Genomic DNA, 258,021 nt, shown 5'->3' with positions numbered 1-258,021 from the left:
AAGGACGGACAAACAATCAAACTGTGCAAATACAAAAAAAATAAATAAGCAATAAATATCGAGAACCTGAGATGATTGTGGACTTCCGGAAGGGTAAGATGAAGGAGCACATCCCAATCCTCATAGAGGGATCAGAAGTAGAGAGAGTGAGCAGTTTCAAGTTCCTGGGTGTCAAGGTCAATAAGGGTCTAACCTGGTCCCAACATATCGATGTGGTTATAAAGAAGGCAAGACAGCGACTATACTTCATTAGGAGTTTGAAGAGACTTGGTATGTCAACAAAAACACTGAAAGACTTCTTTAGATGTACCGTGGGGAGCATTCTGACAAACTGCATCACTGTCTGGTGTGGGGGGTGGGGGGCTACTGCACAGGACCGAAAGAAGCTGTAGAGGGGTGTAAATGTAGACGACTCCACCTTGGGTACTAGCCTACAAAGTACCCAGGGCATCTTCAGGGAGCGGTGTCTCAGAAAGGCAGTGTCCATTATCAAGGACCTCCAGCACCCAGGGCATGCCCTTTTCTCACTGTTAATCATCAGGCAGAAGGTACAGAAGCCTGATGGCACATACATACGATTCAGGAACAGCTTCTTCCCCTCTGCCATCTGATTCCTAAATGGACATTGAACCCCTGGACACTACCTTACCTTTTTAATATGCGAGGGGTGATTGATAAGTTTGTGGCTTAAGTTAGAAGGAGTCAATTTTAGAAAACCTAGCACATTTATTTTTCCTACATTTACACACTTAGATAGCGGTCATGGAGCATACGGATCCCTTCTTTGTAGAAGTCAGTGTCTTGGACCTCCAGGAGTGGTCCACAGCAGGGGTGATTGATAAGTTTGTGGCCTAAGGTAGAAGGAGATGAGTTATTAACTTCAAACTTTCTGCATTTTCACTCAAAGAGTTGAACTGCACATGCATGTAATGAGAGCTGTATAACTCATCTCCTGAGATGAGTTCTGAAATGCCTGCTTCACTGCCACTGCTATTGTGTGATCCAGAATCTCCGGAGGGGAAGGCCCCGAGTCCTCGGCTTTGCTTGTTGCTCGGCGGCCGGAGTGGGGTCGAAGCTCTCGGAGAGGATGGTGCTCGGTGTCTGAGGGCTGGTCAGACGCTCAAAGTTTTCGAACGGACTCAGAGTTGGCTGCGGTTGGGTGCTTCCAATGCATCAGCAAGTTTGCGGCGCTTGGAGGTTCATGGCAGGGAGAGTTTCTCCCTTCTACCGTCTGCGTGAGATGATGAGTCTATCGGGACTTGAGACTTTTTAAACCATGCCCATGGTCTGCTCTTTATCAAATTACGGTATTGCTTTGCACTGTTGTAACTGTATGTTATAATTATGTGGTTTTGTCAGTTTTAGTCTTGGATTGTCCTGTGTTTCTGTGATACCATTCTGGAGGAACATTGTATCGTTTTTCTTAATGAATGCATTTCTAAATGACAATAAATGAGGACTGAATGTCCTCATAATCTGAATCTAAATCCTTAGGCCACGAACTTATCAATTACCCCTGCTGTGGACCACCTGGAGGTCCAAGGTACTCTCGTTACATGCACATGCAGTTCAACTCTTTGAGTGATAATGCAGAAAGTTTGAAATTAATAGCTCTTCTCCTTCTACCTTGGGCCACAAACTTACCAATCACCCCTGCTGTGGACCACTTCTACAAAGAAGGGAACCGTACGCTCCACGACCGCTGGACTAAGTGTGTACATGTAGGAGGGGACTACGTTGAAAAGTAAATGTGCTAGGTTTTCTAAAATTGACTCCCTCTACCTTAGGCCACAAACTTATCAATCATCCCTTGTATATTATTTCTGTTGTTGCACGATTTTTAATCTATTCAATATATGTATATTGTAATTTATTTATTTATTCCTCTTCTTCTTTATTATGTATTGCAATGAACTGCTGCTGCTAAGTTAACAAATTTCACGACACATGCTGATGATAATAAACCTGATTCTCATTCTGAGAGTCCTTGAAACTGAGTCCATAGGTTGTGGGAACGTTTCAGTGATGGGGCGATTGAAGCTGAGTGAAGTTAACCCCTTTGGTTAAACAGCCTGATGGTTGAGAGGTAATAACTTTTCCTGAACCTGGTGGTTCCTGTACCTCCTTCCCGATTTCAGCAAACACATTCTCTACATTATTTAATTGGCAATGAAAACAGTTACAGTTTAATTGATAAACATGCCCCAAATAAGCAGGGCATCAAAAATTTAGTTAAAACTCCAATTGTTTCCCTCCAAAGAAATCTTCAGTAAAAGGCAAAAGAAAAAGCCAAAATAAATAAAACATATACTGTTGTATACAAAAGAAGTTGTGCAAAACTTTAGCATTCATGGTCAGTACATTCACTAGTGTTAACTTACTCTTTAAAACCATAACGCCGTTGCCACTCGTGGCCCCCTTGGGGTGATACACTCTTTCAATGTTTGAGGGGCTTTACCACGAGACTCAGCCCTCCATGTGTGGTAGCAGATGGAGCCCAGACTGTAGGCCTTCCCCCCTTTGTCCACACCGAACTTCAGTACATCCCTCAGCACACACTCATGGAACATAGAACATAGAAATTACAGCACATTACAGGCCATTTGGCCCACAATGTTGTGCCGACCATGTAACCTACTCCAGAGACTACCTAGAATTTCACGACTGCATAGCCTTCTATTTTTCTTTATTCCACGTACCTAACCAAAATTCTCTTAAAAGACCCAGTTGTATCCACCTTTACCACCATTTCTGGCAATGCATTCCATGTACCCACCACTCTCAGTGTGAAAAACTTACCCCTGACATCCCCTCTGTACCTACATCCAAGCATCTTATAACTATGCCCCTTTGTGCTAGCCATTTCAGCCCTGGGAAAAAGCCTCTTGCTATCCACACGATCAATGCCTCTCTTCATCTTATAAACCTCTATCAGGTCACCTCTCATCCTCCGTCGCTCCAAGTGTCATGGTCCGGTCCGTAAAGTCCACATTCCGGTTCACGGAGCAGTCCATCGATCCTTATTTCAGGTTTTCTGGTTTTCCCTTGTTCTGCTGGGTGCCTAGATTAAAGCACATGATTCTCATTTTGGGCTGGCTACGTAAACAGCTCCTGGGTTCAGCTTCAGTTGCTGGACTGTTCCCTTCCCTTCCCCCTGAAGCCTTACCTACGTCCTCGCCTGTATCGCTGTCAGGTTCTACCGCCAGAGCAAGACCGGAGCCTTGCTGTGTCCAGATAAGGAACTGTCTATTGTTGTTTGGAACTGTCTCTGTGTCCACGCCTTCACTAGGTAGGTCCAGCTGTTTGCTGCTACCTTGTGTTGAGACCCGTCACTTTGTGTCCTCGCCTCTGCTGGGTAGGTCCGGCCATTTGCTACTACCTTGAGTGGAGATCTGTCTCTGTGTTCTGTGTATGAGTCCGGGCCTTACATCCTGCTTCCTAGGAGGGGTCCTGACTTTGTGTAGAGCCCTGTTCCCAAGGAGGGGTCCTGGCTCTGTGTTCCATGTTCCTGTTCTGTCAGGACCAAGTCCCTGTGTTCCTCTTCTGCCAAGACCAAGTCTCTGTGTTCCAGTTCTCCCAAGACCAAGTCAAGGCTTTGGGTTCTCGTCCTGTCCGTGTGCCTTGTCCTGTGTAGGAGTTCCACATCCAGTCCTGTAGCCATGTCTTGTCCTCGCCTTGATCTGGAGTCCAGGGGAACGTCGACTCAGACCATGAGACTCATGCCTTACAAGGCGCAGATTGGAAGTCTGTGTGGGGCGCCACTCCTCGCACAGACTAGAGCAATGCATGATTAAGTGCCTTGCTCAAGGGCACAAACATGCAGCCACAGCTGAGGCTCGAACTAGCAACCTTGAGGTAACTAGACGAACACCTTAACCACTTGGCCACGTGCCCAACTACTTGGCCAAGTAGTCCAAGCCCGAGTCAAGACCCAGGTTCCGGGTCCCTGTCCAGTCTCTGGCTCAGAGTCCTTGTCCAGGTTCCAAGTTCCTAGTTCCTTGTCCAGGTCACTTTCCTAGTCTAGTCCTAACCCAGGCCCTGTATCCTAGTTTCATCCAGGGCTTGTGTCTTGTCCAGCGTCGTTTCTTCCTCACTTCCCTTGAGGACTGGGAGAAATTCAGAGTCCAGCAGAGGAGGACAAAGGGCTTAATTAGGAAAGGTTAAAAAGATTATGAGAGAAAGCTGGCAGGGAACATAAAAACTGACTGTAAAAGCTTTTATAGATATGTGAAAAGAAAAAGATTGGTTAAGACAAATATAGGTCCCTTACAGTCAGAAACAGGTGAATTGATCATGGCGGTGGGGGGGGGGGAACAAGGACATAGCAGACCAATTGAATAACTACTTTGGTTCTGTCTTCACTAAGGAGGACATAAATAATCTTCCGGAAATAGTAGGGGACCGAGGGTCTGGTGAGATGGAGGAACCGAGGCAAATACATGTTAGTAGGGAAGTGGTGTTAGGTAAATTGAAGGGATTAAAGGCAGATAAATCCCCAGGACCAGATGGTCTGCATCCCAGAGTGCTTAAGGAAGTAGCCTAAGAAATAGTGGATGCATTAGTGATAATTTTTCAAAACTCTTTAGATTCTGGATTAGTTCCTGAGGATTGGAGGGTGGCTAATGTAACCACGCTTTTTTAAAAAGGAGGGAGAGAGAAACCAGGGAATTATAGACCGGTTAGCCTAACATTGGTGGTGGGGAAAATGTTAGAGTCAGTTATCAAAGATGTGATAACAGCACATTTGGAAAGCGGTGAAATCATCGGACAAAGTCAGCATGGATTTGTGAAAGGAAACTCATGTCTGACAAATCTTACAGAATTTTTTTGAGGATGTAACTAGTAGAGTGGATAGGGGAGAACCAGTGGATGTGGTATATTTGGATTTTCAAAAGGCTTTTGACAAGGTCCCACACAGGAGATTAGTGTGCAAACTTAAAGCACACGGTATTGGGGGTAAGGTATTGATGTGGATAGAGAATTGGTTGGCAGACAGGAAGAAAAGAGTGGGAATAAACGGGACCCTTATCACGATGAGGGCCAAGCTGGGTACACTTTTGCTGCAATACTCCAGGGATGTGCATCATTACCCGTTGGACTCACTCCATCTTCAAACTGGAAGACGTTCCAGATGATTACTGAGGTGAAGGAGTGGGGAACCAGCCACGCCTGCACCAAGTACAACAGTCTTGACAGCACGTCACACCTGATGAACAAGTTCTCCCTAGTTATTGTCATTTCCATAGTTTCAATTTTTGTTTGACCTTCCCAATATGTGTCCCCCCCAATTCATGTTACACCCCTTAGCCCCTCCAAACAAGATCCCCAGCACCTGCAGGTAGTCATACCTGATGGTGAAGGGGATACTGGATCAGTTAGTCCAGCTTCCGATGAGCATGGCCTCGCTCCTCTTGAGGTTAACTCTGGCCCCGGATGCCAACTCAAACTGACCACAGATGGCTGATCAGTCTTGAACTGACTATGGATTCAAGCAGAAGGTGGAGATATCATCCATGTACAGGGAGGTTATCACGTGTGTGCCTCCACTGCCTGGCAACATCACCACTCTAACGCCCTTATCCTTCCTGATGGATTCAGCAAAGGGCTCTGTGCAGTGCACAATCAAGACAGGAGGAGCAGCCAACCCTGCATGACTCCAGGTTCGATAGGGCAACTATCTGCATCACACCCATTGAACTGAACTGCGCTACTGAAACAGGAGCAGTCCAGTCCAATTTCTGATACCCTCCCCAAAACCCATTTTGGAGAGCACATATATCGTGTATATATAAAATATCCTGTCAAAGACCTTCTCCTGGTCGAAACTGACCAGGCAGCATCCACCTCTCTGTTCTACATGTAGGCAATGATATCCCTGAGCAGCACAAGGTTGTTAAAGATCTTCCCACCAGGTACCAGCACAAGTGTCACCCAGGTGGACCACTTGTCCCCAAGCAGATTTGCTGGTGATGCTCGACAATACTTTACAATCCATATTCAACAGAATCAGAATCAGGTTTATTATCGCCGGCATGTGACGTGAAATTTGTTAACTTAGCAGCAGCAGTTCAATGTGATTTATAATCTAGCAGAGAGAGAAAAATATAATAAATAAAATAAAACATAACAATAATAAGTAAACAAGTAAATCAATTACATAATTACGCAAAATGGGTCTCCAATTTCTGATGTCCTCCCTCTCCCCGCTCTGGTTGTGAATGAGGGTGAAAGAAATATAGAAAACCTACAGCACAATACAGGCCCTTTGGCCCACAAAGCTGTGCAGAACACATCCTTACCTTAGAAATTAACTAGGGTTACCCATAGCCCTCTATTTTTCTAAGCTCCATATACCTGTCCAGAAGCCTCTTAAAAGACCCTATCGTACCCACCTCCACCACTGTCGCCAGCAGCCCATTCCACACACACACCACTCTCTTGCGAAAAAAAAATTACCCCTGACATCTCCTCTGTACCTGTTCCAAGCACCTTAAAACTGTGCCGTCTCGTGCCAGCCATTTCAGCCCTGGGAAAAACCTCTGACTATCCACACAATCAATGCCTCTCATCATCTTGTACACCTCTATCAGGTCACCTCTCATCCTCCATTGCTCCAAGGAAACAACGCTGAGTTCATTTAACCTATTCTCATAAGGCATACTCTCCAATCCGGGCAACATCCTTGTAAATCTCCTCTGCACCCTTTCTATGGTCTCCACATCCTTCCTGTAGTGAGGCGACCAGAACTGAGCACAGTACTCCAGGTGGGGTTTGACAAGGGTCCTATATAGCTGCAACATTACCCCTCGGCTCCTAAACTCAATCCCACGGTTGATAAAGGCCAATGCACCATATGCCTTCTTAACCACAGAGTCAACCTGCGCAGCAGCTTTGACTGTCCTATGGACTCGGACCCCAAGATCCCTCTGATCCTCCACACTGCCAAGAGTCTTACCATTAATACTATATTCTGTCATCATATTTGACCTATCAAAATGAACCACCTCACACTTATCTGGGTTGAACTCCAACTGCCACTTCTCAGCCCAGTTTTGCATCCTATCAATGTCCCATTGTAATCTCTGACAGCCCTCCACACTATCCACAACACTTCCAACCTTCGTGTCATCAGCAAATTTACAAACCCATCCCTCCACTTCCTCATCCAGGTCATTTATAAAAATCATGAAGAGAAGGGATCCCAGCACAGATCCCTGAGGCACACCTCTGGTCACCGAACTCCAAGCAGAATATGACCCGTCTACAACCACGCTTTGCCTTCTATGGGCAAGCCAGTTCTTAATCCACAAAGCAATGTCCCCTTGGATCCCATGCCTCCTTACTTTCTCAATAAGCCTTGCATGGGGTACCTTAGCAATGCCTTGCTGAAATCCATATACACTACATCCTCTGCTCTACCTTCATCAATGTGCTTAGTCACATTCTCAAAAAATTCAGTCAGACTTGTAAGGCATGACCTGCCCCTGCCCTTGACAAAGCCATGCTGACTATTCCTAATCATATTATGCCTCTCCAAATGTTCATAAATCCTGCCTCTCAGGATCTTTTCCATCATCTTACCGAACACTGAAGTAAGACTCACTGTCCTATAATTTCCTGGGCTACCTTTACTCCCTTTCTTGAATAATGGAACAACGTCCGCAACCCTCCAATCCTCTGGAACCTCTCCCGTCCCCATTGATGATGCAAAGATCATTGCCAGAGGCTCAGCAATCTCCTCCCTCACCTTCCACAGTAGCCTGGGGTACATCTCATCTGGTCCCGGCGACTAATCCAACTTGATGCTTTCCAAAATCTCCAGCACATCCTCTTTCTTAATATCTACATGCTCAAGCTTTTCAGTCTGCTGCAAGTCATCACTACAATCTTCAAGATCCTTTTCCATAGTGAACACTGAAGCAAAGTGCTCATTACGTACCTCTGCTATTTCCTCTGGTTGCACACACACTTTTCCGCTGTCACACTTGATTGGTCCTATTCTCTCACGTCTTATCCTCTTGCTCTTCACATACTTGTAGAATGCCTTGGGGTTTTCCAAGGCCTTCTCATGGCCCTTCTGGCTCTCCTAATTTCTTTCTTAAGCTCATTCCTGCTAGCCTTCTAATCTTCTAGATCTCTATCATTACCTAGTTTTTTGAACCTTTGGTAAGCTCTTCTTTCCTTCTTGACTAGATTTACAACAGCCTTTGTACACCACGGTCCCTGTACCCTACCATCCTTTCCCTGTCTCATTGGAATGTATCTATGCAGAATCCACGCAAATATCCCTTGAACATTTGCCACAATTTTTTCCATACATTTCCCTGAGAACATCTGTTCCCATTTTATGCTTCCAAGTTCCTGCCTGATAGTCTCATATTTCTCCTTACTCCAATTAAACGCTTTCCTAACTTGTCTGTTCCTATTCCACTACAATGCTATGGTAAAGGAGATAGAATTGTGATCACTATCTCCAAAATGCTCTCACACTGAGAGATCTGACACCTGACCAGGTTCATTTCCCAATACCAGATCAAGTACAGCCTCTCCTCTTGTAGGCTTATCTACATATTGTGTCAAGAAACCTTCTTGAACACACCTAACAAACTCCACCCCATCTAAACCCCTCGCTCTAGGGACATGCCAATCAATATTTGGGAAATTAAAATCTCCCACCACAACAACCCTGTTATTATTGCTCCTTTCCAGAATCTGTCTCCCTATCTGCTCCTCGATGTCCCTGTTGCTATTGGGTGGTCTATAAAAAACACCCAGTAGTGTTATTGACCTCTTCCTGTTCCTAACTTCCAGAGACTCCGTAGACAATCCCTCCATGTCTTCCTCCTTTTCTACAGCCGTTACACTATCTCTGATCAGCAATGCCACGCCCCACCTCTTTTGCCTCCCTCCCTGGTGATGATGGAGTCTGACATGCAGTCAGCCAGAAGTATAGTGTTGTACATTTCCAACAGGTCCACGCCCCTTCAGTCCCACAAAACTTCACTTCTGTGAGCTTTATTCAACTCTAGAGAAAGCATGAAACCCGTCTGCTCCTCCAGGAACTGTGGCTGGTCCAGACTCCTACACTTGCTATTTATAAAACCTCTGTGACAGTGCTGGGAGGCTGTGCTGTCTGTGAACTTACTGTCATATAGACTGTTATGGAAGGATCTGCGGATCCTCGAAATCCTCGAGACAATCCTCGAAATTCTCGAGACAATCCTCGACTGTGAGGTTGTTACTGAGTCATCCTCCTCCTTAAGGCTGTGGATTACACATCTCCCACCATGAACCTTCTGGAAGAAGCAGTGAGAGAACATCTTACCCTTTTCCATGGAGTGGACCCTCAATCTGAATATGTTCTTGGAGGATTCTGAGCTAAAGGGTGCTGACAGCCAGTTCTTCACCTCTCTCATTTTCACCCCTGTCAACTACAGCAGGAGAAGTCTGTCTGGAGTTGGCTCAATTCCCTCTGACTCTATCTTGCTTTCTGTACACCCTTGAGGATGAAGAACTACTTGGTGTCCTCCTTGGTTGCTTCCCATCTATGAATTGAAGAGTCAAAGATGAGCTCTGTGGTTCTCCTCATCGCCGTTCCAAAGGGACATCCTTCTATTCTGAAGGCGTGCACTCTGGTCCTAAATGCCAATGAGTGTAGGCCCAGAGCTAGCGAACACTCCTCATTCATTAATCCTTTCCATCCCAGGATCTTTCTCATGGACCCTCTCCAATGGCAGCACATCTTTTCTTTGATAAGGGGCTCAAAATGCAGTTTGACCAATGCTTTATAAAGCCTCAACATTACAAATTTGCATTTATATTCTAGTCCTCTTGAAATGAATGCTAACATTGCATTTGCCTTCCTCACCCTGCAAGTTAACCTGTAGGGAATCCTGCAGGAGGATTCCCAAGTCCCTTTGCATCCCTGATTTCCAAATTTTCTCCCCTTTTAGGAAATAGTCTATGCCTTTATTCCTTCTACCACTGTATTCCATCTGCCACTTTGTTGCTTCTTCTCCTAATCTGTTTAAGTCCTTCTGTAGACTACCTGCTTCGTCAACACTGCCTACCCCTCCACCTATCTTCATATCATCCACAAACTTGGCCACAAAGTCATCAATTCTTTCACTCAAATCATTGACAAATATGAAAAGAAGGGGTCCCAACACTGACCCCAGCAGAACAACACTAGTCACTGGCAGCCAACCAGAAAGTGTCCTTTAACCCCACTCTTTGCCTCCTGTCAGTCAGCCAATCTTCTATCCACGCCTGTATCTTTCCGGTAATTTCATGGGCTCTTATCTTGTTAAGCAGATTTATGTTGGGCACCTTGTTAAAGGCCTTCTGAAAATCCAAATAAACAACATCTACTGACAACACACATCAAAGTTGCTGGTGAACGCAGCAGGGCAGGCAGCATCTCTAGGAAGAGGTACAGTTGACGTTTCGGGCCGAGACCCTTCATCAGGACTAACTGAAGGAAGAGCTCTTCCATCAGTTAGTCCTGATGAAGGGTCTTGGCCCAAAACGTCGACTGTACCTCTTCCTAGAGATGCCTCCTGGCCTGCTGCGTTCACCAGCAACTTTGATGTGTGTTGCTTGAATTTCCAGCATCTGCAGAATTCCTCGTGTTAACGTCTACTGACTCTCCTTTGTGTATACTACCTGTTGTTTCCTCAAAGAATTACAATAGATCTGTCAGGCAAGATTTGCCCTTGAGGAAACAATGCTGACTTCAGCTTATTTTATCATGTGCCATCAAACACAAAACAGCACAGACCCAGCCTGGTTAACCTCAAAAAACATCAATATAGTCAGGGTTGTGAGGAAGTAATCAAAAGCATGTAAGACTGATAAGAAAGAAGAATTATACAAAGTTGTAAGGCAACTACTCTGCTGTTTGTTAGAACGGATTTAAGTACTGTATATACATCAGACTGTTGAATTTAATAGTATTATGGGAGATCATTCATGGTTGGGGTGTCCAAAGTCATGCAATTGTAACCTAGGTCAGCCTCTATAACCTTTCTGAAGCAGGGGCACCAGACAATATACCAGATCTGTTCTCACCAAGGATCTATACAATTGGAACAAGATGCCTCCTATATTCGTCTCTTTGCAAACCTAATGCCTTCCTAATAAACTCTTCTAGGGTTTCCAGCTGGGTACAGGTATTGATTATAACTAACGCTTCAATGCCAAACTCTGCCATCTTCTTTAGGGATGATGAAAAAGATCCCTGATGAAGGTGGCAGAGTTTGTCGTTGAAACGTCAGTTATAATCGATAGCTGTACCTGGCTGGAAGTCTGAGAAGAGTTTACTTGTCAGGTCCATCGGGAAAGCATGAGACCCTTTTCATAGTGGCTTCATATCTGCATGTTAACCTGCACGTTAATGTTCATTCACTCATGTACAATATCTCTCTGAACAGCACAGTTCCATCTCTCACCATTTAGAGAATCTCCATCTTTCTTATGATTTTCTACCAAAGGAGAATTTTTTCACGTTGCCGCGTTCTTGTCCATTCAAAAGCCTCTCAGCTTTGTATCATCAGCAAACTTGGACTTGGATATATTACAGATTATGTGCCTGTGATGCTGTGATACTGCTGCAAGAACTTTTTCACTGCACCTGTGCAGACAAGTACAGGAACTTGAGCAGATGACAAAAAACTCAACGTTAAGACACAAGAGACTGCAGATGCTGAAACCTGGAGCAACAGATGATCTGCTGGAGAAACTCAGCAGGTCAGACAGTATCTGCGGAGGTGAATGGACAGCTGGCATTTCAGGTTGAGGCCCTTCATCTGGGCACATTGTGCTCAAACCCCTCATTCAGATCACTGATGCAGATTGTGAAGAGTTGTAGCCACGTAAGTCACAGTTTCCAATGATCTGCAGAACATAGAATAGTACAGCACAGTACAGGTTCTTCTGCCCACAATGCTGTGCCAACCTTTTAATCTAATCCAAGATCAATCTAACCCTTCCCTTACACAAGGCCCCCCATTTTTCTTTTATTTATATGCCTATTTAAGAGTTTCTTAAATGTCCACAATGTATTAGTCTCTACCACTATTCCCACTAGTGCATTCTCTCTGTAAAAACCTGCCTTTGGCTTCCACCTTCCCCCATATTTTCCTCCAATCATCTTAAAAGTACGTTCTCTCATATTGCCCATTGCCACTCAGGGAGAAGGGGCCTGCCGTCCATTCTACCTATGCCTCTTATCGTCTTATCTGTTTATAAATAATCTCTTTTATTTGTATCAGTTAACCCATCACAATCCATGTCAATATATTACCCCTAGTACCAAGCACTTCACATTTGTTTGATAATTTCGTATGGCATCTTATCAAAGGCCTCTTTAAAGTCCAAATGGGCCACATCGACTGGTCCTCGTTAAAACCTCAGCAAGACTCTTGACAGATTTGTCAAACATGATTTCCTCTCCACAGATCCATTTTGCCTCTGCCCTCATTATTATTGTCCCGTTGCCTCAATACAATTTCTTTTTTCCTGACTCCTGATGGCAGGTGTTCCTTATTTCTTCTGTCCGTTCTTTCTTAACCAGTGTCTCATTCTGTGAAAACTGTTCTGGAGTCAATGGAATTTTGGAACCCGCACTCACTATCTGCATTGGTATCTCTTCAATAATAGTTTCAGGCCCCTGGGATACACGTCATCATGGTCTGGGTATTTTTTTTTCAGTTTTCTGACTCATTCATTTCTCCATTGCTAGTTTTCCACCTGCCAGTTTCTTCATCCTCCTCCTTCACTCTAAACCTACACTTGTCCATCAGTCTCCAGAAGTTCTGGGTTGGTGAGAAAAAGATACAAAATCTCTCTTTAGTATTTCTGTCATTAACTGACTCTACAACATAATTTCTCTGCTTTCTGCCTGTAAGGGGCGCACATTCAAAGTGGCAAATCTTTTTTTTCTATATTTCTAGGAGTTTTAATGGTGATTTTGTCTTCCTCGTTATTCTTAAAATCTACATTCCCTTTTCATATGAATGCCTAGGTCCTCCTTTGTGGAATTCCAGAATTTTCTCACTCTCCAGGCTCACTGCCATTTCATTTTCATCTTGTAATTTCATACCAACCCGCTTCCCCGGTGGTTTTGTCTTAAAGGCATATAAATTATTTGTGAAATCCTTATTAATTTTCTGAAATTTACCCAGTGTCATCTCGTGCTTCATACCTTTATAGTTTGTTTAATTCATTTTTAAGGCCCGGATTTCAAACTGAATGAAATCATTTTCAACGCCTATATAAGCTTTCATTGTATTATGGCCACTGTTCCCTAATGACCTCTTAATCATCTATTAACCGGTTATCACTCTCCACTTCACTGCTCCACTGCAAAGCCTCTTCAAGGTATGCCCACTCTGAAGAAGTTTTCTTTCTCTCTTTGACAGGAGATCTGTGAGACCCTCTCTCAACGTTGCCCTTCTATGATCTCTGCTGCTCTGCATTCACACCCTCACCCAGAATCACTACTTTTGGCTAGCTCTTTTTCCACTGCTTCCCTCCACCTCTTTATACAGGCTAACTCCTTTTTATCTTTTAGTCCAGAGAAAGAGCTTTGACTCAAGACATTGTATCAAAAGGACTGGCAGGTAGGCAGAAGGGTGGCTTTGTCGGTAAAAAATGAAATCAAATCCTTAGTAAGAGGTGACATAGGATTGGAAGATGTAGAATCCTTATGGGTACTGTTAAGAAACTGCAGAAGTAAAACTACCCTGTGGAAGTTATATACAGGCCTCCGAATGGTATCCAGGATGTGGAATATACTGTAAATTACAATGGGAGATAGAAACAGCACGTAAAAAAGGCAATGTTACTATAGTGATGGGGATTCAATAAACAGGTAGATAAGAAAAATCAGGTTGGTGTTGGATCTCAAGAGAGGAAATTTGTAGAATCTTTTTTATTTAGAGCAGCTTATGGTTGAACCCACCACAGGAAAGGCAATTCTGGATTGCGCATTGTGTAATGAACCAGATTTGACTAGGGAGTATACTTAACACGGAGGTTTATATGTTAGGGCGTCAAAGGTAATGGAGAGAAGGCAAGAGAATGGGGTTGAGAGGGATAACAAATCAGCCACGATGAAATGGTGGAGCAGATTCAATGGGCCGAATGGCCTAATTCTGTTCCCATGTCTTATGTTCTTATGGGCATTGACGGTCAATTTCCCTCCAGAGACACTGCCTGCCCCCCAAGTTGTGTGTTGCACCAGGTCCATTCTAGCTTGTTCCCTTGTTAGGACCTCAACATACTCATCAGAAAAAAACATTTCTTCCAGATTCCTTAATTTCATGCTCCACACCACTACTTTGATTCAAGAGCCTGATGGTTGAAGGGTGGTAACTGCTGCTGAACCTGGTGGTGTGAGTCCTGAGGCTCCTGAACCTTATTCCTGATGGCAGCAGTGAGAAGAGAGCATGTACTGGGTGGTGGGGATTCCTGATGATGGATGCTGCGTTCCCACAACAGTGTTTCATACAGATGTGCTCAATGGTTGGGAGGACTTTATCTCTGATGGACTGGGCCGTATCCACGACTTTGTGTAGGAGTTTTTATACCAGATTCTGATGCAGCCAGTCAATATACTCTTCAGTACGAGTTTGTCAAAGTTTTAGACGCCATGCTGAATCTCCGCAAACTCTAAAGGAAGAAGAGGCACTGCTGTGCTTTCTTCATAACTGCACTTACATCTGGGTCCAGGGTAGGTCCTCTGAAATAATAACAGCTAGGAACTTAAGGCTGCTAACCCTCTCACCTCTGATGAGGACAGCTCAAGGATCTCTGGTTCCCTTCTCCTTAGGTCTACGATCAGTTCCTTGGTCTTGCTGACATTGAGTAAGAGTTGCTGTTATGACACCACTCAGCAAGGTTTTCAATCTCCCTCCTATATGCTGCATTTATCACCACCTTTGACTTGGCCTATGACAGTGCTATCATCAGCAAAGAGAGAAAGCGCCATATTTTGGTCAAGCATAGAACAGGCTCTCATTTCTCTCCGCTACAGCAATCTTGCTCTCAGGTCATCAGTTTTGTTCTCCACTGACTGCACATTTGCCAACAAGATGCTGAGTAGTGGAGGCCACATCTCTCTATGTTTCAGCCTGGCTTGTAGTGCCCTCCTCCTGCTTCGTTTCTGATTATGGTGATGAACCTTCATCCTTTTAAAGGTGCTGTACCTGTTTAGTCTGCCAAGACCTTCAGACGATCATGAGATCTGAAGGTCATTAAGTTGATTTAAATGTACATTGCTTTGAGGGAAGTTATGTGCTGCAGATTGCAGTGAGAGTAATTCAAAATAAGTGTATTTTTAAAAGAATATTTGGAACTATTGTCTGCAGCACACAGAACATCGCTGATGATCACCAGCTCCATCCTGATTGGTATATTAAAAGTCAGAAGGTTGCCAGGTAAGAGTGAGGCTCACTAGGAAACGAATAGGCAATCTCTCTGCAGGATCACGGAAAATGGGTGAGGCTTTAAACAAATACTTTCCCTTTGATATTCACTAATAGCTGGAGATTCTGTTGAAGGAGTGGTGATATTCTTGAGCAAATTACCTTTAAAAAGAGGACATTAGATGTTTTAGCCAACATAAAGGTGGATAAATGCCTGCAGCTTGATCAGGTGTGTCTCTAGATGTTATAGGAGGCAGGGATAAGACCATAAGACACAGGAGCAGAATTAGGCTATTCAGTCCATCAAGCCTGCTCCACCATTCTATCATGGCTGACCCATTATCCCTCTCAACCCCATTCTTTAGTCTTTCCCCCATAACTTTTTATGCACTGACTAACCAAGAACTGCACAGATTCACTACCCTCTGGCTAAAATGTTCCTTCTCATCTGTGTTCTAAATGGACACCCCTCTATTCCGTGGCCGCAAACTCTGGTCTGAGGCTACCTACCAAAGGAAACATTTTCTCCACACTCGCTCTTCCTAGGCCTTTCAATATTTGATAGGTTTCAATGAGATTCCACCCCTCCCCCCATTCTCCTAAACTCCAGCAAGTGCATGTCCAGAGCCATCAAACACCCCTCATATGTTAACCCTTTCACTCCTGAAATAATTCGCGTGAACCTCCTCTGGACTCTTTACAGTGCTAGCGCATCCCTTTTCAGATAAGAGACCTAAAACTGTTCACAATACTCCAAGTGTGGTCTGACTAATGTCTTATAAAGCATTGTTCAGACTGCTAAAGTCAGGTAATTACAGGCCAGTGAGTACAATGTTGGAAAAAAATTCTGAAGGACAGGATCAATTCACACTTAGAAAGGGAGGCATTGATCAGGAATGGCATTTTTTTTCTGGGAGATCCTTTCTGACTGATTTGATTTGTTCAACGTTGTAAGTAAACATATTGGTGAGGATAGTGCATCTAATGTTGTCTATGTAGATTGCAAGGGCCCACATGGAAGGCTGGAGCACAAGAGACTTGAGGGCATGTATTATCATGGGGGATAAAGGTAAGGTGGATGATCACAGGGTAGGGGAATTAAAAAATTTAAAGGGGATGTGAGGGTCAACATTTTTCAGACAAAGGGTGATGAATATATAGAATGAGCTGCTAGAAAAAGTGGTAGAGGTGGGTACAATTACAACGCTTAAGAGGCATTTAGGCGGTTACATAGATGGGAAAGGTTTATAAGGAGATGGTCCAAATGCAGGAAAATAGAATAGTTCAGGTTGGCATGGATGAGTTGGGCTGAAGGGCCAATTTGTGTGCTGAATTGCTCTATGATTGGAAACCTTTGCCCACTGGTGTAGCAAAGGGGCTGTTCTGGCCCCCCTGCTGTTTGTTATGTGCATTAACAACAATGTTATTGAAGAGATACTATTAGTAAGCTTGCAAATGATACCAACACTGGTGTTGCGGATCGCAAGAAAGATAATCAGGCTACAGAAGGATATCCATCAGCTGGTAAGCTTGGCAAAGCAACGTGAGATGGAATTTAATTCTCATTAAGTGTAAAGTAATACATTTTGGGAGTTCAAATAAGGGCAGCAGAAACACAGCAAATGATAGGGGAACATAAGTGTACGGGGTATATGGAATCAGTCTTTATGAGCTGGTACATGGATTAAGAGAAGATATAGAACAGCTTTATAGAAGATTGGTGAGGTCACATCTATAATATTGTATATGGATCTATACTCCTGTACACTGTAGGAAGTATGTCATTCTTCTGGTAGCATGCAGAGGGAATGCACCAGGTTGCTATTTGGGATGGAGCGTAAAAGTTGTAGGATGTGATTAGATAGGCAGAGTTTATTTTTCTAAGAGTAAAGAATGATGAGGGAGATTTGATGGAGGTGAACAAAATTATGAAGGGCATGGATAGGGTGGATAAAGGTAAACTTTCTCCCCAGACACCCATACTCAGAGGGCAGAGGTTTAAAGAAAGTAGGAGGTTTAGAGGGGATAGAAGGAACCAGTTTTTCATCTTGAGATTGTTAGAAGTCTGGAACACACTGCCTTAAGGGCGGAGAGTCTCACAATATTTAGATGTCTATATGATCACCGAGTACTGGATGGTTGGCATCGACAGGACAGGGCAAGAGGCTTGTTTCTGTGCTATACCACCCTACAGGTGGAGGAGGGTTTTTAGGAGAGTACATTTAGACTAAAGCCAAGAATGACCTTTTTTCCCCACCTTGTGTGTGTTTTGAAAAATGAAGCGTCTTATGTGGTCCACTGTTAACTAGTTGTAAGGGAATGGAGATGAGATTTACTAAAGGAGTGAGCAGGGTGAGAAAAGGAATATTTAGTCAAGACCAATGCATCAAAATCAGAGACAGGAATCATATGCAGTGTCACGATGCAGCAAGTAAACATGTAGGTACAGCAGACAGTCAGGAAGTCAAACCACATTCTGCTCTTTAAGGGTTTGGTCAACACGGAAGTTTGGTATATAAAAGTAAATTCATCAGTCAGAGATAGTACTTTGGTGAAACCATAATATATAGGAGCAGAATTAGACCACGTGGCCCATCAAGTCTGCTCTGCTATTTCATCATGGCTGATCCATTTTTCCTGTTAGCCCCAATCTCCTGCCTTCTCCCAGTATCCCTTCATGCCCTGATCAATCAAGAATCTATCAACCTCTGTCTTAAATATACATGAAGACTTGGCCTCCACAGCTGCCTGTGGCAACAGATTCCACAGATTCACTACTCTCTAGCTAAAGAAATTTCTCCTCATTTACATTCTAAAAGGACACCCCTCTATTCCAAGGTTTGTGTCCTCTGGGTCTTAAGACACTCACTCCTATCATAGGAAACATCCTCTCCAAATCCACCCTATCAAGGTCTTTCACCTTTCCATAGGTTTCAATTAGGTCATCCCTCATTCTTCTGAATTTCAGTGAATACAGGCCCAGAGCCATCAAACACTCTTCATATGACAAGTTGTTTAATTCTAGAATCATATTCGTGAACTCCTTTAAACTCACAAGAGAACTCAGTTTCAGCACATCCTTTCAAGGGTAATGGGGCCACAAAACTGTTCACAATACCCCAAGTGAGGCCTCACCAGTGCTTTATAGTTTCAACATTACATCCTTGCTTTTATATTTTAGTCTTTTTGAAATGAATGTTAACATTGCATGTGACTCTCTCATCACAGACTTAACCTGCAAATGAACCTTTAGGTAATCCTACACAAGGACTCCCAAATCCCTTTGTGCCTCAGATTTTTGTATTTTCTTTCCATTTAGAAAATGGTCAACTCTTTTATTTCTTCTACCAAAGATCATGACCTTAGACTTCCTGACACTGTATTTCACCTGCCATTTTAGTCTTGGTACCGTAAGTGGCTTGGGTCTCCAAATCTAAGTAGTCTGGAGTGCTGCAAAGGCTCATTCATTAGTCACCACATGGCATTGGATATTTGCAAACTAGCCAGTTCAAAATTCAAAAATACCCAAATGTCCAAAGTATCATTTCAAAGCTGGCCTTAGACTTAAGACTTTCCTTTTGCATGCTGCTCTAGTGTGGTGCAGATGAGACAGACAAGTTTGGTTCTGTGTGAATGAGATATAGCTGCCAGAAAGTGATGGGGCTTGGAAATTAATGTTTGGAGGTGGCCAGCAGAAATGTGATCAGTAGTCAGGTACATGAGAACCTGGGGTCAATGGGTGTTGGGAAGGGGAGTGAGGAGGTGGTGGGTGAAAGAGTTGGTGAGTCAGTTGTATGGGGGGGGCCAAATTCCTACTGAGTTATACAAACACAATCAGATACAAATACAGTACCTCATATGTGTTGCCTCTCTTATTGATTGCATTCACATGCTTGACATATTCATAGATTCAGAGATATGCAGCAGGGAAATATGGTCTTCAGTCCAATTCTTCCAAACCAGCTGAGGTACTCATCTAAGCTAGTCTCTGTTTGGCCCCCAAATCCTAAGAACTTTCTACAGGGGCACTATTGAGAGCATTCTGACTGGCTGCATCATTGCCTAGTATGGGAACTGTACTTCCCTTAATCGCAGGACTCTGCAGAGTGGCGCGGACAGCCCAGCGCATCTGTAGATGTGAACTTCCCACTATTCAGGACGTGTACAAAGACAGGTGTGTAAAAAGGGCCCGAAGGATCATTGGGGACCCAAGTCACCATACCACAAACTGTTCCAGCTGCTACCATCCGGGAAATGGTACCGCAGCATAAAAGCCAGGACCAACAGGCTCCAGGACAGCTTCTTCCACCAGGCCATCAGACTGCTTAATTCATGCTGACACAACTGTATTTCTATGTTATATTGACCATCCTGTTGTACATACTAATTATTATAATACCATAAATTGCACATTGCACATTTAGACAGAGATGCAACATAAAGATTTTTACTCCTCATGTATATGAAGGATGTAAGTAATAAAGCCAATTCAATTCATATCATTTCAAACCATTCCTATCCACCTCCTTTTGTAGATCATTCCATTATCCAACAACCTGTGTGAAAAACTTGCCCCTTAGATTCCCTTCAAATCTCTCCACTTGCATGTTATTGTTTATATTTATTTTTATTTTGAGATACAGTACAGTAATAGGCCCTTCTGGCCCAACGAGCCTGTGCCATCCAATAGCACCCATGTGACCAATTAACCTAGTAATCCATACATCTTTGGAATGTGGGAGGAAAACAGAACACTCAGAGGAAACCCACGTGGTCACAGGGAGAACAAACAAACCCCTTACAGACAATGGCAAGAACTGAACCCAGGCTGCTGGTGCTGCAAAGCATTATGCTAACTGCTGCAAACACGAGGAATTCTGCAGATGCTGCAAGTTCAAGCAACACACATCAAAGTTGCTGGTGAACACAGCAGGCCAAGCAGCATCTCTAGGAAGAGGTACAGTCGACATTTCCCAGTGGCCACACATTTTAATTCCACATCCCATTCCCATTCTGATATGTCTATCCACAGCCTCCTCTACTGTAAAGATGAAGCCACACTCAGGTTGGAGGAACACCACCCTTGTATTCCATCTGGGTAGCCTCCAACCTGATGGCATGAACTTTGACTTCTCTAACTTCCGCTAATGCCCCACCTCCCCCTCTTACCCCATCCGTTATTTATATATACACATTCTTTTTTTTCTCTCTCCTTTTTCTCCCTCTGACTGTACCCCTTGCCCATCCTCTGGGATTTTCCCCCCTCCCCCTTTTCCTTCTCCCTGGGCCTCCTGTCCCATGATCCTCTCATATCCCTTTTGCCAATCACTTGTCCAGCTCTTGGCTCCATCCCTCCCCCTCCTGTCTTCTCCTATAATTTTGGATCTCCCCCTCCCCCTTTCAAATTTCTTACTAACTCTTCCTTCAGTTAGTCCTGACGAAGGGTCTCAGCCCGAAATGTTGACTGTACCTCTTCCAAGAGATGCTGCCTGGCCTGCTGCGTTCACCAGCAACTTTGATGTGTGTTGTTAACTGCTGCACTACTGTGCCACTCCAAATCCCTATGCCCACTGGTTTTAGAATCTTCTATCCTGGGAAAAAGTCTACTACCTTGACCTCGATTATGCCTCTTAACTTTTATAAACCTCTACCTCAGCAAAAACAGACCCAGTTTATCCAATCTCCCCTTACAACCCAAGCCCTCTTGTCCTAGCAACATCTTTGTGAATCTTGCTTTCAGCTTGAATCGCATCCATCCTGTAGCATGGTGACCAGAAATGCACACAATACTCTTAAGTGTTGTCTAGCGTTAGGACCACTGCAACATGACGTCCACTCAGAGCTCTGCCTGATAGTCACATGCCGCGCTAAGCCTTAATGTCCATATAGATGCAAGTTCAGTCTATTAAAGCCTTAAACTGTCAGCTTTTTTGCCTCAAAGCTATAATAATGGAATGGCAACACAATGTATATTTGAAATATGCACTATCTGCACCAATTAGTCCCAATATTTTAACTTTAACTTTCAAATAGAAAACACAACTGAAATTTTGGAAATTCCAGAAAGACATAAAACGGTGTGTAATTTTATAATAGTCAAATGTTACCCATGTTTGGATACTAAAATGACAGTCTGATGTTAACATTTCAAGTCATTTCAAAAATCCAAGCCATGTAATAAACTTAAACAAAAAAATCTAAGTATCATTGTGAAAGTAGTACAGAATGCATATTCTATCCTACTGTTCTGAAGAAAAAGGGTAACGTTAAATTCTAGTGTAATTTATTTCAACAATTACCTGACCCAAGGTTATCATTAATGTTATGCAGATTACATAGTTAAACTGAAGTCATGGAAAAGTACACTCTGCATGTCAACAAAAATATCTGTGTCATATTACAAGTAATTCCTCCAAATATAATTGACCACATGATAAAATATTTTGTGCTTTCCAGAATTTTTGTTAAGAAAATGCACCTCATTTAATTTAACATTTTCTCATCTTTCTTTTAGTCAAGTTTTGATTCTGTGTTCCAGAATGTGACTTTGTCAGACAATATTAGACTTTTCTCAATCTATGCTTATGCTTAAGCTCAATGTTGACTAGTACACTGTACATAATTATAGTTAAGTCAAAATGAGGGATAAAGTCGTTTTTGTGCTCAGATGAAAGAATATTATTCTGTAAAATGGACTGGAAACCCCACTAAGATCTTAGAAGCCAAATGATTTTGGAACTCGATGATTGCAACATGATGATTACCTCTCTTTGGTATAATGACTACACAAGTTGGAGTAATATTCCATCTTTGTAACATTACAGTGAAAACACAAATCATTAACACAGCAGCATATTAACCTTACAATTACAGATAGTGACCATACATGAAAATACAATTTCAGAAGAGGAATAACTATTGACATTATTTGTGAAATGCATCAGAGAATTATAGGAACAAGAATTAAGCCCGATTGCTACTTAGATTAAGAGATTCCCTATAGGCAACTCTCAAATATACTGTATGATAAATAAATGTGGCATTTGCTGCAACCATGACATTCACTTTACAATTAGGAGTAAAAGGTCAGCACATTTTTTTGATTTCCTCTGATCATTAAGACAGGAGGTAGATTTCTGGAAAGGATCTCCAACCAAGCCATATATAGGTAGCTTGATACAGCTTCTTTTCTTGCAATTGGCAAACTCCTAGAGCGTGACAAAAATAAAATGTTAACACCTTTTGAAAAATAAGTCAGAATAATCCACTTGCAAATGAGCTGCATTACTGTTAGTAATATAGGATTGGGATGTATAATCACTTTTCCCATATATGGATTGAAGTAAAAAAAAATCTTAAGAATAGGTCAGTATTTTAGTCAATTCACCATTTTGTTCTCTAATCTTTTCTAAGTGATGTTTAATCATAGCCACTTTCTCCACTAAAAATACAGCAATATGTACCTTTGAATATGTCATGTCACTTTATCTAAATCACTGCTTCAGAATTATGAACATAGCTGTAGACTTTACATACACAACAATGATGTTGGCAGCTCGGGAGTTCTCCTGTAGAAGTTCATTCAGTCTGACTTGCCGGTATGTCTAATTTAAAACAAAAAGCCAGAGTGTACATTTCTGTTCATCAAATAACAAAACAATTCATACAGTATATGTATTATGAACACAATAGTTTACAGGATGTTTTTGTCTACCTTGTCTTTAAATCTCTCCAGCTCAGCATCAGTAATTTTCCATGGATACTCCTTCTGCAATATCTCAGCAGTTGCAGGATCCTTGGAGCTTTCATGAAGTTGATATGGTTCAATCAATTCTTCAAATGTTTTCCAGCTGTAATTAGTCATAATTAGCCAATCAAAGCACAATTATTCCATAATTAATAAATCTCACATCAAAGTTCAAAGTAAATTTATTATCAAAGTGCGTATGTCACCATATAGTACATTACGATTCATTTTCTTGAAGGCAAACACAGAAATATGAAAGAATTTATGACAAAGTATAAATAACAAAGACTGACAAACAACCAATATTGATGATTGATTAGAAACCAGTGCATGTAAATACTTAATATCACAGCCAATGTCTCATGATTTACTAAGATTTTGTACATTGATAAGAGATATGCTGGAGCTCCCTCTCCCTGCTCTTGCACTTTGTATCTGTACCCACATGGTCTCCCTCCACAAGACTTGTTATTCCATCGACCATGAGTAGCAGAGGCCTGGTTCCCCAAAAGACCAGTCTGTAACAGTAACATCACAGGTTTGGTCAAAATTCAGAGATCACTGCACAGACACTTCATCTGACGAGGAAACAGATTGGGTGAATATAATCTGCACCAACCCCTTCTTTTCTACCCTGTTAACAGTGATGCATTCAATGTTTAAATCACCACTGCTCTCACCTAAAACTTAGTCCAATTGTATGTGATGACAGGACATTACTCGCTTCTTCTGCAGATGCTATCTGACTTGCTGAACATATTATTCCATCAATGATTGTGATAACGCTGACAGAGAAAATCATGTGGCATGTTGGTTATTTCACTTTTCTAAATAATGCTCCACAGTAAATGCCTCAAGCAACTTGGCTTGGTGAGCAGCAAGCTTGATTCTCTGGGTCTGTGGCTTCCGTGGTACCTCGTACAGAGAACCATAAAAAACATTTCAGCACTTTTTTCAAAGGGGCCTAGCTAAATGCTGATCAACCTAATAAGTAAACCTTCAGAGCATAATTAGAGAAAGTATTAATTGACCAAATACTGTAAGTGAGCCTGCACTTGTGTTGTGCAAGTAGTATTCAGTGAACAATATCCATGAAGGGTAGCGTGGGTTGGCTCTGTGAAGGGAGACTTTGAAAAGGAGTTTAACAAAGTACACCCGGACAAAATTGACTAGTTGTCACTAAAAATCTTGAAGAATAGATACAAAAATGCTTAAGGAAAAGGATAAAGGAGTTGAAACTCAAACCAGAGGATTACGTGTGTTATTATCAGCAAAACTGTTGAAACTACTGCTCCCTTTTGCTAATGATTCAGCTTTCTGTAGAAAGATTGTAATTTTAAGTTCGCCATTTACACAAAATTCAGAAAAAAATTGGATATTCATCCTCTTCAGGTACATACAGTGGCATGCAAAAGTTTGGGCACCCCGGTCAAAATTTCTATTACTGTGAATAGCTAAGCGAGTAAAAGGTGACCTGATTTCCAAAAGGCATGAAGTTAAAGATGACATATTTCTTTAATATTTTAAGATTACTTTTTTATTTCCCTCTTTTACAGTTTCAAAATAACAAAAAAGGAAAAGGGCCTGAAGCAAAAGTTTGGGCAGCCTGCATGGCAGTACTTAGTAACACCCCCTTTGGCAAGTATCACAGCTTTTAAACGCTTTTTGTAGCCTGCTAAGAGTTTTTCAATTCTTGTGTGGGGATTTTTACCCATTCTTCCTTGCAAAAGGCTTATAGTTCTGAGAGATTATTGGGCCGCCGTGCATGCACTGCTTTTTTGAGGTCTATCCACAGATTCTCGATGATGTTTAGGTCAGGGGACTGTGAGGGCCATGGCAAAACCTTCAGCTTGTGCCTCTTGAAGTAGTCCATTGTGGATTTTAAGGTGTGTTTAGGTTCATTATCCTGTTGTAGAAGCCATCCTCTTTTCATCTTCAGCTTTTTTTTTTACAGACAGTGTGATGTTTGCTTCCAGAATTTGCTGGTATTTAATTGAATTCATTCTTCCCTCTACCAGTAAATGTTCCCCATGCCACTGGCTGCAAGACAAACCCAAAGTATGATCGATCCACCCCCGTGCTTAACAGTTGGAGAGGGGGTCTTTTCCTGAAATTCTGCACCCTTTTTTCTTCAAACATACCTTTGTTCATTGCGGCCAAAAAGTTCTATTCAAAAGGTTCAAAGGAACATCTAAACAAGCCTGATGCATTTTGGAAACAAGTCCTGTGGACTGATGAAGTTAAAATAGAACAAAAATGTAATTAGAACAAATAAACTCTATTTCAGTGCAAAGTAATCAGAGTGGTCACAGCACTGCTAAACTGTAGAAATGCAGTGGTGATCAGGGCTTTGCTAGTTGGTTCAAGAACCGTAGCTGTGAAAAGATGGCATGGCTCAGATGGTAAGGATTTTAAAATATTAAATAGAGTACTATTTTTTGAATGATTTTTCATCTCAAAAAGTTTTAGTAATAGTCTTAGAATTTTTGTGAATACTGTATCAGAGACATCCAGAAATGCTCAAACATGCTAAATTGAGTCAGCTATCAGACTTTTCGGTGTTTTCATGAGCTGGTACTGCACCACACATTGCCCTGTATTATGCAGAGCCTCAATATTTAGGATAGAGATGGGTTTGGGCAGAAAATCTGTCCAAAGATAATCTGTTTGCTGTTACCATGTATAGGTCAACAGGAATTTGGGGAGGCTTGCTGCTTGTAGAAAGTTCCCGCCCATTAAAGTAAGTCCAAGACATTGGCCAAAGAGGTAGAATTTAATAAGTGCCTTGGAAGAGTAAGAAAACAAAGATCTAGTGGGGTGGGGTTGGATAAATAGTTTACATCCTTGGCAGCTGAAGGCACTGACCAAGTGGAGTATTAAAAATTTGGGGATAATCAACAACAGATCATATTGCAAGTGTAGACAGCTGAGGGTTGCCAAGCTCATTATAGAGATAGAATATGGTTAAACCACTGAGAAAGTTAAGGTGCTGTTTAACTGAGAGGTACACAGTTAAACAGCGGGGAGGGGGGAAGGGATTGAAAGGTGATCAAGGCAGTGTAAATTAGGAGTTTTAGAGAACATCAGTTTATGGAGGTAAATAGGGAGTGGTCAGCCAAAGGTTTGCTGGAATGCCAAATCTGTCAGCAACTGTTCATACCTCTCCTTGCTTGGTTTCACATTAATGTCTCCAATGACCTTGATGTCAGCACACTGAATCCTGAATTTTCCCAGAAGTGCGGCCATTCTGTATAAAAGCCAGAAGAATGAAATGTGAAAAGAATGATTAAGAGGAAAGTACAGCAGGCTCTGTAAACATGCAGACACAACAAAGTACTGGGAATACTTAGTAAGGTAGGGAGCATATGCGGAGCTAAAGATACTGCCCAATCTGATGCGCATGGCTACTATGCTTAAGCAACGTCAGTTATCTTGCTGTTTGATTCAATCACTAAAATACTGGGGATTATCCTTTGTTTGAACTAATCCATTGCTAAACTTTTTATCACATCAACTCTTTCTAAAATATGGAGCTCAGATTTACTACTGTATATATTCATTTTCTTTATTCTACAGACTTGAAATTGTAGTGCATTGTAAGGTCAATGATTGCTGTGCCAATGATATTTGGTTTTAAATCTGCCACTGAGAACTTTAAAGCCAGGGGCCCCACTACAAAAAACAAAAAAAATCCAGCTTCTGAGACTGTAGATAAGACTGGGTTTGGTGCAGGGAAGGTTATGTACTGATTAGGTACATAATGGTTTTGTAAGATTCGAACCTAGGTGCTGCACAGTGTCATGTCATCAAACCTCTAAGGCTGCATTTTCCTATTCATTAACATTTCATAACAAAATATTTCTCTTTCAGTAATTTGTATCTTATGTCATGTAAAATATAACAAACACTATTTTTGTCAAATCTCATCTACCACTCTGCAACCAATTGTCATCTCACTAACATCTTTCAGGAGCGCGATATATCAGCTCGTTGAGTGGTGTCACAGCAACAACCTTACACTCATCATCACAAAGACTAAGGAACTGATGTAGATTTCAGAAATGGTAAGGTGATGGTACACAAACTAGTCCTCATAGAGGGATCAGAAGTGGAAAAGAGTGAGCAATTTCAAGTTCCTGGACGTCAATATCTCTGAGGATCTATCCTGGCCCCAACATATCGATGCAGCTCCAAAGTAGGCATGACAGCAGGTATATTTCATTAGGTGTTTGAGGAAATTTAGTTTGTCACACTTGCAAATTTCTACAGATGTACCATGGAGAGCATTCTAACTAGCTGTATCATCATCTGGTATGGGGTGGTGGGGGGGGGGGGGAAGGCTACTGCACAGGATCGATATAAGCTGCAGAGAGTTGTAAACATAAGTCAGCACCATCATGGGCACTAGGCTCCGTTGTATCCAGGCCATCTTCAAGGAACGGTGCCTCAAAAAGATGGCATCCATCATTAAGGACCTCATCATCTAGGTTATGCCTTGTTCTCATTGCAACTATCAGGGAGGAGGTACAGAGGCCTGAAGGCAGACACTCAACTATTCAGAAACAGCTTCTTCCCCTCTGCCATCTGATTTCTGAATGGATATTGAACCCATGAACACCACCTCAATGATATTTTATTTCTATTTCTGCACTACTTATTTAACTATTTAATATATATCATATATACATACACACACTGTACATACTTACTGTAATTAACTTTTTTCCTAGTATGTATTGCATTGTACTGCCACCGCAAAGACATCAAATTTCGTAACATATGCCAGTGATATTAAACCTGATTCTGATTCTAAAGACATATTAATGCAGCAGTGCGGAGCAAACTGACAATTATTTTCTTTGTGAGTTACCAATGCAAAGTTCTACAGCAATAATGCTCATGCATTTTGTGCATGAATTAGGCTTTGCATGCTTTCTGCTTTAAAAGGCCTTGCTGAATGCACACAAAAGAAACCAATAAATCCCAAATCTGGGCTTGAGGAAGAATTCTTAGAAAAAAATTTAAGCAAGTGGTTGTCCAAAACTGATTCTAGGGAATGGCTCTGCACTCTGAGCGGGCTCCTTTTCAATATTGACTGAACAAACTTCACAACTGTCCTGAAACCTGCACACCACCCACAGGCCACACACACATGGACCAGAATCAAGGATGTTCTGTGGGCATGTACTAGATGCCACAGTGTATGCTTAGGAATACCTTTGTGTTCAAAGTCCCAATGAATGAACAGCCATGAATGGAAATTGAGAAGTTTGTGGACATCACCAGTAAATACTTGATTCCTCTATTGCTGATTTTAACTTTATTCATATTGTGTGCTGTAATGCACCAAAATGTTGTAACAAGCAATACATTTTCTATGTCTATTTTAGCATTATCTGCAAAAACTGGTATTATTCGCTTTAATATGTATTCAAATTATATACACAGGTACTGGAACCCCATGGGCTACTGTTATATCTGCAAACTTCCCATTGTATTTGAAAAACTTCTTAACCTCCATCTTTCCTTCTAACAAATTTTTAAATCTTATTTGGTGCCTTCTCCTTCATTCTGTGCTCAATTTCCAACACAGCTGTGAAATAATTACTACACCCGTCTGATATTTCCTTCCAAACTTACACTTGATCCTCCAAGTAAATTCCCTGTGGTCAAATCTTCACTTATGTGATTATTTAAATTGGCCAAATATTACTATAAAACGAACCATGGGTTAGAAGATGGTGATTGGTGGAATTCATAAGAACAAATATTTTTACACAGCCGTTGATTAAAGTCTGGAATGGGTAGTAGTGGTGGCCTGTTCAACTGTAGCATTTAAAATTGAGCTGATTGCATCCAAAAGAAACGAATTTGCATGCAAAGAACAGGGGGTAGGAATAGCTGGATTACTTTTGCACAGAGTTAGAGATCATTCTTGAGCTGTGACATTATGAATAGCATAATGAAGGATTAACTAAAATGAGAAGCAGTCTTTATGTAATAAAAACTGTACAAAATTTAATTTCCAACTGATACTTTCTGGCAAATGAAACCAATCTGGGTGTGGGGTACTCTGATTCTGTCCTATTGAAACTACATGAGGAAAATGATAGACAATAGTTCCTGCCATTATCACATTGTTAAAGGTGTATTCCTGCCTCTTAATGCACAATTTAGGACAGGTCTATTTTGTCATTTAATTTTCTGGTTAGTTGTATATTCATGAAGCCATCCTTCACACCATTAACAAAAGATGTATATAGCAACACATGCACACAAAATGCTGGAGGAACTCAGCAGGCCAGACAGCACCTATTAAAAAGAATAAACAGTCGGCGTTTTGGGCGAGACATTTCTTCAGGACCTTTTTTCGTTGTCTGGAGTTTGTACTCAAGAGACTTTTGGAGCAGACATTGATATTGAATATACAAAGTAGTTCTGCTAGTTGGAATGTGTTGCCATTGTAAATATGTAATTCTGTAGATGTTAAAGTACGTGATTATAGTAATTGAACCCATAGTTAATTATTTATTGTTATTTTTGTGTTGAAGATATATAAATTCTCTTGGACTCTCTCTCTCGCTAAGGTTCGCTGTGTGAATAAAGAATTTTATATTTCCCAGTTAGTTTCCATGTGGCTCAGTTTTATTCAGCCACGACAAGTGCAGAGTGGCTACCAGTGTTGCAAGGTTTGCGATTCTGGCAAAATAACATAAAACAAAAGCGATGAACACAGCAAAGGTCAAACTAGTTACACAATGCTGATCCTTTAAAGCGTGCTGGAGTCAGTAACGGCACATTTTTAATAAAGTTACTAGTGGGGACTTCAAAGAAACAGAGGTAACAATATGAACTTCCAGAGATAAGAACACTATCCATAAACCTTAATATGAAATTTGCAATTTTTAGTATAGGCCTGCTTAGGCAATATATATACACATATATGGCAAATTAAACAGTAAAACTTTTACTGCAGTCACTTGTGGTGAAAACAGTTTTCTCACTTATTAATGAATTAATATGCCATGACCTCTCACCCACAAAAACATTGACTGGCACTCCACAAAGCCTTTTTTTGTTGCTCCATTTCATGGAGACAGATATTTTAAGCACATGGCTGTTGGTAGGCTGTTTAGCTTCAGCCTTCCCTCTGGAAATGCCTCCCAAAACAATTTTATCTTTCTGTCCTGTTCACTTCCTTTAAAAGGCTTTCTCAAATATCCATCCACAGTAATACTTCAATAATCTATAAATCCTGATGGCTCAGCATCTGGCTCTTCCACCAGATGACACTGGCTGAGTTCACTTTGAACTCACTGGACCTCAATTCTCACGTTTCATTTCAACTCACTGGCCCCCCACATTCCCTTAAAATTCACTGTGTTCACCGGAAAATTGGTCAAAGATTTATCAAAGTATATGTGTTACCATATACTGCCTTGAGTTTCATTTTTTCAAAATGAAACCCATTAGATTTTTACAAAAAACTATGCATTATTGAAGACTGACAAATGACTGTATGTAAAAGAAGACAAACTATGCGAATAAAAATAATACTGAGAACATGAGTTGTAGAGTTCTTTAAAGTGAGTCCGTAGATCATAGAATCAGTTTCAAGTAGTGGTGAATTAAGGCATCTACTCTGGTTCAGGAGCCTGGTGGTAGTACGGGTCATAACTGTTCCTGAACCTGATGGTGTGGGACCTAAGGCTTCTGTACCTCTCACCTGATAGCAGTAGCGAGACAAGGGCATGGCCTGGATGGTGGGGTGTTTGTTAATGGATGTTGCTTTCCTACAGCATTGCTCCACGTAAATGTAATCAAGGTGGGAAGGGTTTTGCCTGTGATGGACTGGGCTGTGCCTACCACTTCCTTTTGCTCTTTCCATTCCTGTGAATTGGTGTTTCCATACCAGGCCATGATGCAACCAGTTAGGATACTCTCCACTTGTCATCTATAGATGTTTGTCAAAGTTTTTGGTGACATGCTGAATTTAAGCAAACATCTAGAGAAGAGACATTGTCATTCCTTGTTAACTTTCAGCCGTCAGGCTCCTGAACCAGCATGGATAATTTCACTCACCTCAACACTGAACTGATTCCACAACCTATGGACTCACTTTCAAGGACTCTTAACTCTTGTTCTCAATATTATTTATCTATTTATTATTATTTTCCTTTGTATTTGCAGAGTTTGTCTACTTTTGCACATTCATCTTTTATTATATACTGTGTAATGTTTAAAAAAAGTGAAGTACAAGCATGTTAGGTATTAATAGGAAATAAGATCCAATAGTCTGCAAAATCTCCCTCTCACTTTTATACACTGGTTATCTTCCCTCTGTACTCTCGGCCCTGATGCAGAGTGTTGACCTGAATGTGGACTACCCTTTTGCCTCCACAGGATGCTCATCTTGCAGAGTTCTCCTGGGTTTGTTTTTGCTTGAGTTTGAAAATCTGCATGCAATAGTTTATAAAAACCAAGCTTGTTTAAGTATTCAATGATATTGACCAACAATCCCAAAAAAGATTTCTTCACTCCAGTGTATTTGTGTAGTGTATTAAAAAGTCTTCCAGGTTTACTCTAATTTATTAAAGTGTCCTTTAAGTTACCGAAAAGTTGGCTGTTGAAAATTGCAATAGGGGCTCATGATTATGTTGCAGATTTGTCTTCAACTTCTACATTTCAAATGCCTCAACATTACAGTGACTAAAGTAGTACCCAGGTGAAAAACTGATGTGATTTTGTTTTACTGCTGATGGTTTGTGGGCATTTTGAATTAAACAAGCACGTTTATTTTTAAACACAGTATTTGTTGATAAACGCCACACATCTTGACAATGTAGCCTTCAATATTAATATTGAAGGTCAGTACATACAGGCCTAACCTATTTATGAAAGTTGTGGCTAATTTGGCACTTGCCCTTTTACAGTCAATACAAAAATAACAGGGCCCTCTTTCACCAACAACATAGAAAGTATGTACTTCATTCAAGTAAGGTAGAACTGTCAAGTTCCAAAACCTCCAGATTTTGACTTACTGCCATTCGCCAGCTAACCCATATTAAGCAAAGGTATGGGAGGTACATGGCCTACCTCCACTTTCAGAAAAGCATATAAAAAAATCACTCTATGTCACTTCTGCCAAGTGCATTATGATCCTACATCTTCTCCTTTTCATATTGTGCAGGAATCATTCCCTCTATGACACCTTGGTCTGCTCATCCATTTCTCTCTTTTGCCTGACATTTGCCATTGCCCTCACATATAGTTGTTACACTTATCCTCACACCTCCTGTCTCACCAATATCCAGGAACCTAAACAGTACTTTCAGGTTAGGCAAAGGTTCACGTGCATCTCCCCCAGCCCTGTCTACTGCATTCAGTTCTCCTGATGTGGCCCTCTCTACATCGGCAAGACCAGATGCAGACTCAGTGACCATTTCGCACAACATCTATGCTCAGACCACAATGGCTATCCCAAGCTCCCAACTGCTGACTAGTTTCAGCTCTCCTCCCCCTTTCCACACTGACTTGTCCATCCTTGACATTCTCTACTGCCAGATGAAGCCTAACACAAATATTCCCCTTGAGTAGTCTACAATAGTAATTAACCTCCACCCCCAAATTTCTACCTTTTTTCCCCCTTTCCCCTCCTCCATGTACCAACTTCACACACAGATAACCCACCAAATCTCCCCTTTAGTTCCAATGGTCGAAGGCCTCTCTCCCTTCTCTGATAGTAGCCACTCCTACTCCTTTACAAATCAGAATCCAGCAGTGGTGTTTCTGCTTATCTCCATTCAGAAGCCGTCTCATATCTTTACACTACCTTCCCTACCTTGCTCCATCTGTTGTTTCCTTTTCTCTCTCTCTCTCTCACAGCTTCTATCTCAGATCTTCATCTGCCAGTTCCACTCCTACCTACACTACCCATCTTTCATCTTGCACCCCTCCTCAATCCACTATATGCCTCAAAGTCCTTCTCATGCTAGCCACCTCGCCTCTTCACTCAGTCCTGACGCAGGGTTTCAGCGCAAAATACTGACAGCTTAGTTCCTCCCACTGATGCTCCTAAACTCGCTGAGTTCTTCCAGCAGATTGTGTGTTATTTAAAAAAATGACCTCTCTGCTTGGCAATATCCAATTGTCCTTTTAATGACAACTGCATAGGGCTACATTTCAATTTTGCTAAAAATGGCTTTATGCAGGTTTTAGGTTTTCTGTCTTATCATCAACTTCAAGCATGTGAATAAAAGTGCAGAAAGAGTGTAAGCTGAACTTTAGGGGCATGTAGGATGACAAGTGCTTACTTGGTTAAGTTTTAGGAGTTGGGAAAGTTTAGAAGCTAACTTGAAATATCAGAGGATTAGACCATAAAAGATAGGATCAGAATTAGGCCATTTGGCCCATCAAGTCTGCTCTCTGCTATTTCATCATGGCTGATCCATTTTCCCTTTAAACCCCATTTTCCTACCTTCTCCCTATAACCTTTCACACCCTGACAAATCAAGAACCTATCAACCTCCACCCTAAATACACCCAATGACCTGACCTCCACAGCCGTCTCTGGCAATGAACTCCACAGATTCACCACCCTCTTGCTAAAGAAATGCCTCCACATCTCTGTTCTAAATGGATGTCCCTCTATTCTGAAAATGTGCCCTTTAGTCCTGGACTCCCCCACCATAGGAAACATCCTCTCTACATCCACTCTATCGAGGCCTTTCAACATTCGAAGATTTCAATGAGACCCCCCCTCACCATTCTTCTAAATTCCACTGAGAACAGGCCCAGAGCCATCAAACACTCCTCATACGATAATCCTTTCATTCCAGAATTATTCTTGTGAATCTCCTCTGAATCGTCTCCAATGTCTGCACATCTTTCTTAGATAAGGGGCCCAGAACCGTTCACAATACTCCATGTAAGACCTCACCAGTGCTTTATAAAGCCTCAGCCTTACATCCTTGCTTTTATATTCTAATCCTTTCAAACACTCATATTGCATTTGTCTTCCTCACCACCTACTCAATCTGCAAGTTATCCTTCAGGGAATTCTGCACAAGGATCCCCGAGTCCCTATGCACTTGGATTTTTGGATCTACTGCCGGTTTAGAAAGCAATCTGTGCTTTTGCTCCTTCAACCAAAGTGTATGACCACAAAATCCTGACACAGTGTTCCATCTGCTACTTATACTTCTTTTGCCCATTCTCCTAATCTGTTTAATTCCTTCTGCAGCCTCCCTGCTTCATCAATATTACGTGTCCCTTCACCTATCTTTGTATCATCTGCAAACTTGGCCACAATTACATTATCCAAATCGGTGTCAACACCAACCCTGTGGAACACAACTAGTCACCGGCAGCCAACCAGAAAAGGCTCCCTTTATTTCTACTCTTTGCCTCCTGCCAATCAGCCAATCCTCTATCCATGCTAGTACCTTTCCTGTAATACGATGGGCTCTTATCTTGTTAAGCAGCCTCATGTGCAGCACCTTGTCAAAGGCCTTCTGAAAATCCAAGTACAAAACAGCCACCAATTCTCCTTTGTCTATCCTGCTTGTTATTTTTTCAAAGAATTCCAACAGATTTGTCAGGCAAGATTTTCCCGTGAAGAAACCATGCTGACTTTGGCCTATTTTATCATGTGCCTCCAAGTACTCTGAAACCACATCCTTAACAATTGACTCCAACACCTTCCCAACCATTGAGGTCAAGCTAATGCCTCCACAATCACCCCAGCCACCTCTTTCAGAACCCTGGAGTGTAGTCCATCTGATCCAGGTAACTTATCCACCTTCAGACCTTTCAGCTTCCCAAACACCTTCTCTCTAGTAATACCAATTCACTCATTTCTGCCCGACACGCTCTAACTGCCAGCATACTTCTAGTGTCTTCCACAGTGAAGACAGATACAAAATACTTATTTAGTTTGCCCACCATTTCCTTGTCCCCCATTACTATATCTCCAGTGTCATTTTCCAGTGTTCCAATATCCACTTTTCACTCTTTATTATTATTTATATATTTGAAAATAACTTTTGGTATCCTCTATGATATTATTGGCTAGGTGACCTTCATATTTCATCTTTTCCTTTCTTATGGCTTATTTAGTTGCTTTCTGTTGGTTTATAAAAGCTTCCCAATCCTCGAACTTCCTACTAATTTTGCTCTATTACTCTAATATGCCCTCTCTCTTGCTTTTATGTTGTTTTTGACTTCCCTTGTCAACCACAATTGCATCATCCCGCCTTTAGAATATTTATTCTTTGGAATGTATCTAACCCGCACCTTCCGAGTTTCTCCCAGAAACTCCAGCCATTGCTGCTCTGCCATCATCCTTGCCAGTGTCCTCTTCCAATTAACTTTGGCTGGCTCCTCTCTCATGCCTCTATACTTCATTGTAATACTGATACATCTGACTTTAGCTTCTCCCTCTCAAATTGCAGGGTGAAGCCTATCATATTATGATCACTCCCTCCGAAAGGTTCTTTTACTTTAAGCTCCCTAATCAAAACCAGTACATTACACAACACCCAAACCAGAATACCCTTTCCTCTAAAGGGCTCAACCACAAGCTGGTCTAAAAAAGCCATCTTATGGGCATTCTACAAATTCCCTCTCTTGGGATACAACCCCAACCTGATTTTCCCAATCTGCATACTGAAATCCCCCATGACTATCATGACATTGCCCTTCTGATGTGTGTTTTCCATCTCCAGTAGGCCACAACAAGAAGCCTGGAAGGGTTATAGTACTAGAGGAAGTTCAGAAAAGAAGCAGCATTTAGTCTATGGAAGGTTGTGAAAACAAATGATGAGAAATTTTAACACTGGGGAAATGCTGGGTCAGGGACCAATCTATGTCAGGTACAATGGGGGTTTTAAATGTCTAGTATTTGGTATGTTATGATTTGGGTAACAAAATTTAGGGAAATATGTACATTAGCAAGGTGGAGTTTCATGATGTGATGGAGATAAGTGTAGGGTATCTTGGTGATACAGTGATAAGTGTATCAAACTTAAATATAAGTTCTCAAATGATCTTACTCAGGCTTAAAGTCATTTGCTAGGGTGAAAATGTACTTGATAAATAGGAGTAAACATACACAAAATGCCGGAGGAACTCAGCAGGCCTGGCAGCATCTATGGAAAAAAAAAAGTACAGTCTATGTTTCAGGCAAAGGCCCCTCTTCTCCGTCCCTGTATCTCTTCCACCAATCAACTTCCCAGCTCTTTACTTCTGGTTTCACCTATCACCTTGTGTTTTTCTCTCCCCTCCTCACCTTTTAAATCTAGTCCTCATTTTTTTTCTTCAGTCCTACAGAAAGGTCTCGGCTGAAACGTCGACTATACTTTTTTTCATAGATGCTACCTGGCCTTCTGAGTTCCACCAGCATTTTGTGTGTGTTGCTTGGATTTCCAGCATCTACAGATTTTCTCTTGTTTGTGACTTGATAAATAGGAACTGAATTTGTTGTGGGAACCAAACATAATGACTGCGGTCTTTCCTACAGTTGTACACTGTCAGATCAGCAATGTGCTAAATCAAGGAGGGTGGAGCATTGCAAGACCTCTTGAACAATTTTGGCCAGTGCCCATAAAACTACATTAAATGTTCATTATTTAGCAATCAAGTTTTGCTTGTGTATGTGCCATGATGAAATTCAGTCATCCATGTGGCCTTAGTCATGTATGCCTTCACATACACTGCCCGTACAGTTTGGGAGGCTGTGACTGGTCAAAGTATAGGTGTCACTGAGGTATTAGTTATCAGCAGGCATGTGCAACTGTGCACTGGGCACCAGCCCCTTCTCTCAGTTCCTCCATCTTCGCCACATCTGCTCTCAGAATGAGGCTTTTCATTCCAGAACTAATGAGATGTCAAAGAAAAAGGTGTACCTTCCTCCACCATCAATGCTGTCCTCGCTCGCATCTCTTCCATTTCATGCGCATCTGCCCTCACCTCACCTCCTGCCACCCCACCGGGGATAGGGATTAATTCCTCTTGTCCTCTCATAACAACCCAGTAGCCTCCACATCCAGCATATCATTCTCCGTAACTTCTGCCATCTCCAACAGGGTCCCACTACCAAGCACATCTTTCCCTCACCCCAGCTTTCTGCAGGGATCGCTCCCTACACAATCCCCTTGTCTATTTATCCCTCCCCACTGATCTCCCTCCTGGTACTCATCCTTGCGAACGGAGCAAGTGCCATTCCTGCCTCTACCCCTCCTCCTTCACTCCTATTCAGGATTCCTATCAGCTCTTCCAGGTGAGGCAATACTTCACCTGTGAGTCTGTTGGGGTCATCTACTGTATCCAGTGCTCCCAGTACGGTCACCTATGTATCGGTGAGATCTGAAGTAGATTGGCAGACCACTTCGCCAAGCACTTACGCTCAGGCTACCAGAAAAAGCAGGATTTCCCGGTGGCCACCCACATTAATTCTACTTCCCATTCTCATTCTGACTTGTTAATCCATGGCCTCCTCTACTGCCGCGATGAGGCCACGCTCAGGTTGGAGGAGTTGTACCTTATGTTCTGTCTGGGTAGCCTCCAACCTCATGGCATGAATATCAGTATCTTGAACTTCCGGTAATTGCTTCCCCACCATTTCCATTCCAGTTTCTCCCTCTCACCTCATCTCCTTACCTGCCCATCACTGCCCTCTGGTGCTCCTTCTCCTTCCCATTCTTCCCTGGTCTTCTACCCTCTCCGATCAGATTCCCCCTTCTCCAGCCTTTTATCTCTTTCACCTAACAGCTTCCCGGCTCTTTACTTCACCCCTCCCCTCTCTCCTGGTTTCACCCATCACCTACCATTTTGTACTCTTCTTCCCCTCCCTCCCCCCTCTTGGTCTAACTTCTCATCTTCTTTTCCAGTCTTGATGAAAGGTCTCAGCCCAAAACGTCCACTGTTACTCTTTTTTCATAGATGCCGCTGCTTGGCCTCCTGAGTTCCTCCAGCATTTTGTGTGTGTTGCTTGGGTGGAGCGGGGTGGTTTACAAGCTAAAAGCTTGGATGGCGAAGATTGCCACCAACAACAGTTGGGAATAAATTCTAAAGGGATGCTGAAAAAGTAAATAACTTAAGGAGACACACTGGGACCAGATTTCTGGTGGTAGCACATCATCTACTCAAACAATCCATTTTGTGGCACAGGCATCAGCTTCAGAGCAGTAGTGAAAGCTCATTTCAGCACATAACCAGCATCCTTATGAATGTAAAATACAGAAGATCTAAAATCAAAATTACAAAATTCATGATCTAAGTTCCAAATTTTCAGAGGAAATTTCTCATTGTGATGATTACTATTCATGATTTAAGTAGGTTGGAACTCATAATTTTAACTAAACTTACGCGCGTTTCTCTTCATTAATACTGTCCACCTTCCCTCCGATAAAGATACGCAATTTGCAACCAGACCATTTTTTCCGTGTCGTCAACAGATAAGGTATAAGAATAGTCAAGCCTATCAGAGCAAAGACAGTGGGATTAATAATTGAGATTGATTGTATAAATATTCATGTAATATGCTTACTTTCATAAAGATTAAAATCATTTTGTGTATTAGTATTACACCTAGGCTCTAATAGCTGACTTTAAAACTGTAAGCATTATCAGAAATACTTCCAATATTTTTGTGAAAATATTTTCACTATTTACATTCACTATTTATAAACTCCTGGATACTTCAACTTGGTAAAATTAAGGCAATGAACAGGTTTCATAAGATAGGCAAGTATCTTCAGCATTAGCATTCTTGATGAACAAAAAGGTGATGCATTTGAACCACATTCTATAAGAGTGCATAATCTACAACAGCACTTTAGTGCAGGACTGATATAGTGTTGAGCCTGTCTTTCACGGTATATGTTAAATCAATACCCTGTAGGCCCTTTTCCAGGCAGATTTAAATGATCTATGGTATTACAAGAAAGTTGAAATTTTCAAGGACTCCAGAACAATTCTTCCTCCCTTAACCAACATATAATATGGTTTTGTTACTCCTGACCATAGGAACTTGCTATGTACTGGCTGCCACATTTTCACAACATAAAAGTGACTATCGGGCCATAGAATTGTACGGTACAGAAACAGGCCAAACAGCCCAACTTGTCCATGTGACCACTGAGCACCCTCCCATTAATCCCAACTCACAGCTCTTCATTGGACTTCAATGCACAAGTGATTCAAGTGCTCATCTAGACACTTCTCACATGTTATTAGGAATTATTTCATTAAATATAAAATGCTTTTATGATCTTAATGTCACAAAAGACATTTTAAGAAAGCCTATCCTTTTACCAAAACATAACTTTATTCAAATGAAGACAATCACAAAATCTTACATATTAGAATCATACACAGAAATTAACTTCTTTTGGAAAATGAAATGCTTCATACCTCCATCATCAAACAACCACCAAACATCTACTGTGCCTTTCTCTTGATTCTTTTTGAATTGCGCACTAGCTTCCAATAAGCGTTGATTGAAATTTGCAGCATAACCAGTAGAGATTTTAAAGCCTGAATATGACAAAGAAATTATTGTTTTTGTGCAGCCTGTATTAGTTGCCAATGAACAGCATACAAGTTCACCACGTCCTATTTGTTTACTTTCAATAAATAAATCTAGTTTGTTAATTTGGAATTTGAACCCATGTCAAATATGGTTTTGTTGATAATATTGGTTTCAAAATGGTTCGGAGCAAAATAAACTTAATAGGGCTCTGATATTTGACAGTTATATGAATCGTACAGGCTGAATGTCTCTGTAGAGGCAGGAAAGTGCTGGACTCCAACTTTTGGCTTAAGAGATATAAAGTCCACTGTTTGAAAAAGTGACAACACTATTGCAGGAAATGACTCAAATCTAAAATTACATCACAATTGTGACAAACATCTTTTAATAAGTGGACAAAGGGTTCTTTGTGATGAATGAGGTTCCACAACCAGAAAGTATGTGACATCTTGCACAGTGTTCATTTTCATGACCTTAACTTGGATTAAATTACAACATGGAACCATCAATAAATACTTAGTTCAAGGACAGCCACAAATTTGCCATGAAATGATTTCACTTCCACTGCTATATCCCAGCTTTGCTCAAGGTGACCTTCTCCTGAAGAACTTAAATCTGATTGCATATAGTCCATCTTCCTTTAATCTTATACTAAATGAATATAAGGCAGGAAGGCCTAATCTTGCTTCATCTATCGAGAAAATAATCATTCCTTCTTTCCATCTGACAAACTTTTGACCAACCCCACAAGCTTTATGCTCTATTACTATTACTGGTGATACATTTCAGGTATTAATTAGCCATCAGAAAACAATGCAGAATGGAACACAATTTCTTAATCAATGTTTTAATCTGCACCATGGAAGAATGTTAAGAAATTCTCAATCGTGAAGTATGTGTAGATCCACTAAGCACAATCCACTTCAGGATATTTGATCCAAATTTACAAGTATAATGTCAGTAAGCAAGCAGAGATGTCAAATAAAATGCAAAGTTTGGTTGATGTAATATGTACAAAGTTGTATTATGCAAAAAAGCCCCTCAAACACTGACTGTAGAATGATGCGGAGATTCTAAGAGTCTTTGTTAAAAGTTTGTAGTCTATCTGCAGTCTGAGATCACCATCTTTCTTAAGGCAGATTCACTATTTAAACTTTTCATCCCTAGAGATCATTCCCACTCAATCCCTCTCCTTGCCAAGCTCACCCATCTGTCTGGAATCTTTACTCAAATTCAGCCCCCACCAACTATGATTTCCTCTAGTACAGACTGAGGTCAATGACACTCAATCTTACTGCAATTTTGCATCCAACAAGCTTCCTACTGGAGTGGAGTTAATCAGCAGAATAAATAAGAAACTGTTCAATCTCTCTTGCTTCCATTCCAGAACAAAGGTACCCCAACCTCAGTCATCAAGGTGTGGTCTGTAGTTGGTATTTATTCATTCAAAGTGTACAAGAGAATGAACCACATGCTTTAAATCTGCAAAAGCATTTTCCACCACTATATGGAAGACAAGCTTCCACATTTTAGGAATTACATTCCAGTGAAGGCAGACTTTGACATTCGAAATTCTTAAATTACCTTCATTAGGCCAGGACAACAATTGGCTGTCTAAAGAGAACAGTTTTGAAATCAAGTCCTCAAATCCAGCACAAAATGCATGTTATCCCTGCATGCTTCCAAGACATGGACCAACTACAGAAGGCAACTCAAATAGCTAAAGGGGGTCTTCTTTCATACAAGAACAATTATGTGATCTTTTATCAACACCGTCATGAAAATGTGCAACATCCTTATCCTTCTGAGAATCTCTGGTCCATGACAATCAAAATATTAAAGGAGCATTCAGGATAATATTCAGAATCTTGAGTTTCTTCTTCAGAACCACAGAGGAGTCCAGCACAAATGACAGAAGGAGCTCCCACTGACTTGTCCTGTCAGGGATTTCCTGTACCATTGTAGGTTAGGTATCCCACATTGGTCTCTTCAACCACCTCAAAATCTATAGAACTGGAATGCAATTAAGTCATCCTAAGCCACAAGAAAATGCCGACCATTCTAAATCTATGGTCATGTTTTAGTTCGAGAAAAAGGAAAAATCATTTTATACATTTCCTTTGGTTCCAAATGGCATATCATTCTGCTACTAGTATAAATCATAATGTGCTAATTTAATTCCTGACTTTGTATGATTTCCCTTTAAAAGCTAGATTTAAAAAAAACAGAAACGCAATTACAACTGCCTCAAAAAAAAAGCAATTTTAATGTTTCAGAGACATTGGCTTGGGATTTAAAATCAGTGAGATCGTCACTGTAATTTAAGTCTCAACTGAAGTTGTAAAATTAAGATCCAAGCAATTCTGTTGAACTGATTTGTTAAGCCTACCCAAGGAATAGGGGGGGAAAACTATTTTTATTCTAAATGCCATCTCTCATCTTGGTGTTGCAAGGATACCCTCAACAGCACGGTGCCTCAAAAGGTTTATCCCATATTCCCTCACCTGGAGTTGTTTGCTTATTTATTTGGCAGGGTTGCAGTTCCTCCATCTCATAGCCCAGATAGATTGTTAAGAGGGTTGTATCAAATCACAAACCATGTAATAAATAGTCATGTCACAGTGACCAAATATCACATATCCTGAAAATATTGCATTTGTTGACCAACTGTGGTTAATTTTCTTTCCAACAATCAGATGTTTTACTTTTGATTATCACTTGTCTGTTGCCAACTCCAAATAATTTCTATTGCAGTAATTCTTATCTTGGAAGTCAAACTATAGTTCTTTAACTCCATGGTGTAATACCTTGCTGGTTTAAAAGTTTTGATACATTCATAACCATACCATGGGTCTAAATTTGGATTGCACCCTTGTTTACTCTGAGCATTACCTTTGATGCCCTTAATTTATCAAAATAATTTTCAATCCTGAAAATTTCTAAAGCCTCTTGATAATAACTTCCCCCTCCTATTCAGTGATGGAAATTGCTTTCTGACTTCATTTCTTCCATTCTTTTCTTTGGATTTCTGTTCTAGCAAAAAATGTATGCTTTATCTGTCTTACAGATTCCCACTTACTATCTTACTTTTACTTCTCAAATTGCCATTCCATTTAAACATTAATTAAATAATATCAAACTTAAGAGGAACCATAACTTTCAACTAAAAATAGATTGTATGTATACCTTAGCTAAGCACTATTCTACTCTCCAATCCTATCTTATCTGTTGTCTGTGCTAGTTTTCAATCACCATGTGCAGCAAGTCAATGATCATATAAATTAAGAGCAGACTACCTGGCCCCTTGAAGCTGCTTTGCCATTTAATAAATTAGTGGTTGATTGGTTGATCTGAAAGTAACCAACTCTATTCCTGCCTACCCACAGTAATCTCTCACCTTCTTGGCTTTCTTTAAACAAAATACATTCAATAATTCTGTCCTTTGTGGAAGTTGGTTCCAAAATGTATGATCCATAAGAAAATCTATTTGACTTTACAAGGTTTCTGAAATTGGTTGAGAATCCTTCAGCATCTCACAACAAGCGGCTGATGAAATCCTCAGAATGACTAACACCCACACTCAACAATTTCTCCAGGAGCTTCACTTGTCACCTACTGGAATTATGCTAGAAAATTGGAATCACAGCCAATAATTTTATTATTCGGCTATTAGTGCATATCATCATTTTTTGTGCACATGAACAAGCCTTACTCTTCTGAGTATTCACTGCTAATGGAGTATTTGCATTATATTTCACAGCTCTGTTCAAGAATTTCAGTGAACGGATTCCTCGTTTTCCATCCTCTTGTTCCTCTCTCTTAGCAGATTCCAATGCTAGTTTTTCTTGCTCTTTTCTTTGTAATTCTTCTGTAAACAAAAGAAAAACTATTGGCACCAGTGCACACAAAGATTTTGGACAATCATATAAAAACAGAAGCAATGCACTTTTATACAGAACATTTAAACTGTTACATAAATATTTGTACATTGTAAGGAAAAAGTAATACATGCTTTTGACAAGGACCATGTTATTTAAATTTCTTCCCAAGTCAGGATGGTCTTCAGACAACAGAGTGAAATGACAAAGCCCATGCCAGATATTTTATTAATGATCTGGTAACTAAGTTCTGCCACTTTTGCTGTTTTTTGCCAGAAGATTCACAACAGCAGTTTTGGCAAATTCAATATTTTGTCCATCTCTCATTGCAGCCAACTGCCATATGGATATTTTTAATAATGATATGGAACTTTACCCTATAGAATCAGAAATTCAGCTCCATTTTCTTTAGTCATCACAATGAAGCACAAGTACACTGAAACATTCTACTATACTTCTACTGACCAGATTATGCATTGCACCTTTTTTTTATAATTTTGTAAATGTTCAGCTGAATATTTGCCAATGTACTAATTAGCAGTTTAACAAGGCTCTATTTTATGACTGCCAATGGAAGTTAGGTACAGTAAAAGAATGGCAACATTTGAGGCCATGTAATATACTGGAGCCAGTTGTGTCTGACTGTATTTGACAGAAAAATTACATTTTTACTGGCTAATAGGCTTACGTTAAAAAAAACCTGATGGACACAGAATCCTTACTGCAAGGAATAGCATATAGATTTTAAATCCTGTCACTTACTTCTCATGAACTACCTATCTTTGATACTTCCTCACAAAAAAACCCAAGATTTCATTCCACCACACATCAGTGATTTAAAGAAAGGGGCCTACTCACTTTAAGCATAGAGGAGGCTAGACACTGGCCTGAAACTGATTACTGAACTTTATTGATCACTTTATTTAACTTTATTGGGGCAAATTGTGTTATTTTTGTTTGCTTTCAGTTAAAGCATACCCATTTCAAAACAAAGGATGAAAATCTGGTTGTCTACTTCAGTTGCAGTGATCAGAGACAGAGTGATGACTGGGGAATCATGCTTTTGCTTTTGATAAATAATGGTCACCCTGAAAAGCATCTGTGAAAAAATCTCCTTAATCTCAGGGGTCAAGAGATTTCTGCATTAAACTTAACGATTATACCATTCTCCAACAGTATCAATGTTGATTTGAATAGTATAGGAGACCACCTTTCTATTATCATATTGTTTGGAAGAACAGATTCTGTGAGCCATCACATCAGTTCATTCTTGAAACAATATAATCAGTAAGAGACTGAAAAGATAGGAATATGAAAGTTAGTTTTATAAAAATGTTGTTGACTCAATAGTAAACACTACCTCAGTGTGCTCCATACATCATTGACTGATGAGCTGTGGCATAATGGAAAAAAACTGCTCTGCAACAAAAATGCATAAACTTCCAACAATTGAATTTAAGACAGTAAATGTTACTAACATTTACAGATAACTTGAATATCAATTTACTTCAAGGATTTCTAAAAAATGTTGTGGTTTGTCTAGGAATTATTTTACTTGGAAGAAATGAAAGCAGGACAGAATAAAAATATGTGAAGATCTTTACTTCCTTAGCCTCTGTCTCACAAATGGGTGGGTGTGGTGGGGAAGAAGTTTTGATTGGGAGAGGAGGAAAATTACATTCCTCCATTTGTATTTGCAGTTATCACTGCTTTTATCTTAGTCTAATCCCACTTTTCACAGGCAGTCTTAGAGCAAGTAGTTTGTCATGGAACAGGTGGTACACTTTAGTACAGAGTTGCACAAAAATGCTAGAACATATGCATGAAGCAGCCAGCAAAGGCATCAGTCGTGACCTTTAGAGTGTGACGAAAGAGGGTTACAAAGAGTACACATAGATTAAGATGTTAACTGTCCTGTGCTGGCACCAGTGGAATCAACAGTTGATCTGCCACCTCTCCCACAAGTCAGTGGGAGTTTTGGAGGGCTGGTCGCGGGACCAAGCCATAGACGCACAGGGTGGAAAGGTACGTTCGGCGGGAACCTGGTGTGTGTCCGCCCTTGCCTGGGTGCCAGGTTCACTGCAGAGGAACAATCGTATCTGAAACGGAGGGGTCACAGTCGGTGACCTCAGAAGACATTACAAAGGGCTCGCCCGAAAGCTGACTGTGAGGAATATCGAAGGTCTGTTTGGAATCCGATTTGAATATTCATTCGCTCTCTCTCTCTCTCTCCCACGGCAGTGATTACTGTGAACTAAACTGAACTCAATTGAACTGAACTTTGCGTCACTTTGAAACTGGTCATTTACCCCTAGACGACGATAGAGCTTGATTGATCCTATTATCCTAGATCTGTGTACATGTGTGTTTATTCATTGCTAACCTGTTGCATTTATATCCTTACTATTAGAGTACTGTGTTGCTTATTTCTTTAATAAAACTTTCTTTAGTTCCAGTAATCCAGACTCCAACTGAGTGATCCATTTCTGCTGGTTTGGCAACCCAGTTACGGGGTACATAACAAGAGCTACACAAGATTAGCACGGTCAAATGGGGAGACAATCTTGTCTGACTGCTCAGTGAAACATTGCAATAAAATCTACTATTCCCATCTGCCTCAAAGTTACCTTTGTATTCATTATATTTTATATAAATGCTTACATTTCTTGAATTATGATTAATTTAACTAATTTTTCTATTCATGCTTTCACTATTCAACCAGCCAATTTTTATGCTTACTTTATTATACTCTATTTTCATTGCTATGCACAGGCCCACATACTTGAGGTTAGCCTCGGGCTATCTGGAGCGTTTTTCCCATCATCTACATATGTATGCATTTACAACCAATCATGTCTGTAAAAATACAGTGATCAGTTTGTGTTAAATAGCTCCCTGCAGTGCATTATTTTACACAGCTTCAGCTCGTAATTTCAAAACCAATCACTGCTTATATTCAACACAAGAAATTCTGCAGATGCTGAAAATCCAGAGCAATACATACAAAAGTGCTTGTATTGATACATTCAATTGAAATAGTTGGTGACTGGTATCATTTTCTTTGAAGTATTTAAATATTTTAGTGCATTTAATACACATTAATTTCTATTAATGAGTAGAACATTGTAGGGCATAAATGCATTTGTACAAAGGATAGAACCCAAGTGGTATCTGCATTTTTTTTTATTATCTGTGCTAAGTTTATACCCCCAGCTCTTGAAGGTAACTGGGCTTAATATTTACAACACACATAAAAGTTGCTGGTGAACGCAGCAGGCCAACTGGAAATTCAAGCAACACACATATATTTACAAACCCCATTTCCAGAAAAGTTGGGATATTTTCCAAAATGCAATAAAAACAGAAATCTGTGATATGTTAATTCACGTGAACCTTTACTTAACCGACAAAAGTACAAAGAAAAGATTTTCGATAGTTTTACTGACCAACTTAATTGTATTTTGTAAACATACAGAAATTTAGAATTTGATGGCTGCAACACACTCAACAAAAGTTGGGACAGAGGCATGTTTGCCATTGTGTTACGTCACCTTTCCTTTTAATAACACTTTTTAATCGTTTTGGAACTGAGGATACTAATTGTAGTAGATTTGCAATTGGAAATTTTGTCCATTCTTGCTTGATATAAGACTTCAGCTGCTCAACAGTCCGTGGTCTCCGTTGTCTGATTCTCCTCTTCACGATGTGTCACACATTTTCAACAGGAGATGGATCTGGACTGGCAGCAGGCCAGTCAAGCACACGCACTCTGTGTCGACAAAGCCACGCTGTTGTAGCCCGTGCAGAATGTGGTCTGGCATTGTCCTGCTAAAATAAGCTTGGACGTCCTGGGAAGAGACGTTGCCTTGATGGCAATATGTGTCTCTCTAAAATCCTAATATACACCTCAGAGTCAATGGTACCTTCACATTCATGCAACTCACCCATGCCGTGGGCACTGATGCACCCCCATACCATCACAGATGCTGGCTTTTGCACCTTTCGCTGGTAACAATCTGGATGGTCATTTTCATCTTTGGCATGGAGAACTCGACGCCCCTTTTTTCCGAAAACTAGCTGAAACGTGGACTCATCTGACCACAGCACACGGTTCCACAGTCTCTCAGTCCATCTGAGATGAGCTCGGGCCCAGAGAACTCGCTGGCGTTTCTGCATAGAGTTGATGTATGGCTTCCTCCTTGCGTAATACAGTTTCAAGTTGCATTTCTGGATGCAGCGACGGACTGTGTTGAGTGACAATGGTTTTCCGAAGTACTCCCGAGCCCAGGTGGCTATAATTGTCACAGTAGCATGACTTTTCTGTGCACTTTTCAATCTTATTTTAACTCTGTCCCAACTTTTGTTGAGTGTGTTGCAGCCATCAAATTCTAAATTTGTGTATATTTACAAAATACAATTAAGTTGGTCAGTAAAACTATTGAAAATCTTTTCTTTGTACTTTTGTCAGTTAAATAAAGGTTCACGTGAATTAACATATCACAGATTTTGGAAAATATCCCAACTTTTCTGGAAATGGGGTTTGTACATTCATTATTATTTAATTGACCTGAATCTTTCACTAATAGCCTTTCAAATAAATCATTTTGAGCGTTCCTACTAAATCACACTTTTAACCATTTTACTCCAATGATCCAATGACTGGTTTTAAAATTTTCCAACTTTATAACTACAAATGGATCTTAAATAAAAGAGAATGTTAGCAACATTCAACAGGTCAGATAGCAACTATGAAAGAGAAACAGTTAAATGTTTCAACTCAAAAAAACCTTCCTCAGAACCAATTAGGTCCATGCTCTAACATATTTTTATATAAATGTCCTCAAAACAGTGCATTGTTCTTTATTACACTGAGATGAAAGATTGAAACTAAAAATCCACCAAGATTTTGGCTTTAAAAATTTCAGTATTATTTACTCTTCTCTTCTTGACCCAAATTCAAATGATGAATGGCTGCTCCAAAACATGCACTGGGTAAATGAATATGAAATCACTTTTATTTCCAAGTTATTAGCCAACTGTGACTGATTAACAGGATCACACATAAAAGGAACTCCACATTCTGCATGCCCGAAAGTCAAGCGACAATTCAAAGGTGAATGTCAAGAATGGTCATTTGATTTTGAACTGAGATTTGCACCTGGCAGTTGTTTTCGTCTACATTTTAGGAGTTAATTAACATTAAAGCATTACAAAGAGTGCTGCAGAGATCCACCAGGATATTACAAAGAGAAATTGGATGGGTTGGATTTGTTCTCACTGGAGTATAGGAGGTTGAGTAGTGACCCCAGAGATTTATAAGATTATGAAGAACATAGATAGGGTAGACAGAGTCATTTTTGTCCCTAGGGTACAGGGGGTTTAAAATAGAAGGTATAGTTTTAAAGTGAGATGAGACCTGAGGGGCAGATTTCTCACACAGTATGGTGGTTATACAGAACGAGTTATTAGAGGAGATAGAGACAGATACAATTATAACATTGAAAAGCCATTTGGACAGGTACTTGCATAGGAAAGCCTAATGCAAGCAAGTGGATTTAACAGAGACATCATAGTTTGCAGGGTTAGTTGGACCAAAGGACTATGACTCTATACCCTATCCCCTTTAAACCTTTTGCTCTTTACCTTAAGCCTATATCATCAAAATTCTAGATAACATCATTATGGGAAAGGAGTTCTGAGGTCTCCTCTCCCCACAAGGAAAACAAACACAGCCTATCTGATCTCTTCTCATAACTGAAATGCTCCATCCTAAGGCAACATCATTTCCACATTCCTACAGTGTGATGACATTCTCTGAACATCCTTCCATATATTTAATACAAATAATTCAATCTTGAGGTTTCCTGACGAAAGGCCGCAGCAGAAACATCAACCTTATTTTCCTCTCCGTAGATGCTGCCTGACCTGCTGTTCCTCCAGCATTTTGTTTGTGTTACCTTGATTTCTCACCACCGACTCAATTCTATAAAAATAATTTCAACCAACTGACAAACTCTTGTATATTGTACACAATACTTGAAACATTAACTCTCCTGAGAAAGAGATCATTTCAGTATTTGTTTCTACCAGGCAGCTTTTCACTCACATTTCAGATTTGCAGATGTACATTTGCTTTATTGAGATTATTGCTGCTACATAATCCTACCTTGAATTTGAAGTATTTGAGATATATCAAGTCCTTGGCTAATCCTCAGAATGATCAAACCATATTGAAAATCAAAGGCATCACTGCAACAAAAATAATACATTTCAAAATAGCAAATGCATTCTTACTTCTAGTTTCTTTGTCAAATCTAAGTAAGATTAAATACTAATAAGTACTTTGTGCTTGTAGTTTCCCATTAGGTGTCCCTGTTAATGATATAATGAAAAGGAGTTAGGATTTTCCATTTACCCATTCACTAAAATGGAAGAATTTTAAAAAAATTATGCAGACCTGACTAACCTCAGTGTCCATATTTTTAATGTACACTCATAGCACACAGAACTTCATGCTGTGAATATAAACTTGTTAAATCAAATATTGTGTTTAAGTTTCTCGTTTAAAATAACCAGAGTAGTCAGAATAAACACATTAAATATGATTCAGCAACATAAACAGATTGAACACATTTAGCCTCATAAATACTTCAACTATCTACCATAAAAAATTAAAGGAACTATTATAAAAAGCACTCAGTTATAACAGTATTCTGTACCCAAAGTTTAATAACCACAGTGTAGACAATTAAACTTACTTCAAAACTACCATGAAGAACATTGGAGAAAGTGGTAACTTTTTTTGTCGTATCTATTAGCAATTTACATTTGAAGACCATAAGATTCACTTTCATTCTAAAAGCACACATCAGAAGTTCCTTTTGGATGGTGAAATGTATTTAAAAAATGCAAAACCTAGACTTTAATCACTTGTGTTCAACCTCATCATGAAGTACCATTTATTTATAAAGCACAAGCTGATTTAATGCTGATCAAACTAGTTGAAATGATTCTATTCAAATCACAAACAAGAGAAAATCTGCAGATGCTGGAAATCCGAGTAACAAATACAAAATGCTGAAGGAATTCAGCAGGCCAGGCAGCATCTCTTCCATTTCACACACTCCTGCTCTTACCCCATCCTCCCGCCATGCTACCAGTGATAGGGTTCCTCTTGTTGACACCTACCACCCCACCAGCCTCTGCGTCCAGCACATAATTCTCCGAAACTTCCACCACCTCCAACTGGATCCCACCACCAAACACATCTTTCTCTCCCCCCACCTTCTGCTTTCCACAGGGATCGCTCCCTCTGTGACTCCCTTGTCCATTTGTCCCTCTCCACTGATCTCTGCCCTGGCATTTATCCTTGCAAGCATAACAAGTGCTACACCTGCCCCTACATCTCCTCCCTCACTATCATTTAGAGCCCCAAACAGCCTTTCCAGGTGAGGTGATACTTCACCTGTGGGTTTTGAGGGTCATATACTGTGTTCGGTGCTCCTGGTATGGCTTCCTGTATCTATATTGGCAAGACCCAACGTAGATTGGGAGACTGCTTTGCCGAGCCTCTATGCTCCATCCACTAGAACAAGCGGAATCTCCCAGTGGCCACCCATTTTAATTCTACTTCCCATTCCGATATATCCATCCATGGCCTCCTCCACTGTCAGGATAAGGCCACACTTAGGTTGGAGAAACAACACCTTATATTCCGTTTGAGTAGCCTCCAACCTGATGGCATGAATGTCAATTACTCAAACTTCCAGTAATGCCTTCCCCCCACACCCCAACTTCACCATTGTCCCTCCCTCATGTTATCTCCTTGCCAGCTCATCACCTCCTGGTGGTGCTCCTCCCCCCTTTTTTTCTTTCTTCCATGGCCTCTCTCTCTTTCACCAATCAACTTTCTAGCTCTTTGCTTCATCCCTCCCCCTCAAAGTTTCACCTATCGCCTGGCACTTCTCTCTCCCCTCCCCCCACCTTGCAAATCTACTCCTCAGCTTTTTTCCTCCAGTCCTGCAAAGGGTTTTGGCCCAAAATGTCAACTGTACTTTTTTCCATCGATGCTGCCTGGCCTACTGAGCTCCTCCAGCATTTTGTGTGAGTTGTTGAAATGATTCTATTAGCAGGAATCATTTTGTTTCATCTGTACATGTTGAATAAAACCATCTAATTTCTCCCAAAACATAGTTACCATTGTCTCATTGATGTCAGAATCAGTATCAGGGTTAATATCACTGGCATGTACCATGAAATTTGTTGTTTTGAAGCAGTAGTACATTGTAATACATAATCATAAAATTATAAATTACAATGTATATAGAAAAATAAGTAAGTAGTGTCCAAAAAGAGAGGGAAAAATAATGAGATATTGTTCATGGGTTCATTGTCCATTCAGAAACCTGACGACAGAGGGGAAGCTGTTCCTGAAATGTTGAGTGTGTGTCTTCAGGCTCCTGTTCCTCCTCCTTGATGATAGCAATGAGAAGAGGATATGACCTGGATGATGGGAGTCCTTAATGATGGATGCCACCATTTTGAGGCATCGGCTTTTGAAGGTATCCTTGATGCTGTGGACCATGATGTAGCTTCTTCTGATTTTGTACAGTGGGCCCTGCATACCATGCGGTGATGCAACCAGTTAAAATACTCTTCATGGTACATCTGTAGAAATTTGTAAGTGATATTCCAATTATCCTCAAACTCCTAATAAAATATAGGTGCTCAAGCCTTCTTTGTAATTGCATCAATATGTTGTGCCCAGGATTGAACGATAGAGATGTTGATATCCAGAACTTGAAAGTGCTTACTTATAATCTCTCTAGGAGGACTAGTGTGTGTTCCCTTGATTTCCCCTTTCTGAAGTCCACAATCAATTCCTTTGACTTACTGGCACTGAGTGCAAGGTAGGTTTCTGTGACACCACTCAACCAGCTGATCTATCTCGCTCCTGTACGTCTCCTCGTCTCCATCAGAAATTCTGCCAACAATAGTTGTGCAAGTTTATAGATAGTACTTGAGCTGTGCCTAGCTACACAGTCATGGCTGTCGAGAAAAAAGAGCAGTGGGCTAAGCACACATCTTTGAGGTGTACCAGTGTTGACTATCAGCAAGGAGGAGATGTTATTTTGCACAGACTGTGGTCTCCCAGTGAGAAAGTTAAGGATTCAGTTACAGAGACAGGTTAAAGGACCCAGGTTTTGGAGCTTGTTAATTAGAATTTAGGGTATGATTGTTTGAACACTGAGCTTTAGTCAGTAAACAACAGGTGATCCAATGCCAAGCGAAGAGCCAGAGAGATCGCATCTGCTGTAAATCTATTGTGGATATGCGTAAATTTTACAGGTCCAGGTCCTTGCTTAGGCAGGAGTTGATTCTGGCCAACCTCTCAAAGCATTTCACAGTACATGTGAGTGCCACTGGGCAATAATTGTTGAGGCAGCTCACCTTGCTCTTCTGGGACACTAGTATGATTATCGCCCTTTTAGGCAGGTTGAAGCTTCCAACTGGCAGTGAAATATTGAAGATGTCCTTGAACACTCCCACCAGTTGGTTGGGACAATTTTCAGTGACCTGCCGGCTACACCATCAAGGCCTGATGCCTTGTGAGGGCTCACTGTCTTGAAAGATGTTCTGATGTTGGCTTCCGAGACAAAGATCACAGGGTCACCAGATACTACAGGGATTAGCACAGATGTAGTTTTATTCTCCCTTTCAAAGCCTACATAAAAGCACTGAGCTCATCTGAGAATAAAGCATCACAGACATTCATATTAGGTTTTGCTTTGTAGGAACACTGCCAAAGCTGACATGCCACTGATTGCATCTCTAATCTCAATTGGAATTGTTTTCTCGCCCTTAAAATAGACTTCCATAGGTTGTACCTGGACTTGGACAGTTCTGGATCACCAGTCTTGAATGCCACAGAATACCATGTGTAGACTGTGAATCTCTTGGCTCACCTATGGCTTTTGGTTTGGTTTGGTTATGTCCAGTATATTCTCAAAGGCACGTACTCATCCACATAGGCTTTGATGAAGTCAGTGACAACTGTGGCATATTTATGCAGATTCAAATATAAATCCCTGAATATTGTCCAGTCTATCAACTCAAAGCAGTTCTGTAAGCACTCCTCCATTTCATTTGACCATATCTTCTTTGTCCTCACCACTGGTGCTGCAGTCTTTTCGAAGTGTGGGCATGGGATAGCACAGTAAGCTTTCTTGATGGTGGTATAATAGTGGTCAAGTGTGTTGGCTCCTCTGGTTCCACAGATAATATGTTGGTGGTAGTTGTTCAGAGATTTCTTGAAGCTGGCCTGGTTGAAGTTCCCCACAATGATAAGGAAGGCAGTTTCATGCCTACTGATTACATTGTTTAGCTCCTCCAGTGCCTGCCTGACGTTGGCCTGAGATGGAATGTACAGTGCTACCAGGATAACGGCAGAAAACATCCTCAGCAGATAAAGTGGATGACTTTGATAGCTAGACATTCTAGATCAGGTGAGCAGGACTGAGACAGAACTGCCAAATTTGTGCACCACGATGAGTTAGTCAAAAAGCATACTCCACCTCCTCTACCTTTAAAAGACTGATCTGTCCTGTCTTAGCAGAGAATGACGAAGCTATTGAGTTCTAATACTGCATCTGAAATGGCGAGGGATAGCCATGTTTCTGTGAAGTACAGTACACAGCAGTCCCTGTTGTCACTCTGGTACAGCAATCTTGCCTTGAGGTCTTCAATTTTATTTTCCAGTGACTGTACATTCACCAGCAGGATAGTCAGGAGTGGAATGCTAAGGTCTCTGCATTTCGATCGAACTTGTAGATTGGCACAGCATCTCCATTTCCGTTTTCTTAAAGGAGAACTGCACTAGTGACCTGAGTCTGCCGTCCAAGGCAGATAGTCAGGATAATGGGTTTGTAACAAATGTATCTGATACATAACATTGAAAAGTTATGATGTCTGTGAAAGAATAAACCCTCCCCCCACTTCCAGAACCAGTTCTACTTACTGGTACATGACATACTTAAGCAATTTGACACAAAGGTTCATGCACTGTATGTAATCTGTTAACACTGAATACAACACAGGTATTATAGTACTTTGATCTAATTCAAATCAGGTAAACTAGAAAAACAAACACATATGTAACAGACACAAAATGTTGGAAGAACTCAGCAAACAGGTAGCATCTATGCAGGGGAATAAATAGTCGATAGTTTGGGCAGAGGCGGTTCATCAGAAAACTACTGCCATCAGATGCTGCCTGACTTGCTGAGTTCCTCCAGCATTTTGTGTATGTTGCTCAAGATTTCCCACATCTTGGTGTTTATGTTGACCATAGCATTTATTTCAGTTTAGTTCCTCAAATCACTTCCTTCAGGCTGTTTCTGGAATGTCTGGATCAGTTCCACTCTGGTTCAACAGACCTATAGAAATGGTATATGAACAGTGCAGCATTGACTTAAGATTAGTATCAAGTTGGCAACTGTTATGGAAACCGCGTTAGCAAAACTCAATGAGGAAAGTCAAGTAGAGCAGGCAGTAGCTGAAATCAAAAATCTTAAAAGGAATAGCCACAAACAGTCCAGCTCACTGTACTCCAAGCAGTAAGAAAGAGAAGTAACTTACATTTTTTTCTGATATGCAATATCCTTTCAATATGTGATAATGAATAATTTGGGAGTTGGTGATATTCTTTCCCAGGCTCCCATTCTTTTATATGGCAAGTCAGCTCTTATGATAATGCAAGACAATGAGTAATGATTTACAAGAGGGACACCTACGACTCAGACCCAGCCATAAGAACAAAGTCAGACTCATATACACAATCAAAGCCATCAGCATGTTGTAAACATGCTGCAGAAAGGCATACAGCCAGCACTACCAAGGGATATAGATGGTGCCAGATCACCAACGTGGTGAACAACTTAAAGATAAAATGTGACTTGACTGCTGTTGTAAAAGTGGATATTCACATCCAAGAATCCGCGTGTTAGCCAACAAACTAAACATTGCAGATACCTTTGAATGTATTCAATCTAGTTAAGAAAGTACACCATAGACACTTTCTTAAAAACAGTAAATAAAGATCAACTACTCAATAATTAAACTAATTGAATTAGCATTTCAGGCTGATGACCTTTCTTCACATAACCCAATAAATGCTTTACAGGTGACTGATTTTGCTTTGATTTCTGAACTGTAGGAAATATTTTCTGAAAAAAGAAAACAATGAAAGGAAGGAACTTTAAAATGTGAATATTTTACAAATACCAAGGAAAAGACCTTCTTCCATTATGCCAGATAACCATATATAATTGTATATGCTGCATCCCTGTATTTCATAATGAATTACATTAAGGGGAACCTGTTTGTACTTCAGCAAGGGCTCTGGCTGTAGTAGACAACTTTAATCATTGAGTAGATAACAAATCTCTTCAGTGAAATGTCTCCCCTTTCCTAACTGTGCTGTCTGTTTAGTTACGTTTCAGGAGTTCCTGTATCTGTTAGGAAAACTTCCTGAGGGATCCCCAGGAAAGCCACAATTCCTTAAAAGTTATAGCCAATTACATTACCATTGTCCATGCTGAATCTCTCTGTGTCACATAGTGACCAGAAAGACCACTATGGAAGCTGCAGCAGGGCCCAGCTTAGCAGGTGAGAAGCCAGAGGCACACTGCTACCATCTGAGCCAGAGTCCAAATATAGCTTCATATTCAACTCTAGTCTTGAACGTTGCACATGTGTTGATAGACCAATCATGATATAACACTGATATACAGGTATGTGGTGATAGAAGTCCGTATTTCCTTGAAAATTGTGTCACAAGTAGGTAGGGTCACAAAGAGAGCTTAGCTACATTGGCCTTCATAAAGCAGAGTACCAAATATCGGAATTGGGATGTTATGTTGTGTGAATTTGGAGCATTATGTGAAGTTCTAGTCACCTATCTATAGGAAAGATATCAATAAGATTGAAAGAACACAAGAGAAAATTTATAAGGATGTTGCTGGGTCTTGAAACCTGATTTGTAAGGAAAGGTTGAATAGGTTAGGACATTATTCCCTGGAGCGTAGGAGAATGAGAGGAGATTTGATAGAAGTATACAACTCTATGAGGGGTACAGTAGGGTAAATGCAAGCAGACTATTTCCACTCAAGTTGTAGGTCATAGGTTAAAGATGAAATGTGAAATATTTAAGGGGAAGCTGAGCATCAACTGCTTCACTCAGAGGGTGATTCAACTGTGGAACAAGCTGCCAGCAGAAGTGGTGGATGCAGATTCAATTTTGTATTGAATAAGTGCATGGACAAGAGGGTATAGAGGACGATAGTCTTTGTGCGGGTTGATGGGAATAGGCAGAAAAATAGTTCAGAACTGACTTGATGCGCTGAAGGACTTGTTTCGGTGTTGTAGTGCTTTATGACTCTATGGACAGCTACTGTACTGGTGGCTATGTATGTAATCACAGTGCAAAACACAAGTATAGAACCAATGAGTACGAAAATAAATAGCTGCTGCATTACCATCCCAGCCCTGGCCAGATTTTACTTGCTTTCTGCCGGCACATATAAATGAACAGTGATAAAGCTGAAGCTGTTAGAGGAAAGGGAGAAAATAAATTCAGCCTCTCCACTTGGGAGAGTGGGAAACATTTCCCTCTAGAGGAAATTTTAAAGAACAACCTGTTTTGAACATAAGATATATTGTATATTGTTTTCTGAATAGTCTGGGTCACTGCTAATACTTTACCTCTGAGTGTTTTCTAAAAAATTGTCTTATTGCAGGAACAGGTAACTAGCACATCTTTCATATTTTATTCTTTTTCTTTTTTTCCCCGTAAGATTGTTTCAAAACAATATTTAAATTTTACTTTTGTTCCATTGAATCTGTGTTTATTATAAACTGACATCTGGGGAAGATCTGTCATAATATGTTAGAATTTTACACTGAATTAAACTAATGAACTTCAAATCAAAGCGAGGATCTGGCTTCTGAACTACGAAGATATACAGGGCAACTTGGGCACAGCTGATTGAAAAATTGTAAAGAATTACCATATAAGGAATTAACAAATTATTGGCATTTAAGAAATAACACAATTTGCAAAAAAAAAATCCTAAGGCACAAAAAAGCACAGCATTTGATTGGTCTGAGGCTGACAGAAGTAACTAAAGTTTGTACTGACTCAAAAGTTTGAATTAACTCAAATGATGCATATAATGTTAAAGGAAGCACGAGGACAGAAAGCATTTTAGGACTACAATATCGATAAAGGAGGAAGATAGAACGAGAGTAAATTGGTGAGAAGGACAAAAATGGATGATGGCTTCTGATATATAAAAAGGGAAAAAACTCAAAGGTCAACATTTGACTCTTACAAATAGGCAAATTTCTAACACAGAATAAAGAAAAGTGGCGAAATTAAATATTGTCTTGATAAAGATGGCTTATAGAGAAGTCATCTTTCAAAATTCTAGAGGCTTTGGAATGCTTCCTGCGGTTTGGAAAGTAGCAAGGATGAGCCCACTATTTAAGGGAGTGAAAACAACTACCGACATATTGACATAGTACTACATAAAATGTGAAATTTATATAAAAATATAATAACAGACCACCTAGAAAATATCAAGATTAAATTTAAGAAAGGGAAATCAAGTTTGATTAGTCTATGGAGTTCTTTGAGAGTGTGACTGGAGGAACACTAATGGGGAACTAGTATATGTGGTGTACTTAAATTTTCAGGTTTCATGTGCAACTGGGGGTAACATACTGGAAGGGACTGAAAATTAATTACTGGATAAAAAAAACAAGAGTGGGAATAAATGGATCTTTTTCATGTTGGCAGACTGACGTAGGATACAATAATGATCAGTGCACAGGCTCCAACTATTTGGTTGATGGGAACCAAACATTATATTTCCAAACGCAAACATGAGGAAATCTGCAGATGCTGGAAATTCAAGCAACACACACAAAATGCTGGTGGAGCGCAGCAGGCCAGGCAGCATCTATAGGAAGAGGTACAGGCGATGTTTCGGGCCGAAACCCTTCGTCAGGACTAACTGAAAGAAGCATTAGTTAGTCCTGACAGAGGGTCTCGACCCAAAATGTCGCCTGTACCTCTTCCTATAATGCTCTCTGGCCTGCTGCGTTCCACCAGCATTTTGTGTGTGTTGGTTATATTTCCAAGTTAGCTGATGAGACCCAACTAAATAGAATTGAGAGCGGGGGGTGGGGGAGGGTGTAAGAGGCCCTAGGGGGACATAGACAAGTCAATGAGCTACAACATAGCAGATAGAATATGTGGAAAAATATGAGATGTTCCACTTCTGTGCACAATACTGACAGTTTGAGGAATCTGCATATCCTTGTACACGTGCTGCTGCATCAAGCAATTAGGAAGACAAATGGTATGTCAGCCTTTACTAAAAGAGAATTTGAGCACACGAATAAAGATCTCTTACTAACATAGATATTGAGACTGCACCTGGAATACCTCAACATAGGAGGATAGACAGCAAGTTCATGAGAATGGCACCACCATCTGTATGTCCTCTCCATATCACACAACATCCTGACCAGTGAAGTTACAGCCATTCCTTCTTTGCTAGGTATAAATCTTAGAACTCCCTAGCCAACAACCTTGAAGAAAGTGGCTCAATCCACGTTAACGAATAATAAACTCTGGTCACACCAGGGGCACTGGATAGCAAAAATAAATTCTTGAAAAGGTCACTGATGAAAGAGGTGTAAATGATTGTGATTACCATTGTTTATTTAATTAATGGAAGTGGTAGGTTTGGCATTACCTCCCAGCACTAAGGGACAGATTATGGTTGTGATTTGTTGTGGACTGTTTGCTCCTTCTCTATTAAGTATAGTGGTATTGAGGAAATGCAATGAAAATTTAGTACACTATATTCCTGGGATGGTAGGTTTGCTTTGTAAGGATGATCAAATAGAACAAGCACCAAGACCGTGCTTGCCTGACTGATCCTTCCTGCACTGTTGGGAGTTTTACTCTCAATGTATGCTGCCAATAACAATCTGGAAAACGAATCCCTGGTCAGGTTTGTCCTAAGTAATTGTACAACAGAGGGTTCTACTGGTGTTTACAGGAACACAGTTGATTTTCCAGCAGCAAGGAACTTATTAGTCTTCTGGTGCAACAAGATATCTGTAAGTAAATGCTTCTAATTAGCACAGGGTAGGCTGCAGGAGTATGTGCTGAAAGACGCACTGAAGCCACTGCAAAGACTTTATGGGGAAGGACCACAATTTCCTGCCAGCTTGGAATACGGTGGGGGGGGGGGGAGGAGGTGGTGGAGTGGCTGGCCTCTGAATAACAGTCTCTCTAACACTCCTTACGTTTATTTATAAACAGGACTTACAAGTGGCTTTGATGATCCTATGATCTCCATCTTCAAAGCTCCAGGCTGCTTTTAGGAGGGTGAATCCATGGAAGGCTTCCGGACCAGGCAGGGTACCTGGCCACAAACTGAAGACCTGTGCTGACCAACTCGCTTGTGTGTTCACTGATCTTTAACCTCTCACTTCTGCAGTGTGTGGTACCCACCTGCTTCAAGCAGGCTTCAATTCTACCGGTGCCCAAGAAAAGCATGATGACCTGCCTCAATGACTATTGCCCATTTGCACTTACATCCACAGTGATGAAATGTTTTGAGAGGTTGCTGATGAAGCATATCAGCTCCTGCCTGAGAGGTGACTTGGAGCTGCTCCAATTTGCCTTACTCGAGCAACAGGTCCACAGCAGATACCATCTCACTGGCTCTTCACTCAACCCTGGAACATCTGGACAGCAAAGATGCATACATCAGGATGCTCTTCATCAACTACAGCTCATCATTCAATACCATCATCTCCTCAAAGATAATCAATCAGCTCCAAGACTGTGGCCTCAATACCTCCTTGTGCAATTGGATCCTGGATTCCCTTATAGACTCCAGTCAGTTCGGATTGACAATAACATCTCCTCCATGATTTCCATCAACACAAGTGCACCATAGGGCTGTGTGCTTAGCCCCCTGCTTTACTCACTTTACACCACACGACTGTGTGGCTAAGCACAGCTCCAATGCCATATTCAAGTTTACTAACGACACTACTTCTGAGGGCTAAATCAAAGGTGGTGATAAATCAGCATACAGGTGGGAGATTGAATATTTGGCTGAGTGGTGTCATTACAACAGCCTCTCATTCAATGCCAGCAAGACCAAGGAGCTGGTTATAGACGTCAGAAGAAGGAAACCACAGGTACATGAGCCAGTCCTTTTTGGAGGATCAGAGGTGGAAAGGGTTAGCAACTTTAAATTCCAGGTGTTACTATTTCGGAGGGCCTGTCATGGAGCCAGCACTTAAGTGCAATCGAAAAGGAAGTACAGAAGTGCCTCTGTTTCCTAAGGAATCTGCAGAGATTCAGCATGACATCTAAACTCTGACAAACTTCTATAGATGTGTAGAGGGTGGAAAGTATATTGACTGGCTGCATCACAGCCTGGTACGGAAACCCCAATGCCTTTGAACAGAAAATCCTACAAAAGGTATTGCCTTCGACCCAGTACATCACAGATGAAGCCCTTCCAACAACTGAGCATATCTACATGAAGTGCTGTCATAGGAAAGCAGCATCTATCATTAGAGATCCCCATCACGCAGGCCATGCTCTCTTCTCGCTGCTTCCATCAAGTAGAACGTACAAGGGCCTCACTACTTGCACCACCAGGTTAAAGAACAGTTACCACCCCTCAACCATCAGCCTCTTGAATAAAAGTGGATAACTATACTCACTTGCCCTTTTGTTGAAATGTTTCTACAACCAAAACTCTCACTTTAAGGAATCCTTATCTCATTATATCATGTTCTTGTTATTTATTGCTATTTATTTATATTTGCATTTGCACAGATTGTCATCTTCTGCACTCTGGTTGATCTTCCATTGATCATGTTATAGTTATTATTCTATAGGTTTGCTGAGTATGCCCACAAGAAAATGAATCTCAAGAGTCGTATATGGTGACATATATGTACTTTGATAATAAAATCCACTCTGAACTTTGCATTGTGAATAGAATGCATTAATTTGATGATGCAGTGAATGTAAAGACATTTACTGATTGGCCTGTACTGCCTATATACAATAGTTCAATAGTTCTATTTAATACCAGCGAATATATACAATATACAATCTGGAATCCTTGAACTTCACAGACAATGAAAGAATTAGGAAGCATACAGGAAAATGGCATTCAGATGAAGCCATGATCTTGGTGAATGTCAGAAGAGACTCAAAAGGCTAGATGGCTTACTCTTAAAGGTTAGCAGGATTCTCACCCAGATGATGTGGACCACCATTCAACGCCCAACCGTATCACCTACTAACCTACATCTTTTTAACAGGCTTTGAAACCCATCAGTTTTCTGGCTGTTGAATGCTAAACCCGTTGAGAAGTGTAAATATATGCTTCCTATTTAGATTAAGCCTCACCACCCTCTTCAAAGGCCCAATACCAGTTGGTAAGGTAGGGAGAAAAATGTACGGCTTTTTAAAAATAAATGCATTTATTCATATGATGACTACTTCATTAGCAAGGACAAGCTTTTGTAAATTAGTGAATTACTGTTATCTGTACCTGTAACTAGTCCTTATCATACTCAGAGTAAGTTCAGTAGTCTTATAACATCAGTGGTACATGTTTTCAGGCATTTGTATCTTCTGCCTGATAGGAAGGAGAAGAAGAGTGAATGTTCAGGATGGGTGGGGTATTTAATTATTGAAGCAGCAAAAAGTATAGACGGAGTTCCTGGAGGGGAGACAGATTTCTGCGATGTGCTGTGCTGTGTCCACAACTCTCTACAGTTTCTTGCAGTCACAGGTGGAGCAGTTGCTATACCAAGCCATAATGCATCCAGACACGACGCTTCCAATGACGCATCAATAAAACTTATGAAGGTCAAAGAGAATATGCTAAATTTGTTCAGCTCCTGAGGAAGTAGAGCTGCTGGAAAGCACTCTTGGCTGTGGCATCTTTGTGGTTGGTCCAAGATAGGCTATTATTGATGTTCACATTTGTTGTGCAGCCTTGGCGTTTTGGCTATGCTTTGTTCTGAAAACTACAATATGAAGGAACAAAGCACAGTTTGGGTTTCTTGGAGGATTTTCACAATCTTAGGAAAAAAAACAAAAATTGGAGAAGTTGATAATTCTACTCTCTGAGCCCATCACCGAATCATGCTTGATCATTTTCACTCTTCCTATAATCCTAGATAAATACCTTACGTTTATCATCTTTCTCCTTACAGCAGCGGTCCCCAACCACCAAGGCCGCGGACCAGTACCGAGCCGCAAAGCATGTGCTACCGGGCCGCAAGGAAACGATATGAGTCAGCTGCACCTTTCCTCATTCCCTGTCACGCACTGTTGAACTTGAACATAGGGTTTCCAACTGTCCCGTACTAGCCGGGTCATCCCGTATATTGGGCTAAATTCATTTGTCCCATACGGGATCGCCCTTGTCCTGTATTCCCCCGCTAAGGTACAGCGTTCTTATGAAACCTTTCGTGCCGAAGTGGCATGAAGCGAAGAAGCAATTACCATTAATTTATATGGGAAAAATTTTTTAGCGTTCCCAGACCCAAAAAATAATCTACCAAATCATACCAAATAACACATAAAACCTAAAATAACATTAACATATAGTAAACGCAGGAATGATATGATAAATACACAGCATATATAAAGTAGAAATAATGTATGTACAGTATACTCGGGAAGATTAAGCCAAAACTGATTTATGGGGAAAAAATCGGCACGTACGCGCATGCACATGTTACGCATGCGCACACAGGTGCCCACACAAGGCTTCATGGTCATGGTGGTCTTTCCAGGGGTAAAGTGTCCCGGGATTTGACTGCTACTTTTGTCCCTTATTTGGGAGTGAGAAAGTTGGCAACCTTAACTGTAAAAGACATGTTGAGGTGAGTTTAACCCTACTTGAACACTATCCCCTCCTGGTCGGCCGGTCCGCAAGAATATTGTCAATATTAAACGGGTCCGCGGTGCAAAAAAGGTTGGGGACCCCTGCCTTACAATATTCAGCCTCAAGTCTCTTACCCCGTAAACCAGGACCATGATCCCTGGCTCTGCACCCTCTTCCACGGAAAGCAACGTCCCTACATCCAACCTATCAAGTCTCATTAGGAGGTTTTGAATTGCCACAATATCCATTCTATTCAACTCTGGTGAATACAGGCCAAATCGACCCAATTTCTTAATACAGCACAGACCATTCCAGGAATCAGTCTAGCATACCCTTGTTATACTGGAAACTAAAATGATGTACAGTGAATAACTGATCTCACCAATTGTGGCAGGATATCCTTGTGCCTGTACTCAGAACACTTGCAAAGAAGGTTTACATATTATTTGCCTTCCTAAATGCCTGTTACACCTGCACAGGTGTATTCAGTAAATAGCATAGGGAAGAATACCCAGATCCTTTTGTAAATTGATATTTCTATCACCATGTAAATGATATGCTATCTTTGGTCTTCCTTCAAAGCAGATTTAAAGGTGAAACTACAAATAAATGCAACAAAGTAGGACATACTCAAAGAGTATGTCAGGCAGACAAAAACAAATGGACTGCAAAGGGAAGAGAAAAAGCTAAAAAAAAAATCAAGTTGCAGTTTCAGAAAGAGCACTAATCTGCGTGTTGTTGATGAAAAATCTGATGCCGATGAGAGTGAAGCAAGACTAAGTAGACTTGAGATTTACAATGTTAAAACAATGGAAGCAATATGGCTTATGCCAGAAGTGAATGTCAAGTTAACTCAAATTGAATTGGACACTGGTTAGGCTATTTCAGTCATGCCACAAAGAGTATGAACAGCATTTCAAAGATATTGAACTTAAGCCTGCAGATACCCAACTCAGAACTGTGGGAATGACCTTAATAACAGTGAAATACAACAACCAACAAGCCACACAACAAACAAAATGCTAGATGAACTCAGCAGGCCATGCAGCATCAATGGAAAAGAGTAAACAGTTGATGTTTTGGATCAAAACCCTTCATCAGGACTGGGAAAAAAGGTGAGAAGTCAGAGCCACATTGGGCTTTGATGTGTCAAACAAAAAAAGGAGGGCAGCATAGTGGGACTCTGATTGGCTGAGACAACTACAACTTGATTGGAAATTTCCAGTAAGATGGTGGCACACTCAGACGCAAGAGCCTCTTGGGGGCCAACCAAAAGTGTTTTTGTCTCTTTAAAAACACTTTTTATGATCCCAAGACAAAGCTGGATTCCCAGAACTTCAGGTACTGCAGGTCTACCCCATCAGTAAGCTGCTTGTTGGCGGAGGAGCTGGACTTGGTGCAGACCGTGATGCTGTCTGTTACAGGAAGGCATCAGAATTGGTGCATGAAGGCAAAATGCAGTGTAACCTCAGGTGATTGTCTTAGATGTTTTGTCTTGCAATTGCAAGGCCCTGTTGGACATTGATAATGAAAGATGCCGTGGCCTGTTTCCCTTGTTTGGTGGTGCGACAGATGGCAGGGGCCTCAGTTGTAGCGAAGAGTAGCGCTCAAGCTGCAGTGCAGGACAGGAGACACCAGAGGCGGTGGAATGTGGTGTCTGTGCTCGGTTGGGGTCTGGCTACTCCCATTGGTGCTGCTCTCCAGTGTTTGATCAGTGGAATGAGAGGCTGGATTGCATGTGTGTTTGTATGCAGACTGCTGGGAACTACACCATCAATTTGTGAGGCATATCACTCGGAGACTTGGGAGTAGAGAGTGCAGCGCACCGCGTGTACGCAGCCCTCCAGTGAAAAATTATATCATCTCCGTTAAATAGGGGCCGTGGACAATTCTGATTTGATGGAGACGGACGTGAAAGCACAGAGGAACATCTGGAAAAATTTCTGAAACGCTCATTCACTGCTGTCATTACTGCGCAGTCGGGAATCTTTTGGAGGGAAGGCCTCAAAATCCCGGCTTTGCCTGCTGTTGGCGACCGAGATGGAGGTCGAATCGTTTAAAATCAATCTAACCCTTTCCTTCCACATATCTCCCCATTTTTCCACATATCCCTCCATTTTTCCATCATCCATGTGCCTATCTAAACACATGCGGAGCAAGCAATTTTTGAATTTTTCGGTTTTTCTTCCATCGGCGTTCAGAGAGGCGGGACTGCGCAGGCGTGTGACGTCAGGCAGTGAAGCGCGGAAGATTTAAAAGGAACAGAGCCTTATACAGCGGGCAGCATAGTTTGCGGGCTGTGGAGTGAGCCGGGAGCAGAGTGAAGGCTTAAGGGCTTCAGCTCAACGGGCTTAGGCGGAAACGGGTGAGGCAACGAGGGTTTGGTATTCATTTTTTGTTGTTATTTGAGGAGAGGGGAAGTATGAGTGTATTATAGAGCAGCTTGTTGTTCTCGGAGCCAGATGTGGGAGGTCCTGGAGTCTCCAGGCCTCCCGCACGTCCACATCCGCGCCAGGTGCGCCAAGATGCAGCTCCTAGGAGACCGTGTTAAAGAACTGGAGCTGCAGCTCGATGACTTTCGTCTTGTCAGGGAGAGTGAGGAGTTGATAGAGAGGAATTACAGGCAGGTGGTCACACCGGTGCCACGGGAGGCAGACAAGTGGGTCACAGCTAGGAGGGGGAAGAGGAAGAGTCAGGTAATAGAGAGTACCACAGTGTCTGTGCCCCTTGACAATAGGTACTCCTGTTGGAGTACTGTTGGGGGCGGGGGAGAGAACAGCTTACCTGGGGGAAGTGACAGTGGTCGTGCCTCTGGCACAGAGTCCGGCCCTGTAGCTCAGAAGGGTAGGGAAGGGAAGATGAGGGCAGTAGTAATAGGGGACTTGATAGTAAGGTCAGATAGGCGATTCTGTGGACGCAGTCCGGAGACCCGGATGGTAGTTTGCCTCCCTGGTGCCAGGGTCCGGGATATTTCTGATCGCGTCCAAGAGATCCTGAAGTGGGAGGGTGAGGAGCCACAGGTTGTGGTACATATAGGTACCAATGACATAGGTAGGAAAAGGGGAGAGGTCCTGAAAGGAGAATATAGGGAGTTAGGAAGCGAGTTGAGGAAAAGGACTGCAAAGGTAGTAATCTCAAGATTACTGCCTGTGCTACGCGACAGTGAGAGTAGGAATGCAATGAGGTGGAGGATAAATGCGTGGCTGAGGGATTGGAGCAGGAGGCAGGGATTTAAGTTTTTGGGTCATTGGGACCTCTTTTGGCGCAGGTGTGACCTGTACAAAAAGGACGGGTTACACTTGAATCCTAGGGGGACCAATATCCTGGCGGGGAGATTTGCAAGGGCTACTGAGGTGACTTTAAACTAGAATGGTTGGGGGGTGGGAATCAAATTAAAGAGACCGGGAGAGAGGAGCGAATTAGTCCTGACGAAGGGTCTCGGTCTGAAACGTCGACTGCACCTCTTCCTAGAAATGCTGCCTGGCCTGCTGCGTTCACCAGCAACTTTTATGCGTGTTGCTTGAATTTCCAGCATCTGCAGAATTCCTGTTGTTTGGGAGAGAGGAGGTTAGTTCACAACAGGGGGATGGGAACAAGTGCAGAGAAACAGAGGGGTGTAAAATGAGGGTAGAAGCAAAAAGTAGTAAGGTGAAAAGTAAAAGCGGCAGGCCAGCAAATCCAGGGCAAAAATCAAAAAGGGCCACTTTTCAACATAATTGTATAAGCAAGCCTGAAGGCTTTGTCTGTCAATGCAAGGAACATTCGTAACAAGGTGGATGAATTAAAAGTGCAGATTGTTATTAATGAATATGATATAGTTGAGATCACGGAGACATGGCTCCAGGGTGACCAAGGATGGGAGCTCAACATTCAGGGATATTCAATATTCGGGAGGGAAGACATGAAAGAAAAGGAGGTGGGGTAGCATTGCTGGTTAGAGAGGAGATTAACGCAATAGAAAGGAAGGACATTAGCCGGGAGGATGTGGAATCAATATGGGTCGAGCTGCATAACACTAAGGGGCAGAAAACGCTGGTGGGAGTTATGTACAGGCCACCTGACAGTAGTAGTGAGGTTGGGGATGGCATTAAACAGGAAATTAGAAATGCGTGCAATAAAGGAACAGCAGTTATAATGGGTGACTTCAAGCTACATATAGATTGGGTGAACCAAACTGGTAAGGATGTGAGGAAGAGGATTTCTTGGAATGTATGCGGGACAGTTTTTCGAACCAACATGTCGAGGAACCAACTAGAGAGCAGGCCATTCTAGACTGGGTATTGAGCAATGAGGAAGGGTTAATTAGCAATCTCGTCGTGAGAGGCCCATTGGGTAAGAGTGACCATAATATGGTGGAATTCTTCATTAAGATGGAGAGTGACATAGTGAATTCAGAAACAACGGTTCTGAACTTAAAGAAGGGTAACTTTGAAGGTATGAGATGTGAATTAGCTAAGATAGACTGGCAAATGATACTTAAAGGGTTGACAGTGGATATGCAATGGCAAACATTTAAAGATCGCATGGATGAACTACAACAATTGTTCATCCCAGTTTGGCAAAAGAATAAACCAGGAAAGGTAGTGCACCCGTGACTGACAAGGGAAATTAGGGATAGTATCAATTCCAAAGAAAAAACATACAAATTAGCCAGAAAAAGCGGCTCACCTGAGGCCTGGGAGAAATTCAGAGTCCAGCAGAGGAGGACAAAGGGCTTAATTAGGAAAGGGAAAAATGATTATGAGAGAAAACTGGCAGGGAACATAAAAACTAACTGTAAAAGACTTTACAGATATGTGAAAAGAAAAAGATTCGTTAAGACAAATGTAGGTCCCTTACAGTCAGAAACAGGTGAATTGATCATGGGGAACAAGGACATGGCAGACCAACTGAATAACTACTTTGGTTCTGTCTTCACTAAGGAGGACATAAATAATCTTCTGGAAATAGTAGGGGACAGAGGGTCTAGTGAGATGGAGGAACTGAGGGAAATACATGTTAGTAGGGAAGTGGTGTTAGGTAAATTGAAGGAATTAAAGGCAGATAAATCCACAGGGCCAGATGGTCTGCATCTCAGAGTGCTTAAGGAAGTAGCCCAAGAAATAGTGGATGCATTAGTGATAATTTTTCAAAACTCTTTAGATTCTGGATTAGTTCCTGAGGATTGGAGGGTGGCTAATGTAACCCCGCTTTTTAAAAAAGGAGGGAGAGAGAACCCAGGGGATTATAGACTGGTTAGCCTGACATCGGTGGTGGGGAAAATGCTAGAGTCAGTTATCAAAGATGTGATAACAGCACATTTGGAAAGCAGTGAAATCATCGGACAAAGTCAGCATGGATTTGTGAAAGGAAAATCATGTCTGACGAATCTCATAGAATTTTTTGAGGATGTAACTAGTAGAGTGGATAGGGGAGAACCAGTGGATGTGGTATACTTGGATTTTCAAAAGGCTTTTGACAAGGCCCCACACAGGAAATTAGTGTGCAAACTTAAAGCACCCGGTATTGGGGGTAAGGTATTGATGTGGATAGAGAATTGGTTGGCAGACAGGAAGCAAAGAGTGGGAATAAACGGGACCTTTTCAGAATGGCAGGCAGTGACTAGTGGGGTACCGCAAGGCTCAGTGCTGGGACCCCAGTTATTTACAATATATATTAATGACTTAGATGAGGGAATTAAATGCAGCATCTCCAAGTTTGCGGATGACACGAAGCTGGGCGGCAGTGTTAGCTGTGAGGAGGATGCTAAGAGGACGCAGGGTGACTTGGATAGGTTAGGTGAGTGGGCAAATTCATGGCAGATGCAATTTAATGTGGATAAATGTGAAGTTATCCACCTTGGTGGCAATAACAGGAAAACAGATTATTATCTGAATGGTGGCCGATTAGGAAAAGGGGAGGTGCAACAAGACCTGGGTGTCATTATACACCAGTCATTGAAAGTGGACATGCAGGTACAGCAGGCAGTGAAAAAGGCGAATGGTATGCTGGCATTCATAGCAAGAGGATTCGAGTATAAGAGCAGGGAGGTACTACTGCAGTTGTACAAGGCCTTGGTGAGACCATACTTGGAGTATTATGTGCAGTTTTGGTCCCCTAATCTGAGGAAAGACATCCTTGCCATTGAGGGAGTACAAAGAAGGTTCACCAGATTGATTCCTGGGACGGCAGGACTTTCATATGATGAAAGACTGGATCGACTAGGCTTATACTCGCTGGAATTTAGAAAATTGAGGGGGGATCTTATTGAAACGTACAAAATCGTAATGGGATTGGACAGGCTAGATGCAGGAAGATTGTTCCCGATGTTGGGGAAATCCAGAACGAGGGGTCACAGTTTGAAGATAAAGGGGAAGCCTTTTAGGACTGAGATGAGGAAAAACTTCTTCACACAGAGAGTGGTGAATCTGTGGAATTCCCTGCCACAGGAAACAGTTTAGGCCAGTTCATTGGCTATATTTAAGAGGGAGTTAGATATGGCCCTTGTGGCTAAAGCGATCAGGGGGTATGGAGAGAAGGCAGGTACAGGGTTCTGAGTTGGATGATCAGCTACGATCATACAGAATGGCAGTGCAGGCTCGAGGGCCGAATGGCCTACTCCTGCATCTATTTTCTATGTTTCTATGTTCGAATAGAGATGGTGCTCAGTACTCGGTGTCGGAGAGCTGATCAGAGCTCGAAGTTTTCGGATGACTCAGAGTCGGACCGTGGTCGGGTATGGCAGGGAGAGTTTTTCTTCCTTCTCCCGTCTGTGTGAGATGTGGGACATTTGAGAGACTTTGAACTTTTACAGTGCTCATGGACTTCTTCATCAAGTTATGGTATTGTTGCACTGTTGTAACTATATGTTATAATTATGTGGTTTTGTTAGTCTTTTTTCAGTCTTGGTCTGTCCTGTGTTTTGTGATATCACATCGGAGGAAATATATCATTTCTTAATGCATGCATTACTAAATGACAATAAAAGAGGACTGCGTGTCTTCATAATCTGTATGTATTTTTTTCATGGCTGTATGTGTGCTCACTATCTTGAATGTGCTGTGTGCCTCATGTTGAGTTGTGCTGTGTATATTTTGCACCTCTGGCCCAAGGGAATGTTGTTTCGTCAGGCTGTATTCATGTATGGTTGAATGATAATTAAACCTGAATTTGAATTTGAAATCCATACACAATTTGCATGCTACATCCTTTCTAATAAAGTCAACAGAAAGCAAATTAAGGAAGGTACTGGATGATGTCACAGTAGTGTTCCAGAATGACAATGGAAAGCTCAAACATATCAAGGGTAAAATAATGTTAGATGAAAATGCCACACCCAAACTTTGCAAAGCCCATCCAATTCCTTATGCCATTTGTGATAAAGTAGCCAGTGAGCTACATTGCATGAAGTCTGAATGAGTTCTTTCCAAGGTTGAGTGGAGCCCATGGGCAACACCAATGGTCCCAGCAGCCATCTGCGGTGATTTTAAGGTCACCATCAACTCAGTACTGAAAGTAAATCAAATCCTCTATCCTGGGCAGAGGATATCCTTTGCAAACCTTTCTGCAGGGAAACAGTTCATCAAAGTGGACTTAGCTGAGGCCTACCTACAAATGGAGATGGAAGTCCAAAGTGTTTCTCACCATAAACACTCACAAAGAGCTGTATCATTATAACAGGTTTATTTCTGGAGTAGCATCAACACCTGCACTCTGGCAGAAAGCTCTGAACCAGATGCTGCAAGGCTGTCCAGACACTCAGTGTTAACCAGATTACATCATTGTTGCCAGTAAGGATGACAAGACAGTATTAAAAAGATAAGATCATGGGTTCAGAGCATGACATAACAAGTGTGAGTTCTTTAAACCAAGCATCACTTACTGTGATCACACCATAACACCCAAGGATTATACAAGTTTGCAGAGAAAATTCAAGCAGCGGTGCATGCCCCAAGGCTAAAGGATATGTTGCAGTTGCAGTTGCAGTCCTTTTTAGGACTTGTCAATTATTATAACAGGTTCCTGCCAAACCTGGCCACTGTGGTCCAACCTTTGAGCTCATTACTGCAGATCAGGAAGAAATGACAATTGACAGGGCAGTGCGAAGTGACTTTCAAAATAGGTAAAAGAAATGGTGATATCAGACACTGTACTGACATGTCATAATTCATATCTTCCATTGAAGCCTCGCCTTATGGTATCAGTGCAGTCATGTCACATGTTATGAGTAATGGAAGTGAACATCCCATAGCCTCTGCATCACGTTCCCTTATTGTTGCAGAGAAAAATTATACACAGATTGGCAGAGAAGCCTTGAGTTTGGCTTGGGGTGCAAAACATTTCAACCAGTACGTATGGGAGAGAGTTTACCCTCATTACTGATCACCAACCACAGATGGGTGTCCAACCTACAGCATCAGCATGAATGCAGAGATGAACTCTGTTTCTTGAAGGACACAATTACAAGATTGAATTCAAGAGGACGATTAATCATAGAAATGTTGATTCCTTTTACCCTGTGGTTTTAGCCTCAGAAGGGTAGGAAACTGAAGATGGCAGTAGTAATAGGGGACACTATGGTTAGGGGGACTCTGTAGTTATGGGGACACATAGGCGATTCTGTGAGTGCAAAAAAAGAAACACAAATGGTAGTCTGCCCTCCAGGTGCCAAGGTCTGCGATGTTTCTGAACACATCCACAACATCCTGAAAAGGGAGGTTGAGCAGCCAGAAGTCATGGTACATATTGGTACCAACAACATAGGCAAAAAAAGGGAGAGGAATTAGGAAGGAAGTTGAGAAGCAGAACCTCAAGGATAGTAATCTTGGGACTGCTGCCTGTGCCACGCGACAGTGAGGAGAGGAATAGAATGAGGATGCAGATAAATGTGTGGCTGAAAATTTGGAGCAGGGGGCAGGGATTCAGATTTCAGGATAATTGGGACCTCTTCTAGGGCAGGTGGGACCTGTACAAAAGGGACGAATTGCACTTGAATCTGAGGGGAACCAATATCCTTGGGGGCAGGTTTGCCATAACTGTTGAGGTGGTTTAAGCTAATATGACAGGGGGATGTGAACCAGTATGACAAGAGCTGGTATGATCTCCCAGTGGCCACACATTTTAATTCCACATCCCATTCCCATTCTGATATGTCTATCAACGGCCTCCTATACTGTAAAGATGAAGCCAAACTCAGGTTGGAGAAACAACACCTTATATTCCGTCTTGGTAGCCTCCAACCTGATGGCATGAACATTGACTTCTCTAACTTCCGCTAATGCCCCGCCTCCCCCTCGTACCCCATCCATTATTTATTTATATACACACATTCTTTCTCTCTCCTTTTTCTCCCTCTGTCCCTTTGACTATACTCCTTGCCCATCCTCTGGGTTTTCCCCCCTCCCCCTTTTCCTTCTCCCTGGGCCTCCTGTCCCATGATGCTCTCATATCCCTTTTGCCAATCACCTGTCCAGCTCTTGGCTCCATCGCTCCCCCTCCTGTCTTCTCCTATCATTTTGGGTCTTCCCCTCCCCCTCCCACTTTCAAATCTCTTACTAGCTCTTCCTTCAGTTAGTCCTGATGAAGGGTCTCGGCCCGAAACGTCAACTGTACCTCTTCCTAGAGATGCTGCCTGGCCTGCTGCGTTCACCAGCAACTTTGATGTGTGTTGCTTGAATCTCTAGCATCTGCAGAATTCCTCGTGTTTGAGGATGAGCCAGCAGGTTTACAAGTAGATGATGGGTGTAACATGAATGTCAGGAAGGACAAGCCAATGACAGGGTGCAAACGCAGACAGTCGAAAGAGTTACATTGTCCCACAGAGGCAAAACTCAAAAGGGAGAAAAACGCAGGACTGAAGGTGCTGTATTTAAATGCATGTGGTATTCGGAATAAGGTGGATGAACTTGTGGCACAATTTGAGATTGGTCGGTGTGACGTTGTGGGCATCACTGAGTTGTGGCTGAAAGAAGGCTGTAGTTGGGAGCTTAATAGCAAAGGATATACTTTGTATCAATAGGGCAGGCAGAAAGGGATAGGTGGTGGTGTGGCTCTGTTGGTAAGAGATGGAGTTACATCTTTAGAAAGAGGTGACATAGGTCAGAGAAAATCAAATCTTTGTGGGTGGAGTTAGGAAACTGCAAGGGTAAAAAACATTATTGGAATCACATATATGCCTTCAAATAGTATCCAAGATGTGAGGTTGAACTTGCAGAGAGAGTTAGAAAGGGCATGTAATAAGGCTAATATCACAATTGTAATTGTGGACTTCAACCTGATTTTTCCCAATCCCCTTGCATATTGGTGTCGGACGGCAAGAGAGAGAAATTGTTGAATGCCTACGAGATGGCTTTTTAGAGCAGCTTGTGCTTCAGCCTACTTGGGCAAAGGCTATCTTAGATTGGATGTTGTGTAATAATCCAGATTTTATTAGAGAGCTTAAGGTAAAGGAACCCTTAGAAGACAGTGATAATAATATGATCGAATTTATACTGCAATTTGAGAGGGAGAAGCACAAGTCAGATGTATTAGTATCACAATGGAATAAAGGGAATTACAGATGCATGAGAGAGGCACTAGTCCAGGTGGTTTGCAGGGGGCTGCTGGCAGGGATGACAGCAGAGTAGAGATGGTTGAAGTTTCTAGAAATAGGTCATAAGGCACAGTATAGATAGGTCCCACAGAAGAAGTTGTTCTCAAATGGCACTGGTAGACAACCATGCTAACAAGGGAAGTTAAGAACTGCATAAAAGCCAAGGGAAGGACATATAATGTAGCACAAGTGACTAGGAAGTTGGATGATTGGGAAGTTTTTAAAATTGAACAAAAGGCAATTTAAAAAGTTATAAGAAGAGAAAAGATGAAATATGAGGTCAAACTAGTCAATAATATAAAGCAGGATACCAAAAGTATTTTCAGTTATATAAAGAGTAAAAGGATGGTGAGAGTTGATATTGGACCACTGGAAAATGATACCAGTGAGGTAGTAATGGGGGGGGGACAAAGAAATGGCAGATAAACTTAATAGGTACTTTGCATCTGACAGAGGCCTGTGAGTGTCAGGGAGCAGGAATGAGTGCCATAGCTATTACAAAGGAAAAAGTGCTAGGCAAACTGAAAGGTCTTAAGGTGGATAAGTAGACAAGATGGATTACATCCTAGAGTTCTGAAAGTTGTTGCTGAAGAGATAGCAGATACACTGGCTATAATCTTTCAAGAATCACTTGATTCAAGCATGGTTCCAGAGGACTGGAAAATTACAAATGCCACTCTACTCATTAAGAAGGGAGGAAGACAAAAGAAAGGAAACTATAGGCCAGTTAGCCTAGCCTCAGTGGTTGGAAAAATGTTGGAATCAATTATTAAGGATGAGGTTTCGGGGTACTTGGAGACTAATAATAAAATAAGTTAAAGTCAGCATGCCTTTTGTAAAGAGAAATCTTGCCTTGCCTGAGAAATCTATAAAGAATTATTTGCGGAAGTAACAAGCAGGGACAGTGAAAGAGAGACAGTGGATGTCATTTACTTGTATTTTCAGAAGGCATTTGATAAAGTGCCACACATAAGGCTGCTCAATAAAATAAAATCCATGGCACTATAGGAAAGATACTGGCATGGATAGAGGAATGGCTGACAGGCAGGAAACCACAAGTGAGAATAAAGGGGGCCTTTTCTGGGTGGCTGCCAGTGACTAGCGGTATTCCTCAGGGGTCAGTATTGGGACTGCTACATTTCACTTTGTCAGTGATTTAGATAACGGGATTGATGGCTTTATGGCAAAGTTTGCAGATGATATGAAGGTAGGTGAAGAGGTAGGCAGTGCTGAGGAAGCAATGCAATTGCAGAAGGACTTGGACAAATTGGAAAAATGGGCAAAAAAGTGGTGGATAGAATATAGTGTTGGAAAATGTATGATAATGCATTTTGGTAAAAGGAACAAAAGTACAGACTATTATCTAAATGGGGAGAAAAGTCGAACATCAGAGTTACAAAGGGACTTCAGAGTCCTTGTACAAGACTCCCAGATTGAGTCTGTGGTAAAGAAGGCAAATACAATGTTGGCATTAATTTCAAGGGGAATAAATATAAAAACAAGGAGGTAATGCTGAGGCTTTATAAGACACTAGTCAGGCCACACATGGAGTATTGTCAACAGTTTTGGGCCCCATATCTTAGAAAGTATGTGTTGTCATTAGAGATAGTCCAGAGGAGGTTCATGAGGATGATTCCAGGATTGAAGGGGTTAACATATGAGGAGCTTTTGGCAGCTTTGGGCCTGTACTCACTGGAATTTAGAAGATTGCCAGGAGATCTCATTAAAACCTACCAAAAGTTGAAATGACTAGATAGGAATCATTCTCTCCATGTCCACCCTAAGGTGGAGGTGTACAGAACTGGAGGGCACAGCCTTAAAATTCAGGGTTGACCCTTTAGAATAGAGATAAGGAGGGATTTTTTTTAGCTAGCGAGTAGTGAATCTGTGGAATGCTCTGCCACAGACAGCTGTGGTAGCTAAGACTGTGGGTATACTTAAAGTAAAAATTGATCGTTTATGGCGAGAAGGCAAGTGTATGGGGTTGAGTGGGATTCAGGATCCGCCATGATGGAATGGCGGAGCAGACTCGATGGGCTGAATGGCCTAATTCTGCTTCTCTGTCCTATGGTCTATATAGTTGATGCATTTTCTATTGAGTTGGAGTTTATAGCTAAGCAGAGAAGAGTGTTTTGTATTAATATCCAAGTAAAATTGGAATAATATTGTAACTATATTGTCTGAGTAAGCATTCATTGTTTGTTTAAATAATTATGTGTTAAATGTAAAAATACCTGCATTGTATAATTCATGATGCCACTGTGTGATACATGTACACCTTGCTTAAAGTAAACACAAAGTTGGACTCATATTTTGGACACCCATGGCTTCCTTTAAATTAGATTAATGTTTTGGAGTTACAAACCATAACAAAGGGGATGAAGGACAAGATAGAAGGTGATAGATGAAGCCAGGTGGGTGGGGGAGGGGTTCAAGTAAGAAGTTGGGAGGTGTTATATGGAAAAGACAAAAGGCTGGAGAAGAAGGAATCTTATAGCAGAGGAGAGTGGACCATGGTAGAAAGGAAAGGAGGAGGGGCACCAGGGAGAGGTGATAAGCAAGTGAGGAGTGAGGAGAAGAGGCAAGAGACCAGACTGGGGAACAGAAGAGGGAAAGGAAAAAAAACTAACAGAAGGTTGGTAAGTTGATGGAGAAGATCCTGAGAGGCAGGATTTATGAACATTTGGAGAGGCATAATATGATTAGGAATAGTCAGCATGGCTTTGTAAAAGGCAGGTCATGCCTTACGAGCCTGATTGAATTTTTTGCGGATGTGACTAAGCACATTGATGAAGATAGAGCCGTAGATGTAGTGTATATGGATTTTAGCAAGGTATTTGATAAGGTACCCCATGCAAGGCTTATTGAGAAAGTAAGGAGGCATGGGATCCAAGGGGACATTGCTTTGTGGATCCAGAACTGACTTGCCCACAGAAGGCAAAGCGCGATTGTAGATGGGTCATATTCTGCATGGAGGCCGGTGACCAGTGGTGTGCCTCAGGGATCTGTTCTGGGACCCTACTCTTTGTGATTTTTATAAATGACCTGGATGAGGAAGTGGAGGGATGGGTTAGTAAATCTGCTGATGACACAAAGGTTGGAGGTGTTGTGGATAGTGTGGAGGGCTGTCAGAGATTACAACAGGACATTGATAGGATGCAAAACTGGGCTGAGAAGTGGCAGATGGAGTTCAACCCAGATAAGTGTGAGGTGGTTCATTTTGGTAGGTCAAATATGATGGCAGAATATAGTATTAATGGTAAGACTCTTGGCAGTGTGGAGGAACAGAGGGATCTTGGGGTCCAAGTCCATAGCAGGTTGACTCTGTGGTTAAGGCAGCATATGGTGCATTGGCTTCATCATTCGTGGGATTGAGTTTAAGAGCCGAGAGGTAATGTTGCAGTTATATAGGACTGTGGTCAGACCCCACTTGGAGTACTGTGCTCAATTCTGGTCGCCTCACTACAGGAAGGATGTGGAAACCATAGAAAGGGTGCAGAGGGAATTTACAAGGATGTTGCCTGGATTGGGGAATATGACTCTTGAGAATAGATTGAGTGAACTCAGCCTTTTCTCCTTGGAGCAACGGAGGATGAGAGGCGACTTGATAGAGGTGTACAAGGTGATGAGAGGTATTGATCGTGTGGATGGTCAAAGGCTTTTCCCCAGGGCTGAAATAGCTAGCATGAGAGGGCATAGTTTTAAGGTGCTTGGAAGTAGGTACAGAGGAGATGTCAGGAGTGTTTTTTTTAAATGCAGAGAGTGGTGAGTGCATGGAATGGGTTGCCAGCGGCAGTGGTGGAGGCGGAAACTATAGGGTCTTTTAAGAGACTCCTGGATGGGTACATGGAGCTTAGAAAAATAGAGGGCTATGGGTAAAGCCTAGGTAGTTCTAAGGTAGGGACAGGTTCGGCACAGCTTTGTGGGCCGAAGGGCCTGTATTGTGTTGTGTTTTCTATGTTTCTAAGGAGAAATTGATGTTCATGCCAACAGTTTGAAATCTACCCACATGGAATATGAGGTGTTGAATCTCCACCCTGAGAGTGGCCATTGATCAACACTGAAACAGGAACGGGGATAGGAATTTAAATGATTGCTGTTATAAGTAAACCTTATACCAGTTTCATGCCTAGCCTGAAAATCTGGTAGAGATGCATGTAAGAATCATCAGTGAACTCATCGCTTTTCTCCGATAGTCTGAATGTCTTTTATGCTCAGTTTGATGCAAAAAATGATGCGCTGGCATGGAAGACCCCTCCTCCTCCTTCCCACCAAGAGCAGGTGCTCTGTCTAGCCGCAGCACATGTGCAGACGACCCTAAACAGGGTCAACCCGTGTAAACTGCAGGGCCTGATAATGTACCTGGTCGAGGGCTGAGGTACTGGCAGCCCAGCTAACCAAGGTTCTAACAAACATATTCAACATCTCTCTGGAAGAGTCCACTGTCTCCTTAGGCTTCAAGGCAGTCACCTTCACCCCAGTGCCCAAGAGGGCGACAGTAATCTGCCTCGACGACTACATTCTTGACAAAAAGGCCACAGTCAGTCCATGTTGGAAGAAACATCTCTAGTTCCATGACGTTGAGCACCAGTGCTCCCCAGAGCTGTGTGCTCAGCCTGCTGCTGTTCCTGACTGTACTGCTAGATCCAGTTCCAACCAGTTCATCAAGTTCCTGACGACAACTGTGGTTGGTCTCATCAACAACGGCGATGAGATGGCGTACAGAGAAGAGGCAGAGTGGCTGGTAGAATGGTGAGAGCACAACTACACGAGTCTCAATGTGGACAAGACCAAAGGGATGATTCTGAACTTTAGGAAGGTCCAGGCTGACCACTCCTCACTGCACATACACTGTTCCTCCACGGAGAGAGTTGGGAGCAGAAAGTTTCCAAGAGTGCAGGTAATGGATAATCAGATCCGATCCCTCACAAATCATCTTTTTGGTCAAGAAAGCATAACAGCATCTCTAACGTTGAGAAGATTGTGGTGGGTTAGACTTCCTTCCCCCACTCCCCCCCCCACCCCATTCTACCATTGAGTGTCTGATACAGGAATTGCAAGGCATCTGACCATAAGTCCTTACAAAGGATTGCAAGGACCGCTGGGAGTCTCTCTTCCACCCATTAGAGATATTTATCAGTAGTGCTGCATTCACAGGACCCTTAACATTGTCAATTATCCTTCCTATCCATCCAACAATCTCTTTGCGCCCCCCCCTCCCCGCCGGACCATCAGCAGGAGGTACCGTAGCATTCGTACAAGCACTGTTGGAATGGGAAACAACTTCTTCCCACAGACAGGCCTTAAGACTACTGAACTCCCTGCCACCACCCAGGTCATATCACACATGAAGTGCCAGTAGCATAATACTATTTACTTTATAACTTGTGTTGTAAATGCACCTTATTTGTTACTTTATTTGTGATAATATTACTTTATGTGTTATGAGTGTAAATTACATGTAGTGTGTTGTGTACCTGGTCTGGAAGAATGTTGTTTCATTTTGCAGTATACATGTGTTTGGTTGAATGACAATAAACGGAACTTGAAGACGAATAGAGTACATAAAAGAGCAATAAGTAACAGATGTAATGCATCTTCACATCTGACTGGCAGAAAACAATGAGAAAATATTTTCTTGATGAAGAAAGTGATAACAAGTTCTATTTTCATTAATATACAACAAAAACAACAATGGAAATAGAAGAAAACTGAATTTGACAAATCTCTGAAGACATTTTGCTGTAAGATATTTTTCTTGGTTCACAATATACCAAAGCATTACTGACATTGTTTAATAAAGTCACTAGCTCCAGATGCTACATTATATTAATTTTAATCAATAGATCAAAAACTACTTACTGCAAAATGCCAACGTAATTGTCAACATCCCGAAAATTAATAGTATGCCAGTCTTTCTTGTATCCAATCACAAGTGTATTCGGCTTCATTCGACCCAGTCCAGAAGCCTAGGGTAATACAAGTTAAGCTATATCCTATTAAACAGTCTTAGTAGTGTAATTTTTCAGATTTCACCCAGACAAACCATATTTCTCTCAGTTTCTTGGAACATTTTTGAATTACATCATACAAGAAAATTACTATCACATTATAACTTAGATAAAATAAAGCCTTGGGAGACCTAGTGCAGGATTCCCTAAAAGTTAACTTGCAGGTTGAGTCTATAGTAACAAAATCATATGCCATGTTGTTACAAACGCAAACACGAGAAAATCTGCAGATGCTAGAAATTCAAGCAACACACACAAAATGCTGGTGGAATGCAGCAAGCAACACTTCACCTGTGAGTCTGCTGGTGTGATATACTGTGTCCAGTGCTCCCGGTGTGGCTTTCTATATATTGGTGAGACCCAACGCAGACTGAGAGACTGCTTCACTGAACACCTACACTCTGTCCGCCAGAGAAAGCAGGATCTCCCAGTGGCCACACATTTTAATTCCACGTCCCATTCCCATTCTGACATGTCTATCCGGGGCCTCCTCTACTGTCAAGATGAAGCCACACTCAGGTTGGAGGAACAACACCTTATATTCCGTCTGGGTAGCCTCCAACCTGATGGCATGGACATTGATTTCTCTAACTTCCGTTAATGTCCCTCCTCCCCTTCTTACCCCATCCCTAACAATTTTTTTTTCTCTCTTTCCCTCTCTGAATAATTCCTTGCCTGTTCTCCATCTTCCTCTGGTGCTTCCCTCCCCCTTCCTTTCTTGCTAGGCCTTCCATCCTATGATACCCAGGCTTCTCCAGCCTTGTATCCCTTTTGCCAATCAACTTCTCAGCTCTTAGCTTTATCCCTCCCTCTTCTGTCTTCTCCTATCATTTTGGATCTCACATGCCCCTCCCACTTTCAAATCTCTTATCTCTTTTTTCCATTAGTCCTGACGAAGGGTCTCAACCCAAAACGTTGACTGTACTTCTTCCTATAGATGCTGCCTGGCCTGCTGCTTTCCACCAGCATTTTGTGCGTGTTGCCACGTTGTTACTCATTTTGCGAGGACTAGAATATAGAAGCAGGGATGTAATGCTGAGGCTTTATAAGGCATTGGTCAGATCATATTTGAATACTGTGAGCAGTTTTGGGCCCATATCTAAGGATGTGCTGTCATTGGAGAGGATCTAGAGGTTTACAGATGGATCACAGGGTTAACAAAAGGTTAACATACAAGTTGCATTTGATGGCTCTGGGCCTGTACTAACTGGAATTTTGAAGAATGTGGCATCATCTGATTGAAACTTATCAAATATCAAAAGGCCTCGATAGAGTGAATATGGAGGGGATGCTTCCAATAGTCAAAGAGTCTAGGACCAGAGTACAGTACACAGCCTCAAAAGGACATCCCTTTAGAACAGAATTTCTTTAGCTAGAGAGTGATGATCTGTGAAATTCATTGCCACAGATGGGTGTGGAGGCCAAGTCATTTGGATATATTTAAAATAGATGTTGACGGGTTCTTGATTAGTAAGGACATCAAAGGTTACAGGGAGAAGTCAGGAGAATGAGGTTGATAGGGATAATAAATCAGCCGTGATTGAATAGTGGAACAGACTCGATGGGCCTGATGGCCTAATTCTGCTATGTTTTATGGTCTAAAGACAGGAGGCTACTGTAAGCCTGACCATCTGTATAGACATGTTCAGCAGAAGTGCCCATGTATAAAATTTCATATGAAATTTTCTGATTTTGCATTCGACAGCTAGAATAAAAGTAATCTTCCTTCATTCTAAATGTTAGCTTGGAAAAATATTGTTCATTTATACAGTAGAACATTTACCAACAGTATAAATTCCACAGATGTTACATTTTAAAATATCTTTCATCATTAATTGAATATGTATCCACTCAAATAAAAAATTCAAAAGCAAATCTGCGGTTTTAAGACTTGATCAGTATATTTAGTACCTCTGCACTATGGTAGTGGATTTGCTAATATAGATATAAAACAATCACCTGAAGTAAGCACTTTACTCCATCTCGCAGATTATCTCCAGCCACTGCTGCATAGAAGGCTTTCTTCTTGTTCTTTGATAACCATTGCTGGTATTTATCCATATTCATATTAATTTCACTGACTGACTGCTTCCGTGGACCCTAAGCACAGGATAACATGGATATGTTCAATGGTATTATTTTGAACACATTTCTTAAACATCTGTAACTTGATTTCATAAAATATACTGAAGCTTTCCCACCAATACTTACCATGTACAAACTTATTTCAGGGAAGCATTTAACTTACCATTTTCCTTCATCTTCTTTTTCTACTACCCACATAACTGCAAAGCTCTATCCAGAGTTCTAATGAAATGCCATTTACCTGGAATGTCATCTCATTTTCTTTCCATCACACACAAAATGCTGGGAGAACTCAGCAGCTCAAGCAGCCTCAATGGAGGGAAATGCACATTCCTGATGAAGGGTCTCAGCCCAACATGTCAACTCTTCATAGGCACCTACTAATCTGCTGAGTTCCACAGGAACTTTGTGTGTTACTTAAGATTTTCAGCATCTGTAATATCCACTGATGCCACTCTATTTATGAGTGATCACAACATTTTCTGTTTTTGCTCCATCTAGTGGATAAACATGAGCAAAAGAATCCCTAAGCAACAGAGTTCAAAAAATATTAATGCAATTAGTTCACCCTATGACTTTCAGAAAATTCGGTTTCCACTGTTGATATCATTCAGGAATGGAATTTTAACCATTTTTTCACCATGCTAATCAAGGAATGTATACAAAAGCTGTGACTGCCCAATGACAAGACTAGGGAATAAACTGATGTTTCAAGTCACACCTGTCATACTGCCATCTGTAAACATTAACACATCTTTATCCTGTACAAATGTTTCAACATTTGACAATCCTGTTGGTAGTTAAAAAGGTAAACCTGACATTACAATTAACTAATGTTTATAATTTTTGCAAAACACATCCATTCTGAACAAAATTTAATCTCGTCCAAAACAGTTAACTAAATAAAACTTGAAAATTGGAAAGGATAATCACAACACAAAGAGAAAGGGCAAATAGTCCACATTTTGTCCATTTTCAGCCAAAGTCCTCCTTTCAGAGTCTGCTGTATATGAAGCAATCTAGGCTAAGACCTAATTTATTTAACACTGTACTGAAACTCAAAATAAGACAAAACAAGCCAAATGAAAATTAAACTACAAAGGAAATCTGAATTGAATACAAAATGCTGTAAACACAGCATCAATGGAAACTTAACATTTCATGTCTGACAGCCTTTGAATGAATGTCAGGCAAAGGGAAGCAATGTGTAAACTAGGACATATGGAAGTGCAACTTGCATTTTTAATAAGCAAGGTGTCTATGTGATCAATTATTCTCCCACCTCATTCAATCACAAATGCTAAATCTTTTAGCTGCTTGTTCTATTTTAATAAATTTGTAAATAATTTCACCTTTACCATGACCAACATATCTAAAACCAAACCTCACATCCTCTTGTCCAAACTAAACATCCATCTGAGTTGTTAAATGACAGGACTGCAAAAACATTACTTTGAGAGAGTGAAGGAAAGATTTATGAGGAAGTTGCCAGGGATAGAAAATTTTGGCTATGGGGAAAGAATGGATAAGTTGGATTGGATTTCTTTAGATCAGAGACAGGTAAGGGGAGATTTGAGCTGTATTTAATTAAATAAGCTAGATATAGTAAAGCAGAGGGACTGAAATGAAAGCAAGAATCATTGCACTTGGTAGAGAAATCAGAGAGGAGACATAGCAAACTAAGGTAGTCATCCTGTGGCTCTGGAACCCTATGCCCAAGAGAGCAGCAGAAACATTTAAAAAAGTACTTGGATGTCCACTTGACAAACCATAATCTGAAAATGGAACTAGGTGCTGGAAGGTGCGATTAGATGGTTCATTTTTCTACTGATGCAGACATAATGGGTTGGATGCCCTCTAGTGTTCTAAGATTTCAATGTTTCTATGATTTTCTATGACCTATTAGCATTCAAAGAAAAATAGTCTATCAACGTAAGAGAATGAGACAGGTTCTATAAGTGTCAACACAGATTACAAAAGGTAGACAGACAGCTGTTCAATGCAGCATCCAAAGTAGCCAATGTGCAAAGCTTTAAATCTAAAAACTTGCTACCTATGAATCAATTCTACCTGGTTATTTCTGCCTCTTGAAATTTAGCAATAGCTAGCAGTTTTTTTTTAAAGAAAAGGAATCTTTATCATTCAACAGCAATAATAGACATTATTTTGCGATTTTTGAACATGAAGTAAGATACTGGAAACTGAAAGGTGGCATGGGTTACACACACAAATCTCATCTCTGGATAATGACCTGGATTGCCCCTGTTTGAGGGTCTACAAACTTGACACAAACTCCATTGAAACCAGCCATCATCCCATTCTATATTCCTTTTTTGCTGCCATAACAAGTCAACACACACTGCATTCATCAGCACCTGGCCCAAAGCATTAGTGCTCATCTTGGATGAGTGTTAATTTTAGAAGTTACAATCAAAGTGCCAAACCCAAGAGTTTTGTGTCATTACATGTACGCTAAAGTTTTTATTGCACATCATTTGAACAAGACTATAAGGGGAAATCAGATATTTCTTCTAAACTGCTGTCATATGAACACTTACCACATTTCTACATTTTAAAAACGAAATGAATGGCAAGAGAAATCAGTAAAGGTAATTACCATGTATACTTGACTACAGATGCACAAACTGAAATTTTTTGTGAAAGAAAGTGTTAAGTCCAACAAAGCTGGTCTGGACATGGGCGATCCTGTCAATACAATGCACTGTGGCCTATGCAGGGGGAGCAAGGGAGGAAAGAGGAAAATAAAGAGTAAAAATTTAGTAAATTCATCCACCAGATTTTAAAAATGATTCTTTAAAATAAAATCCATTTACAGAACAAATAGATGCTATAATGGGAGGCTGATAAGTCCTATAATTCTATATTAAGATATTTGGCAGCTAAAACGAGGCGGGCTAACTTCTGCATCCATAATCATCCTGTAATTACCTGCAGTAATGAACTGGAGTTTCTACAGAGAGCAAAGCTTCTAATAGAAATGGCAGTCAGTCAAGCTCACATTTCAGGTGCACTGCTCCTGCTCATCTTTAGAATGGCAGTTTAAAACAAATTGCCTCCATTAACACTAGATAAAGTGTCACAATAATTTTCTCGGTCTCAACTTTGCAGTATTGTATTTCTTCAGCAGGTCTGACTGTTACTGCATTGACTGACAGTTCTGACTGGTAATTCAGCCTTGCCTACCATGAGTATTTTTTGATTAGAAAGAAATGGACAGCCTGTCAATTCATTTTTTCATTTAAATTAACTCCTATATATTTTCATTGGCAGTGTAATTGTTTACCATCTCAGATCAAATTCAACAATCACAATGCAAATAGAGTTAATTTACTATATTGGCAATGTGATGCATTACAAAGTAGACTAAATCTTAGCTTTCAAGTTGTAGATGCTCATTAGCCTCTCTTCAAAGAAATGGCTAACATTATTGATATTAATCACTAATTTGAGCAGTGATTCTTGTTGTTTTTGCAGGTGAAACTTTTTTCTTACATGGTAAATTGCAATGCGCAGTTGGGAGACTGAGAAAATTTAACTACCATAACCTGGTTATTAACTTTTCTTACACAGTAAGGAGAAATTAGTTAATGCAGTGGGTTTAACTTCTGGATCCCACTGCATAGCATTGAATAAGAATAGGACTGGAGTCTCTGGGACATTGCTTTCTTCTTCTGTCCATCAGAAAACCTGTTTACATAGAGAGGTCAGTATTAACTGGAAGAAGGTAAAAGGTAGCCTCGAAAAATAAGACTACGTGAATGTTTGGACTTTTCTAAATCCTCTTGCTTCACTTATCCCCAGCCTTTGCCACATTTACCAACCTTGCACCTACACATTAATAGTGACACACACTCACCTAGATAAACATGCAAATTATTTCTGTTTTGCAACTGATTGCCTTGTTTTGACAATTATGCAAAATTTACCTCCTTCATGACACATAAAATAATCAGGGGCCCTTCTGGAACATTTAATCCAGAACTAGGAAACTGTGCTGAAAACACCACAGCAACAATAGTAGAAGTATTACTCAAATATGCTTTTGGAATTAATTCAAAGATTGAGGGAAATTTCACCTGTGGATCTTTAGTCAAACCAATACTATACAGTGGTGTTTACAAAGGACAGTTTGTTAAAGAGATTTTGCAACTTGATAATCTATCTTAGATGGCCTAAAAAAAAAGGAATAGTATTATATGGTCTTCCTGAAAGAGTTAGCACTTTGCTAGCTCTATGTATTGCCCTACCTGCTACTAAATCTTTTAGCTTGCTTTGTTTTGTCTATTACTGGAGTATTTATCAGCATTCAAAGTAGGCTTGATGGAAATGATTCTTTTTTTGAATGTGATTATTAATGTGATGGACTATAATTAACAGCATCTCTCAAGTCTTAAAGCTAGTACTATCTTGACCATCACGTGTGCAAGGCTGCAGAGTTCAGCTGAGAGCAGACTGCCTGCACACTGAAGTTGCCAGTATTGCTGTTAACACAAACGAAAACTGGGGAAAGGCAAAACCATAACAGGAATGCTATCAACAGGAATTCTGCAGATGCTGGAAATTCAAGCAACATACATCAAAGTTGCTGGTGAACGCAGCAGGCCAAGCAGCATCCGTAGGAAGAGGTGCAGTCGACGTTTCAGGCCGAGACCCTTCGTCAGGAATGCTATTTACTTTTAATAAATATACTCTAAGTTAGAAACATTAAAAACTACAGAGAAACTTGGAATTTAGGATATTACACAAGTTCAGAATCAGGTTTAATATCATTGGCATATGTTGTGAAATTTGTTGTTTGCAGCAGCAGTACATTTGCAATACATAATAACTACAAATTATATATGTACTATCTCTATGCCTCTACCTCCCTATAGCTACATCTATATTAACCATATAGATATTTATATTAACAAGCTAGATAAGATATAGATCTATTAAATAAGCAGTGCATAAAGAGAAGAATAAGAGTAAAGAAAAAAATACTGAGGTAGTATTCATGGATTCATTGCCCATTCAGAAATCTGATGTTGGAGGGGAAGAAGGTATTCCAGAAACATTGAGTGAATGACTTTACACTTCTGTTCCTCCTCCTTAATGATATCAATGAGAAGGCGGCATGGCCTGGGTGACAGGGGTCCTTAATGATGAATGCCACCTTTTTGAGGCATTGCCTTTTGAAGGTGTCCTGAATGCTAAGGAGACTAGTATCTATGATAGAGCCGTTTGTGTTTACAACTTTCTGCAGCTTTTTCCAATCCTGTGCAATAGTCCCTCCAAACCAGACAGTAATGCAGCCAGTTAGAACACAAGATAGCAAGCTGCTCTATGCAGTGCTCTTCTGCATAATGTACAGAACCTCATATGCTACCATGTTCCTCATAGTCAAGAAAAGAGCTATTTTAATGGAAAAGGAGTAACTGGATTTACAACTAGATATGCTTATCAAGATGGACAAGAGACAATACCATTTACATTCTCACCCCCAACAGGTTTAAAAGCTTACATTTCCATCATACTGGTAATTATCTAGCATCTCTTTACAGTTAGAAACAACAACTAAAGCTTTCATTTTAGAGTTGATCAAGTTTAGATAGACTCAATGCCCAATTACTGCAATTTGTCTCAAATCAATTGTATTACAACAGCTTCATTCTGAGATTACAAAGCTTTTCATTTAGTTGGACAGTACGAACATGAAAGATATCATCAGCAAACAACTTTAGATTCATAGTAAGTCATCATAGTGGTAAGACATAAATCATTTTAAATGAATAACTCAGAAATGTTAATATGTCTGTATCATGTGTCATTAACACTGGCTGAATGAGTATTTTTATGACTTTGATACTTCATTAAGTTCTCAGGTTTTTAACCTTCATTTTTTGCCAATCACATATACATTAAAAAAAACTTACTTGACAATTAAATGTTACCTGCAAATCATTTACCAATGGTTGCAATCCATCATGTCACAGAAAATTGGCTGAAGTGATTTTTCAGACCTCGAAATTTTGCGCCAACAGTTGAAGTCTAATAATCTGCTGACCATTCAGAAGTCCTAATATACTGGCTTCTGGCTCACCAGATAACATGTGCAATTTTCACTCAATAGGAACCCATTACATTCCCTATGCACTCACTGAGTCCCAGGTACCCATGCTCCAAGACCACTCCCCAACAACTCACCAGGGCTTGAGTTCTAACATCACAGAACCACTCAATGGAGCCTCCAATTCAGTAGACAATAGACAATAGGTGCAGGAGTAGGCCATTCAGCCCTTTGAGCCAGCACCACCATTCACTGTGATCATGGCTGATCATCCACAATCAATATCCTTTTCCTGCCTTCTCCCCATATCCCTTCACTCCACTATCTTTAAGAGCTCTATCTAACTCTTTTCTGAAAGAATCCAGAGAATTGGCCTTCACTGCCTTCTGAGGCAGAGCATTCCACAGAACCACAACCCCCGTGTGAAAAAGTTTTTCCTCAACTCCGTTCTAAATTGTCTACCCCTTATTCTTAAACTGTGGCCTCTGGTTCTGGACTCCCCCAACATCGGGAACATGTTTCCTGCCTCTAGCGTGTCCAATCCCTTAATAATCTTATATGTTTCAATCAGATCCCCTCTTGTCCTTCTAAATTCCAGTGTATACAACCCTAGTCACTCCAATCTTTCAACATATGACAGTCCCGCCATCTCGAGAATTAACCTTCCGAACCTACGCTGCACTCCCTCAATAGCTAGAATGTCCTTCCTCAAATTAGGAGACCAAAACTGCACACAATACTCCAGGTGTGGTCTCACCAGGGCCCTGTACAACTGCAGAAGGACCTCTTTGCTCCTATATTCAATTCCCCTTGTTATGAAGGCCAGCATGCCATTAGCTTTCTTCACTGCCTGCTGTACCTGCATGCTTAATTTTAGTGACTGATGAACAAGGACACCTAGATCTCATTGTACTTTCCCTTTTCCTAACTTGACACCATTCAGGTAGTAATCTGCCTTCCTGTTCTTGCCACCAAAGTGGATAACCTCACATTTATCCACATTAAACTGCATCTGTCACGCATCTGCCCACTCACCCAACCTGTCCAAGTCACCTTGCATTCTCATAACCATCTCCTCACATTTCACACTGCCACCCAGCTTTGTGCCATCTGCAAATTTGCTAATGTTACTTTTAATCCCTTCATCTAAATCATTAATGTATATTGTAAATAGCTGCAATCCCAGCACCTAGCCTTGCGGTACCCCACTAGTCACTGCCTGCCATTCTGAAAAGGACCCGCTAATCCCTACTCTTCGCTTCTTGTCTACCAACCAATTTTCTATCCATGTCAGTATCCTACCCCCAATACCATTTGCTCTAATTTTGCACCACTAACCTCCTATGTGGGACCTTATCAAAAGGCTTTCTGAAAGTCCAGGTACACTACATCCACTGGCTTTCCCATGCCCATTTTCATAGTCACATTCTAAAAAATTCCAGAAGATCAGTCAAGCATGATTTCCTCTTCGTAAATCCATGCTGACTCGGACTTATCCTGCCACTGCTATCCAAATACTGTATGCCGCTATTACATCTTTTATAATTGATTCCAGCATCTTCCCCACCACTGATGTCAGACTAACTGGTCTATAATTGCCTGTTTTCTCTCTCCCTCCTTTCTTAAAAAGTGGGATAACATTAGCTACCCTCCAATCCGCAGGAACTGATCCTGAATCTATAGAACATTGGAAAATGATTACCAATGCGTTCACGATTTCTACAGCCACCTCCTTAAATACCCTGGGATGCACACCATCAGGCCCTGGGGATTTTTCAACCTTCAGTCCCATCAGTTTACCCAACACCATTTTGAGCCTGATGCAAATTTCCTTCAGTTCCTCTGTTACCCTAGGTCCTCTGGCCACTATTACATCTGGGAGATTGTTTGTGTCTTCCCTAGTGAAGACAGATCCAAAGTACCTGTTCAGCTCGTCTGCCATTTCCTTGTCCCCATAATAATTTCACCTGTTTCTGTCTTCAAGGCCCCAACTTTGGTCTTAACTAATTTTTTCCTCTTCATATACCTAAAGAAGCTTTTACTATCCTCCTTTATATTTTTGGCTAGCTTACCTTTGTACCTCATCTTTCCCCCCCCCGTATTGCCTTTTTAGTTATTTTCTGTTGCTCCTTAAAAGTCTCCCAATCCTCTGGCTTCCCACTCATCCTTGCTATGTTATACTTCCTCTCTTTTATTTTTATATTGTCCTTGACTTCCCTTGTCATACACGGTCGCCCCTTACTCCCCTTAGAACCTTTCTTCCTCTTTGGAATGAACTGATCCTGCACCTTCTGTATTATTCCCAGAAATACCTGCCATTGTTGTTCCACTGTCATCCCTGCTAGGGTATCTTTCCAGTCAACTTCTGCCAGCTCCTCCCTCATTTGTCCATAGTCCCTTTTGTTCAACTGTAATACTGACACTTCCGATCTTCCCTTCTCCCTCTCAAATTGTAGATTAAAACTTACCATATGATGGTCACTACCTCCTAATGGCTCCTGCTTTTCTGCTCTTGCTTTCCATTCACCAGGGTCCTTAAAGTTGCTTTCCCTTCCACACAGCAAGGCCACAATTCCTGAACTCTATTCCATTTACTGGTGCTTCATTTCCTGCACTCCACTGAAACTTACCTAGTTTTGCTTCCCATACTCTGTTGAAGCTTACCGAGTTATTGTGGGGGAAAAAAATTGAATAAGGTGTGCCATAGATTCAATGAGATATCTGCCGTATAATACAGAAAATCTGCTGGCCAGGCACCAAAGTCTTGAGCGTGTTGAATGAATAATTTAATGTAGAGTTAAGTAACAGCTTAATCAAATTATCCCTCACCGATTTCTTAATCTGCTTTCAAAATTAATCAAGACTGTCATACCGAGGTTGTGGTTAAAATCCAACAGCAGGAGTTTACCAAATATTTTGATCTTTAGAAACCAGGATGGTAATAATTGCCAAATTTTAACCTCAAAATTTTCCCAATCTCCTTCCATAATCCTCAACTATCTTCCAAGCAGCTTGACATGACATTGTCTAGATTTAAAAAGGAACTAAGATTAGTTGGTACAGAATTCAAGGATCTGACATCTAGAATTCAACCTTCATTATTATGCTCCTATCATACCTGAAGTTCTTAATATGATCATTCACCCCAGTCAGTGAAAGTGCATCTTGTAGTGCAGTGACATAAGACATGGCTTGTGCTGAAGAGCCCCAATTCACCTCTGTAAAAATAACATTTTTAACCTCAGTATAATAAACAGAAGCAAAATCATCTTTTGAAACCACCAGTCATCACTGATTAAACATTATCATCATGAATGTTCAAAGAAAAAGCTTCACCTGTTGTACTAGACGAGGTTGGCAAGCTGCTTGCACTAAATTTGCCTTTGCTCATTTTCATTATTTCACAGGCTTAAACCCCATACCAAACAAGGACAGAATACTGTGTGTGAAATGTGTTCAGTTAAGCTTCCTAAGTCTTAGAGGGCCCTATTCTGGAGGGTGCAATACTGGACCTTCTCTTAGAAAAAGAGGAAGGTAAAGTAAATGAAGTGACTGTCAGGGAACAATTTAGCTCTAGCAACCATAATTATATTAGTTTTAAGATAATGATTGGAAAAGATAGGTCAGGTCCATGGGTTAGGGTCTTAACTGGAGAAAGGCTAACTTTGGGGAATTTGGCAGGATCAAGAAGAGGTTGATTGGGTGAGCCTGTTTGAAGAGAAAATAAAGAATAGTAAGTGAGAAGCTTTTAAGAGTGTGATATCAAGACATCAGGAAGGAGCAGCATGTTCTGGTTAGGATGAAGGGTAAACTGGCAAGCTAGTGAAGCTCTGCTGGTGAGAGATATTGTTCCGGTCAAGTAAAAGGAAGCATGCATTGTGTTTAGGAGATTGGGGAGACAAATGAATCCCTTGATGACTATACGACTAAAAATACTTTTAAGAGGAAAGTCAGGAGGGCAAAGAGATGGTATGATATGAAGCTGGGCAAATAAGATTTAGGAGAATCCCAAGAGGTTCCATAGCTATATTAAGAGTAAAAGGGTGACTAGGGAGAGAGTAGGTCCCTTCAGAGATCAGCAGGGCTGCCCGTGTCTTGGGTCACAGAAGATGGAAGCGATTTTTAATCAAATATTTATCCATTGTGTTTTACTGTGGAGAAAAATTGAGGTAGCTCAGGAGAAAAGGGAAATAAAAGAAAATGATTTGGAAGACAATTATATTATCAGGGAGAAGGCATTTGCAGTTCGACAGCATTTTAAGATGGATAAAAACCAGGTCCTGATCACATGCACCTTTGAAATTTTCAGGAGGCTAGAGGAGAAATCATGAAGCGCCCTTTTGGAGATAGCAGCTTCATCGTTAGTCACTAGTGAAGTTCATAAAGACTGGACAGTATTCTCGGGCATTTGTGAAGACAAGAATCTGATTCAGAGTCAGCCATAGCTTTGTGCTCAATGAACTTTTGAGATTTTTGAGGAGGTAACCAAATAAAAAAAAACAGGATGAGAGTTGGGCAATGGATGTTGTCTATTTGTACTTTAGCAAGGTCTTCGACCGGGTCCTGCACTGTAGACTGCTCTGGAAGTTTAGACTCCATAGAATCAAGTAAGTGCTAGCTAAATGGATTTAAAATTGGCTTCGAAGTAGGAAGCAGAGAGTGGTGGCTGAAGGCTGTTTATCCGAATGGAGGCCAGTGATTAGTAGTGTGCTGAAGGGATAAGTGTTGGAACCCTTGTTATTTGTTATTTAGATAAATGATTTGGATGTGAATCCACAAGGCTTGATCGTTAAGTTTTCGGATGACACAAAATTAAACCTTGCTGATAGCGAAGATTACAAAGGGATCTTGGTTAGTTAGGGAAGTGGGCTGAGTGGCAAATTGATGAAGCACTTTGAAAAAACGGAATCAGTGTAGGACTTGTGCTATGAATGGTAAGGATCTAGGAATACAAGTGCAGGTTCATTAAAAGTGGTGTGACAGGTAGACAGGGTGGTGAAAAAGGCATTTAACTGCTGACTTTCTGTCAGGGCACTGAGTAAAGGAGTTGAAACATTATGTTGCTGCTGTACGAGTCATTGGTGAGACTGCATTTGGAATACATTTACCCAGTCATAGAAAAGATGTGGTTAAACTGGAGAGTGTACAGAGAAGACTTACAAGGGCGCTGTCAAGACTAGAGGGTCTGAGTTACAGGGAGAGCCTGGTCAGACCAAGTCTTTATTCCTTTGAGTGTAGGAGAATGACGAGTGACTGATAGGGTGGATGGTAGCATTATTTTCTCCAGTACTAGGCGGCATACATTTAGGATGAGGGGAAATATTTAAAAGGGGCATAAAGTGAAAAATATTCCATGCAGAGAATGATGAATATATGGAATGAGCCGCACTGGGGGAAATTGGGACTAGATGGGTGAGTACTGTGGTCAGTACCGACTCTGAGCCGAAGGGCCTGTACTTGTGCAATATTGCTCTATAGCACTAAGAGTATTGAATTTCTATGGGCACATGAATTAACAACTTCCAGCATAGCTTATTCCAACATGTTATCCCAATAAAATATGAATTCTGAGAATGATTGGCTTTCTTATTTAGAAATACTGGGACTAAGAAATTTTGACATATTTGGTGCACCCTGTAATAGAACTGCATTGTTAAACCAGGCTCATTATGTTAACAGCAAGTCTGCAACCTCCAAGCATACGATTTTCTTCCAGTTCCTTTAACTCTAACACAGCAGTATGGGTAGGTGCCCACCACGTGCAGGTAGCCAGTGGTTTACAACATTTCTTTAAACCATAAGAGCTACGGTAGTCACATTCCAAGAGGTAATTTCAATGATATTAAACAAAAAAAAATTGAACTTTATTGCATACCAGACTCTGTGCTCAGAGAACCAGAGCAGAGCAGAAAGGATGTGGCCCATAGACAACAGTAATTTGTGGAAAAGTATTCGTGCTTGTGTTAAATCTTCTCAACAGGAAGACAGAGGGCCATGTGCTATCTATATAATGCTACTGTCAGCACATACTAATAGTTCCAGCTATTGAGTTCAAATTTGCTGGGAAATCAGTATTGGAACCAGAAAATTTATTTTTAATACATTTGTAAATGTACACTTAAGTCAGTATATTCTGCACATTCAGAAGCAAGGAAAAATTCTCACCTGGTTTATTGTAAATAACATAAATATTAAGGAATAGCACGATTGCAACTGTGATTACAGCTGCCCACCAGTTGATGACGAACATGACCGCACAGCACAAAACAGTTCCAAGTAACGAGAGCCACATGTTGTAAAATCTAAAGGCAGGACGCCACCCTGTTAAAACAATCAATTATGAATTTACACTTTCATTTATGCTGCGAAACATAATCTCAACAAATAGCTATGTAAACGTGTTCAAGATGCCAACTTATACTGAATGGCCAAACTTACATTTCATTTCAGAATAGAGTACTTGAATGCTAAAATGATGCTGGAATTTCAAAACCAAGAAAGATTAGATGTCCTGTAATTTATACTCAGTTGCAATCTATATACAAATTACTGACCTGGAGTTTTTGAATATGAAGCGTGAAAACATGAGAAATTGATAAGTGCATACGAGGCCAAGAAAAAGTTTGAGATAACAGGTGCAATAGTATTCAGCTCAGCTAGAAAAAAAGAAAGTAACATTTTAGATTTCATCAAAGTACATCTTAAAATTTTAAAAAAACCACAAGAAATTCTGTAAATGCTGGAAAACTGAAGCAACACACACAAAATGCTGGAGGAACCCAGCAGGTCAGGCAGTATCCATGGAAATGAACAAATGGTTGATGTTTTGGACCGAAACCCTTCTTAGGGCTAGAAAGGAAGGGGAAGACACCAGAATAAAAAAAGTGGGGAGAGGGGAAGAAGGGTAGCTAGAAGGTGATAGGTAAAATTCAAGTACCTTTCCAATAATCAGCAATCACTTCATTTCAAAATTCCCTATGATTTCAAGCTTTTACTGGCAAGAAGTTGCTTCTATAAGAAACTGTAATTTTGGGGTGCTTCGATATGCAAAAGTAAGATACACACTGAAGAAAAACAATCAGCTTCTCCACTTTGTGGCTGAGTTCTTATTAGAGTCAGTCACATAGCATATAAATAGACCCTATTGCCCAACTTGCCCACACCGACTAAATTGCCTACCTGAGCTAGTCCCATTTGCCTATGCATTCAGTCCATAGTCCTTTAAGCCTTTTCTATCCACACGTTTGTCCAAATGATTTGTTCTAAAAATGTTGTAACTTCACCCACTTCCTCTAGCAGCTTGTTCCACATACCCCCCCCCCACCTTCTGTGTGGAAAAAATTGCCCCTTAGGTATCACCTTAAACCTATACTCTCTAGTTTTAGACTCTTCTTTCCTGGGAAAAAGACTGACTATTCACATTATCTACGCCTCTCAAGATTTTATATACCTCTTTCTGGTAACCCTCAGCCTCTTACACTCCAAGAAAAAAATGCTCTAGCCTGTCCAGTTTCTGCTTAGAACTCAAGACCTCCAGTTTTGGTAACAACATTGTTAATCTTTTCTGCACCCTTTCTACCTTAATGACAGCCTTCCTATAGTTAGATGATCAGAACAGCCAACAGTACTCCAAGTGCAGACTCACCAACATCTTGTACAGTTGTGACATGACGTCCAACATTTGTACTCAATACCCTGACCAAAAGGCAACCACACCAAACACCTTCTTCACACCCTGTCTTCTTGTGCCACTACTAAGGAACTATGTACTGTATCCCTGGGTCTCTGTTCTATAGTAGTCTCCAAGGCCCTGCCATTTAATGTACAAATCTTGTCTTGGTTTAACTTGTCAAATTGCAACACTTAGTGCTTGCCCGAGTTAAATGCCATCTGCTAATCCTTGACCCATTTCCCAGCTAATTTAGATCCAGTTGCAATTTAAAGATAACCTTCTTTAATGCCAACAAACTCTGCCATCTACTTTCTCACTCAAGTCATTATTGCAGATGACAAAAGCCCTGTGGCACATTGCTGGTCAAAGGCCTACAATCTAAAATGTCATGTGTGGATTCTATCATGGGGTCAGATGAGGATTTTGAAGTAAGGTATCCAAGAATGAGGGTGTCCAACAATTTACAAACGATTAGTGCAAGCTTGTACTTGAGATTTTCAGAGTTCAAAATCTAAGTGAGGACTCCCTTATAGAAAGGTAGCCAGTATAAACATTGCTCCAGCAGGAAGTGTTGATTACAGAATGCCTTCCTCTGAAACCGGCATTAAGATTTTTGGCAGTATCACTTAATGGAAGCCTTTTCCTGTTTTTCTCCCACTCACTTCATTTGAAGAAACCAGTTTGATTTTTGCAAGAGTTTTTCTAGCATTTCTGGCCACTTAAGTTCTGGGGGTAATTTGCTGAATCACTTGAGGGTGTGGTGACTTGCATCCCAGTTTAAGTTAGTCTACTTGAAGTTCATTTTGTGGAGAGTTGTACAGCACTGTGGCTATGATAAGAGGAGAAATACACTATATGCAATATAAGTGTTCGGATTTTGCTTTCAGCACAAGTTAAAGTCTAGTTCTGTCCGGAGTAAACTATCCTGGTCATTATTAAGGCAAACATAGTACAAAATCTTGCCTGGATGAAATTTTAGATACCATGCTCTCTAACATATGGTCACATTGAAAGCCACAAAAAACAACACTTAGGGACTCAAAGTTTATGCCACAAAAAAATCTGTACAGATTAAAAATTGATATTAACTCAGCTGCAAATTTGCATTAATTTAATTAATATAATACAATTTGTGCATTGCTTGGAAAACTATCTTGCATTCAGATGATTCTGAGGTTGTATAGACACTTATAATTCCACAAGGGGTAAAAATAACTCAGAATGTCCTTTTACCAAATAAAATTACATAAAATTACATATGTAATACAGGTTGACCTTCACTAATCTGGCACCATTGGGACCTGAGGAGTGCTGGATTAGTGAAAATGCCGAATTACAGAAGGATCACATTGAGCATAATCAGTGCCGGATTATCGAAGGAACCGGATTACAGGTAGTCGGATTAGTGAAGATCGACCTGTATTTTGCATTAATGTCACCAATGCAGCAATGGAAATGCGACTTAGATTTTATTAAGATGTTCAAGTTAAAGGCTTGATTTATAGATACTGAGAACTTCTACTTCTTCTGTTTTTAGCTCAGGAAGTTGCAAGTTTCTGTAAAAATACCAAGCTACTTTTTAAGAGCAATTTAAAGGATTTAAGATGAACCCCACTTACCAATCAGAATGAATGCAACAGCAATAAAGAATGTTAAAATATAGCTTCTAATAGGTTCACCATTCTTCCCATATCCCTTTCCAAAGAAATAAAGCCCCTTATAAATATTATCCTTGCAGAGTGCCTGTAGAGAAAATAAAGTCAATTATTTGCAACCTAACAAACCCATTTCTACAGAGGAATTTTAGATCAGCAGCCATTTTAGCTACAAGTATAAGCCATACTGTCCCAAGAGATAACCAGCTCAACCTACCAGTTTTTTCACCATGCCACTCAATCTCCAGAAACACAAGTTCTCCAGTTATATCAATAGGCATTCTTAATAATTTATTCCACAAGTTCATTACATTTTTTTGATGAAAAGATGTTAAGAAAACTTCTCCCTTGCTATTTAATTCAGTGAAATGAAAAGTTAGCCATCAATTCCTATCTGGTGCTTCAAAAATTCAACTAGGATATTACAAAAACCTTGTTTTCTTAAAAAAAATGAAGACAAGTGTATCAATGGTTTTCAAAACAAGGAAAAGCCTCATTTGGTATTTTGTACTACTTATTTTCCGGGTACAGGAACAAACAGAATATAGTCAAAGAGTACATAGTGAAGTAAAATTATATGTGAGTAAAGTCAGTCAGTCATGCTAATCACAGTAAATCTGAATTCTCAGTCGAGGAGAAAAGAAACCAATAAAAAATTATTCTACCTTTTGAAATGTTGTATGAAGTAATCTGATCGAAGCTTTTCACCATCCACCCCATTACCTATATCTTGTTTCTTCATTTCCTCTTGCAAATGAGTTATCCTAGTTCTCAACTTTCAATCTCTTCATCTTCACAGCTTATTATTCTGTTTTTCATAATTATTATTCCATAATTACTCAATATTATTCATTGAAGTATTTGCTACAGGGACAGTGGATGCACTGGCTGAGAGCTTCCAAAATTCTCAAGAATGATTCCCACATATTGGAAATGAAAAAAAATCTATTATTTAATAGGGGAGGAAGAAAGAAAACAAGTTGCAGAGAAGGTGCTAGAATTTATTAACTGGTAAAAGAACAATTGTTAAAAATATAAAAATAAACATGGTGAAATCAATATGGATTTATGAAAAGGAAATTATTTTTTAGGTTTCTCAGTTTAAGGTTGTAAACTGGCAGAAATAAATAAGAATTAACCAGATGACTTGGTGTATCTGGAGTTTAAGGTTTTCATGGCATCTTAATAAAATAAATCATTAAAACAAATTTAAAGTGTGTGGAATTGGAGGCAATATACTGGTGTTGACTCAGGATTAGTAAACAGAAAACAGTAAGAATAGTCGGGTCATTTTCAGGTTAAGAGACTATGGCTGGTAGGATGATATCAGGATTAATGTGTGACTTCCAGTTTCCAACCCATTTCAATGATTTGTATAACACTGAGTGTCATTTTCCAAATTTGCTACCAATACAAAGCTGGCTCTGAAGCTTTTCACAGCCTAATTTCCAAGCGTATAATCAGTTTAAGCCAATGTGCAAAGACAAAGAGGATGGAATATATTGTAGAAACATGTGAAATCAAGATGAAAAAGATACTCCTTTTCATCTCATTTTAAAAAAGTATCTATTTAAAATAAGATGAAACGAGCATCTCATTTTAAAAAGATACTCCTTTTATTGTAATAAAAAGGAGTATCTTTTTGAAAAGAGAGATTGAAAGGTATTGATGGTCAAAAGGACCAGTGAGTGTTCTTGTACATGAATCATTGAATGTTAGCATCCAGATTCAGAAGGAAATTAGGAAGGAGAAGAGTAAACTAGCCTTTACTGCAAGTGGTTTTGATCGCAAGAGTAGAGATGTCTCATTCCAATTATGTAGGGCAGTTATGAATGCATTTGGAATACACTGACACCAAGGAGTGATATACCAAATGATAGAGTAAGTGCAGAGAAAGCTTGGTGCCAGATTAAGATTAAGCAGACCATGCATTTACTCAAATTCAGTTGAATGAGTAATGATCTTAGAAGCATAGAAAATTCTTATAGGCTTAAAGCGGATATAAAGTTGAGGCTTCCTTGTCAGGGATTTCTAGAACCATGAGGGTTATAGTTTCAAATTAAGCAGACAGCTAAAATGAGACAAAATTTCTTCACCCACAGCACTGAACCTTTGGAATTCTTTAATCAATAGGCCTATCAAGATTAAGTTACTGAGTATATCCAAACTACTTTTTGGAATTAAAGAAATCAAGGGATATAGGATTTAGTGCAGGAAAGGGGTGCTGATGACCTTACTAAATATCAGAGCAGGCATGACATTCCTTTTGTTATACCCATCCTTTTCCCACCTCTACAACTGAAAATTTCCCAGTTCAAAAGGGACTCAGACTCGAAAACCTGAAGTATTAACTGCTTCTCTTTCCGCAAATGCTGCCATCCGATCTGCTGATGTTTCAACATTTTCTGTTTTTTTTTCTCCTCTAAATATCATATAAATTCCCTTTACACTATAGCCCACTTTTCTGTATAACTTAAAAATGTTAACTGTTTTTTGGTACTGATGAAAATCACTGATGTGAAATGTTTACCATTTTCCTTAGACCTATTGAGTACTTCTAACAATATTTTTATTCTGTAAGTTAATTAACTACAATTACTGAATCATTTGAGTAGTGTGAAGTCTCTGAGATAACCAATGCTCTCATCAGCATAGATCCATATGACCCGTTTCATATTGATAATTCGTTACGCCAAGCAAGTGACGCTGACAGTGTTGAATTTGTGTTCCATGGCTGCCTTTATTCCCTCTAGTGGAAACTTCTTGGCTATTAGATTCAGCTTCCCAAAACTCATCTTCAGGTTAGGCAACTTCCACCCCACCATTAAGTAGCATTTCCAAGTAATGACATACACCCTGAAAACATGCCCAAGGAGGATATTACTGTCTTCTTGTTCTTCTGCTCAGCTCTAACCATTATTCCATCTACACTTCTACAAGTGTGCTGCAGACAAATGGCTAAGCTCCTCTGATGACAAAGGCTGACAGATGAAAATGCTCCCAACCTTCCCTGAACAGCATTCCTAATTGACTAAGATGGCACTGGTGAGTGACTTTCTTGAACCAGGACATCACAACATCTCCGCATATAAGTGTCTCGGGCCCTACGACCTTCAGGTGGGGGTGGGGGGGTTAAATCAAGCATTTAACACCCACCCCCACCTTTCATAATGAAACAATAAGTCACGTTTCTGACCATGAGTTGCGATTGAAGCTGTCTCTGCCCAGGTGCTACAAATACTGAAAACTGGGAAGCAATATTAGCAATAGCACAAGGATGAATTCTCGTAGGGATATCAATAACATTTAATTACATCATCCAAAATCCACCACTATCAAATTCCTGGGGTCAAAGATAAACCCAATCTTGAAGGCGGTAAAAAGCTGGTAAATGATTCATCTTCTGATTCCCAAAGCCATTTTTCTAGCACAAGTTAGGAATGTATCAATCCACCTGTCTGGACAAATGCTCCTCCAACAACAAAGCAGCCTAGATTCCACCTCCAACACTTACACCCTCCACCAGCACACCATGGCTGCAGGGAGTTCATCTGTCAAAGCACATTGATTAATCATTTTGCAAGAGGACATCTTCCAAGGCAGTAAATTCTTCCATCAGTAGCCCATATGAATATAGTAATTTTGTTATACATCATATTGATTTCAAACTTTAAAATTCAGAATAAATTAATTACAAAAGTACATCTATGTCACCATATACAACATTGAGGATTTGTTTTCTTGCAGGCATACTCAGTAGGTACAAGAAACATATTAGAACAGGTTAGACAAACAAAACAAAACAAACTGAAAATATAAATGAAAAAGAAAATAGATACACTGGACAGCAAATTTTTTCAAAAGTGTTGCTTCCTCAGAAATATTTTGTAGTTATAATAGACCACTTAAAGCTAAACACAAATATAATTTCAGACTACTTGTATCACAAAGGAATTTGGAGAAACAAGAAATTAACATTTATTGAATATAATGCATTTAATTGCATACCAGTGCTGACACCTTACAATAGTTCAACTAAACTAAAAAATATTTTGTTGATGACTTTCATTTGTACTCAGTGTCTGAGGATTCTCACTTAAGTGTCACAATAATCAGCTAGCATTAATAGATTCCAGTTGCCTTGATACCGTTTCTCCATAACTACAATGTCCTAGTGAAACCTTTCACCATGCTTGTCACTGACAGCACCAGGACTTACAGAGAAGTCTGAATGGGAATGCAGGAAATAAGTCTTTAGTGACATGTTGCACTTCATGGTTGAAACATGTTGTCAACCAGCTGCACATAGTTTGGTGCTCTGCAGTTGCCAAAATTTTCAACAACATCCTTGAACGCCCTCCAGTCAATTTTCTCCTGTTCCACTACAAGTTCTTAGAATTGCCTGTCATTGATGAACTGTTTGTTTTGTGTACCAACAATAATGCCTTCCTTAATCTTAGCATCAATTATTCTTGGAAATATCTGTCTCAAATATTGAAATCCTTCACCTTCCTTGTTCATCGCTTTCACAAAATTTTTCATAAGCCCCAGTTTTATAAGAAGAGGAGGCAAAAATATCTTTGTTGGGTCTACAAGTGGCTTATCTGGCACATTTTTCTGCCCTAGAGTCAACTGCTTACCGAGTGGCCAATCCTTTTTAATGTAATGAGATTCTTTAGCGATGGCTGTCCTATTTGCAAATGGAACAACAGCACTCGGTGTATCTGAGCAGCATTCCTCATAGCAGCACCACCACTTTCAGATCACCACACCACAGATGTTCCAGTTGTAGTTGCTGTACAAGACTGCCAAATTTCAGTAGTTCTCTTTCATGTGTACTGCACAGCCAATTAATATTGATAAGTGGATATTGCCATTGTGCATCAGCACAGCTTTTGGGCTGAACACTGAGGAATCAATAAAAAGACACCATTCTTGTAGATCATGCTGGCAACCCAAAGCATGTCCAGGCATGCCTGGACAAGATAGAAAACTTTACAGCTTACATTGTGGGCAATATTTTAATTGGCTTGTATTATAAATTGAAAGTTTGAAAATAGGCCATTCCAAAAAAAAGGCATATAATAGGGAAATAGCATGGTGACATTCATGATCAGCAGCCCAAAATCCGTAAGATACACCCAAAAGCATTCAGGAAGGAAAACATTTGTGGTCCAGTGATAGAGAACATGAAATGAAGAGTCTTTGAAAGTAGGTATTTAGATTGTGGCAACAGTTCAGTTTTAGGGCAAGTGAAGTAGAGTGAAGCTATCCCCTATAGTTCAAGGGCCCGAAAGGTTGAGGAGTAATAACTATTCCTGAACCTGGTGGTGTGGGTCCTGAGGCTTCTGTACCTTCTTCCTGATGACAGCAGCAAGAAGAGAACATGGCCTGGGTGGTGGGGTCCCTGATGATGGATGCTGCTTTCCTGTGACAGCACTCCATGCAGGTGTACTCAATGGTGGTGAGGGCTTTACCCATGATGGACTGGGCCATAACCAATACATTTTGTAGAATTTTCCATTCAAGGGCATTGATGTTTCCATACCAGACCATGTTGCAACCAGTCAATGCCACACATCTACAGAAGTTTGTCAAAGTTTTAGGTGTCATGCCAAATCTTCGCAAACTTTTAAGTATTTCAAAAATTAAGTTCCATAAAGTTATCATAACCGGGCAGTTGAGGGTCATCAGCTGTGGTTAGCTGTACACACTCATGGGACAAGATTTGGGAGTAAATCCAAGGAAAAAATCCAGAGCTGGAGTCCCCAAAGCAGTCCTATGTTAAGTTCAACTCCTGTGATGCCACTGGTGCCAAACTGTATCTGTCTCTGCCATTCCTTTGTATCTATCAGCTGTGTGGAAAGGAGGAGCCTGCTGTATGGGCAACAGCTTACTCTCCATATTGTACTGGCCTGGCTTGTTTATCACATAGGCAGCTACAGTGCAGTATCCATGGTTAATTCCGACCAACAGAGGGCCTCATTATTTCAAAAATTTGAGATGAAACATTGATTTCGAAAACTTAAAATTTTAGCAGTAATAAAACAGAGTTTAAAATGAAATTATCTTCCAACAAGCAAAAGGAATTGAATGATTTCAGTTCTTGTTCACCTGCATTTCACCAAGGCTGCAGCTTCAGAATTCTATAAACTGTTTACACCACTTCAAAACTTCTGAGCAACTGTTAGACTTCTCTGGGCAGCTAATGAAGCAATATACTTTATTCCCTATTAAAATTATATGATATTAATGATCTACTTTCTGCAAAGATTCACTTCACTGGACTCACACTAACATCACACCTCTTCACATTCCTTTAGATGTCAAAACTAGCAACTAAAATCAGGAAGAAAAAATATTACTCATGAATATTTATAGCAGTGGCATAATCAGGATTAGTGAGCCATTTCTGCAAGAGTCACTGAAGCAAAAACTGCCAAAGGCTTTTGAAAGTAGTTAGAGATGCTTTGCAAGCATAGTAATAAAAAGGTAACCATTACCCTTGATGTTGCTGATCCTATTCTTGTAACCCATTAATGACACCAAATACCAAAAATGGGAAAAATATTGTAATGATTGAGGTGGTAATAGTACAAATATGTAATTACTCCTCTCAAGCAATTCTTTATTTAAAGTTCAAAGTACATTTATTATTAAAGTATATACACTTTATACAAACAAGAGAAAATCTACAAATGTTGGAAGTCCAAGCAACACACACAAAATGCTGGAAAAACTCAGCAGGCCAGGCAGCATCTAGGAAAAGAGTACAGTAGACGTTTCGGGCCGAAACCCTTCTGCAGGATGAGAAGAAAAAATGCTGAGGAGTAGATTTAAAAGGTGGGGGAAGGGGAGAGAGAAACACAAGGTGATAGGTGAAACAGTCCTTCCAGGTGAGGTGACACTTCGCCTGCGAGTCTGTATGGGTCATATACTGTGTTTGGTCCTCCCGGTGTGGCCTCCTGTAGATTGGTGAGACCCGACGTAGATTGGAAGACCACTTCACTGAGTACCTACACTCCACCCACCAGAAAAAGCAGAATCTCACAGTGGCCACCCATTTTAATTCTACTTCCCATTCCCATATGTCCATTCATGGCCCTCTCCACTGTCATCATGAGGCCACACTTAGTTTGGAGGAACAACACCTTATATTCCATTTGGGTAGCCTCCAACCTGATGGCATGAACATTGATTTCTCAAACTTCCGATAATGTCCCCCACACCCCTCCTTCACCATTTCCCATCCCCTTTTCCCTCCCTCACTTTATCTCCTTGCCTGCCCATCTTGCCTCCCTTTTCTTTCTTCCATGGCCTTCTGTCTCTTTCACCAATCAACTTCCCAGCTCTTAACCTCATCCCTCCCCCTCTGGGTTTCACCTATCGCCTTGTGTTTCTCTCCTCTTCCCCCCACTTTAAAAAATCTACTCATCAGCATTTTCCTCCAGTCCTGTTGAAGGGTTTCAGCCTGAAACGTCCACTGTACTCTTTTTCTGGATGCAGTCTGGCCTGCTGAGTTCCTCCAGCACTTTGTGTGTGCTACACTTTATACAACCTTGAGATTCATCTCTTTACAGGCAGCCATGGAACAAAGAACCCCAACTGAACCCATTAAAGATGAAAGAAGACTGTCAAACACCCAATGAGCAGAGACAGAATAAAAACAAATTGTGCAAAAAGCATTCAGAAATGAAGTTCACAACACCAGGCATCACTGCAGCCAATTCAGAAGGCGTCAGTCCAGCAAAGAGGTCAGCAAACCCCGTGGCACAGCGAGCCGAACTGGCCTAGCTCTCATCTCTGACCCTGACACCCTGACCATTTCAATCTGGCCCAGCACTTAAATTGGCTTGTTCCTCGTCCACTGGCTTGGGCTCTGCTGCCTTGAGAAGGTTAATACCCTACATTCCCAATTCAGCTCGGTTCTCAAACTGATCAAACCTTGGATTGTTCCTCTTGTCGGCTCTGCCATATCGAACCACCTGACCTTTGCACTTCAGCTTGGCTCTTAAACTGATCAAGCCTTGGATGTTTCCATGCCTCGCCGCGACTCTGCTGCATCGAATTGCCTCCAGCCACTCCAGCAACTCCAGCCTGGACATGCTCCAACTGTCCTGCCCCAGCAAGACTCCCAGTCACACCACAAAAATGCCATATCATAGAAGCGATTCAGCCCAACTCCAACAGGGAAGCCACAGGCACGGTTTGCAGCGATCCATTACCAGAAAAAGTATGAATAACAGTAGTTCCCTTCCTCCATCATCAACTCTGCTCTCAAACGCATCTCCCCCATTTCACGCACATATGCTCTCACTCCATCCTCCCGCCACCCCACTAGGAATAGGGTTCCCCTGGTCCTCACCCACCACCCCACCAGCCTCCGGGTCCAACATATTATTCTCCGTAACTTCCGCCACCTCCAGTGGGATCCCAGCACTAAGCACATCTTTCCCTCCCCCCCCTTCTGCCTTCCACAGGGATCGCTCCCTACGCGACTCCCTTGTCCATTCATCCCCCCCATCCCTCCCCACTGATCTCCCTCCTGGCACTTGTCCGTGTAAGCAGAACAAGTGCTACACATGCCCTTACACTTCCTCCCTTACCACCGTTCAGGGCCCCAGACAGTCCTTCCAGGTGAGGCGACACTTCACCTGTGAGTCAGCTGGGGTGATATACTACGTCCGGTGCTCCCAATGTGGCCTTCTATATATTGGCGAGACCCGACGCAGACTGGGAGATCGCTTTGCTGAACACCTACGCTCTGTCCGCCAGAGAAAGCAGGATCTCCCAGTGGCCAACATTTTAATTCCACATCCCATTCCCATTCTGATATGTCTATCAACGGCCTCCTCTACTGTAAAGATGAAGCCACACTCAGGTTGGAGGAACAACACCTTATATTCCATCTGGGTAGCCTCCAACCTGATGGCATGAACACTGACTTCTCTAACTTCTGCTAATGCCCCACCTCCTCCTCGTACCCCATCCATTATTTATCTATATACACACATTCTTTCTCTGTCTCCTTTTTCTCCCTCTGTCCCTCTGACTATACCCCTTGCCCATCTTCTGGGTTTTCTTCCCCCCGCCTTCCCTCTTTTCCTTCTCCCTGGGCCTCCTGTCCCATGATCCTCTCATATCCCTTTTGACAATCACCTGTCCAGCTCTTGGCTCCATCCTTCCCCCACGTCTTCTCCTATCAGTTTGGATCTCCCCCTCCCCCTCCCTCTTTCAAATCTCTTACTAGCTCTTCCTTCAGTTAGTCCTGACGAAGGGTCTCGGCCTGAAACGTCAACTGTACCTCTTCCTAGAGATGCTGCCTGACCTGCTGCGTTCACCAGCAACCTTGATGTGTGTTGCTTGAAAGTATTTAGTTGCTTTCTTTGTTTCACTGACCACCAACAAGCTGTTGCTCAAACCAGTACGTAGTGCCATCTTAAACTGGTGTACAATGTACTTACATTTAAAACTTCATGGATGGATATGTAACTCTGCACCAACTCTACATGATGCATGACAAAGCTGCTTTGTGATTTAAAACCCTGTTTTCAGAGGGATATACGGAGGGATCTCACCTCCTGTTAAACTTGGCGATAATAGATAGACTTAAGTCAGCTCCTTTTGACAAGGCAGTGGGTTTTGTCATTCATGCTGGTGTTCTATTCAAATATCATATAGTAACTCAGAAATTTTGTAAGAGAATATATCAGTAGTACAGTGATGGCCCAAGCACAGAGGAGTTAACAGTTCACTGAGTTTTAATAAGAACTTGTCAGAACAAAGAAAAATTAACGCTAAGCCAACAGGACCTCTAAAAACTCTCAAACTAACCAAAAACTAGTGCCGTCACTGCTGCAGTGACTTAAATTAATACCACTCCTTTAACAGCATCTATCTAAATCACTGAACATCTTTCCCAGTACGTGGACTAAGGTAAGCAAGGAGCGTTATCATCACTGTGCTTCGATCAAGACTTGATAAGACTAAAACAACTGGAGAGAGTTAAATACAAGTTCAAAGGAATCCTAATTGGCTGGGATGTGTGCTTCTCACATGCATAACTGTCATCTTCTTTCAGCTGCCCACCAGTGAGAGCGTTCAGACTCAACAACAGTGACTTCCATAGTTGTGACTAGGCCCCCCTCTCTATGGTGCAGCTACCGATCAGCCAGGGGCCTGTGCCTGCTGGAAGTCCTGAATGAAAGACTTCTCCGGGCCACACCTCTCCCAATCAACAAGGTACTGGACAATGCACCACACCCAGTGAGATGCCAGGATGCACGTGGACAGAATAGAACAGGGACCCATCCATCAAGCAGGGAGAGTTGACTGGAGGAGGAGGGGGAGGAAGTCACTTCATGGATGATGGTGGGCACAACCTATAGGAGGTTCTTCTCCATTACCAATAGTCCCATGGTGTAGGGCCAATTTGCGGCTCTCTACTCTCAAAGGAAGATCTCTAGATGCCAGTCAGACTTTGTCCCCTGGCTTGAGAGGCTTCACCTGTCAGTGAAGCTGATCAGCCTGCCAAACATGTTGCTTCTGGCTGCTCAGCAGGGAAGCCCTGGCCAAGTCTCCACATGCAGCAGGGACTCCAACGTCAATTTCTTGGTCTGTGAACAATGGTACCTGGATTCCCTTTTGACATTCAAAGGGGGACATGCTATTGCAGGGCGACTGAAGGTTATTGTGGGTAATCTCTGGCCAAACTAGCTGTGATCTCCAGATTGTGGGGTTGGAAGAGACATGGCAGTGCAGGGTTGTCTCCAACTCCTGATTCACTCACTCAGTTTGGCCATTAGATTGGGGGTGGAAACCTGATGAAAGACTGGCTGTGGTTCCCAAAAGGGAATAGAAAGTCTTCCAAAAATGGTATGTGATCTGTGGTCTTTGATCAGACACTATGTCCTGAAGAAAGCTGAGCACATACTGAACCATGAGGGTGGCAGTCTCACGAGCTGACAGGAGCTTGGGGAGTGTGATGAAGTGGGCTGCTTTAGAGAACTGATCCACCACAATTACCAGAATGGTAGTGTTCCCATATGATGGAGGCAAACCAGCAATGAAATCCACTGAAAGGTGGGACCAGGGGCGGTGAGGCACAGGCAGACCACCAGGGGACTGACGTAACATCTTGTTCTGGGCACAAATGGGACAGAAAGAGATTAAGTTGTGGACACCTTGGGACAGACGACCACCAAAATCATCTCTATAAATTCCATGGTCTGTTGAATTATCAGGTGGCCAACCAGACGGGAAGGGTGACCCCACTCCAACATTCTGGGACACACATTAGGAGGGACAAGCAGCCAGCTGTGGGCGGGGGGGGGGTCCCCCACCATGGCTGAGGTCCAACTATTGGTCAGCCTTCGCCTCTGTTTCTACTCCCAAGTCACTGGAGCAGCTCTGCATGTGTGGGGAAGGATGGGCTCTGCATTGGCTTTATTCTCAGATGTCAAACTGGTGGGAGAGGGCATCGGCCATGATATTCTTGCTGCCAGGATTGTAGATGAGGGTGAAATTAAACTGAGTGAAAAAGAGAGCTCAATAGCTTGACGGGAGTTGAGTCACTTGGTGTCATGAATGTAGGAGAGGTTTTTGTAATCTGTGCATACCAGAAAGGGGTGCTCTGCTCCCTCCAGCCAGTTTAGCCATGCCTCCAGAGTCTCCTCGATAGAAGTTCTCAGTTCCCAGCATCATAGATACAATCTGCAGGAGTCAAGCGATGGAAAAGAAAAGCACAGGGGTGTATTTGATTATTTGCTGAAGAGCGCAAGGATAGTACAGCTCTAATGCCAATATCAGATGTATCAACTTCGACGGTGAATGGATGGGATACACCTGGATGTTGCTTCACCACTTCCCCAGTGCTTTAGTTTTGATAATGCTTGAACTGCTTCACTTGCCCACTGGAATCCTGCAGAGGTCTTCTTGGTGAGTGCAGTTATGGGAGCTGCAATGAAACTGAAATTTCTGATGAAGCAGAGATGAAAGTTTGCAAACTCCATGAAGTGCTTCATCCATTTGACTGTAGATGGTTTGGGCCACTGGTCCTGCCTGAACTTGACATGAGTCCATTTGAACAGTGAAAGGGATGAGGATGTAGCCCAAAAACAACACCTGCTCAATAGACAACAGACAATAGGTGCAGGAGTAGGCCATTCAGCCCTTCGAGCCAGTGCTGCCATTCACGGTGATCATGGCTGATCATCCACAATCAGTATCCAGTTCCTGCCTTATCCCCATAACCTTTGATTCCGCTATCTTTGAGAGCTCTATCCATCTCTTTCTTGAAAGCATCCAGAGACTTGGCCTCTACAGCCTTCTGGGGCAGAGCATTCCAAATATCCACCACTCTCTGGGTGAAAGAGTTTTTCCTCAGCTCCATTCTAAATGGCCTAACCCTTATTCTTAAACTGTGGCCTCTGGTTCTGGATTCACCCATCAGCAGGAACATGCTTCCTGCCTCCAGCGTGTCCAATCCCTTAATAATCTTATATGTTTCAATCAGATCCCTTCTCATCCTTCTAAATTCCAGTGTATATAAGCCCAGTTGCTCCAATCTTTCATCATATGACAGTCCCGCCATCCGGGAATTAACTGCACTCCCTCAATAGCAGAATGTCCTTCCTCAAATTTGGAGACCAAAACTGCACACAATACTCCAGGTGTGGTCTCACTAGGGCCCTGTACAGCTGCAGAAGGACCTCTTTGCTCCTATACTCAATTCCCCTTGTTATGAAGGCCAGCATGCCATTAGCTTTCTTCATTGCCTGCTATACCTGCATGCTTGCTTTCAGTGACTAATGTACAAGAACACCTAGATCTCGTTGTACTTCCCCTTTTCCTAACTTGACACCATTCAGATAATAATCTGCCTTCCTGTTCTTACCACCAAAGTGGATAACCTCACATTTATCCACATTAAACTGCATCTGCCATGCATCTGCCCACTCACCCAGCCTGTCCAAGTCACGCTGCATTCTCATAACATCCTCCTCACATTTCACACTGCCACCCAGCTTTGTGTCATCTGCAAATTTGCTAATGTTACTTTTAATCCCTTCATCTAAATCATTAATGTATATTGTAAACAGCTGCGGTCCCAGCACTGGTCACCGCCTGCCATTCTGAAAGGGACCCATTAATCGCTACACTTTGTTTCCTGTCAGCCAGCCAATTTTCAATCCATGTCAGTACTCTGCCCCCAGTACCATGTGCCCTAATTTTGCCCACTAATCTCCTATGTGGGACTTTATCAAAGGCTTTCTGGAAGTCCAGGTACACTACATCCACTGGCTCTCCCTTGTCCATTTTCATAGCTACATCCTCAAAAAATTCCAGAAGATTAGTCGAGCACGATTTCCCCTTCGTAAATCCATGCCGACTCGGACCAATCCTGTTACTGCTATCCAGATGTGTCATAATTTCATCTTTTATAATTGACTCCAGCATCTTTCCCACCACCGACGTCAGGCTAACCAGTCTATAATTCCCTGTTTTCTCTCTCCCTCCTTTCTTGAAAAGTGGGACAACACTAGCCACCCTCCAATCCACAGGAACTGATCCTGAATTTACAGAACATTAGAAAATAATTACCAATGCGTCCACGATTTCTAAAGTTACCTCCTTAAGTACCCTGGGATGCAGACCATCAGGTCCCAGGGACTTATCAGCCTTCAGACCCGATAGTCTATCCAACACCATTTCCTGCCTAATATAAATTTCCTTCAGTTCATCTATTACCCTAGGTCCTTTGGCCACTATTATATCTGGGAGATTGTTTGTGTCTTCCCTAGTGAAGACAGATCCAAAGTACCTGTTCAACTTGTCTGCCATTTCCTTGTTCTCCATAATAAATTCACCCGTTTCTGTCTTCAAGGGCCCAATTTTGGTCTTAACTAATTTTTTCCTTTTCATATACCTAAAGAAGCTTTTACTATCCTCGTTATATTCTTTGTGGAACTTGCACTCTCTGGCCTAGCATAAAGGTTGTTCTCAAGGAGCCATTTGAGAACCTTCCGGACATGCTGGAGGTACTCCTGCTGAGAGCAGGAATAGATAAGAACATTGTCCAAATACACAATTTTAAAAAACTGGTTCAGTATGTCCCAGAGCATATCATTGACTAGGGCCTGAAAAACAGCAGAAGCATTGGCCAGAACAAATAGCATAATGAGTTACTCAGTGGTCAGTGGGGGTGTTAAATGCAGTCTTCCACTCAATCCTTTCTTGGATACAAACCTGGTTGTAAGCATTGCACAGATCTACCTTAAAGAATAAGCTTCTCCCTGGAGATGTTCAAATGCAGAGGCAAGTAAGGGAAGAGGCTAGTGGTTCTTCACCATGATGTCGTTGAGGGGCATCAAAGCAGGGATGGAGCTAACCATCCTTCTTGCACACAAAATTGAAGCCTGCCCCTGCTGGTGGGGTAGATAGAGAGGGAAATCCCAAGGCCAATGCCTCCTTGATGCATTCTTCCATGGCCACCATCAGGACTTAAAGGAAACAGCCGGCCCCGGGGAGGACTAGAACCAGGTAAGAGGTCAATCACGGTTATATGCTGGTGTAGAGGTAGTGAGTGAAGTGGCCTTCTTCTTACTGAAGATCTCAAGAAAGTCAGCATATTCAGCTGGAATACCAAACAGGTCCACACTAGCAGTTGGCTCAGGAGAGGATAAGCTGAAAGGGGCTTGCGCTGGACCAAGACAGGTAGACAGATATGCCAGTTGTCTATCTTGGAGCTCCTTTAGATTCTAATTGATTAGTGGTTGTATTGAGAGAGCCAGGGAGTGCTAAGTGCTAGCAGCAGTTCAGGTGAATCAATAAGATAGAAGGAAAGCTGATCCCTATGGCTGACTCTAGCACAAGTTGGATGATACTGTGGAAAAAGTGTTGGTGCATGGCCAAGTGGTTAAGGCATTCGTCTAGTGATTTGAAGGTCGCTAGTTCGAGCCTTGGCTGAGGCAGCGTGTGTGTCCTTGAGCAAGGCACTTAACCACACATTGCTCTGCGATGACACCGGTGCCAAGCTGTATGGATCCTAATGCCCTTCCCTTGGACAACATCAGTGGCATGGAGAGGGGAGACTGGCAGCATGGGCAACTGCTGGTCTTCCATACAACTTGCCCAGGCCTGCGCCCTGGAAACCTTCCAAGGTGCAAATCCATTGTCTCATGAGACTAACGGATGCCTACACATATATCTCTGTGGAAAGGCAGATCTTCCCAGTGCCTAGAGACCAACCATCCAGAGCCTTAATATCAATATTTTGCTCCAACAATTGAGTGGAAGCTCTCTACCTTTGAGCCTGAGAGATATCCATGAGGCTCTTGGATTCCCCAGGGTCAATATTATGTCAGGAATTTGCGGGTCTGGAAGCTGGAAGCATTAGTCGATTAGGGAAAAATGCTTGCAGGAGATTCAACCCTTCAGAGTTCCCCTTCTTATTGATGGGGCTCCTCTTTTACTGAGTGCTTGGGAACATGATGCCTAGAAGTGCCTTGGATTGCCAGAGTAGAGGCAGAATTCTGTTCTTCTGCACCGACCTCATTCCTCCTGAGATAGGTGCAGGCATCCCACCTGCATGGGCATCAACATTTGAACCGACCTGGCTGGGTTTCGAAAATCAGCTCACACTAGATAAAGATTCTGCAGCCATCTGGGTCACCTAAGTACCTGCCTGGTGGAGGAATTCTCGTTTCAAGTCCGGAAGCAACTAAAGGAATTGAGGCGTTAGTGGCAGAGGTTGATGAGACTGCAATTGAAGTGGATGAGTTGGTGCCAGTGCTGGAAGTGGAACTGTGCTGGCAGAGAACTGCTGAATGGTGGCAGTGAGAACAGTAATGGATGCCACCTGATTTTGGCTGTCTGTTGTGAGATGCTGAACTGTCATTGCAAGTGCTGACTCCTGTTCTTCTTGCTTAGACTGTGCTTTCAGCTCTGAGAGTAGCTGTCGCTCTGCAGGAGCCATTTCTGCCAACCCAGCTTCCACTGACTAACTTCTCCTCCATTTGACCGACAGAATTCAAGGCTGATTTCAGCTGTTTTCTCTCTGCTGGGTCCATTTTGATGGTCAAGTCTTGCTGACAGGAGTTGAATGATGGGGCCCAGAACAGAGGGAGAAACATGGACACAGAATTAACAGTACATTGAGTTTTAAAAAGAACTGTTCAGAATGAAGAAAAATTAATGCTAGGCCAACAGGGCCACTAACTAAAAACTCTCAAACTAACTAAAAGCTATCGCTGTCACTGTGGCTTGAAAGCAGTAACCTAGAACTAAACTAATACTGCTCCTTTAACATAGTCTATCTAAATCACCAAACATCTTTCCCAGAACGTGGACTAAGCCAAAAGGGAGCGTTGTTGTCACTGTGCTTCAATCACGACTTGACAAGACTGAAATAGGGAGAGAGTTAAATACAAGTACAAAGAAAGTTTAATTGGCTGGAATGTGTGAATTCTCATGTGGGTGATTGCCATCTTCTTTAAGCTGCCCATCTGCAAGAGTGTTCAGGCTCCGCAGCAGTGTCTGCAGATGTTTCAGAATAGTGCCAGAGCAAAGGTAATGAGGTATATCATACTCGATAGCACCATAATTGCTCTGAGAACAAAGAATAAGGCCAAATGAACCACTTGGCATCAACTTGCATACCACCTACCTTCTTAAGCCCATCATTCCTTCTGGGGTATAGGCCACCTATAGTACCTCAGAGTTCTCTATCCTAGGCCAGTCTTTCAAGTAGCCTCCAGGTGTAGCCCATCTTCTTGGTGTATTCTTGTTCTTGCAGGAATGAGGCCCTTGCACTGTTTTATGGGATGAGATTGCTAGCCCCATGCCCAACCCTCTCTTTCAGCAGCCGGGCTTGGGATGGTCCATGGAAGAGTTGCATACCACTTGTGGAGACTGAATGGGCTAGTGCAACTTTACAATGTTGCTAAAAACTTCTCAAACACCTACAGACTAGAGTCTGAATTGAGAGAGTTTATCCACAGATTAATCAAGCAGTAGTCTGATATTACTGAGTTCAGGATCAGATCTTCCAGTCAATGAGCTGGACTCCTCTACTGCTCTCCCAGATGTATCCTGTCCCACAAACAAGGTACAGCAAGCAGAGGCGGTGACATAATAGTATTCTGATAGAAGGGAATAGCCCTTAATTTCCATGTCTCATGGCATCAAGTGAAATCTGGCAAGGAGTTTACTCTCTGTCCCAGTCTATCTTCAGCTGATTTAACAGTACTTCCTGATATTGAACAATGCAGCTAAGGCAACAAACGTAATCTAGATAAGGAACTTCAATGCCCATGACAAAGAATGGTTTAATTAAACAACCACAACCAAGTCCTGAAGGGCACAACTGCCAGACTGGCACTGTGGCAGGCAATGAATGAATCAACACAAACCAAGCTTATTTGGCCTCTTCTCCATATATCAATGACAGCACTAATAGAAGTCACCACTGTATAAATCTTCAAGGAAAAATTCCTTCTTTATGCAGCGGATACCTTTCTTTGCGTTGCATGGCACTAAATAAGATAGACTGAACAGATCAGCATCCATTGAGGCACTGGACCATGAGAAGCAGCCAACACGTCCACCATACTGAGATCTCTTAGCCTTTCACATAACCAAGCTAAGGGATAGAGAGCGAAGAGCATGGCAGAAGCAGCACCAGAATACCTAAATGAGATAGTAATTGAGTGCAGTTGAAACACATACATGCTAAGCAGTAAAATCACATGTATTTGTCCTCTGAGTTTAGAGATTACAACTGAGCGATCCAACTAAAGTTTTGCTGCAAAGTGGTGGATAATTATATGGCTATTTAGAGGAAGCACCAAAACAAACTTGTCCTCAACATTGAAAGTGTGCAGCTTGTGAATTCAGAGCTATGTTCACAGTCCAAGTGAGTAATCCATCATCTTCCTCTGAGATCCTTAAGAAAGTCAGCCTTTGGCCAATTAAATCAATACAAATGATATCATGAAACAGCTGAGAGTACCGCATACAACAAATGCTTTAGGATATGATGACATCCAGCTATAAAACTTAAGAGATGTACTCCAGAATGAAGCGCACTTCTTGCCAAGCTAATTCATCCAGTTACAACATTGCCATATTCCAAACATCGGGAAAAATTGTGAAGCTATGTCCTGTTTAGAAAAAGCAGCTCAAAAATAATTATCACCAAATCAGTCTACGCTTAAATCATCTCGAGCGATACTCCATCTACTGCTCTAAACATCCATTGCCTCTACTACCAGCATACAAAGTGGGTGTAGCATATACAAAATACATGTAATTACCTAAGAAATGTGGTGGAACCTCAAACTCTACTATCTAGAAAGACAAGAGTTTCAGATGCATTGCAACATCATTAACTGCATTGCAACATCATTAACTGCATTTTCCTTTGCAATTCATGCTTAACTCCCCCTACTCCCCCCCCCAAACTTGGAATTATATTGTGCTCTTTCAATACCCAAGGTCTAAGCTAACATTCCTTGATCATTTAGTCTGAATCCTGGAGTACATGCAGAGGAACAATAGTTCAAGACAGCAAGCAGCTCATTACTATTTTCTCCAGTGCAATAAACACTGTTCTTGCCAGTGATGCTCAAATCTCAAACAATAAACCAATAGAAATTTGAATGTGTACATTATTTTAATTTGGTTGCACCAAAAGTTGATGACTATTAGACTAAATTTTTAATAACACAATCAATTTTGCCAAACATTAAAATCAAAAAATGCAAACTAAAAAAAACACAAATTCAAGTCTTGAATATATCAAGAATCACTCATCCTAACACAGAATGCTAGTAGCTAAGATCACCACATACCTTCCTCCAGTCCAAGTCATTCCTCTCCCATCTGTTCTTCGAGCTAATTGTCAAACATGATTTGATTTGCCCCGAATACAGTTTTATTTTCATGCTACTGAAGGGTGTTAATTTTCATCTGCTTCACTTCCAAAAAAATGTTTCCCCCAATGCTGCATCTGAGTGACAATTCACTGCATATTGCAAATACGTGCCACCATGTGGACAAGGGTGCAACATTGATAACCTTTGATTCACCCGATAGCAGCAATGTCACTTGAGGAGGAGTGGAAGACTGACTTCACCAACAGACCTCCACATTAACTACAGTGTTCTTGACAACCTCTTCCTGTTAAAATGCTTTCTCGCTTATCTTAACTATTTACATTTACATTCTTCATACTCAGCCAGATTCCACTCACTTTGTAACAGGAAAACATAAAACTGCAGATGCTGGAATCTGAAACAAAAACAAATGCTGGAAGAATTCAGCCAGGTAAGTAGTGTCCATGGAAAGAGAAACCAGTCAAATTTTAGATCAGTGACCCTTCTTCAGAACTTGTTTGACTGACTGAGCTCTTCCAGCATTGGTTTTGTTCCACCTTATATTATCAAACTAACACTTCATATATTCCTTTCATGGCTTCCTCTCTAACATACAGGAAAAGAGCATATGAGGTGATAGCTTGATAATACAATGTGAAACAAAAACAAAAGGCTCTTTTCTTTCCATTCCCTGTTATGGGAATATACCTAGAAAATTTTTGCTACCACCACTTTTGCTGCTTTCCAGGGGCTTTTTAATTTTTTAAACCAGTTTGATTCAGAAATTTGTCAAATGCCTTGTTAAAACCCCTGTAAAATGATAACTCATGTTCTACCCTCATACACCCTCCTCAAAAAATTAAACAAAGATTACTTTGTGAACTGACAATACAAATATTTTGTAATAAACCACAAGTTATAAGGTTAGGCAGCCATTTATTGATGTGGACTTGCAAACTGGATGCAAGGAGACTGTCAGCTATGCTTGTGAACGCAGCAGGCCAGGCAGCATCTCTAGGAAGAGGTACAGTCGACGTTTCAGGCCGAGACCCTTCGTCAGGACTGCCATTGATCTCACCAGCTCCAACACCTCAGGGCATATTCAAAACCCGGACTTGTACCTCTTCCTAGAGATGCTGCCTGACCTGCTGCGTTCACCAGCAACTTTGATGTGTGTTGCTTGAATTTCCAGCAACTGCAGAATTCCTGTTGTCAGCTATGCTCTCCTGATTGGTAAACTATGTTAGTAAAAAGGACTGTAGTGTGGAAAGAGCAATTTAGTTTCTCTTGAGGAAATACTTTGCAGAATCCTTATTAAAATCATCTCCTATTAGGAAACCCTCAAATCAATTCTGTGGGAAATGAAGCTGTATTGCCAAGTACAGGTATATCTCTGGTAGCCTCCTTCCTTGTGCTGCACTTCAGACTCTGCCTAAAGACCTTCAAGATCCATATTTCCTTTGTCCTCCTCTAGTAGCAGTTATACTATGCAGCATGCATTAGAGGGTGAACACAGAACAGTACACATGCCTTTACATGGTCTATATTCTGTCTGTTCATGTGCCTGTCTAAGTGCCTCTTAAAACACTGCTTCCAGCACCTCCTCTGGAAATCTGTTCTATGTCACAACCACTTCATGTGCAAAAAATTGACTCAAATCTCCTTTAAATTTGTCTCCTCTTGCCTCAAATGCTACACTCTAGCATTTAGTGATTCCATCCTGGTAAACAGACTATCCACCCTCTCTTTGCCTCTCAATTTTATATACTTCTATCAGGCCAATCCTCATCCTCTGATGCCCCAAAGGAAACGATCCAAGTTTGACCAACCTCTCCTTACAAGAAATGCTCTAATCCAGACAACATCCCGGTGAACCTCTTCTGCATTCTCTCCAAGGCCTCCCCCTTCCTTCCTGTAAAGAGGCACCCAGAAATGTATAATACTACAAATACTGTATAACCTAACCAATATTTATATAACTGCAACTCGACTTCTCGACTTTTATACTCAATTTACTTACTGGTGAAGGCAAGTATGCCTTCTTACCACTCTATTCAGTTGTGTTGATGTTTTCAGTAAGCTATGGACTTGCATCCTAAGATCCCTTTGTATATCAATGTTCCTCAGAGTCCTATCATATGCACATGTGTTTTTTGCCCAGATGTCTCCTTTTGCTCTTGGGTAGCTAGCGGTAGCTAAGAAACACACTAGGAAAAGTGTGTAGGGAACTATTAAATTAGTTTTTGAGAAACTAAATGTTGCAAAAGTCATTGTTAGTTCTACCACTCTGAAGATATAAAAATAGTCTTCAAATGGTTGACAAGATGCTGATTAAATCAAATGAGGAAACCAAGAATCTTTGTACACTACTCATCAGAAAATCACTTTGATAAAAAGGCTATGATTGCCTTCGCATTAGACAATGCTAACACCTGCACAATTGTTTTGAGATGCAAAAATCAAAGCCTTCATAGAAGGAGGAAAATCTCAATTCCAGCATGCAACTGCTTCATTTTTAAACAAGCAGTAAACTTCTTACATTTTACAAATGTGAAACAAGCACCTCAATTTGTTTTGTTTGCTGGTATACTTAATGAATAACTTAACATGTTTCTATTATAATTGAAAATGTTATTTGCTCTAACAAATGCATGCTATATAAAAATTTTATGTCAATTTAATACAAATTTACATGTTCAGACAAGTGTTAATAAATGGGATTAAATGGTTTATATTATAACATTTACAACTGAAAACTAAATTTTCTTACCTGAAAAATCTTGGGCGCACTAACTAAAGAGGCCAGGGCAGAAGAAAGAGTAGCTGAAAAGATTCCAGCTGTGATGAGGGGTCCGAAACCAGACACCATGCTCATAACCTACAAAACATGTTAACAGCTGTTATAAGCCAGTTCCTGGTACAGGTATTTTGATTGTCCCAAGCCAGCCCCTTTATGCACATTACAGCACTTGTACCTGGAATGTCACTCTGGGCATTAAACTCTGGATAATTCTTTCCAATGGTGCTTTATTTTGGTGCCCCTTTCTGGGACTCTTTGGGCTTGAAATTTCACAGCAAACTGAGAGGCACAGAAACTGGCCCTGTACAGGAAGTCTGCTCTTCATTTTCTTGGTGACATTGATGCATGTTTGTATACATGTGAAAGAGAATGCATGCTTTCGGGATGTCAATCATTTTCACATTCTGCATAAAAATGTGTTTTTTCAAGTCCCATACTTCTATTGAAATTAATTTCTCAGAGTACTATCCAATTAAGAATTGCTCATCAGGGCCGGCTGGTGGTGCAATGACATCGGCGCCGGACGCAGGAGCGGAGGTTCCCGGGTTCGAAACCAGTTGGGTCCGCTCCCGAGTACACTTTCCATCCGTGCCGGGTTGAGTGTCGAGATCGCACCTCGACCTTGTAAAATAAAGGGAAAAATTCTGCAAAAATGTCCGTGTGAGGAGTGGCGTGTCACACAGCCTCTCTCTCTCTCGCTCTGCGCCTTGTAAAAAAAGCCATGAAAAAGACATCATCACGTACGCACGCACGCACACACACAGACTCGCACGCACACAGGCACACACCAAAAAAAATTGCTCATCAGGATCAAGATTGCTCACTATATATTTCACATACTCAGTGCACAGATATAGACTTACGGAACCTGCCAATGGTATCCTGTACTTTAATCAATTTTACACCTCAAATCCATTCCACAAGAATCAAAAATGTGTTACACAATCAAATTTTCATGATATTGTTTTTGAAACCATTTTTACTTATGTCTTTAAATTCCTTTAATAGAAATGTGGAAGAGAGGTTAAAGTTATTGCAGTAGCTTGCTAAACACCAATTTCAAGTTAGTTAATCTCTTTCATTAGAAGCTACTCGTCTTAGATGAGTGAAGTCTTCAGTTGTCGGAAATTGAACAGCAGCACATTTTGTCCTGATGTGTGAATATAACAAAACTCTACTCACCTTTTTTAAAATTAAGCCATCTACTTGATATCTAAAAACATTTAAAATTTCAGTTAAATAAGAGTGAAATCAGGGGGCTGGTGGGGTCTGGACTATATACACACATACTCTGTGTCAGTTTTTTTGGATATATTCCATGTGGGTTTGTTGACTTGTACATGCAAGGACTGGATATCAAGCCATGGTGTTTTTTTGGGGGGGAGGTGGGGGCACATCCGGACTCTTTTTTTCCCATGATTGTGTTCTTGATGTGACTGTTGGTAATGTGTTTTAGCACCTTGACCCCAGTAGTAACACTGTCTTATTTGGCTGTATTCATCTATTGTTGTATGATAATTAAACTTGAATTGAATTTGCATGGATTGAATTTCATATATGTCAGAAGGCTGGTGGGAGGCTCGAAGTTTTCGGACGGACTCAAGAGTCGGCTGTGGTCAGGTACTTCCAGGGTGCTGCATCGGCAAGTTTGCGGCGCTGGAGGTTCATGGCAGTAAGAGTTTTCTTCCTTCTACCGTCTGCATGAGATGATGGGACTTTCGAGACTTTGAGACTTTTTTTTACCGTGCCCATGGTCTGTTCTTCATCAAATTATGGTATTGCTTTGCACTGTTGTAACTATATGTTATAATTATGTGGCTTTTGTCATTTTTTTAGTCTTGGTCTGTCTTGCGTTTCTGTGAAATCATACTGGAGGAATATTGTATCATTTCTTAACGCATGCATTACACAATAAACAAGGACTGCATGTCCTCATAATCTAATATATATGAAAAAGGTGGTGATCATTATTATACTCCAAATCTCATACATACATTGTAGATGACTTGGATCTAAGGAGAGGGGAGACTACCTTTTTAAATCGCTGGTGAGATCGCCCTGCTACAGAGAGGGAGAATGTGGCCCAGGTTTTCTGCATTTTGGATGTGGACTTGGACTGGACTTCCCCTCACCTCCCGCCCCCTCAACCAGTCTTTTAGATTTTCTGTATTGTGCTTTTCAGCCGATCTTTTTCTTTTTTTTATGTGCGGGTGGGGGGGACGATTTGGGGATTGGGTCTGTTCCATTTTTGTTCGTTTTTTTGCACAGAGAGTGAGGCTTGAGGGTTAATGATCATGCTGCCTTTTTTTCCCTTCTTGGTTTCATAACCATCTGGAGAAGAAGAATTTCAGAGTTGTATACTTTGATAATAAATTAACCTTTGAACTGTTTACATTTACTACAAGTAACACAATCCTGAGTTGAAAATACCTTGCCTTCAAAGACATCAAAATACTTGACCTCCCTACTCAATAGCACCATAAACCTGCAATATCTCAAAATGATCCATTACCACTTTCAAATGAGAGTTAAGGATGGAGAATGAATGCTAAGTTGCCCAGTAATGTTCCCATTCTGTAAGTAAAAAATAAACTACCTGGAAGTTATTCATTAAACCAAAATTGCATGACTGTGTGTTACAGATGGAGAAATCATATCCCAGTCTACAGGCTGCTGAACCATTGCAGTTTGTGATGGAACTTAAGGTATCATTCACACTTCCAGTGGCATCACGCACAACTGTGGCACCTAAAAATGGGTATAAATACAAGAAATAAGGTGTGATTGTATAAAATATGCAAATAAAAGTTTCAAATAGCTACACAAGCCTAGATTTTTTTTATAGCTCAACAGACACATTAAAGGTGGCGTTTATGGCAGGTTAATGAATGTTTATTTTGCAAAGTTACCATTGATCCCTACCATGCACAAGACCCAAGTTATCACTTGCAGTACAATTGGCCTTGATATTTAGCATACTCATGTCTTTCTCCCACACCTCATCCTTCAAAGATGGTAATCAGCTGTTGGTTGTGAGGGGAGTGGCAGGTAACATTCAAAGAGTTGTTTGGAAAGGCAAGTTCATGTTTCACGAAAAGTGCACCTTCCAGTGTTAAGATTCAGTGGGAAAGAACCTACTTAAAAGGTCAATTTAAATTTATTCGAAAGCACACCTCTATCTGTTATTTATATCTATAGCATCAGCTTGGACCGTGTTCCTAATGTGGCTTGAATCCACAAACTGACTTCTGCCAACACTGAACCAAGGCTGAGAACAGATGAAAGGCAGGCAATATCAATCTAGACTATGATTTTTAGGTAGGAATTACTTTTTTAAGTCTTCATGTAGAATCACAGAAAATGCCAATATTCATAGTCCACAGTACTGCAGTTTGAGTTAGCAGCAGGTGACAATGAAGGGGAAGATCCCCTCCTGGCTATTACATTTCCAGAAAAGTCATGTATTTAATTTTCTGAAGACCTCAATGCTTGTATCCATAATATTTGCTGGAGGCCATGCTCAATGACTTTCCAACTATAGTTGTTAGTTGGGATGGAAACAGTAAAGTTTTTCATCTAATTTGATAATGCATTTGCTTCTGCCTAGCATAACATGCAACCCCTTCCATGCCTGCAAATTAGGGACCAAAAGTACCTAGCAGTAGCTGCAAAGAAAAAACAATCCATCTCATAATTAAGTTATGACATAAGCATTGTATAATTTTTTTTAAATTTAAAAAACCCTTGTAAAAACATTGTGGGCCAAAGGGCCTGTACTGTGCTGTACTTTTCTAATTCAGTGTTATAAATTCCAATGTACAAAATCTGGGCATGATCTTTTCTCCCATACTTCTCGGCCTACAATTTTCCACTCCTGATGTGAATATTCCATAATGACTACAAATGCAGAGTACAAAACGTAGTCATAATGCATTCAGTATGCTTCTCAGTTTCTATATTCTTGTGGTCAAGTTTTAAACAATTAATATTCAAAAGAAATTGATCTTACCTACACAGATGGCAACAGCAATATAAGTTGTAGAAGTTATGAAGATAGCTAACATTGTTCCTTTAGGGATGGCTACTTGAGGATCCTAAAGTACAATATTTTGAGTCACAAAGTGTTGCTTAATCATTTTAAATTATCTTTAATTTTCAAAATTAGGAACACACCTTTAGATCACCTGAGATGTTGGCACCAGCAAGAATACCAGTAGCAGCTGGGAAAAAGATGGCAAAGACAGAGAAGAAATCTTCTCCATCCCTAAAAGATGGTCCAAAATTCTCTGCAAATATGTTAGCTGTACAGGTGTAAGAAAAGTTAAGAAACCTAAGTCCAGTGTTCAACTTTTTAAATTCACCAAAATGTGTTCTTTATAATACAATAAAGGCTTGCCTTGGTAGTTAAAGAAACCTTTGCCTTTTTTCCCAGTATTACTTGGAATAACAGTTCCAATAAAGAAATTACAAATTCCAATTAGAAGAATTATCAGAAGAATAACTTGAGCCTGTTAAAACAAATGTAGTTGATTAGTTCTGTATTAATGCCAAACTTATTAAACAGCAAACTGAACTGACTAAGGTATCACTTTACCTAAATATTACAACACCTTATATAAAAAAAAATCTGAAATATCCGAAAACACCTTACCTTGGTCTCCCATTCCATGCCAGCTACAGTTATTCCAAGTAGTATTACTACTGTAATGCAACCTATTATTCGGATATCACTGATTGGATCTACCATGAGTGCATTATTTTCCTGCAAAAAAAATTCATTACTGGCAAATGATACTTAGAAGAACATTCCAATATATAAGCAAATATGGCACTTCCAATAAGAAATCAGCATTTAGTGTCAAATACAAAATATACATTACCTTCAGAATATCTACCAGAGTTTCGGCAAATCCAACGACGTACATGGCCACAGCTACAGCATTAGCAAAGGAGAAGATTAAGCCTATTGAGCCACCAAATTCTGGTCCCAAACTTCTGGAAATGAGATAGTATGCACCACCTGTTTCAATCGGAATATAATTAATTTAAACAAGAACTAAAACGCCAATAACAGACTGCGTCTAAACTATAATTATCTTCCAGTTACATGAGTACATGTCTTCAGTATTAGCCTCAAAAGGCTTACAGCAGATTCACCAGAATCTTCACCACAAGCAGGTTTTGGGATATCGAGAATACCAGAACACACAAAGAAATCATGCATCCCATGGAGACCCTGCACGCTCCACATGAGCACCAGAATTGAATCTGAGTCACTGAACCTGTACGGCAACCAACTGTTGCATCACTCGAGTTGTATAATTTTTCCAAAACAAAAGATTAGAGAAGTTTGATTGGGATTATCAGGATCTTTAAAGGAATAAGTTGGGTGTGGAGGCTCTTAACCTACCCAATGTTGGGCATTGAAACAGCAACATACTTATAAACAGAGTTAGGCCATTCAAAAAAGTTAGACTATATTTTCAAAACAGAGAGTGGCAGAAGTCTGAAACTGCTAATGCTTTCACCAATTCCCCCAGAAGAAAAGCCAAGATAGCTCAATTAATAATTCAGTAATGGAGATTAATAGGTTTTTGCTAGCCGGGGGATGTAGAGCTATGACCAACTTTCTCAGTGAAATTCAATCTGTACTGCACATGGGCATTATCTTAAAGTTTACATCACATAGCACAGCGGCTAAGATACATTCACTGCAACAGACATAAAACCACAAAGCATACATCTGGCGGCTGCTTATCAATTACAGTTCAGTGTTCAGTACCATCATTCCCCATCCCTCCCTTCGCCATAATAATCAGCAAACTTCAAAACTTGAGCTTCTGTACCTCCCTCGACTTCCTTATTGGGAGACCACAATCAGTCAGGATAAGAAATAATACCTCTTTCTTGCCTGCAATCACAGGCACACCTCAAAAACGCAGGTTTAGCCATTGTTGTACACTCTATACTCATGACAGTATGGTGAAGCACTGCTCAAACGCTATTGAGAAATCTGCCAATGACACCACTATGGGTGTTTTTGTGCCAGCCAGACCAACTAAAGCAAGGGTCTGCAGGACCAAAATAACTTTGCAAAAGATACAAAAAACAAATGATTGATAGCCAAGAAGAAATCTGCAGAGTACAAGAAAATCAATGGAGAGGTCAAAAACAGAAAATAAATGTGGAAAAACGTTTCAGGTTAAAGAACTTTCATCAGATCAAGACGGACCAGATAGTGCCGGCGATCGTCAATGACTTTGTGGACTGCAGAAAATTGGACCAAAATTCCTCTAAATGTACTTCTTTTGAATTACATTCACTGCAATCTGCAGCATGCAACTTTCCTCCCAACAAGAGACTTCTAAATTTCCTCAATCTTCAGATCTCACGATCAACTGAAGAACCCAGACCTGTCAGACGTGCTGCCTTTAAGGCTCATCACCATGGCCAAGAGCATGGCAAAGTGAGGTGGTATGTGTTTTATGGTTAATCCTCATTGGTGCTCCGACATGGCGGTTCTGTTGAACTCCTTATGCCCCAACTTGGAACACTCAATGGTCAAATGCTGTCCATCTTATTTACCCCAGTCCTGACTGCACTGTATAAACCATCAGCGGCCAACTATAGGCATGCAGTTATGATGCTGCATGATGCTGCCTCCAAACTAGAAACAGCCCATCTCAACACATTTCAAATGGTAGTCAGAGACTTCAATCATGCTTGAAGAAAACCCTGCCCAATTATCACTAGCATACAACTTGTAGTACCAGAGGACTCAACATACTAGACCCTTGCTATACTAAGATAAGGAATGCCTATCGTTCCTTGACCAGAATGCATTTTGGTAAATCAGATCACCTGGCTATTCTCCTCCTACCTGCATACAGGCAGAGCCTAAAAAGCAAGGCTTCAGAGATCATGACGACTAAGAAGTGGTCATGAGAAGCAGAGGAGCGATTACAAGGTTGCTTTGAGTCAGTGGACTGGGTCGTATTCAAGTACACATCTAGATCTGGATAAATACACCATGATTATAACAGACTTTACTAAAACAGCTGTAGATGAGTGTGTTCCCACTAAATCATTCAGAGCCCTGATCAGAAGCCCTGGATAAACCATGAGATCCAAAATCTGCTGTGGGCCAGATCAGAAGCATTCAAGTCTGGTGACCAAGAAAGCTACAAGAGGTGTGGGTATGATATCTGGAAAGCCATCTAACAGCCAAAGCAGAGATTCCGGACCAAACTTGAATCAACGAGGGACAGCTGTGGCAGGGCTTGACTGCTATCACCTCTTATAAAGTTAAATCAAGCAATATGTGGGACAGCAGAGCTTTGCTTCCAGATGAATTCAATGCCTTCTATGCTCGCTTGGACTGTCAGAACATGGAAAACCCATCACGAACTCCCACATCCCCCAGTGATCCTATGATCTGTCTCTGAAGCTGACATGCGAGCTCCCTTCAGGAGGGTGAATCCATGCATCTGGTCTGGATGGGGTACCTGACCACGTACTAAAGACCTGTGCTGACCAACCCACTGGTGTGTTCATTGAGATCTTTAACCTCTTGCTTTAGCAGTGTGCGGTCCCCACCTGCTTGAAGCATACCGGTGCCCTAGAAGTGCATGATGATCTACCTCAATGACCATCACCCAGCAGCACTTACATCCACAGTGCAGAAGTGTTTTGAGAGGTTGGTGATGAAACATATCAGCTCCTGCCTGAGAGACGACTTGGATCCACTCCAATTTGCAGATACCGTCTCATTGGCTCGTCACTCAGTTCTGGAACATCTGGACAGCAAAGATGCATACATCAGGATGCTCTTTATCAACTCAGCATTCAATACCATCATCTCCTCAAAACTAATCAATAATCTCCAAGATCTTGGCTTCAATACCTCCTTATGCAATTGGATACTGGGTTTCCTTACTTGTAGACCCCAGTCAGTTTGGATTGGCAATAACATCTCCATCAACACAAGTGCACCAAAAGGGTGTGTGCTTAGTCCCCTGCTCTAATTGCTTTATATCCACAACTGCGTAGCTAAGTACAGTTCCAATGCCAACTCAAGTTTGCTGGTGACACCACTGTTGTGGACCAAATTAAAAGTGGTGATGAATTAGCATACAGGAGGGAGATTGAGTTGTTATGACATTACTCAGCCAAATTTTCAATGTCAGCAAGACCAAGGAACTGATTATAGACTTTTGAAGAAGGAAGCGAGAGGTCCACAAGTCAGTTCTCAGTGGATCAGAGGCGGAGAAGGTTAGCAATTTTAAGTTCCTAGGTGTTACTATTTCAAAGGACCTGTCCTGGACCCAGGACCTACGTGCAACTGCAAAGAAAGTACGGCAGCTCCTCTATTTCCTTAGGAGTCTGCAGAGATTTGGCATGACATCTAAAACTTTGACAAACTTCTATAAATATGTAGCAGAGAGTATAGTGACTGGCTGCATCATGGCCTGGTACGGAAGCACCAATGCCTTTGAATGGAAAATCCTACAAAAGGTAGTGGATTTGGCCCAGTACATCATGGATCAATCCTGCACAACCATTACATGAATCACAGGAAAGTATCATTCATCAGGGATCCCTGCCACCCAGGTCATGCTCTCTTCTCATTGCTGCCATCAGGTAGAAGGTACAAGAGCCTCAGGACTCACACCATAAAGTTCAAGAACAGTTACTACCCCTCAGCTATCAGAATCTTGAATAAAAAAGGATGGCTACACTCAGTTGCCTCATCATTGAAATTTTCCTTCACCAATGATCTCACTTTAAGGACTCATGTTCTCATTATTTATTGTGATTCATTTATAGTTGTATTTGCACAGTTTGTTGTCTTCTGCACTCTGGTTGATCTTTCATTGATCCTGTTATAGTCAGTATTTGATAGGTTTGCTGAGTATGCCCACAAGAAAATGAATCTCAGAGTTGCATATGGTGACATATACAGTTGCATGCAAAAGTTTGGGCACACCTGGTCAAAATCTCTGTTACTGTGAATAGCTAAGCGAGTAAAAGATGAACTGATTTCCAAAAGGGATAAAGTTAAAAATGACACATTTCTTCAATATTTTAAGAAGAAAACTTTTTTATTTCCATCTTTTACAGTTTCAAAATAACAAAAAAGGAAAAGGGCCCGTAGCAAAAGTTTGGGCACCCTGAATGGCAGTACTTTGTAACACTCCCTTTGGCAAGTATCACAGCTTGTAAACGCTTTTTGTAGCCTGCTAAGAGTCTTTCAATTCTTGTTTGGGGAATTTTCACCCATTCTTCCTTGCAAAAGTCTTCTAGTTCTGTGAGATTCTTGGGACGTCTTGCATGCACTGCTCTTTTGAGGTCTACCCACAGATTCTCGATGATGTTTAGGTCAGGAGACTGTGAGGGCCATGGCAAAACCTTCATCTTGTGCCTCTTAAGGTAGTCCATTGTGGATTTTGAGGTGTTTTTAGGTTCATTATCCCATTGTAGAAGCCATCCTCTTTTCATCTTCGGCTTTTTTACAGATGGTGTGATGTTTGCTTCTAGAATTTGCTGGTATTTAATTAAATTCAGTCTTCCCTCTACCAGTAAATGTTCCTCGTGCCTTTGGCTGCAACACAAGCATGATTGATCCACCCCCGTGCTTAACAGTTGGAGAGGGGTTCTTTTCATGAAATTCCGCACCCTTTTTTCTCCAAACATACCTTTGCTCATTGTGGCCAAAAAGTTCTATTTTAACCTCATCAGTCCACAGGACTTGTTTCCAAAATGCATCAGGCTTGTTTAGATGTTCCTTTGACCGGGGGTGCCCAAACTTTTGCATAGCACTGTATATGGATTATGGAAGAGGAGGTCCTAGCTGTCTCAATGCAAATGAGAGTAGATAAATCCCCTGGGCCTGACAACGTGTTCCCTCAGATATTGTAGGAGGCTAGTGCAGAAACTGTAGGGGCCCTGGCAGAGGTATTTAAAACTTCCTTAGCCATGGGAGAAGTGCTGGAAGACTGGAAAAAAGCTAATAATGTTCCATTGTTGAAGAAAGGTTCTAAGAATAAGCTGGGAAATTAAAGGCCTGTGAGCCTGATGTCGGTGGTGGGTACATCATTGGAAGGTATTCTAAGAAACTGGATTTACAGTAAAGTATTTAGATAGGTGTGCCTGATTAGGGACAGTCAATATGGCTTTGTGTGGGAGGCTGTGTCGAATCAATCTTAAAGAGTTTTCGAGAAGGTTACCAGGAAAGTTGATAATCTTAGTGGATGTTGGATTTCACCAAGGCCTTTGACAACGTCCCACGTGGGAGGCTAGTTAGGAAGGTTCAGTTGCTTGTCTTTCAGGATGAGGTTGTAAAATGAATTTGATATTGATTTCACGGGTGAAGCTAGAAAGTAGTAATAGATGGCTGCTTCTCTGACTTGAGGCTTATGACTTGTGGTGTACATCAGGTGTGCTGGGTCTTTTGTTACTTGTCATCTATATCAACAATCTGGATGATAATATGGTAAACCGGGTCAGTAAATTTGCAGATGACACCAAGATTGGGGGTGTAGTGGACAGCGAGGAAGGCTACAGTTTGCAGCAAGATCTGGACCAGCTGGAAAAGTGGACAGAATAATGGCAGATGGAACTTAATGCAGACAAGTGTGAGATGTTGCACTTTGGGACTTGCACAGTGAACTGTGGTAGAACAGGGCGATCTAGAAATACAGATCCATAATTCCTTGAAAGTGGCGTCACAGGAATATAGGGTCACAAAGAGAGCTTCTGGCACATTGGCTATCATAAATCAAAGTACTGAGTATAGGAATTGGAATGTTATGTTGAAGTTGTATGAGACATTGGTGGGCCCTAATTTGGAGTATTGTGTGCAGTTCTGGTCACCAACCTACAGGAAAGATGTCAAAAACATTGAATGAGAACAGAAAACTTACAAGGATGTTACTGGGACTTGAGGACCTGGGTTATAGGTAAAGGTTGAATAGGTTATGACTTTATTCCCTGGAGCAAAGGAGAATGAGGGGAAATTTGACGCAAGTATACAAAATGATGAGTGTTATAGAAAGGGTAAATGTAAGCAGGCTTTTTCCACTGGGGTTGGGTTAATCTAGAACTAGAAGTCATAGGCTAAGGGTGAAAGATGAAATATTTAAAGGGAATCTGAGGGGGAGATTCTTCGCTCAGGACGGCAGTGTGGAATGAACTGCCAGCAGAAGTGGTGGATATGGGTTCAATTTCAACATTTAAGAGAAATTTGGATGTACATAGATGGGAGGGGCAAGGAGGACTATGGTCCAGATGTGGGCCAATGGGAATAATAGTTCAACACAGACTAGACGGGCCAAAGAGCTTGTTTCTATGCTATAATGCTCTATAACTGAATAATACTAATTGACTTGAGAGAGATGCACTAAAAGACAGATGTACAGAGACAAGGTGAGAAATCAAAGCAATTAAATCTCTCACGAATTGCCCTAAAATTAGTCTATCATTAGTACCCATCAGCATCAAGGCTTAATTTTGTCATTAGGAAAAGCTGAAAATAAACTCCTGCAGTGACATATAGAGTAGATTACAGAGAAGATGCCAATTTAATGAAAGATTGATAGTGTCAACAGTTAAGGTTACTGGTGGTAATTATATGTCAAACTGATGGCCCATACTTATAGCTGATTCTCCAGCAGTCTTTCACAAGGTTAAAGATCAGAAGCAAAGAGAATGGAAGTCTATCATGGTGAACCTTTATAAACACAATTTTTGTGAGCTAGTCAGGTCATCAGTTAGGAAAAATAAAAGCATTAGAGAAAGGGCTCAGAAGAGATGCAATAAAATGGTTTCAGGATAAAAGTTTCGCTATGAGATTAACCCTGGAGATGCTGGGGTTGTTCCTCTTGGAACAAAGGATAGCAAAGAGATCTCATGGAGATGTATAAAAAGGTGGTTTAGACAGGGCACACAGTTAAGCTGTTCTAAATAGTAAACATTTTAAGTAGCAGGAATAACAGCCATATTACTATTATAAATTTCCAGGAAGCTATTTAGCTTACACACACCAAGTGCTGGAAGAAATCAGAAAGTCAGCTGCATCTGTGAGGGGAATAAACAACCTTGGCCCAAAACATTTGTTTATTCCCCCCTGTAGATGCTGCCCGATTTGCTGAGTTCCTCCAACACTGTTTTACTCAAGATTTCCAGCATCTTGTGTTTATAAATTACAGGGGACAGTATTGCTTTCCCAAACAGCAGGCTAAAAGTACCAGCTCAGATCAATTTTAGCCAGACATATTGAACTTATCACCCAGACTTGCAAAACTGATTATTATTTCTGTTTACAGCACATTCACTTGAGATTAACACTTGCTGCATCTTGCAGTACCCTAGGGCAGAATACCATCGCTAATAGCTACTCCCATCTGCAAACTCTGTTGCATACCTAATACCCTAATATAAACATTTATAATTAAGTACACGAATATTTAAGAAGATAGAATTAAAGCTACTTAATGAGGTCTGCGGGTACTAAATATCTCAAATTAACTAAATACTTAAGCAATGACAAAATAATCATTGTTTCACCTGACAAACCTAGTAATCCCATGGACTGAGTTGAAACTACAGCCAATCTCGATGTTCCTTTATCCATGCAATCAGTCCATGCTTGCCCATTCCTGGGATAATCATCGCACAAGAAAGGAACCTTACACACTTACAGCACATGACCACAGGATTCTGGATGTATCTGTTTGCACTTGGATTCATATTGTGTTTTGAAGCCATAGCTCCATAAACATTCTGATGTCTTCAACTGACCTCCATTGATTAAGAACAAAAAAAAACAGATGAAAAGCAAGGGAACAATAATGTTAATGGATCAAATATTAGGTTATAAGCAAAACAAGAAAATAAGATCAACTCACAAATGCTTTTTAGTATCTGTGCTTAACCACAGATTTGGAGACATTTCCAATGAAGTGCGCTGACGGAGTATTGTTCTTGGCTCCAAGGTACAGATGCCCTCTCCAGATCCTCTGAGATCATATATTTAATAGGTCAGTTCCAGACTATCCAATACCAACTGAGTGTCATCTAGTTTACTCGGCTATGCCCATCCTCCTCTCTCTATTCCTTGGCACTTTTCCATGCAATCATAGGAGATACAACACTAGTCCCTCACCACCATCCAGGGACCCAAAAAATCCTTCCACAAAGATTCACATGCACTTCCTCCAATCTCATTTACTATATTCAGGGCTCTTGATGTAGTCTCCTCTATATTAATGAGACCAAGGTAGGCGAGGCGATTGTTTAACAGAACACCCTACACTTAGTCCAGAATAGCCTTCCAACCTCCCAGCTGCATGCCATTTCAACTCCTCCCACTCCTTACCAACTTGTCAGTCCTTACCCTTCACTGCCAGGGAGAATCCAAATGAAAACTAGAAGAACAGCACCTCATATTCCACCTAGGTATTTTACTTCAGGTAACCCCCACCATGCTCCTTTTTATTCTCCTTCTGTTTTTACCTTTGATTTCCTCGCCTGCAGACACCAGTCAGTAGTTATGTAATGATATAGGATTGGCTGATGCAACTGTAACAAATGCCAAAAACATCCATGATTACAGATTTGGACAAGAGATTAAGAGGGAGGATCCAAGGGGGGCTTTGTCCCCCATCCCAAGTGGCAAGCACCTGCAAAGCACTGCCGGGAAGCAGAGTGTTAACAGCATTTAACAGAAATGCTGATGAGCACTCGAATCACCTAGGCATTGAGGCCAAGTGTGGGAAGGGTGACCTCTGATCATTGTGCACATGGTGGGCTGCATGGCACCTTATAAATGTTGTACTATTTTATTTATTTAATACACACACTGATGTGGGGTGTGCAGAGGAAAATAACAGGAAAATTTGAGAGGGGGACAATGACATCAGGAAAGAGATGTTTAGCAGACAGCCATAGGTTATGAGACAAGAATGAAACAAGAAGCTCAAAAAGGCAGTGAAAGTCTTTCAATTTCAGTTAAATGATGAAATTGCTAGTGTTAGGCTCCTAGTGCTATTTTTATTCTTGTGGCCAAGCAGCTCCTCAGAGCAGCGAGTATGGAATCATAGAAAGGTTGGCCAAGCCGAACTTGGACTACAGAAGGTCCAAATCCACCAAACCAGCTGGACCTGACATTCAGTCTGAGCACATATTAGCAATACTATGGCAAGAATAAGTGTTCTGACAGGTCCAATGATCAGTAACACAAGTACTTAAACAAGTGCTGGTCCAGGAAAAGAGAAACAGTAGAGATAGACTGAATGAATCCTTGGTTTCCTCCCTCTACCACATTTGAGGGGTTGCATTCAAAGCATTCCCCACACTCGTTAGCAGTGGCTCTCTCATCTCACTGGTCAAGGAGGAAGAAGTCTCCGGGAAGTTACAACAGGGATATAACTAATCCCTCCATTAACAAACCTATTGGGCAGAATGGTAGTGTAGTGGTTATGGTGACGCTATTACGGCCCGGAGCATTCCAGAGTTTAAAGTCCAATGTTGGTGGTGTTCTGTAAGGAGTATCTGTCCATCGTCCTTGGGGAATGTATATGCTTTCTCTATGTCCTCTGGTTTTCTCCCACAGTCCAAAGATGTACCAGGTCATTGCAAATTGTCCCATGATTAGGTTAATCAGGTTTGTCAGGGGTTACTGGGACAGCATGGCTTCAAGAGCCAGAAGGGCCTATTCAGCACTGCACTGCTAAATAAACAAACAAGCCAGAGCAGCAGTAACCCTGCCCTGACAATCAGCAGTGAAGAACTTTGACAGCAGCCAGTAATGCCAGTGAGGGCCAGAACCAACAAAGGCCTACTTCGTGGGCCTCATTCAAGGGAGTAAAGATTGTACTGGCGCCACCCAAACATCTTCATGAAGAGTGGAGAACTTTGGACTCCAGGAACCTAGTGAAGACACCTGTGACTGGCCCAAGAATGAAAGATAGTATTTGGGACTCAGCCTGATAGTTAAAGTCTAAGTCATTGTTTCCCAACCTTTTTTAGCCCAATGCCCCCCAAAGCACCTTCATACTTGCCTACGCCCCTCTTAAGCACAATATACTTTCTGCACCCCTACAGTGTAAAAACATGTCTACCATATGCTAACATGCGAAAAATGATTCTGCTTTAAATTTTTATGTCTTTAAACCTAGCTTACACAGTACCTGTGCACTGCACAGCATCTTCAGTACCAATGTGATCCTTGAGCTTGATGGTTCTTAGCAAGTGTTGAAATATCTAGTTCAAGTTGTGACAGCAAAAGCCTCAAGTCTCCATGCGTAACAATGTCCAAGCAGTTGCTGTTTTTTGGTAGTATATCGTTCATTGCACTGAAGCCTCCTTAAAAAGGTTGGAGGATGGAAATGCAATGAAGAGCAGTTTGGCTCTTCTCCAAAGACCAGGGAACTTCGTATGACAGTGTAGCCACATACCACAAAAAACTAACGTTTTTGAAAAGCATTTTTGCTTCTTCATCATTCTGAATTTTGATAATTTCTTGCAAGCTTTCTTCCTGTACTTCCATCTTGCAAAGAAATGGGTTAATTACTTAGTCTGGAATTTCCAGACTGTTCAAATCTTGGAATTGATTCTGAAAATCCTTCAGTGATTGCAAGTGTAAGCAGTACTCTATGGCACTTTCACAGATGGTGATTTGCAACTTTCCATGCAGGACCTGAGAACATTCTTCTCCCAATGTTTTGCTTACATATTTCCAATTTTCCAATAAAAGTGGACACTGCACTTTTTACCTGGATTAAATTGAAATTCTCACCCCACAGTTTCATAATTAGAATATTCATTTTGTCATACAGATTAGCTAGGTATGCCACATCTCCCCATCAATGTTCAATCTTGTTTCCCCAAGCTCGTCGACTTTGAGCAAAAATTCAACCACAGTGTCATAAAGATCAAAGCAACATTTTAAGCATCAGTCTTTTGACAGCCAAAGCACTTCAGTGTGAAGAAGGAAGTGTTCAAATTCATCATTATCTTGGCATAACTGGCAAAATATTCTGCTATCTAATAGATGAGCTTTCATTTTGTTGATAGCAGATATTACAAGAGTCATGCTTGAGAAAAGCCATTGACTGACTTTTTTTGGCTGCAAGGTACTGATGATGAATTACACAATGGATTGCAAACAGCCTTGGAATTTTGTTTTTCATAAATGCCACTAAACCAGCATGGTGACCTGTCATATATGGTGCTCCACCTGTTGCACAAGTAATCATGTTCCTAAAAGAAATAATTTTATCCTCAATGTACATTTTGAGCTAGTCATAGATTGATTCTCTGTTGATATGCTTTTAACATTTAACAAAACAGAATCTCCTCATAAACTTCTCCATTTTTGATAAACCATACATATGCCATTAGCAATGTCTCGTTGTCTCGCACCGCTGACTCATCCAGTTGTATCCCAAATTCAGCTTTTTGTAGCTCCGTATTGTTGATACTCAATGTCTTCACTCATTTCGTCAATATGACAAGCTACAGAGTTATTACGCAAAGGAATTGATTTTAAAATACTGGTATCCATTTTGAGAACAGTGGTGAGTATTTCTGATACAGCAGGCGTTATTAATCTTTCACAATTATATGAGATTTTCCACACTTTGCTATCATCTGGAAATGTTATAAGAAGCATGAGATCACTATCAAGGTCATTTTTAGCTTTCTTGGCAAATGACAAGTGTGCAACACTTTTCAAATAACACATTAAAGTTGCTGGTGAACGCAGCAGGCCAGGCAGCATCTCTAGCAAGAGGTACAGTCAACGTTTTGGGCCGAGACCCTTCATCAGGACTAACTGAAAGAAGAGCTAGTAAGAGATTTGAAAGTGGGTTGGGGAGGGGGAGATCCAAAATAATAGGAGAAGACAGGAGGGGGAGGGATGGAGCCAAGAGCTGGACAGGTGATTGACAAAAGGGATATGAGAGGATCATGGGACAGGAGGCCCAGGGAAAAAGAAAAGGGGGAGGGGGGAAAAAAACCAGAGGATGCGCAAGGGGTATAGTGAGGGGGACAGAGGGAGAAAAAGGAGAGAGAGAGAAAAAGAATGTGTGTATATAAATAAATAAATAACGGATGGGGTACAAGGGGGAGGTGGGGCAGTAGCGGAAGTTTGAGAAGTCAATGATCATGCCATCAGGTTGGAGGCTACCCAGACCGAATATAAGGTGTTGTTCCTCCAACCTGAGTGTGGCTTCATCTTTACAGTAGATGAGGCCGTGGATAGACATATCAGAATGGGAATGGGACGTGGAACTAAAATGTGTGACCACCGGAAGATTCTGCTTTCTCTGGCGGACAGAGCGTAGGTGTTCAGCGAAACGATCTCCCAGTCTGTGTCGGGTCTCACCAATATATAGAAGGCCACATCGGGAGCACCGGACACAGTATATCACCCCAGCCAACTCACAGGTGAAGTGTCACCTCACCTGGAAGGACTGTCTGGGGCCCTGAATGGTAGCGAGGGAGGAAGTGTAAGGGCATGTGTAGCACTTGTTCCGCTTACAAGGATAAGTGCCAGAAGGGAGATTGGTGGGGAGGGATGTGGGGGGACAAATGGACAAGGAAGTCGCATAGGGAGCGATCCCTGCGGAAAGCAGAGAGAGGAGGAAGGGAAAGCTGTGCTTAGTGGTGGGATCCCGTTGGAGGTGGCAGAAGTTATGGAGAATTATATGTTGGACCCGGAGGCTGGTGGGGTGGTAGGTGAGGACATGGGGAACCATATTCCTAATGGGCTGACGGGAGGATGGAGTTAGAGCAGATGTGTGTGAAATGGGGGAGATGCGTTTGAGAGCAGAGTTGATGGTGGAGGAAGGGAAGCCCCTTTCTTTCAAAAAGGAGGACATCTCCCTCGTCCTGGAATGAAAAGTTTCATCCTGAGAGCAGATGCGGCGGAGACAGAGGAATTGCGTAAGTGGATGGCATTTTTGCAAGAGACAGGGTGAGAAGAGGAATAGTCCAGATAGCTGTGAGAGTCAGTAGGCTTATAGTAGACATCAGTAGATAAGCTGTCTCCAGAGACAGAGACAGAAAGATCTAGAAAGGGGAGGGAGGTGTCGGAAATGGACCAGGTAAACTTGAGGGCAGTGTGAAAGTTGGAGACAAAGCTAATGAAGTCAACAAGCTCAGCATGCGTGCAGGAAGCAGCGCCAATGCAATCGTCGATGTAGCGAAGGAAAAGTGGGGGACAGATACCAGAATAGGCACAGAACATAGATTGTTCCACAACACCAACAAAAAGGCAGGCATAGCTAGGACCCATACGGGTGCCCATGGCTACACCTTTAGTTTGGAGGAAGTGGGAGGAGCCAAAGGAGAAATTATTAAGAGTAAGGACTAATTCTGCTAGACGGAGCAGAGTGGTGGTAGAGGGAACTGGTTAGGTCTGGAATCCAAAAAAAAGCGGAGAGCTTTGAGACCTTCCTGATGGGGGATGGAAGTATATAGGGACCGGACATCCATGGTGAAAATAAAGCGGTGGGGGCCAGGGAACTTAAAAACATCGAAAAGTTTCAGAGCTTGAGAAGTGTCACGAACATAGGTAGGAAGGGATTGAACAAGGGGGGGGATAAAACAGCGTCGAGGTATGCAGAAATGAGTTCGGTGGGGCAGGAGCAAGCTGAGACAATAGGTCTACCAGGACAGGCAGGTTTGTGGATCTTGGGTAAGAGGTAGAAACGGGAAGTGCGGGGTGTAGGAACTATAAGATTGGTAGCAGTGGATGGGAGATCCCCTGAGCAGATAAAGTCGGTGATGGTGTGAAATTCCAGCATCTGCAGATTTCCTGGTGTTTGGGTTTTTAAAAACACTTTTCAAATGCTTCTTTCATTGTCTGGAACTGAGTAACCTTTTCAGGGTGTCTTGTACAGAAGCGTTCCTGAAATCATGATGGTTTAATGGCTTCATTAGACAGTACAGTATTACAAATAAGACACATGGGGCATCGCTGATCTAACAGGAATGAAATAAAATCATACTCCAGATATGTAACATTCTATTGACCTACTTTGTTTCTTTGCAAGATTAAAATTCAAGGCTTCACCGCTTTCAGACTTAGTTCATGCCATACATACTTATCCTTCATTATCAGGGCTAAATTAAAATAAAAAATTATCACAAACTGGGAATGCCAATCGGATGTTGACGACGGCAGTGAATGGACGCAGATGAAACGATGGCAGAGGCATGCAAAGGAACGGCCAGGTGAAGAGGAAAACAACAACAGCGAAAATTACATTGACAAGGATCCAGGTTAGAATCTGAATATTAGTCGGGATAGAGCTGGTGCTCGACAAGCTACCTTTATATTTGAAACACTCTGGGGAAGGTTTCACTGCTGATGTAATGGTCTTTCTGTAGAAGCAATGTTATGGTTAGAGATAACGGGTGCTTTGGAATGTGGGCCGTCCAATGAGGGGAGCGTGTATTTGTGCTGTGTGACTGACACCGAGGCAATCTGGGTCTTTTGTTCGGCGGAAGACGGAGAGAGAAGATTCCACAAAGGAGAGGTCATAGACACCAGAAAGGAATGGACTTGGAGTGGGGCCAGGAGTCGATGAAGCCTAGGGAAAATCGATGGAGGACCAGCGGAAGGGAAATAGTGAGCTCCAACTTGTGCACATTAGACTGTTCCATTAAAATGGGCCCTTTGTTTTGTTTTACTTTACTAACCCTTTAGTAAAATTAAGTATTATAAAGCTAAATTGTTTAACTGCATATGGTGTGCTGTCTGTTATTTCGTGGTACTGATCTGTAACAGGGTAACACATCACGCAGCATCCACCAAAACAGGAGGTTTGGCACCTCAATCTCATAAGTTTGGAGGGTCCAGAGATTGTCTTCCCTAGACTTACGTAGCCGACAGAACCTGCGGGTTACATACTATTCCAATTAGCGCAATTGGTCAATCACACAGGGTCTCATAAGTATAGTACTATTGTTAGGGTGTAGCTTCCCTCCCCCCAATATTAAATGATTAACTGTGTGTGACTAAAGCTGTCTGTACCAAGATCCAACTTGTGCCCTTTTGTTTGCCTTGCAAATATAAAGCGCCCAGGTAAAACCCAACTAAAGGGATATTGTTGAAGTGTCCAAAAACAGCAAGAACAAAAACCTGATCAGAAAGACTCCTTTAAAGTCAAATTATTGCAGAGATGGTGGCTCTATTATAATCTTGTTCCAGATGTCAGTAACAGAAATGCCTCAAAAGTATGTAGGTTAGTGGACATCAGGGAATGACCCAAGCAGGTGACCCAATGTGGAAGTCATATCTACAAACATAATTGCAACAAAAACTGAACAAATATACTTAGAGGCAATATACAGTTATTATATCCCAGTATCATTAGAATCATTAGAACCAGGGACATAACTATTAAATTTCCAAATTTCTAGACACAAACCAAAATAGACTAGTTAATATCAAAGAGATAAATGTATTTGATGAAATAGACAAAAACAGAAGTGTAGCTTGGAACTAAATATTTAGGATTTCTGCATAAAATTATAGGCAAAACTAAAATTGAAAACTAAGGTGAAAACACAGCTCAGACAAAAAAACAACAGACATGCAGAAGACACACAAAATGCTGCATGAACACAAGTCAAGCAGCATCTATAGATGGGAATTAATGGTCTATGTTTTGGGCTGAGACCCTTCATCAGGACAAAACATAGCACTCTTTGAAAAATGATGAACTCCAGAAGGTCATGATGTAAAATAAGTAAATGGAGCTAAGAAACAACAAGTGGCTGAAAATAAATAATATAATTATTTTGAAGGCTAATTATTTCCAGTAGGGCAGATACTAGCACATTAGACTCTCACTTCAAGGATACGTAATTATAGAAGATAATCTTCACATAGTATTCAATGATATTACCACCAGCAAGTTCATCGCTATTGACAACCTAGAACTCAGCACTGACCAGAAACATAACTCAATTAGTTATAAAGATACTATGACTGCAGGAGCAAGTCAGATTTGTAAGGGCATCCTTCAGAAGGGTGAACCCACTGAAATTATCTGGCCCAGAGAGTGTACCTAGCCAAGTACTAAAGACTTGTCTAATCAACTGGCTGGAGATGTTTACTGACATCATTAACCTCTCACTTCAGCAGTCAGAGGTAACCAATGGTTCAAGTAGGATTTAATTATACTTGTGCCCAAGAACATGGTAATCTGCCCCAATGACTATCATCCAGTGGTACTTACATCCATTGTAATGCAATGCTTTGACAGTTTAGTCATGAAGCTCCTGCCTGAGGAGCAACTTGAATCCACTCCAATTTGCCTACCATAAGAACAGATCAACAGCAAATGCCATTTCATTGGCTCTTCACTCGCTCCAAAACATCTGGACAATGAAGATACATGCATCAGCATGTTTTTCATGACTACAGCTCAGCATTTAACACTATCATGAAGCTCCTGCCTCAGGAGCAACTTGAATCCACTCCAATTTGCCTACCATAAGAACAGATCAACAGCAAATCCACTCCTTAAAGTTAAGCTCCAAGACATAGGCCTCAATACCTCCTTGTGAACTGGATTCTTTATTTCCTCACTTCCGACCCCAGTCAGTTTGAATTGGCAGCATCTCCTCCACAACCACTATCAGCACAGGTGCACTACAAGCCCCTCTGTTTAGCTCTGTGCTCTATTCGCTTTATACTAATGAATGTGAGGCTAAATACAACTCCAATGTCATGTTTAAGTTTTCTGATGACACCACTGTTGTGGGCCAAATTAAAGGAGGTGAGGAATCAACATACAGGAGGGAGACTGAAAATCTGGCTGAATGGTGCTACAACAATCTCTCATTCAATGTGAACAAAACCAAAAAAATGATTATTGAGTACAGGAGGATAAAACCTGGTGGGGGGGGGTCAATGAGCCCTTGAGGAATCGGAGTCCATGAGTAATCAAAGGTGGAGAACATCAATAACCTTAGACCTTGGACCAGCATGTAAATACCATTACAAAGAAGGCACAGCAAACTTGGAAGTTTGCGCAGATTCAGAATGTAATCTGAAACTTTGACAAACTTCAATAGCTGCACAGTGGAGAATATACAGACTGGCTGCATCACGGCCTGTTATGGAAACACCAATGCCCAAGAACAGAAAAGCCAACAAAAAGTGGTGGATACAACTCAGTCCATTACAGGAAAAGCCTTCCCCACCTTTGAGCACATCTACAAAGAGCACTGCCATGAGAAAGCAGAATCCAATGACCCTCACCATCCATGCCATGCTCTTTTTTCACTGCTGTCATCAGGAAGGTGGTATAGGAGCCTTAGGTTCCACACACCAGGTTCATGAACAGTTACTACCCTTCAACCTTCAGGCTCCTGAACCAACATAAATAACTTCACTCATCTCACTGAACTGATTCCACAAACTATGGACTCACTTTCAAAACGTCTACAACCCATATTCTTGGTATTATGTATTCACTTATATTTTTGCATTTTCCACATTGGTTGTTTGTTAGTCTTAGTGTGTAATATTCATTAATTCTATTGTATTTCTTTGTTCTACTGTAAATGCTTCCAAGAAAATGAACCTCAGGATAGTATATGGTGACATATGCACTTTTTATACTTTGAGATACTGAAAAATCCTGTGACCGCTGATTCACCTCATGACACTCAAAGCCTTTTCACCATCATAAAGGCACAAGTTTAAAAAGACAATTGATTATTACACATTTACTGCCACACCTGCAACATGACAACTCAACTATCAGCCCACAATGGCTGCAGCATCCACTCCAACAGCATCTCTCAAACCCACATCCTCTACCAATTGCCAGTGCTTCAGTGTGTGGGAACAACACCACCTATAGGTCATCCTCAAAATCACAGCAGCCTGTCACCTTCAAGACTCATTTCCCAGTATAAGGTTAAGCCCATTCTCTCATTTGGACTATTCACACTGTTTCAAGAAACCCTCCTGGGTGCAATGAAGTTTAATCAGATTAGTTTTGTAATAAGTGGTATGGCCCGTGCAGTTAGGCTGAATAATAAGTTTTGCATCTGTCAAGGAAATTCTAAAGGGCATATCCATTCAGCAATTACCTTATTTCCCCATGTCTAGGAGTCCTGAACAAGGAATTGGAGTATTGGAGTGTCAGTTTAAGAAATTGATAAACTTTAAGATGAAAAATATCTTCAACCTGTACTGCAAATCTTTGAAATTTCTTCTGATTGCTGCAAGTGCCCTGGTGTAAAATGCATTTAAGCTAAACAATTTTTGGACAATAAAGGGAATATAATCTGTACAATACAATATGCATGTTTTTTGAATAATGTTAAGTAAAATTATTGCTCAAATATTCCAAGTGGTGATCTCACATTTCACAGACAGGATGTGGCACTGCCCACATTGAGGTATTATAAATTGAAAATGGGGAAAATGCAAGGAGCATAGCAGAGAAATAACCTTACTGAATACTACGGACAGAAGGATATACCTTAGCTCTGTTCTTATACCTTTTGATCTTAAGAAATGTATGTGTTCACATTTTAAGGGTGATTTTACAATGCAACCACTTGCAAAATCAGGACCGCTTTACCATTATAATTTGCATTGCATTCGGCCATTGACTGCATTACATCACAGGGAGGGTCATGACTACTGTGGTCACAATGCAGTAAGCAGAAAGTAATAGACCGGTATCCTCCTAGGTCCTTGTCAAAAACCCTGCCAGACACTGGCTCCATCAATTTCCCCAGGAATTCTCAAAGACCAATCCAAACTATACACAGCCACAGCGCCATTGATGACTGAATATTTTGAACTACCCCCAAGATGACAGATTTCCAAATTTGGTGCCTAGGGATTTTTCACCACATTAAATACAACTTTTACTGTAGGAAGGACATCAAATATAGGGTGTTAACCTTTCAAGAAACCAGGTACCTTGGTGTTTTTGCTGATTTCTGTTAAAATTACCTGCAACTTCCCCAAATGTCCCTCAAATTCAGATTAAGAATAAGGTCATAGTGGCTTTGCTTTACTTTACACAAAAAAATCTCTGAACATGTTTCTGGTTAGAATTCGATAATCTATTTAAATACTAGAAATTTCTATATTAATTGAATGGAATCACATATTAACATTTCTAAAATGGATAAATCTTAAGACTGTTTTTGTGATATAGTCCAATACATTAATTCTACTATTATATTTAGCTGGTAAAGGTTTGTTAATGCAATGAGAAAAATAATAACCTGCTTTGACTACATTTTATGAAAAAAATACCGATTCAAAAACAGACCTAATCATTTAAAACACAAGTAAATCTTGATTTTCATTGATTGAAATGCAATAGTAATGTTCATAGCCATTAGTCTATCGGAAGCATTATTTCCAGATTCAAAAGAAGGGTAGTAATCTCTGGGTTGCTGCCTGTGCCACATGCCACTGACGGTAGGGGTAGGATGATTTGGCAGGTGAATGCATCACTAAGGAACTGGTTCAGGGGGCAGGGGTTCAGATTTCTGGATCATTGGGATCTCTTCTGGGGAAGGTACGACCTATACAAAAAGGAAGGGTTACACCTGAACCACAGGGGTTCCTATATCTTAGTGGGCATGTTGGTGAGAGTTGTTTGGGAGAGTTTAAACTAATTCGGCAGGGGGATAGGAACTGGAGTGATAGGGCCGAGTATGAGTTGGTTTATTTACAAACAGAGGCAATGTGTACTGAGGAGAGACTGTTGATAGGGCAAAATTGCAGTCAACAGAATGAGTTGCAATGTAAATGATGGAGAAAATCTAAAAGGGCGAATACAGGACTGAAGGTGTTATATTTGAAAGCGCGTAGTATGCGGAATAAAGTAGATGAACTTGTAGTTACAGATTGACAGATATGATATTGTAGGTATTACTAAATCAAAGCTGAAAGAAGATTATAGCTGGGAGCTTAATGTCTAAGGATACACATTGTATCAAAAGGACAGACAAGAAGGCAGATGGGGCGGATTTGCTCTGTTGGCAAAAAATGAAATGAAATCATTAGAAAGAGGTGATATAGGGTCAAAAGGTCTTGAATCATTGTGAGTTAAGCTACGGAACTGCAAAGGTAAGACGACTCTGATGGGAGTTGTATACAACCACCCCCCCCCCCCCAAATATAGTAAGCGTGTGGTCTACAAATTAAAAAGGGAGATAGAAAATGCATGCCAAAAGGGCAATGTTACAAGAGTGGAAGATTGTATGCTGGAAGTTCCAGGTGTCAGGGGTCATGAAGTGTGTGAAATTAACAATGCTAGAGAGAAGATTCTTGGGAAACTGAAAGGTCTGAACCAGACCTGGACCAGATGGTGTACACCCCTGGATTCTGCAGAGATTGTGGAGGCACTGGTAATGATCTTTCAAGAATCAATTGATTCTGGCATGGTTCCGGAAGACTGGCAGATTACAAATGTCACTCCACTCTTCAAGAAATGAGAGAGGCAGAAGAAAATAAACTATAGGCGAATTAGTCTTACTTCAGATGTTGGAAGGATGTTGGAGTCAACTATTAAGGATGAGGTCTCGGGGAACTTGGAGGCAGACAATAAAATAGGCCATAGTCAGCATGGTTTTCTCAAGGGAAAATTTTGGCTGACAAATCTGCTGGAATTCTTTGAAGAAATATCAAGCAGGATAGACAAAGGAAAATTGGTGCATGTTATGTACTTGGATTTTTAAAAGACCTTTGACAAGGTGACATACATGAGACTTCTTAACAAGCTACAACCCACGGCATTACAGGAAAGATTCTAGCATGGATAAAGCAATGGATGATTGGCAGGAGGCAAAGAGTGGGAATAAAGGGGGCCTTTTCTGGATAACAGCCAGTGACTAGAGGTGTTCTACAGGGGTCTGTGCTGGGAATGATTCTTTTTGCATTATATTTCAATAATCTAGATGATGGAATTGATGGCTTTCTTGCAAGGTTTGCAGATGATATGAAAATAGGTGGAGAGGCGGGTAATTTTGAGGAAGTACAGAGGCCCCAGGACATAGACAGATTAGGGGAATGGGGAATGGGCAAAGAAGTGGCAGAAGGAATACAGTGTAGGGAAGTGTATGGTCCTGCACTTTGGTGGAGGTGAAAGGGTTTACTGTTTTCTAAGTGGAGAGAAATTACAAAAAAACTGAGGCAAAAGGAGTTCTTGTGCAAAATTCTCTGAAGGTTAATTTGCAGGTTGAGCCGTGTTGAGGAAGGTAAATGCACTGTTAGCATTTATTTCAAGAGGACTAAATATAAAAGCAAGGATGTAACGTTGAGACTTTATAAAGTACTTGCCTCACTTGGAGTATTGTGAGCAGTTGTGGGCCTCTTATCTTAGAAAAGATGTGCTTAGATAAGGTTCCAGGATTAAGTGGCTTGTCATATGAAGAGCATTTGATGGCTCTGGGCCTGTATTCACTAGAATTCAAAGAATGAGGGGTAACCTAATTGAAACCTATTGAATGGTGAAACGCCTTGATAGAGTGAATGTGGAGAGGATATCTACTATGGTGGGAGAGTCTAAGACTAGAGGATACAGCCTCAGAATAGGGGGGAGATGGAGACGAGGAGGAATTTCTTTAGCCAGACGGTGGTGAATCTGTGGAATTCTTTGCCACAGGCAGCTGTAGAGGCCAAATCTTTATGTATAGTTAAGGTAGACATTGATACATTCTTGCTTGGTCAGGGCATGAAGGGATACAGGAAGAAGGCAGGGGATGGGGACTGAGAGGAAAATTGCATCTGCCATGATGAAATGGCAGAGTAGACTAGATAGGCCAAATGGCTTAATTCTGCTCCTACATCTAATAGTCTTAAATATGATCAACCAATTATTTTCCTCTTATATCCACATTGTCACGATTTTTCCAAAGCAGTGCAAGAAAATTTTATAATTACCTCCTCGAACAATTCCATTGGTGCAAATGGCTGACATTGAAATACCCGTTAGGACAGTTACTACTGTACTTAAGCAAATGACGATCACGCCAAGACCTGAAAAGAATCCCAGATACATGTTAAGCATCTCTCACACTTAGTGATCTATGCAGCAATTTAATCCTTCTGAAGTCTGTTAAAGGAATCCAAGCTATATTCTTCCTTGGATACTTGAAATGTACCAATAAATAAAGGAAATACATGTACTAATCTTCAGCAACTATCTGAAATGCACTAAGAACTGAAAGGAATCCTTGAAGAGTGTACCTGTAATGTTTATATAAGAAAAATGTGCACTGGTTGCACCCCAGGAGTGAACATCGATCCTTATCCTGTGTCTGTCTTTGTAATAATTGTGAGGAAAGATTAAAGTATATAGGGATACAGGTGAGTTTTGACTAACTTTTGAAATTCAGTGGCTTTACTATGGTGAAATGCACTTTTAAGAAAATAGGAGTACACTTGCTTTTCCTAAACAATCACAAGATTTTAGTTAGCATGTTTTAAAGTTGTTACAAATTTTGTTAGTTGATCCAATACTCTGGAAAATCTACTCATCTAGCACTGAAGTCCTTAAGGTGACAGATTATCGGAGATTTACTGTACTTGGCAAGTATGAAACAAGTCTGCTTCTTTCACATTCAGAGTAGTCGGTAATAAACAGAAACCACAAAACCAAATGCAGAGTTATTCTATTTGAAAGGTCAGCATTCTTGTGCTGTAATTATTTTTAAAAAATCTGCCTGTTAAAGAGAATTTATAAAAAGACTATAACTAAATAAGGCACTAAATACTAGGTTAGACCTAGAGGTTTTATGTTGTAGGCATCATTGATTCGTGGTTGAAGGATGGTTGTAGTGGGAGCTGAATGTCCAAGGTTACACGTTATATCGGAGGGGTAGGAAGGTAGGCAGAGGGCGTGGTGTGGTAAAGAACGGCATCAAATCAGTAGAAAGATGTGACATAGGATCGGAAGATGTTGAATCCTTATGGGCTGAGTTAAGAAACTACAAGGGTGACGGCAGTTATATACAGGCTTCCCAACAGTGGCTGGGAGGTGGACCACAGGTTACAAGAGGAAATAGAAAAGGCATGTCAAAAGGGCAATGTTACAGTGGTTATGTAAGATTTCAACATGTAGGTCAATTGGAAAATCAGGTTGGTAATGGATATCAAGAGAGTGAATTTGTTAAATGCCTAAGAGATGGCTTTTTAGAGCAGTTTGTCATTGAGCCTGCTAGGGGATTGGCTATACTGGATTTGGTGTTTTGTAATGAACTGGAGGCGATTAGCGAGCTTAAGGTAAAAGAATCCTTAGGAGCCAGTGATCAAAATATGACTGAGTTCAACTTGAAATTTGTTAGGGAGAAAGTAAAGTCTGATGTAGCAGTATTTCAGTGGAATAAGGGAAATCCTATAGAATGTGATATTGATGTTAAGGATACTATCAGAACAAGCTATTCAAGTGAAAAGAGATTTGTTTGTTTCTTTTATCGACTACACAAAAGCATTTGATAAAGTGAAGCACAATAAGTTATTTGAAATATTACAGGAAACTCTAGATCTAGATTCGAAAGACCTCCGCCTAATCAGAAATCTGTACTGGGAACAAACTGCCACTGTAAGAATAGATGGAGAAGTGAGTCAGTTTACGAAAATCAAGAGAGGCGTTACACAAGGGTGTGTTTTCTCCCCTAATTTGTTTAAAGTGAAACAATATTACAAAAAATAAGAGACCTCTTGGGAATCAAAGTTGGCAGTGAAAACATCAATAATTTTATTAAATATATTTTTATTAGAGGAATGACACAATACAGAATACATAATGGATTACATTTTCCTCTATTCTGCTTTTATATCTTACCCCTAAGCAAACCTCCCCTCACTCGCCCACCCCGCACATACCATGGCAGCTAATGTATTTACAATACAACAATTCACAAATACAAGTACGGACATTTCACAGCCATACCCCCACACTACTTCGAGACAAAGGCCCACACACATCCACAACATGTCAGATGATCCAAAATACACTCATATTACAATTCATCAACCACCCTGTGAGGTGAACCATATGCGTGTTAAAAGGGAGGTAACTTCCCAAGTACAATCAAATGCCCTCAACTAGTAGATAATTCCTTAAGACTCTCAAAATATGACAAGAAAGGTCCCCATTTTGAATAGAACTTTTTCACAGACCACCTCAAAGTGAATTTAATCTTTTCTAATTTCAGAAAAAACATTACGTCCTCTAACCAAGCAGCAGCAGACGGGGGAGTGGCAGATTTCCAGACCAGCAAGATTCTCCCACGGGCCAATAGTGATGCAAATGCAATGATATCCGCCTGGCTCGCATTTAAACCCAAAACATCATCTGCCACACCAAATACAGCTATAAGCGGGCAAGGGGGTCTCAGTGTCACCCCCAAAACCTCACTGATAATTTTAAAAACCAATGCCCAATAGCCATCAAGCTGAGGGCAAGACCAAAATGCATGTATTAAACCAGCCGGGGAGAAGGAACACCTGTCACAGCCAGCGTCTGTCCCGGGATATATGTCAGCAAGCCTGGCTTTACTTAAATGTACCGTGTAAAACTTTAAATTGTATGAGCCCCAGTCTAGCACATGTTGACGAGGAATGAACCCTATTCAATGCTTTTGCCCAATATTCCTCAGCCAGATCCATACCAAGGTCATCCTCCCACCTAGTCTTAGTTTTGTTTAGATCTTGAACTCCCAAAGACATCAGCTGAGAGTACAGTACAGAGATCAGCCCTTTATTATTAAAGCTAAGGGTGAGTTTTTCCCACAACATAGCAGGTGGTAGATCAGGAAAAGAGGGAATTTTTTCCTTGACAAAGTAGCGAATCTGCAGGTATTTAAAAAGATGATTATGCGGAAGGCCATATTTACTGCACAGGTCATCAAAACTATCAAATATGTTATCAGTGTACAAATCCTTAATGCGCATAAGACCGTTCAAACCCCATTTGTCTAAAAACCAAATCGAGTGTGGAGAGAAGAAATAGATGGTTTCTATGAATGGGACCCAAAACTGAAGCTGATGTGAACTTATAGTGGCAGCGAAATTGATTAAAAATTTTGAGGGTGGAGAGCACGACTGGGTTAGATGTGAATTGAGAGGATTTCAATGGTAGGGAAGAATACACTAAAGCTGGGAGATACGAGGAGTGGCAAAATCATGTCTCAAGCAGGCACCAGTTTATATCTGACCGGTGGAGCCAAAATAATACCTTTTGAATGTGCGATGCCCAGTAATAACGAATAAAGCTAGGAAGGCCCATTCCACCTACATCACGACCTCTTTGGAGAGTGTGCTTATTAACCCTTGGGACCTTATTTTCCCAAATAAAGGAGGTTATAGCTTGGTGGACTGATTTGAAAAATAACTTAGATAAGAAAACTGGCAAGCACTGTAACAAATAAAGAAATCTTGAAAGTATAGTCATTTTCACTGATTGAATTCTCCCAGCTATAGTAAGGGGTAAACTGTGCCATCTCTCAAAATCAGCCTTCATTTGGCTAACCTGAGGCCTGTAGTTAGCTTCAAACAGAGATGTAAAAGAGTGAGTAATGTGTATTCCTAGGTATACAAAACCACCTTGAGATAAAGGAAAAGGCAAAGATTCCTGTCGGATCTGTAGGGCCAAGTTATTAATGGGAAAGCATTCGCTTTTTTGAAAGTTCTGTTTAAAGCCAGAGAAGGCTCCAAATTGACCTAATAATGACATAATAGCAGGACTACTACCTACAGGGTCACTAACATAAAGAGGTCATCAGCATATAGGGATACATGGTGTTCCATGTCCCCTCTCCTAACACTTTGAAATAATGTAGTTGACTTAAGTGCAATAGAAAGAGGCTCAATTGGAATTGCAAAAAGAAGAGGGGACAATGGGCAGTCTTGGCGAGTGCCACGTGTTAATGGGAAATAGTCAGATTGAAAATAATTCATCTGTATACAGACCTAGACTTATCAAGCAGGGGTCAATAGCACAGTTCAAATCTCCTGAAAAGATTAGCTGGTGTGTATTCAGGTTAGGTATTAATGACAAAACCTTATTTGCAAAGTGGACGTCGAACCAATTAGGGCCATAAACATTTACCAAAATGACAGGTATCTGAAAGAGAGATCCAGAGACTATAATAAAGCGACCATTAGGGTCACTGATTACATCAGATGGTGTGAACTGCATTCTTTTGGTGATTAATATTGCCACCCCCCTGGACCTACCATTAAATCGGGGATGAAAAACCTGACTAATCTATGCTTTACCAAGTCTGTTATGGTCTTCCACTCTTAAATGTGTCTCTTGTGGAAATAGTATATCTGCTTTTAATTGTTTCAGGTGAGAGAAAACTTTAGCTCTTTTAACAAGACCATTGAGCCCCTTTACATTCCAAGAAATAAACCTCACAGGGTGGCCTCCATCAGCAGTACTCATGTTAACCATATCAAAAGGCACACAGGGCCCACAATCCAAAACAGGGAGAGGGCATAAGTTGCACACAATAAAGCACAATGAAAAGAAAGTCTGGCCAATCCATAACAAACAAAGCAATAAACTGACATGGTAATCCCCCAAAACACTCTCCCGCCTCTTTACACAAAGAACAAAAAAACCAATTAACCCCCGAAACCTAGATCTACCTCCCCAACTGAGGATGATCACAGGCATTACCAAGCAAAAAACTTCCAAAGCGTTCCCCATACAACCAAATTTTCAATCTAATCTAGGGTGGCTCCCCTCCTTAAAATTTATATAATCACTTATTCTACCTTTAGTATATATAGGCTAAAGATAACACAGGTCAAGCAAAGCATTAAAAACAAAAAAAACTAGGAAACTAAACGCCCGAGATACAAATCCCAAATATCTACATTTTGCTGGTTGAAAGTTTTTGTTAATCAGATTCCGCAGCATAGCAGTTCGACCCGATCGCGTTCCATAAATTAAGCTGGAAAAAATGAACAAAGAAGTGGATTGCGAAAATTAACAGTTTGCCCCGGCAGGAGACCCCTTCAATGCTGCATGAATAACCTAAAAAAAAGTCATTGCTCTTCTCGTTCTTCTTCTCCTCAGCGTGAATGGTAAAACTCTTTGGCCGCCTCTGGTGTAATGAAATAATGCTTTTCACCTTCATGCATGACCTGGAGCTGGGCAGGATACAAGAGGCCAAACCTGACCCCTTTCCCGTAAAGCAGGGATTTCACCTCCTTGAAAGCTGCTCGTTTTTTACCCAGCTCTGCACTAAAATCTTCATTAAAAAAACAGGCGGTGTCCGCGGAAATACAGCTCCTGCTTCCGTCTGTTGATGATGCGTTGCTTATCTCGAAAGGAGTGAAAGCAAACCAGGAACGTCCTTGGTCTCGTTTGCTTGGCTCCAGAGCCACCAGGTGGCTTAGGCCTGACTCGGTGAGCATGCAAAAGCACGAGAGGACTTGGGGAAAACTTTGTCCCCAGCACTTCGTCAAAAAACTCAGTCATAAATTTAACCGGGTCCGAACCTTCCAAATTTTCAGGAATGCCGACCACTCTCAAATTGGATCTCGGCGACCAATTTTCGAGGTCATCTAGCTTTCCCTTCAGAAATGCATTTTCGCTCTGCAACACTGCAATGGCGGCTTCGGCACTCACCAGTCGGTCACTGTAATCATTCAGGCCATATTCAACCCCACGAATACGTTCGTCGTGTGACTCGTAATAAGACATAATGGTAGCATTCATTGGTGACAAAGCATCTTCAAGTTCTCTTTTTAGGGCAGAATGCACCACTTGCATTATGTCAGTAAGAAGTACTAAACAAAGCCTCTCCAAGTCATCAGGTAGTGCAGGTCCAGGTCCAGCAGCGTGCAACGGCGCCATTACTGTAACATCAACTTTCTTGCTCGAGGCTTCGCTATCTTTTTCCCCAGTTTTACTTCGAAGGTACATTTTATTTGCCATTTCAGTGTCCAACAACGTCCCAGGTTGTTCACAATGTTAAATATTCAGTTATCTCGAGCATACGGCAAAGATAAACAGGTAGATTTTCAATAAAAATCGGGAGCCACACTCACAGGCATGCACCCACTCACTCCATGCTCAACCCGGAAGTCAATAATTTTAGATATACGGATGGCACTGTGTTAATTGCAAGTACGGAGGAAGAATTACAAAACTTAATTGATATAGTTGTTGAAGAAAGTGCAAAATTGGGTCTATCTATCAATTGCAAAAAGACAATGTATAGTGATAGCCAAAAAGGAGAATCCTATCTGCAGGCTGAAAATAAACCAGGAAGACATAAAACAAGTACAGAACTTTTGCTATTTAGGAAGCTGGGTGACATCAGATGGCAGGTGCAACATGGACATCAAAAGAAGAATAGGGATGGCAAAAGACACCTTTACGAGAATGAAGAATATACTGACCAATACTAAACTAGGCACGACAACCCGCCTCAGAGTACTGAAATGTTACATTTATCCAGTTATGTTATATAGCTCAGAATGTTGGACCATACCTAGTAACATGAGGAAATGAATTGAAGCAGCAGAGATGTGATTTTTGAGGAGGATGCAAAGAATATCATGGACGAAACGAATATCTAACGATGTCATGAACAGAGCAAGCACAAAAAGAGAAATAATTTATGAGATCATGAAAAGGCAACGTAACTTCATTGGACATGTGATTGGGAAAGAGGAGTAAGAATGCACGATAATTGAAGAGAAGAAAGCAAGAGGAAGGCAAATACAAATGATGTTGGAGACAGCAGCCAGAGAACTGGAAATGAATACCAATGAATTGATCCACTTGACTCGAAACAGGAGTGTTTGGGCCATGGCAGTCAAAGTTCAAACTGGGCACGGCACCTGATGATGATGATGAAGGGAAATTACAGTGGTATGAGAGAGGAGTTGGCCAAAGTAAATTGGATGGAGCTGCTGGCAGGGAAGTTAGCAGAGCAGCAATGGCGTGCATTTCTGGGGAAAATGAGAAAGGTGCAGGACATATGCATTCCAAAAATGAAGAAATACTCAAATGGTAAAATAGTAAAACCATGGCTAACAAGGGAAGTCAAAGCCATTGTAAAACCAAAAAGGGCATATAACAAAGCAAAAAATAGTGGGCAGATAGAGGATTAGGAAGTTTTTAAAAACCTACAGAGAGCAACTAAAAAATCATTAGAAGGGAAAAGATAAAATATGAAAGCAAGCTAGCAAATAATATCAAAGTGGATAGTAAAAGATTTTTCAAGTATGTTAAAAATAAAAGAGAGATGAGAGTGGATATAGGCCCACTAGAAAATGAGGCAGGATAAATAATAATGGGGGACAAGGAGATGGCTGCTGAATTAAATGAGTACTTTGCGTCAGTCTTCACTGTGGAAGACACTAGCATTGTGCCATATGTTGTAGTGTGTGAAGGAAGAGAAGTGGGTGCAGTTACTATTACAAGGGAGAAGGTGCGCAAAAAGCTGAAAGACCTAAAGGTACATAAGTCACCCAGACCAGATGAATGACACCCTAGGGTTCTGAAAGAGATAGCTTTAGATATTGTGGTGGCATTAGCAATGATCTTTCAAAAATCATTGGACTCTGGCATGGTGCCAGAGGACTGAAAAATTGCAAACATCAATCCACTCTTTAAGAAAGGAGAAAGGCAGCAGAAAGGAAATTATCGGCCAGTTAGCCTGACCTCAGTGGTTGGGAAGATGTTCGAGTCAACTGTTAAGGATGAGGTGATGGAGTACTTGGTGACACAAGACAAGATAGTACAAAGTCAGCATAGTTTCCTTCAGGGAAAATCCTGCCTGACGAACCTGTTGGAATTCTTTGAGGAGATTACAAATAGGATAGATAAAGAGGATGTAGTGGAGGTTGTATATTTGGACTTTCAGAAGGCCTTTGACAAGGTGCCACACATGAGGCTGTTTTCCAAGTTAAGAGCCCGTGGTATTACAGGAAAGTTAGCAACATGGTTAGAGCATTAGCTGATTGGTAGGAGGCAGCGAGTGGGAATAAATGGATCCGGTTGGCTGCCAGTGACTACTGGTGTCCCGCAAGGGTTGGTGTTGGGACCACTTCTTTTTATGCTGTATATAAATGATTTAGATGATGGAACAGATGGCTTTGTTGCCAAGTTTTCAGATGATACGAAGATTGGTGGAGGGGCAGATAGTGTTAAGGAAACAGGTAGGATGTAGAAGGACTTAAGACAGATTAGGAGAATGGGCAAGAAAGTGGAAAATAAAATACAATGTTGGAAAATGCACAGTCATGCACCTTGGTAGTAGAAATAAATGTATGGACTATTTTCTAAATGGGCAGAAAATCCAAAAATCTGAGATACAAAGGGACTTGGGGGGTCCTTGTGCAAAACACCCTAAAGTTTATTGCAGCTTGAGTCAGTGGTGAGGAAGGCAAATGCCATGTTAGCATTTATTTCAAGAGGTCTAGAATACAAGAGCAAGGATGTGATGCTGAGGCTTTGTAAGGCACTGGTGAGGCCTCACCTTGAGTACTGTGAATAGTTTTGGGCCCCTCATCTTAGAAAAGATGGGCTGACATTGGAGAGGGTCCAGAGGAGGTTCACAAGGATAATCCCAGGAATGAAAGGGTAATCACATGAGGAATGTTTGATGGCTCTGGGTCTGTACTCACTGGAATTCAGAAGGATGGGTGGGGGGGGGGGAATCTCATTGAAACCTTTAGGACGTTGAAAGGCCTAGACAGGGTAGATTGGAAAGAATGTTTCCCATGGTGGAAGAGACTAGGACAAAAGGGCACAGCCTCAGGATGGAGGGGCGCCCTTTCAAAGCACAGAGATGCAGAGAAATTTTTATAGCCAAAAGGTGGTGAATTTGTGGAAGTTGTTGCCACATGCAGCCATGGAGACCAGATCGTTGGTTGTATTTAAGGCAGAGATTGATAGGTTCTTGATTGGACATGGCATCAAAGGTTACGAGGAGAAGGCCGGGAACTGGGGTCAAGGAGGAGAAAAAAGTATCAGCAATGATTGAACGGTGGAGCAGACTCGATGGGCCAGATGGCCTAATTCTGCTTCTATGTCTTAAGGTCTAAGTAGGAAAACTGTCAGTCATTCTTGCTTAAATGTCATGCCTCTCACAACGGCTCATCATCAAAATGCTTATATCAGGTTTTGAAAGGGAAGAGATGTCAGGTGCAACTTTTTAAGTGAATGTTCTCTGAAGTAAAACCATTTCACACAGTCAATCTCATTTGCAAATTAATTTGTGATAGTTAGAAATCTGCTCATGCCATTATTTATCTTATTAAGCATCTCAGCAGATGACGAAAGGGCATTTTAAAAAAGGAAAGGAAAACAAGCAAATGAATTACTTTGCTCGAACCTTAGCATTTATTTCATTTTTTCCTATTTTTCCTTTATACAAGAGAAAATACAAAACACGGTTTTATATATTTGAAATTGTAATTTGTTCTTCAATATGCAAGGCAAAAGATTTGACAAACTTCTATAGATATGTGGCAGACAGTATATTGACTGACTGCCTCACAGCCTAGTATTGAAATACCAATCCCCTTGAACAGAAAATCCTACAAGTAGTGGATACAGCCCAGTCCATCATGGCTAAGACCTCCCACCACTGGGCGCTACACAACACTGTCACAGGAAAGCAGCATCCATCATCAGGGACCTCCACCACACACATCATGCTCTCTTCTTGCTGCTACCATCAGGAAGATGGTACAGGAGCCTCAGAACTCTCATCAGCAGCTTCAGGAACAGTTATTACCCCTCAACCAAAGAGTATAACTTCACTTGCCGTATCACTGAAATTTCCCACAACTTATGGCTCACTTTCAGGGACTCTTCATCTCATGTTTGAAATTTATTCCTTATTTATTATTATTATTATTACTACTACTTCTTTCTTTTTGTATTTACAGCTTGCACAGTGGTTGAACGCCCAGTTGGTGCGATCTTTCATTTATTCTATTATGGATTTATTGAGTACGCCCACAAGAAAATGAAACTCAGGGTTGTATATGGCAACGTATGTACTTTGATAATAAATTCACTTTGTACTTTGAATTTTAAAAAGTACAATGGAATAGTTTATCACAATATTATTTAATTTTAAAACTAAAATAGCTTTATACTAAACTTATTTCAACAGGAGATATTTTGTCTCTATTTACTAAAGTATTAAGAGGATGGTAGGGTAAAGGAGCCATGGTTGAACATCTAATCAAGAAGAAAGAAGCATACTTAAGTTTTAGGAAACAAGGATTTGATAGGGCTCTCGCAAGTTATAAGGTAACCAGGGAGGACCTTAAGGGACATAGAGAAAGAAAGGGGTACAAGGCTTTGGTGAGTAGGGTTCTACACATATGGGAAGACTAGAATGAAGGTAGGACCGATCAGGGATAAAAGAGGAACATGCCTGGAGTTGGAAGAGGTAAGGGAGGTCCTTCTATGAATATTTCACTTCAGTATTTAACAGTGAGAGGGACCTGACAACTGTAAGTTGGTTGTAGAATAGACTGATGTGCTAGAAAGAGGATGTGCTGGAACTTTGAAAAAACACTAGACAACAGGGTGACCCGTTGGGGCACCCTTTGAGAGAAGGGTAGTGCAGTCTAATGTGACCAGAATGAACATTAAATTTTCCTGAATGCTATTGACATCGCTTTGCTTTGGATATTGAAGAAGAAAACCTCAGTTTATTAAAGAAGAACGACATGAAGCAAGGCAAATATAGCTCCTCTTCGTTTAACGAAGGACACTTTTGATGGCATCATTTCTGGTTGATCTGATACCCTTGTGCCTCTCGTTGTCATTCTGGAGACGTGCAGCCCTTTCACCTGCCATCTCTTCATCTCTTCTGCTGTTTATTCATTGTCTCTGATCCTGGAGATGTGCATTTCTCAGCTCCTTTGTCTCTTCGTCTCTCCTTCTACGCCAGTTGTTATCATTTTGGAGATGTGCATGCCTCTCCTCCTCTGTCTCTTCTTCTCTCATCCTTTTTGTCCTGACTCTTTGATCCTGGAGTCGTGTGGCCCTGGCCTCATCCAATTCTTGTTCTCTCCCTCTCCTTGCCGCTTCCCGACAACGTTTGGCATCATCTCTTGACCATAATGTCCCTCTTCTCTTTCCACACGGCATAATTAGGCTGACCATATTTTTTTAACCCTAATGCTGGATAGAAGATACAAAGCAGTAACCCCAAAGCCTCGAGGATGCTGATTATTCTTGATGATGTGGTTGGTGCTCTCCTAAATGGATATGATATAGTCACCGCTGTCCTTTGACTGCAGCAAAGGGTTTGATGGGTGTCTCGAATTACCATAAGATTTAATTATCTCTTATTGATGGGTCTCAGTTTGATCTGTCCCAATCCTGCATATGCTGATGGGGATTAGCAGAATGTGACCGCTCGAAATAGAGATGCCCTGCCTTTTTGCTCCGGTTGGTGTCACTGCTGTGAGCATTGAGAGTCGCTTCTGAGGCTGGCTGTGCGCATGCATCGTGGTGTCGCGTCGCGTCGCGTCGCGGTTTCCATCATGGCTGACATCGGCTCTCAGGTGAAAGCGGGGACTGTTGACTTTGGCGAGTGGGCGAGTGAGCAATTTTATACGAATATATAACCCTGAACTTTGCCTGCATTCTGTAAGTTAGCGCATTTTAAGTCAAGCAACACACATCAAAGCTGCTGATGAATGCAGCAGGCCAGGCAGCGACTCTAGGAAGAGGGACAGTCGAAATTTCGGGCCGAGACCCTTCATCAGGACTAACTGAAGGAAGGGCTAGTAAGAGATTTGAAAGTGGGAGGGGGAGGGGGAGATCCACAATGATAGGAGAAGACAGGAGGGGAAGTGATGGAGCCAACAGCTGGACAGGTGATTGGCAAAAGGGATATGAGAGGATCATGGGACAGGAGGCCCAGGGAGAAGGAAAAGGAGGAGGGGGGGAAAACCAGGAGGATGGGCAATGGGTATAGACAGAGGGAGAAAAAGAGAGAAAGAATGTGTGTATATAAATAACAGATGGGGTAACTTCTCTAACCTCTGCTAATGCCCCACCTCCCCCTTGTACCCCATCCATTATTTATTTATATACACACATTCTTTCTCACTTTCTTTTTTCTCCTCTGACTATACCCCTTGCCCATCCTCCTGGTTCCCCCCCACCCCGGGCCTCCTGTCCCACGATCCTCTCATATCCCCTTTGCCAATCACCTGTCCAGCTCTTGGCTCCATCCCTCCCCCTCCTGTCTTCTCCTATCATTTTGGATCTCCCCCTCCCCCTCTCAAATCCCTTACTAACTCTTCCTTCAGTTAGTCCTGACGAAGGGTCTCGGCCTGAAATGTCAACTGTACCTCTTCCTAGAGATGCTGCCTGGTCTGCTGTGTTCACCAGCAACTCTGATGTGTGTTGCTTGAATTTTCAGCATCTGCAGAATTCCTCGTGTTTGCATTTTAAGTCAATTTAGCCAAAAATAGTGCCGCTGTAATGTACCGTTTGTGCTAATTGGAGGTCACAAACAAACAGAGCATCAGTGTTTTAGTAGTATATAGATTATCATAGCCAAGTCCTATGGGCTGGATGGGATATACCCCAGCTTGCTATGGGAAGAGAGAGAAGAGATTGCTGCACCTTTGGCAATGATCTTTGCATTCTCACTGGCCACAGAAGTAGTACCAGAAAATTGGAGAGTGATAAATATTATTCCTTTGTTCAAGAAAGGAAGTAGGGATAACTCTTGGAATTATAACCAGTGAGTTTTACCTCAGTGGTGGGCAAATTATTGAAGAAGTTTCTTAGAGACAAGATTTATGAATATTTGGAGAAGCATTGTCAAGTTGTATTTCTTTTTGTTCTTTGAACATGTGCACTTCCCCACTTGAAAAGGATTGAATGCGTCTACCCGAAGGTTTTTAAGTGGATTCCACTCAATGACCAAACAACTTTTCCTTTTTCTTCCTTTTACTTTTCGCAAGTGCGGCAGTTTGATAGTTCCATCAACCATTTGCCATTAGGCATTAGTCACTAGTCTTTAGACACTAGTCATTAGTCATAAGTTATCAGTTATTAGACATTTAGGTGAAAAACTGGCTACCTCTGCGGACTTTGTAGATGGATTCTGACCTGCACCTCTCCGCTCCCTAATAGGACCGTTATGTTTTCAAACCGGGCAACCCTTCCCGAAGGTTCCCGAGCTCTTCTTAAACTTCATGCCATTTCCCAGAAGCGCCTGCGCGCGATGATCCCCGTGACATGAAGCTAGTGCTCATAATTACCCAAAATGCAGTGACAGCAGTGCTCTTTTCCATGAAAAAGTCTCTGAAGTTATTTAAAGTTCAGCATCTTATCGCAGATTTCAACGCTGCTCCCGGACTGCTGCTGTGATGCTGCCGGGTCCTCCCGATGTTCCGGGCAGAAGCAGCACTCAGGCAGCAGGTTCCATCTGGTCTATCAATGGATTCTTACTATTACTTTTAAATTTTATTTTTTTTTTGCCTCTAGATCCCAATACTTTCTAGAAACTCTAGTTTGACTTGACAAGCATAGCTCTGATTAAGGATAGTCAGCATAGCTTTGTGAGGGGCAGGTCATGCTTTACGAGCCTGATTAAATTCCAAGGATACAACAAAGCATATTGATGAAGGTAGAGCAGTTGGATGTGGTATTTAAGAAGGTTCCACACTGTAGGCTCATTCAGAAAGTCAGGTTGCATGGGATCTAGTGAAACTTGGCTATGTGGATACAGAATTGGCTTCCCCAGAAAAGCAGGGTGTGGTTGTAGATGGGGTGTATTCAACCTGAAGGTGGTGACCAGTGACCATGGGCATCTATTCTGAGACCTCTGCTCTATGATTTTTATAAATTACTTGGATGAAGTGGAAGGATGGTTTAGTAAAGTTAGTAGTTTGTAGATGACAGGAAGGTTGATGGAATGGTTGTGTAGCAGGTGGTTGTAGTTTATAACGGGACATAAGCAATATGCAGAGCTGGACACATAAAAGGCAGATGGAGTTCTATCTGGAAAAGTGTGAAATAGTACACTTCAGAAGATCAACCGAAGGCGAACTACAAGATTAATGGCAGGATTCTTAGCAATGCGGAGAAACAGAGGAATCTTGGGGTCCAAATCCATGGATACCTCAAAGTCACTGTAGAAGAGGAGCATTCTGCTCCCTCCAGATGAACCGGACCTGGTGGCATCGAGATTCATCGTCACCGAGGAGGATGTTAGAAGGGCCTTCCTGAAGATAAATCCAAAGAAGGCGACAGGCCCAGATGGCATCCCAGAACGGGTTCTCCGGGCCTGTGCAAGCGAGTTAGCTGGAGTGTTTGCTGACATCTTCAACTGCTCCTTGCTTCAGTCTAAGATCCCCTCGTGTTTTAAGAAGGCAACGATAATCCCAGTGCTGAAGAAGAGCAAGGTGGCATGCCTGAATGACTATCGACCCGTGGCTCTGTCATCAATTGCTATGAAGTGCTTCGAGAGATTGGTTTTGGCACACATCAACCACAGCCTACCGGTCAACCTTCACGCTTTGCAATTCGCTTACCGGAGCAACAGGTCAATGCCAGATGCCATCTCTCTGGCCCTACACTCCTCCTTAGAACACTTGGAGGATAAAGACACATACGCAAGGCTCCTTTTCATTGACTACAGCTCTGCCTTTAATACCATCATTCCAAATAAACAGATTCCTAAGCTCCAGAACCTGGGCCTTAGCACTCAGATCTGCAGCTGGATTTTCAACTTCCTCACAGACAGGACCCAGGCTGTAAAAATAGGGGACAAGCTCTCCTCTACAATCACTCTGAGCACCGGAGCCCCACAAGGCTGTGTACTCAGCCCCCTGCTGTACTCACTGTACACCCATGATTGTAAAGCCAAGTTTCCATTAAACTCAATATATAAGTTTGCTGATGACACAACAATTGTAGGCTGTATCTCGGGTAATGATGAGTTTGAGTACAGAGAGGAAATTAAGAACCTGGTGGCATGGTGCGAAGACAATAACCTATTCCTCAATGTCAGCAAGACGAAAGAATTGGTTGTTGACTTCAGAAGGAGTAGCGGACCGCACGACCCAATTTACATTGGTGGTGCGCAAGTGGAACAGGTCGAAAGCTTTAAGTTCTTCGGGGTCAATATCACAAATGACCTGACTTGGCTCAACCAAGCAGAGTTCACAGCCAAGAAGGCCCACTAGCGCCTTTACTTCCTGAGAAAACTAAAGAAATTTGGCCTATCCCCTAAAACCCTCACTAATTTTTATAGATGCACCATAGAAAGCATTCTTCTAGGGTGCGTCACAACCTGGTATGGAAGTTGTCCTGTCCAAGACCGAAAGAAGCTGCAGAAGATCGTGAACACGGCGCAGCACATCACACAAACCAATCTTCCGTCCGTGGACTCACTTTACACCGCATGCTGTCGGAGCAGTGCTGCCAGGATAATCAAGGACACGACCCACCCAGCCAACAGACTTTTCGTCTCTCTTCCCTCCGGGAGAAGGTTCAGGAGCTTGAAGACTCGTACGGCCATTTTTGGGAACAGCTTCTTTCCAACTGTGATAAGACTGCTGAACGGATCCTGACCCAGATCTGGGCCGTACTCTCCAAATATCCCGATCTGCCTCTCGGTTTTTTTTGCGCTACCTTACTTCCCATTTTTCTATTTTCTATTTATGATTTATAATTTAAATTTTTAATATTTACTAATTTTAACTTTTTAATATCTTTAATTTTTAATATTTGTAATCCAGGGAATGTGAAGCGCAGAATCAAATATCGCTGTGATGATTGTATGTTCTAGTACCAATTGTTTGGTGACAATGAAGTATAAAGTGTAAAGTAAGTTGATAAGGTGGTTAAGAAGGTGTATGATGTGTTAGCCTTTGTTAGTCAGGGGACTGAGTTCAAGCGCCAAAAGGTAATGTTGCAACTCTATAAAACTCTTGTTTAAAGGACACAGAGTATTGTGTTCAGTTCTGGTCATCTCATTATAGGAAGGGTGTGGAAGCTTTGGAGAGGGTGCAGAGGAGATTTACCAGGATGCTGCCTGGATTAGAGAGCTGTCTTATGAGGATAGCTTGAGTGAGCTAGGGCTTTTCTCTCTAGAGCAAAGGATAATGAGAGGTGACTTGATAAAGGTGTACAAAATGATAAGAGGCATAGATTGAGTAGATAGTCTGAGACTTTTTACTCCAGGGATGAAATCACTAATACAAGGGACATAATTTTGAGGTGACTAACGGAAAGTACATAAGACCATAAGACCACAAGACAAAGGAGCAGAAGGAGGCCATTCGGCCCATCGAGTCTGCTCCACCATATTATCATGAGCTGATCCATTTTATCCTATTTAGTCCCACTGCCCCGCCTTCTCACCATAACCTTTGATGCCCTGGCTACTCAGATACCTATCAATCTCTGCCTTAAATACACCCAATGACTTGGCCTCCACTGCTGCCCGTGGCAACAAATTCCATAGATTCACCACCCTCTGACTAAAAAAATTTCTTCGCATTTCTGTTCTGAAAGGGCGCCCTTCAATCCTGAAGTCATGCCCTCTCGTACTAGACTCCCCCATCATGGGAAACAACTTTGCCACATCCACTCTGTCCATGCCTTTTAACATTCGAAATGTTTCTATGAGGTCTCCCCTCATTCTTCTAAACTCCAAGGAATACAGTCCAAGAGCGGACAAATGTTCCTCATATGTTAACCCTCTCATTCCCGGAAGTATTCTAGTGAATCTTCTCTGTACCCTCTCCAACGTCAGCACATCCTTTCTTAAATGAGGAGACCAAAACTGCCCACAGTACTCCAAGTGAGGTCTCACCAGCACCTTATAGAGCCTCAACATCACATCCCTGCTCCTATACTCTATTCCTCTAGAAATGAATGCCAACATTGCATTCGCCTTCTTCACTACTGACTCAACCTGGAGGTTAACTTTAAGGGAATCCTGTACAAGGACTCCCAAGTCCCGTTGCATCTCAGAACTTTGAATTCTTTCCCCATTTAAATAATAGTCTGCCCATTTATTTTTTCTGCCAAAGTGCATAACCATACATTTTCTAACATTGTACTTCATTTGCCACTTCTCTGCCCATTCTTCCAATCTATCCAAGTCTCTCTGCAGACTCTCCGTTTCCTCAGCACTACCGGCCCCTCCACCTATCTTTGTATCGTCAGCAAACTTAGCCACAAAGCCATCTATTCCATAATCCAAATCGTTGATGTACAATGTAAAAAGAAGTGGCCCCAACACTGATCCCTGTGGAAAACCACTGGTAACCAGCAGCCAACCAGAATAGGATCCCTTTATTCCCACTCTGTTTCCTGCCAATCAGCCAACGCTCTATCCACGTATGTAACTTTCCTGTAATTCCACTGGCTCTTATCTTGTTAAGTAGCCTCATGTGTGACACCTTGTTAAAGGCCTTCTGAAAATCCAAATATACAACATCCACTACATCTCCCTTGTCTAGCCTACTGCTAATTTCCTCAAAAAATTGTAATAGGTTTGTCAGGCAGGATTTTCCTTTAAGGAACCCATGCTGAGTTCTGCCCATCTTGTCATATGCCTCCAGGTACTCTGTAACCTCATCCTTGACAATTGACTCCAACAACTTCCCAACCACCGATGTCAAGCTAACAGGTCTATAATTTCCTTTTTGCTTCCTTGCCCCCTTCTTAAATAGCGGAGTGACATTTGCAATCTTCCAGTCTTCCGGATCATGCCAGAATCTATCGACTTTTGAAAGATCATCGCTAATGCCTCCGCAATCTCTACAGCTACTTCCTTCAGAACACGAGGGTGCATTCCATCTGGTCCAGGAGATTTATCGACCCTTAGCCTATTCAGCTTCCTGAGTACTTTCTCTGTCATAATTGTGACTGCGCACACTTCTCTTCCCTGCCACCTTTGAGTTTCCAGTATCCTGCTGTCTTCCTCAGTGAAGACTGATGCAAAATACTTGTTCAGTTCCTCTGCCATCTCCTCATCTCCCATTACAATTTCTCCAGTATCATTTTCTATCGGTCCTATATCTACTCTCACCTGTCTTTTACTCTTTATATACTTGAAAAAGCTTTCAGTATCCTCTTTGATATTATTTGCTAGTTTCCTTTCATAGTTAATCTTTTCTCTCTTAATGACCTTCTTGGTTTCCTTTTGTAAGGTTTTAAAAACTTCCCAATCCTCTGTCTTCCCACTAATTTGTGCTTCCTTGTATGCCCTCTCCTTTGCTTTAACTTTGGCTTTGACTTCTCCTGTCAACCACGGTTGCATCCTTTTTCCACTCAAAAATTTCTTTTTTTGGAATATACCTGTCTTGCACATTCCTCATTTCTTGCATAAACTCCAGCCACTGCTGCTCTGCCGTCTTTCCCGCCAGTGTCTCTTTCCAGTCAACTTTGGCCAGTTCCTCTCTCATGCCACTGTAATTTCCTTTACTCCACTGAAACACCGACACATCAGATTTCGGCTTCTCTTTTTCTAATTTCACAGTGAACTCAATCATGTTATGATCACTGTCTCCTAAGGGTTCCTTCACCTCAATCTCTCCAATCACCTCCGGTTCATTACACAATACCCAATCCAGTACAGCCGATCCCCTAGTGGGCTCAACAACCTGTTCTAAAAAGCCATCTCACAGACATTCCACAAATTCTCTCTTGAGATCCAGTGCCGACCTGATTTTTCCAATCTACTCGCATGTTAAAATCCCCCACAATTATCATAACACTGCCCTTCTGACAAGCCTTTTCTATTTCCAGTTGTAATTTGTAGTCCACATCCCTGCAGCTGTTTGGAGGCCTACAAATAACTGCCATCAGGGTCCTTTTACCCCTGCTATTCCTTAGCTCAACCCATAAAGATTCTGCACCTTCCAATCCTATATCACCTCTTTCTAATGATTTAATATCATTTCTTACCAATAAAGCCACACCTCCCCCTCTGCCTACCTTCCTATCCTTCCGATACACCGTGTATCCTTGGACGTTCAGCTCCCAGAGACATGCATCCTTTAGTCAGGTCTCAGTGATGGCCACAATATCATACCTGCCAATCTGTAGCTGTACAACAAGATCATCCACCTTATTCCTTATGCTGCGTGCATTTAAGTATAACACCTTAAGACCAGTATTTGATACTTTTTGCTTTGGTTTCACTGCAACTTTATTGCACTGCAACTCATCCCAATGGCTACACATTTGCCCCATCACCTGCCTGTCTTTCCTGACATCTTTACTGCTCACTACCTTAGATTTATTTCTGTTTTCCCCTTCCTCCGCTCTATCATTCCGGTTCCCATCCCCCTGCCAAATTAGTTTAAACCCTCCCTAACAGCTCTATTAAACTTTTCCGCCAGGATATTGGTCCCCTTCGGGTTCAGGTGTAACCTGTCCTTTTTGAACAGGTCATACTTTCCCCAGAAGAGATCCCAATTATCCAAGAATCTGAAGCCCTGCCCCCTACACTAGTCTCTCAGCCACACATTCATCTGCCTGATCCGACTACTCTTGCCCTCGCTAGCACATGGCACAGGTAGCAATCCCGAGATTACTACCCTGGAGGTCCTGCTTCTCAGCTTCCTTCCTAACTCCTGGAAATCTCTCTTCAGGACCTCCTCCTTTGTCCTATCTATGTCATTGGTACCAACATGTACCAAGACAACTGGCTGCTCACCCTCCCCCTTTAGAATATTCAGGACCCGATCCGAGACATCCCGTACCCTGGCACCTGGGAGGCAACACACCATGCGGGTATCTCTGTCAGGCTCACAGAATCTCCCGTCTGTTCCCCTGACTATGGAATCCCCCACGACTACCGCATTTCTCTTCTCCCTCCTTCTCTCCTGCACAACAGTGCCAGGCTCAGTGCCAGAGACCCAGTCACCGTGAGCAGCCCATCAGGTCATCCCCCTCAACAGCATCCAGAACAAGATATTTATTGCTGAGGGGGGACAGCCACAGGGGTGCTCTCCACTATCCGGGCATTTCCCTTCCCTCCGTTGACAGTGACCCAGTGTTCTGACTCCTGTAGCCTAGGGATGACTACTGACTCCTGTAGCTCCTGTCTATCACCTCTTCACTTTCCCTGATAAGCACTAGGTCATCAAGCTGCAGCTGCAGATCCCTAACACGGTCTCTGAGGAGCTGCAACTCGGTGCACCTGGCGCAGATGTGGCCATCAGGGAGGCTGGAAGTCTCCCAGGATTCCCACATCTGACACCTTGAACAAAGCACTAACCCTGCAGGCATGCTATCTAATTCTACACGAATGAAACAGGAAAAATAAGTCTACTCACCCACTTACCTCGCCAAACAGACAAACTTTTTAAACCGTTAGCTGTGACAGCCCTGCTGTTCCTGTCTGTCCGGGCCGATTCGCGAAGGGGGGGGGGGAGAGAAAAAAGAGTTGGCGCTTCGCTCCTGCCTCTTCCCGTTTATCGCCGAAGCCCGTTGAAGCCAAAGCCCTACACTCTGCTACCGCTCACTCCACTGCCCGCTGTATAGGGTGGTCGCCTTTTTAAACTCTCCGCGCGGTCCTGCTGACGTCACGCGCCTGCACAGTCTCGCCCTTCTTGCACTCGAACAAGTTTTAAAAAAAAAAACTGCCTTCCTTCACAATTCAGCTCCCACGACGCTCTGTAGTCCCGATCCAAAGGAGTGCCGTTGGTAGCAACCTGCCTTTTTAAACTCTCCGCATACAGAAGGTATGACTGAGGCAAGTTTTTTTTTTGTTTTTTTTTATATAAAAACATGAAGAGTGCTCAGTGCATAGAATGCCCTGCCAGAGGTGGTGGTAGACACACACACACACACACACACACTAGGGGCATTGAGGAAACTCCTAAATATGCACATGGATGATAGAAGTACTGTATACAGGGCTATGTAAGAGAGAAAGGCTAGATTGATCTTAGAGTAGGTTAAAAGGTCAGCACAACATCATGGGTTGAAGGGTCTGTACTGTGGTATAATGTTCTATGTTCTAAATCTAACAGGGTAACTGATATCCCAATCACTGCAAAGGTGATTTAACTTTAAAGAGGGTATTAATGGACATGGTTGGATACCTCACTTCATCAAGAAAATTATGCTTTACCGAAGTCACTATTGTTGCAAACCCAATGGTTTGCAAACCTTGTAATAAAATGGTACCTTTACTCAACAAAGGTGGTAGGGATAAGCCAGATAACTACAGACTGGTGACTCCAATGTCAATGGTAGGGAAAAAGTTCTCAGAGAAAGGATTAATCGGCACTTACAACAGAATTAGTCAGCATAGGGGTGATGTCTGATCGATCTGAGGGATGACCAAGTGTTTTGATTTGAACAGTATGGCTGATGTAGTCCACAATGAGTTCAGCAAAGCCTTTGTGGGAGATTAATCCATAAAGTAGGAGCCCATGGAATCCAAAGTAATTTAACAAATTAGATAGGAAAGTGACTTGTTGATAGGACACTGCAGATGAAGGTTACTTATGTGGCCAGTGATGTAATGCAGAAATCAGTGCTGGAACTCCTACTGTTCATTGCATACATTAACAAGTTATGTGAATGTAGAAGGTACATCTGGGAAGTTCAGACATGAAATACTGATTGGTTGCCAAGATGGCCACAGCCATGGCAGATAGAATTTATTCTTGAAAAATGTGATGTGATAGATGTTGCATGGAGTAATAAAACTAGAAAATGCACAACAAATGTCAGATCCTAGGAAGATAAAACAGACCTACCTGTACATCCAAGAATCCCTGGCAACATGGGTACATATGATTGTGAAAACAAACAGGCCATTCAGCCCATCAGGCCAATCATCACTCACTTATATGGATCCCATTTTATTCTCCCTTTACGTTCCCCAGACCCTACCTTTATATACATGTGTGTAATTTACAGTTACCAATTAACATAGTATCATAGTTGTGTGAAGAATCCAGGCAAATATACTGGGAGAAATTGCAAGCTCCATACAGAGCATATACAATACTGTATATCTGAATGAGATATACAAAGTTATGAGGGGAATAAATAAGGTAGATAATGAGAAAGTGTTTGTGCTTACCTGAGGGGTCTTTGACCAGAAATCAACTATAAAGTAAAAATGTAGAAGATTTAAAGAATTTTTTTCACCTAAAGAGCATTTGTAATCTAGATCCCTTTGCCTGAGGATTGGTATAGACAGAGTTTCAACGTTTAGTATTTAGATGAGGTCTTGTAACTAGGCATAGAAGACTATGGGCAAAGTGCTGCAAAATGGGATAAATACAGATGGATACTTCATGGCTGGTAAACTCATTGGGATGAAGAGCCCATTTCTATGCTATTGCTCTAAGCTGCGATACATCAACTGCAAAAAAATTACAGTCACTCTAAAGCAGGGGTTCCCAACCTTTACGTCATGGACCCCTGCTATTAACTGAGGGGTCCATGGACCCCAGGTTGGGAACCCCTGCATTAAAGACAACTTCTGGTGTAAAGAGAATTCACATACATTTTGTTTTCCAATTGCATGATATATAAAGTAGTGGCAAATATCACTGATCCTGAAACTTAATGGCACCAATTTATAACAAAAATGCAAACATACCTATTCCAGCCTGACCAACTATCCATGACAATCGAATAAAAAGCATCACTCCCCATATATTTAACATGCATCGTACCTACAATACAAGACATTAATTAACTACAATTCTTAAGTGATAGTCATAGATATGAATCTGAAGAGAAAATTGAAACAGCTGCAATTTTGGTTAATGGAACTTCTTACATGTCATTAATTTTTTGAAAAAATTCAAATCACATCCATTAGGAGTTTGGTTATTTGCACCCATCATATTTAAAAATACAAAACAAGCCTATATTTTCCCCAGTAGTATTTTTTATCCTGTTTCTTAACCTCCTGTTAAGACAGATGAAAAAAAGTTACATCAGCAAGTTGATACTAATATTTTGCAAAAAAACAAATCACATCCAACCTTCATGAGGCATCTCCATACCTCATCATGGCAATGGAGATTCATCCATTTCCTGGACTACTGCTCTCATGCTCCCAACCTTCTACCAAACAGCACAGAGGCAGAATTCTCTTGCTCGTCATCCTTCACCCTACCAGCCTTCTCACATTGAAATGTGATGTCACTACCAGTCACATTTTCCCCTCCCACTCATTTCTGATTTCTGCAAACACTCTATTTCTCCCAAGTACGCTCACTCCTACTCTCCCACCCCTCTCCTTTTCATGGCATTTTCACCTGCAATCATACGAGGTACAATATTCATTTCTACACTTCCTCCCTCACCCCTTCCAGAGACCCAAAATAGTACAAGCCAAACAAAGTTTCAGATGCATATTCTCCAATCTCATTTATTGCATTCGCTATGGCCTGTTCTACATCAGCAAGACTAAGCATTAACTAGGTGAACATTCTTTTTTAACTCCTCTGCACTTACTGCAACGACCATCCTGACTTCCCACTTGCGTACAATTTCCATGCCCTTCCTAAACCCATATCGGCCCTCAGCCTTCTCCACTGCCATGCTGAGGCTAAACAAGCCAGAACAATAGCACCTCATTTTCTACCTGGATAATCTATAACCTAAAGGTACGAATACTGCATTTTTCAACCTCACATGACCCACACTCCCAATGCTTTTTCTTTTTGCTTCTCCCCCAACAGTCTCATTCCCCTTCTTGCTGGTTTAATCTGAACACTCTACAGCTTCTGTTTTCCTATCCCACTCCCCAAAATGTTTCTTCCCATCATCCCTCCCTCCTTCCGTACCTGCCAGATTCCAGCACTTGCAGCATCTTGTGTTTCCACTTATCACCTTCCAGCCTCTGTCTCACACTGCACCCTCCCCTCAACTGGCTCCATCTTTCCTGATTCTTTCCTTGTCTGTCTCTACCTATCTCTCACCAACCACTGACTCCACTCCTCCACATCCTAGCTCTGTCTATCATTTCCTTCTCAACTCTATATACTAACCACCTACCCTCTACACTACAGCCCTGATGCAGGTCTCAACCTGAAATGATGAATTATAATTTGCCTTCACAAATGTTGTTTGACCCATTGAGTTCCTCCAGCAGTTGTTCTTTGCTCCAAATGCAGTGGAAAAGTTATTCAAGAAAGTGATACTGGATGTAATAATCCAATTATCATTTTTTCTACCTGAAAAGCAACTCCTGTCAGCCATTATAGCTTTCAGTATATTGCATTTTATGTTTATGATCTTGGCTCATTCAGTTTTATATGAATACATTGGAAAGAATGCGTCCTGGAGCCTACACATCTTCCCAAGAAGACATCACTCATTTCCATTTAAAAAATTTTTACACTTCACAGCCAAATTATAAATTCTACATAATCATCCACATTTTTTAAAAATGCAAACTCAGTTAAACCTTTCATTGTTATACGTCAATAAAAATATGCATGTTGTAACTTTAGCTGGAGTTCCTTACCAGCACACCTTTGATCCATCCAAACCTCACTAATTCATTTTCTGGAGGCTTTCTTCCTGCTTCATCACTTACTCCACCATCACCATTGGCAATACCTTCCACTGTACCAGGAACTGACACAATATCCTACAAACAGTTTAGAAAAAGTAACAATGATAATAATTAATAAAGAGCATTTATGCAGAGCTTGAGATCATGGGAACAGTTCCTTGTAAAGAGTAGTACCAGATTATTAAAGCAAGTGGAGCTTGTCAGGGCTTTCTGCAGAGCTTGAGATCATTTGGGTTATTAGGCACTTGGCAAGGACCAATAAAAATAAGTTATGTTTAAGCAGAGCAGCCATTATTGGAGTGGGACAGACTTAGAATGGGAACTGAGGCATTGGCTCAAGAGGCTTCAGTGAAACGAGGCTGAGGCTAGGTTAAAGTTTCTGTCAAGTTTCATTTTTTCTTTATTGGTACCCAACTAGAGTAACGAGAATGCATCCTAAGTCATTGGTGTGCTCTTCATGCAAGATATAGGAGATCTGAGATACCACCTGTCTCTCTGATTGCTACATCTTGTAGCCCCCCCCCCCCCGGACAGCCTCAGGGTCGCTTAGCTCGCTGTCATCTAAGGAAACAGCCCTCAGCCCCGCCAAACTTGGTAATAAAGTTTGTGTGGATGCTGTGTGATGTACCCCACCCCGCCAAATAACAGACAATACACCAGATATGATTAAATGAATTACAGTTTACAGATATTACTGGAACTATATAATTAATAGAGATAAAATATAAAAGGAAGATAAAAGGTGCCACACTTATCAAAGTTTAATCTCTTCGTGCACAAACAGCTGGAGCTTGGGACCTTCCTTCTGCACCCTGCGATCCCCTCAGACCACCTCAACCTGCTGCCTGGGACCAACAACGGTGGTCGACCAGACGCTCCACATGAGTCCATCTCCTTCTCCTCTCCTTGCTGAACATCCTGGACCTCGGACTCCTGCTCGGGGTCCGACCCCATTAGCCAACTCACAGCACCTTGTCCATCCTCCCTCTCTCTGGCGCCTTCTGCCCCAAAACCCGCGCATCACAATAACTTACAGACACATTAGAAAGAATAACATCTATCCCAATTGGTTTGTTCTCCCTCTTATCACTAATCTAACCCAAACAAACAGCTAGCACAAGAACTTTCTCAGCATTTAACATAACAAAGAAGCCATCTCAAGTATAACATAACAAAGAAGCCATTTTAATTAGACTACACAGTAACATCTGCAAAAAGTGCATGTGGGTGCAGCTCCTTATAGACTTTTAGGAAACTGAAACTGGATGACCTATGACTTATTCAGAGAACGAGGTGGTGATAGAAAGGAGCTACAGGAGGTAATCACAGCTAAGTTGCAGGAGACAGGTAGTGTCAGGAAAGGGAAGGAAGAGGTAGATAGTGCAGAGTATGCCTGTGGACATTCCCCTCAACAAGCATACTGCTAGAATGGGAGGGGTGACCTCATTGAAACCTATCAAATAGTGAAAGGCCTTGATAGAGTGGATGTGGAGAGTATGTTTCTTAAGGTGGGAGAGTCTAAGACCGGAAGGCACAGCCTCAGAATAGAGGGACGTCCTTTTAGAATGGAGATGATGAGGAATTTCTTTAGCCAGAGTGGTGAATCTGTGGAATTCTTTGCCACAGGCAGCTGAAGAGGCCAAGATTTTATGTCTATTTAAGGCAGAGGTTGATAGATCCTTGATTGGTTAGGGCACGAAGGGATACGGGAAGAAGGCAGGAGATGGGGGTTGAGAGGAAAAATATATTGGCCATGATGAAATGGCAGAGCAGACTCAATGGGCCAAATGGCTTAATTCTACTCCTATATCTTATGGTCTTATGGATACTGTTGAGGGCAGCAGGAGGAACAATCTACTGAGGAAAAAGTCACAACAACTAGGTTTTAGGCATGGAGACCAGCTCTGTGGCTCAAAGGGGAAAGGGGGAGTAGAGGAGAGCTATGGTAATAGGGGGTTTAATAGTTAGGGGGACAGTAGATTTTGTGGACATGAAAGATACTCCAGATGGTATGTTGTCTCCTAGGTGTCAGGGTCAGGGAGGCGGCTGCTTCAGTCCACAACATTCTTAAGGGGGGAGGGTGAGCAGCCAGAAATTATGGTACATATTGATACCAACAAAATAGGCAGGAATACAGATGAGGTTCTGAAGAGCAAATAAAGGGAGCTGAATACAAAGCTGAAGAGCAAGTCCTCAAGGTTAGTAATCTCTGAAATGTTGCCTGTGCCATCTGCCAATGAGGGCAAGATAGAATGATTGGGCAGATGAATGTGTGGCTGAGGAATTGGTGTGGGCAGCAGGATTTCAGATTTGTGGATCATTAGGATCTCATTAGGGAAGATATGGCCCTCACAAAAGGAACAAGTTACACCTGACTCGAAGGGGACCAATATTCTTGCAGGCAGGTTTGTTTTGGGTGGGTTTAAATTAGTGTGGCACAGGTACACGATGGTGTCTGAAAAGAGGATGCTAAGTTACATGCCATCTTGGTCAATGTCTCCCATCCACTACATAATGTACTGGGTGGGCACAGAAGTACATTCAGCCAGAGACTCATTCCACTGAGATGCAGCACAGAGCATCATAGGAAATCACTCCTGCCTGTGGCCATCAAACTTTACAACTCCTTTGGAGGGTCAGACACCCTGAGCCAATAGGCTGGTCCTGGACTTATTTCATAATTTACTGGCATAATTTACACATTACTATTTAACTATTTACGGTTCTATTACTATTATTTATGGTGCAACTGTAACAAAAACCAATTTCCCCCGGGATCAATAAAGTATGACTATGACTATGTATGGGAACCAGAGTGATAGGTCAGAGGATGAAGCAGTCGATATAAAGGTAGCTGCAGCATGTAGAGACACTGATGTGGTGAATAGTGCATAATTACAGTGTAGATGGGTTGAAATGTGTCAATTTTTATGCAGGTAGTATCAGAAACAAGGGTAATGAACTTAGAGCATAGATCAATACGTGGAAATATGTTCTGGCCATGACAGACTTGGCTATCACGAGGATAGGAATGGCTGCTAGATTTACTGGGATTTAGACGTTTCAAAAGGGACTGGGAGGGAGGTAAAAGAGATGGAGGAGTGGCATACTAACTGGGGATAGTATAACAGCTGCAGACAGGGAAGACATCTTGGCGGTATAATCTACTGAGTCAGTGTGGGTGGAAGGGAGCATTCATTCTATTATGCCCACACCATAGCAACAAAGACAGAGGAGCAAATCAGAGGGCAGATTTTGAAAAGGTCCAAAAATAGGGTTGATATCATGGGCAACTTCAATTTCTCTAATATTGACTGGTACTTCCTTAGTGCAAAACACTTAGATGGAAAGGAATTAGTTAGGTGTATTCAGGAAGGATTCCTGGGGTATACTGCAGCTGGTACGGGGCAATGAACCGGGTCAAGTGACAGATCTCTCAGTGGATGAGCATTTTAGAGATGGTGACCACAACACCCCGACCTTTAACATGGCCTTGGGCAGGGTTAGGAGCAGGCAGTATGGGAAAGTACTTAACTGGTTTAGGGTGAAATTGATGCATTTTGCAGGAACTTTGAAGCATAAATTGGGAACAGATAAATGCACAAAGGAAATGTGGAGGTTGTTTAGGGAGCACTTGCATAGTGTTCTGGATAGGCACATCCCATTGAGACAGGAAATGATGGTAGAGTGAAGGAACCATGGTTGACAACAGATGTGGAACATCTAGTTAAGAGGAAGAAAGAAGCATACTTAAGTTTTAGGAATCAAGGATCAGACAGGGCTCTGGAGAGTTAAGAGTTAGCCAGGAAGAAGATTAAGGACAGGAGAGCTCGGAGACACAAAAAGGCCTTGACAAGTAGGATTAAGAAAACCCCACAGCATTCTACACTTGTGAAGAATAGAAGGATGACTATAGTGAGGTAGGACTGGGCAGAGATAGAAGAGGAAACACATGTCTAGTCAGAGGCAGTGAGGGAAGTTCTTAATGAATTTTTTGCTTCAGTATTCACCTTTGAGAGGGACCTTAACAAATGTGAGAACAGAAAAAAAAAGGCTGATATGTTGGAACATGTCGATGTGAATAAAAGAGGATATGCTGGAACTTTTGACAAACATTAGGTTAGATAAGTCACCATGCCCGATGGGATATACCCCAGGATTGTACCGGAAGCAATGGAAGAGATTGCTGCATCTTTGGCAATGATCCTTGTGTTGTCACTAGCCACAAAATTGGAGGGTGACAAATGTTATTCCTTTGTTCAAGAAAGGCAAGAGGAATAATCTTGGGAATTATAGACCAGTGAATCTCACATCAGTGGTGGGCAAACTATTGGAGAGAATTCTTAAAGACAGGACTTAGGAGCATTTGAAGAAGCATAGCCTGATTAGGGATAGTCAGCATGGCTTTGAGGGGCAGATTCTGTCTCATGAATCTGACTGAATTTTTTGACGAAGCGGCTAAACAAGGTAGAACAGTAGATGTGGTGTATATGGAGTTTAGTGAGGCATTTGACAGTTCCACATTTTACTTAGAGACCTTTAAAGAGGGTGCAAAGGAGATTTACCAGGACACTACTTGGATCAGAGAGCAAGGAGAAAAGGGTTAGATTGATCTTAGAGTACATTAAAAGGTTAGCACATCATTGTGGGTCGAAGGGCTTGTACTGTGCTATACTATTCTATGTTCATTTACTCAAGGTGCAGGTCCAAAGTTGTCAAAAAGCTTCCTTTTAATAAACTTGGAATTATAATACAATGCCATAATCAAATTAATTCAGATGATGCAATAGGCAAATTCCTCAAATTGTGATATACCATTCACTCTAAATAGAAAGGAAGGTTAGAGAAAAAAAAAATCAGGCAGGAATCCAGCTCCTTTTATTAGCACATAATACAAAAAAAGGTGATCTTTGAATCTCATAAAGTTATGATTATACAGTAACACTTATTTCACCTCAAATCTTAAATTTGCAATTGACACAACGAATCTGCTGCTGCTAACATATGCTTTTGTCACCTCTAGCCTCATCAACTTCAACACAATCCTGAGCAGCCTTTTCTTCAAAGCATGGCTATTTGCATCCTATATGTTTGCTGACCTACAGTGACAACTAGTTAAGAAACAACTAATTTCTGGCATTATGGCACCAGTGACCAACAGCAACATCGTGCAGACCAGCTTACAGAACTACTGGATACTCTTCTAAATATACTTCTGAACTGTGATCAATTGCAGCCTATAATTTCCCTTTCAAGAATGTATTTTTGTACCAACTGAATGATTTGGCACTTCTGCAATCTCCTGGGGTATTCAGTGTGGATGAGATTGTGTCAATTCCTAATGGCAGAACACAAACCCGTGGCTGGCGCCATTACTCCACGCCAATTAAAGTGTCGAGCAAGATTAAAATTGTCAAGGATGAGAGCAGAAAACGAACAGATGTTCAGCGCTGCCTGCCTGCATTTGACTGGTATCTCTCGCTGCTGCCAGTGGGCAGAAGGTGCAGGAGTCTTGGATCTCATACCAATGGGTTCAGGAGCAGCTGCCACCCCACAACCATCGGGCTTCAGGATGGGCTCGCCTCAGCACTGAACACGCTCTGTAGTTGTGAACTTCTATTCGGGTACTCCGCAGTTAATTTTCCTTCTTTTTTTTAAACTATATGCACGATTTAATCGGGGCACTTCATTGCTCAAGTGACTCTGTGGCTGTGGCCTGCAGCCATCAGCAGAGCACTGAGTACTCACTTTTGGGGACTCTGCAGTTAATGTTGTTTGGTTACTTTTTATTGTTGGCACAACTTGTTCTTTTTGACATTGGGTATTTGATGGTGTGGGGTTTTCCTTCGAATGGGCTCTATGGAGCTTTTTGTTTTGTGACTGCCTGCAAGAAGATGAATCTCAAGGTTCTATACTGTATACAAACTTTGATAATAAACATTTAAGAATGACATAGGACTTGAGGAACTTATAGGGAGGTTAGACAGGCTAGGACTTTATTCCTTGGTACTTTGGAGGGTGAGGTAATCTTCTAGAGGTGTACAAGATCATGACGGCATGAAAAAGGTGAATACACGCAGTCTTTTCTCTGGTCGTAGGGGAAATCAAGAACTAGAGGGGACAAGTTTAAAGTATGAGCAGAAAGACTTAATAGCAACTTTCAGGCAACTTTTTTTTTAATTCATAAAATGTGATATCTATGTGGAATTAACTGCCAGTGAGTTGTTAAGGCAGGTACAATAACAAGCTTTAAAATACAACTGGACAGGTACATGGATTGAAAAGATTTAGAAGGTTTGGTCCAAATGCTGGCAAATGGGACTAGCTTGGATGCGACATCTCAATCAGAGTTATACAGCATGGAAGCTAGTCTATCTATATAACTAGAGAGGAAACTGGAGAAAAATGGCACAACTTAGTGGGATTGGCCACCTTCCTTTTGTACCAGTAAACTATGTTCTTAAAATTGCATACTACACAAGTCATAGGATCAGGAATCGCCTTTTATTCCTGCTCCACTGTGAAAGGATCATAGTCGATCTTTTATCTTAGATTATGAGGACGCTCAGTCCTCATTTATTGTCATTTAGAAATGCATGCATTAAAAAAATGATACAATGTTCCTCCAGAAAGATATCACAGAAACACAGGGCAAACCAAGACTAAAACTGACAAAACCACTTAATTACAACAGTGCAAAGCAATACCGTAATTTGATAAAGAGCAGACCATGGGCATGGTATAAAAAGTCTCAAGTCCCGATAGCCCCATCATCTCATGCAGACGGTAGAAGGGAGAAACTCTCCCTGCCATGAACCTCCAAGCACCGCAAACTTGCTGATGCACTGGAAGCACCCAACCGCAGCCGACTCTGAGTCTGTCCAAAAACTTTGAGCCTCCGACCAGCCCTCTGACATCGAGCACCATCTCTGCCGAGCGCTTCGACCCCGCTCCGGCTGAACAAGCAAAGCCGAGGACTCGGGACCTTCCCCTCCGGAGATTCTGGATCACACAGTAGCAGCGGCAGTGAAGCAGGCATTTCAGAAGTTTCACAGATGTTCATCCGTGCTCTCATGTCTGTCTCCATCAAATCGGGACTGTGCACGGCATCCTACTTGACAGATAGCAGATATCATTCACTGGAGTGGCCACTGCAAGCTGCGTGACGCCGCCATCTTCTCCTCCCGCCCGTTCTACTTTTCTCTAACAACATTAGATCCCTTTATTTCCTTTTTACCTGGAAATTCACAATCTGTCTTAGACTACTATGATGGCTAGTGAATTATAAAGATTCACAACCATTCTGGAGCAGAAAATTTTCCTCACCTCAGTCATGAATGATTGATCCCTTGTTTAAAATAAATTATTTAGTTGTGACCTATGGTTGAAGTTGCATCATAAAGAGGAAGCATCATACCTGCATCAAACCCCATTGGAACATCATATGTTTCAATGAAATCGGTTTGCATTCCAATCTTAAGTATAGTCCAGCTTGCTTATCCTCTCCTCAGATAATACACCCACTATCCCATGAATCAATCTGGTGAACCTTCTCTACGTTCCCACACTGCAAGAACATTCAACCTTAGGCTGAGAGAGATCAGACTTGTAAAGAATATTTCCCATGAGTTCTCATCCCTTTGCAATAAAATCCAAAACAGCATCTGCCATCCTAATTGTTTACTATACCCTTCATGTTAACTTTTAGTTATTTCTGCACAGGTCCTCAAAACACCAATACTATTAAAAAAAAATACAGCTTTGTTTACCAAAGCAAGGGTCTCACATCAGAATCAGATTTAATATCATCAGCATATGTTGTGAAACTTGCTATTTCTCCACATTACAGTTCTATCTGCCATGCTTTTGCCCACTCACTTAAGCCATCTCACAGACATCTCTCCCTGCATCCATTGCACAGACTACACTGAGCATCTTCACCAAAAATTAACATGCTGCAGTTGATTCCCTCATCCAAATCACTGACTAAGGTTGTGAACAGGTGAACCTCCACCACGGATACCTGCAGAATCCCCCTAGTCACAGCCCTAATTTTAAGATGGTTTGATCATTCCTGTCAGCCTATCAATCCACACCAGTATATTACCTAAACACCAACACTCCCATTTTGCTTATTTATGCACCTATGTTAACAGACTATGGAAGCCTGAAGACATCATCTCCAAGGTTTCGTCACCCTTATCTATGCTGTTAATTTCAACAGATCTGTCAAAAACTTCCCCTTTCATAAATCTATACTATCACTTCTCAATTCAAATATTGTACAAGTGGCCTGTTACTAACTCCTTAATAGGAGTCAGTATTGTAGGGCAACACTTGTAAAGTGTGGGAGCTGTTCTAGAAATGTTTCGAAGATGAAATTTAGTTCACCTACAGCTATATCTTTGGAAGCCTTTAGATTCAGGGCATTCAACTGTATTCAGTTCCATTAACTTATTCCATATAACTTGGTTAAATTAATGTTAATACTTCATTCCTCATACATCTCTACTATTTCCTGGCTTTCTGCATCTTCTTTGTAAATACAAGGAATACATGTTCATAGTCTTCTGCTGCTGTAGCCCATCCACTTCAAGGTTCAATGTGTTGTGTGTTCAGAGATGCTGTTCTACACACTACTGCTGTAATGTGCGGTTATGAGCTACTGTCGCGTTCCTGTCAGCTTAAACCAATCTGGCCATTCCTCTGATCCCTCTCAATAACAAAGTTTTTTTTCGCCCATAAAACTGCTGCTCACTGTATTTTTATTTTGGTTTGCACACCATTCTCTGTAAACTCTAGAGAACATTGGGCTTAAAAATCCCAAGAGATCAGTAATTTTTCAGTATCTGGCGCCAACAATCATTCCACATCAAGATCACATTTCTTCCCCATTCTGATGTTTGGTCTGAACAATTGAACCTCCTGACCATGCCTGTGTGCTTTTATACACTGAGTTGCTGCCACATGATTGGCTGATTAGATACTTTCATCAGTGAGGTGTACAGGTGTACCTAATAAAGTGGCCCTTGAGCGCAGATCAATCTCTGTCATTTCCTTATTCCTCAATAATGATTTCTCCTATTTCTGTGTGAGAAACTCATTAACTGACACCAACAAGTGCAGTTTTCCTTTATTGCTAAACTACCTTCTTGGTCTACTTTTCCTTTTCTTGTCTGGCTCCACTTTTGCTGAGTGCTGAAATTTCTCCTCTTCTCGTCTCACGGCTTTTCTCAGTAATATTACAAGATTTTCTCTTCGATCTAATGTACTTTAAACTTCACAGCTTGACTACATATCCTGTTGGTGTCTTGTAGAAAAAAAGACTTGTAAACAATTAATTAATTAATTCTTTAAATGCTAGCAATTGCTGATGTACACTTGCGTTTCAATGCAGTTTCCTAATCTATCACAGACAACTCAGCTCTCCTACTTTCAGATTTTAGACCCTGGTTTCAGAATGTACTAAATTACTTCCAGTATTTATACAAATTATTTCAACTTACGATCACAGGCATTAATTATATGCTATTTGTGTTGATGCAGCCCTTAGTACTGATAGGTTCCTCTAAATACTTATTGAATAGTTAGAACTAATAAAATCCAACCAAATTCTTCAAAAAGGGAGGGTGAATTTTGCAGAAAATTATGCAGAAATCACCTCAGTTTTGGACAGCAATGCACAAAATGATGTTGAGAAATAAACCTGTATAACTACTGGGAAACAGTGAAAATTTGAATAAATACTGCAGGAGTCAGAATTCAAAGTGACAGTGGCAAAGAAGTCAGATAAATATGGATTTGTATTTGTGCAGGAAGTCCTTACAAAGTAGCTTACTATGATTCTTCATTTAAATTTGAACAGATTTGGGGACCTTTTATTCGATATTTTCATTTAATGTAATATTTACCCTTCTTGTTTTTTTTTACTGTTTTAATGGAGGTCGGGATTGAGGACGTGATTTTAAGTTTAACTCTGTTTGGTTTCAAGTTAGCCCATTGCTTTGCTTTGCTTTTAGTTAGTTGCACGGTGGGTTTTTTTTGGGGTTTTTTTTTTTCTTTTTTTCCATTGATATATATAAAATCTAGTATACTATTATGTTATCTTGGTTTCTTATGCTTAAATTACATTGTTTGTAGTATTTTCTTTTTGGTATTGTTATCTTTTGGAATTTTATTATACTTTAACATTGTATTAATGTTTATATGGCTTACCTTTTTTGTATACTTACTCAATAAAAAGATTTAAAAAGAAAGAAAAGAAAGTAGCTTACTGTGACTGTCAATGTCTATCCTGCAAAACACTGCCTCACTGACAGTCTCAAATCTCCTGTTTTTCTAGTAATGCAGTTATCCTGCTTGTGTACTCATTGATAAAAGTAACTGATCAGTTCAAAAATGGGTATGGACTATCAAAAAACATAAATACAGTATACAAGTCCTTTATTTACTACTGTCCAGTTGGAAGCTAGTTACCCAATATTAAGTAACGATCGGTAAAAAGGCTGCATCTTAAAATAAGGTCTATATTAACTGCATGATGTAAATAAGCAGCCGCAAGGTTATCAGGGTTGATAAAAATAAACGTGGTCTTTGTACAAAGAGGCAACAAGATAACAAATCAATTACTTAACTAACCAATAAAGCACCACTGGATTGATCTAATATCAGTTTCTTAAAAGACAATGTTAGATTTTAAGCTGTTGATAAATGTCGTATCCAAATAAAGAACCACTAATTCTAGTCACCTCCAGTGCCCACTGCCACAGGCAACTACAGGACCACCCAGGCACACTGGAAGGCTATATGGTGAATTTACCAGCAGCCACTAAAGATTACCTCCTCGGGCAAATGTGGGCAAGCATGAACTGCTCACCTATCATTGATGGGAAATAAACCAAATCATCCAACAGACCAGATACATGTACCATAGCTGCAGTTTCCTCCACATTGTTGTAGCTTCTTCTACATCATACAGCAATTAAATGTCTATTCCTACATATTTTGTTGTATCCACCTTCTGTCCTCTACATGGGTTCAACATGTCCAAAGTGGCAGATTACTCTGATATCACTCTTTAATAATGCTATTATGATATGCTGCAGGAAGGACAACATATCTTAGAGTTCATGTACCACCTCAAGGTACTATGGTCCAAGACTAGTCAGATTTAGACGCATATTCATTTATCACATGTACATTAAAATATACAGTGAAATGCGGCATTTGTGTTAATAACCAACACAACCTAAAGATTGTGAGGAGCAGCCCGCAAGTGTCATTATACAATCCAATGCCAACAATGCTCGACAGAAGGACACAGAGGACAGAACACAACAAGGGGTCAGGGAAACCATTGAGAAACAAATACATGTCAAGTGCACTGCTGCTTAATCCGTTTCCATAGTATACAGCAATTCTATTAAAAGAAACAAAATCAAAGACCTGAAACAATGGAGTCCCAAACAGCTTTACTCAATAATATCTTAAAGTTGGGTAGGAACCAATCCCCAATTCTTATCTTTCCATTGTTAAGCACAGAATTGTCAAAACATTTCTTCTACTTCCAGATTGTTGCTGCCAAACAATTCATTTATACAAAGAAGAACTTTTATATTATTTTTAGCTCTAAATTTGTCTATTCCAACTCAGTCCTGTCAGCTATCCTACATCCACTCTTAGTAAACTGGAGGTCGTCTGAAATTCACCTGCTGCTACCTTAACATGCATCATCCTACCCACTCTAAGCTTTATTTATTTAGAGATACAGCATGGAACAGACCCTTCCGAGCCTTCGAGCCATGCCACACAGCAATCCCCCGACTTAATCCTAGCCTAAACAGGGGACAGTTTACAGTGACCAATTAACTCACCAAACAGGACTGTGAAGGGAAACTGAAGCACCCAGAGGAAACCCCTGTCGTCACAGGGAGAAAATACAAACGCCTCACAAGCAGCAGCAGGAAGTGAAACCGGGTCACTGGTACTGTAAAACAGTGTGCTAACCACTATGCTTCCTTGCTGACCTCCAATAAGTCCTTGACAGTGTTTTAAAATTCTCATTCTGGTTTTCAAATCCCTCCATAGCCTTTTAAACTCTCCACCTCAAATCTTTGAAACACAAGATTCTGAGATGACTTGACAAGGTACATGTTGAGAAGATATTTCTCATTAATAATCTTAAATATGGGCACAGCAATTCAAAAGGGATAGGTCACAGAACAGAGATCTTAGTTCAAAGGATCTTGGGAATTTCCTGCCATCTGGAACAGTCAAGGTCAAGTCTTTAATGCATTCCAGTCCAAAATAAGACCCCTGTTTTTACCTATTGCAGTGTCGAAGTGGAGGCATGGCCAAGGTCTCACTAAACAGCAGAGTAGACCTGAGTGATCACATGGCCCAATTACAAACAAGAGAAAATCTGCAGATGCTGGAAATCCAAGCAACACACACAAAATGCTGGAGGAACCCAGCAGGCCTGGCAGCATCCATGGAAAAGAGTACAGTCAACGTTTGGGGTGGGGACCCTTCATTAGGTTTTGCTCCATAGCATAATTTCCTTTTTTTACATCAGGGGCCTCAGTTTGACATCTCACGAAATACTGGAGGAGCTCAGCAAGACTCCCAATGAAAGGTCTCGGCCCGAAACGTTGACCCTATTCTTTTTCATAGATGCTTGCTAAGTTCCTCTAGCATTTCGTGTTACTCAACCAAAGGAAGACAACTTGTGGCGATTTTTAAAAAAAATTTCCTATATACTGTCAGAAATGTCAGTCTGGATTTTGTGCACCAAGCTCTGGAACGAAATCACCTCACTGGTGAGACTCGCTCCCAATGGACTGGTTAAACCCTAAATCTCAGAGACTCACTAGATCAGAATCAGGTTTATTATCACTGTCTTATACGACGTGAAATGTCTTGTTTTGCAGCAGCAGTACACTACGAAGACATAAATATTATAAATTACAAGATAAATAAAGTAAACTAAAAGGTAGCGTATGTGGATTGTTGAGAAATCTGATGAAACAGGGCAGAGTGCAAACAGGAGAAGTAGTACCAGCACAGCCTCACCGTCTTCAGGTCTTCATGAAGATCGGCCAGGGTCGGCCTGTTGACTTTGACGCCGCTGAAGCTGCCGGTATTGCGGTAGAAGTCGATGCGGGGCACCCTGTCCACTGTATTGTGCCCGAATGTCTTCAGGTGCGAATTGGTGATCGTGTCGTACGTCTGTAAGAGGGTATCGGGGCGGAGCGGGTCGCAGGTCGGGAAGCCGCTTCCCGGGCCCCGATATTCGTACGGGTGCAGGCGGCTCAGCCCTTCCTCGCTCTCGAAGGAAGGCGCCGCATACTCGGGCGGCTCGTCATCCTGCGAGAGACCGGACGCGGGCCGCTCATCCACCAGCTTCACATGGAAACGACTGCACGCAGTCCCGTCCGGGTCCTCGACGCCCGAGAAATTCGGGTTGTAGTCTCGCTGCATCGCCTCGCCTCGCCCCGAGCTGACCGCGGGACGGCAGAACGAAAGTCCCGGACCGCCAAGCGCCTCCCTCCCGCTCTCCTCGTCGTCAGTAATCCCCCAGGCTCTGCCGTCCCCCCGACCACCAATTCCCTCTCCCTCAACTTCACCGCGCAGGCAGCGTTCCCGCTTCTTTTATAGCGCCAGCTCCGCGCTTGCGCATGCGCGTGGCGGGGCACGCTCCCGGGCGCTGTGGGCACGCGTATGCAATGTGCACGCGAAACAAAATTGAATCGATGCATGTACTGCATTTATAACACAAATGCTTAATTGTAGCAGTAAAATTAGCCATTAGTAACATTAATTTTTAATTACCATGATTTTTTTAAAAGGAAAACAAACACATCCGTGGCGACTCCCTGGACAAACCTTTGTTCCTCAATCCCGCATTTTCTTTATCCTTTCAAGTATATTTATAAAGAAAATTAATATTAATAAAAGCCGTTATTTTTTTCTCACCACCCTTTAATGAAGGGTGCGAAGCGTTATTATTCAATTACCCCCAAAGAACCCACAAATGTGCACAAAGCAAACAAAACGCAAAGGTGTTAATATTTTACCGGATTTATATCGGTGAACGTGAAGCGAGAATGTACCGTCTGGACAGCGGGGCGTTTCCAGAGCTCCTGTTTTCAATTCTATTTCCAGCATTAGCAATAATTTGTTATTTTAGAATAAAAATTGACATTGTTCAAAATCGCGAAAAGGTATCAAACAAAAAGGCTACCATGTCCTATCCTTCTGCACATGCCACGTATTACGTGGTTTATTTTACTTTCGTGTAAATTTGATTAATAAGTAACTGCTTGGATAATTTAATGTACTTTATTGGCATTGCAATTTCCATTATTTCGTCAACTAATAAAATATCATTTTTGGTCATTTCTATATAATTTGATGAAAATCGCTTAAAAGAACACAGCATTTCTATTTAAGGTAATGGTAATACGAGCGATCCGAGTGAGCGGTCTTATTTAGGGAGTTCGGACACGCATTGGTTCGATTGGACTACCCGTTTCTACAAACTCTTAGGAACAGTTGAAATGAGAAAACCTGAAATGAGCAAGCTAGGAAAAGAACGTTTACATTTCTTATCATTCCTGGGATGAAGACTGACTTTTTTGCACTGAATATCGATAAGATCTTTAACTGTTTCTTACAAGTAAGTAATTCGGCAAGTAATGGGTATGAAATAAACAGCTAAATCAGAGCAACTGAAGTGTGCAGCAAATGAACATCTTACAAACAGCAAACGTCAGAATTAAAAACAAAACAAAAAGAGCTGGAAACACTTAGCAAATCAGGCAGCACCTGTATACTGTACAGAAAAACAGAGTTAACATTTCTGGTCGAAGTTAACTCCGATTCTCTCTTCATAGGCGCCGCCAGACCTACTGCACATTTCCAGTATTAGTTGTTTTTTGTTTTACATTTACAGGATTTTTTAATAAGATACAGTTTGAAACCGCGTACAATTAATTCAGGACGTAAAAATTTTAAATCAAGTGTAATTCCAACAGCACAGCCAACAATTAAAAAGTTAAAGGACTGCAAGTTACTAAATTCGAATTCGATGACTACACGGTACCAAATACATCAAAACTGCAGAAATCACTGGGAGCGGCGAGTGATCAGTGGAAACTAATTTCTATATATCAATGCCCCTTCCTGAATACCTGACAGTGGAAATTATACTAACTAGTTCTTATACACAGCGAGATGAAAACTGATCCGATACAATGCGTTGTTTATCGCCCATAAGGTTTTTATTTCTTCTGGAATAAATTGAACTTGGAGGACGGTCATCTCCCGCAGAAACTGAATATTTTAAGATTATAAACTAGGCAGTCAGAAACACAACTACTTTAAGGGGAGGAAGGAAAGAATGAAGCTGAGACGGAGAAACAGTATTTCCTAAGCAACACACATAAAACGCTGGAGGAACTCAGCAGGTCAGGGAGATCTATGGAAATAAATAAATAAATAAATAAATAGATCGATAGATAGATAGTCGATGTTTCGGGCCGACACCCTTCTTCAGGACTCAAGCAGGAACAATATTTCCCATTTGTTTCGAACATTTTATTGTATTGGTTACATTTATCCAGTTCATAGCCGTAACATTCGGCTTCACTTTTATTTGGAGAACGAATTGTTTTCTACCTGAGGGAAACATTAAAATTTACAAAGGATAAAACTGCTGAAGAATTAATTGCATTAATTGCTGTAAGACATTAATATCCCCGACATTAACTACCCTCCTGGTACACCACACTTTCTGCTGAACCTATTCATTCTATTTGAAAAGTCTTAATAGGTACCGAGGGTCGGGAATGTTAAGAACATTTCACATCACTTTTCTGTTTGTTTTTATCCCCCAAATTATTTGCCGATATAAAGGCAAAAGGTGTTTTCTTTTCATTTTAAATAAAAGGTCAACAATTCAAGGTACAACTGCTGTTATTTTAGTTCCCTGTAAAGATTGCAATAACCGTTTCTTTACCTATCAGGAAGTAAATTTGAGGGGATGAACACGAATCTTTTCCATTGTGGTTGAATTCCTGGAATTCTTTTAGAACTTTTTTTGACGTGGGACAGAGTAAAACACGGGTTCAGTCACGGGCTCAGATTTCCTTGGGCCATTTCACTCTGACAATTAGTACCATATTAACCATGTGATAAATTAGGTTTCACTAATATATTCTTCCCAACCCTTTCTTCTGTAGGTTGTAAATATTCCATACTAATAATGGTTGAAGTTAAAATTTGGTTTGGAAAGCCACATTTTGAAGTGAAGCAAAACGAAACCAATGCACTACTGTAGGTGTGACTTCTGCAGGAGAATTCCTGATATAGGATCATAGACTGCAGAGAAATGTCCAGCGATATTGGACTTTGATGAACGATCTCATAGATACATTGAGTTTTACAGAAAAGAAAAAGGCCTTTGGCCCAATTTGTCCCTATCTATGAAGTTTCTTATGACAGTTAGTCCCATTTGCTTTTATTTGACCCATATCCATCCAAATCTTTCCTATACATGTTCCTGTTAAAATACCTTAAAAATTGTAATTGTACCTATTTCTACCACTTCCTCTGGCAGCCCATTCCATATACCCACTACCCACTCTGAAAAAAAAATGCCTCTATCAGTGCCTTCAGTTGAACTCTGTCTTTTTGTGTGTTTTCCCCCTAGCCATCGTTCTGTGTTTTTGTATTGCCATGTGCTCCTGTCCCCGCTCCGCTCTACTCCAGCCCCTGTATTACTGAGTACTCTGTCTCTTACCTGTTTCCCATTATTACCTGTATTGCTGCCACCTGTGTCTCATTGTGCTCCACCTATCATCTGCCTCTCTGTTTATTGCTTAGTCTATTTCAGTCCTGTGTTTTCATCTGTTTGTTGCCAGATTGTGCCAATGAGTTTTCCTGAGCCTTTCCAGCATTCGTATCTGAACTCTGTCTGAATATTGACTCTGCCTGTTTCCTGATTCTGATTTTTGAATTTCTCTGGCATTTTTGATCTCTGCCTGAACTTTGATGCTGACTTTGTTGCCCCTCTAGATTTGCTACTCAGTAAATATCACAGTGTGTACAGTACTTGGTCTGCGATTGGGTCCCTGCTTCAGCGTCCTGGCAGCCCCTCAGGTCTTTAATTCTTTCCTCTCTCATAAAATGTGTGGCTTCTAGTTTTACACTCTCCTACCACAGGAAGCTGCGAGTATCTATGTCCTTCATACTTATAGAAACTTACACAAGGTCAACTTTCAGCCTTCTTCACTCCAGGGAAAATAATTCCAACCTATCCAATCTCTCCATATAACTTAAGCCCTCCAATCCAGGTAACATACTTATGAACCTTTTTCTGTGACCTCTCTAGCTTAAAGCTCTTTGACCTGAAATATTAACAGCTTTCTTTTTCCACAGGTGCTGTTTAACTGGCTAGATTCATCCAGTATTTCTGTTGTTTGATAGCAGCGTTTGCAATTATTTTTCCCCATTTTAGATCTGTCCCTTGTCATCACTAAAAATAGGTAAGATGGGTAAGGCAGAGGTAGGAAACTTGTTTCCACTAGAGAGAGTGCAGTAGGGATTTGTGTTTGGGATTGATTTAGTGACTGTGGAATGGCAGTAAATACTGACAGACAGGCACATTAAAAAACACAGAATGATTTTAATCAGGAAGTTTAACTTCCATATAGTTTGATATCAGTATTCAAACTCAGGTGAGCATAATCAGAAAATTTCCCAGTTCTGTTCAGGACCACATGAACCAAGAACATGGTAACTCAAGGGCCAGTCAGGCCCTCAGATCTGCTCATTGTTCACTAAGGTCCTGCTTGGTCTGATCCATTTGAAAGGGGACGAGCTACTTAGGCATGATGGTTGGAGATGCACTTGAGCAACTATTTGATTTTTCTTTCCCCAGGCAGATGATTCTGTATGTTTGCCAAGTGTTAATTTTAAGTGTGAAACCCAATGAACATAAATGAAAAATCATCAAACACAATATCATGAGTTGATATTCCTTGCTGGAGAAATGTTTTCCACTCTCCAGACCTCTGAAAATGCACCAATATATTTTTTACAAAAATACTGGAATATTGAGCTGGAATAGCCATGTACTCAACGTGGCTACCAGGGTAGGTCAGAGGCTAGGAATCCTGTGGTGAATAACTCCCCTCCTAACTCCCCAAAGCCTGTAAATCATCTACAAGTTCAAGTCAAGGGTGTGATGGAACAATCTCCACTTGCCCAGATGACTACAGTTTCAACACCACTCAAGAATATCAACACCATAGGGGACACAGACATTCATTCATACCAACACCAACTCACAGTAGCAGCAATGTGTACCACCTAGGGAGTGAATTGCAGCAACTCACTAACACTCCTCAGACTGCACCTTCTATATGCACAACCTCCAGTAACTACAAGGACACACAAGCATGGGGAGCACTAGCAGCCGGAAGTTGCCACCCAGTAACAGATCATCCTGACTTGGAAATATATCGCTGTTCCTTCACTATCACTGGAAAAAATGTTGGAAGTCCCTCCACACCCCAAGGACTGCAGTTGTTCAATAGGGCAGCTCACCACCATGGTCATAGTCATAGTCATAGTCATACTTTATTGATCCCGGGGGAAATTGGTTTTCGTTACAGTTGCACCATAAATAACAAATAGTAATACAACCATAAATAGTTAAATAGTAATATGTAAGTATGTAAATTGTGCCAGGAAATAAGTCCAGGACCAGCCTATTGGCTCAGGGTGTCTGACCCTCCAAGGGAGGAGTTGTAAAGTTTGATGGCCACAGGCAGGAATGACTTCCTATGACGCTCTGTGTTCCATCTCGGTGGAATGAGTCTCTGGCTGAATGTACTCCTGTGCCCACCCAGTACATTATGTAGTGGATGGGAGACATTGTCCAAGATGGCATGCAACTTGGACAGCATCCTCTTTTCAGACACCAACATCAGAGAGTCCAGTTCCATCCCCACAACATCACTGGCCTTACAAATGAGTTTGTTGATTCTGTTGGTGTCTGCTACCCTCAGCCTGCTGCCCCAGCACACAATAGCAAACATGATAGCACTGGCCACCACAGACTCGTAGAACATCCTCAGCATCGTCCAGCAGATGTTAAAGGATCACCTCCTGGGGGTAGCTAGAATGGACAATTAAGTATTCGGTCAGCCTGTGAAGTGCACATACCTTGAAAAGGTTGTAAAAAATATTCCAGAGCTGAAGGTCCTTAACTGGAATGTTTTGATAAATAATTAAATATCACGCTGACCACAGATCTCATTAGAATTGCTCTGATATATCTACAACTAAATATTAATCTCTAGGATACTGCTATGAGACATCCAGAAGAAGATACTCTTAGACATGTTATATGAGGTGGGATTTTCTCATTTTATGTGAACTTTTAGAACAAAAGCAAAGAAAGTTGTGAAAGAATGTTCGAATGTCAAGAATTGTACAGCTAAGTTGGTGAGGGATCTCTTAGTTTCCCAATTGACATGAAAAGATGGCATGCCATCAATATAGTGTATTGGACCATCGATGGACAATAGAGACAGGGCAGTATCATGCAATTAACACTTCAAGATCCAACCAGTCTTGACGATCCTAGAACCAATGGAAGATCACAAAGAATTGTGTAAGACTTTGAGAATAAATCTCTTAACTGGTTATGCACATGAGCAAAGTCACAGTGAGTTTTAGATTGTGATATATCTCGGGGTATCTCAGCAGACAGCAGATCACAGTCATATTACAAGTCATGCATCAGTGCAGTTCTCGTTGTGAATTGTCACTCTCCTGAAATCACACATACAGGGATATTTATGCTGACATTTATTAGAAGGTGACTACCTCAGTGTTAAATAGGAATCAATTTTAGTCACTTTTACATCTGGGTCTTCACACCAGGGTAGAGTTAAACTGCAGCTGGGGATACTCAACTGTTTGATCTGATGTGTTTAAAGAAGGGTTCCGGCTCTTAAGTGACTTTGTCAGTTTTGTGCATGGGTAACTAAGATCCAAAGGATCTGGTCTGTACCACCCACTGGGGAGGCAAAATACTCAAGATGTGAAGTAGGTATTTAAATGTTGAGTTATACTGAGAAATTCACTTAACTAATTTTGATGTTATTTCTTAAAGGTGCAAAAGTTTGCTACATCATTCCAGAATGTCAAGAAAGTTATGAAAAAATGAAGTTATTCAAGAAGCAAACTATTGTACTTGAGTAAATCAAAGCAGGGCAGGATATACAGGGTAAATCACAGGCTCTGGAGAGTGTTGTAGAACAGGGAGACCTGGGGGTACAGGCACAGAGTTCTCTGGAAGGGATGCCACAAAGTGACACTCCTGCCTTCATCAGCCAGGGGACAGAGTACAAGAGTTGGGACATCATGTTTTTTAAAGGTAGAGACTAACTTTATTTGTTAAATGTACATCAAAACATATAGTGAAATGCTTCATTTACGTCAAATTAAACCAGCAAGGATTGTGCTGGGCAGCCTGCATTTCCAGCACCAATAAGGCCTGCCCTCAACTCACTAATCCTAACAGTGTGTCTTTGGAATGTGGGAAGAAACCAGAGCACCCGGAGGAAGGTGATGCGGTCACATGGAGAACACAACAAACTCCTTACAGGCTGTAGCCGGAGTCAAACGCTGATCTTACATCCGACGCTAACCACTACTCCTCTGTGCAATTGTACAAGGTGTTGGTGAGACCACAAAGGCTGCGTGCAGTTCTCGTCTCCCAGCTATAGGAAGGACGTCAAGAAGCTGGAAATCGTGCAGAAAAGACTCACAAGATTGTTACCAGTACTGGATAGCTTGAGTTACAAGGAGAGATTCGATAGATTGGGCTGCCTGAAGTGTAGGAGACTGAGGGGCAACCATATACAGGTATGTAAAATCATGAGGGGCTTAGATTAGGTGAATAGCATAGTCTTTTCTCCAGAGTAGGGGAGTCTAAAACCAGAGGCAATAGATTTGCGGTTAGAAGGGAAAGATTTAAAAGGAGCCTGAAGGACAACATTTTCATACAAAGCGTAATGGAATTCAGTCTCTACAGCACAGACCCTCAGCAGCTCCCATGGGTAATAACAATCTCAGGGTTTTCATTCAGGTCTCAGCAGTTCTTGTGGGACATCCAAATCCAGATCCACTGATGTTACCTGGAATTTCCATGATTGCCTGAGGAAATATCTAAATTAATATCCTGATTTAAAAACAGAAACTATCCAAGACCAGAAATTCAATCTGGGAAAGGCATTTCAATTCATTGGCATTAAGGTTTTGTGCATCAGTTTTGATTAGATTTTGATTCTATGATAGGTGATAAAGCCTGCAGCCATTCAATAGAAATAATTATGAGAGAGGTGCAAAATAATTTGAACTACAAAGTCAGTATGACACAATTTTACCTGTGTATACATTGAAAATCTATTCCTAAGTATCCACCAAAATATTAATCCATCTTTTAATCTTCTTAGAATTTAATGTACCTGTTGTACATTTGCAGCATACTTATTTAGATTTCAGTTCTTTGACATCTCATTTTGCAAAGTGCCATTAATCCAATGCACTGTTTGGTTCCTGTTCATTAAGTGCTCAATGTGCATTTTATTAGTCACAGGGGGAATATTGCATCTCATTTTCAAGATTATTTGTTCTTAAAACATTATTTCAACACTCTCACTCAGGGTTAGAAAAAAAAATACAAGCACAAAAATACAAGTTGGCAAACAAAAAGTTTCCACGGTAAAGTAGCTTAGCTACACCAGCCACATACTTAATGTATCTCCGTGAAAAAATGTGTAATTGAAAACTACTGACAAGCAAAGTGTATTCACTAAAACAGTGGGTAAACTAGACCGTTTTTGAGGAACCAATTTGTGAGGTGCAATCACAGCTTGGATTGACATATTACCAGCATCATGTTGCCACATGGATGGAGCTTCCTCTATTTGTTGTTCATTCATGATGGGATAAGGAACAACCTCAAAGCTTTGATCTGATCTATTGGTTGTAGATGGCTCGCCTCTGTCCAGACGCACAGTCCTGTATTGCATTGTCACTAGTCAGGCTCCACGCTTTTGCCTCGAGCTTTCACACTGCTTACTGAACCAGACCAATAGCGATGATAGAGTGGGAGATATTCCACTGGGTTACAAAGTTTGGTGGTATATATCTCTGCTCCTCCTCATGGTCCACAGAGCCTCAGGAGTTCCCAGTTCTGAGTTGTCAGATCTGGTTTGTATTTATTCCATTTAGCCCATCTATGGTGCCACACACATGTATGAAGGAGGGATTTTGTCTCCATAAAGACACTCTAGCCATGGATAATGCATCCAGAGTAGATAGATTCATGAGGACGAGGGTAAGTAGGTTTATCCCTGGTGTTTGTTCACTCACGACCTGCCACAGACCCAGTCTGCTATCAACGTCCTTCAAGACTCAAAGTCATCGCTTCTCTTCCTGAATGTCTTTTACACTCAGTTTGATGCACGGTGAGGAAGGGTCCCCCACCCTTCCCCTGAGGAGTAGGCATCCAGTTTAGCCACAGTTGATGTGAGGAAGACACTAGCCAGCGTCAACCTACATAAAGCTCCGGGGCCTGATAACATACCTGATCGGGTCCTGACGGACTATGTGACTCAGGTAACAGAAGTCCTAATAGACATCTTCAACATCTCTCTGCAACAGTTCACTGTCCTCCTCAAGGTGAACACCATCATCCCGGTGCCCAAGAGGGTGACAGGAACCTGCTTCAACAACTATCATCCAGTGGCTGAGAACAATAATGAAGTGCTTTGAGCGGTTGGTTATGGATCCCATCTTCCTGCTACTTTGGACCCTTTCGAGTTTGCTTATCGCTCAAGTTGGTGCACTAATTATGCTGTAGCCTCTGCATTCTGTTCCGTTCTGTCCCACATGGAACATGCTACCTCATATGCAAGGATACTGTTTATTGACTTCAGCTTGGCTGGAGGGTAAATTGTCTTCATTGGGTCTCACAACTTTTCTCTGTGACTGGATCCTGGACTTCTTGACAGAAAAGCTATAGTCCGTCTATGCTGAATCACACTGAGCACTGGTGACCCCTAGGGTTGCATGCTCAGCTGCTGCTCTTCATGCTGCTAGATCCAGTTCCAAGCAAATCAACAAGTTCGGTGATGACACAACAGTAGCAGACCTCATCAACAACAACAATAACAACAGAAACAATGAGACAGCATACAGAATGGAGCTGGAGTGGCTGGGAGAATGGTGCGAGCACAACAACTTAAGTCTGAACGTGGACAAGACCATAAACATGATTGTGGACTTTAGGAAGGTGTAGGCTGACCACTCCTCACTGCGCATACAAACATCATCCAGGGAGAGAGATAATGGACAATCTCACCTGGTCCCTCAGCAGCACCTCTTTGGTCAAGAAAGCACAGCAGCATTTCAACTTCCTGAGGAGGTTGAGGGAAGTGAAGCTCTTCTCCTCACCCCCCCATTCTAACCATTTTTCACAGGAAAACCATTGAGAGTGTCCTGACCAGCTACAACTCCATTAGTACAAGAATTTTAAGGCATCTGACTACAAGTCCCTATAAGGGATTGTGAGGACTACTGAGAGGATCATCAGGGTCTCTCTTCCATCCATCAAAGGTATTTATCAGGAGCGCTACATACACGGGGCCCTTAGCGTCATCAATGATCCTTTCCATCCATCCAACAATCTCCAGAAACCCCTACCCTTGGGCAGGAGATACCACAGCATTAGGACAAGAACTGATAGAATGGGAAGAAGCTTCTTCCCCCATGCTGTAAGACTACTGAAACTCCCTGCCACTGCACAAGTCTCATCATCCATGAACCCCCAGCTGCGTTGTACCATTTACTTTTTAACTTGTGTCTTAAATGCACCTTATTATTTGTTAATTTACTAGTGGTAACATTGCTTTTTGTGTTATGTCTATGAGTTGTACATACTATGTTGTGCACCTTGGTCTGGAGGAACAATGTTTCATTTGGTAGTATGCATGTATACAGTTGAATGACAATAAACTTGAACTTGAAAGTAGAGGGTATTGGCTCGTGCACAAGTACATGTTTGCACAGGTATAATGAAAAACCTATTTGCGTCAGCATCACAGGCACATAGTATCAGATGAGTAAAATTCACAAAGAAGTACAAATTAGAGATAAATTATACACTTTTTATAAGAAAGAATACATTCAGAACAATTAATAAAAAAAACCATTGTAGTGCAAAGTAATCAGAATGGTCGCAGTGTTGCTCTATTAGGCTAGTGTGCAGGCTGGTTCAAGAGCTGACTGGTTGAAGGGAAGTTACTGGGTTGGGAATGACTTTACCCTGTCCAGGTTTAGTGACTTTACCTTGCACAGATTTGATGCCATCAGTCTAGCTGGTTTATCCTCTTTCTGATTAAGTGCACCAGTTATAACAGGTAACTGACTTGCTGGGCAATTTCAGAATGAATTTAGCAAGCGACTTCATCGCGAAAGCCAGGTCCTAGTGAAATGATGGGTGTTGTTCCAAGCTTAGAGTGAGATTCGTCACACTTAGTACAGAACCTAGGCACTAGAGGACTAGCTGTTCGTCTGTCACACCTGGGTGTAAATAAATAATTGTCTGGAGGGGAAGCAGGCAAGTGGCGGGGGCTGCAAAGGACATTGCTGGGATGGGAGATTGAATAAATGGCAAAGATTGGCATGTGCTCACCCTGGCTCACTATACTCCAGGCACACAGCCATAGTAAAAATGCACTCAATTTCAAAGAAGCAGGAAGACCATAAGGTATAGGAGCAGAATTAAGCCATTTGGCTCATCGAGTCTGCTCCACCAGGAAAGCAAAATTTAAAGCAGAAAATGCAAGAAACACTTACTAGGTCACGAAAGATCTGTGAAAAGAGATACTGAGATGATATTTCAGGCTGAAGACTCCTCCTCAGAACTCTAGCATACTGTTTGAACTCCTATCATACTTCCTGTGATGTGGGGCGGGGGGAAGTGTTCCAACATTTTTGAATTTTATTTCAGATTTACAGCATAGAGTTGTAGAGTCAAAAGCCAAAGAGAGGGCATATAATAGAGCAAAATTTGTGAGAAGTTAGAGGATTGGGAAGCTTGTAAAAACCAATATAAGACAACTAAAAAGGTCATAAAGAAAGAAAAGATGGAATATGAAGGTAAGCTAGCCAATAATATTAGAGAGGATACCAAAAGTTTCTTCAGATACATAAAGTGTAAAAGAGAGGTGAGAGTAGATAGCAGACTGCTGGAAAATAATGCTGGAGAGGTAGTAATGAGGTACAAGGAAATTGCGGACGAACTGAATAAGTATTTTGCATCAGTCTTCACTGTAGCAGTATGCTGGAAATTCAGGAATGTCACGGGGCAGAGGTGAGTGAATGCGTCATTACTAGGGAGAAAGTGCCTGGGAAACTGAAAGGTCTGAAGGTAGATAAGTCACCAGGACCAGATGGTCTACACCCCAGAGTTCTGAAAGAGGTGTTGAAGAGATTGTGGAGGCATTCGTAATGATCTTTCAAGAATTGATGGATTCTGGCATGGTTCCAGATGACTGGAAAATTGCAAATGTCACTTCACTCTTCAAGAAGGGAGACAGGCAGAAGAAAGGAAATTATAGGACAGTTAGCCTGACTTCAATGGTTGGGAAGATGTTGGTATCGATTGTTAAGGATGTGGTTTCAGGGTACTTGGAGGCATATGATAAAATAGGCCAAAGTCAGTGTGGTTTCCATAAGGGAAAATGTTATCTGATAGAATGATACATCCTACGATGCATTCTGACACATCATCAGTGATGTAACCAGGGGTAGCAGGGTGTTTCGGGTCTTTCAACATCAGACACCCTCACCTGGGTGACCCTGCTAGGGTTGATCAGACCCCGACGTGTCTGAGTAGCATTCTGCCACAGATCACTCCTCCTGATCCACAGCTATCCCAAAGCTCACTCTGCTGCCTCTATGGTGCTCCTGATGGCTTTCCTCTTCTGGGGTCCTGAGATGCCCATCCGGCTGAGGGTTCAGCAGAGGGATGACCAGCAAACCTTCTGCAGCCCACCCCCCGTGGGCCTACGGTGTGTCCACCGCCCCTTTCGGCAGCACAGCACTCCTCCACCAAGTCTTGGTACTTTGTCTTCTTCCTTTCATGGTCCTCCTCCATCCGGTCTTCCCAGGGAACAGTCAGCTCCAGCATGACCACCTGCCTAGATGACTCTGACAGCAGCACGATGTCTGGCTTAAGCACGGGTCGAGGAGATGTGCTTGTTGGCATGTACCGTAGCTCCTCCACAGCAGCATACACCTCCTGCTGGACCAACTGGTACCTCGCTCTTCTTTGCACCTTATCGTAGCGGACTGTTGGGAAACAACCCAAGCTCGACCGTCCCAATGCCACTGAGTCCACCAGCACCCTATGGCACAGTCGTGCTTCCGCTTGTTCAACTGCATCCTGTGCCCACCACCTCTCGCCCGTCCTCACCGCAATGCCAGTGTGTGAACCATCGGGTCACTGGACTCTCTGTATTGCTGCACTTCTCTTGCCGGGGTGACCATGAGCTCTTGCTCACACGGTTGATGGGGAGTTTCAGTCTGTTTTCCTTCCCGTACAAGGCAATGCTGCTTAGGGTCTTAGGCAGACCCGGTCACCTCCGTAAGTGCGGGCTGATTTTTATCTCAGAGGTCTCAACTGTTGACAGTGGGACATCATAGACTAGCAGAGCTCGCAGAATCCAAGGGAGCCTTGAATTTGCCCGGCTGCCCTGACTTGTCCACAGCAGTCAACCATTGTTACAGCTCTTCCCTGGCTGCTTTGATGGATGTTGTGTCAGTCGGTAGAAGCGCACAACAGTAATGCAAATGCTTGCTCTCCGTAGAATTATTAAGGAAGTCAAGAAGAACAACCTACCAGCCGTGCTCACTTACATCGATTTTCACAAAGTTTTTGACTCCATTCACCGAGGTAAAATGCTGAAGATCCTGAAAGCTTACAGAGTGCCAGACCATCTATTGAGAGCAACAGAGTCCAGCTATACCAAAACCATGGCGGAAGTTGTATCACCAGACGGAGAAACAGCAGTGTTCGAGCTCCTAGCTGCTGTGCTGCAAGGAGACACTTTGGCAACCTACATCTTTATAATTGTCCTTGATTACGCTCTGCGTCAAGCTACCAAAGATCATGACAAGCTTGGTTTTACCATAAAACCAGGACGAACAAAAAGGGTCAGACCAGTTACGTTCACAGATCTCGATTTTGCAGATGACATAGTCCTGCTCTCTGACCAGATAGAGGAAGCACAGCAGCTACTGACAAGTGGAAATAGAGTGCAATAAAATTGGACTTCACCTAAACGCTAAAAAGACAGAGTACATGGTGTTTAACTGCGACAAAGATATTCTCAAGACTGTAAAGAATGATATCATTAAGAAAGTCTTTGACTACAAGTACCTCGGGTCAAGAATTATGAGTTCGGAGGAGGACATAAAGATACGGAAGGGGCTGGCGTGAAGGGATATGAACGACATGAAGGAAATCTGGAAAGTCGAACCTGACCAGAGGGCTTAAAAAAGAGGATTTTCATAGCAGTCATAGAGTCCATTCTCACATACAGATGCGAGACGTGGACACTCACCAAGACTATGCGAAAGTCTCTAGATGGTTGCTATACACGAATGCTCTGGATAGCTTTTGACGTGAGTTGGCAACAGCACATGACGAACGTTGAGCTCTATAACGACGTACCGATGCTCACCACTAAAATCGAGGCGACTGCAACTAGCAGGGCACTGTCTATGCCACCCCGAGCTACCTGCCAGCCTAGTCATCATATGGGAGCCCAAGCACGGGAGGATGAACCCTGGGCCCCCTCCCAAGACTATGGTCAACATGCTCCTAGAAGACAGCGGCGTGGCTAATGTAGATGAACTGAACACACTGATGAGGGAGAGGGAGAAGTGGAGAGTCCGTCATCGTGCCCGATGCTGGCCCCTTAGGCCTGAGTCGACATAGTACTAGTAGTAGTGTGTCATTCGGTGAGCTGTTAAACACCTTGCCAAATTTGCTGGGACTCTAAAGAAGTAACAAGCAGGATAGGCAAAGGAGAATTGGTGGATGTTGTGTTCTTGGATTTTCAGAAGGCCTTTGACAAGGTGCCACAATATGAGGCCGCTTAACAAGCTAGGAGCCCATGGTCTTACAGGAAAGATTTTAGCATGGATAAAGCAATGGCTGATTGGCAGGAGGCAAAGAGTGGGATTAAAGGGAGCCTTTTCTAGTTGGCTGCCAGTGACTAGTGGTGTTCCACAGGGGGCAGTGTTGGGACCTATTCTTTTTATGTTATATGTCAATGATTTAGATGATGGAATTGATGACTTTATAGCCACGTTTCCAGACCATACGAAGATAATTAGAGGAGCAGGTAGTTTTGTGGAAGCAGAGAGGCCACAGAAGGACTTGGACAGATTTGGAGAATGGGGAAAGAAGTGTCAGATGGATTACAGTGTTGGGAAGTGTATGGTCATGCACTTTGGTAGAAGTAATAGAAGTGTGAAATATTTTCTAATTGGTGAGAAAATTCACAAATCCGAGGTGCAAAGGGGCTTGGAAGTCCTCATGCAGGATTCCCTAAAGGTTAACTTGCATGTTGAATTGGTTATGGGAAGGCAAATGCGATGTTAGCATTCATTTCGAGAGGACTAGAATATAAAAGCAAGGATGTGATGTTAAGGCTTTATAAGGCACTGGTGAGGCCTCACTTGCAGTATTCTGAGTAGTTTTGCCCCCCTTATCTAAGAAAGGATGTGCTGACATTGGAGAGGCTTCAAAGGAGGTTCAAGAAAATGATTCTGAGAATGAAAGGATTATCATGTGAGGAGCATTTGATGGATCTTGGCCTGTACTCACTGGAATTCAGAAGAATGAAGCGGGGGATCTCATTGAACCCTATTGAATGTTGAAAGGACTTGACAGAGTGGATATGGAGAGAATGTTTCCTATGATGGAAGTGACTAAGACCAGAGGACACATCCTCAGAATAGAGGGATGTCCATTTAGAATAGAGATGAGGAAGAATTTCTTTAGTCAGAGAGTGGTGAATCCGTGGAATTCTTTGCGGAAGCTAAGTCTTTATGTATATTTAAGGCAGAGGATGATAGATTGTTGATTAATCAGGGCATAGAGGGATACAGGGAGAAGACAGGAGACTGGGGCTGAGAGGGAAAATGGATCAACCATGATGAAATGGCAGAGCAGACTCAATGGGCCAAATGGCCTAATTCTGCTCCTATATCTAATGATCTTATGGTCTTATAGTCAGAGTTATATAGCATAGAAATGGGCCTTTCTGTCCAAGTGGTCCATGAAGGCCAAGATGCCCCATCCAAGCAGGTCCCATTTGCCAGTGATTGGCCCATAACCTTGTAAACCCTTCCAATCCACGTATCTGTCCAACTGCATTTTGAATATTATTGTACTTGTGTCAGCCACTTCCTCTGACAGCTCATCCACATTCTTACCAACGTTGTGTAAAAGAGTTGACCAGCAAGTTCCTCTTAAATCTTTTCCTTTCACCTTAAACCAATGCCTGTGAGTTTTTGATACCCCAACTCTGGGAAAAATTACTGAAATCATTCACGCTTTTTTTGCCTCTCAAGCTGTTATACACCTTGAAGATCAACTCTCCATCTCCTACGCTCTAAGGAATGAAGTCCAGCCTCTGCAACCTCTCCCCATAACTCAGTCCCTCAAGTCCTGGCAGCATACAGTACTTGTAAATCTCTTCCGCACTCCTCCCAGTTTAATAACATCTTTCCTATAGCAAGGAAGCCAAAACTGAACACAATACTCAAAGTGCAGCTTCATCAGTGTCTCTTACAACTGCACCATAACTTATATAATCAATGTCCTGACTTATTAAAGTCATTATGCCTAAAGCCTTCATCACCACCCTGTGTACTGTGATTCCAATTTCAGGGAACCATGTACTTGCACTCCAAGATCCCTCTGTTCTACAAGACTCCCCAGGGCCCTAACATTCACTGTGAAAGTCCTACCTGGATTTGACTTTCTAAAATGTATCACCTCACATTTATCCAAAGTGAGCTCCATTTGCTATTCCTTGGCCCACTTATTCATCTGATCAAGATCCCCTTGTAATTTTTGATCATCTTCTTCATCTTAGTGCCATCTGCAAACTTACTAACCATGCCTGTACACTCTTATCCAAATTGTTGATATAGATGTCAAACAACAATGGGCCCAGACTGCCCCTGAAGCATAGCATAATTCGAGGGCTTCCACTGTGAGAAACAACTCTCTGCCATCAACCTTTGCGTTCTAGAATCAAACCAATTGTGTGTCCAATTACGAGAAAATCTGAAGATGCTGGAAACCCAAAGCAACACGCACAAAATGCTGGAGGAACTCAGCAGGCCAGGCAGCATCTATAGAAAAGGGTGAACAGTCAACATTTCGGGCCAAGACCTTTCATCAGGACGAATGTCTTAAAAGATATGAATGTAGATATAGTGAGACCCTTCATCCAGCTCTCTTTGATTTCCATCTGATCTAACCTTACAGAGCAACAAGCCAGGTGGAGCTTAGGCAAAGGGTTTATTGAAGTCCATAAGAACCTTGTCTACTATTCTGCCTTCATCAAATCTCTTGGTTATTTCATCAATAAACTCAATCAAGTCTGCAAGACATGATCTCCCATGCACAAAACCAAGCTGAACATCCCTAATCAACCCTTTTCATTCCAGATTATGTATATACTATCTTTCAGAATCCTCTCCAGCAACTTACCCTCCACAGATGTTAGGCTTACCTCACCCCAGGTTTTTCTTTGCTGTGATTAAATAAAGGCACACCATTCACTCTCCTCTGGTCTACGGTACCTCACCTATGCCTAACGATGATGCTAATATCTCAGCCATGGCTCCCAGTTTCTTCTCTAGCCTCCCAAAGTGTTCTTGAACAAACCTGGTTTGGCCCTGGAGATTTACCTACTCCTCATACCTTTTACGACATTCAGCACCAGCTCTACTGTGATGCGGACCATGTCCGAGACCTCCTCATTTACTTTTACTAGATGCAAAATTTTTATGTCTTCCACTCTGATAAAAACATTAACGACCTTGCCCATCTCTTGCAGCTCCACACAAAGGTGTCCCTTTTGGTCTTTGAAGGGTCCTATTCCTATGATACACTTAAAAAAAATCTCCACATTTTTCTCAGTCTTCTCTGCCAGTGTTAACTCATTGCCCTCTTCTTGCCCTCCTGATTCCCTCCCTGAGCACACTTCTGCATCGCTTATACAACTCCAGGGATTCAGTTGGTCCCAGCTGCCTGTACCTGACCCATACCTTTTTCTTTTTTCTGGCCAGGGCCTCAATAACCCCTTACATCCAGGTTTCCCTATTCCTACCAGCCTTGCCCTTCACTCTAGCAGGTACAAGCAGACCTTGAGCTCTCACTATTTCATCTTTAAGAGTCTCCTACTTTCATAAGGCCCCTTTGCTGCACAACAACCTACTCTAATCAATCCTGTCTTGTACTGTCAAAATTCACTTTGCCCTCATTTAGAACTTGAACCTTTGGACTAGTCCTGCCCCTTTTCATAACTATTTTAAACCTAATATAACTATAGTCACTGGTCCTAAGGTGCTCCCACATTGCCGCCTCCATCACTTGCCCCACCCTGTTACCCAAGAGAAGGTTAAGCTTGGCCCTCACCCTCGTAGAGCCCTCTGTTTATTGCCCAAGGAAAGCTTCCTGAACATACTTAATAATTCCACCACATCTAAGCCCCTAAAAGCATGGCACTCCCAGTCTGTGCTAGGAAAGTTAAAATCCCCCAATATGACATCCCTGTTATTCTTACAAGTCTGCACAATATCAATGCATGTTTGTGCTTCTAATTGCCATTGACTATTTGGGGCCAATTGTGCAACTCCAACAATGTGATTGTCCTCTTCTCATGTTTCAGCTCCACCCATAAAGCGCCATTGGATAATCCTTCAGTAATTTTATCTCTGACTACTGCTGTGACAAAAATGCAACCCCTCCTCTCTTTCCTCCACTGCTAACCCACCTAAAGCACCTGGAACATTAAGTTGCCGGTCCTGTCCGTCCCTTAGCCATGTTTCTGTGATGTCTAATATCCCACCCCTTTTTCCTCCGACATCATTATGTCAACGTGCACAATGACTTCTGGTTGCTTACCCTACCCCTTGATAATGTTCTGTAGCTGCCCTTGGACCCTGGCCCCAGGGAAGCAACATACCAGTCCAGAGTTCCTTTTGTGGCCACAGAATCTTCTGTCTACCCCTACACCCCTCATCGCTGAAGTTCTTCCTGGCTTTACTCTTCCCTGCTGAGTCTCGAAGCCAGTTCCGATGCCACAGGCCTGGCTACTACTTACTTCCCCTGAAAGGTCATCCCCCCAGCAATATCCAAAACTGTATACTTGTTCTGTATACTTGTTCTCAAGGGGAATGGCCGCGAGGGGACCTTGCACTATCTGCTTACACCTGGGCTTCCCAACCTAGGGTCCATAGACCCCTCAGTTAATGGTAGGGGTCCATAGCATAAAAAAGGCTGTGAACCCCTGACCTACGCCCTTTTTCCTTCATTCAGCTACAGTCTCTGCCTTAGGTGTGACCACCTCACTACCCCTCATATCTATGAAACTCTCAGCATCTCAGATGACCCTGAGTGTGTCCCGTGGTCAGTCAGGAGCTGCAGCTGGGCGTACTTCCCACAAGTGAAGCCCTCGGGGATACTGGCCGTCTCCCAGGTCCCCCCCCATCCTGCACGAGGAGCACGCCACTGCCTTAAAAGCAGCACAGTAGCTTAGTGGTTAACGTAATCCTTTACAGCGCCGGTGATACAGGTTCAATTCCTGCCACTGACTTTAAGGAGTTTCTTCATTCTCCCTGTGGCTGTGTGGGTTTCCTCCAGGTATTCCTATTTCCACCCAAATTCCAAAGATGTCCGGGTTAGGGTTAGTAAGTTATGGGTGTGGGATGTTGACATTTTTGTGGGCTGCCCCCAGCACGTCCTCAGACTATGGTGTTGATGGCTGATGCAAGTGATGCATTTCACTGTATGGTTCAATGTTTCAATGCACATGTGACAAAATAAAGCTAATCAAGTTTAATCTGATCTAATCTAATCTAACCCAACTGCCATCTGAATGCTGTAAGACTAGGAAGGAAGTTCCAGGAACTTTACTTGTGCCTTTAGCCATTGAAGTCTTGTGAGCAAAATCAGAAGAAGAAAAGGACCTGGGAATAGAGATCCATAATTCCTCAGAAGTTGCATCACAGGTCACTAGGTCCATAAAGAAAGTTTTTGGCACATTGACCTTCATAAATCAGAGCAGTGAGTATAGGGGTTGGAATGTTATGTTGAAGTGTACAGGGTGTGAGTGAGACGGAAGGTGTTGTGAGCAGATTTGATCACCTACCCATAGGAAAGATATCAACAAGCAAAAGAGTGCAGAGACGATTTCCAAGGATGTTGCCGTGACTTGAGGACCTGAGTTATAGGGGAACATTGAATTGGTTTGAAATTTATTCCCTGGAGCACAGGAGAATGAGGGGAGATCTTATAGAGGCATACAAGATTGTGAGGGTATTGATGGGGCAAATGGATGCAGGCTTTGTCTCTTAAGGTTAATTGAGACTTGAATTAGAGGTCATAGGTTTAGGGTGAAAGGTGAAATATTGAAGGGGAATATGAGGGGAAACTTCTTCAGTCAGAGAGTGGTGCTAGTGTGGAATGAGTTGCTAGCAGAAGTGGTAGGTGTGGGTTCAGTTGTAATGCTTAGGAGAAGTTTGCATAGGTTTGTGGATGAGAGAGATATGGAAGGCTGTGGCCTGGATGTGGGGAGACGGAACTAGGCAGAAGGTCCGAATGGACTAGGTGAGCTGAAGAGCCTGCTTTTGCGCCGCAGTACTCTTACTCTATGAGTCCTAACCTACCACTCAAATACTGGCCCGCTCTCACAATGGCCATTCCACAAGAGACTTTGCATCTGCAGAGTTCTGTTTTCATTTACTCTCAAAGGGCAGCTTCCTCCTCCTGTTTACATTGTTCCCATTATATTTTAATTTCCCAATCCAAACACTCGGAGTAAGAGTTGCAGGCAAATATTGACAAACTGGGCAATCTTTGAAAATTAAATTGGACAAAGAACCCAAAAATGTAACTTTGGATCGTTGCTGCCTTCCTGGAGCCAGTGTCAAATCATTCTCCACATTACACCTGATTATTACCTAATGAATAATTGAAAAGCAGTTTTCTATCTACACACTGAAAAAAGATAAGTTGTCCAGCTTTTTTTAAATAGAAGGAATCTAGCACAGAGTATTCAGTGGAATGTAAAACCTCCAGTTACACAAGAAAGTTGATAAGAAGATCCTTGTACGTGGATAGCAATTATTAACTTGGCAGAATCAAGCTGGCTTAGTCCAGTTACTTTTCCACTTACAGGCGAAAGGTTCATGCCGAAATGATAGGCTGCAACTGAATAGATATGCTATGTAGTAGCCAAGGGGTTAGTGTGCCCAGAAGTTCCAATTAAGCAAGAGAACACTTGGGAATCTGAGAAACATGCACAAAATGCTGGAGGAACTCAGCAAGTCAGGCAGCATCTATGGTGGGAAATAAACAGCCGACATTTTGAGCCAAGATCCTCCATTAGGACGCTGTTCCTCTATAGATGCTGTCTGATCTCCTAAGTTCCTCCAGCATTTTGTATGTGTTGCTCAGGATTTCCAGCATCTGTGGAATCTCTTGTGTTTACGACTGGGAAATCTGACTAGTGTGTTTCATCACTTTCGATGCCAGGATCACAGGCAAGCAGTCAGTTCAGTTGGGGGTTGAAACCTTGGAATTCTCAGGCTCAAATTGAGGGCTCAGTCATAGTTTTCATTAAAAGCAGAGCTTTGTAGAATTCTAGACATGAAGAAAATGAAGGGTATAAGGACTCAACAGGAAAATGGCTTTGGGGCAGAACAATAGCCATGATACTGATGACTGGTGGAACTGGTTCAAAAGGCCTGCATGGCCAACTCCCCTTTAGGTTCTGAATCTTCTGTAACTGTAACTAGGAACCAGTCATACTGGGGCAGGGGGTAATTAAAAATCAGTCACTGAATGGATGTAGGGTTATGGAGAGTCAGGGTTCCTTTTCTGAAGCCAACATTATACTAGTTTTCAAAATGACAATTCAGAAGTCCACAGCAGCTTCTTATTCCAGATTTATTTAGTTTTTCCTATATAGCAATAGAGAATTTGTTCATATTCTCTGGATTATGAATCCAGTAACAAATATTGTTACAGCATCACAACTAACAGTAATGAAAATGGCTATGCACGCTTGTCTCTGCCACTATCCTGTGCCTTTGTCTCCACTGCCGTCTTGTGCCACATGGCATCCAGCCATTTTGTGTGTGTTGCTCAAGATTTCCAGCATCTGTAGAATCTCTTGTGTTAATAAAAATGGCTGATGGTAATTATCAGGACAGCTTAGGTTTGGTGGTTTATACTATAATATTGAAGTTCAAACCTGCTCCTCTCATCCTGCATGCCGATGACAAACCATTGCTGTACATTTCTGTTTGCATATTTTGCATATCAGCTTACACATTTGTCCTAAAGGTGTAACTCAGTCCATTTCAGTACTAGTTTCTTGGAAGGAACAAAATATTTCCTGGCAAATTATCTGCTCCTTTCCTCATCTTGGAGGAGACACTCAATTGCCTTATGCCAAGCACTGTAGACAGAATCTATCTGCCAGCAGGACAGAATGATACCGTCATCTCTGGCATAAGCTTGTACACAACTGACTGGGCTAAAAATGAAAATTCCATTATTACAAATTAATGTTTGTGATATTCAGCTGTTTAAACTCATAAAACCTGGAGTCAGAGACATTTTTATAATTAGAATTCCCAACTTGTTTGATGCTACAAGAATCATTTTCTCTTAAAAGCAGAGATGAGCAATAACTGGGTTTTCAATTAAATAACACAAAGCAGACAGACTTGTATACAAAGAACACACTGCATTAGTATTTGCAACGTGGTCCTCAAAATACAAGTCAAACATAGCTTCTCCTAACAGAATAACCTTGAACTGTTGCGTGTTCTTCACGGGTCCAGTGTTTAGTATGAAGGTGAAAACTAATGTTAAGTGAGAGACTAATTTTATAACTAATTTAACATTAATGGCAATCATTTACCTGCAAATAAATTCCTTATGTTGTGTAAAAGTATACTTGAGTTAAGAAAACACCCTAGTAGATCTTAAGACGGTGCTGACCGAGATTTTTGCAGGGGCATTAAGTACTGAGGAAAGATTTGGCAATAGAGCTAATTATCTAAGCAAGTCTGGTGTGGTAAAGCATTATCTTGTACTTAGAAACCCCATATCAGAGAATGTCCTCTTCCCACCGCCTTGCACCTCACCACTACCCACCTCCCTCAAAATGAACTCTTGTATTACACTGTGAAATTAGTTCAGCAATTGATTCATTGACAACATGGCCTTTTAACGTGGTTATGTGATACTTGCTGTGGATTATTCCTTGATTAGACAAACATTTCAGTAGAATTTAGCTTGTCTTTTGGGTTTACTCAACTGATGGGTTAGCAGTGGAGCAGAGTCGTAGGGGGCAGCCGGCCGCTGTGGGCACGTGGGAGCCCAGTTCTGCATCTTGCTTGAACAGGTGGTTTCTCAGGAGCAAGGAACAAGTTGGGATAATGCAGCCCAAGTGTGCAGCAGGTCGCTGCTGTGAACTGGGCATAAACAAAAGATTGGATCAGCAGCATATGGTTGGGAACTGGTCCTTGGACCAGCCTCAAGGAACAGCTTAGTACTAATTGTATTGTGCTGCCTGAATAGTGACTATATGAGACAGATGGTCAAGTGTTGCAATTAAAGAGCTTCAGTTTGACCAATACAGGCACTTGTTTGATTTATAAAAGGTTTACATTCTGGAAAATATTTTAAGCAAAATTTCATAAATGAAGAACGTTGAATATTTTTGCAGTGTATTCCTGTGGGTCATTCAAATTAACAAAAAAAAAATAAGTTGAGCATATGTGTATACATCCAGTGGCCACTTTATTAAGTACACCTGCCCATCTGCTTGTTAATGCAAATATCTAATCAACCAGTCATGTAGCAACAACTTAGTGCATGAAAGCATGCAGGCATGGTCAAGAGATTCAGTTGTTGTTCAGGCCAAATATCAGAATGGGAAAGAAATGGGACCTAAGTGATTTTGATCATGAAATGATTGTTGATTCCAGATGGGGTGGTTTGAGTATCTCAGAAACTGCTGATCTGCTGAGATTTTCACACACAACAGTCTCTAGAGTTTACAGAGAATGGTGCGAAAAACAAAAAACATCCAGAGAGTGACAGTACTGTGGACAAAAATGCCTCATTAATGAGAGAGACCAGAGGAGAATGGCCAGACTGGTTCAAACTGACAGGAAGGTGACAGTAACACAAATAACCATGCATTACAACAGTGGCGTGCAGGAGAGCATCTCTGAACACAGAACACATCGAACTTTGAAGTGAATGGGCTGCAGCAGCAGAAGACACACCAGGTCCTACTCCTGTACCCAATAAAGTGGCCACTGAGTGCTTATACTCTAAAGGGGTTAAAGCAAAGATTTGTAACTTGAGAATTTGTACGGTTGCAGGAGTATTTGGCATTAAATTTGAGCTTCTGTTGATATACTGACTTTTGTAGATGAAGGAGGAGGCAGCCTTGGTTTTTGGTTTGTGTTGCATTAGCCACAATCGTCTGTCTCCAGGCTGAGGCAGGAGATTAAGTGACACTGATATAAAGATGCCCAGTTGTAGATGTCACTTACAAAAATGAAACTGGTCTCCTGCTCCTGCTCCTCTCTCTGTAATTATTGTAACCACAATTGCCTCGGATGAAAATTGGTCTGAGGTTTTTCTTAGGACCACAAAGTTTTATAGCATTTGGTACAACATATGGAGATCACAAAGTAAGTAAAGTAGAAGATCTGCACCAAGGAGTCAGCAATATAGCCTAGTAGTTTAACGTTTATTAAGTAAATAATTTTAAAAACTGCTCTGCCCAAGACCACAAAGGAATTGCAGAGCTGTGCATGAGCTGTAGCCCAGTCCATCACACAAAGCAGCCTCCCCTCCGCTTCCAGCTCCCTCGGGGTGCCACGGTAGCACAGCAGTTCATGCGACGCGATTGCAGCTTGGGGCGTTCCGGAGTTTGGAGCTCAGTTCCAGCACTGTCTGAGAGGAGTTTGAACATCCTCCCTGTGAGAACAAGGTTTTCCTCCGGGTACTCCAGGTTCCTCCCACAGTCCTCCTGGTAGGTTAATTGGTCATTGTAAATTGTCCTGTGATTAGGATAGGGTTAAATAGGTGTGTTGCTGAGCAGTGTGGTGCGTTGGGTATTTGGTTACATTTATCAAACTTTCAGTGTCCAACATCTCACTTCTTCTTTGATTTGGTCTTTCTTACTTTGCATTGAAGATTCACAACAAGATCTTCTACCAAAGACAAATCCGATGTCCATTTCTGTTTTAACATAAATGTTGGTTTCACCACCCCGGCCCACATCCCCCTCTGGACATCCTCCCCACCATGCTCAATGACTCGCACGCCGGTCAATATTTACCTCACTGTTAACTCAGAACTGCTCTTCCAAGTTGTAAACCATCATGACATGACATTATCCCATTTGCATTCATCACCAAATTTCTTCTTACCAATTTAACCTCAGATTTTCCACAATACCACATGGAAAGCTGATATATGGAAATATCGCCATTCCTTCATCCCCGGGCCTAAGTAATACAATGCACTGTGGAAGATCAAGAAGACATCTTTATTATGATACGTAGAGATACAAATTTCTGGTTTACAATAAAAGCACGCCATAGATGGTTTGTTAGTTTCACACAGAAATTGATATAATGTCAAAAAAAGAGACTGCAGATGCTGGAATCTGTAGCAACAAACAAGATGCTGGAGGAACTCAATGGGTTAGGCAGCATCTGTGGAGGGGAATGGAAAGTAAATGCTTCATGTTAAGCTCTTCCATTGGACTCCAGAATTTAAACAAATAAATTAAACGATACCCTAACCCTTAAAAGATATATAAGAGTAACATTAAATAACCAGAATTTATGGATTCAGCTCTCATTATTCCTCAATCATTCATTTTTGGTCATATTTCACCCCACCATCCTCTTTTTTTTCCTCCATTATTTATTCCAGGGAACTTTAGATCATGTGTGTATAATGGGTCTATAAACGTGCAAGTGTAATTTCAAAGTTCAAAAGTTCAAAGCAGGTTTATTATTAATGTACATTTACATCACCATATACAACCCTGAGATTCACTTTCTTGTGGCCATACTCAATATATCCATAATAGAATAATAAGTATAACAGAAACAGTGAAAGACCGCATTGACTGGGTGTTCAACCAGTGTGCAAAAGACAACAAACTGTTCAAATACAAAAAAGAAATAAATAACAATAATGAATAAACAATAAATATTGAGAACATGAGATGAAGAGTCCTTGGGTTGTGGGAACATTTCAGTAACGGGACGAGTGAGGTTGAGCGAAGTGATCTCTTTTGGTTCAGGACACTGATGGTTGAGGGGTAATAACTGTTCCTGAACCCAGTGGTGTGAGTCCTGAGGCTCCTGTACCTCTTCCCGAGAAGAGAGCATGTCCTGGATGGTGGGGTTCCCTGATGATGGATGCTGCTTTCCTGTGACAATTCTTCATGTAGATGTGCTCAGTGGTTGGGAGGGCTTTATCTGTGATGGACTGGGCCTTATCTACTACATCTTGTGATTTTCCATTCAAGGGCATTGGTGTTTCCAATCACAAACAAATCCAAGCATTGCATACTAAATGCTGAGGTCCTCCAGCATTTTGTGTGTGCTCATTGATGCTTTCGTACCAGACTGCAATGCAACCAGTCAATATACTCTCCACCACACATCTACAGAAGTTTGTCAAACTTTTAGATGTCTTGCTGAATCTTCACAAACTCCAAAGGAAGTAGAGGCACTGTCATGCTTTCCTAGTAATTACACTTACGTGTTGGGCCCAGAACAGGTCCTCCGAAATGATAACACAGAGCATTTAAAAGTTGCTGACCCTCACCACCACAGCCACTACAATCTGTCGTGATACTTAGACCTAGGAATTTAAAACTCTCCACTATCTCCACCTCAGCACCATTGATACAGACAGGGGTGTGTACTGCCCCCATCTCCTGAAGTCAATGGCTGCCTCTTCTGTCTTGTTGACAGGAGAATGCACCAACATACCCTAAGAGAACGATCTCCGGGTTATGACGTCAGGGTACACACCCTCCCTTGAAACCACAGGAAATCACTGCACTGTTCTGACCAGACAGCTAACAATTGAATTCCAAGAGTCAGCATAAACCCAGAGTGGTTATCACTGAAAATTACTTAGCAGTCACACGCGGGAGTGGACACAGGAAGTGTCGATTCTCACTTATTCTGACAGTAGGATGCCTTTCAGTCCCCACCCTGTGGAACAAACGGTGACCCTGCCAGGAATCCTCAGCCTCTCCCAAATAGCTCTAATCATGTAGTCGGCACTGGCCACGAGTGCTTTCTGAGTGGGAGGGAGGGTGGCTAATATCTGGTTCCCAGATCTGAGTCCTGAACGGATAGAAACATCACCTTGCAATGGTGGGATTACCGGGGTTTAGGTGGGCGACCACCGGCGACAATTCAAATGTGACATTCCACCCGGAAAGTTGAAACAGGACAGTCTCCTTGCATTAGAGACCTACACAAATCCTCCAGACACCCAAGGTTACTTAAACTTCCTGGGGTATGTGTAGCTAGAATTCTGGAACCTGGAACCTTGAAGTGGCGACAGACCATCATCGACAATAGCTACAAGTATTCGTTAATGTTCATACAGTTGTAGCCCCCCTAGCCAACCTCAGGGTCGCTCAGCTCGCTGTCGTCTAGGGAAACAGCCCTCAGCCCCGCCAAACTGGATAATTAGTTTATGTGGATGCTGTGTGAGATACTCCACCCCGTCCAAATAACAGACAATACACCAGATACGATTAAATGATATACAGTTTATAGATATTACTGGAACTATATAATTAATAGAGAATAAAATATAAATGGAAAATAAAAGGCACCACACTTATCAAAGTTCAATCTCTTCGTGCACAAACAGTTGGCGCTCAGGACCCTTCTTCTTCACCCTGCGACCCCTCGGACCACCTTGACCGGCCGCCTGGGATCAACAACGGTGGTCGACCAGACGCTTCACATGAGTCCATCTCCATCTCCTCGCCGAACGCCCTCCTCAGGGTCCGACCCCGTTAGCGGACATCACAGCATCTGGTCCATCCTCTGTCTCTCTCTCCCGCCTTCTCCCCCAAAACCCCGCGCATAGAATATCTTACAGATACACCAAAATCATAACAACTATCCCAATTGGTTCATAACATCTTCTTATCAGTAACGTGATTCAACAAACTGCTAGCGGGAGGACTTTCTCAGCATTTGACATAACAAAGAAGCCATTTTAATTAGCCTACGCAGTGACATAAGAGACGAAACCTCCTTACACAGTTAACGGGTGTGAGACAATCTGTTTGCTTTGATTGAATAAAGGGGGTAGGAAGTGAGAGGCTAGAGTGCTTTTCTTTCCATCCACACGTTTATATCATTACACCGGGTGATAGACTGAAGAGAAGAGACGTCAAAGAAACAGTTCAGGATTTCACATCTTCATTTTTTTTTTGGCGTGTGCGTGAGTCTGTGTGTCTGCGTGTGAGTGCGTGCACGTCTGTGCATGTGTGTCTTTTTCATGGCTTTTACAAGGTGCGGAGCGAGAGCGAGTGAGAGAGAGAGACTGTGTGACACGTCACTCCTCACACGGACATTTTCGCAGTATTTTCCCTTTATTTTACGAGGTCGAGGTGCGATCTCGACACTCAACCCGGTACGGATGGAAAGTGTACTTGGGGGCAGACCCGACTAGGTTCGAACCCGGGAACCTCCGCTCCCGGGTCCGGCACCGATGTCGTTGCGGCCCAGGATTTCACATCTCCCAACTCTGACAGAGGTTTTTCTACCTGACACGTTAATCCTGCGTCTCTGTCTCCAGATCCGCTGCCTGACCAGCGGAGAGTTCGATTCACCACGCCACAGAGAGATCTTTGGGGAGGGTGTGCGCGGGTTTAACTCGCTGGAAGGACAAGTGGAGACTGTAATTTAAAGCCACACATGACTGAGTGCTTTATAAATGGGAGAACATTGAGTAAGGAAGTCAACGGCCCCTCCCAAACTTTGCAGTGGCTGGAGGACTATGTCCAGCTCTGAGGACTGGCCACAATGGGGGACCTTAGTTTAGTGGTAAGATTGGAGAAATCAGCCTGGTCCCAGAGACAGAAAAGGCTGAGGGGAGACCTGATGTAAAACTCTGTTTTACACCTGTTGACTGTGTGGACAGTCTTAAGGGAATGAGCGAGCAAAGCGCTTGACCATCAGGATCTCTGAACAACTGGATGCTGGATTATTGGACTTTACCCTTTTGCTGAAAGAAGGCAAGACATTGTACCACCACACCTTCAGACTGTCCCAGAGTCCACCAGTGCAAACTAAGTGGTTTTGATGTGTTGCCACAATAATAATGAATTCCCACAATTCCCACAATTTAGGCAGTACAAAGGGGAAAAGTAAAAGTGGCAGGCCGACAAATCCAGGGCAAGCATTAAAAAGGGCTAAGAGAGTTGTAAAAGAGCGCCTGAAGGCTTTATGTGTCAATGCAAGGAGCATTCGTAATAAGGTGGATGAATTGAAAGTGCAGATTGTTATTAATGATTATGATATAGTTGGGATCACAGAGACATGGCTCCAGGGTGACCAGGGATGGGAGCTCAACGTTCAGGGATATTCAATATTCAGGAGGGATAGACACGAAGGAAGGGGAGGTGGGGTGGCGTTGCTGGTTAAAAAAGAGATTAACGCAATAGAAAGGAAGGACATAAGCCGGGAAGATGTGGAATCGATATGGGTAGAGCTGCGTAACACTAAGGGGCAGAAGACGCTGGTGGGAGTTGTGTACAGGCCACCTAACAGTAGTAGTGAGGTCGGAGATGGTATTAAACAGGAAATTAGAAATGTGTGCAATAAAGGAACAGCAGTTATAATGGGTGACTTCAATCTACATGTAGACTGGGTGAACCAAATTGGTAAAGGTGCTGAGGAAGAGGATTTCTTGGAATGTATGCGGGATGGTTTTTTGAACCAACATGTCGAGGAACCGACTAGAGAGCAGGCTATTCTGGACTGGGTTTTGAGCAATGAGGAAGGGTTAATTAGCGATCTTGTCGTGAGAGGCCCCTTGGGTAAGAGTGACCATAATATGGTGGAATTCTTCATTAACATGGAGAGTGACGTAGTTAATTCAGAAACAAAGGTTCTGAACTTAAAGAGGGGTAACTTTGAAGGTATGAGACATGAATTAGCTAAGATAGACTGGCAAATGACACTTCAAGGATTGACGGTGGATATGCAATGGCAGGCATTTAAAGGTTGCATGGATGAACTACAACAATTGTTCATCCCAGTTTGGCAAAAGAATAAATCAAGGAAGGTAGTGCACCCGTGGCTGACAAGAGAAATTAGGGATAGTATCAATTCCAAAGAAGTAGCATACAAATTAGCCAGAGAAAGTGGCTCACCTGAGGACTGGGAGAAATTCAGAGTTCAGCAGAGGAGGACAAAGGGCTTAATTAGGAAGGGGAAAAAAGATTATGAGAGAAAACTGGCAGAGAACATAAAAACGGACTGTAAAAGCTTTTATAGATATGTAAAAAGGAAAAGACTGATAAAGACAAATGTAGGTCCCCTGCAAACAGAAATAGGTGAATTGATTATGGGGAGCAAGGACATGGCAGACCAATTGAATAATTACTTTGGTTCTGTCTTCACTAAGGAGGACATAAATAATCTTCCAGAAATAGTAAGGGACAGAGGGTCCAGTGAGATGGAGGAACTGAGCGAAATACATGTTAGTAGGGAAGTGGTGTTAGGTAAATTGAAGGGATTGAAGGCAGATAAATCCCCAGGGCCAGATGGTCTGCATCCCAGAGTGCTTAAGGAAGTGGCCCAAGAAATAGTGGATGCATTAGTGATAATTTTTCAAAACTCGTTAGATTCTGGACTAGTTCCTGAGGATTGGAGGGTGGCTAATGTAACCCCACTTTTTAAAAAAGGAGGGAGAGAGAAACCGGGGAATTATAGGCCGGTTAGCCTAACGTCGGTGGTGGGGAAACTGCTGGAGTCAGTTATCAAGGATGTGATAACAGCACATTTGGAAAGCGGTGAAATGATCGGACAAAGTCAGCATGGATTTGTGAAAGGAAAATCATGTCTGACGAATCTCATAGAATTTTTTGAGGATGTAACTAGTAGAGTGGATAGGGGAGAACCGGTGGATGTGGTATATTTGGATTTTCAAAAGGCTTTTGACAAGGTCCCACATAGGAGATTAGTGTGCAAACTTAAAGCACACGGTATTGGGGGTAAGGTATTGGTGTGGGTGGAGAATTGGTTAGCAGACAGGAAGCAAAGAGTGGGAATAAACGGGACCTTTTCAGAATGGCAGGCGGTGACTAGTGGGGTACCGCAAGGCTCAGTGCTGGGACCCCAGTTGTTTACAATATATATTAATGACTTGGATGAGGGAATTAAATGCAGCATCTCCAAGTTTGCGGATGACACGAAGCTGGGTGGCAGTGTTAGCAGTGAGGAGGATGTTAAGAGGATGCAGGGTGACTTGGATAGGTTGGGTGAGTGGGCAAACTCATGGCAGATGCAATTTAATGTGGATAAATGTGAAGTTATCCACTTTGGTGGCAAAAATAGGAAAACAGATTATTATCTGAATGGTGGCCGATTAGGAAAAGGGGAGGTGCAACGAGACCTGGGTGTCATTATACACCAGTCATTGAAAGTGGGCATGCAGGTACAGCAGGCGGTGAAAAAGGCGAACGGTATGCTGGCATTTATAGCGAGAGGAATAGAGTACAGGAGCAGGGAGGTACTACTGCAGTTGTACAAGGCCTTGGTGAGACCACACCTGGAGTATTGTGTGCAGTTTTGGTCCCCTAATCTGAGGAAAGACATCTTTGCCATAGAGGGAGTACAAAGAAGGTTCACCAGATTGATTCCTGGGATGGCAGGTCTTTCATATGAAGAAAGACTGGATGAACTGGGCTTGTACTCGTTGGAATTTAGAAGATTGAGGGGGGATCTGATTGAAACGTATAAGATCCTAAAGGGATTGGACAGGCTAGATGCAGGAAGATTGTTCCCGATGTTGGGGAGGTCTAGAACGAGGGGTCACAGTTTGAGGATAGAGGGGAAGCCTTTTAGGACCGAGGTTAGGAAAAACTTCTTCACACAGAGAGTGGTGAATCTGTGGAATTCTCTGCCACAGCAAACTGTTGAGGCCAGTTCATTAGCTATGTTTAAAAGGAAGTTAGATATGGCCCTTGTGGCTACAGGGGTCAGGGGGTATGGAGGGAAGGCTGGGTTCTGAGTTGGATGATCAGCCATGATCATAATAAATGGCGGTGCAGGCTCGAAGGACCGAATGGCCTACTCCTGCACCTATTTTCTATGTTTCTATGTTTCTATGTTTCTAACTAAGTTTTTAGTCAGGAGACGTAAATTTAAGATAATCGTAAAAGACCAAGAATATGCCAAGTTCTTGGATGTAATAATTTGTTACCAACCCCAGAGTCAAAGTAGTATCATCTAGAAGAAGGGGCATAAATATTAGAAGGAAAAGATGATAGTGAATGGGGAAAGAGCAGGACTGATCATATTATTCTTATGTATGCTGTGAGATGCAGGCATTGATGGAAAGACCGACATTCCATTCCATCCCCAATTGCCCTTCAAAAGTGCAGTCTTTCTGATGGATGTCCACTTAGAGCTGGGTGGTTAGGGAGCTCCAGGATTTAAACCTGGCAACAATGAAGGAATGGTAATGTTCTTCCCATCCTAGAATGTGTGCGATTTGTGGCAGGAATTTGCTGTGGCGCCCACTGTACTCATTCTACATGTTGTTAGATGCCTCCCATCCGCAAGATTCTACTGAGTTATCTAGGAACATTTTGTATATGGTGCACACTGCAGCCACGGTGCACTGGTTGTGGAGGGAATGGACGTTCAGGGTGGAGGATGGGGATGCCAGCTGGCTTCTAAATTCTAGAGAGTTTTTGTCTTGGTCTGTCCTCGTCACCTTGGACTGAATAGCATCCTAATGTACAGAATGGTTCTGTGATTCCAATTCTGTGAAGGAATTACTAACAAGATCCCACAGGACTGGAAGCCAATGAATGGGAAGTCTTTGGTGTTTGAGGATCTAAATCACCACAATTCAAACAACCAGTATTTCCTCCAGCCAGTATCTACAGTCCTGCCGTACTTCTGATATCCTGATTTCTTATTTAGATTTTCTCCTCCCTGATATCTTTGGGGAAATATTTGGAATTCTTGTTGAAACCTTACTGATTCAAACTGTGGAAAGGATTGGTGTACACAAGGAGATATTTGTAGAGGTCCTAAGGGGAGTTATTTTCAAACTGTGAAACAGATCGGTGTATACTAGGGGACATCTGTAGAGGTCTGTATGGTTTCAGATTGAAACAGTGGAGTGGATCAGTGTACAGCTGGGAATTGTAATAGAGGTCCTGTGGGAACTCACTTGTGGGCAGCCCGAGCTGGAATAATGCACGCGCACTTGCACCGTGTCTTCTCTTCAGCAGCAGCTGTGCTGGGAGCTTACTGTGCAGCAGTTTTGGATTAATGAGGAAGGTCATTCCAGGATACCATCACCTTGGTAGGCAAGCTCCTCAGAATCCCTGGGGACTGCACCATTACCACTTCAGGTTCAGCAACTCAGGAGAATGTTCTCAGAACTCGATGTTTCACCACGCCTGCTATCGGTTACGTGGAGCATCTCTTAATCAACTTTGCAACTTTGCCTCACTTATCTATCTTCCCAGCCAGAGCAGGATAGGGTTCACTTGGTCCTCATCTTCCACCCCACCAATGGATCATCCTTCAGAACTTCACCTTCGGGAAAAATCCACTGCTGGAGTCACCTTTCCCACCTGTCAGCATTCCAAAGGCTCTGTTGGCACTTTCCCAGGCATCCGCAGGAAAGGCAACACCTGAGCCTCCACCTCTCCTACCCCCCCCCCCATCCTGGACCCAAGGAGTCTGCCGGGTGAAGCTGTGATCCACTTGCACTTCTTCAACAGTGAGGTTACTGCAATCCGGTCTCCTCGCCACCTGAGGAACCGGGTGCAGTTTGGGTGACCATTTCACAGATCATCTCTATTCAGTCTGCAGGAGTAACACTGACCTGTCACTTTAATTCTCTCCCTATTCGCTCTGCTCTTCCTGCACTATTACAATGAGTGCTAATACAGGCCTGAGGAACAGCACCTCATCTTCTTCCTGGGCACATTACTGCTTTCTGGACTCAATAATGATGGTGGTGTAGTTGCCATGCCACACCACCTCACTCTCCTCATTTTTATTGTATCGGGTCTTCCATCTCACCTTGAAGAACTATAATGTCTTCACTGACTCCTGAGAACCTCTGGCTGTGGCCCGTCAGTGGAGGAAGAACACTGGGGACGGATACTGAGACTTTGAGTCCAGGCACCAGGACCACACAGAGGACCATTTCAATAGCTGCCGCGACCCACCCTGCCATGCACCTCCGGCCTCATCAGCGGCCTCCAAACTTGCAAAACGAGACAGATAACAACTCATCCTCTATCTGAGGGAATGATTCAGGAGGTGCACACAGGGATATGAAAACTGAAACAATATCCAGTTTTTCTCCTGCCAGCTTTATTGTCAATCTGCTGAGTGTTTCAAAGTTGGTCCTTAGTTCATCTTCCGCTTCGCTGTACAATCGCCCCATCTACAATAACAACTCGGTCAAAAGAGGTTTCAGAGGCACTTCGCTCACCAGTTGAAGCCCATTGTCTGATACCAAGGGAAGTCTATGGAATACTTCCCCACACTGACCCCTCTGCTGCTTAAGCTTTCCCCTCTTATACCTCACCCATCTTTTCTGGAGAGATCACCTGGTGTCTGTGTGTCCAAGAGTATCTTTCCAATGAGATATTAAACTGAAAATCAAAGAAACTGCCTGAAATAACAACAAAAACTGCTTGGAAGACTCATCAGGTCAGTCTGCATCTGTGGAGAGAGAAAACAGTCAGAATGATAAGTTGGGGCTCTGCACTCTCAATGTGTATATCTCGCAATGTTGTCTGAGACAGAGGGAATTCTTGGCTGCATGCTGGAAATTCAGGAGAGTCAGGGAGCAGAAGTGAATGTAATTGCTATTACTAAGGAAATGGTGCTTGGGAACTGGGTAGATAACTCACTGGATCAGATGGACTACGCCACAGGGTTCTGAAACTGAAGGAACCGTGGAGGAATTGGTAGTGATCTTTCAAGAATAGCTAGATTCTGGAATGGTTCCAAAGGTCTGGAAAAATGCAAATGTCACTCCTCTTTTTAAGAAGGGGGGAAGACAAAAGACAGGAAATCATAGGCCAGTTACCCTAACTTCAGTGCAACACTTTCAGGACGCTAGATGAACTCAGCAGGTTGGGCAGCATCAGTTAGAAATGATGAGTCGACGTTTCAGGCCGGAACCCTTCGTTAGGACTGGAGAATGAAAGATGGGGAAGGATTTGAAGAATGCTTGTAGCTTCAGTTGAAAGATCAGTAAATTGAAAGACAAAGGGGTGGGGGAGGGGAAGCATTGACATCATAGCCCTGAAAACAATGGGTTGACATCATAGCCCTGAAAACTATGACGTCAATGCTTCCCCTCCCCTTCACGTCCTTTGACAATATTCCATCCCCATATATTTATCCAATTCCCCTGGAAGCCAACAGAGGAATTTGTCCCTACTGAAGTGAACAACCTGCCACCATCCACTTTAGTCCACTAACCATTTTATATGTCCTTAGTGTCCAACTTATCCGGTACCTCCTGTACCTAATAAAGTGGCCACTGAGTGTCTGTTTGTGGTCTTCACCTGCTGTAGCCCTTCCACTTCAACACTCAACATGCTGTGCATTCGAAAATGCTACACCATTGTTATAACGCGTGGTCATTTGAAATACTGTTGCCTTCCTGTCAGCTTGAACCAATCTGGCCATTCCCATCCAAACTTTCTCGTTAACAAGGCATTTTTGCCCACAGAACTGGATTTTTTTGTTTGTTTTTGCACCATTCTCTGTTAAATCTAGATGCTAGAGGCTGTTTGTATGTGAAAATCCCAGGAGATCAGCAGTTTCTGAGGTGCTCGGGCATCAGCAATCATTTCACGGTCAAAGTCACTTAAATCACATTTCTTCCCCATTCTGATGTTTTGTTTGAATAACAACTGAATCTCTTGACCATGTCTGCATGCTTTTATGCATTACATTAAGAAATATTAACAAGCACGTGTACAGGTGTACCTAATAAAGTGACCACTGCTAATTATTCTCCTTTCAGCTTTGTACAGTCTTTCCAATTTATCCTTTTTAACTCTATTCCCTAATCCCAGGAACAATCCTTGTAAATATTCTGTAATGCCTTCACATCCTTCCTATAATAAGTTATGAGAATTGAACACAGTAGTCTGGTATGTACATACCACAATACTCATTAAAAAACTTGGCTAAACTCAATCATCTTCCTACATTTCTGTTGGAGCTACAGTATATTTCCGTATGCATGTACACTGTCAAATACTTATTTGAGTGTAATTTTTTATGTTTTACTTGTAACTTGTGGAAGACACAATATAAATGCAAAAACATATTGCTTTGTTTTCCTGAGATAGCCTTTCGTGGAATCTAATCTTAAATCATATTGATGACTATTCATCTTCATCCCCTTTTGCATGTTAAATGCTCCTGTCCAAAAGCATTGAAGTAGCAGGAAACTGCACCAATGTTAATAAACATTTTGGGATGGGGATGGTCGAGCAATGGTTCAAAGTCACACTGAAGGTCGAGAGGAAGGGAACCATTGTCCCCCTTATCCTCTGCTTTTGCATTCGGGAGGAAAGCATGGTTATACAATGGATTCAGAACTATAATAAACTTGGAGTACACGTGGCAGCTAGTGCCAGACAATATCTGTAAAAACTGCAAATGGCCATCAGACCAAGGATTAGAGTCATAGAGCCATCCGGCATGGAACCAGTCCTTTCAGACCAAAATAACCACCTACACTAGCCATTTGCCCATGTTTGCCCCATATCCCTCGAGACATTTCCTATCCATCTCTTTGCAAGAGCAGTGGAGCAGATAGCCAAAGTGGAATAGAAATCAGGAATGTGGGATGGTGAACAAGAACTTGGTCATCAGGTGTGGGCTGCTCCCATTGTTGCTGCATTTTACACTGGTGCAGTCGATACCCTATTCACCCATCATCTGCTTCATCTGTGATGCAGGATCTGTGAGGAGGAGGAGGAGAAGATTACGGCGTGACGTAGCACGTGTGTCCACTCCAGAATGATACCTGTATTTGTTAAGTAGGGGACCGTGCACAATCCTGATTTGATGGAGACAGACGTGAGAGCACGGAGGAACATCTGGAGAAACTTCTGAAATGCCCGCTTCGCAGCCGCTGCTACTGTGTGGTCCGGAATCTCCGAAGGAGACGGCCCCGAATCCTCGGCTTTGCTTGTTTTAGCGGCTGGGATGAGGTTGAAGGCGCTCGGCAGAGGATGGCACTCGGGAGGCTATATTGGACAGACTGGTCGGATGCTTAAAGTTTTCAGATGGACTCAGTCGGCTGTGGTCGGGTGCTTCCAATGCATCGGCAGTTGTCGGTTGTCGGTGCCTGGAGGTTTATGGCAGGAGAGTTTCTCCCTTTTTGCTGCCTGCTATTGGCGACTATAAGAGTCGATCCAGACTTGAGATGTTTTTTTACCGTGCCCATGGTCTGTTCTTTATCAAATTATGGCATTGTTTTGCACTACTGTAACTATATGTTATAATTACGTGGTTTTGTCAGTGTTAGTCTTTGGTCTGATATAGTTGGGGTCACAGAGACATTGCTCCAGGGTGATCAAGGATGGGAGCTCAACATTCAGGGATATTCAATATTCAGGAGGGATAGACATGAAAGAAAAGGAGGTGGGGTAGCATTGCTGGTTAGAGAGGAGATTAACGCAATAGAAAGGAAGGACATTAGCCGGGAGGATGTGGAATCGATATGGGTAGAGCTGCATAACAATAAGGGGCAGAAAACGCTGGTGGGAGTTGTGTACAGGCCACCTAACAGTAGTAGTGAGGTTGGGGATGGCATTAAACAGGAAATTAGAAATGCGTGCAATAAAGGAACAGCAGTTATAATGGGTGACTTCAATCTACATATAGATTGGGTGAACCATAGAAACCATAGAAACTACAGCACAGAAACAGGCCTTTTGGCCCTTCTTGGCAGTGCCGAACCATTTTCTGCCTAGTCCCACCGACCTGCACACTGACCATATCCCTCCATACACCTCCCATTCATGTATCTGTCCAATTTATTCTTAAATGTTAAAAAAGAACCCGCATTTACCACCTCGTCTGGCAGCTCATTCCATACTCCCACCACTCTCCGTGTGAAGAAGCCCCCCCAATGTTCCCTTTAAACTTTTCCCCCCCACCCTTAACCCATGTCCTCTGGTTTTTTTCTCCTCTTGCCTCAGTGGAAAAAGCCTGCTTGCATTCACTCTGTCAATACCCATCATAATTTTATATACCTCTATCAAATTTCCCCTCATTCTTCTACGCTCCAGGGAATAAAGTCCCTTCTCTGTAACTGAGTTTCTCAAGTCCCGGCAACATCCTTGTAAACCATTTCTGCACTCTTTCAACCTTATTTATATCCTTCCTGTAATTTGGTGACCAAAACTGAACACAATACTCCAGATTCGGCCTCACCAATGCCTTATACAACCTCATCATAACATTCCAGCTCTTATACTCAATACTTTGATTAATAAAGGCCAATGTACCAAAAGCTCTCTTTACGACCCTATCTACCTGTGACGCCACTTTTAGGGAATTTTGTATCTGTATTCCCAGATCCCTCTGTTCCACTGCACTCCTCAGTGCCTTACCATTAACCCTGTATGTTCTACATTGGTTTGTCCTTCCAACGTGCAATACCTCACACTTGTCAGTATTAAACTCCATCTGCCATTTGTCAGCCCATTTTTCCAGCTGGTCCAAGTCCCTCTGCAGGCTCTGAAAACCTTCCTCGCTGTCTACTACACCTCCAATCTTTGTATCATCAGCAAATTTGCTGATCCAATTTACCACATTATCATCCAGATCATTGATATAGATGACAAATAACAATGGACCCAGCACTGATCCCTGTGGCACACCACTAATCACAGGCCTCCACTCGGAGAAGCAATTCTCTACTACCACTCTTTGGCTACTTCCATTGAGCCAATGTCTAATCCAATTTACCACCTAGCGACTGAATTTTCCTAACAAACCTCCCATGCGGGACCCTATCAAAGGCCTTACTGAAGTCCATGTAGACAATATCCACTGCCTTCCCTTCATCCACTTTCCTGGTAATCTCCTCGAAAAACTCCAATAGGTTGGTCAAACATGACCTACCACACACAAAGCCATGTTGACTCCCCCTAATAGGTCCCTGTCTATCCAAATGCTTGTAGATTCTGTCTCTTAGTACTCCCTCCAATAACTTACCTACTACCGACGTTAAACTTACTGGCCTATAATCTCCCGGATTACTTTTCAATCCTTATTTAAACAACGGAACAACATGAGCCACTCTCCAATCCTCCGGCACCTCACCTGTAGATAGCGACATTTTAAATATTTCTGCCAGGGCTCCTGCAATTTCAACATTAGTCTCCTTCAAGGTCCGAGGGAACACCCTGTCAGGTCCCGGGGATTTATCCACTTTAATTTTCTTCAAGACAGCAAGGACCTCCTCCTTTTCGATCTGTACAGTTTCCATGATCTCCTACTTGTTTCCCTTAATTCCATAGACTTCATGCCAGTTTCCTTAGTAAATACAGACGCAAAAAACCTATTTAAGATCTCTCCCATTTCCTTTGGTTCCGCACATAGCCGACCACTCTGATCTTTAAGAGGACCAATTTTACCCTTTACAATCCTTTTGCTCTTAATATACCTATAAAAACTCTTTGGATTATCCTTCACTTTGACTGCCAAGGCAACCTCATGTCTTCTTTTAGCCCTCCTGATTTCTTTCTTAAGTATTTTCTTGCACTTCTTATACTCCTCAAGCACCTTATTTACTCCCTGCTTCCTATACATGTCATACAACTCCCTCTTCTTCTTTATCAGAGTTGCAATATCCCTTGAGAACCAAAGTTCCTTATTCCTATTCACTTTGCCTTAAATCCTGACAGGAACATTCAAATTCTGCACTCTCAAAATTTCTCCTTTGAAGGCTTCCCACCTACCGATCACATCCTTGCCAGAGAACAACCTGTCCTAATCCATGCTTTTTAGACCCTTTCTCATTTCTTCAAATTTGGCCTTCTTCCAGTTAAGAACCTCAACCCTAGGACCAGATCTATCCTTGTCCATGATCAAGTTGAAACTAATGGTGTTATGATCACTGGAACCAAAGTGCTCCCCTACACAGACTTCTGTCACTTGTCTTAACTCGTTTCCTAACAGGAGATCCAATATTGCATCCCCTCTAGTTGGTCCCTCTATATATTGGTAAGGGTGCTGAGGAAGAGGATTTCTTGGAATGTATGCGGGATGGTTTTCTGGACCAACATGTCGAGGAACCAACTAGAGAGCAGGTCATTCTAGACTGGGTTTTGAGCAATGAGGAAGGGTTAGTTAGCAATCTTGTGCAAGGCCCCTTGGGTAAGAGTGACCATAATATGGTGGAATTCTTCATTAAGATGGAGAGTGACATAGTTAATTCAGAAACAAAGGTTCTGAACTTAAAGAAGGGTAACTTTGAAGGTATGGGATGTGAATTAGCTAAGATAGACTGGCAAATGATACTTAAAGGGTTGACGGTGGATATGCATTTAAAGATTGCATGGATGAACTACAACAATTGTTCATCCCAGTTTGGCAAAAGAATAAACCAGGGAAGGTAGTGCACCCGTGGCTGACAAGGGAAATTAGGGATGGTATCAATTTCTAAGAAGAAACATACAAGTTAGCCAGAAAAAGCGGCTCACCTGAGGACTGGGAGAAATTCAGAGTCCAGCAGAGGAGGACAAAGGGCTTAATTAGGAAAGGGAAAAAAGATTATGAAAGAAAGCTGGCAGGGAACATAAAAACTGACTGTAAAATCTTTTATAGATATATGAAAAGAAAAAGATTGGTTAAGACAAATGTAGGTCCCTTACAGTCAGAAACAGATGAATTGATCATGGGGAACAAGGATATGGCAGACCAATTGAATAACCACTTTGGTTCTGTCTTCACTAAGGAGGACATAAATAATCTTCCGGAAATAGTAGGGGACCGAGGCTCTAGTGAGATGGAGGAACTGAGGGTATACATGTTAGTAGGGAAGTGGTGTTGGGTAAATTGAAGGGATTAAAGGCAGATAAATCCCCAGGGCCAGATGGTCTGCATCCCAGAGTGCTTAAGGAACCAGCCCAAGAAATAGTGGATGCATTAGTGATGATTTTTCAAAACTCTTTAGATTCTGGATTAGTTCCTGAGGATTGGAGGGTGGCTAATGTAACCCCACTTTTCAAAAAAGTTGGGAGAGAGAAACCGGGGAATTATAGACCGGTTAGCCTAACATTGGTGGTGGGGAAAATGCTAGAGTCAGTTATCAAAGATGTGATAACAGCACGTTTGGAAAGCGGTGAAATCATTGGACAAAGTCAGCATGGATTTGTGAAAGGAAAATCATGTCTGACGAATCTCATAGAATTTTTTGAGGATGTAACTAGTAGAGTGGATAGGGGAGAACCAGTGGATGTGGTATATTTGGATTTTCAAAAGGCTTTTGACAAGGTCCCACACAGGAGATTAGTGTGCAAACTTAAAGCACACAGTATTGGGGGTAAGGTATTGATGTGGATAGAGAATTGGTTGGCAGACAGGAAGCAAAGAGTGGGAATAAATGGGACCTTTTCAGAATGGCAGGCAGTGATGAGTGGGTTACCGCAAGGCTCAGTGCTGGGACCCCAGTTGTTTACAACATATATCAATGACTTAGACGAGGGAATTAAGTGCAGCATCTCCAAGTTTGCGGATGACACGAAGCTGAGCGGCAGTGTTAGCTGTGAGGAGGATGCTAAGAGGATGCAGGGTGACTTGGGTAGGTTAGGTGAGTGGGAAAATTCATGGCAGATGCAATTTAATGTGGATAAATGTGAGGTTATCCACTTTGGTGGCAAGAACAGGAAAACAGATTATTATCTGAATGGTGGCCGATTAGGAAAAGGGGAGGAGCAACGAGACCTGGGTGTCATTGTACACCAGTCATTGAAAGTGGGCATGCAGGTACAGCAGATGGTGAAAAAGGTGAATGGTATGCTGGCATTTATAGCAAGAGAACTCGAGTATAGGAGCAGGGAGGTTCTACTGCAGTTGTACAAGGCCTTGGTGAGACCACACCTGGAGTATTGTGTGCAGTTTTGGTCCCCTAATCTGAGGAAAGACATTCTTGCCATAGAGGGAGGACAAAGAATGTTCACCAAATTAATCCTGATGAAGGGTCTCGGCCCAAAACGTCGACTGTACCTCTTCCTAGAGATGCTGCCTGGCCTGCTGTGTTCACCAGCAACTTTGTTGTGTGTTGCTTGAATTTCCAGCATCTGCAGAATTCCTTGTGTTCACTAGATTGATTCCTGGGATGGCAGGACTTTCGTATGATGAAAGACTGGATCGACTAAACTTATACTCGTTGGAATTTAGAAGATTGAGGGGGGATCTTATTGAAATGTATAAAATTCTAAAGGGATTGGACAGGCTAGATGCAGGAAGATTGTTCCCGATGTTGGCGAAGTCCTGAACGAGGGGGTCACAGTTTAAGGATAAAGGGGAAGCCTTTTAGGACAAAGATGAGGAAAAACTTCTTCACACAGAGAGTGGTGAATCTGTGGAATTCTCTGCCACAGGAAACAGTTGAGGCCAGTTCATTGACTATATTTAAGAGGGAGTTAGATATGGCCCTTGTGGTTAAAGGGATCAGGGGGTATGGAGAGAAGGCAGGTACAGGGTTCTGAGTTGGATGATCAGCCATGATCATACTGAATGGCGGTTCAGGCTTGAAGGGCTGAATGGCCTACTCCTGCACGTATTTCCTATGTTTCTATGTTTGTCCTATGTTTCTATGTTTTATATGTTTTGTGTGATAACACTCTGGAGGAACATTGTATCATTTCTTAATGCATGCATGCATTTCTAAATGACAATAAATGAGGACTGAGTGTCCTCATAATCTAATAATCTAATCTAATCTGGAGATCTAGAATACAATTACATCTTTTGGTTCACGATGGATTGCTCTCCGGAGAAAAGAGGAGAAAAGGTGCCCGATGTATTGCAACGGCAAGGGCCACAGCCTCGCGGCCCCAGAATGCCAGAATCAAGTAGGGGACTGAGGGTCCAGTGAGATGGAGGAACTGAGGGAAATACATGTTAATAGGGAAGTGGTGTTAGGTAAATTGAAGGGATTAAAGACAGATAAATCCCCAGGGCCAGATGGTCTACATCCCAGAGTGCTTAAGGAAGTAGCCCAAGAAATAGTGGATGCATTAGTGATAATTTTTCAAAACTCTTTAGATTCTGGATTAGTTCCTGAGGATTGGAGGGTGGCTAATGTAACCCCACTTTTTAAAAAAGTTGGGAGAGAGAAACCGGGGAATTATAGACCGGTTAGCCTGACATCGGTGGTGGGGAAAATGCTAGAGTCAGTTATCAAAGATGTGATAACAGCACATTTGGAAAGCGGTGAAATCATTGGACAAAGTCAGCATGGATTTGTGAAAGGAAAATCATGTCTGATGAATCTCATAGAATTTTTTGAGGATGTAACTAGTAGAGTGGATAGGGGAGAACCAGTGGATGTGGTGTATTTGGATTTTCAAAAGGCTTTTGACAAGGTCCCATACAGGATATTAGTGTGCAAATTTAAAGCACACGGTATTGGGGGTAAGGTATTGATGTGGATAGAGAATTGGTTGGCAGACAGGAAGCAAAGAGTGGGTATAAACGAGACCTTTTCAGAATGGCAGGCAGTGACAAATGGGGTACCGCAAGGCTCAGTGCTGGGACCCCAGTTGTTTACAATATATATTAATGACTTGGATGAGGGAATTAAATGCAGCATCTCCAAGTTTGCGGATGACACGAAGCTGGGCGGCAGTGTTAGCTGTGAGGAGGATGCTAAGAGGATGCAGGGTGACTTGGATAGGTTAGGTGAGTGGGTAAATTCATGGCAGATGCAATTTAATGTGGATAAATGTGAGGTTATCCACTTTGGTGGCAAGAACAGGAAAACAGATTATTATCTGAATGGTGGCCAATTAGGAAAAGGGGAGGTGCAACGAGACCTGGGTGTCATTATACACCAGTCATTGAAAGTGGGCATGCAGGTACAGCAGGCGGTGAAAAAGGTGAATGGTATGCTGGCATTCATAGCAAAGGGATTCGAGTACAGGAGCAGGGAGGTACTACTGCAGTTGTACAAGGCCTTGGTGAGACCACACCTGGAGTATTGTGTGCAGTTTTGGTCCCCTAATCTGAGGAAAGACATCCTTGCCATAGAGGGAGTACAAAGAAGGTTCACCAGATTGATTCCTGGGATGGCAGGACTTTCATATGATGAAAGACTGGATCGACTAGGCTTATACTCATTGGAATTTAGAAGATTGAGGGGGGATCTTATTGAAACATATAAAATCCTAAAGGGATTGGACAGGCTAGATGCAGGAAGATTGTTCCCGATGTTGGGGAAGTCCAGAACGAGGGGTCACAGTTTGAGGATAAAGGGGAAGCCTTTTAGGACCAAGATGAGGAAAAACTTCTTCACACAGAGAGTGGTGAATCTGTGGAATTCTCTGCCACAGGAAACAGTTGAGGCCAGTTCATTGGCTCTATTTAAGAGGGAGTTAGATATGGCCCTTGTGGCTAAAGGGATCAGGGGGTATGGGGGGAAGGCAGGTACAGGGTTCTGAGTTGAATGATCAGCCATGATCATACTGAATGGCGGTGCAGGCTCGAAGGGCCGAATGGCCTACTCCTGCATCTATTTTCTATGTTTTCTATGTTTAATCCTGACGTCCGGTGCATTTTGTTTTCCCCGTAACCACATAGGTTTTGTCTTGGTCCTCCAGTTTCCTTTCACATCCGTGCAGGTTGGTTGGTTAACCGGCCGCTGAGTGTAGGTGAGTGGCAGAATTTCGGGGAAGGTGAAGGAGTGGATGAGAATCCAGAAAGAATAGGAAAAATGGGATTAACATTGATTGATGGTCAGTGTAGATAGTGGGCTGAGGGACCTGTGCCAATGCTCTCATGATGACTTTGTAGCTCTCATGATGAGAGCCACCTTTGTGTGTAGCTACATCCAGCTGTATATTGAAAGAAGTGTAGAACCAGCTGTTCCAGGTTGTGCGAAAGTGGGACCTGACCTCATTGCCGATCAATATTCTATCCAGTTGGACCTTGTCACATTACTTATTCTTTAGACTCTTTAGAGAAATATTTCTGCACAGAAGCACCTTTGACAAATCCTCGGGTGAGGGTCAACACATTACATTCAAAAGGCCTTGTGGGAGAATGACACATGGACCCTGTGGGACAGCTCCCTGAGCAAACTGTCGAGGTCATTTAGCAGAAAGCCTCACTGCCAGAACTTACAAACGAATACTGGGATCTGTCTTACCGCCAGTGAGATGGGTCCTCCCGTCTCAGTGAGATGAGTTTACTGAGAGAGGGTCAGGGAAGGGGGCAAAGGTCGTTGCTGAGGCTCATCCTAACTAGCTGCACTCTCTGATATATAGGCTGTTGCCTGGGACACACACTGAGACAGAAATTCAATACAGTTTAATGTCATTTCCTGGACACAAATGTAAAGGAGAATGAAATAATTGTTACGCCGACCTGATGCAACACAAAAGATAAAGGACACAATAATTATAAATACATAGGAGAGTTTATCTACATAGATTGATTGTATAATGCTAGTCTGTACATAAAGGTTCATTTTTTCACTGTCAAAGTATGCATTACAATACAACTCTGATATTCATCTTCTCCAGGTAAAAACAGAAAAACCACGGGAGTCATTGAAAAAAAGACATCAACTCCTTCCCTGACACAAAGAGGAAAAAGAAACAAAATCCCCACCTCCTCCCTCGCACAAAAGAACTAACAGATCGCCCACACTATAAACGGCAGATGGAACATCAAACTCTAATCCCAGCCCCTCCATTGCACTAAAGCTAAAAGATCACCCAGCCCAAAAACGGCAGCTATAACATGAAAACCCCCCAAACCCCAACCCCTCCCTCACAACAAAAACTGTGACATCAAACCCCGACCCCCCTGCGTAAAAAAAAACAACAACAATAGCATCAAGCCCCAAATCACCTCTCTCACACACAAAGTCTAACTGATCACCCACACAGAAAAAACAACGAGAACATCAGATACCAAATCCCCTCTTGCACAGAAACCAACACATCGCACTCCTGGAGCCCCAACCCACCAGCTAGCAGCAAAAAAAAAGAAATCACAGAAATCTGAAAGGAGAAAGACCTCTGGTGACTGACAGGAAATGATAAAGCAGTGGCAGAGTTAGTGGGTGGAGGTTTTGATCAGGCTTTCTACTTGGGGAAAGTAACGGTTTTTGAGTCTAGTGGTCTTGGATTGGACATTACACAGCCTCTTCCCTGATGGGAGTTAGACAAAGAGTCCAAAAGTAGGGTGCGTGGTATCCTTCATGATATTACAGGTAACAAGATTGGTCAATCTTTCCGATATATATATATTATATGTATCTCTCTCTCTATATATAATATATATTCTTGATGGTTGGTAGGTTGGTGCTGGTGCCGTGTTGCACAGTTTTGACTAGCTACCCTTCCTGTCGGTGCAGTTTCCACACCAAGCAGTAATGAAGCTCATCAGGATGCTCTCTACTGCATGTCTGTGGAATGATGTGAGTATGAACGTGCAAAGTACAGCTCTATTCAGGCTCCTCAGAAAGTAGAGGTATTAATGAGCTTTCTTGACTGTGTGGGATGTGTTCTGGGACCAGGAGAGGTTGTGTATGGCGTGCACGCCCGGAGTTTGAAACTGCTTGCCGTTTTCACTGCTGTGCCACTGATGTGAAGACCGTCGTGAGTGGTGGGGGTTCTCTTGAACCTGATAATTATGCCCTTGGTCTTACTAACATTGAGGAAGAGGTTATTTGCTTGAACTCTTCCACCTCCTCTCTGTAAGCTGTCTGACGATTGTCGGGGGTGAGCCTCACCGTTGTCGTGTCATCCGGGAACTTGATGATAAGATTGCTCGGGTGTCTAGACATGCAGACATGTGTGAGCAGAGTATACAGTAATGGGCTCAGCACACAGCCCTGGTGGGGTGGGAGCACTCATGTTGAGGATGATGGGGATGGAGGAGCTATTGTGTGTCCTGTCTATTTGTTAGGAAGTCCAACACCTACAGTATCCATTACAGAGTGCTTCTGTTGGGAAGCATATTGGTGAGTGTCCACTGCGGCAGGAATGGAATTTTTGACATGTGTCATTACCAGCCGTTCAAAACATTTCCTGATGATTGGCATCAGTGCCACCAGGTGGCAGTTGGTTAGTTCTGAAGGTGTAGAGTTCTTTGATACAGGGATAATGGTGGCTGATTTGCAGCATAGGGGGACGGCAGCCTGGATGAGTGATGTGTTGAAGAAGCCTGCAAAGACCTCAGGGGTGTGCACACTCCCACTGAATACTCAGCCCGGGATGTTGTCTGGCCTGTCCACCTTACGGGGGGTTGATACTCTGTGGAGTCCTTCCCACGTCTGCTGCTGTTAACAGACAGTGGCTGCTCACCTGGGAAGAGAGCAGCTTTCGTGGCCCTGGTTATGTTGCTTGCCTCGAAGTGTGTGTAAAAGTTGTTTAGAGCATCAGGGACACCTGTGCCACCAGAAGATCAACTTGGTGAAAGAAAGGACTGTATCAATTTATTTACCGTGCATATATTATGAATAAAGTTTAATCCTGAAATTTACAAACAGTAAAAAAAATCATTAACCAAATCATTTAATTTAATGAATACAGTTCAGCATGTCTTACTATCAAGTAAACCTAATCTTGAATTTGCTTTCAGCACTTTGTTCTTAACTAATTTGATAACAACCAATCTGGAGGCCAATCCGTCCATTGGCTCTACACTATGAGGGGTGATTGATAAGCTCGTGGCCTAAGATAGAAGGAGTTAATTTTAGAAAACCTAGCACATTTATTTTTCAACATAGTCCCCTCCTACACGTACACACTTAGTCCAGCGGTCGTGGAGCATACGGATCCCTTCTTTGCAGACGTGGTCCACAGCAGGGCTGATTGATAAGTTTGTGGCCTAAGGTAGAAGGAGACGAGTTATTAACTTCAAACTTTCTGCATTATCACTCAAAGAGTTGAACTGCATGTGCATGTAATGAGAGCCTCTTGGACCTCCAGGTGGTCCATAGCAGGGGCGATTGATAAGTTCATGGCCAAAGGTAGAAGAAGATGAGGTATACCACTCTCGTTACCTCCAACCTGATGGCATGAACATTGACTTCTCAAACTTCTGCTAATGCCCCACCTCCCCATCGTACCCCATCTGTTATTTATTTATATACACACATTCTTTTTCTCTCTCTCCTTTTTCTCCCACTGTCCCTCTCACTATACCCCTTGCCCATCCTCTGGGCTTTTTTCCCCCCTCCCCCTTTTCTTTCTCCCTAGGCCTCCTGTCCCATGATCCTCTCATATCCCTTTTGCCAATCAACTTTCCAGCTCTTGGCTCCATCCCTCCCCCTCCTGTCTTCTCCTATCATTTCGGATCTCCCCCTCCCCCTCCCACTTTCAAATCTCTTACTAGTTCTTCTTTCAGTTAGTCCTGACGAAGGGTCTCGGCCCAAAACGTCAACTGTACCTCTTCCTAGAGATACTGCCTGGCCTGCTGCGTACACCAGCAACTTTTGTGTGTGTTGCTTGAAATTCCAGCATCTGCAGATTTCCTCGTGTTTGAAAGTTAACCTGTAGTATACCTTTGGGATCTGGGAAGAAACCAGATCGCCCTGGGGAAATACGAATGGTTACATGTGGATATGAGAGAAAACCAGAGCACCCTGGGGAAACATGGCTGGTCACAGAGAGATTGTGGAGGGAAATTTGATTGCAAGGGGACACTAGCAGGGATGATGGCAGAGCAGCAATGGCTGGAGTTTTTGGGAGCAATTTGGAAGGCACAGGATAGATTCATCCCAAAGAAGTAGAATTCTAAAGGCAAGATGATACAACAGTGGCTGACAAGAGAAGTCAAAGCCAGCATTCAAACCAAAGAGAGGGCCTATAATAGAACAAAAATTAAAGAGAAGTTAGAGGATTAGAAGAGCTTTTAAAAAATCAACAGAAGGCAACTAAAAAAGCCATAAAGGAGGAAAAGATGGATTACAAAGGTAAGCTTTCCAATAATATTAAAGAGGATATCAAAAGTCTCTTCAGATATATAAAGTGTAAAAGAGAGGCAAGAGTAGATATCAAACTGCTGGAAAATGGTGCTGGAGAGGTTGTAATAGGGGACAAGGAGTTGGCAGATGAACTGAATAAGTATTTTGCATCAGTCTTCACTGTGGAAAACACTTGCAGTATGCTGGAAGTTCGAGAGTATCAGGGGCAGGAGTAAAGTTGCAATTGCTAGGGAGAAGGTGCTTGGGAAATTGAAGGTAGATACATCATCTTGACCAGATGGTCAAGGGTTCTGGAAGAGGTGGCTGAAGAGATCGTGTTGGTGTTAGTAATGAACTCTCAGGAATCTATAGATTTTGGCATGGTTCCGGAGGACTGGAAAATTGCAAAAGTCACCCCACTCTTCAAGAAGGGTCTCAGCCTGAAACCTCGACTGTTTACTCTTTTTCGTAGATGCTGCCTGGCCTGCTGAGTTCCTCCAGCATTTTGTGTGTGTTGTTCACATCAGAATATGAGATCCATTTTGTAGATGTTGGAGTTGATCTTTAAGGATGTGGTTTTGGGGTACTTGGAGGGACATGACAAAATGGGCCGGTCAGCGTGTTTTCCTTAAGGAAAAATATTGCCTGAAAAATATGTTGAAATTCTTTGAAGAAATAACAAGCAGGATAGACAAAGGAGAATTGGTGGATGTGTACTTGGATTTTCAGAAAGCCTTTGACAAGATGCCATATATGAAGCTGCTTAGCAAATTAAGAGCCCGTGATATTATAGGAAAGATACTAGCATGGATAGAGCATTGGCTGATTGGCAGGAGTCGAAGAGTAGGAATAAAAAGAGCATTTCCTAGTTGACTGCTGGTGACTACTGATATTCCACAGAGGTCTGTGTTGGGATCACTCCTTTTTACATTACACCTCAATGGTTTGGATAACAGAATTGGTGGCTTTGTGGCCAAGTTTGCAGAAGATTCGAAGATAGGTGGAGGGGAAGGTAGTGTTGAGGAAGCAGAGAGGCAACAGAAGAATTTAGATAGATTAGGAGAATGGACAAAGAAGTGGCAGGTGGAGCACAGTAGAGGGAAGTGTACGGTCATGCACTTCTGTAGAAGAAATAAAAGTGTAGATTATTTTCTAAATGGAAAGAAAATTCAGTATTCTGAGGTGCAATGGGACTTGGGAGACCTCGTGCTGGATTCCCTAAAGGTTAATTTGTAGGTTGAGTCAGTGGTGAGGAAGACAAGTGCAATGTTAACATTTATTTCGAGAGGACTAGAATATAAAAGTGAGGATGTAATGTCAAGGCTTTATAAGGCGCTGGTTAGGCCTCACTTGGAGTATTATGATCAGTTTTGTCCCCCTTATCTAAGAAAGGATGTGATGACATTGGAGATGGTTCAAAGGAACTTCATGAAATGATTCTTGGATTGAAGGATTTATCATATGAGAAGTGTTTGATGAGCCTGGGACTGTATTCCCTGGAATTCAGAAGAATGGGGTGGGGTGGTATCTCATTGAAACCCACCAAATGTTGAAAAGCCTCGATAGAGTGTATGTGGAAAGGATGAGAAGAGTTTCTTTAGGCAGAGAGTGGTGAATCTGTGGAATTTGTTGCCATAGGTGGCTGTGGAGGCCAAGTTTTTGGGAATGTTTAAGGCAGAGATTGATAGATTCTTGATTAGTCAGGCCACAAAGGCATTTAGGGAGAAGGCAGGAGATTGGGGCTGAGAGGGAAATGGATCAGCAATGATGAAATGGTGGAGCAGATTCATTGGGCCAAAGGACCCCAAGGAATTCTGGATGGTCACAGGGAGAATGTGTAAACTCTACACATACAGAACCAGAGAATATCTGGGTAGCTCTAGCTGTGAGACAACCAATACTAAGTCCTTTACAATGGTGCATATAATGAGATGTTTCCAGTACTGGGAGAGTCTCAAATGCAAGGAATAACTACTGGATTAGGGAGTAAGTCAATTAAAACTGAGCTGCATAGAAACTTCTTGCAGTGGTTGGTGAACCTTTAGAATTTTGTACACCATGGAGGACAGACCATTGGGAGCATTTTATACTTTACTTTATTGTCGCCAATCAATTGATACTAGAGCATACAATCATCACAGTGATATTTGATTCTGCGCTTTGCGCTCCCTGGAGTACAAATCGATAGTAAATATTTAAAATTTTAATTATAAATCATAAATAGAAAATAGAAAGGGAAGGTAAGGTAGTGCAAAAAAACCGAGAGGCAGGTCCGGATATTTGGAGGGTACGGCCCAGATCCGGGTTAGAATCCGTTCAGCAATCTTATCACAGTTGGAAAGAAGCTGTTCCCAAATCTGGCCGTATGAGTCTTCAAGCTCCTGAGCCTTCTCCCGGAGGGAAGAGGGACGAAAAGTGTGTTGGCTGGGTGGGTCGTGTCCTTGATTATCCTGGCAGCACTGCTCCGACAGCGTGCGGTGTAAAGTGAGTCCAAGGACAGAAGATTGGTTTGTGTGATGTGCTGCGCTGTGTTCACGATCTTCTGCAGCTTCTTCCGGTCTTGGACAGGACAACTTCCATACCAGGTTGTGATGCACCCGAGAAGAATGCTTTCTACGGTGCATCTATAAAAAATTAGTGAGGGATTTAGGGGACAGGCCAAATTTCTTTAGTTTTCTCAGGAAGTAAAGGCGCTGGTGGGCCTTCTTGGCAGTGAACTCTGCTTGGTTGGTTTAAAAGGGTTAGTCAGGTTTTTATGAAAGAGAATGAGGGTGTAGTGAAATGGCACAGGAGGAGAGGCCTGGGCCAAAGCAACAATGATTATTTAGCGTGATAGAACACACACGAGGGGCTGAACGGCACACTCATGTTCCTATTTTCTTGTGTTTACACCATTGCCTAATACCCAATAATGGGAAGGGAATAATGCAGTAAACTTTTGTTAACACAGCACACGTGGGTTGTTGGTGGTGTCGGACTATTGGATGTTAATTTTAGATGTTACAAAATAGTATTGTAAAATTTCTAGTGAAGCAAGTAAGTTCAAAGGGAGACAAGGTCTGCAACCAAAAGCAAATTGCTGGAGAAACTCAAATAGATCGGGCAACATTGTGGAGCCAAAGCATGCTCAATGTTTCAGGTCAAAACCCTACATCAGGGCTGAGTGTGTAGGGGGAAAATAACAAGAGTATGGAGGTGAGAAGGAGGGGCGAGACAGGAGCTGGAAGGGGATAGATGGATCCAGATAAGCAACAGATGATGGGCAGCTGAAAGCTGGTGGGGGAGGAATAGGGAAAGTGAACCAGGGGAAGATAAGCCCAGATAGGTGAGAGGCAGATAGAATTAGGTGAGGGAGGGTAATGGGGGGGGGGGGGGAATGCAGGAGGAGTGCTTGACCTTAAATTTAAAAAAATCAATGCTCATACCTTAGGGCTGTAGGTTATCCGAGCAGCAGACGGGGTGTTTCTCTGCTAGTTTGCCTTTGGCCTCACTGTGGCAGTGGACAAAGCCAAGGACAGGCAACTCAGGCTGGGACTGGGACTGGGAATGGGAAGGGGGCTTGAATGATACGCAGCCAGAAGTTTGAAATGGCCATTGCAGACAGATGCTCTGCAAAATGATTGCCTAGCCTGTACTTGGTTTCATCAATGTGCAGACAAAGCCACACTGACACCTTTGAATTGCACAGACTAGGTTGGAGGGGGGTCGGCACGGGGGACCCCTGGTGAGGGGGGGAGGGAGGGTCGGGAAGGGGAACCCTGGTGAGGGGGGAGGAGGGAGGGAGGGTCGGGACGGGGGACCCTGGTGAGGGGGGGAGGGAGGGTCAGGATGGGGGACCCTGGTGAGGGGGGGAGGGAGGGTCAGGATGGGGGACCCTGGTGAGGGGGCGGGGAAGGGAGGGTCAGGATGGGGGACCCTGCTGAGGAGGGAGGGAGGGTTGGGACAGGAGACCCTGGTGAGGGGGGAGGGCTAGGACAGGAACTCCTGGTGATAGGGAAGGGACGGTCAGATGGGGGATTCTGGTGAGAGAAGGAAGAGTTGGGACGGGGACCTTGGAGAGTGGGGAGGGAAGATGGGTACGGGGACCCCTAATGAGTGGGAAGCAAGGATGGGAACAGGAATCTAAGTGAGTACGGGAAAGTGTGAATCATCACCTTACTGTCGACGCAAATATAGAAACACTGGGATTTCTGAATTTGGACAACAGAATATCATTTGCCGTTTTGCTGCGGTTGACAACACAGAGTATTTTGTTTCCATTTGAATCCATTTACTGCAGAAGGATATTTTAATTATTTAGTTTTCATTCTCTCTGCTCAGTGACTTACATGAGTCCCTGCACCTCAGAAGCGAACGCTGTCTGGGTGATGTACGATACCTCCAGAGGCTGTGAAGCAGAACTTCAGCATTCCCTGAATGTACAAGGTAAAATGGACGGAACGTCTCTCCACTCCACACCTGCAACACACCTCAGGCCATTTGACCACTTCACCACAAGGACATTTGCTGAAGTAAAATGGATCATATTTAAATATTAGGTTTTCAAAGTAATAGTTCAAGTGCAAATTTCAACATTGCAACAGTTGTTATCTAATAGACAAATCCATCAATGTCACTTGTTTTAATAGAAAATAAGGACTGTGCTAGGTTTTCCCACAACAGTGGGTTATTCTGTTGGACTTAAACAGTAAACCTCTTACTCTAAACTCTGGCAACCTCTCTCTCTTGCATTATGTAAGCCATTAAACAATCATTAATTTGTACAAGTTTTAAATATAACACTGAAATAAAAGTTAAAATATTAATAATTGTCTGAAAGTAACATAACTAGAGTAATTAAATTAGGTTACTTTCAATTATTAATACTTCCAGTTTTACTTTTGTTATACTTTAAAACTTATGCACATTAACTACTCATAACTAGAGTAATTAAGTTATGAGTTGGAAAGTCCCTGCTACCAGATGCCCAGCATAATTTAAAGAACAAGTGGAGAGAAATAAAGATGGGGGGGGTGTAGGCACGAAAAACACAGTAACCAGGAGAGTTAGAAACAGAAGACCCCTCCCAGAAAGCTCATGGTGCAGCAGCAGAGTTATATGAGAATAATTGGGAGATCAGGCAGCATCTGTGTGGGGAGAATTGGGTCAGCAATGAAATAATCTTCAGAGAAAAGTGGGGCAGCTGGGAAGGGGAGAGAAAGAAGCACGCCAAAAAGAAAATGCTGAAGGAACTCAGCAGGTCAGGAAGCATCTACAGATAGTTGGCGTTTCAGGCCAAGACCCTTTATCAGGAAACCAGAAGACCTACCTGACACATTGACTGTTTATTCCCCTCCATAGATGCTGCCTGACCTGTTGTGTTCCTCCAGCATTTTGTCTGTGTTGCTCTAGATTCCAGCATCTGCAGAATCTCATGTCTAAGCCAACACAGAAGAAAGCCAATTACCCCCCAAACTGTTCCTTATTAATCCATTTCAGCTGCCTTACTTTGTCCCCCCACTCCCCCAAGCCCCACCCTCAAAATGTTGTTTTACATGAGCAGATTTGTCTCTCATTCCATTATGCTTGTTTCAGGTTTTTACTCTGATAATTTACTGCTCACTCTTACTTCTCCGTTTGAAAAATAACAAATCCCTTATTTCAGAACGTATGTAGCCCCAAAATAGGTAGAGAAGACTTGCCTTTCACACGGTTAGAATGCCTCAGCATTTCATAGGTTAGAAGTGTATCCCTGTTGTTTTCTAGGCCAGAGCGGCAGCCAATTTACACACAGCAGGATCCCGGATTTAGCAATAAAATAGATTAGTTGCTCCTGCCCTGTGTTTGCTGCTGCTAAGGTCACATTGAAACCTCTGCACACAAGACCAACTTTTGCTAAATCTTACCACGTCAGGGGCAAGTAGAAAATTGTAACCTGTGCACAGCAAGATTTGAATGCCATTTAGAAAATCCATTTCCTTTAAATCTGAAGCAAAGACCGTCACACTGCTCACCACCTTGACTTTGGTTTGCATTCAGTTTTATCTAGCTGGAGCTTGCTATGATTTTAATTGCCAACATTATTCTCTCACTAATAAGTATAGAAATGGAAAAACACATTCTGCTATTAGCAAGTTCTGAGTGGTCAGACACCTTAGTATTGTTTTTTTTTATTTAATTGTTAACCCTAAATTTACAATTCTGCATAAAATGATTTAAGCGGAAAGATAAAGCAGAGAGATGGACGGGCAATATAATTAGTTCAGTCTTTTGACAGATTATGCAGATCAGAAATTGAATGCTAATATTAATTTATTGGACACCATACAGCCACATTTGTAATACCAGACTATATACTTTTGACTGATAACTTTCAATTTATCTTCACACAGAATATGCTGGATCACAATAAAGTGTTTCTAACCCACCTTTACTGGGAACTCTATGAATAATACTCACTGCAGATAATATCACTCAGACCTTAGATCTAACTGCTCTAAATGGCAGATCTTTTTTCGTATGATAATACAATATAATAACAATGTATTAACTTATAAAACCTGCTGGTTCATTAATGAATTCCGACAATTTAGGATTAAAGTTTCTGCCAAATCCAAGCTGCCGCCACACCAGTCTACACGAACCAACAGGAGAGTGATGTTGGCACACGCAATAAAATGAGGTCAATGGAGGTGGCTGGTTGATGGTCAGTGTGGACTCCAGGGGCTGGAAGATCTGTTTCCATATTGCGTGAATCAATGACATAGAATAGCACGACCCAAACACAAAACCAAATTAAGCTCTCTTCTGCCTGCACATGATCCAGATCCCTCCCATTCCCTGCACGTTGACGTGTTCCTCTAAAAGCCTCTTAAACACCACCCTCGTATCTGCTTCCAGCACCATCCCCAACAGCCCAATCCAGAAGCAAGTAATGCTGATATTTCAACACCATGACACACTTCACCAATAAGATGCCCTGCATTAAGGTCTCATGGATAAAGTAGGAACCACTCCACGACACCTCGGTCCTTTGGAAGTGCCGCCGTGATCCCACGGATCCCCTGATACCGTGACTGGACAGCAGTCTATGCACTCACAAGGCACTTCTCTTCATTTCAAGCCAAGGCGTACTCAAAGGTCCCCTTCTCTAGCCCGTCCATCCCATCTGCCCAAGTTGAGGAGGGCATGCTGCTGTAAGGGTCTAGAAGGATCCGGAAACACCGCACAATGAGGAGGCCCAGGAAAATGAATAAGATGCCCACGAAAGCGAAGGCGGTTTTCTGCTCCAGCGTCAGTGGGTAGGTGTGCACGGTGCCCCCTGTGCTGATGCCCAGGGAGCTGTTATAGTGATTGTTGATCATTGTCACAGGGCTGTAGCCTCGTCAGAGTTAAATCTGCCGGAAGTAAAAACATCATAATTAGCATGAGAAAGGCAAGGGAGATCCACCTGCTGATGCTGGAACTCTGCAAGAGTAACACAACACTCGGAGGGGCAGGCGGCATCTGTGGGGGGGGGGAGAGTGTAGGGTGAACTCTGCCAGTTGTTGAACACAAAACCTCCAACTCTGCTTCCCTTCACCCTTGCAGCTGCAGAGTACTTTGTCCCACCATCAGCCCCTTCCCCACCCCTATAACAGCCCCCACGTCATTAGAGATACACACGCTGGTGGTGGGTGGTGCTGCAGGGCATGAACCTCGCTCGTGCTGAGGACAGTCATCCCCACAGATATTAAACCTGGTGCACTCACCCCCCCCCCAGGGTTAAGGTTAAAACAGCTAGTAAACTTGGTTACTAGTGAGTTAAACAGCTGGTTACTGGGTCTGAACAGTGATGAGGTGGAGTGGATCAGGGGGAGAAGGGGGATATATGACAGAGGAAGACAATGGATACGAGATGAAACAATGGATATGGATGTAGAGGAGAGGGGAGGGATGGGATGGATGCAGTGGGGGAGGATGGAACTGGATGGGGAAATTCTACATGGACAAGATGGTAAATGGGGGGATGAGTAAGGATGGACAGAGTGGAGAGGACCGAGATGGCCAAGGGCAGGGTGAGCAGTGATTGAAGGAGGTATGGGGCAAAGAAGGGAAGGAATTGAGAAAATGTGGGATTAAGTGACGGGGGGGAGGGGGTGTAGAAGGCAAAATGATGAGAACGAGAAGCAGTGCAGGAAAAAGAGAGTGGATAAGTGGATGGGAAGAGAAGGGATGGAGAAATATTGGGTAGGGCTGCAATAGTGCAATGTAGAGTGGGATGGAGGGTTTGGATAAGGAATAGGACAGGGAGACATAGGGTGGAAAGAGATCCACGGGGAAGTGGATTTGCTGTACGGGGACGGGCATTGTTGCAGGGTGAGATGGAAGGGGAAAATGAATAGAATGAGCAGGGACGGAGAAGAAACTGGATGGGAAGCGATAGAAGGGTCAGGCTGGGAAGCGTTTGTAAATAATAAACTGGGGAGAGAGGTGGCGGGGGTATAGACGAAGAAGGTTGAGATGTAACGGATAGATTAGAGGGGAACGGGAGGGGGGAGATGTGGGAAGGAGTGGGGAGGGAGGCGATGAGGGAAGGAGTGGGGTGGGAGGCGATGAGGGAGACCAGGTTATTGGTACCGGTACCGTGCTGCCCCGTGGCCGGTAGCCGCAGCCCCGCAGACAGACAGCGGCGCTCCCGGCTCCAGCTGACCTGTTGCGCATCTGCACAGCGGCGGCTGCCTGGGGCCCCGCTGCCGTTCGGTCCCCTCCGGCCGGGGACCCACCTTCCGCAGCGGCGACTCAGGCCAAAGTTTGTCCCCCGCCCACCATCTCCGAAGCTCGGCCGACGGAGACTGGAAGCAGAGTGGCCGCCGTCATGCTCCCGTCCCCGGCACCGGTCAGTGCAGGCGGGGCATTCGCACCTGATGCGCCGCCCCCGGGAGCTGCATCTGTCTGCCGCTGGTATTCAGTCTGTCTCCTACCGTCGTCCGGTAGACCCGCGGCAGTGTCCAAGACGCTCGCTGATTCTCCGCAGCCGGTGTCCGGTCCCCGGGACCCTCATTCGTCTCCCGCCGACTGTCTGTGAAGTTGCGGCGGCGGGCAGGCGGGCACCGAGCCCCGTCCCTGCCCTGCCCGAGTCTGCAGCCTGAGTGAAGCAAGTTGTATCAGCGTGGCCATCTGACGGGCACAGGCGGACCAGGTAACCTGGGTGGGGGGCGGGGCTGGCTGTCACCGCTCCCTCATCCCATCCTGGGAGTCCCATTCTCCCCCCCCCCCCACCCCCACCGCACCCCACCGATCAGCTTGCGCTCTGCACCGCACCTGGTACCTTGGCATCTCTCCGCCTCATCGCCATCTGGCCGGAGATGATTATGCCAGTGCAGGCTGGTGACTGAAAGCAGTTCCTGCCCCTGCTCTCCTTCTTTATGAAGAAGCCCAACACCCCTCCTCCAGAGAGGAGCGGACAGCCCCAGATGAGGTAGAGGGGTTAGGGGCGCAAAGCTGGGAGGTGGGAGGGGTCGGGTATGCTGGGCTTGGTTGACATTGCCCTGCTCCAGCAACGCAATGAGGGGTGCAGGGCATCCACTGCCACCTGTTCCTCCCAAGGCCCATGGAACAGCTGTGCAGCCGGTACAGCGTGAGCTGCAGAGCTCCAGTGACCCTGGTTCGATCCTGACCGTGGGTGCTATCTGTGTAGCTTTAGAACCGCGTGTAGGTTGCCCCGAGTGCTTCCAGTTTCCCTCCCACCTCCCCAAGACGTGGGGAATTGGTGAGCTGTTAACTGCTGTAAAGTGACCCTGGTGCGTTGGAGAATCTGGGGGGGGGGGGGGAGGGAATTGATAGGAATGTGCGGAGAATAAAAAGGGATTATTTAGGCTCATTGTAACTGGGTGCTGAATAATCAGCATTGACCTGATGGATTGGAGGCCCTGTTTTCATTCTGTGACACTGAAAGGTTTAACCACTCTCCTGCTTTTTACTCCATTCCTAAACATTTACTGCCCTTAATGCCACCTGCAGTGTGTACCATTTACAAAACGCCCAGGCTACTCCAACAACTCTTCCAAAACCTGTGATCCCTACCAACAAGAAGGAGGGCAGCCACTGCACAGGAACTCCCACCAGCCGCAGGTTCTTCTCCAAGTCACACACCATCCTGATCTGGAAACGTATCACCACAGTTACGCAGAATACCTTCACCAGAAGGACTCCAGCGGGTTAAGTTTCTGGCGCACCGCCACCATCTCAAGCACTGTTCCCCCTACGCCTTACAGGAACACGGCCGCGCAGTAGCTGAAATGCTCCCGCTCACGTAGCCTTTGTTGCCACACAGCTGGAATTTTCTCAACGTTTAAATATTTAAAGTGCCACACAGTTTTTAGGCCGTGTAAACATTTTTTGCTCAGCGCAAAGGTTGGTCCACACAGCTGTAAAAAAAAAATTAGAGGGAAGGTTGGTCTCAAGCAGATAGGGATGGCCAATAAAAACCAGAGGGCTGGATTTTATAAATAGTATAAATGTTAACATAGATTCTGCTTCCACTGATTCTGGCTGGCCTCTGCCTGAAACTGCGATGAACAAATAGTTAATTGTATTCTTTTGTTGAGTTACAAATTTTACTGGTAAGTGGAAATGTTTTTTTCTCTTGTTATCTTTGTGAACCTTCCATCAACATCACTGTTGAATCTTGATGAAGGGTCTCGGCCCGAAACGTCATCTCTTTATTCCTCTCCATAGACGCTGCATGACCTGCTAAACTCCTCCAGCATTTTGTGTGTGTTGTTCTGAAATTCCACAACTGCAGAATCTCTTGCGTTTATCAACATGGCTGGTGGTCCCAGCTTCTGCCATCTCCCTTCGTTGCCAAACATCAGCAGTACTGTAAACCTTACACCGCAGAGTGGGATTGCACCTGAGCCCCAAACACTTCCTTTGCTTTTGGACTGTGTCTCTGCAGACAATACTGAGCATCCCAGCAACATTTCATTAAACTTCATTTTATTAACATGCTCACTTAAAAGATTCCGAACTTCTCTGTTCCTGATAAAAGTTTTAATCACTAGAACTCCATCACTACATACTTGGCTGTTTTAAATTCTGTCCAACCACCATCCAATCTATTAATTTGTTTCTATCTCCCCTTGTCTTTTTCAAAGTTAATGAAACTTCCTAATTTGTGTTATCTTCAACCATTAAAATGATAATTATCTACACTCAGTGTCTACTTTATTAAGTACACCTGCTTGCTAATGCAAATATCTAATCGGCCAAACATGCAGAAAGAGGTTCAGTTGTTGTTCAGACCAATCATCAGAACGAGGAAGAAATGTGATCTCAGTGACTTTGACCATTATTTGATTATTGATGCCAGACGGGGTGGTTTGAGTATCTCAGAAACTGCTGATCTCCTGGTATGTTCATGCACAACCGTCTCTGGAGCTTACAGAAAATGGTGTGAAAAAACAAAAAAACATCTGGTGAGTGCCAGTTCTGTTGGTGAAAACATCTTGTTAATGAGAGAGGTCAGAAGAGAATGGCCAGTCTGGTTCAAGCTGACAGGAACGTGACAAGAACTCAAGTAAACACACATTACAATAATGGTGTGCAGAAGGGCATCTCTGAATGCACAACATGTTGAACCTTGATGTGGATGGTGCACAGCAGTGGAAGACCACAAACATACACTCGATGTCCACTTAATTAGGTACAGGACATAGATTTACGAATAGTCCCAATACTAATTCCTGCCTCCACCCCATCTGGGATCTGCTAGCATTGTACTGTCATATCTCTTCAATACAACATGCCAGTCAATTTGACTTAGCATCAAGCGAAGTCTATGACATATCATCAAAGGCCTTTTAAAAAGCCATATACAGAATATCCATTGCAATCCCATTATCAATAGGCGCAGCTTCTTTAGGGGATTACATTAGCATAAATTGATAAAAAATGCTATTGTATGAGTTGCCAAAATGACTGTATGTAGAGAGGGCCAGACTGTGCTGAGTGATTTGCCATCTAATAATTACTAAGAGTGGCAACTTCCAGGGTAGTGGTAGTCACTGAGAAGAATGGCCAAAAGCCTCTTTTAACCCTTGCCTGTTCTTTTGTCAAATCCGTGCTTGATGAACCAAGATGGCACTGGTGATCCATGGTGACGTTCTGTAGGTTACGTACAATACTTATAAATATGCCTCTTTTGAATTACTTTCACTGCAGGCTGATGCAAGTAACTTCCCTTTAAGCAATGTATTTTTAAATCAACTTCATGATCTACAGATTTTACAATTGAACTCCCCAGTTGTTGCGGTCAAGTTGGTGGTTCTATTATGGTCATTATTTTATTTTGGATTTATTGAGTATGCCTGCAAAGAAATGAATTTCAGGATTGTATATGTACTTTGAACTTTGATTACTCTAATGTTCTCCTTGTTGGCTTCTTTCCCAAAGACTAAAGTCTGACTTGTCTCAATTGCAGCTGATGATATTTGGATGCATTCTCCCCTCTTTGTGCATTTTTATCAGCATTTAGTGCAAAATCCCTGCCTTCTCTGTTCTGAGACGTCTTCAAGACCTACCTCTCCCTCCCTCCATCAGTTAGCCTTCCAATTCTGACCTCCACACTGTTCAATATAACCACCTGCAACCTTGAAGGACAAAGCTCCACTTTACCCACCCTAAAATAATCTCAAATCTGTTTGTTTCCCCAACCTCTCCAAGTAAATTCAACAATACCATAAGAATTGGGAGCTGAATTGGGCCATGCAGCCCATGAAGTCTGCTCCACCATTCCATCACGGCAGATTTACTTCCTAGTTCAACTTTTGCCAGTTTTTATTCCTACACTATGGACTATCTTGAGAATTTTGTAGTGTTATAGTTATTGCACAGTTGCCGGACTGAAGTGTATCTCTGACAGCACCTTGCAAAATCATCACCTCTGTCCTGGGTGCAGTGAAAAGCTGAGAACACCATCCCTCCCAAGTTTCAATCTATGATCACAGGCAAGGTTTTTAAAATCCTCTCTTCCATGGAAGTGGTTCGGGCCAGTATAACTTCAGAATGACTTGGATAGGTACATGGAGTGGGAGGTTGCAGCAGCTTAGAGGGATATGGGCTGAATGCAGGAAATTGGAACCAACAGGTGGGCACCATTGCCAGCACGGAGTTGTTGGGTAAAGGGCCTATATTTTTTCCTGTACTGCCCTATGACTCTATGAATGCCCCTTTCAATGTTTTCAGGGAAAATTAGAAATATTATGAGTGAAAGAACATATTGAAGAAGGGATATAGTCACATCAGGTCTGGAAGAAAGATTCAGTGGGGGCAGTGAGGGGCTGGAGAACTAATGGCAATGCCAACGGATACAGTGCATCGGTGAGGACGAGTCGACTTTAAAACTTCAGGTAGGACAAGAGTTGTAGGGAGCATATAGACACAACCGGCAAAGACAGAGACAGCTGCTGGACAGACCTCCTGGAACCAGGTAAGTTGGAATCTGAAAGAGATTTCCTTATGGAATTCATAAGAGTTCTGGGAAGTTCCCACCCCTCACTTAACATCTGTAACTGGATTTAAACAAAAAAACTTGTAAATGATCAGTTGGTGTGAGATAGAGAAGCACAACATCACTGATGGTCAGGGAAGTTTCCTCAGGAGGGTTGCCACATATGAGGTTTGGACACACAATATATCTACCTACATTTAAGGAAGAATTTTTTTGTTTTAGCCAGAGAGTGGTGAATCTGTGGAATGCTCTGCCACGGACTGCAGTAGAGGCCAAGTCCATGGGTGTATTTAAGGCAGAAGTTGATAGTTTCCTGATTGGTCAGGGCATCAAAGGTTATCCCGAGAAGGCAGGTGTTTGCGGTTGAGTGGGATTGGCCATAATGGAATGGTGGAGCAGACTCGATGGGCTGAATGGCCTAATTCTGCTGCTAAGTCTTATGGTCATATCTCTGGAATACGGTCAGGGTTTGCTGTAAAACCTACCTTCCGTCACTCAGTCGGTATAGCACCCATCACTATTGAACATGACGCATCTGAAAAGGTAGAGAATCTTGCAGTAGTAATTGGAACTGCACCAACTTATTAAAATATGCATTTAGACTAATTAAATAATTGCTTTATTATCTCTTTAATATGATCAATCAGCTCACTTCCTCTTTAATCTTGTCCCCCTTCCCCAATGTTTCTTGACATTCCTGCTTTTCACTAGCATTGTAAAATTCCATAAAACCTGTTTCAGGAGGGTGATGGTGGCACAGAAATAGAACTGGAGGTAACTGGAGGCAATAAGAAATTTAACCCACAGTTTTGGAGATCCATTTAACATTCTGAATTTGTACCTGTGAAGCAGTTTAGTGTTACCAAAGTGACAATATGAGTCACAGAAAGGATCCCGTATTCCCGTTTGAGCAACACACACAAAATGCTGGAGGAACTCAGCAGACCACACAGCAGTTATGGAAAACCGTAAACAGTCGACGTTTCGGGCCAAAACCCATGTTCCCATTTGAGCATATCATTCCAAGGCAGTACCAATGAATGCGGCAGAGCTAAACGTCACCTTTCAGACAAAGTTCTCCCAATGCTATTGAATGCTGTCCCAGCCAACACCTATTCCTCAAGTAATGCTGGAAGATGGGCTGATTAGGGATATGTCCCCACTGGTCATCATGGACACAGTTGGCCAAATAGCCTGTCTACCTCTTGTATAAGAATGAGCCTTATTTGTCACAGGTATGTTGAAACATACGGTGAAAAGCATTGTTTGCACGAACACCGTCCGAGGATGTGCTGGAAGCAGCGTTGTAAGTGTCGCCATGCTTCCAGCGCCAACACAGCACGCCCACAAAAATCCTAACCCATACATCTTTGGAATGTGGGAGGAAACCAAAGCACCCAGAGGAAACCCACGCAGTCGGGGTGGGGTGGGGGGAACGCACAAACTCTTTACAGACAGCAGTGGGAATTGATCCCCGATTGATGGCGCTGTTACGCGATGCGCTAATCACTGTGTACTGTGCTAGGCTGCTCTGACTCCATGAGCATTGTTCAGAAACCCGAAGGCAATCAGTTAATCAGTGCTGGTGGGATCTGATCATCTACAAACCAGCAAGCGAGTTTCCTGTGTTACAACCATAAGGAGGCTTCCAAAGTCGTTTTAGCTTTCATCTTAATATACAAAATTCTCAACAGGGCTTGACAGAGAAGGTGCAAGGATGAAGTTTTACTTGGCCTGAGCATCCAGACCAAGTTGGCACCATCTCAAGCTTGGAAGCCAACTCTTACACTCAGGACAAGAAGTAATATCTTCACCCAGAGGATAGTGAGTCTTTGGAATCCTCCATCCAAGAGGGCTGAAGAGGTTCAATGACTGGGTGTTTTTAGGACCAATTGATTTTTGATGTGAAGGGATGTGGAGTCAGTACAGGAAGATGGTGCTGGGATAAAAGGTCAGCCAGAACTTTACTGAGTGGCCTGTTCCTGTTTCTATGTCTTACATTGCCAGTGTACCGACAGTGAGCTGCACTTGCATCTTGTGAGGCTCCGCACAGGGGCTACATCACACTAACTTGTCATTTGGTTGTGAACGAGACTAGTAGTGCGGGAACCCTGCTTAGAGTACCAGTGCAGCAATACTCCGAGTCGCAGGGCAGGATCCATTACTCACCTGGGGACGGGGCAAATGCACAGGCAGCCTTCACTCCATTTTCCAGCTGATGAAGGGGAGCGGGGAGGAGCAAAGGACGTGGCCAGGATTTGGAAGCCCACTCCAGGCAGCTGAGACCTGGAGCATGATCTTCTTATTCATTCAGGGGATGCGGGCTTCGCGGACTGAGCCAGTATTTAATTATCCATCCCTAATGCCCTAGAGAAGGTGGTGGAAAGCTGCCGCCTTGAACCACTGCAGTTTTTGAAGTGTGGCACAGTCAGATTTTGTAACTCTAGAAACTAATAGAAAGAAAAACACGGGAGGCAGGATATGTGTGTCTACTTTGTTTTACTTTTAGTGAGGTGCACACGTATGCTGTGGAGGCATAATAACATATGCCATTCACATATTTCTTACAAAGAACCATAATGAGTTACGTAAACAAACGAAGGATGCTTAATCAAACAATATATTTACAATATTACTTAAACATTACTGAAGTATTAAATGCATTACACTCCTCCCTGCCTAGCTATAAACTCCAACTCAATATAGAAGCAACTCAACTCAAATATGTAAAGTTTTGCTCTCTAGTCATCTAGATATATATATATACATATATATATAATGCGACAATTATACAGACATCTACAGCATAGTAAATTTTAAATTGTTCCCTTCAGGCCTGAAGATTTCATCAGTGTGGAGGATTTCTTACTCTTGTGGGGTAATGTTTTTCCTGTCGAGGGAGATGTCTCTGCTTGGCAGGTGAGACTTGTGGCTGTGAAACAATCTCAGGTTCCGAGCCTCCTCCATGGTGGTTGCAGGGGTTGACTCTGGGACTGCAGGAAGTGATTCTGACAGATCTGGACACCTTTCTTCTGGCTGTGATGGCCTCCCAAACAGTGCAAGGCAAGCTGCTTGATCTGCTGATCTATCCCAGGCCAGCAGGCAAAGCTTTGAGTCAATGGCTTCATTTTGACCACACCTAGATGACTGGCAGGAAGCTCCTCCAACACTTTAGCTCTCAGCTCGGATGATACTCAATCCCCACATAAGACAACCCCTATCAAGGGCAAGTTCATCCCGGCACTGGTAAAAATGGGGGAACTGGGATTTCTGCTGTTCATTCCAGCTATTTTTGGTGGCCATTTAGACCTAAGACAGTGTGGAAGTCTTTTCTAGTTTCCCTTCAGATCACTTCTACAGTAATACAGAAACTTTTGATTTGCATTAGGGAGAATATGGCAAGATAAATGTCCCCTTTTGTAAATATTTCAGGTATTTCCATTTCCAAGGGTAGACGGGACAATCCTTCAGCATGTCCATGATTAGTTGTCCTCTTGAATTCAATCTTGTAATTGTGTCGTCCAAGACACAGAGCCCATCTCTGTACTTGTGCTGCTGCTGTTAGTGGAGTGTCCTTCTGTGGACTGAAAATGGGCGCCAGTATTTGATGTCAGTAATGAGGGTAAACTCTCTCCCATACAAGTACTGGTTGAAACATTTTACACCCCAAACCAGACTTAAGGCTTCTTTGTCAATCTGTGCATAACTTCTATCTGCAGTTGTAAGGGAACATAATGCAAAAGCTATGGGGCATACATTTCCATCACTCATAACATATGACATGACCGCACCTACAGTATACCATAGGACAAGCTTCACTGGATGAAGTGGATCATAATGTGTGATGTCACCATTTCCTTTGCCTTTTGGAAATCCACCCAACCTGTAGTAATGATTTCAAAGGATGGAGCACAGTAGCCAGGTTTGGCAGTAACCTGTGATGGTAATTAATGAATCCTATAAAGGATCATAACCATGGCATGTCCTGTGGCCTGGAGGTATTCGCCAATGCTGAAATTTTCTCAGCACACTTGTGTAATGCTTGTGCCTCAATGGTGTGACCACAGTAAGTGATGTTTGGTTTAAAGTACTCACACTTGTTGCATCAGGTACTGAGCCCATAATCTTCTACTCTTTTTAGCACCACCTTGACATTTTAGAGATATTTCTACTCATCCTTACTAGTAACACTGAGCGCCTCAGCAGCCTTGCAGCTTCTGGTCCAAAGCTTTCTACCAGAGTGCAGGAGAGGACACTGCTCCCAAAATAAACCTATTATAGTGATAAAGCCCTTTGTGAGTGTTCATGGTGAGCAACACTTTGGACTCTTCTTCCATCTCCATCTGTAGGTAGGCATTATCTAAGAAGACTTTGCTGGAGTGTTCCCTCCAGAAAGGTTTGCAAAGATATCCTCTATCCTGGGCTCCAATTAAGTTGCAGTTGTCACAGCCAACCACAGCCCCATAATGCTGGCCCTCCTGTTCCTACCACATACAAACCCAATTAGGCTTGCTGGTTGTTGTATTTCACGGTTACGAATATTATTCCAACAGGAGTTATCTTTTTTCTGGTATAATTTCTTAGCTGGATAGCTGCAGGCTTCATTTCCATATCTTTGAAATGCTGTTCAAACTCGTTTGCCAAGCCAGTGTCGAATTCTATTAAAATTAATTTGCCATTGACTTCTGGTGTAAGTCATATTGTTTATCTCTTGTTAGCTTTCATGTTATAAATCTGAAGGCTACCCATTCCTGTGTCACTCTCATCATCAGATTTTTCATCAACCTCATGCAGATTAGTGCTCTTTTTGAAACTGCAATTTGACTTTTCATTTTTTTCTCTTCCTTCTACAGTTCATATTTTTTTATTTTTGTCTCTCCAATATGCTCTTTATATGTGTCCTACTTTGTGAATTTTCTGCAAGTTTCATCTATAAACCTGCATTGGTCTGGTGTATGTGAGCCCCTGCTACAATGGTAACCCAACTTGTTCAGCCAGGCAGGTTTCTGTTTAAATGTTGCAATTTTGTTTAGGCTCACTTTCACACCTGGCTGCAACTTAGTGGTGTCTCCAGCTACTGTTCCCATTGATACAGCAATTTCAACTGCTCTTTTAAATGTGATTTGTGCTCCAGTTAAGAGCTGTTTCTAAATGCTTTCTTGTAAGATTCCACAAACTAAACAATCTCTTGGAGTATCATTAAGCCCATTACTGAATTGGCAACGCTCAAATAATGTCTTCATTTCAGTCACTTAAATGGAAATGGACTCCCCTTCCTTTTGATTCCACTCATAAACACTAACGTTTTCAGCAATGGTTTCAGTTCTAAATGTTCCTGCATTACTTTCACAATATCAGCAAAGCTAATTTCAGCAGGTTTGGTTGGAGCAGTCAAACTTCTAAGCAAACCATATTATTTCCCACCTATTTCACTTAGTAAAGCTTGCACTTGCTTTTCATTGGCTATTTCAATTGCATCAAAATACTGCTCAATTCGTTCATTACACATCATTCAGTTATCTGTTGTGCAATCGAACACATCTATCTTTGTGATGTAGCCAGCCATTTCTGCTATTTATTTATCTATTATTATTCTCATCACCCGTACTCACTGTTGATGAACCCGTGAATTTCGTCCATTTTCTGCCTTTTTTATTAAACTCAACTGCCTTCTCCCCTTCTGAAGAAATGTGCTACACTTTTAAAAAACTTAACTGTCTCTCTCCCCTTCTGAAGAAAAACATGCTGTGCTTCAAGAGGTAGGTAGTCATCTCAGGTTTGTTTTAAAATTTACTTGTCACCACTGTTATGTTTTGTAACTCCAGAAATTAATTGAAACAAAAACACAGGAGCCAGGAGATCAGTGTCTACTTCATTTTACTTTTAGTGAGGTGCACACATATGACATAGTGCCATAATAACGTATGCCATTCACATACTTCATGCATATATCTCATCATATATTATGTAAACAAAGAATGCTTCATTAAACAATATATTTACAATATTATTCAAATATTACTTAAATATTAAAACACTACAGCAGATACACTCACAGTGCTGTTAGAGAGGAAGTTCCCAGTGACAGTAAAGGGATGGAATATGTGTGGTTTGGAGAGCGACAACCGGGTTGTGGTGTTCCCCATGCCTTCTTTCTAGCTGGTAGAGGTGGAGGGTTTGGACCTAGGGCACTATCCTAACAGGAATTCCTGCAGATATGTCCTGTTCCTGAAAATCCCAACCCCAACCCTAACCCTAACATTCCAACCACCATGCACCTTCCTTTATGACTGGTATGATTCCAGCCATAGAGGGTTTTTACCCCTGATTCCCATTGACTTCTGTTATCTAGGGCTCCTCTCTCCCATTCCCTTCTCCTCACCTGTCCATCACCTCTTCTGGTGCCCCTTCTCCTTCCCTTTCTTCCATTTTCCTATCAGATTCGTTCTACAGCCCTTTACCTTTTCCACCTATCACCTCCCAGCTTCTCAATTCATACCCCCTCTACCCACCTTCCTCCCCATCACCTGGCTTCACCTATCACCTGCCAGCTTGTACTCACTCCTTCCCCTCCTTAACCTCACCTCCTTATTCTGGCTTGTCTTCCCCTTCCTCCCCAGTCCTGATGAAGGGTCTCAGCCCAAACTCTTTATTCCCCTTCATTGATGCTGCCTGACCTGGTGAGTTTCTCCAGCATTTTGCGGTTGCTCCAGATTTCCAGCATCTGAGGAATCTCTTGTGTTTGTGACAGGGTAATAAGCCCAATCTGATTCTGAAGACTCCTCCACTGCCCTCCGAGGAGGAGTTTCAAAGACTCCTGACAACCTGAGAGAAAAATCTTTATCTCATCTCTATCATAACTAGGTGACATGCATTTTTAAACACTGATCCCTAATTCAAGATTCTCCCATAGGAGGAAAAATGTCCTCTCCACATTCACCCTGTTGAAACCCTGAGGGCTGTGTATATTTCTGTAATTACGCATCTATTGCCCATTTCCTCACAGACTGCCTGACAGCCCTTCTCGGAAACCTCCCCGTGCTCTGGGTGTGAACTCTCCCAGATACCAGGGTAGGTTTGATACTCAGCAGTGTGCAGGACAAATTTTCATGGGATTCTGGTCATTGCTGCGGAATTATAGAAGGTATCTATTGTTTAAATGATATTTGGTTTAATACACCTTGATACTGTATTCTGACTGTAGCTGTTCTAATGAGAGGAAGTGGACAGGATTGATCTTAAACAGGAGCTGGTCACACCAAGGGATTTGCAATTAAGTTTCAGCCTAGACCTAAACATGACGAATTCTGCAGATGCTGGAAATTCAAGCAACACACATCAAAGTTGCTGGTGAACACAGCAGGCCAGGCAGCATCTCTAGGAAGAGGTACAGTCGACATTTCGGGCCAAGGCCCTTCGTCAGGACTAACTGAAGGAAGAGCTAACAAGAGATTTGAAAGTGGGAGGAGGAGGGGGAGATCCAAAATGATAGGAGAAGACAGGAGGGGGAGGGATGGAGCCAAGAGCTGGACAGGTGATTGGCAAAAGGGATATGAGAGGATCATGGGATAGGAGGCCCAGGGAGAAAGAAAAGGGGGAGGGGGAGAAAACCCAGAGGATGGGCAAGGAGTATAGTGAGAGGGACAGAGGGAGAAAAAGGAGAGAGAGAGAAAGAATATGTGTATATAAATAAATAATGGTTGGGGTACCAGGGGGAGGTGGGGCATTAGCAGAAGTTAGAGAAGTCAATGTTCATACCATCAGGTTGGAGGCTACCCAGACCGAATATAAGGTGTTGTTCCTCCAACCTGAGTGTGGCTTCATCTTTACAGTAGAGGAGGCCGTGTTCATCTTTACAGTAGACGAGGCCGTTTTGCTGAACACCTACGCTCCGTCCTCCAGAGAAAGCAGGATCTCCCAGTGGCCACACATTTTAATTCCACATCCCATTCCCATTCTGATATGTCTATCCACGGCCTCCTCTACTGTAAAGATGAAGCCACATTCAGGTTGGAGGAACAACACCTTATATTCCGTCTGGGTAGCCTCCAACCTGATGGCATGAACATTGAGTTCTGTAACTTTCGCTAATGCCCCACCTCCCCCTCGTACCCCATCCGTTATTTACTTATATACACACCTTCTTTCTCTCTCTCTCTCCTTTTTCTCCTTCTGTCCCTCTCACTATACCCCTTGCCCATCCTCTGGGTTTTTTCCACCCCTCCCCCTTTTCCTTCTCCCTGGGCCTCCTGTCCCATGATCCTCTCATATCCCTTTTGCCTATCACCTGTCCAGCTCTCGGCTCTATCCCTCCCCCTCCTGTCTTCTCCTATCATTTTGGATCTCCCCCTCCCCCTCCCACTTTCAAATCTCTTATTAGCTCTTCCTTCAGTTAGTCCTGACGAAGGGTCTCGGCCCGAAACGTCAACTGTACCTCTTCCTAGAGATGCTGCCTGGCCTGCTGCGTTCACCAGCAACTTTGATGTGTGTTGCTTCAGCCTAGATCTACTTTGTTGATCTATTGCTTTAGAATATTTCTTCTAACCAGTGAGGATTAGGTGGAACATAGCAAAGAGAACTTGGGAAATTTCAGCCTCTGTCAGTCACTGTCATTTCATTTATGGAAAGGTTTCAGTGCACATCCAAAGCTTATTGGTAAATCCATCATAAGAGACAGAGATAATTTAATGGACACCCTTATCTCAATTTAAATACTTTTATAAACGTTAGATCATCTCAAATCCTTTGACTCTTTAACAAACTTTGAAAGGCAGTTGTTGACAAGGTGACAGCTGCTAGACTTAATTAATCAGTCTGTGTTTCAGCCGAATGCCCATTTTCCCAAAGGGAGGTAATCAATTCTCTTCATGATTAGATACTACCTGCAAAGTCTATTAAGGCCTTTCTCATTGTCTGAATGCCTGATGAACACAAAACTTCATTAAGAGTTTCCAAGCTGAGCTCTTGAGAAAGTCACAAAGAGTGTTATTTCAACATACAATATTTTACAATACTCAGAGAAATTAATGTAGTGTTGGCGATACAAGTCTTAGGAATGCATACAAATATAGAGCCTAGATACTCTGAAGCTGCTTAGCAGTAAACACCATTGAATGTTCCAGGGAGAAGTTTCAGAGAATGCCGTTCAGTCTAGTGGAAAGAAACCCGTCCATGCTTGATTTCTTCGTCCAGTTTCCGTTATTGATCAAGATTTGAAATAAACTGGCAAGCTGGTAATTGGTTTATTATTGTGATTGATGTACAGTAAAAAACTTTATTGCCACCTATACAAATCACTTCAAAACATGAGTAGATTGAGGTCGTACAAGGGAAAACAATAACAGAATGCAGAATAAAGTGCTACTATTACAGGGAAAGTGCATTTCATGCAGATGATAAGGTACAGGGTCATAACAAAGTAGACCGTGACGTCAAGAGTCCGTCTGATTGTACTAGGAGACTGGTCAATAGTCTCACAACAGCAGGATAGGAACTGTTCTTGAGCCTGGTGTTATATCCTTTCAGGATGTCGTATCTTCTGCCCGACAGGAGGAGAGAGAATAGAGAATGGGATGGGTGAGGTCTTTGATTATGCTGGCTGCTTTAATGATTGACAGTGCTGTGGAGAACCGGGACAAAGGGTTGCTCTATTGAATCTGCCACATTGCAGCATGAAACAACATGGATCCCATCGTCCCAAGCTGAATAATTGCTAGCTGGGCAACAGGTAACTGAGCACTGCTGAATTAAGCCCTCGCTAGGTAGCCCAAGAAACTAAACTGTGGGAATTTGTTGCTCCATTGTCTCCCTGAAAACAACATAAGTCCGATACTGGACTCCCACTGCTTTGGGTTATTCTTACAATTTTTCCTTTCCTTCCTCATGCATCACAGCTCTCTTATCAGCTAAATAAGCATCTGCCTCCAAGGAGGTTTCTCTGACTGGACATCCGTGACCAGCAAAGATGGGATTTCTATTTGTGATGTGAGACACAAGAGAGGCAAGATGCTGGAATCTAGAGCAACACACAAAACCCTGGAGGGCCAGGCAACACCTGTGGAGGGAATGTAGGTGGTCAGATCAGTAAGTTTGCAGGCAACTTAAAAATAGGTGGAGGGGTGGGTAGTGGGGCAGGTTGTCCAGTATCCCGCAGGATACAGATCAGCTGAAAATTTGGTGGAGAAATGGTAGACGGAATATATTCCAGGCAAGTGTGAGGTGATGCATTTTGGAGGGTCAATGCGAGAAGGAAGAATACAGTAAGTGTCAGGACCTCTAGGAGCAGTGATACGAAGAAGGATCTTGAGGTGCAAGTCCATAGCTCCCTTAAAATGGCGACACAGGGGAACATCGATTCAGACCATGAGAGGCCTGCGTCAGGCATTTTCATGCCTTACAAGGCGCAGATTGGAAGTCTGTGTGGGGCGCCACTCCTCGCACAGACACTAGAGCAATGTGTGGTTAAGTGCCTTGCTCAAGGATACAAACACACTGCCACAGCTGAGGCTCGAACTAGCGACTTTGAGGTCACTAGATGAATGTCTTAACCACTTGGCCACATGCCCAACACAGGTGGAAGAGCATAAGGCATACCTTGGTTGAGTTACTGTGTGCAGTTCTAGTTGACACATGACAGGAAGGATGTGGAGGATTTGGAGAGGTTGAGGAAGAGGTTCACCAGGACGCTGCCTGGATTGGAGTTTATTATCTCTAAGAGGTTGGACAAACTGGGTTTGTTCTGGCTGGAGTGTCACATGGGATGGGTAAAAGTATATTAAACCATGAAAAGCATAAATAGGGTGCA

At 42.1% G+C, this 258,021-nt stretch overlaps 2 protein-coding genes across 6 annotated transcripts; both read right to left on the bottom strand.

Moving 5' to 3' along the window:
- Nucleotides 1–20,927: 20,927 nt before the first annotated feature.
- slc12a1 (solute carrier family 12 member 1) lies at nucleotides 20,928–184,503 on the bottom strand. Of its 3 annotated transcripts, none has more exons than XM_063070928.1 (26): nucleotides 183,943–184,503; nucleotides 170,821–170,946; nucleotides 168,940–169,015; nucleotides 146,273–146,368; nucleotides 124,212–124,351; nucleotides 123,983–124,093; nucleotides 123,728–123,839; nucleotides 123,505–123,632; nucleotides 123,341–123,425; nucleotides 121,928–122,079; nucleotides 119,302–119,409; nucleotides 109,275–109,368; nucleotides 94,884–94,985; nucleotides 94,495–94,650; nucleotides 91,448–91,547; nucleotides 84,877–84,988; nucleotides 82,134–82,274; nucleotides 80,026–80,132; nucleotides 49,751–49,833; nucleotides 43,419–43,574; nucleotides 39,589–39,711; nucleotides 38,542–38,653; nucleotides 26,336–26,422; nucleotides 23,143–23,278; nucleotides 22,965–23,032; nucleotides 20,928–22,636 (listed from the first exon to the last, which is right to left on the bottom strand). In XM_063070928.1, the coding sequence occupies exons 1-26, from the start codon at nucleotides 184,348–184,350 to the stop codon at nucleotides 22,501–22,503; spliced, it is 3,255 nt and encodes a 1,084-aa protein (XP_062926998.1). In that variant the 5' UTR covers nucleotides 184,351–184,503; the 3' UTR covers nucleotides 20,928–22,500. The 3 variants fall into 3 exon arrangements, with proteins under 3 accessions (XP_062926998.1, XP_062926997.1, XP_062926995.1); XM_063070927.1 differs by lacking the exon at nucleotides 109,275–109,368 and adding an exon at nucleotides 97,621–97,744 and having other exon boundaries at nucleotides 20,929–22,636; nucleotides 43,419–43,571; XM_063070925.1 differs by lacking the exon at nucleotides 109,275–109,368 and adding an exon at nucleotides 97,621–97,744 and having other exon boundaries at nucleotides 20,930–22,636.
- A 54,816-nt stretch (nucleotides 184,504–239,319) lies between these two features.
- ctxn2 (cortexin 2) lies at nucleotides 239,320–243,004 on the bottom strand. Of its 3 annotated transcripts, none has more exons than XM_063070244.1 (2): nucleotides 242,418–242,580; nucleotides 239,320–241,122 (listed from the first exon to the last, which is right to left on the bottom strand). In XM_063070244.1, the coding sequence occupies exon 2, from the start codon at nucleotides 241,087–241,089 to the stop codon at nucleotides 240,844–240,846; it is 246 nt and encodes an 81-aa protein (XP_062926314.1). In that variant the 5' UTR covers nucleotides 241,090–241,122; nucleotides 242,418–242,580; the 3' UTR covers nucleotides 239,320–240,843. The 3 variants fall into 3 exon arrangements, with proteins under 3 accessions (XP_062926314.1, XP_062926313.1, XP_062926312.1); XM_063070243.1 differs by lacking the exon at nucleotides 242,418–242,580 and adding an exon at nucleotides 242,689–243,004 and having other exon boundaries at nucleotides 239,321–241,122; XM_063070242.1 differs by lacking the exon at nucleotides 242,418–242,580 and adding an exon at nucleotides 242,629–242,997 and having other exon boundaries at nucleotides 239,322–241,122.
- Nucleotides 243,005–258,021: the final 15,017 nt, after the last annotated feature.

This window comes from Mobula hypostoma, chromosome 18 (assembly GCF_963921235.1).
Source record: "Mobula hypostoma chromosome 18, sMobHyp1.1, whole genome shotgun sequence".
Taxonomy (NCBI): domain Eukaryota; kingdom Metazoa; phylum Chordata; class Chondrichthyes; order Myliobatiformes; family Myliobatidae; genus Mobula; species Mobula hypostoma.
The sequence above is the reverse complement of the archived record's forward strand: the minus strand, read 5'-3'. Positions and strand labels throughout refer to the sequence as shown.

Coding starts and splice junctions, on each gene's coding strand:
- slc12a1 (XM_063070925.1), bottom strand. CDS start 184,350: ATGCAGCGAGACTACAACCCGAATTTCTCGGGCGTCGAGGACCCGGAC. Junction 123,840..123,982: donor GCATGGAATGGGAGACCAAG/GTAAGGTGTTTT, acceptor TTGTTTTAACAG/GCTCAAGTTATTCTTCTGAT. Junction 26,423..38,541: donor ATTAATGAAGAGAAACGCGC/GTAAGTTTAGTT, acceptor GCTTTTATACAG/AATGGCCGCACTTCTGGGAA.
- ctxn2 (XM_063070243.1), bottom strand. CDS start 241,089: ATGATCAACAATCACTATAACAGCTCCCTGGGCATCAGCACAGGGGGC.